Source organism: Pinus tabuliformis, chromosome 7, assembly GCF_031772625.1.
Source record: "Pinus tabuliformis cultivar Carrire ecotype Pingquan chromosome 7, CPIR1, whole genome shotgun sequence".
Classification (NCBI taxonomy): Eukaryota; Viridiplantae; Streptophyta; class Pinopsida; order Pinales; family Pinaceae; genus Pinus; species Pinus tabuliformis.
The window spans coordinates 1,023,517,799-1,023,806,156 of record NC_142293.1 but is presented as its reverse complement, the minus strand read 5'-3'; positions in this window follow the sequence as shown (position 1 = coordinate 1,023,806,156).

Below are 288,358 nucleotides of genomic sequence, written 5' to 3'. Positions count from 1 at the left end.
TGTTTTTTACTCTGTTTTGAGCTTTTTCACTTTATTAGAACTTGTGATGGACTAAATGACCTGTGCTTTGTTTTTTTTGCAGGAGGTTGAAGCTACTGGGGCTAGGGAAAGAGACCAGGGGTACAGGTGGAGTGATTTACATATGAAGAAAATAAAATTACATAACTTTGTACCATAAAATCAAAAATACTGTGTTTTTCCTCAAAACAGAGTTTTGAGGAAAGACACATCTCTAAGCACTTGATGATGAAATTTATTGATGCTGGAAACTCCTCATGTGCCTGCTGGTTGTTATTGGACACTTTGAAACACTTTCTGATGAAACCCTAATGAAACCCTAAACCTAATGACAGTGAAACCCTAAAAAGACTTTTGCACTCTTTAAGACAAAAGGTGACTGTATATGCTTTTTAATGAACAAACATGAGCCAGCAAGTAAATGACAATGAGGGAAACTGTAGGAGAAGCCACTACCGTCAGATGATCCATGCGCCTAATGGAATGCAGCTGACTGGGCGGGACACCTAATATGAAATGCAACAAGAGGATTTTGATCTCTGACGGAGGGATGAAGATACCAACACTAACATTGGCTCCAATGGGGATGGTAGCTCCTTGGAGGTGCCAAGAACTAAAGATCTCTAGGAAAGAAAGCAGTGCCTTCATCCATTGGGCTATGGAGTCAATAACTTCAAAACACCCAAAAACCAATTACTATGAAACTTTGACTCAAGACTCATAGTTGAATTGACTAATTCAAAACTGAAACAAGACTCTCAAAAGCTAAAACTAGACACTCAGCTGAAACTATCTTTAAACTGAACTGACTAAAACAAAATGACTCAAGATTGACTTAACTGAAACAAGTACTTACAAAGCTTTCAAAGGGCATCAGTCCATCGAGATTTGAGGGCTTCAAATCATGACGACAACTACCTACTTACTGATGAAATATGTACAATCATGTGAAGTGGGCCTTCCAATGTAACCAATCCAACAAATGGCTACTCAATGAAATTATGCTCTCTCTTTCCTCGAGCAGGTAGAACGATGTACATGTAGGCAACTCACAATAACAATTGAAACCAAGGCTTATGCTAACGAACCAGGCAACATTCATCTTCTCTAGTGCTTGCAAAAGAATGTCGAAAGGATCTTGAAAGTCCTGAAGCACTAGCTTGGCTTGAGATCCAGCAACAAAAACATAAGTACTCCCTTCATTCTAATCTGAAAGAACAACTGGTTGTCGAGTGATAGGAAGGCACAAAGAGGTATAAGCTTCTTCCATCTGAGTGTTAGCTATAAATTCCTTGACCATGAGAAATTCTGGCATATTCTCTCTCTCAAGCTCATATTCCTCAACTTCATGGTCTAGGTCAGCCTTAAACAGAAAACAATCTTCAATATTATCAAACATGACAGCCTTATCATTTTCATGAAAGAAAACATTATATGTTTGCTGATCTATAAAGCTAATTACAAGACTGTCATCATTTTCAAAAGTGGAAGAAGTTTCACCAACACTTTCTTGACCATATGCACATTGCAGATCTGCGTTAGCTTGGGTTGTTACCTGACCTTTCAGGAGTTGATCTATCTCATCTTAAGACAAAGGAGATAATGATTTTTGTTTTCTTTTGCTCAAGTGATTTTTGTCTTCTTGAAATAACATTTCAAAACATGAAAAATCTGAATGAAAATCTTGATCTTCTGAAATTTGGAAACATTGTTGATCATCTTCATATGACATGGAAATCAAATTATCATTTACCACTGAGTTATTGAAAGAAGATTTTTCGCTTACTCGAACAAAGGTTTCATCTTGTTTTTCATAAAATGACTGGATTACCTCCTCATGAAGGCTTTGTTCAATAACTTTGTCTTCTTCATTCCAGATGATCTCAACAACAGAGCTCTCCTTCATGGGATTCAGAACAAGGTAGTCTTGATCATCACAATCTGAATCTAGATCTGAAATAGCTGACTTGAATTTATCATATTCTGAAATTGAAACTTGACTTTCCTGCATACAGTCTTCTTCTATGGACAGATCTGAAATAAAACCTTCTCTTTCCTCATTTTCCACTATACTAAGATCTTGATCCTGCTGCAAATTTTCCTGCGCATCTTGATAAGTATCCTCTTTATGCTGCTGAATGGATTTTCATATAGGGCCTCCATGATCTCATCGTCCATGAAGTCATCATCTTCATAAACTTTTTCAAGATTTTCAATAAAACTATGAACATGGCTACAACAGTTCTGAACTAAAGTTAAGGATGGATAAGATTCTTTATACCTTTCAAAGAACATGGTATGAAAATTCTTCAAACAGTAAATACAAGCAGGCGGCAAACTTTCATACCAAGATCGAGCTTCACCTTCTAGAGTGGCCATGAATATCTTCATTAAGCAATCTTCAAGAAAATCAACCTTCAACTTGCGAATATGTATGTGAAATCTAACTAGATGTAAAGCAGCATCCTTCCTATCATCGTCGTTAAACATAGGCAAATTCCTTTGCCAATCTACCTTAGAAATTTTATTTGGAAAACCTGGAATGTGATCTCGGCTCATGGGAGCATACCTTCGATCCAGCGAAACCATTTTGATAACAATGAATTCACCAAGAAATCCTTCAGGCTACTGTTTCTTGAAGAGTAGAGTCGCCATAACAATTCTGAACCTTGGGATTCTTCGACACTGGAGTCGCCAGGTGAATGATTTCAGCCTTCATCTGTGTCTGATTGTTGTCCACCATCAGCAATCAGATCTAACTTGATTCATGTACTGGGGCAATTTGTAGGCCAGATGTTTCATTTATAAGACTAGACCAGAGATTGACTGAAGTAGATTTTATCTACTTGCGCTAATGCAATGAAAAAGCGTTTCGAAGGCTACCTGGCTAATCTTCAGACTCCGTTTGTAGTTTATAAAATGAAGAATACTAACAAACAAAAAATCTCTTCCCCAGTGGAGTCGCCAATATGTTAGAGCTTAAATCTACCTTAGGCTGAGAAAGGTAGGATCTAGGTCAACATCAAACCACGCTTAACCTGGTAGCTAGCCCTACCAGGTCGGGAGAGGGCTCTCTCCGGGCCAATCTCAGCAAATTATGATCGATGAGGGCTTGAGATGACTGATAGAAATATTGATCTTAGGCTAGGTATATGTGTGAAAGAGTTTGATTGAATGAAATGATGTTTTGTTGGCTCTAATGGAAAGGCAGATTTTGGGTGCGGGGAAGGAGGCTCATTCTTGCAGAGGTATCAATGGGGCAAGGTAGGCAATTGTTTTTGGCACTTCAATTTAAATGAGATGGAAGGATTAGACAGGTGAGGAGCTGAAGAGGGCAAGGAAAGTCATGGATCCTGTTATGAAACCAGCTCAAGAAAAGATAGAAAAGATAGATCAACGCCTTAGAATTCAACCTCTTTGAGGGGGCAACCTCCTTTACATTACGTAAATGAACAATTCTTGGATGATACAAATGAAAATACCTCCTTTCTATACATAGGAGTCTAAGGGGGCATAACATAATCAGAGCCGACATAACAATAATAATGTAAGGGCACAATAATAACAATAGTGGGCTTCTATGGGGCACAAGAGTAACAATATGGGCACTACATGGGTACATCAATATAATAAGGGGGTTGTACTAATAACATTAAGGGGTTACACTAGTAGTATAGGGGCTTAACATGCCCCTCTCCTTCAAAAAGAGTTGTCCTCAACGCTTGAGTAGTTCTTGATGCTTCCGTATAAAATTCTTGTCCTCCCATGTGGAATCTTCAGCAGGTAAGTTCTTCCACTTGATGAGATACTCTGAAATTGATCGATTTCGTAGCTGTCGAGTTCTTGTTTCTGTGACTACTCCAGGTTCCAATATGATTTTTCCTTCCTTTTCAATTTCTGGCAATATTGTTTGCATTGGAATCTTTTGCAACTTTTGAATAAGTGGCCATACTTCTTTGTCCTTCTTCCATTCATCCCTTGCTTTGTTTATCCAATCTGGTTGGATAATAGAAATATCACAAAACAATGCTTCCACATCCTCATCCTTGAAGAGTCTTCCCATTCGGTAAGGTCGCCATTTGTTAAGTGCATGTAGTATTGCCAACATTTCCTTCTCATAAATAGTTTTCTTTATATGTCGCAGTAAAAATACCCAATCACCTACATCAAAACATTTTTCACTATGATGTTGATCTACTTGTTGCTTCATTTGATTTTGCACCAAAGTGGCGTTATCCTTTAAAAGTTGGAGAACTTTTTGTTGATGCTCGATGTGATCTTTCACTGGTTGAACCTTTGTCTTCTTGATATGTCCTTCTATCTTTAGAGTTTGAGGAGTGGTAATTTCTTCCAATCCTTTACAAGATATGGTCGGATTCATTTCTTGACGCTCGATGTGATCTTTCACTTCTTGAACATTTTTCTTCTTGATATGTCCTTCTAGCTTGATAGTTTGAGGAGTGGTAATTCTGACCAATGAATTACAAGATATGGTTGGATTCATTTCTTCTTTCTTGACGTGATCTTTCACTTCTTTCACCTTTTTCTTCTTGATATGTCCTTCTATCTTGAGAGTTTGAGGAGTGGTCATTCTTGCTAATAGTTTACAAGATATGGTCTAATTCTTTTCTTCTTTCTCTGGGGTTGAGTCCTGGCATATATCCTCTTCTTTTGATGTTTCTTGATCCTTTTCTTCCTCCTCTTCATACTCTATGTAAAATAATTTCTTCTTGGCACACTTATGACCTTTAGTGCATTTGCTATCACAATTGTAACAAAGCCCTTTTTCTCTTTTTTCTTCCAATTGTTGTGGTGTAACTCTTGTAGGTTGTGGAAGGCTAGGAGAAACAACACTTCCATCTTTATAGTTGTGAGGGGTAGACTTCCTTGTTGCCATAATTTTACTTTCCAATATGTCACAAAGCCCTTTTACTCTTTCCAATTGTTGTGGTGTTGCTCTAAAGAAGGTGTTGCTCTTTGTATCCTCATAATGTGCTATCATTTCCTCCGTGAGAATTGACCATGTAACAAGTTGTTTACGAGAACAAAGTCCTTTATACCATAAAAATTGATCCGGTTCTAAATATGAAGATGCAACACATACCTTTTGTAATAGTGGTACACCATGTAGATCAAAATATTGCTCCATCTGAAGTATCCAACTTACCGGATCCTTGCCATCAAACTTCCTCATCTTGCTTTTTCTTGATTTTAGGACCTCGATCTTGAAACGACCGTAACTCTGTAATTTCAAATATTTAAGTTCTGAAATTGCTATCTATAGTATCTCTCTGTGTCCTCTTTCCAATGCCACCAGTCTGATCCAAATTGGATTCTCCAAGAAAGAGTTATGCACAATCTCCCCAGATGACTTGATTATAGACCTTTCCAGAAGAGCGAACTTGTATGAAGTACCACGTGTCAATTTTTAGACCTTTGGTTCTGAAAAAGATATACAAGAAACTACAGTCCGTCCTCTTTCTATGCCTTCTTACGAAATTTCAATCTGATGCTCAGAGAGAAAGTTATGACGATTTTCCCCAGGTCACTTGTTTTGAATGTAATTCAGGAGTCTGCAAAAAGACCAACTTCCTCAGATCATATCTCTGCAAATATCACGTGAAAATCTCTAAAATTCGGACCCACGGTTCAGCGCAATTTCTTCTCAAATGGGTTTTTTTTGCGACTTCTGAAACATCACAGAAAAAATTTATAGCGAAAATGCCACGATGACCTGTTTGGAGCAGCGAAACCCTAGAATCCAAAGCTCTGATACCAAATGTTATGGAACCAGCTCAAGAAAAGATAGAAAAGATAGATCAACGCCTTAGAATTTAGTCTCTTTGAGGGGGAAACCTCCTTTACATTACATAAATGAACAATTCTTGGATGATACAAATGAAAATACCTCCTTTCTATATATAGGAGTCTAAGGGGGCATAACATAATCAGAGTCGACATAACAATAATAATGTAAGGGCACAATAATAACAATAGTGGGCTTTTATGGGGCACAAGAGTAACAATATGGGCACTACATGGGTACATCAATATAATAAGGGGGTTGTACTAATAACAATAAGGGGTTACACTAGTATTATAGGGGCCTAACAGATCCTCTCCAAACAACTGAAAACATCAAGAAACTAAAGCAAACCTCAAGTAGAGAACTGCAATTTCAATGGATTCTACTTACACTCTTGTTTGTTTAGTTAAGAAGAAACAAGATAGAGAATGGCATACAAAACACATAAGAAAATTCACAATTACAAAATAAAGCATTGTACCAAGACAAATTGCCACATGGATCCCAAAGAGTGCTACAAACCCTGGTCTCAATTCCTTAGCCAAAATGTTGATATGAGTATACAATGAAGCTCAAGGTTTTTCTCAAAAGTCCAACCATGATACTGACTGAAAAACAACATAATATAGACAAACCATAGCTTATCCTAGCCTCTAGGGATCGAGCTCACATGTTTAGGAGCTTTTTCAACCAATTCTAAACTGAGAACTAGAAATTAGGCAAGAGAACAACATGCCTCTAGAAACAAGGGAACTGATTCATTGAGTTTCAAACAACCTTTAAACTGATGAATCTACCTCCATAAGTGAAACTTTGACATATTTACATCATAATCCATCCATGGACATTTAATTACATCACAAATTTGACACTAAGCATGTGAAAAAGTCAAACTGGAAAAAGCTGGGCGAAAAACAAAGTAATACTTGGTCAAACTGGCAAAATTTCCTCTATGCGCCGTGCCTGATTCTCTATGCGTAGTGCCTATTTGGACACACTTTTGGAGGCCTTCCCGGTCTCCAAATTCACTCCAAGTGTGCTTGTTCGAAAGGTTTGCCTGTCTACTTTCCAACCCAAGTGGAATGTTTCAATTTTGCCTCCATTTTCCCCTCCAAAATTCAGTTCTCCCAACACTGCTTCTTGTGTGTCAGAATAGGGGCAGTAAGGTCATTTTTTGAGTGTTTTTGACCCTTTTGAGGGCTCAAAACCTGCCCAAATTTCTTGGCCATTGGTAGGAAAGCATATTTTTCCATGCCAAATCCAAAAATGCTGATTTTTTGTCATTTGGAGGCTCCTAGCAAAAGCGAGCGCCACGTGGCGCGGTGCATAGGGCAGAAAATTTTGTTTTTTGTGCCAAAAATTTCAAAAATGAAAAAAGTGCCCCAAATTCTTTGAAATTTGGGCCGAGTCTTCTTCATCAAGCATTGTGTTGGGCCAAGGAAGCCTCAGCCAATCTCTGAAGTCCTTCATGCTCCTTTTGCCTCCTTGATGCCTTCTTCAATTTTGCCTTCAAGCTCCTAATTCTAGCTTGGCACACCATATTCCTTGAAAAATAACGATATGCCATTTTTCTTAAAATATTCTTCTCAATGATGGCCTTTTCTAACTTCCTCTCCAAGTGGATATTGGCTCTTTCAAGCCATGACTCCCGATCGACATTGACTTCTTGCTCAAGTGAAGTGAGCTCCACCCTCCTCCTTTGGGCAGCTTGGCGATTCTCCCGAATGTTTTGCAATTCCATAATCGCTTGTTGGTCTTCAAGCTACTTATTCCTTTGCTCCAGGTATTGTATTTTTCATTGGGCCCTTTCCAAGTTGATTGAAAAAGCATCGATTTCTTCCTGCTTCTCTTGAATGACCTCTTTGAGATTTGTGCTTTGCGGGCCCATATCAGCGTCATCACCCTTAATGAGAATGAAATCAGTCTCATGCTCACCTGACGGTCCTTCATCCTACAGTGGCCTCTTGCCTTTGTCCTGAACCTGTTGTGCTGATGATGGAAACGAGGCCCCATCCACCCCTGGTGGAGATAACACTCGCTTAGCTGCTGCGAACAACCGTCTAGTCCCCTTCTGATAGGAGACAAACACCGGCATGCTAGTGGTCTGTGTCTCATGACCTTCATGCTGATAAGAAGGTCCACCTATATCATGCAAATTCTCTGAAGGTCCCTGAGGAGTTGTGAAAAACTCACGATAGGTGAAGTCCTCCCAAGTGATGCCCTGTAAGCCAAGCTGATGAATGACCACAATTTTAATGAGAGCAAAATGGTAAATATTGTTGAATTGCTGCTGAGGAGTCTTGTGCTACACTAGATTGGTCATCTTCTTGATATTTTGGCACATGAAGTAAGGGATGTTCATCATCCTTACCCTGGTAAAATGCATCAGCAGCCTGATATGATAAGCATATAAACATGAAAATCGGCCCTCACAACTGAAATACTTCATGATCAGTTTCATTAAAGGAGCATATGCATATTTGAGGTACTAAAAAGGAAAAATTCTCCTGAGCTGTCTCAGATAACCAGGCTTGATGTATGGTTCATAATGCTGTCAGTCAATTTGTTGCCTCTTGTTTCATTGCTCTCCAATGTTAGGTATACCGGTTGCTAGTGAAATGGATTCTGGTGTTAATGTGAAAGTGACACCAGCTAGAGTGGCTTGGCCATCATGTAAATGTAGCACAAATAAGTGGGCCAACTCATGGTGAAACTGAATGCTAGCAACCTTCTCACAAAATTCATAGCAGGACTGGTGCTGAAAACAAGAGATGGCAAGAGGGCAGGCCCGTAACTCAACAAGGGTGGTTGGTTCCTCTCAAATATGTTTGCCACCTCTATGAGGCCTCCTGGGTGCATGTACCTCTGCAGGTGAGTCACTGTTTGTCTCCTCTTCATAATCATATGAGGGATCAGATGCCATGTTTGCTAGTGGATGCACTGTTTTGGAGCTGTCTTGATGAGAAATAGGTGAGTTGTGATGTGTTTTGACTTTTGCCACCAAGGCAAAAAGTGATATGAGGGACTGTGGAGGGAAAAAATAGTGAGGGATTTAGGGACTGTTGGGGTAGGGTTTAATTAGGGAAATAGGGAATTAGGGAATGATTTAGGAGTTTTTGATATAGGACTAGGGTTTGGGAATTAGAGAGTATTTGGGACTTTGGGAAAGGGGATTTGGGATATGGGATTAGTGAAGTTAGGGGTGTGTGAATTTAGGGAATAGGGAAATGAAAGGAAAAATGGAGTAAGGGAGTGGTAAGGGAAGTGGTAAATGGACTTGGTAGCCAAAACAGTCAAAACTAACCCTAGGCAGCAATTTCCTTTGAAAATTTTGAAGAGACGAGGTTTGATTTCTTTTAAACAATCACCATACTTCAACCATCATGAAACAACCACCAAACTTGGCTGAAAAACAGCGATAGAGGCTCAACCCACTTGGACCAATGGAGATCCGCGCGTTTTGAGTGATTTGGAGCAAGTTTTTGAAGTTTTTGGGCATGCCGGCTGTATGCGCTGCGCATCAAACCCAATGCGCCGCGCCCGTGCAATTTTGAACTGGAGTTCGAAGCCCAGTGCGCCGCACCTACTATGTGTGCCGCGCCACCTGCCCAGTGCGCCGCACCTCTGTCTTGGAGCGATTTTCACCAATTTCTCTTGCTTGCTCACCAACACAACTTTGCCTTGCTTCCACTTTGTCATGGAGTGCTTTAAAATTGAAGGAATGACTTATAAACAAGGAGCTTTTAAATTTTTGGCTCATAAAACCCATTTTTACAATGTTTGAAAATGACTTTGTTTTTGACTCTGTTTTGAGCTTTTTCACTTTATTGGAACTTGTGATGGACTAAATGACCTGTGCTTTGTTTGTTTTGCAGGAGGTTGAAGCTACTAGGGCTAGGGAAAGAGACCAGGGTTACAGGTGGAGTGATTTACATATGAAGAAAATAAAATTACATAGCTTTGTACCATAAAAGCAAAAATACTGTGTTTTTCCTCAAAGCAGAGTTTTGAGGAAAGACACATCTTTGAGCACTTGATGATGAAATTTGTTGATGTTGGAACCTCCTCATGTGTCGGCTGGTTGTTATTGGACACTTTGAAACACTTTCTGATGAAACCCTAATGAAACCCTAGACCTAATGACAATGAAACCCTAAATAGACTTTTGCACTCTTTAAGACAAAAGGTGACTGTATATGCTTTTTAATGAAAAAACATGAGACAGCAGGTAAATGGCAATGAGGGAAACTGTAGGAGAAGCCACTATCGTAAGATGATCCATGCGCCTAATGGAATGTTGCTGACTGGGTGGGACACCTAATATGAAATGCAACAAGAGGATTTTGATCTCTGACGGAGGGATGAAGATACCGACACTAAGAGCTACCACAAATAAACACAAAATTTCAATCAGAAATATCACATTTACTAGGCAGTACAAGTACTACTCATAAAACATTGGCGAAGGCCAAATTTCTTCTAGTTTATTGTGAGGGAGTAATGGTTAAATAATTGAAGCATGAAGTAATTTGATCCATTCTCAGTTGTTTAACTAAACCATGAAGTAATTTGAGTCATTTGTCATTAGTTCCATCTAGTTCAAGGCTTATTCTTTATTCTTCTCTCCTTCTCTATGCAGCTTATTTGTAGCTCTATTCCCCTCTCCTTTATGTGGCATGCTTATTGTAACTTGTTGGGTACATGAGCATGAACAGTAAAGTGAAATATGCCATAAATGGTGTCTTGTAAATGTTTCTACAACTATAAAATCCTCTGTCCTTATTTTAGAAAATTTTTATGGATATCAATCTTATTGTTCAATATTCTTCTACATCTATAGTAAAATGCAAATGTTCTGGATATTGATAGACCAAAGGTTTTGTTTTTGTTTTAAAGGATTAAAGTACAGGTCAGCAATTTTGTTTCCACAAGCATTCATGAAACATGAACATGTTGGAAAAAATGAGGCTTAGACTATTTTTTATATTTTCCTCCTTTACACCAGCACTATGAAGCCATAGTTGTATCAGAGGATCAATTTGTACCAGACACAATTCTACCTTATTCCCAAAACAGTTAGGAATTAGGTCGGACACCTAATTTCCATAGGAGGTAGCTGTAGGTTGAAATTTGTAGCACAATTATTATAATTAGTTCATACTTTGGACTTGAATTATGTTTTAAAATATTATTGTGACATTGGTTTTAAATAGGCTTGTTATCTCTGATATGCCATGAAGGTAACTCTTCTACTTTTCAACACAAGATATGATTTGCAACATGATAGCTATGGATTTTAGATGGATTTGGGGGTTCTATTTGTTTATCAGCACGAACTCTTTCAGGCACGAACACTGTGAATAATCCATTTCAGAAATATTCATTTGTTAATATGGAACAAAAGTGCTGAGAATATACACAGGTGAATCAGATTTATGTTTATATCCATATATTAGACCACAGTAATGTGTTATTCATCAAGAGTGTTATATTTGACAATTGGGAGTCTATATGGTCATGATATGAGAAGCATGCACTTCTAGTATTTCACTAAGGCTAATATTGTGTCTACTGTGACAAACACTTGGACTCATTAGTCTGTACCCAGAAAACATAGTTGAAATACTTTTGAGACATGATTTTAGCATGATTGTCACTACAGTTGGAAAGTTTGCAGGAAACTTTGATGTCCAGTCTAGGGTACTACGTAAATTGTCTGCTGAGTTTGGAGATAATTTCCTATTACAACAAGAGTGTTATGTTGAGAGAGCCTTTCTAGAGGATTTTCCATTCATGCTTTAGAGTAAGTGTTCCAGTTTTGAATCTCCAGATGTAGTGTCAGGGTCTGTAAGGCAGTAACACACATGCTTGAATCAGAAATCTGTTGCTATCAATAAGAAGTGGATGTAACATTCCCAGATCTTCAGTGATCAAATGGAGAAGACCCTTGGAGCTGCTGTTGGGATCGAAAGAAACTTGATCTGTGCTTATCGAGGTGCTGGACACATGATTTTGTTTGCCATTTGTTCAGGCACAATGAGTAAAGTACCTTTAGCATGGACAAATGGGTATGGCATCAAATGTTTGAAGAGTAGAAAACCAACAATGAATTTTTTCTTTATAAGAGAAAAGTTCATTCATGCATGAAAGTCTTGTAATCCTACGCTCAGGACACACCATAACACAAGAAATTATGGAGATTCATATTTGCCGATCTAAATCAAAGGGTACACTAGTGTTGACCTATCTTTTGTTATTGGAAGAACACATATATAAACCTTGTGTTCCTTATTTAGGATCTATGAAGAACTAAGGTTTTTAATATGACTAAAGCTAGCAGTGAGGGAAATTGTAGAAGCAACAACAAAGCACACTTCTTTGCAGTATTTTTCGATACAGAGGATACTTCCATGCATACTGTTGCGCATCATTTGTAAATAAATTTGTCCTTATGTGGCATGAAACCAATCTAATTCTGCCTATATATATGACAGCAAGAGCACGAACTGGTTGGAAGTCAGAATTGAGATGTCATCTATCCTTTTCCTGGCAGCAAAACTCAATTACATAAAGAGCATAATTAGCATTTGTCACAGTATAAAATCATTTAGAAAGAAAAGGCATAGGCTACAGAATTAGAATTAGTTCCTTTATGTTTTCACCTATAATGCACAGGCTACAGATCTTGAAACACAAGATTTTTGCTAAAGTATCAGTGTCTATACAAGCTCTGGTTTGTTCATGAAAGAATATAACCAAAAACCCTAACTAGTTTTATTAGTTAAACTTTGCAATGTTTCTGAATGGCCATAGCATTTTTCTCGCTTGGTTCAATTAATAGTAGTGTAATTACGGAAGGCAAAGTCAAGAGGTCCATCAAAATTTAGGGTAAAATATCAATTAGATAGAAAAAGCATGACTTTTGATTTGTTTAATCAACCCACTGATCCATGGGTCCAGGCATCTAAAAAAAAATAAAAAGTGAACAAAGAGAGATAGAGAAACAGACAGGGGATGAACAAAGAAGGCATAAAATATGCAAGGCGTACGAAGAAGAAACGCATGCAAAATATTCTTCTTGAAAGAAGAAAGGCACAAAACAAAGACACATAGGCTGGATTGGAGATATATCGTTTTAAGAGGAGCAAAAGCAGAGAGAAAATAATTATTTCCATTTCTTGATGATGTCTTCCATGAATTTTATGACAAATATTTTGAGTTTTTTTATGCCTTTCTTTTGGAGGGCAGTTTCCAAGAAATAAAATGCTTATGAAGAAGGTGGTCAGAACATTGAATCGAGATCCTATTGGAAAAAACATTCTTTTTATGAAATAAGAGGCATAAGTTTTCCTGTATGCAAGTCTTTGCAAAACCCAAATAATTTGAAAAGGTCGATTCAAAGGTAAAATAACATAAAAGAAGGAAAACAATCTGTTCATAACATTTGTTCAATTCAAAATTGCAAACTCCACAAAGGGCGTGGAAAACTTCCTCAAAATCTTGTGCTATAGGCATCATTAATAAGATCAAATTATAAGTGTCGATTGAATCCTAGTGGGGTAGTACGTCACTCAGAGTACATAGCAAAAGGTATAGTCCAAAGTGTTAACCCGCATTAAGCAAGGTATATGGGGATATAATGCAATCTGATATTTATGAATCAAGAACTAATAATGGTGGCAAATCAAGCCATAATATTCCACAAATTATTTGATGCATAACTATTAATAGAATGCAATAATCAAGGCTGGAAATCAAAGAAAAGATATATGAAATATCCTCATGCAGGGAAAATCATCATTGAGGGAGGAGGGCATTTGGTGGTCATTATGGCATTTGGGGAAGGTGAAGGATGGAGAGATGCTATTCTTAATTGGTAAGCTTTGGTTGTTTTCATTGGATTCCAGTACTCAACTTACTCTGTACGGAGCTTTGGATTGCCATGTCTGTCTCCTCCCTATACGTCTGTTCTTCTTTGAATCTGAGTGGGAGGTCTAACACTTGAGGGTTCCACCATGGATAGTTCTTATGTTCCTGAGATAAAAGGGGGTGAGCTAAGAGAGGGGGGGGTGCAGGCAAAAGTAGACAAAGAGACTCATGCTCCTCCTCTAAACGTTCTGGGCACAAGAGAAACTCCAGGTTGGTGGTTTTGAGGCCACTGACACACATCTTAGTGGGAAGAACTAAGGTCATCTGTCATCCACTCATCAAGTATGAAGATCTAGTGGGAAAACATGAACGAGCATTTAGGTTTCCATCCAACACCTCAAATTTACACTTGGCAGCATGAAAGCAAAATTATGAAGGAACAACAAACTAAAGAAGAGATGAGGAACCGTTTTGATTCTCACTAGACAACCCAAAAAATATTCCAGGATATCAGAATGTCTTCAAAGTGCCTATAGATTCTGAGCGGATGGTAAAGTATGTCCTCATGGGATTCTTGGCGTAACAAAAAACAACCTAAAGACTTTACATCAGGATTGCCATTGATGAGTGCTTTCATTCTCTAAAGGATACCTACCAACTTCGGCAACACATGTGAGCTTCCTGGAGAAAAATTTGATAGTAGAAGCATTCTCTGGAGACAAATGATTACCTGAACTACCTACTCCAAGAGATAAGAACGAACCGATGTGGGAGATGGAATGAGGAATTTGCAACAATTCAAAGCAACTAATCAAGTGATACATTCCCTATGTTTGTTGACCGAAAATTCTGCCAACTCAGTTAAGCATTGTGATATTTCTTGTAGCTGTTTGATCTGGGATAGCCTTAAACTTTGCTTACTAAAACATATGTAGGATTCGGTTTGATGATTAGTTTTCTAGTTTAAATATTATAGTGGGCTCTAAGGGTATGCCCAGTAGTCCTTTCAGAGATTTGAAAATTTTGTTATTTTAGTTTGCTCTGTAATCAGTAAATATCAAATCCTAAAACTGAATCTATGATATGGTCAAGCATGGTAAGGCAGAGTCTAGCTAATATGGACAAGGATTGAGATTGATGTTGTCAAGCAAAGGTTTTTTTGGCTTTATCATCAAACAGTGAAACTTTAATTTTGAGGCAGTGAAGCCAGAGTGTGACAATGCACACTGTTGTATGTTAATATAAAAAATCTGTAATTTACAAAAACAAATAAGGACAAAATATCTGGAAATCCTCCAACCCATCAGGATCTTCAAAATTTTAAGAGTACCAAAACCCGTGTGAGAACACCCCACGGGATGACTAAAGGTTAGATGAATCTTACAGACACATTGACAACATAATATCTAGGGTCAAGGGAATAAATCTCCAAGGATAAGGGACAAGTGAAGTCATTAAAAAATTCAAATTCCAACTGAAAGAATGATGTTTTAGTGCATATTCATTTATGTATAGTAGCTAGATAACCCCTAACAGTTAGCTTGATTGGAAGATGCTTAGTGCTAAGTCTACAGAGGTCTTAGGATCAAATCTCACAGGTCATTTGGGGTTACTTATCTATGTCACCTATGGTAGATCTGCCTTCCATCCAGAAATTATGCAGAAGGGAAGGGAGAGCTCTATGGGGAGGATACAACAACACCTTGGATTGAGCAAAATGACCATTATTTAGATGTTTGTCTCGCCCATATGAACTGTACAGACACATGTATGGATACCAAACACACAATGGACTGAGAAAAACTACTTCTATATAGATGTTTGGCCTGCCCATACAAACTATATGGACACATGTATGGACTATCTATAGAATTGTATGGATCCGAACAATATTGTCTGTATGAATGTACAAATCTGTATTGTGCTATCCATGCGTCTGTATGGGACTGAGTGTTGTTGGTGTTAGCACCTAAATCTGCCTCAGGCTGAAGGAAGGCAAAAATTAGGGTAACCACAAACCACGCTCAGTCTGGTAACTAGCCCTACTAGAGCGGGAGAGGGCTCTCTCCAAGTCACGCTCAGGGAATAGATAGGCAAAATGGTCTAAGATGACTTACTATGTGATGTTTACCTTAGGCTAGTAAGTGAAAAAGGATTTTGGAAAAGATTTTTGAAGTGACCGAGCTTCTGGGATGTATATGGGACTGGCGTTTAGCAAAGAATAGAGAATTGAGAATGAAGGCACAGATTATTCCGTGAGGCAAGGTAGGCGAGAAGCGTAGCAATTTTGACTTATGGTGACGCGGAATGAAAATATTGCTAAAGATAGTGAAAAGGGAATGGTCGCATGAACCCTTTTCAACAGAAGAATAACACTGCACATGAAATTTTCCCACAGGCAGAGCAATATAAATTGAATTCTACCTAATATCACTCAGAAAAATTCACTGAAATGGAACATGAAATGAATTATGAAACATAACAAGATACATATGGAACATAAGAACACATTTTCTACACTCACAACCACAAGAATCTCATGAAACAGAGTTGTTGCCTTTCATTAACTCTCTGTCAAAAATACACAGTGCAGAAACAGAGTTTCTTTCCCACAGTCTCCTAGAAGTTACAAGCCAGCCAACCTTTTGCAAATAACTTGCATACAATATATAGAAAGTGTAGAGAAGAGATGGAACGCCCAGGGGTTTGGAAGTTACTCAAATCATTTCAAAAAGGAGATGGAGAGCCAACCATCAGCTATAGGTGCAACGCTCTCAAGCATGACATTTGGTTGGGGTGACCCTTTGCATTCTTTTGCCACTTGGATAGATGCCCAACTAGAGAGAAAACTCTTTAAAAGCCACCTTTGGTGCCAAAAAACTGAAGAGTAGATGACCGGGCCCACTTGGAGAAGTTGCGACCCGAAATTTCGCGAAACGAGAGCAATTTGGTAGTTTTTTCCCCTATGCGTCGCGCCAAATTCCCTGTGCGTCGCGCCACTTTGGAGCTTGTTTTGGGGCACTTGCAGGTGTCCAAAATGTGCCCAAGTGGGCTTTTTGGAAAGCCTGTCCTATCTACTTTCCAACCCAACTAGAATTTCTGAATTTGAAGCTCATTTGCCCCTCCAAAACTTCATTCTCCCAAGACTGCTTTCTGTGTGTCCAAAAAGTGGCAGAGAGGCCATTTTTGGGGTTTTTTTGACCTTTAGGAGACCCAAAACTTGTCAAAATTTCTTTCTCGGACACCAGTAGACGTATTTTTTGATGTTGAATCCGAATATGCAAGCCATTCCTCGATTAGAGTGCTATAAATTTAGCGTCGCGCCAGTGGCGCGGCGCACAGGGAGAAATTTCTTGTTTTGTGCCCAAAAAATTTTCCTGTGACCAAAATTTGCCCAATTTTTTTGGAATTTGGGCTAGGGCTTCCCTATGAAGTGCTTTTCTGTGCCAAGGAAGCCTCAGCCAAGATTCGAAGCCGATCTTGCTCCTTTGCCTCCTTTGCATCTTTCGCCTCTTTTCTCGCTTTGCTCAATTTCGCCTTTAGGCTCCTGATTCTTGCTTTGGAACTCATGTTGCGGGCCTGGTAGTGATGAGTCATGCACCTCAGCATGTCTTTCTCCCTATTTTCTTTGTCCAATAGCCTCTCCAAATGCATGTTGACTCTCTCAAGTTTGGACTCCCGGTCTTCATTGATTTCTTGCTCCAAAAGGGTGAGCGGAACCCTTCTTCTTTGAGCAGCTTGGCGTTGCTCATGGATGTTATGTAGCTCCATGATCGTCTCTTGGTCTTCAAGATGTTTGTTTCTCCGCTTCAGGTAGTTCATGTTCCACTTGGCCCTTTCTAAATCAATGTTCAAGTCTTCAATCTCTGATTGCTACTCCTTGACGATCTCTATAAGCTCCTCCTTTGTGGGTTTTGCATTTGTCTCATCATCCTAGAGGAGAACAAACTCGGTGTCATGCTCACCTGATGGCCCCTCCTCCTGCACTGAATCCTTTCCCTTACCCTGCTCCCAGGGTGTTGATGTCGGAAGCGAGGCCCCTTCCACCCCGGGTGGAGATAACACTCGCTTTGCTACTGCAAACAACGGTATGGTGCCTTTCGGATAGCCTCTTTGATATGTGATGTACACTGGCATGGTGGCAGTCTCATGGTGCTCGAATTGGTGTGAAGGACTTCCCATCTCAGGCTCAAACTGATGTGAAGGACCTCCCATCTCAGGCTCAAACTGATGTGAAGGACCTCCCACCTCATGTTCTGCCTCTGATATCACCGGTGGAGCGCTGAAGAAATCACGGGAGATGAAGTCCTCCCAAGAAATACCCTGCAATCCCAACTGATGGTCCACTAAAATCCGGATGAGAGAAAAATGATAGACACTATTTAGCTGCTGTCGTGGGGTCTTGCGCTGCATGAAGTTTTTCATCTTCTCAATGTTGTTGCAGATGAAAAATGGGAGGCTCATCATCTTCACCCTGGTGAAGTGCATGAGCAAGCGGATGTGATAGGCATAAAGGCGAGAAAACCTCCCCTCGCAACTGAAATATTTCATGATCAATCTCATGAGTGGGGCATACTCGTCCCTCAAAAACCTAAATGGAAAAACTCTGGTGAGCTGGCTCAAGCAGCTATTCTTGATGTAGGGCTCATAGTGATGCCTCTCCACCTTCTTTTTCTTATGCCACTACTCCCCAACGTTAGGTATCCCTGTTGCCACTGATATAGCCTCTGGTGTCAAGGTGAAAGTGACCCCAGCCAGGACAGATTGGCCTCCCTATAGATGAAGTGCAAAAAGGCGGGCCAACTCATGATGTACTCTGACATTTTCCACCCTTTGGCAAAATTCATAACATGCCAAGTGCTAGAAACAAGACATGGAAAGTGGGCATGCCTGTAGCTCTGTGAGGGTGTTGGGCTCATCTTTGAGATGTCTGCCACTCCGGTGATGTCTCCTATGGGCCCTCTCTCCTGAAGATGTGTCACTGTGTGTATCCCCCTCATAATCTGATGAATTTTCTGATGCCATCACTGTTGCTTGTACTCTGAGTTTAATGTTGCCCTTTGAATCCAATGACACTGATGAATGTTCTAAAAATCTATCACCAAAGGGAAAATAAAAAATGGGAGTGTTAGGAGGGGAATGATGAAAAGGGGAATAGGGGTTTAAAGGAGAAATTTATCAGGGATTTGGGAGTGTTTGGGGTATGGTTTTGATGGGGTAGGGTTTGGGATTTTTTGGGCTATAGGGATAAAAGGGATGAATGGATATGATTACAATATAGCTAGGGTGATGGTAAGGGGAAAATGCTACAGGGAAATTAGCTGATCAAGGTAGGATAGGAGCTTATTTAGAAATTGTATTACTGTAGCAAAACCCTAGCCTTTTTGCCATTCTTTGTGCCATTTTTGTGTTTGCTTAATAAAAATTTGCCTTTGATTTCATGGCCACCAAAACATATTTTTCTTTGAGTTAAGGATCAATGGTTAAAAGATCCATGGCCACCTTTGCAAATTTGAGAGTCATTTACGAAAATTTGGGTGACTTCGGTGCTTTTTTAGGCTCACAGGTCTGTGCGCTGCGCGCTTTTCCCAGTGCGCCGCGCCAGTGCAGTGTTAACACTGTGGTCGGGCTCCCAGTGCGCCGCGCGCCACATTGTGTGCGCTGCGCGCTTTCAAATGGCACTCATTTGCTTGGAAAAATAGGGGAGAGGGTTTTAGGGTGATTTAGGGTGGTTTCTTAAGGAGACAAGGTGGAATGGAGGTGACTATGACGAGGAGTGAGGGGACAAGGGGAGGGGAAATAAAACCTTGGTGGTGTCTTCGAATTTACAAACCCTGTTTACCATTTTGTTTTGGTGATTATTTGCATGGATGGCCAATATGCTTTGGATCTCACTCGATGTCTTAGAAACACTGCTATTGACCAAATTGACAGAGAAGAGGTTTCATTCGGGCCTACCTCTTGTTTGCTAGACTTCAACCGGGATATAGAATGAGTTTGCAAGTGTTTTTGAGCTCCCTGGCCCTGTGCGTCGTGCGCCAAGCCCAGTGCGCTGCATGCCCTGAGTGCGTCGCGCCCTTGTCGATTTTTCACTGTGGGTTGGCTTCCGGTGCGTCGCGCCCTCCATGTGCGTCGCGCGCCCTGGTGTGTGCACCGCGCCACCTAGAAATCTGCCCTCCTTACTTGAATTCCTCCTCCTTAGCTCTCTTTTCTTCAACAATGCCTCTCTCAAGCTTTTCCTTATCACAATGACTTAGTTTTGGGTCAAAACAAATATATATAGGCTTTGAGAGAGTTGGGTTCAATTTTTTCTTCTTTGAAAACCCACTTTATAATGTTCAAGTTTTGCACTTTTTATTGACTTTAAAACACTATGCTTTTTCCCTTTTTCTTTGAAATTTTGGCTCTCATGACAAAATTTCGGCATTTCTTTGCGGGGACTGTGTGACTAGGCCTCTGGCTTTGAAATCCATGACTACATCTGAAAATGTCAACTGTTGATTTTTGGAAAATTTTGTCATAGTTGACCTTGTTTGACTTTTCTTCAAAACAGAGTTTTGAAGAAGAGTCGATGTCTCTTCTGGTGATGATGAAGCTTCCTGAACTGTAGCTGTATAAGGTCTCCCTCTGGCCTGCATGGCTTGTTCTGGACATGTTTTTCAAGGACCACATTGATGATTTCCTAGACCCAACCATAAAAATGACTTTGTCTTGTAATATGACCAGACCTTGACTATCATGAACTTCAGTGATTATGGACCAAGGCCTGAACCAGCAGGGGCCAGAGATGAGAGAAAATGACCAGCATGACTATCTCCGTCAGATCATGGCATGTCCCTAGCGAAATGCAGCTGAGTGGATGGAGCAGGACACCTAAAATTGAAATGCACAAAGAGCTTTGATCTCTAACGGAGGGCTGACCAGACCGACTCTAACAGTTGGAAACATCTTTTTCCTAGTTACCTGCTCTCTCTCCCTCTATGTTGCTCAACCTACTCAATTGCCCAAGTGTGTTGAAGGCCTCTACCTTGCCCTATCAATATACTCTTAGCAGGGAATCTATTTTTAAGAGTCTTCCTAGTCTAAGTTATGCATGAGATACAATCTTAGGCTCAACTACTAAACATAAGAATTTCACTTTTTTTACTAAAGTGAATTACAAAATAGAATTACTTTTCCAAAAATAGAATTATTTTTCAAAATTATCTCAAACTACTTCTTATGTTCACACTGAACCTGTGTAGAAGTTCATGTCCAAGCTATAATTCTCAATAGTGATATTTTTAGTACCTCAAAAAGTGTCAAGTAAAACACTATTAATGGCAGCAATGAGCAGCGAAGATCTTGGAAAAATGCATCTTGAACGTCAAATATGGTTAATATGATTGATTGGCCATCATAGATGACAAATAATTTAAGTTCAAAAGTTATTTTTGACAATTTGTTTCTTTCAGAAATTGCCCTAATAGTTCACTGTGCCATGTAATTATTACATGTAACCCCTCTAAATCAATTGGTGTGTTTAAGTTTAAGAGAGACACATCACATATAGTTAAGTGATATACTTGTGTAAACTAATCCCTACACAGATGAAATGTAAGGGATATCGTGCTTGGCTAAACTCCTCCACTATGTATTTCTTTCCCTAGTAGGCTGCTCAACAGAATTTAAAAGTGAGCTTCAACAATATTAGTCCATTGTCTCAATATAAATTCCCAATTTTTTTATGTAAATTCTTCATGGACTCTTTGCAGTCACATTGAAGTTTCTTCACATTTTTCTCTATATTTTCCATGAACTCTTTGCAGTTATATTGAAGTTTCTCTTAATAAAATTGCTAAAACATTGATGATAGAGTTTTAGTGATTTAAAAATTCCAAATGCATTTGATTTATGTTTTTTCTTGAAGCCCAATTGTACTGAATGTTGGAACAAATGGTAAAGCACAGAATCACTAAAGCTTGTGTGCATTTTCATCGTTGTTTGTAGCATCATGTTTGCCTCAGTGATGTTTTATCAACAATTTTGATGGGTGCTTTTTCCTGGTTTATTTTTAGCAATTTTGATGGGTGATTTTGTCCTTGTTTATTTTTAGCAATTTTGTCAGGTATTTTGTCTAATTTGCAGAGAGAAAGATCGTAGACTAGAAGCTGGTAGTTGTATTAATACTTGCATGGAGCATTGGGCCTATCTCAAGTTTCAATTGTTGGCTAGGATCCCTTCACTCAAATTTTGATGCTGCCCCACTTTTGTGGGATGGCACTATGAACAGGTAAGAATAAATTGATCTCAACAATAAAGAGCAAATGTATTGTTAGAATTTATTCTCAAAGATACAACTTTTATTGAAACTTGCAATATGTTTTGAATTTGAACTTTGAGTTAAATCCATAATTTCACATAAATGGTAAATGGTAGAGTTTCTGTACAAAGAAATTTCAAACTGTTTGTGATAATTTCATTGGAATATAATTCTATCAAAATTGCAATATCCCATGTAGAATTTGTACTAAGGAGAAAAGTGAGAAAAGATAAATTACAAGTAACAATGGTAATCTTAATGTCCCTATGGGATGAGTTGAATGTGAGGAGTTTTGGGAGGTGAGATTTTTTTCTTGCATTTATGGAAGTGTTAATCAAAGGAAAAGTAGCACTATCTATAAACTTAGTAAAAATGATCTTATTTTCTATTGGAAGAGAAAATAATAGCTCCAAACCAAGAGACTGTTATTGATAGTCTTCTCAACCTGAAAAAGCATGTCCCTGATGCGTATTGCCTCCTTATATGTCAATGGTGGCTTGGAAGAGATGCCTTCAGTTTCCTCCTCCACTTACACTATTTCGTCTATTGTGACCTTCAGAGTGTCTGTCTATGATGAGGATGAGTATCACTTATCATGATGTATATGCTTTTCTTTTTGACAAATACCTCATATATTTCCAAAGGTAGATCATTGAAACCATGAACCTGTTGATTTGGGGTAGCATCGGATGTGCTCTAGCCATGAAAATTGGTAGAGAGGCTAAAGCATGTGAGATCTCCAAGACCTAGAAATGGTTTGGACATATTGTACCCGGTTTGGGAGATATTAAAATAATTAATATTTTTAATGGTGTTCCTAAGTCTAAACTTAGGAAAAATAAAATATTAATGGGTATTAATATAAAACTGGGCTAGAAGGGTCCAAAATTCATGGATCAAGCCAATATAATCTTAGCCGTTGATTAAAGATTCAATCTCAGTTGTTGATGGACCAATGAGAAAAGTATAAGAGGAGGCTTGAGGGTCAGTTGGAGAATACACCAGAGTGATCAGTCATTCGATTTTCTAGAGCAGGGTTTGCTAAGAGAAATTGAATCAGTGATCAGCAACAAGGGGTGGTGAATACATAGAAGAGAGGAAGAGTTGGTACCAGAGAGATAACGAAGAGCCTAGAGAGGTTGACGTAGAGGCAGTTGGGTGCTACGCAGAGGCAGCTAGGAGCTGCACAGAGCCAGGAGAGGCCAGCATGGGTGACGCAGAGGGTCTAATAGCTAACACAGAAGCTTTAGAAGCCGTGCAGAGCTGACACAAGGCCAAGAGGCAGTGCTGGGAGGATTTCGAGGGACAGATTTGGAGCTGGTGAGCCGGGTAGGGTGACGCGGTCCCTATAAGAGTAACATAGAGCAGTGGAAGTTGCAATTGTTGTTGTGGGATTGTTCATACGGTGATTAATCAGCTGAAATATCTGTCTCCGAGGAGAGGTACTACTGCAGAGGGAATTCTCTGTTGGGTGAGCCATTTCTGGCACACTAGTTGTATTCTGAAAACTACATAGGAAATTTCAGATTTTAGACAAGTAGGGAATTGATCTCTAAAACAACCCACAGTAGGAAAGTGCTTTACAAGCAGCCCAACTAGAGCCAGGCAATGGTGATGAACATAAGAAAAATGGAGGATGTTGGACAGTTAACCCCACAGGAGAAGGAATCAATCCTCGGTCAATTATGCCTTAGACAGAAAGACGAGGTGTTCATTCCTATTTATTTTTGGGTTGCTTGTGCATATTTAAATCCCAACTATATAAATTTGTTTTCCAATTTGTTAGGCATGTTGTATTTCTAAAATACACCCATCCTCCTAATCAAATGGCTACACTACCCTTCTAGTCATGCACATTGATATAGGCATCAGAAGCTAACTAGTTGCAACAATAAGGTGGTATTCAATCAACACAACATAGAAAAATCTAAAACAAAATATAACAGATCACTTTTTTTTAAAGCATCCTTTACACCATCAAGGGAAATTGCTTGTACAAAGTTTAATAATTTTGTTTATGGAAAAATAATGGGGAAGGCTTTGTTTTTTGTTTTCTTTCTAGGACGAGAAGAAGAAGACAAGATAATAAAAGAGTACAGTTTTAGGAATCTCCAACAAATGACCACAAATGAATGAAAGGGATTGCTAAGTACAATATAAAAATACATTGTGTATAATAGGAGAAGATAATTATAGTAATCTCCAACAAATGGCCACAAATAGGTGAATGGGATGGCTAAGTACAATAATATGCATACACTATGGGAATGCTTGTAGAATATGATGCTCAACCCCAACCTAAAGCCTATGTGCATTGTGAACCCACTTGAAACTCGCTCTGAGGGATCCAAGTGTGTACACCTAGTGTTGTAGTGTATATGGGTTGGAGTGCCATTGGTCCTTATTTTATTCTTTTCATCTAGGCTACTAAGGGTTGGTTAGCAATATTTTTTTTAAAGATTATTTTTGAATTTTGAAATAAAGAACATTGGGCACTTTTGATGGATTCACATGTTAAAAGTAATTTTTTTAACAGCATGGTGGTTTGAACTCTAGGTGAACCGCCTTTGTTTCCTAACCAAAATATATAGTTTTTTGGAAATACATTGACCTTTTGACTATATGTGCTCAAGTTGATTCATGGGTTCATAATGGATATGTCAAGATACAAGGAAATGTTGAGAAACATCAACTAAGAGTGTTTATATGAGCATTAATGGTTTATCAATAGTTTTTTTTGCAATGTCATCATTGATTGTTTTTAGCTCTTTAAAAAAAAAAATATTATCCAAGAATTTTGGGGTTATGAGTTTGAGGGCTTGCTTTTTATTTGTTGTGGTGTTTTTTGGGTTCTTTGTTTTTTCTAGACAATTTAGGGGTGTTGGGTGGGTGAGATTGCTGGGTTGCAATTGTGGTTTCATTTTTATCATTCTTGCATCCAATGTACCTCACATGTGTGTTATCTTGAGAGTGACTTCTAAGCTCTAGAGGGTTTATTGACCACTGATAATTTCTGTGAATCTTGTGCATTATCTAAGAAGATTTGTATTTATTCTCTGTATGTAGAGTCTAAACACCCTTTAGGCGGATTAGAAACTGTGTGTACAGGAGGTAACTAAGACTTAAACTGGGCCATCTCCAAAAATATCACCTTTTCATTTCTCTATAATTTTTTAATTTTCAAAGGACAAGGTGGAAGTGTAATTTTCTTGATGTGCTAGTCTAAGAGAATTCTCATCATGGTAACTAATTCTAGGTTTCAATATCAAGTCCTTTAATTGTTGGAGTAAGATAATTTGATGACACTAGGTGCCTGAAGGAATTCTAGATCTTGCAATGTGGTGTTGGCTGTAATAACTCAATAAGTTTCCCGCTTGCTTTAAGCATTATAAATTTAATTAAATAAAAAGGCTAAGTTGGTGACATGGACTTCCAGAGATGAGGAGGTAAACTGCTTGGGATTTTGTTGCTTATGACAACCATGAAGGCTGGTAGGTGGCATCACAAAGATTGGCCTGTAGGACTTGGCAAGCAGAAACAAATTAATCAGCATTGACAAGGTCAAGTAACACAAAAAAATATGGAACAAGATGGATAGCTGGGAAACAATTGATTGGCTCAGTAACTTTGGGCCAGAGGGAGATTTTTTTTTATCAAACCCTGGTTATACTCGGGAAAGGGGGAAACAGTTCGAGGCATCTTTCAAAAGGAAGAGTGCACCGAAAAGGAGGGGGGAGAACTTAAAGTTTGTGAAGGAAAATAGTCTGTTTAAGGTAGCATGTCATGAAGAGGGTGAGAAGCATGTACGCAGGAGAATGGGATGGAAATTGCGAGAAGAATAGGAGCGAGTGATTCATCCTTTAAGTAGCTTCCTCGTGCTCTGGAGTCTGGTATGGGAGTGATTGGGCTACAAGAAAGCTTATAGTGCAGCCCAATCTATGGTTGGGCGATCATTGGTAGTACCCAACTCAGCTGGTTAGGCTTATGGTTCAATTGGTCAACCTTATAGTTGCTGGGAGTAAGGAATCACTTCAGTAACAATGTCAATGACTAGAGAGAGCCATGTGCATACTTTTTTAGGGAATCAAACTCTCCACAAAGGTAAGGAGTAAAACTCTCTGGTTTCCATGAAACAAATCTTCAAGATATGTAGAAATTAAGCAAAATATAACTCATTTATCTACCATATATACATTTCAGAAGATCAGGTGGTTTCCTAGGGTGGGAAAATATGTTCTATGGTTTGAAAGTCCAAAGGATTACTGGCAGTCAGATGGCTTTTTCATTATGAGTCGAGCCTTGCTGATTGTAATTTTATAAATTGCAATGATCTCCATCAGTGTGGTTTTTGTTTCTTAGCCATTTTACTAGGTTTTTGGTTTGGTACGAAAGATATGGTCACCATAGCTTCGTTGCTATGTATCTACGTATTTTCATAAATAGTTGTCTGATACATGGGTCAAATTCTTTTTGAGGGATGTTCTTTTGATTTTGGACATATTTACTGCTTGATATCAAATAATGATATTCTGTTAGATGTAGGCTCATTCTATTTTTAATGTGAGGGTTTAGAACCCTTCATTGATGGATGGGCTGAAGCTTATGTTGGTGGTCATTTCAGTCATTGACGTTAGAAGTGATGGATCAATGTTTTTTTAGGGGAAAGTGCACTTTCTATTCACCAAGTTGACTTCAAAGTGCCTATAGATTCTGAGTGGATGGTAAAGTATGTCCTCATGGGATTCTTGGCGTAACAAAAAACAACCTAAAGACTTTACATCAGGATTGCCATTGATGAGTGCTTTCATTCTCTAAAGGATACCTACCAACTTCGGCAACACATGTGAGCTTCCTGGAGAAAAATTTGATAGTAGAAGCATTCTCTGGAGACAAATGATTACCTGAACTACCTACTCCAAGAGATAAGAACGAACCGATGTGGGAGATGGAATGAGGGATTTGCAGCAATTCAAAGCAACTAATCAAGTGATACATTCCCTATGTTTGTTGACTGAAAATTCTGCCAACTCAGTTAAGCATTGTGATATTTCTTGTAGCTGTTTGATCTGGGATAGCCTTAAACTTTGCTTACTAAAACATATGTAGGATTCGGTTTGATGATTTGTTTTCTAGTTTAAATATTATAGTGGGCTCTAAGGGTATGCCCAGTAGTCCTTTCAGAAATTTGAAAATTTTGTTATTTTAGTTTGCTCTGTAATCAGTAAATATCAAATCCTAAAACTGAATCTATGATATGGTCAAGCATGGTAAGGCAGAGTCTAGCTAATATGGATAAGGATTGAGATTGATGTTGTCAAGCAAAGGTTTTTTTGGCTTTATCATCAAACAGTGAAACTTTAATTTTGAGGCAGTGAAGCCAGAGTGTGACAATGCACACTGTTGTATGTTAATATAAAAAATCTGTAATTTACAAAAACAAATAAGGACAAAATATCTGGAAATCCTCCAACCCATCAGGATCTTCAAAATTTTAAGAGTACCAAAACCCGTGTGAGAACACCCCACGGGATGACTAAAGGTTAGATGAATCTTACAGACACATTGACAGCATAATATCTAGGGTCAAGGGAATAAATCTCCAAGGATAAGGGACAAGTGAAGTCATTAAAAAATTCAAATTCCAACTGAAAGAATGATGTTTTAGTGCATATGCATTTATGTATAGTAGCTAGATAACCCCTAACAGTTAGCTTGATTGGAAGATGCTTAGTGCTAAGTCTACAGAGGTCTTAGGATCAAATCTCACAGGTCATTTGGGGTTACTTATCTATGTCACCTATGGTAGATCTGCCTTCCATCCAGAAATTATGCAGAAGGGAAGGGAGAGCTCTATGGGGAGGATACAACAACACCTTGGATTGAGCAAAATGACCATTATTTAGATGTTTGTCCCGCCCATATGAACTGTACAGACACATGTATGGATACCAAACACACAATGGACTGAGAAAAACTACTTCTATATAGATGTTTGGCCTGCCCATACAAACTATATGGACACATGTATGGACTATCTATAGAATTGTATGGATCCGAACAATATTGTCTGTATGAATGTACAAATCTATATTGTGCTATCCATGCGTCTGTATGGGACTGAGTGTTGTTGGTGTTAGCACCTAAATCTGCCTCAGGTTGAAGGAAGGCAAAAATTAGGGTAACCACAAACCACGCTCAGTCTGGTAACTAGCCCTACTAGAGCGGGAGAGGGCTCTCTCCAAGTCACGCTCAGGGAATAGATAGGCAAAATGGTCTAAGATGACTTACTATGTGATGTTTACCTTAGGCTAGTAAGTGAAAAAGGATTTTGGAAAAGATTTTTGAAGTGACCGAGCTTCTGGGATGTATATGGGACTGGCGTTTAGCAAAGAATAGAGAATTGAGAATGAAGGCACAGATTATTCCGTGAGGCAAGGTAGGCGAGAAGCGTAGCAATTTTGACTTATGGTGACGTGAAATGAAAATATTGCTAAATATAGTGAAAAGGGAATGGTCGCATGAACCCTTTTCAACAGAAGAATAACACTGCACATGAAATTTTCCCACAGGCAGAGCAATATAAATTGAATTCTACCTAATATCACTCAGAAAAATTCACTGAAATGGAACATGAAATGAATTATGAAACATAACAAGATACATATGGAACATAAGAACACATTTTCTACACTCACAACCACAAGAATCTCATGAAACAGAGTTGTTGCCTTTCATTAACTCTCTGTCAAAAATACACAGTGCAGAAACAGAGTTTCTTTCCCACAGTCTCCTAGAAGTTACAAGCCAGCCAACCTTTTGCAAATAACTTGCATACAATATATAGAAAGTGTAGAGAAGAGATGGAACGCCTAGGGGTTTGGAAGTTACTCAAATCATTTCAAAAAGGAGATGGAGAGCCAACCATCAGCTATAGGTGCAACGCTCTCAAGCATGACATTTGGTTGGGGTGACCCTTTGCATTCTTTTGCCACTTGGATAGATGCCCAACTAGAGAGAAAACTCTTTAAAAGCCACCTTTGGTGCCAAAAAACTGAAGAGTAGATGACCGGGCCCACTTGGAGAAGTTGTGACCCAAAATTTCGCGAAACGAGAGAAATTTGGTAGTTTTTTCCCCTATGCGTCGCGCCAAATTCCCTGTGCGTCGCGCCACTTTGGAGCTTCTTTTGGGGCACTTGCAGGTGTCCAAAATGTGCCCAAGTGGGCTTTTTGGAAAGCCTGTCCTATATACTTTCCAACCCAACTAGAATTTCTGAATTTGAAGCTCATTTTCCCCTCCAAAACTTCATTCTCCCAATACTGCTTTCTGTGTGTCCAAATAGTGGCAGAGAGGCCATTTTTGGGGTTTTTTTGACCTTTAGGAGACCCAAAACTTGTCAAAATTTCTTTCTCGGACACCAGTAGACGTATTTTTTGATGTTGAATCCGAATATGCAAGCCATTCCTCAATTAGAGTGCTATAAATTTAGCGTCGCGCCAGTGGCGCGGCGCTAAGGGAGAAATTTCTTGTTTTGTGCCCAAAAAATTTTCCTGTGACCAAAATTTGCCCAATTTTTTTGGAATTTGGGCTAGGGCTTCCCTATGAAGTGCTTTTATGTGCCAAGGAAACCTCAGCCAAGATTCGAAGCCGATCTTGCTCCTTTGCCTCCTTTGCATCTTTCGCCTCTTTTCTCGCTTTGCTCAATTTCGCCTTTAGGCTCCTGATTCTTGCTTTGGAACTCATGTTGCGGGCCTGGTAGTGATGAGTCATGCACCTCAGCATGTCTTTCTCCCTATTTTCTTTGTCCAATAGCCTCTCCAAATGCATGTTGACTCTCTCAAGTTTGGACTCCCGGTCTTCATTGATTTCTTGCTCCAAAAGGGTGAGCGGAACCCTCCTTCTTTGAGCAGCTTGGCGTTGCTCATGGATGTTATGTAGCTCCATGATCGTCTCTTGGTCTTCAAGATGTTTGTTTCTTTGCTTCAGGTAGTTCATGTTCCACTTGGCCCTTTCTAAATCAATGTTCAAGTCTTCAATCTCTGATTGCTACTCCTTGACGATCTCTATAAGCTCCTCCTTTGTGGGTTTTGCATTTGTCTCATCATCCTAGAGGAGAACAAACTCGGTGTCATGCTCACCTGATGGCCCCTCCTCCTGCACTGAATCCTTTCCCTTACCCTGCTCCCAGGGTGTTGATGTCGGAAGCGAGGCCCCTTCCACCCCGGGTGGAGATAACACTCGCTTTGCTACTGCAAACAACGGTATGGTGCCTTTCGGATAGCCTCTTTGATATGTGATGTACACTGGCATGGTGGCAGTCTCATGGTGCTCGAATTGGTGTGAAGGACTTCCCATCTCAGGCTCAAACTGATGTGAAGGACCTCCCATCTCAGGCTCAAACTGATGTGAAGGACCTCCCACCTCATGTTCTGCCTCTGATATCACCGGTGGAGCGCTAAAGAAATCACGGGAGATGAAGTCCTCCCAAGAAATACCCTGCAATCCCAACTGATGGTCCACTAAAATCTGGATGAGAGAAAAATGATAGACACTATTTAGCTGCTGTCGTGGGGTCTTGCGCTGCATGAAGTTTTTCATCTTCTCAATGTTGTTGCAGATGAAAAATGGGAGGCTCATCATCTTCACCCTGGTGAAGTGCATGAGCAAGCGGATGTGATAGGCATAAAGGCGAGAAAACCTCCCCTCGCAACTGAAATATTTCATGATCAATCTCATGAGTGGGGCATACTCGTCCCTCAAAAACCTAAATGGAAAAACTCTGGTGAGCTGGCTCAAGCAGCTATTCTTGATGTAGGGCTCATAGTGATGCCTCTCCACCTTCTTTTTCTTATGCCACTACTCCCCAACGTTAGATATCCCTGTTGCCACTGATATAGCCTCTGGTGTCAAGGTGAAATTGACCCCAACCAGGACAGATTGGCCTCCCTATAGATGAAGTGCAAAAAGGCGGGCCAACTCATGATGTACTCTGACATTTTCCACCCTTTGGCAAAATTCATAACATGCCAAGTGCTAGAAACAAGACATGGAAAGTGGGCATGCCTGTAGCTCTGTGAGGGTGTTGGGCTCATCTTTGAGATGTCTGCCACTCCGGTGATGTCTCCTATGGGCCCTCTCTCCTGAAGATGTGTCACTGTGTGTATCCCCCTCATAATCTGATGAATTTTCTGATGCCATCACTGTTGCTTGTACTCTGAGTTTAATGTTGCCCTTTGAATCCAATGACACTGATGAATGTTCTAAAAATATATCACCAAAGGGAAAATAAAAAATGGGAGTGTTAGGAGGGGAATGATGAAAAGGGGAATAGGGGTTTAAAGGAGAAATTTATCAGGGATTTGGGAGTGTTTGGGGTATGGTTTTGATGGGGTAGGGTTTGGGATTTTTTGGGCTATAGGGATAAAAGGGATGAATGGATATGATTACAATATAGCTAGGGTGATGGTAAGGGGAAAATGCTACAGGGAAATTAGCTGATCAAGGTAGGATAGGAGCTTATTTAGAAATTGTATTACTGTAGCAAAACCCTAGCCTTTTTGCCATTCTTTGTGCCATTTTTGTGTTTGCTTAATAAAAATTTGCCTTTGATTTCATGGCCACCAAAACATATTTTTCTTTGAGTTAAGGATCAATGGTTAAAAGATCCATGGCCACCTTTGCAAATTTGAGAGTCATTTACGAAAATTTGGGTGACTTCGGTGCTTTTTTAGGCTCACAGGTCTGTGCGCTGCGCGCTTTTCCCAGTGCGTCGCGCCAGTGCAGTGTTAACACTGTGGTCGGGCTCCCAGTGCGCCGCGCGCTTTCAAACGGCACTCATTTGCTTGGAAAAATAGGGGAGAGGGTTTTAGGGTGATTTAGGGTGGTTTCTTAAGGAGACAAGGTGGAATGGAGGTGACTATGACGAGGAGTGAGGGGACAAGGGGAGGGGAAACAAAACCTTGGTGGTGTCTTCGAATTTACAAACCCCGTTTATCATTTTGTTTTGGTGATTATTTGCATGGATGGCCAATATGCTTTGGATCTCACTCGATGTCTTAGAAACACTGCTATTGACCAAATTGACAGAGAAGAGGTTTCATTCGGGCCTACCTCTTGTTTGCTAGACTTCAACCGGGATATAGAATGAGTTTGCAAGTGTTTTTGAGCTCCCTGGCCCTGTGCGTCGCGCGCCAAGCCCAGTGCGCTGCACGCCCTGAGTGCGTCGCGCCCTTGTCGATTTTTCACTGTGGGTTGGCTGCCGGTGCGTCGCGCCCTCCGTGTGCGTCGCGCGCCCTGGTGTGTGCACCGCGCCACCTAGAAATCTGCCCTCCTTACTTGAATTCCTCCTCCTTAGCTCTCTTTTCTTCAACAATGCCTCTCTCAAGCTTTTCCTTATCACAATGACTTAGTTTTGGGTCAAAAAAAATATATATAGGCTTTGAGAGAGTTGGGTTCAATTTTTTCTTCTTTGAAAACCCACTTTATAATGTTCAAGTTTTGCACTTTTTATTGACTTTAAAACACTATGCTTTTTCCCTTTTTCTTTGAAATTTTGGCTCTCATGACAAAATTTCGGCATTTCTTTGCGGGGACTGTGTGACTAGGCCTCTGGCTTTGAAATCCATGACTACATCTGAAAATGTCAACTGTTGATTTTTGGAAAATTTTGTCATAGTTGACCTTGTTTGACTTTTCTTCAAAACAGAGTTTTGAAGAAGAGTCGATGTCTCTTCTGGTGATGATGAAGCTTCCTGAACTGTAGCTGTATAAGGTCTCCCTCTGGCCTGCATGGCTTGTTCTGGACATGTTTTTCAATGACCACATTGATGATTTCTTAGACCCAACCATAAAAATGACTTTGTCCTGTAATATGACCAGACCTTGACTATCATGAACTTCAGTGATTATGGACCAAGGCCTGAACCAGCAGGGGCCAGAAATGAGAGAAAATGACCAGCATGACTATCTCCTTCATATCATGGCATGTGCCTAGCGAAATGCAGCTGAGTGGATGGAGCAGGACACCTAAAATTGAAATGCACAGAGAGCTTTGATCTCTAACGGAGGGCTGACCAGACCGACTCTAACAGTTGGAAACATCTTTTTCCTAGTTACCTGCTCTCTCTCCCTCTATGTTGCTCAACCTACTCAATTGCCCAAGTGTGTTGAAGGCCTCTACCTTGCCCTATCAATATACTCTTAGCAGGGAATCTATTTTTAAGAGTCTTCCTAGTCTAAGTTATGCATGAGATACAATCTTAGGCTCAACTACTAAACATAAGAATTTCACTTTTTTTACTAAAGTGAATTACAAAATAGAATTACTTTTCCAAAAATAGAATTATTTTTCAAAATTATCTCAAACTACTTCTTATGTTCACACTGAACCTGTGTAGAAGTTCATGTCCAAGCTATAATTCTCAATAGTGATATTTTTAGTACCTCAAAAAGTGTCAAGTAAAACACTATTAATGGCAGCAATGAGCAGAGAAGATCTTGGAAAAATGCATCTTGAACGTCAAATATGGTTAATATGATTGATTGGCCATCATAGATGACAAATAATTTAAGTTCAAAAGTTATTTTTGACAATTTGTTTCTTTCAGAAATTGCCCTAATAGTTCACTGTGCCATGTAATTATTACATGTAACCCCTCTAAATCAATTGGTGTGTTTAAGTTTAAGAGAGACACATCACATATAGTTAAGTGATATACTTGTGTAAACTAATCCCTACACAGATGAAATGTAAGGGATATCGTGCTTGGCTGAACTCCTCCACCATGTATTTCTTTCCCTAGTAGGCTGCTCAACAGAATTTAAAAGTGAGCTTCAACAATATTAGTCCATTGTCTCAATATAAATTCCCAATTTTTTTATGTAAATTCTTCATGGACTCTTTGCAGTCACATTGAAGTTTCTTCACATTTTTCTCTATATTTTCCATTAACTCTTTGCAGTTATATTGAAGTTTCTCTTAATAAAATTGCTAAAACATTGATGATAGAGTTTTAGTGATTTAAACATTCCAAATGCATTTTATTTATGTTTTCTCTTGAAGCCCAACTGTACCGAATGTTGGAACAAATGGTAAAGCACAGAATCACTAAAGCTTGTGTGCATTTTCATCGTTTTTTGCAGCATCATGTTTGCCTCAGTGATGTTTTATCAACAATTTTGATGGGTGCTTTTTCCTGGTTTATTTTTAGCAATTTTGATGGGTGATTTTGTCCTTGTTTATTTTTGGCAATTTTGTCAAGTGTTTTGTCTAATTTGCAGAGAGAAAGATCGTAGACTAGAAGCTGGCAGTTGTATTAATACTTGCATGGAGCATTGGGCCTATCTCAAGTTTCAATTTTTGGCTAGGATCCCTTCACTCAAATTTTGATGCTGCCCCACCTTTGTGGGATGGCACTATGAACAGGTAAGAATAAATTGATCTCAACAATAAAGAGCAAATGTATTGTTAGAATTTATTCTCAAAGATACAACTTTTATTGAAACCTGCAATATCTTTTGAATTTGAACTTTGAGTTAAATCCATAATTTCACATAAATGGTAAATGGTAGAGTTTCTGTAAAAAGAAATTTCAAACTGTTTGTGATAATTTCATTGGAATATAATTCTATCAAAATTGCAATATCCAATGTAGAATTTGTACTAAGGAGAAAAGTGGGAAAAGATAAATTACAAGTAACAATGGTAATCTTAATGTCCCTATGGGATGAGTTGAATGTGAGGAGTTTTGGGAGGTGAGATTTTTTTCTTGCATTTATGGAAGTGTTAATCAAAGGAAAAGTAGCACTATCTATAAACTTAGTAAAAATGATCTTATTTTCTATTGGAAGAGAAAATAATAGCTCCAAACCAAGAGACTGTTATTGATAGTCTTCTCAACCTGAAAAAGCATGTCCCTGATGCGTATTGCCTCCTTATATGTCAATGGTGGCTTGGAAGAGATGCCTTCAGTTTCCTCCTCCACTTACACTATTTCTTCTATTGTGACCTTCAGAGTGTCTGTCTATGATGAGGATGAGTATCACTTATCATGATGTATATGCTTTTCTTTTTGACAAATACCTCATATATTTCCAAAGGTAGATCATTGAAACCATGAACCTGTTGATTTGGGGTAGCATCGGATGTGCTCTAGCCATGAAAATTGGTAGAGAGGCTAAAGCATGTGAGATCTCCAAGACCTAGAAATGGTTTGGACAGATTGTACCCGGTTTGGGAGATATTAAAATAATTAATATTTTTAATGGTGTTCCTAAGTCTAAACTTAGGAAAAATAAAATATTAATGGGTATTAATATAAAACTGGGCTAGAAGGGTCCAAAATTCATGGATCAAGCCAATATAATCTTAGCCGTTGATTAAAGATTCAATCTCAGTTGTTGATGGACCAATGAGAAAAGTATAAGAGGAGGCTTGAGGGTCATTTGGAGAATACACCAGAGTGATCAGTCATTCGATTTTCTAGAGCAGGGTTTGCTAAGAGAAATTGAATCAGTGATCAGCAACAAGGGGTGGTGAATACATAGAAGAGAGGAAGAGTTGGTACCAGAGAGATAACGAAGAGCCTAGAGAGGTTGACGTAGAGGCAGTTGGGTGCTACGCAGAGGCAGCTAGGAGCTGCACAGAGCCAGGATAGGCCAGCATGGGTGACGCAGAGGGTCTAATAGCTAACACAGAAGCTTTAGAAGCTGTGCAGAGCTGACACAGGGCCAAGAGGCAGTGCTGGGAGGATTTCGAGGGACAGATTTGGAGCTGGTGAGCCGGGTAGGGTGACACGGTCCCTATAAGAGTAACGTAGAGCAGTGGAAGTTGCAATTGTTGTTGTGGGATTGTTCATCCGGTGATTAATCAGCTGAAATATCTGTCTCCGAGGAGAGGTACTACTGCAGAGGGAATTCTCTGTTGGGTGAGCCATTTCTGGCACACTAGTTGTATTCTGAAAACTACATAGGAAATTTCAGATTTTAGGCAAGTAGGGAATTGATCTCTAAAACAACCCACAGTAGGAAAGTGCTTTACAAGCAGCCCAACTAGAGCCAGGCAATGGTGATGAACATAAGAAAAATGGAGGATGTTGGACAGTTAACCCCACAGGAGAAGGAATCAATCCTCGGTCAATTATGCCTTAGACAGAAAGACGAGGTGTTCATTCCTATTTATTTTTGGGTTGCTTGTGCATATTTAAATCCCAACTATATAAATTTGTTTTCCAATTTGTTAGGCATGTTGTATTTCTAAAATACACCCATCCTCCTAATCAAATGGCTACACTACCCTTCTAGTCATGCACATTGATATAGGCATCAGAAGCTAACTAGTTGCAACAATAAGGTGGTATTCAATCAACACAACATAGAAAATTTTAAAACAAAATATAACAGATCACTTTTTTTTAAAGCATCCTTTACACCATCAAGGGAAATTGCTTGTACAAAGTTTAATAATTTTGTTTATGGAAAAATAATGGGGAAGGCTTTGTTTTTTGTTTTCTTTCTAGGACGAGAAGAAGAAGACAAGATAATAAAAGAGTACAGTTTTAGGAATCTCCAACAAATGACCACAAATGAATGAAAGGGATTGCTAAGTACAATATAAAAATACATTGTGTATAATAGGAGAAGATAATTATAGTAATCTCCAACAAATGGCCACAAATAGGTGAATGGGATGGCTAAGTACAATAATATGAATACACTATGGGAATGCTTGTAGAATATGATGCTCAACCCCAACCTAAAGCCTATGTGCATTGTGAACCCACTTGAAACTCGCTCTGAGGGATCCAAGTGTGTACACCTAGTGTTGTAGTGTATATGGGTTGGAGTGCCATTGGTCCTTATTTTATTCTTTTCATCTAGGCTACTAAGGGTTGGTTAGCAATATTTTTTTTAAAGATTATTTTTGAATTTTGAAATAAAGAACATTGGGCACTTTTGATGGATTCACATGTTAAAAGTAATTTTTTTAACAGCATGGTGGTTTGAACTCTAGGTGAACCGCCTTTGTTTCCTAACCAAAATACGTAGTTTTTTGGAAATACATTGACCTTTTGACTATATGTGCTCAAGTTGATTCATGGGTTCGTAATGGATATGTCAAGATACAAGGAAATGTTGAGAAACATCAACTAAGAGTGTTTATATGAGCATTAATGGTTTATCAATAGTTTTTTTTGCAATGTCATCATTGATTGTTTTTAGCTCTTTAAAAAAAAAATATTATCCAAGAATTTTGGGGTTATGAGTTTCAGGGCTTGCTTTTTATTTGTTGTGGTGTTTTTTGGGTTCTTTGTTTTTTCTAGACAATTTAGGGGTGTTGGGTGGGTGAGATTGCTGGGTTGCAATTGTGGTTTCATTTTTATCATTCTTGCATCCAATGTACCTCACATGTGTGTTATCTTGAGAGTGACTTCTAAGCTCTAGAGGGTTTATTGACCACTGATAATTTCTGTGAATCTTGTGCATTATCTAAGAAGATTTGTATTTATTCTCTGTATGTAGAGTCTAAACACCCTTTAGGCGGATTAGAAACTGTGTGTACAGGAGGTAACTAAGAGTTAAACTGGGCCATCTCCAAAAATATCACCTTGTCATTTCTCTATAATTTTTTAATTTTCAAAGGACAAGGTGGAAGTGTAATTTTCTTGATGTGCTAGTCTAAGAGAATTCTCATCATGGTAACTAATTCTAGGTTTCAATATCAAGTCCTTTAATTGTTGGAGTAAGATAATTTGATGACACTAGGTGCCTGAAGGAATTCTAGATCTTGCAATGTGGTGTTGGCTGTAATAACTCAATAAATTTCCCGCTTGCTTTAAGCATTATAAATTTAATTAAATAAAAAGGCTAAGTTGGTGACATGGACTTCCAGAGATGAGGAGGTAAACTGCTTGGGATTTTGTTGCTTATGACAACCATGAAGGCTGGTAGGTGGCATCACAAAGATTGGCTTGCAGGACTTGGCAAGCAGAAACAAATTAATCAGCATTGACAAGGTCAAGTAACACAAAAAAATATGGAACAAGATGGATAGCTGGGAAACAATTGATTGGCTCAGTAACTTTGGGCCAGAGGGAGATTTTTTTTTATCAAACCCTGGTTATACCCGGGAAAGGGGGAAACAGTTCGAGGCATCTTTCAAAAGGAAGAGTGCACCGACAAGGAGGGGGGAGAACTTAAAGTTTGTGAAGGACAATAGTCTGTTTAAGGTAGCATGTCATGAAGAGGGTGAGAAGCAGGTACGCAGGAGAATGGGATGGAAATTGCGAGAAGAATAGGAGCGAGTGATTCATCCTTTAAGTAGCTTCCTCGTGCTCTGGAGTCTGGCATGGGAGTGATTGGGCTACAAGAAAGCTTATAGTGCAGCCCAATCTATGGTTGGGCGATCATTGGTAGTACCCAACTCAGCTGGTTAGGCTTATGGTTCAATTGGTCAACCTTATGGTTGCTGGGAGTAAGGAATCACTTCAGTAACAATGTCAATGACTGGAGAGAGCCATGTGCATACTTTTTTAGGGAATCAAACTCTCCACAAAGGTAAGGAGTAAAACTCTCTGGTTTCCATGAAACAAATCTTCAAGATATGTAGAAATTAAGCAAAATATAACTCATTTATCTACCATATATACATTTCAGAAGATCAGGTGGTTTCCTAGGGTGGGAAAATATGTTCTATGGTTTGAAAGTCCAAAGGATTACTGGCAGTCAGATGGCTTTTTCATTATGAGTCGAGCCTTGCTGATTGTAATTTTATAAATTGCAATGATCTCCATCAGTGTGGTTTTTGTTTCTTAGCCATTTTACTAGGTTTTTGGTTTGGTACCAAAGATATGGTCACCATAGCTTCGTTGCTATGTATCTACGTATTTTCATAAATAGTTGTCTGATACATGGGTCAAATTCTTTTTGAGGGATGTTCTTTTGATTTTGGACATATTTACTGCTTGATATCAAATAATGATATTCTGTTAGATGTAGGCTCATTCTATTTTTAATGTGAGGGTTTAGAACCCTTCATTGATGGATGGGCTGAAGCTTATGTTGGTGGTCATTTCAGTCATTGACGTTAGAAGTGATGGATCAATGTTTTTTTAGGGGAAAGTGCACTTTCTATTCACCAAGTTGACTTGTCATCGAAATACCATCTACTTAAGCTAGTGTCTATCTTGTAATATTCTTTTTGTCTACACAAATTGGAAAAGTTTAGGGTAGAGTGATTAATTGTCTGCTTACCTAGTATGTAATCCTCCCATTCAACGATGGACTGTAGTACTCAATAGAATCACAATCATAAGAGGAACAGTTTTGGGCAACATCATTAAATGTTTTCTGAGTGCTATGTAATGGGATGACTAAACTAGACTAGTATTTTTTGCATTGCATGCTCAGAAGTAATCTCTTGGGTTTCAAAAGCATCGTAGTGTTGTTTGCATTACATGCTCAGAAGTAATCTCTTGGGTTTCAAAAGCATCGTAGTATTAAATTCTACCATCCTCATTTCACACAACAAATTTCTTGCTCTGTCTTTCCTTAGGGTGTATTCTATTTTATGACAACATTTTCTTCATCTACTCACAGGCATTAGATTTTATCTCACCCACCCATAGACTAGTTGCATCCAAGTATTCTTAATTCTATGACTAACCATGTGAGCGATATACCCATTTGTTCAATGTATATGTATTATGGATGTCTTTCAAGCTATGTAATTCTCCATATATCATTTATGCGCTGAAAATTATTATTTTTTTGGACCCCTATTCTGAAATTGAACATATGCAGGACCAGGCAGTCTTTGGAGAATGCATAGTATGGTAAATTTCAAAACAAGTATAAATGAAAAATCGGTATATGTATGTCACTTCATATCTTTTCCTTTGTAAACAAATACTTGCTCATACTTTGTTGATTGCTGAGATGGAGGGCAGAAAATGAGATGGTCTGTAGATACTCCCATTTAAATTGTTGGCCCTCATCTGAATATATAAATGTGTCAATGCTTGGTGATGTTGATGTTGAAACTTGAGGAAAGTGCTATTATTCTTATTTAATGTTGGAGTGCTTCTATTCTTATTTAATGCAGTGTTGGTGGTTGGATACCATATTTCAAACCAAGTGCATATTTAAATCCCCATTGCCTCCTCTTCAAATTAAGAACCATAAATTCAACGTTTCCTTGAAGGATAATGCTCACTGTGATGTTTGTGTCTGATTGAAAAATATATATAGTTGTTCTTTTGTTTTATTAATGAGCATAGAAGTGTTGGGAATGTTTTGAAATGAAATAACCATATTTAATAGTTTGAAATCAATGTATTAGAAACTGGGTTCTCTGGACAGGCCACACATAAAATAAATAATTGAAAGCATAACACAAAGGCAGAGGTTTGTGTTAAATAATTTATATGCATTGTTGTAATCTGTCATTCAAGGAATTGCAGAGACACCAGTTGGATTTATTAATTCCACAAAGGATCCGTGTTGGTGAAATGGAGAGGCCATAGGCATATTACATTTACAGATCAACTTGACTCCTTGGACAATGTCTTTCTGCTAACAGACTCCAGAGAGATTTCCTTTGCCTATATATTCATACCTCTACATTGAACGCATTTTCTTTAGCATCTTGCCCCTCTGAGCTTTCTCCTTGTGGTTTACAGTGACATTGTATATAGACAATCAAAGCCAAACTTTGTTCTAATGAATTCAATGATAGATATTTATCTATTCTTCTTCTTTCTTTTGATAAAATATGTTTTATATTTATAGGAAAATATTTACAAACAATAGAGAATAAAAAGAAAGAAAGTGAAAAGGCATGTAGAATGAACAACATAACTTCCTCCCACAAGTTCCTAAAACTTAGATAGATCCTAAATAATCTATGGGATCTAAAGATTGGACATCTTGAAGTGTCCTTGAGCAAGAGCTGAGGGTTACCTCATCCCTACACATAGAACAAAATGCAGAAAATGAGCTATCTTGAAAGTGAAACATGTGCAGAACTATGTGAATGGTTGTTTCAAAAGTTAATGTATTTTGGTTTTATGTGAAAGTTATGTTATTGTTGGAGATAGAGTAGATTACCAGGAATATTGGCTTGTAAAAGTTTCTGCCTATTTACTATTGATTGATACCTTTAACTGACTTCATGGAAGTACCCATCCTTTAATAAATACAATATAAAATTCGTTGGGCTGAAGCTAGTTCATTTGTCACTGCATTAAAGTTAATTGAAGCATGCTTCTATATATGGACTGCATTCAAATGCCTCCTCCACAATGCTTGGAAGATTCCCATAGAGATGTTTTGGGGAAATGCAATTGACTTCAGCAAGCTTATGATGAGGAAAGTGTTATAAGGGACATATGGGTAAATTTGTGCAATGCTTACTATCTCATTGGTTCTTGTTTTGTATAAATAATGTTGACTGTCAATCCTAGAATGGATGCAGTAGGCATCAAAAACTACAATGGGAACATAACATATTGTTTTGATAATTGTTGGAGGCCAACCTGCAATCTGAACATTGCATGAATTTAGGCTCCAACAGAAACATCAACCCTACATTCTAATCTATTCCAAGTAGCTAAAGCATTTACAATATTGTCACATTGTAACTCTCTTTAGGCTTATTTTGAAAACCCTAAACTCCTTGAACAAATGAAGAGGTTGACCTTGATTATATTTTTCAGTGAGAATCTAGAGAACATGGACTTTTTATTCTCCCTAGATTTTGCATTGTTGTGATTGTGGCACAACCTATTTTCCACCCCTGTTTTTTTTGTGGCATGACCTGTGCCTTATTGCATAAGCTACATTATTCACTAGGCATATTCACAAATAAAACTAGTGGCATAAATCATAATTCCAATAGTCCATGTTTTCTGACTGCTTATGTATTTAAATATTACACTGTATTCTCTCTTTCTCCAGATCCAGGTGATAATTGGAAGACAGCCAGAACCCAACTATAGGTTGGAAAGTTTGCCTTTGAAAGAGTAGTGTCATTCTGATAAGAGGAGGGAAACATAATTATTCTTCTAGTTATTTGAAGTTTCTAAATAGAAATAGAAAGTACCAAAGTGAGGCCTGCAAGAAAACCATCAAGTAATATAGATTCGTATTCAAGACTAAGGTTATGATCATTAGCATGTCTCAACATGCTTTCTTTGACTACCACGTGGCATCTCAGTGGCCACAAAATTTTTTGGGGCAAGTCCAAATTACACTCCACAAGAATCGAACCTGAAACTTCTTACCAACAAATATCCACATACACCATTGCGTCAAAGGTGGGCCTTTTACTAAAGGACCCACCATATATTTATTTAAACATTAACGGGGTAGAGTATTGGGGTAAGGGGCTGAGGGCTAGCCCCATCCACGGTCACCGCGCCCACAAGGACTAGGGGCAAGACTGGGGGCCAGGGCTTAGCCTAGCCCCCCCAACCTTAAACATTGGTCAAGCGACCATAGTGTCGAGACCAAGGGACGATACGAAGGGGAGCTAGACCGCGAGGGCCAGCCCAAGGTCACATGGAGCACCCATGTGACCACTGACGCACACAGGAGTTAATGGAGAAATTAACAATCCCACAATTTGCGTTGGTGGTGCACTAATTTATTGCTCCGTTAGCGAAAAATGGGGTGAAAATGTAGGACAATTAGTTGGATTTGGAGAAATTGTGGGTCAACTAGCAACAAAAGTTTGAAAACTCATAACTTTATCTGTTTTTGGTCTTTTTGGAAGCAGAAAGAGGTTAGACAAGGGTTTTTGATAGCTCTGAAGATGTTGGGGCAGGTTTTGAAGCCATTTGAGCACTATAACTCATTGTAATCACCTTCTTTCAGCATAATGAAAGAGAGCCAAGCATTGGAAGTTGGACCAAGACACGTAGCCCAGGAGGGGTGAACTACTTCATCACTTGTTGTTTTGTGGTTACAATTATGGTTTTATTCTCTACAGTTTTCTGCAATTTATGAGTTAAATTCATGTTTTAATATGTGTATGAATTCAACTTGAAGATTCATAAAAACTCATTTTATTAACTTGCAATTTACATAATCCTTAAATAGTTTCATATACAAATCAAGTTTGGTATCGGAGCATAAGTTTTCTTTGCTGCTGCGAGGATTTATTGTTTGCAAGTGTTTCTGATGCTTACAAGGTTGAAGCTTAAGAGAGGAGAAGGTAATCTTGTCGGTACAGGTTCTCAATTTGGGACAAGGACAAGGAGAGCACATTTGCCATAATCTCCACCACAAGTTTCACCTCAATCTGTTCCTGAAGCTTCAGTAAGCATGTCTAATGGAGGAGATAATAATATGTCAGAGTATGAGAAGGCTTTAAGAAAAGCTTTCTTTGACATGACCCACATGGTGAAAGTTTTCTATGGAGAAAGAAATTCAAGATTGCAGGGTGAGAGCTCCAAGCCTTCAAAAATAGAGGGTTCTCCCAGAGGAAAAGGAGCAGATGAGGACAAGCCTTTAAAAGGGAATGGTGACAAACCACTATCTTCTTCACCATCATCTTCACCTCCATCCTCACGTTCATCATCATCATCTTCCACAACAACCCTTTCACAAGAGGCTAGTGCATAAAGCCCCTCAGAGAAGGAAGATGGCCAAGTCTGCACGTTTTGTCTACATGATAAGGTAGATGAGGTTCTATCAGTGCAAAAGTCCAAGGATCTGAAAGAAGAAAGACCAGGAGTCCAATAAGACACCTAAAGAATTAGGAAAGAGTTCAAGAGCATGTTTGTCCCTCAGTTGAAATATGGGGAAAATGGTAAGCATTAACATGCAGTTTCTTTACATGAAAATGTTGATTTAATCTCTTTTGCAGCCTTTGAGAAGCATAGAAAAGGCGTAGGAACAATGTTCTTGTCCAATATGTGTTACAAGGGAGGAGGCTTTGGAGTGAACAATCAGGGCATTATCCATCCAATTGAGGCAAAGGAAAGACCTCGATATCAAAGTTTGGGCTATGTTGAAAAGGGAGAATAGTCTTCCAGTGATATCTCTTGGGTGTCATGATCTTTTTTTCATAAGAGAGGAAATGACGAGGAAAATTGTTGGTATTTTCATCTGGAATTGGTACAAGCTTGGTTTCTAAAGGAAAAGGAGTACACGAAATGCAAGACCTCTCCAAAGAGAGATGAGCAAGTTGAAGCAGAGACTAAGACAAGTTCTTCTCACCATTCAAGTCTCTCGTGTAAGAAGCATGGTTCAAAGGATAACAAGGGAAGTTATAAGCCTCACTCAAATAGTTTCTTTGATTTTGAGCCACATAATCAATTGAATAAAGTTTTATGGAATATGGTTCCATGCACTTTCTGTCATTCACATAACCATAGTGTGAAAAAGTGTCAGCAAAGGAAAGAGTTGCTTGAATGTGGGAATGAAACAAGGAAGAAATACTCTCTTCTAAGTTCGAAGACAATGTCATCAAGCAGCAAGAACAAAAATTTATGCACCCATTGTAATATTAGTGGCCATTGGGTCCAAAAGTGTTGGAAATTGCATGCACAACTTCATCTTAGGAAAGGAAAGTAAGACAAAGCAAGACAAGCTAAACATCACCATGTCGACAGTGTTCGAGCTGAGAAAATTTTCAAATTGTTTAAGTTTCATTTGATTAACGACCGATGAAGGAATATGTTTGTTTCTTCAAGAACAGTTTGTTGTTCTGCAAATTCTGGGAAATTGCAGCAAGATGGTGTTTACAACAACAAGAAAATGTCTCTAGAATCAGGGAAAAAGATCAGTTTTCATGAAAAGCTCAAATTGTTGAATTCAGGAAAATTCCAGTGGATTAGTACTAGAAGGGTGAGGGGGTTGTACCCTCATCTAATTTTTTAGTAATAAAAGAGCTTTTTGGGTCCAAAATCTTCTAGTGGGGAGGAGTGATTTGATGCTCAAAAATGCTCAAAAATGAAATTTGTCGGATTGAAGAAAAACATGAATGACCGCATAGATCTCGTCTACTTCAATCCAGTGCAACTCGTTTCGCGGAAAACAGACATCATATGCTCCCGGAAATGAGTTTTGAGCGATTTGGCAAGCAGGCAAAATTATGTTCATGGCTTCCCAGTCAACAGTATGTAATGCTGACGTGGCATGCTCACTGGACCTGCTGAGTTGGCATATGACTGGGCTTCAAAAATGGCCACTGACATTGCGCCACTTTTCATATTCTTATTCGTGCTGAGTTGGCGATTATTTATTGGTTAGTTTGTTGTTGGTTAGGTGGACTAACCGAAGGCCGCCACATGGCCCAGTCATAGGATGCCACGTGGTGCCTCAGTGGCCACGAAATTTTTTGGGGCAATTCTGACTTATACTCCACAGGAATCGAACCTGAAACTGCTTACCAACAAATATTTGCATACACCATTGCGCCAAAGGTGGGCCTTGTGTAAAGGACCCACCATATGTTTATTTAAACATTAATGGGGTGAGTATTGGGGTAAGGGGTCGAGGGCTAGCCCCAGCCCCGATCGCCATGCCCTTAAACATTGGCCTTGCGACCATAGTGCCGAGACCAAGGGCTAATACGAAGGGGAGCTAGACCGCGAGGTCCAACCCAAGTCACGTGGAGCGCCCATGTGACCACCGGTGCGCACATGAGTTAATGGAGAAATTAACGATCCCATAATTTGCACCATTGGTGTGTTGATTTGTTGCTCAATTAGTGAAAAATGGGGCGAAAATATAGGACAGTTAGCCAGACTTGGTGGAATTGTGGGTCAACTAGCAGCAAAACTTGGAAAGCTCATTACTTTCTTAGTTTTTGGTATTTTTGGGAGTAGAAAGAGGCTAGACAAGGGTTTTTGATAGCTGTGAAGCTGTTGAAGTAGTTTTTGAAGCCATTTGAGCACTGTAACTCATTGTGGTCATCATCTTTTAGCATAATGAAATAGGACCAAGAATTGGAAGTTGGACCAGGAGACGTAGCCTAGGAGGGGTGAAATCCTTCATCACGTTTTGTTTTGTGGTTACTATTATGGTTTTATTATCTGCAATTTTTTGCAATATATCAATTAAATTCATGTTTTAATGTGTATAAATTCAACTTAAAAAGCCATAAAAACTCATTTTAGTAACTTGCAATTTACATAATCCTCAAGCAGTTTCATATACAAACCAAGTTTGGCCTCAGAGAATAGGTTTTATTTGCTCCTGTGAGGATTTAATTGTTTGCAAGTGTTTATGATGCTTACAAGGTTCAGGCTTAAGAGAGGAGAAGGAAAGCTTGTGGGTACAGGTTCTCAATTTGGGACAAGGACAAGGAGAGCACATTTTCCACAATCCCCACCACAAGTTTCACCTAAAGTTGTTCCTGAAGCTTTAGTAAGCATGTCTCATGAAGGAGGAGTTGATAATATATCAAAGGATGAGAATTCTTTCAAAAAAGCATTCCTTGACATGACCCACATGGTGAAAGTTCTTTATGAAGAGAGAAATTCAAGATTGAAGGGTGAGAGCTCCAAGCCTTCAAAAGGAGAGGGTTCTTCTGGAGGAAAAGGAGGAGATGATGACAAGCCTTCAAAAGGGAATTGTGATGAACCACCATATTCTTCACCATCATCTTCACCTCCATCCTCACCTTCATCATCATCCTCTTCCAAAACAACCCTTACACAAGAGGCTAGTGCAGAAAGCCCCTCAGAGAAGGAGGATGGCAAAGTCTACACCTTTTGTCCTCATGATGATGAGGATGAGGTTCTATCAGCACCAAAGTCCAAGGAGCTGAAATAAGAAAGGCCAAGATTCTAAGAAGACACCTTAAGAATTAGGAAGGAGTTTTAGAGCATCTTTTTCCTTCAGTCGAAAGATGAGGAAAATGGTAAGAATTTACATGCAGTTTCTTTATATGAAAATGTTGATTTAAGCTCTTTTGCAACCTTTGAGAAGCATATAAAAGGCATATGAACAAATCTCTTGTCCAAGTTGGGTTAGAAGGGAGGAGGCAAGGGAGGAGGCCTTGGAGTGAACAATCAGGGCATTATCCATCCAATTGAGGAAAAGGAGAGACCTCGATATGAAGTTTTGGGCTATGTTGAAAAGGGAGAATGGTCTTCTAGCGATAACTCTTGGCTATCATGTTCTTTTTGTCATAAGAGAGGATATGACGAGGAAAATTGTTGGAATTTGCATCTGAAATTGGTACTTTCTTGGTTTCTAAAGCAAAAGGAGGACATGAAATGCAATAACTCTATAAGGAGAGATGAACAAGTTGAGGAAGAGACTAAGACAAGTTCTTCTCACCATTCAAGTTCCTCGCGTAAGAAGCATGGTTCAAAGGATAACAAGGGAAGGTATAAGCCTCACTGAAATAGTTTATTTGATTTTGAGCCACATGATCCATTGAATAAATTTTTATGGAATATGGTTCCATTCACTACCTGTAAGAAGTGTCAGCGAAGGAAAGAGTTGCTTGAATGTAGGAATGAAGCAAGGCAGAAAGACTCTCTTCCAAGTTCAAAGACAATGTCATCAAGAAGCAAGCACAAAAAAATCTGCACCCATTGTAATATCAGTGGGCATTGGGTCGAGAAGTTTTGGAAATTGCATCCGCAACCTCATTTGAAGAAGGGTAAGCAAGACAAGGAAAGACAAGCTAAACATTGCCATGTCGTCCGTGTTCGAGGTGAGAAAATTTTCAAGTTGTTTAAGTTTCCTTTGATTGACGACTAAGGAAGGAATATGTTTGTTTCTTCAAGGGCAGTTTTTTGTTCTACGAATTCTGGGAAATTGCTCCAAGATGGTATCTACAATAGCAAGACAGGGTCTCCAGAATCAAGGAAAAATATCAGTTTTCATGAAAAGCTCAAATTGTTGAATTCAGGCAAATTCCAATGGATTGAGACTATAAGGGTGAGGGGGTTGTACCCTCATCTAATTGTTCATTAATAAAAGAGATTTTAGGTTCCAAAAGCTTCCAGTGGGGAGGAGTGATTCGGTGCTAAAAAATATGCTAAAAAATGAAAGTTTCCAGATTGAAGAGAAATTTGAACGACCACATATATCTCGTCTTCTTGAATCCTACGCAACTCGTTTCGCAGAAAACAAACATTGTATTCTCCTATAAATGAGTTGTGGTCGATTTGGAAAATAGGAAAAATTTTGTGTAGGGATGCCCAGTCAGCAGTTCATACTGCTGACGTGGCATGATGATTGGGCCTGCTGAGTTGGCATATGACTGGGCTTCAAAAAGGGCCAATGACATCGCGCCACTTTTCATATTCTTATTCGTGTTGAGTTGGTGATTATTTATTGGTCAATTTTTTGTTGGTTAGGTGGACCAACCAGAGGTTGCCACGTGGTCCAGCTAGAGGCTGCCACATGGCACCTCAGTGGTCATGAAATTTTTTTGGGAAAATTTGAATTACACTCCACAGGAATCGAACCTGAAACCTCTTACCAACAAATATTTACATACACCATTAGGCCAAAGGTGGGCCTTGTGTAAAGGACCCACCATATGTTTATTTAAAGATTAATGGGACAAAGTATTGGGGTAAGGGGCTGAGGGCTAGCCCCAGCCCCGGTCACCACGCCCATAAGGACCAGGGGCAGGACCGGGGGCCAGGGCTTAGCTCCACACCCCCCCCAACCTTAAACATTTGCCATGTGACCATATCACCGAGACCAAGGGCCGATACAAAGAGGAGATAGACCGCAGAGGCTAGCCCCAGGGCACGTGGATCGCCCATGTGATCATCAGTGCGCACCGGATTTAATGGAGAAATTAACAGTCCCACAATTTTTTTCGGCAATGCACCGATTTGTTGCTTCATTAGTGAAAATTGAGGCAAAAATATAGGACAGTTAGCTGAACTTGGCAAAATTGTGTGTCAACTAGCAGGAAAACTTGGAAAGCTCATAACTTTCTCAGTTTTTGGTCTTTTTGGGAGCAAAAAGAGGCTAGACATGGTTTTTGATAGCTCTTAAGTTGTTGGAGTAAGTTTTGAAGCCATTTGAGCATTGTAACTCATTGTAATCATCATTTTTTAGCATAATGAAAGAGGGCCAAGCATTGGGAGCTGGACGAGGAGATGTAGCCCAAGAGGGGTGAAATCCTTCATCACTTGTTGTTTTGTAGTTATTGTTATGGTTTTATTCTCTACAATTTTCTGCAATTTATGAGTTAAATTCATGTTTTAATATGTGTATGAATTCAACTTAAAGAGCCATAAAAAATCATTTTATTAACTTGCAATTTACATAATCCTCAAGCAGTTTCATATATAGATAAACAACCATGAGAGGACTCCGTAAATATCCACTAGTAACTTCAGTTTATGTCCAATTCCTCCGATGTAGTCAATGGGGTGGAGATGTTCTTAGTCTAAATTAGAGAAATTTTTTAACAATAGATATTAGTAACAAAATCAATTCAATGATATACCATGTAAGGTATGGATTTTAATCTATTGAAGTTACTCTAACCATATATGTGATTATTTAGCGATTTTGAAGTACAGTTAAGGAATTATAAGTTAAATTTTTTTGTTTTTCTAAAGGACAACCTACAAAACTTGCATAAAAAGGTAGGGACAACAACCTATTTTGTTCAAGCAACTAATATACTATGTGAATAACACCTCTAGGAGTTACCCCAAGATATGGAATGGCTAGAGGGTGATTGTAGAGGATTTGGGGCCTTCTATCTAATGAATATAGATTGAAAAAAAATGATTTTTAGATTTCTGTTATATGTTAATTAACCCAATTTTTTTTAGAATATTATTTTATAATTTAAATGGTTGGAAAATACAATTAATTCAACTCTAACATGAAAATATTGCTTATAAATTGATATAAACCTGAAAAAGTATTACAAGTTCTAGTGTAATATACTTATAGGCTTGTAGAACTTGTTTCGGGTGGTTGAAAATATAGGTCCAGCAAGCATAAATCCCTTTCAACCTGGTAATATATAACTAGAAGGCTAGATACAAGTATAAATTGCAAGAAATAATAACTTGTTTTTGGGGTTTAGATCTAGTCATTTAATTAGCTCCTCCCAACAAATAACTTGTTGTAAATTGTTATGATAGTAAAAACTAGCAAGAAAATTCCTGCTCTAATTATAGAAAAATAAAAGAAATTTGAGGAATTTTATAGTCTAAGTCACTATCTTTGGTTCTTGTCTAGGGAGTTGGCTTGGTCCTTCTAGAAAATGCCCCCACCTTTGCTTAGTCCATCCTAAAACTTTCAATTTTCCTTGGCAGCACCTCTCTATGTAGCATCTTTAACTTTTGTTCTCTGTGTGGAAAAATATCAAGACCTTGAGATTATAAATTCCCATTCCAAAGTAGTTTAGAACCCTCAGACTGATTTACCTACAAAACTAAAACAAATAAGTGGGGAGACCCTAGTTGCTTACTTCCACATAATGTATTAGCTCATCAATGGCAAAGAATATTAATCTTAGGAGTAAATTAAATTCTTAGCAATGAGATTAAATAAAAATCATATAGCTTCGACGATTAGATCAATTGGTCGAGTCCCGCCATTAAAGAACATTTTCACTCGATGGGTCACAGGTTCAATTCTCTCGACTCCCTTAGGGTTAGAATTTGTGATTGAGCTAGAAAGAAGTGATCCCTTCAGGTGGATGTGCCTAGTACACATATTTCATGGATGTAGCGGTCACCAATCTCTGGGGTTCGTGAACCACATAGAATAAATAAATAAATACAATAAAAAAATAAAAATGAAATCTAATGGAACTAACAAGAAGCTCATTATCCATCACCTATTCAATGAGAGCAATGTTCCTATGTTAGTTGAAGGTTTCTTTCTCACATGATTTGATCCCTGCTATTAGGTGTCCTAGCGCATATTGAGCATAAGCTTGTATGTTTCTGCATTCACTTTAAGGTCATGTTGACGGTGTTGTATGCCACCAACATTGTAAGGTGATCTCCCTAATGTGAAGTTCCAATTAGTCCTCACATCATTTGGTGTAGAAGTCCCATTCGGTCATATGGTCCAGCCATAGTTAGAAAGGTATTAAAGATATACCTTGGTTATGATCAAACACAAGAGAACACAACACCTCTTTGGGGCAACAAGAATGTGAGCTTTGTGAGACACCCAATGTAAGGTGTACATGGGATACTTCCATGGCTAGTAGGGAAAACGAGCCACTAGTTAGAAAAGTAATAGTATTTTCCTAAAGGGGGAATCAGGAAGAAAGAGAAAGGCTTGTTGAATTCCTATAGATTAGTCCACATAATAAACAACAATCGTTAAAGCATAACAACACTTATTCAATAATAGCCATAGCTAAGTAACGAATTATTTCATTAACTTAGTATGTGATTAAAATGACATATACCATAAACATAACAAGAATAGTCCTACTATATATATGATACATTTATGAAGAAGTGTCGGATCATTGATATTGTGATTAAGAGTGCAAGATCCCAAGTACAACGTTACATAGATGAAACATTGTATCCAATAGTGGAACAAGAAGCCACAACTTGCTTCTCCAAAGAATGATATATCTCCTATGTATCACAGGAGAAGCCTAGGAAATGCCTCTAGAATCCAAGCCATTTGCTTGAGTTATGAGGAGATATCTATAACAAGTAACAATCACCTTTGAGCTTCCTCATGACTCTTTGAATTCTATGACTATTCATATTCTATACATGACTCATTACATTCCAATGTGTGGCTATTCAAATTCCACATGTGTCCTTTGGACTTCATTACAAATCATTTGTTACATAAGACAAATCACAAATGAGACAACGACTATATAAGAAAAAAATTATAATGGGACAAAGACTCATCAAATTGATAAGTCATTTGCTTCCTCAAGGAGATCAATAGTAATGTAAGTGTGCCAAGCTTTGAAATCCGTACAGATGGCTTTGACACGAACTGGAATGTCCCTAATGTAGCGTATCTTCACCTCTAGTGCTTCCATCAATATGTTCTTGGAGTTTGATTGCACATTATTCCACATCCATGAAAGTTTCATATGATCTTTAACTGGTGCAATGATATACTATAAATTAACTTCCTTGGTTACCAAGCCCTCTTGTTTTGTTTCCTGCTTGATTTGTTTAGTGTATTTCCTGATCTCTAGGAAGATGATCTCCCTACCTCTGATTGCTTCAAGTGTACCTATCGAAGGCATCCTATGCTTTTGTGTTAGAGACTCAAAACCATTGTGCAGTCGATTATAAGCAACAACAATACTAATCGACTGTTCTCCAAGGCGCATATAGTTTTGGTGATGGAGTCTCAACTGATCTCTATCCATATTTTCGAAAATCCTATCTTTCTTCTCCAAATGTTGCGGAGCATCTAGATACTTGGAAGCCCACTCCTGAAGATGATTGATTGCTCTGTTTTCTACCTTCAAGAGTTTCACCACTTCTTGTGCCTTCTTTTGAATTCCAAGAAGAGGAGACACAACTTGTTGTAGAAGAGTAATCTCATCGTATAATCACGCCTTGGTGTCCTCCATTGGCCCCAATTCTTCTTCGATGGATGACTTCCATTCGATGGCGCCGAAGCTTTGTGATGACAAGCATTGATTCTCTGACACAAGATGTTCCACCTGTTCTTTACCACAACAAGTTATCTTCTCAACCTGACATTCTACTTCAACAAGTATTCAAAATTATCTTGTGTCATTGTTGTGAATGCAACATTTTCCACCATGATAGCTCTGGGATTCCTTCTGATGTTGGAGGTTATGACCTTCTCAGTAGAAACCGAGACTGGATTTTGAGGATCCTTGGGGAAGTATCTATGCCACTGTTGCACGACCCTCTTCTTAAGTTGATCAAACATTACACTGCATATCCATGACCCTGTCAGTCGGTGGAGGTGTGATCCCCATTTCCTCGAAAGGAAGATGATCATCTATAAGCGGAGGTTCCTCTCGAGTTCCTGGTTCATCATCCATGGGTTGGATAGTATATTCTTCCTCCAACTCTTTTTCTTCAATCTCCTAAGTTAGTTGTTCTTCTTCTAGTCTCTGTGTTGCTTCCTCCTTCTAAGACTACCTCTATTGTTCTTCCTCTATTCTTCTCCTCTCTTCTTCTTCTTGTTGCTTTTAGATGATCCAGGTGGCTCCAGAGACACACACAAGACAAAGAGGGCTTATGGAAGCTCGAAAATCAAAGTGATCAAAATGGTTTTGAACCAAGACCAGAGCGTATATATCGTCATCATGATCGCGGCAGTGCAAACGGTTCGCCAATATGAGCTCATATGAGGGAGAACGAGCCAATCAAAGTTATGGTCAAAGTTGAGCTATGGGCCAGGTTTAAGTGTCCTACAATTTTTTTGACCCCGGGGCATGAAACCTAGCTCCCGAAAGCGGTCAAAATTGTGGCCTCGTTAATTTTCCCAATATCCCTTATTTTTTAAAGGTTGGTGTTGATTTTGGGTAGCATCGGATGTCCTCTAGCCATGGAATTTGGTGTAGAGGTTGGGGCACATGAGATGTCTAATACCCAGAAAGGGTTTGGGCAGATTCTAAACAGATCAAGAGATATTAAAATAATTAATATTTTTAATGGAGTCCCTAAGTATAAACTTAGGGAATATAAAATATTAATGTGTATTAATATGAATCTATGTTAGAGTGGTCCAAAAGACATGGATCAAGCCAGATCTAATCTTAGCAGTTGATTAGGGACTTAATCTCGGCTGTTGAATCGTCAATAGGAAAGGTTTAAGAAGAGGCTTGTGGGTCACTTGGAGCGTAAACCAAATGATCAATCATTCTATTCTCTAGAGCGGGGTTTGCTAAGAGAGATAGAATCAATGATCAGGAGAGCAGTTGAGGGGCATTGAGTACAGAGGGACAGAGAGGCAGAGATAGTTCCGGGATAGCAGCAGAGCAGCCAGAGAGAGAGACGTAGGAGCGGCCAGTGCTCATGCAGGGCCATGCAGACGCAAATAAGTGTTGCGCAAAGCACCAGAGGGACCAATGTAGCTAACGCAGAGGCTCAGAGAGCTGACGTAGGGCCTCTTGGGGTTGACACAGGGCTAACCCTGGGCTAGGAGAGGTCGAAGCAGTCCAGATTGGGCAAACGCTAGGGTTTAAGGGGCTAATTGGTGCTGAGTAGCTACGGGAAGGATTATCCGGGGTTTCAGCAAGTAGATTTGTCTGAAACAGAGAGGCCAGTTTCGGCACCCAAATTGTACTCTGTTATTACTTAATAAGAAAAACCTCATATAGCTGCACCAGTTTTACCACATTGGGTTTTTCTAGGGACATTGGTCCAAAAATAATGGTGTCATATGGCGTGATTGTTTCTATTTCTTTTAGTTGTTGATTTGTAATATGTTGAGCATGCACTAGTGTTTATTTTCAATATTTACATTGTACATCACTTGTTAAGTAAAATAACAAGTAGGTAGGAATAAATCAGATAAAGAGCATGGAGGGTTTCTAAACTAAGTAAACTTAGAAACTTCAATAGTTGGAAAATATCCCCTATTCCTAATAAAATAAAAAATATATATACATTAAGGTGGCGGGCCACCACCCCCGCCACCCCAAAATTCCATAACAAAAATAAATTATTTACAGGCTGATGGGCCATGACCCTCACCATCCTAACCACAACACAAAACAAATTAACAAAGGTTGGGTGGGTGGCCATGACCCCGCCACACCCTTCTCCTATGTTTAATACCATAACATAAACATAAATGGGGTGGGAATAGGCCACCTCGAGTGGACATGACCCACACCCGCACGACACCGAAATATTAGTATGGGAGCCGGCGGGGGTCGAACCCGCCCAGCCCACATGGCCGACCCCGTTAATACATGTAACACCAAAACCGTGTGATGTACCACCCATAAAATACATTGCAATAGCCCCAAAGCCCACGGTCAACAACATATATGGATACGGAGGTATGGGGCGGGCCGCCCAATGCGGACTCAACCCCTCATTCAAATTCATTTCATTTTAAAACCAAACAATAATGTGTTAAAAAAAGGGAGGGGTGGGGTTTGACCACCCGAACCCTCCTCAACCATTTGCCTATTTTTACCACTACACCAAACTGATTTCGTTGATAAATCCGCTGGAAAATTATATAAACATTCATTTCACCAATGAGCCCAGGCAGATGGAGGAACTAGGAGTGGGCACGAAAAATGAGGCAATTTTTTTTTTATTAATTTTTAATTCAGGTGGAACCATGATTGAGCAAAATTTCCAGGAGGGTGAAATTTTCACAGTGTCCAAATTGGACAAACTTTATGTCGATCTTGTTAGCACTTGAAATTTCACCTCAGGCTGAAAAGGCAAATTTCAAAGCTACATCAAACCATTCAGCCTCGTAGCTAGCCCTACGGGGCAGGAGAAGGCTCTCTCCGGTCAATCTCGGTAAATTTTCAATAGGAAGAGATGACCAATCAAGGTAACACTGATATTAGGCTAGTAAACTGATTTGAAAGTTGATTTGGGGGTTTTTGGGTTTTTTGGTGGCAAATTGAGGAGCTGCAATTTAGGGTGCGGGGATTTGACACAGTTTCTGCAGGGGGGTCTTTGGGGCAAGGTAGGAGCTTGTGTAGATGTCTTTAGCTGAAGTGGATGATCAGGAAGAAAGATAAGAAGGCCAAAGAGAGAAAACAATGGATTTGAATTCTCTTTAGACAGTAGAAAACATATAAATTAAACAAATTTGAAAGCAGAGCATGGCAAGCATGAATTCTAACTTTATCACTTCATTTGTTTAATATGCAACAGTATAGAAAGGAAATGAATCACATAACAAAGCTTACAATAACATGAAGAGACACACCATCAACACAATGAGTCCACAAGAATCCCAAAGATGACTGCAAAACCCTGGTCTTCCTTAGCCAAAAATTGCAGAGATACAAGTGAATAATACAATGATAGCTTCTCCCTCAAGAGTCCAACCATGAAAATGAGCATGAAAGTACATAATATAGATGATCTAACCTCTTTCCCTGCCTCCATGGGTCGAGCTCACTATCCTAGGAGTTGTTTGAACAACTTCTAAACTAAGCACTACAAAATAGGCAGTCAAAACAACTTGCCTCTAAAAACTTGGAAACCAGTTCATACAGTCAATTTTACCCTTTTACATGAGAGAAACTTCTAGAAGAGTAAAACAAGAGTAAAAGTATCCAAAAAGTGCCATAAGTACAGTCAAAAGGACCACCATCGACCTCAGCAAGTCAAACTGGAGCTAAACTACAAATTCTGGGCTGAACTGGTCAAATCTGGCACAAATTCCTCAACGGGTCGCGCACATCATCCTCAACGGGTCGCGCAATTTGGAGCCCTGTTTGGAGGCCTTCCCGATGTCAGAATGAGGTGCAGGATAGCTCGTTGGAAAGGTCTCTGAGTCTACTTTCCAACCCAACTATAATTTTTGGATTTCGAGGTCATTTGCCCAGTCAAAAGTCAATTCTCCCAAGACTACTTCTGCAGCTCAAAAAAGGGGCAGAAAGTCAAAATTTGGCTGTATTTTGACCTTTTGGAGGCCCAAAACTCCATGAAAACTCAAGGTAATGCATGGGAATATGTAAATTTGCATGAAAAATCCAAAAATGCTGAGTTTTTGCAAAACGGAGCTACGATGACAAAGGGTCTCACCGGGGGTGAGACCCGTTGAGAAGCCAAAACCTGTAAATTGCCCAAAAATGCCAAAAATGAGCCAAAACTTCAAAAAAAAATTGTGCTTGGTGCTGTGAAGAGGCTAGTGAGTGTCATGATGAGTGAGAGAAGCCTCGGCCAAGATGCGGAGGGGGTTGGTCTTCTTCTTCCTCTTAAGAGCCTCGGTCAATCTTCTTTGGAACATTTTCATCTTTGCTTTACAAACGTGCATCCTAGCCCAATAATGGTTTTTCATGTTCCTTAGCAACTTTTTGTCTTGATTGGCCTTAGCCAACAGTCTCTCCAAGTGGGCATTCTCCTGAATAAGCAATGACTCCCGGTCAACAGGCAATGGGTCACCGGGCCTCCTACGGTTTAGGACTCGGTCACTACGAATCCTCCAAATCTCATCAAGTGCCTTCTCCTCCTCCAGCTGTGTGTTCCGCTGCTCTAGATATGTGATGGTCCATTGGGCACCCTCAAGTCTCCGCTGCAAAACATCATTCTCGGCCCTGAGCTGCTGAATGATCTCCTTTGCCTCTTGGCTAGGAGAACTGACCTCAAGATCAATCACCGGATCCTCATGAACCATGGGCTCTTTGCCCCTCTGCAATACCTGTGTTGGTGAAGAAAGCGAGGCCCCTTCCACCTGCTGTGGAGATAACACTCGCTGCTCTGAAGATGAAGGCGAGACCCCTTCCACCTGCTGTGGAGATAGTACTCGCCTAGCTGCTGCAAATAAGGCCCTTGGGCCTTTCTGATAGGTGACCATAGGAGTGGAGCTGACATGTCGGGTGATGGGAGCATCAGGCTGCTGAGATGGTCCTCCCTCCTCATGAATAGCCTCCTGATGTGGCTGAGGTGGCACTGTGAAAAACTCACGGGAGATGAACTCCTCCCATGAGATACCCTGCTGAGTCAACTGCTGAGAAACTATAAGCTGGATCAAACCATAGTGACAAAGGCTCCTGTACTGCTGGGCCGGGGTCTTCCTCTGCAACATGGGCACCATCCTCTGAATGTTCTGAAACAGGAAGACCGGGAGGTTCATCATCCTCACCCGGGTGAAATGCATCAACAGGCGAATGTGATATGAATACACCTGTGAAAATCTGCCCTCACATGTAAAATAATGCATGATAAGTCTCATGAGGGGGGCATACTCACTCCGAAGAAATATGAATGGGAAAACACCCATCAACAGTTTCACAAATGATGGCCGGACATAAGGCTCAAAGTGAACAAAATCAAGTAATCGGCGCTTAGGCCACACCTCGCCCACATTTGGTATCCCTGTAGCCTCTGAGATCACCTCGGGTGTCAATATGAAATTCACCCCTGCAAGAGTGACATGTCCATCATGGAGGTGTAAGATAAACAAGCGGGCCAACTCTCTATGATGCTGAATCTGAGAGAGCCTCTCACAAAACTGATAGCATGACATATACTGGAAACAATTCAGTGCCAAAGGACAAGCCTGTAACTCTGCCAAAGAAGTAGGCTCCTCCCTCTTATGATGACCTCCCTTACCCCCTCTACGAGGCCTCCTCTGTTCCTCAATCTCTGTAGATGATGAATGGTCATCACCTTGCTCATAAGTCTCGGTATCTGACATGGTTTTGGAGCAAGGTGGGCAAACTGAAGGACAAATTGAATTGTTGCCTCTGCCTGCAAAAGTACTGAACTCTATGCTGTTTCAAGGGGAAAAAACATGAGGGGAATGTTAGGGGAGGGAACTTCTTAACGAGGAATGGGAATATATGAAAATAACAGGGAATTTTCAAGGGAAACTTTACAAATTATCATGCATATAGGAACACATTTTAACATTGGGAAATCATTTGCAAAGAACATCTCATATGGGATAAAAACATGTATGATAATGAACATGGAAGGGGCATATATGTATCAATAGGGACATAGGGACACCATACACCAAATTTGCTTATAGGAGTTCATGTGCGTCATAAGGCAAATTTTTGCTCTTTTTGTTCTTAAGGAGTACATGCACATTATTTACATATAGAGGGAAGGTTTTCATGTATAAGGGGATATCAAGGGTATATAGGGGTTATGTACATGCCTTCTAGATATACAGCAACATTTATTTTCACATGACTCTTTCTTTATTTACAAATGTATCTTTTCTTTTTGTTTTATTTTTTTGCATGTGTATGGTAGAGGGAATTAGGGTTTTGTGTGCTTGTGAGAGGGGTAGGGTTTATAGCTTAGGGATGGGGGAAAAAATCAACATTTTATATACAAATAATATGAGACAGAGATGCAAGCATGACTATGAATGCAAGAGGAAAAGAGGGAAGGGACCAATGGGACAAAAACACTTGAAACAGTCAAAAAACCCTAGCACTTTACAAACATTAGCAAGCAGCCATATTAATCCATTCATTTGCAAATTTAGAAGATTGAAACCATAGCATACATCCTTATTTTCACCACCAATATCAACAACCATGCATTAAGAGCCTACCTCGACCGACTGAGCAAATTTGAAGTGGAATGAAGGAATTTGTTTGCAGTTTGGTGGCAGACAGTTGAACGGGTCGCGCACGCTCCCCAACGGGTCGCGCACAGCCCAACGGGTCGCGCCCGTTATGATTTCACACTGCCGGAGTGCGCTGGACGGGTCGCGCACCGCCCAACAGGTCGCGCACAAGCCTGGATGGGTCGCGCACCTGTAAACTGCCCGAAACCGTTGCAATTTCGCCTCCTTCGCCTATCACTCTCTCACAATCTCTCTTGCAAGCTTGAAATGCACAATGAGAGTGAAAGGAGGGAACCTTACCTTTTATAATCTCATTTTGAAAAAATTTCATCCCAAAACCCACTTTATAAAGTCTATTTTGACACTTTTTTAAAACACTGATTTTCTTGGTTTCCTTTATCCTGAAGTTGACTTTTTGAGTGCTTTGACCTGATTCTTTTTGCAGGTAGATCATCTGAAGGACTGTGGCAAGGGGACCAGGGTTGTTGCTGCCTTTTTGAAAACATTTTGGAAATTTATTCTTTTTACAAAAATTATCATGACCTTGGCTTTAAAAACAGGGTTTTTAAATCCAAGGTTAAAAATGAACTGTACATGATGAAAATTTCAAAGGAACATGTTTACCATCCTCCCTCTGGCTTGCTGGTCACTCAAGGACTTTCAGAGACATGACCTTGCTAAGACAACTGACCAAAACCCTAGACCTAGAATTTTGACATTAAGACCAAACAAGAGCAGCTTGACAAACTCAATGACTGATATGACCTGATCCAGCAAAGCCATGAGGGGTATGAATAGACCAGCTCCTCCATCAGGATTATGGCATGCCTAACGGGATGCAAATTTTGACACTGATGAGACACCTACTAATGCAAATGCAAAGAGCTTTGATCACTGATGGAGGGCTTTCCAGACCGACACTAACATTGGCTCCAATGGGGATGGTATCTCCTTGGAGGTACCAAGAACCTCAGACCTCTGGGAGAGCAGACCAGTGCCTTTATCATTAGGCAATGGAGTCAACTTATTCACATGTGACCAACTTGAAAACAACTTTATTTGACTTAGACAATTGACTGAAATTCAAGACTATCTTGGACACTAACTCACTAACTCTATACAGAAAATGAACTGACATGAAACAACTTGTAAAACTCACACCAACTAATCACCATTTTCAGAATTATAGCCTTCACCGCGGGCCCCAAACTGAAGATGGAAATCAGCTTCACACTTGCTGCAGAAAGAAATGACATGGTATTTACAATGAGAGTGATTAGAGCAGAAAATGCTCAAGCATGATACCTTTTGAGCAGCCGGCCATTCACCGACACTCCAAGACATTCATCTCCGTTCATTTCTTTGAGAAGGAAAGCATTTGGACCACGGTATGCTGCAATTTTATAAGGACCCTTCCATAAGTTGTCGAATTTTCCATGCTTCCCTTTATCCTCATTTCGGGCATCCCACCGTAACACAACATCATCAATCTGAAATTCATCTGCCTTGGCCTTTTTGTCATAAATTTTCTTTATGCGCTCCTGCAACTTAAGGGAATTCTGGTGGACTTCTTCTCGTGTCTGCTGCAAATGAATCATTTGACCGATCCGTCGTTGCATAGGATCCTCTTCACCACTAGCTTCTTGAAACAACTTGGCTACCGGGACACTAAGTGAAGTAGGAAACACTGCATCTACTCCGTAAACAATTTCAAAAGGTGACATACCAATTGACTTCTTTTGACTTACCCGATCAGCCCATAGTGCATTTATTAACTTCTTATGCCAGCTCTTCTTGTTTATTTCCAGCAATTTCTTTATAATATTCACAAGGGATTTGTTTGAAGATTCGGCCAGCCCATTACCTTGCGGATGATAAGCGGTTGAATGCCCCAAACTGATGTTATATTTAAAGCAAAAATCAACCAACTTCTTTGATTTGAATGCAGCTGCATTGTCAGTAATCAACTTTTGTGGACAGCCAAAACGTGACAAAATATTATTTTCAAGAAAGGAAATAATTACCAAATCTGTGGCCTGCCGGGTGGGAATGGCTTCAATCCATTTTGTGAAATAATCTGTAGCCGTCAAGATCCATCGATGCTGCCCGGAAGATGCAGGGTGGATTTCGCCAATAAAATCCAAGCCCCACTGCTGGAATGGTGCGCTGATTTCAACCGGCTTAAGAGGCAATGGCTGTAATTTCTGTTTTCCTTGAAAAATTTGACATTCATGACAACTCTTTACCGCTTTATATACATCAGAAAATAAAGAAGGCCAATAGAAACCAGCTCTCAAGATCTTATTAGCCGTGGTCTTCCAAAATAAGTGACCCCCATAGTCACCCTTATGGAAATCATTTACTGTTGTTTTGGCTTCCTCTTCAACCAAACAGTTCAGCAAGATGCCACCGGGATCCTTCCAATAAAGTGCAGATTTGATAATGCAAAATTTGGCAGCCTTAAGCTTCAATGTTCTAGCTTTGTTTCTAGGCATGCTAGGAGGTGCAGATAAGTTTTGAAGCACATAAACTATATCAGCATACCAAGGAGAAGACACAAAGATATCGGACACCTGTAGAACTGAATTCTCTTCGTCTTCATCCGACAAGGCAGCAATCAAATTTATATCAAGGACATGAAGGTTTGCTTCAGCCATCAACTTAGCTAGACCTTGACCTTTAATCAACTTGGTAGGCTTAATTTCAACATCATATTCTAAAAGTGCAGCAATCCACTTACCCCTTCTTCCTTCCGGTTCCGTTTGCACTAGAACATCCTTCACAGCTGCATTAGGAACATATGCTAAAACATGAGAATTCAATATGTAAACTCGGAAATCTTTCAATGCTTTGATCAGGGCCAATGCTTGTTTCTCAATGATATTATAATTCAACGCTCCATCTCTTATGATGCGGCTGAAAAAAGCTATGGGCCTCTCAACTCCATCTCTCTTTTGCATCAACACAGCTGCCAATGTATGCTCAGAGGCGAATGAAAACAAAATAAAATCCTGTGTATAATCCGGGCTAATCAATGTTGAGGCTGAAGATAAGATTACCTTTATCAAATTAAACGATTTCACCGCCCCTTCGGTCCATTTGAGTTCGCTGTCTTTCTTCAGCATATTTGTTATCTCTCTAAGATGTTCAGCAAGATTGGGAATGAAACGACGCAGAAAATTCAACTTACCATTGAAAGACTGAATTTCTTTCTTGCTACGGGGCTGCTCCACTTGCTGAATTGCTTTTACTCGTGCAGGGTCTATACGAATGCCATCTTTAGAAATGATATGGACCAGCAGCTTGCCTTCACTCATAGCAAAAAGACTCTTCTTTGGATTCAATGAGATGCCATATTTTCTGCACTTTTCAAACACCTTTGTCAAATGAAACAGATGCTCTTCATCTGATTTAGAAAACACGGTCAAATCATCAAGATAAACAACCAAAAAGACATCCTTCTCGTTTGCAAAGGCCATGTCCATTGCCCGCTGAAATGTAGCACCCGCGTTTTTCAAACCAAACGGCATCTTGGCATAATGAAATGTACCCCATGGAGTGGTAAATGCTGTCTTGTCACGGTCATCTTCATGCACCAAAATCTGATTATATCCGGAGTAACCATCAAGCAATGACATCCTAGATTCCCACACAACCCGCTGCAATATGTGATCCATTTTGGGCAGCGGATAATTGTCCTTTAATGACACTTTGTTCAGATTTCTAAAGTCTATACACAAGCGAATCTCACCGGTTTTCTTCCTTACGGGCACCAAGTTTGAGATCCAATCGGAAAACCGGATTGGCACTATGATTCCGGACTTATACAACCTATTGACTTCCTTCTCAATCAATGGCAGCAATTTAGGATTAATTCTTCTCAACTTTTGCCGGAAAGGCTTTTGATTTGGCTTTATAGGAATAGTGTGCTGAATAATGCTTGTGTCATAAGTCTTCAAATCTGAATAATCCCATGCAAAAACATTAGAATACAGAGACAATAATCTGATATACTCTTGCTTTACCTTAGGCGGCAATGCTTTTGAAAGCTTCACCATCTTTGGATTCGCAGCTGTCCCAAGGTTCACATCTTCAACTCCTTCGTCCGTTGGCCTCAAAGTTGGCTTGCGGGCCACATCATCCTAATCAAACAATTCCTCTAAAGGAATCAATCCTTTTGGAATGTGATTGTCTTTGAGCTGCAATACATCCATCTGATTCACTCCTTCAGCTTCCGTATCTATTGAAATGTCTTCGAACTTACCCTTAACTTGCAGAAAATCTTCAATTTCTTCGTCATCTTGGAACACTTGCCAACACCTTTGGTTATCTGGAACTGTAGGACGATGTTTCATGTATATCTCGAACTTATTGCTGGAATTCATGGGCATTTTCAGATTACTTTCCGCCTTAGCCAATGCATCCGCAACACCATTTTGAATCCGGGGCACACATGTCAAAGTATGTTCAGAAAATCTTTTCAAGATATCTAAAACAGCATTTCTATAAGCTCTCATGCGAGGATGTTTGGCCTGAAATTCACCTTTCACTTGCTTGATAACTAGTTCGGAGTCGCCATATACTTCTATTTTCTTTTCCTTTAACTTCAGAAGGATTTTCAAACAAGCGATAAGAGCTTCATATTCCGCCTCATTATTCGAGCAATCAAATGCAAATTTATAAGAACATACCCGTACCTTGCTTGGAACTTGATCTTGGGCTGAGAATGGGCTTCGAATCCACACACCAATACCAGCACCATCGCTGCCCACTGCACCATCAAAATCCATGGTCCAAAGACCCTCTTCATCATCTTCTAAGTGCTGAAAATCTTATTTTGTTTCATGTTCTATTTGCTGCCCATTTATTTCTGCATTTGGCTTTATGACAGCAGACCTTTCTTCACTTTCCTTCCTCAAAACTTCTCTGAAATTTTCTGAAATGTCTGGTATATCTTCTACTTGAACTAACTGACTATCTACCTCATTGAAATTTTTCGCAAACAAAACAAAATATTCTAAATCTGTCTGTACATAATTTACAGGATGATTCACGGGCTTTTCCTTACTAGTGATCATGTATTTCATCTTTTGTTCTCGATATAACTTCCTCATTTGACCGAAAACTGGAATTGAAGCATATGAAAAATCAAGCTGAATTGTACCTTTGAGTTTGGCTCCCCATGACCTCGACAACAACATGCCAAATCGTGGAGGAATGTCCGCCACCACCACATCCATTAAAACATTCTTCGCTGGAATTTGATCTAGACTCACCACTAAGTCTTTGATCAAACCAATGCATCTTACCCGGCTAGAATCAAACGAATACAAATCATGGTACTTCCTTGTAATGTCAAGCCCCAGCTTCTCCATGATTGTTTTCGGCATCAAATTATGTGAAGCTCCCGAGTCAAACATAGCATTGTGCAGCACAAACTCATGCAATCGCAAACTAATATAAAATGGAGGAATGTCACTCTCGGGAGACTCACCATTCAAAGCTGGCCCAAAGATTAACTCCGGCTGATCATCTTGTACATTCACCATGTCTAGCATTGGGTCAACATTCAGCAATTTGGAAATTTGGCCTCGGTAAGTGGCATTCTTCATGACCTCCGTTAAAGGAATAGATATCTTCACCTTTGCAATTTCATTCTCCAAACTGAAAACAGGAAACTTCTCACCTTCCTTTGCCGGATTATCTCTTTTCTCAGCTTTATCCTTTGGTGCATTTGATGGCTGGTCCACTTTAGCTGCTGATGATGATGGAATTGTTGAGGGACCAACTGTGTCTTTACCTTTTGAAGAAACTGAATCATTTTTTGCTGCAATGTCTTTCCTCTTCGGCACAGGATTTATAGGAATAGTCTGGCCTCTCAATTTCCTTTGTTGTCCTTGCTGTGTTGATAATGCATTCAAGTACCCTCTTTGATAATCTTCGGATTCTTCTTCAAGTATTGTATCGCTTGACAAAATATAATGCTCATCTTGGGGAAAGACAGAATTACTCACCAACTCATCTTCTTCCGTGACATATGTAGGCATATCATCAGGGGTGAAGAAATGATTTTCCTCGCCAACATTGTCACCCTCATCTTCAGACTCTTGACTAACAAAATTCTGCTGAAAAGGTGGTTTCATTTGCTGCTGAACTGCCGTGTCTTGTGCCTTTGTTTCACGCTGCTTGATTCTATATTGTTGTTGTGATTGACCTCTGAAATTGGGATTACGAATCTGAGGCTCCGGCTTGTCAATAGTCATCTTTTCAAGTGCCCTCTTTATCTGCTCAACCTGCTGAAGAACCTGATTTGATGAAGATGCTTCCTCCTTAATTGTAACTCGCTTTTCTGCCTTCATCCTTGCTCTTTTGTCATTCAAATTAGCCTCAACACTGACAGCAATTTTCTGCATCTCCTCCAAGGTAGGCGGATCTCTATCTCTCAACGAATAAGCCATTTCCGGATCAAAACCATCCGGGAACTTAAGAAGTGCTGATTTTCTAGATGGCCTCAAATCATCGGGAATAGCATTATAAACTGTATTGAATCTGATTATATAATCTTGAACTGACTCACCCGGATTACGCTTGAGGTTGTTGTATTCGGCATTGATTTGAAGTGGATCCTTTCTGATTTCCCACCGATCTAAGAACTGATTTTGTAGTGCTTCCAAAGTAGTGATGTTGTTAGCTGCCAACCCTCTGAACCATTTCCTAACTTCTCCTGCAAACGTTTGCACGAATAACCGCATGGTAACATCTTCTTCATCTAATTCATATAGATCAAAAAATGTGGTCATCTTGTCGATATGTTGCTGAGCTGTAATACTTTGTGGAGTGCCATCAAACATGGGAATTTTACTTTGGTAATCAGCTGGCATATCATGAAGATTTGCAGGTAAAACCAATGGGGCAAACCGGGCAGCCATTGCTCTAGGTGGGGGAGTAGGATGTGTACGGAGTGGAGGGGCTGTGATAGCAGGGATTATTATAAGAGGAGGTGTAGTTTGTGGAGTTGGAGGAGTGGGAGGTGTGGGAGATGAAGGAGGAGAACCGGCTGCTGATTCAGGATAGGTGATTATAGGCGAAACTGCAACATAAGGAGGGAAAGACTCTTCGTGAGCCGTGATAGTAGATCCAATGTGATCAGAGATACTCTCAACAAAATCAGCAAGGGTAGTGGCTTGAACACTTGACTGAAGATGTCTTAAAATGAAATTTTCAACCAATTTATTATGTCTCTCAAACTCAATAACAGCTGCAAAATCAGGGTCAAGAACTAGAGAATCGAGCGCACTTTCAGACTTAGCTTTAAACAGAGACAACTCAAAGCTTTCGTCAAAATCTAGATCTTCAAGATAATCAAAAATAGCTGGGCATGAATGAGATCTGAAAATGGGTCTAGGATCTGTAGCCAGCTTGTTTTCTCAAAATAACTAGGAAAGAAAAAGCATTCAGCCTGTGAAAACTCTCAACCTATCATCCACGGCTCAGAGTTAACAAATACATGGGGATAAGATGTCAAAGAAGCGCTATGTTCACAAGCTCACGGAGATTGACTGAAGCAGCGTTTATCTACTTGCGCTGATGTAAAACAAGAGCGTTTTCGAAGGCTACCTGGCGTAACTTCAGGCTCCGTCTAAGACCTATGAAATAACACATCAATGAGCAAAAGATCGGTTTGTTCTCCCCAGTATGGTCGCCAGTATGTTAGCACTTGAAATTTCACCTCAGGCTGAAAAGGCAAATTTCAAAGCTACATCAAACCATTCAGCCTCGTAGCTAGCCCAACGGGGCAGGAGAAGGCTCTCTCCGGTCAATCTCGGTAAATTTTCAATAGGAAGAGATGACCAATCAAGGTAACACTGATATTAGGCTAGTAAACTGATTTGAAGGTTGATTTGGGGGTTTTTGGGTTTTTTGGTGGCAAATTGAGGAGCTGCAATTTAGGGTGCGGGGATTTGACACAGTTTCTGCAGGGGGGTCTTTGGGGAAAGGTAGGAGCTTGTGTAGATGTCTTTAGCTGAAGTGGATGATCAGGAAGAAAGATAAGAAGGCCAAAGAGAGCAAACAATGGATTTGAATTCTCTTTAGACAGTAGAAAACATAGAAATTAAACAAATTTGAAAGCAGAGCATGACAAGCATGAATTCTAACTTTATCACTTCATTTGTTTAATATGCAGCAGTATAGAAAGGAAATGAATCACATAACAAAGCTTACAATAACATGAAGAGACACACCATCAACACAATGAGTCCACAAGAATCCCAAAGATGACTGCAAAACCCTGGTCTTCCTTAGCCAAAAATTGCAGAGATACAAGTGAATAATACAATGATAGCTTCTCCCTCAAGAGTCCAACCATGAAAATGAGCATGAAAGTACATAATATAGATGATCTAACCTCTTTCCCTACCTCCATGGGTCGAGCTCACTATCCTAGGAGCTGTTTGAACAACTTCTAAACTAAGCACTACAAAATAGGCAGTCAAAACAACTTGCCTCTAAAAACTTGGAAACCAGTTCATACAGTCAATTTTACCCTTTTACATGAGAGAAACTTCTAGAAGAGTAAAACAAGAGTAAAAGTATCCAAAAAGTGCCACAAGTACATTCAAAAGGACCACCATCGACCTCAGCAAGTCAAACTGGAGCTAAACTGCAAATTCTGGGCTGAACTGGTCAAATCTGGCACAAATTCCTCAACGGGTCGCGCACATCATCCTCAACGGGTCACGCACTTTGGAGCCCTGTTTGGAGGCCTTCCCGGTGTCAGAATGAGGTGTAGGATAGCTCGTTGGAAAGGTATCTGAGTCTAATTTCCAAACCAATGGGAATTTTGGGATTTGGAGGTCATTTACCTAGTCAAAAGTCAATTCTCCCAAGACTACTTCTGCAGTTCAAAAAAGGGGCAGAAAGTCAAAATTTGGCTGTATTTTGACCTTTTGGAGGCCCAAAACTCCATGAAAACTCAAGGTAATGCATGGGCATATGTAACTTTGCATGAAAAATCCAAAAATGCTGAGTTTTTGCAAAACGGAGCTACGATGACAAAGGGTCTCACCGGGGGTGAGACCCGTTGAGAAGCCAAAACCTGTAAATTGCCCAAAAATGCCAAAAATGAGCCAAAACTTCCAAAAATTTTTGTGCTTGGTGCTGTGAAGAGGCTAGTGAGTGTCATGATGAGTGAGAGAAGCCTTGGCCAGGATGCGGAGGGGGTTGGTCTTCTTCTTCCTCTTAAGAGCCTCGGTCAATCTTCTTTGGAACATTTTCATCTTTGCTTTACAAGCGTGCATCCTAGCCCAATAATGGTTTTTCATGTTCCTTAGCAGCTTTTTGTCTTGATTGGCCTTAGCCAACAGTCTCTCCAAGTGGGCATTCTCCTGAATAAGCAATGACTCCCGGTCAACAGGCAATGGGTCACCGGGCCTCCTACGGTTTAGGACTCGGTCACTATGAATCCTCCAAATCTCATCAAGTGCCTTCTCCTCCTCCAGCTGTGTGTTCCGCTGCTCTAGATATGTGATGGTCCATTGGGCACCCTCAAGTCTCCGCTGCAAAACATCATTCTCGGCCCTGAGCTGCTGAATGATCTCCTTTGCCTCTTGGCTAGGAGAACTGACCTCAAGATCAATCACCGGATCCTCGTGAACCATGGGCTCTTTGCCCCTCTGCAATACCTGTGCTGCCGAAGAAAGCGAGGCCCCTTCCACCTGTTGTGGAGATAACACTCGTTGCTCTAAAGATGAAGGCGAGACCCCTTCCACCTGTTGTGGAGATAGTACTCGCCTAGCTGCTGCAAATAAGGCCCTTGGGCCTTTCTAATAGGTGACCATAGGAGCGGAGCTGACATGTCGGGTGATGGGAGCATCAGGCTGCTGAGATGGTCCTCCCTCCTCATGAATAGCCTCCTGATGTGGCTGAGGTGGCACTGTGAAAAACTCACGGGAGATGAACTCCTCCCATGAGATACCCTGCTGAGTCAACTGATGAGAAACTATAAGCTGGATCAAACCATAGTGACAAAGGCTCCTGTACTGCTGGGCCGGGGTCTTCCTCTGCAACATGGGCACCATCCTATGAATGTTCTGAAACAGGAAGACCGGGAGGTTCATCATCCTCACCCGGGTGAAATGCATCAACAGGCGAATGTGATATGAATACACCTGTGAAAATCTGCCCTCACATGTAAAATAATGCATGATAAGTCTCATGAGGGGGGCATACTCACTCCGAAGAAATCTGAATGGGAAAACACCCGTCAACAGTTTCACAAATGATGGCCGGACATAAGGCTCAAAGTGAACAAAATCAAGTAATCGGTTCTTAGGCCACACCTCGCCCACATTTGGTATCCCTGTAGCCTCTGAGATAACCTCGGGTGTCAATATGAAATTCACCCCTGCAAGAGTGACATGTCCATCATGGAGGTGTAAGATAAACAAGCGGGCCAACTCTCTATGATGCTGAATCTGAGAGAGCCTCTCACAAAACTGATAGCATGACATATACTGGAAACAATTCAGTGCCAAAGGACAAGCCTGTAACTCTGCCAAAGAAGTAGGCTCCTCCCTCTTATGATGACCTCCCTTACCCCCTCTACGAGGCCTCCTCTGTTCCTCAATCTCTGTAGATGATGAATGGTCATCACCTTGCTCATAAGTCTCGGTATCTGACATGGTTTTGGAGCAAGGTGGGCAAACTGAAGGACAAATTGAACTGCTGCCTCTGCCTGCAAAAGTACTGAACTCTATGCTGTTTCAAGGGGAAAAAACATGAGGGGAATGTTAGGGGAGGGAACTTCTTAACGAGGAATGGGAATATATGAAAATAACAGGGAATTTTCAAGGGAAACTTTACAAATTATCATGCATATAGGAACACATTTTAACATTGGGAAATCATTTGCAAAGAACATCTCATATGGGATAAAAACATGTATGATAATGAACATGGAAGGGGCATATATGTATCAATAGGGACATAGGGACACCATACACCAAATTTGCTTATAGGAGTTCATGTGCGTCATAAGGCAAATTTTTGCTCTTTTTGTTCTTAAGGAGTACATGCACATTATTTACATATAGAGGGAAGGTTTTCATGTATAAGGGGATATCAAGGGTATATAGGGGTTATGTATATGCCTTCTAGATATACAGCAGCATTTATTTTCACATGACTCTTTCTTTATTTACAAATGTATCTTTTCTTTTTGTTTTATTTTTTTGCATGTGTATGGTAGAGGGAATTAGGGTTTTGTGTGCTTGTGAGAGGGGTAGGGTTTATAGCTTAGGGATGGGGGAAAAAGTCAACATTTTATGTACAAATAATATGAGACAGAGATGCAAGCATGACTATGAATGCAAGAGGAAAAGAGGGAAGGGACCAATGGGACAAAAACACTTGAAACAGTCACAAAACCCTAGCACTTTACAAACATTAGCAAGCAGCCATATTAATCCATTCATTTGCAAATTTAGAAGATTGAAATCATAGCATACATCCTTATTTTCACCACCAATATCAACAACCATGCATTAAGAGCCTACCTCGACCGATTGAGCAAATTTGAAGTGGAATGAAGGAATTTGTTTGCAGTTTGGTGGCAGACAGTTGAACGGGTCGCGCACGCTCCCCAACGGGTCACGCACAGCCCAACAGGTCGCGCCCGTTATGATTTCACACTGCCGGAGTGCACTGGACGGGTCGCGCACCGCCCAACAAGTCGCGCACAAGTCTGGACGGGTCGCACACCTGTAAACTGCCCGAAACTGTTGCAATTTCGCCTCCTTCGCCTATCACTCTCTCACAATCTCTCTTGCAAGCTTGAAATGCACAATGAGAGTGAAAGGAGGGAACCTTACCTTTTATAATCTCATTTTGAAAAAATTTCATCCCAAAACCCACTTTATAAAGTCTATTTTGACACTTTTTTAAAACACTGATTTTCTTGGTTTCCTTTATCCTGAAGTTGACTTTTTGAGTGCTTTGACCTGATTCTTTTTGCAGGTAGATCATCTGAAGGACTATGGCAAGGGGACCAGGGTTGTTTTTGCCTTTTTGAAAACATTTTGGAAATTTATTCTTTTTACAAAAATTATCATGACCTTGGCTTTAAAAACAGGGTTTTTAAATCCAAGGTTAAAAATGAACTGTACATGATGAAAATTTCAAAGGAACATGTTTACCATCCTCCCTCTAGCTTGCTGGTCACTCAAGGACTTTCAGAGACATGACCTTGCTAAGACAACTGACCAAAACCCTAGACCTAGAATTTTGACATTAAGACCAAACAAGAGCAGCTTGACAAACTTAATGACTGATATGACCTGATGCAACATAGCCATGAGGGGTATGAATAGACCAGCTCCTCCATCAGGATTATGGCATGCCTAACGGGATGCAAATTTTGACACTGATGAGACACCTACTAATGCAAATGCAAAGAGCTTTGATCACTGATGGAGGGCTTTCCAGACCGACACTAACAGATCTTATACCTCTCGGCGACATGAACCCGATGGCGCGGTCAGTTTCTTGATCTAAATAGTAAATTTGCAGAGGACCCAAAGGAGAGAGTCTTTGAGGAATTTAGGGGGAATATAAAAGATTCCCTGAGCCCTAGATTCTCACTTTCTCAGAATTCAGAAATTTGACTGTCGATTTTTCACTCTTCGACGCCACAAATATGATGGTGTGCTCATATTTTCCATTTGATCATTATATTCTTCAGCCACTTTTCTAAGTGGAGTGCAGATGTCAGCACTCAAAGTGCGAGAAGTCATTCCATGAGATTCGACGTCGTGAGATTGATGGTCCGAAAAATTTCAGCAGTTTGGCATCCGCTTCTTTAGATGGACCCTGGATGTGAGGTATATGCAGTGTGTTCATGTACTTCTTTTGCTATGCATTTTGCTGCACAGATCCTTGTTTAATTTTTGATGTGGGATCTTGTTTCTTACTTGCTTTCATGGTTCCTGCTTGATATGATGCAGAATCCTCTGTCTGATGTACTTGTTGTCATGATTCGTCATGTTGTGTTTTGAGATCCCTTTGTTATATGTTGATGGAATACTCATGTTGTCGTCTTGTATGTTTGCATTGAGATCCCTTTTATTCCATGTTGGCGGGATGATCATCATGCATGATTTTGTGTCATAGTGATAGGAGTCCTTTTGACTGAGAGTTCTTGTAGCGGAACATCTCTTGGAGTCACTACCGCGTGAGGGAATTTTTCTTGTATGATAGCGACATAACCTCTTATGTACATCATCACTATTGACAACACTTAATGCAATGGCCTACACCATCTTGACACCAGGGCTTGGAGACGTAGTCCCTCCTGGACGAAATCCGTTATCAATTGTTTATGTTTTTATGTTGTTGATGATTGACATGTTCCACTTCTTTACAACATGCACATGTATTCATTTATGTTCTTTTAAAAATAAAATTTAACACCACGAAAGTAAAAAGTCTTGGAGGGTCCTTTGTCACACCCAGACCTGGATCAAGTGGTATCAGAGAGGTCTTTGCGTGGATGTGAATTGCAGCGTGAACAATGGAACATGCAGCGATAGAGGATGAAAAAGCGATGTACGAGACCATGCTCAAAATTTCCAAAAGAGTGGAAATAATGTATGAAACTCTGCAGAAAGAGACAGATTAAAAGGAGCAATTGCAGCTTCAGTTGCAAGCCACAGAAGTGGCCCTGGAAGAACTGAAGCACAACAAACATAATCTTCAAACGCAACGCTGAATTGAAGATTCTTTTACATGAAGAGAAAGAGGAAAAGTAGAGTTTGCTACAACAGCTGCAAGCTAAGGAAGAGGCCTTGAAAGAGCTGCAGTGTGACCCATGTGAGGTAAAAAGTAGTTCTCTGAATTCATATATGTGTCCTGATAATGATTTCACTATTTTTGAAAATCATACCACAGGAATTGGCTCCAAACTGCTGAAGAAAATGGGGTATGAAGGAAAAGTCTTGGGCGTGAATGGCCAAGGCATTGTCAACCCCATAAAAGTATAGGAATTACCTCGTCAGATAGGACTTGGGTATGTCAGAAAGGAAGCTGGGGAATGCGTTGAGACAACTAGCAAACCACCAACAACAAATGATGAGGAGACCTCATCAGTTCTTTCCAAATCGATAGAGGAGTTAAAAGATGTTGATTTCCTTCTGGTTTCATCTTCACATAGGATGATTGTTGTTGGAGATTTGGAGATCCCAATTACAGGGACAAACATGAGGCTCCTTACCAGGACGAAGCATGAGAAGGAAGAAGAACTTGGTGTTAATAACGAAGGCATAACTCAACCATTGGAGGTTGTGCAGAGACCTCAATTTGCAAGCTTGAGATGCACCAAAGGAGAATGATTGAAGGTGTCAAATTCTTTGGATACATCGTCAAAATCATCGAGGAAAGAGAATGATGAGAACACATCCCCATCATCCCATGGAAGTGCCCATTGTAGGGAAAGAGCTAAGGCCAACTCTCATCGCCATACTTACACCAGAGATGGAAAGGAAAGGTATAACCACTTTCGACATTCGAATGTTCATTTCAATTATGATCAGGTTGTTAATAATGAATGTAAAACATGGCATCGAAAGACATGTAGCTTTTGTGGATTACATATCCATACATTTTCGAAGTGTTGGAAAAGAATGGCAGCACACAAAAGGATGAGGTGTGAAAGACCCTGTCAACAGCAGGTCAAATAGAACTGTAGAAATAAGATGTATTGCAGTCATTGCGATAGAAGTAGCCATCAAAGAGCCACTTGTTGGAGGCTCCATCCAGAGCAGCACCTTAAAGACAAAGTGTCGGTGCATAAACCAGGCAAAACAATTGTTCGATAAGAAAAATAGCCACAAGGAGGCAACCCATTCACTTTGATAAGTGAAAAATGGTTTCTAGATATGTTAGTGTTTCATGGTCGTACTTTTGTAAATCATTTGTTGCATTTTAAAATGTAAAATTGATGATGTGTTTTCCATTTCTTGTTAAGCAACAATGATGTCTGGTCTCTTTTTGTGTTGCCTTATAAACTGTGAAAGTGATGTCGTATTTCCATCACTTGTTAAGAAACAATGATGTTTGATCTTTTTTTGTGTTGCATGATAAACTGTGAAAGTGGTGTCGTGTTTCATCACATGCCAAGAAAATAGTGTTTCGCCTTATGATTGTAAATCATGTGTTGTAGTGATGATGTGTTTTCCATTACTTGTTGAAGCAGCAATGATATGCTGGCCTTGTTTTTGTAGCTAGGGTATTGCGTCCATGTTGTTGTAAACTTGACCACCGAGTATGTGTTATGAACTCGTGGCAAGTGTGGGACGCTTAGGTCATTAATTGGTAATGAAAGTCAAGCATGTAATTTTCAAAGCAATGTACTAGATGTTGCAGGTTTCGACTCATTGGTTAAGGCTCTGAAGAACAAAGGTGAAGGAGATGGAAGCGATACCTTTCAGGACGCTTATGATGCAGACAAGGTACATAGAATTTGCAGATTATTTTTCATGCTTTTGGAGGACCAAAAGCTCCTCAGTGGGGAGGATTGATCCAGGTGGCTACAAAGACACACACAGGACAAAGAGGGCTAATGGAAGTTTGAAAATCGAAATGATCATGATGGTTTCAAACCAGGACCAAAGCATAGATCTCGATCGCCAATCCGAGCTCGTATGAGGGAGAACGAGCCAGTCAAAGTTTTGGTCAAAGTTGGGTTGTAGGGCCAGGTTTAAGTGTCCTACAATTTGACCGACCCTGGGGCATGAAACCTAGCTTCCGAAAGTGGTCAAAATTATGGCCTCGTTAATTTTCCCAATATCCCTTTATTTTCTAAAGGTTGGAAAATCTCCCCTATTCCTAATAATAATAAAAATATATACATTATGGTGGCGGGCCACCACCCCCACCACCCCCAAAATTCCATAACAAAAATAAATTATTTACAGGTTGATGGGCCATGACCCCCGCCAGCCTAACCGCAACATAAAACAAATATACAAAGGTTGGGTGGGTAGCCATGACCCCACCACACCCTTCTCCTATGTTTAATACCATAACATAAACATAAATGGGGTGGGCACGGGTCACCTCCGGTGGGCACGGGCGCCTTCGGTAGGCATGGGCCACCTCAGGTGGACCCGACCCACACCCCCACAAATAAAATGCCACCAAACATTAGTACAAGAGCCGGCGGGGGTAGAACCCAACTGACCCACGGGGACAGCCCCCAAGCGGGCGGCCCCATTAATACATGTAACACCAAAACCATGTGATGTACCACCCATAAAATACATTGCAACAGCCCCAAAGCCCATGGTCAACAACATATATGGATACGCAGGTATGGGGTGAGCCACCCAATGCGGACCCAACCCCCCATTCAAATTCATTTAGTTTTAAAACCAAACAATAATGTGTTAAAAAAAGGGAGGGGCGGGGTTTCACCACCAGTCCCCTCCTCAACCATTTGCTTATTTTTACCACTGCACCAAACTAATTTCGTTGATAAATCTGCTAGAAAATTATATAAACATTCATTTCACCAGTGCACCCGGGTGTTAATGCCCAGGTTGTTCCCTATGAATCCCAAGGGAATACGGCCGGGGTAACCACTAACCAATCTTTGGATCACAGTTTCTAGCCAAACTGCAATCAGAGAGGGCTCTCTCTTTATGATTTATCTCTGTTGTAATGATTTTAGGCTAGCTATAAGTTCAGGTCTGTTTTGATTTTTTGCTTGGATGATAATTTCAATCAAGGTGCTTGTGTATTTTTCAAAAGAGTTCTAGTCCATTGGGCTATGGAGTCAGTGGTCCTTTAGATGCTTGATGTGCTGCTGTGATACTGTAGTGATGCTGCAGAGCCAGATTAGTGTCTGAGAAATAACGTTTGTAATAGTGATGGAATGGAGTGTATCCAGTTAGTGCAAGGCAATTAAGAATCTTACAATTTAACTGTTGGAGTAAGACAGTGAGAATATTGACCTAGGAGCATTTAAGAATTTGTAGGTGATATTCATACATATAGAATTAACAGACACATGAGCAATTAAGAATTCATGTACGTATTTAACCCTGAGGACAAACATTTACAGCAGCAAAAATTGAGCACAAGGTGCAATAAAACAAATCTTGTACTATTCTTTCTTTTCTACTGCTAGCTTAGTGTGAGATAAGTATGATTTGATAAACATAAGAAAACAAGAACAGAATTTTGAAGAAAACTTGTTATTCCATCAGACAGCACAGGAATTCTGCATCAACCCATGGAGCATCCTCCAAACATCAAATAATTTCAGGAAATCACTGAGCTAATCCAGCCCTTTGTATTAGATAATTGAAAGTGTACAATACAAGTGTTCTCATAGAGAAAATTACAAGTGCAGTAGCTGAAGGAGTGAATGAAGTGCAGTAGCTGAAGGAGTGAATGCAGCCGAAATTCCTTTATGCTTCAGCTGTCAAATTGTCAGAAGATATTTGGTCTTTATGGCTGTTAGAGTCGGTTGGAGATGCGCTGTTCAAAATTTGGCTAGTTGTCATAGTCTTATGTGATGAGTCATTACTCAGCTGCTTTTAAATGCTAACCCTTTTCTGCTGTTTGTCTTCTAGTGACCTGGAGCTGGCAGTGACCAAACAGCTGGACTTATCGTGGCAAAATCTGAAGCATAAACTGCCACCAATCCTCCTTAGGCATTTGATGCCTTCGTATTTTAATCAATGTTTCCTCTGCCTCTGTATGTTTGTAAAGATTGGGAGGAGTCTCGAACAGGTGATTCACCTCATTCTCAATGTAGAACATGCCTTCAAGTTTTTCATATAAACTCTGTCCTGTAGGAGGCCCTGCTGGTTCAGATGTACTGCCAGATGCAATAATCTGATTTTCAATAGTGGTTGCCATTCTATTGGCCATTTGATCTAGGGAGATCAGCTTTCCTGCACCACTTAGCAAGTTGGGCAGGCCTTTTGCTTGCAGCACTCCCATTTTGGCCTTGTATTCCTCCACATCTGCTTGCATTTCGAAAAATTTCCTCTCTACTGTTTGTATGTAGTTTCTTAGAGTTAGTGCCTTCTTGGCAGAGAGGACAGCTTCTGTTCTGTTGGGAATGCCTATGGCTGCTAATTCTTCCCTTTCCTGTCTATTCAGGAAGTCTATCATCCTGTTTGCCTGTTCTGTTTTGTTTCCTAGTACTGTCTTGGCCTTCTGAATTTCTGCTTGTGCTTGGCCCATCAACTCCATCTGCTCATGTATTATTTTTATTGACCTCCACTGCTGTTTGATGGATTGGCCAATTTTAGCCCATAGGATTCTCTTTATGTCAGCCATAGCTGTCTCTAGGTTCAGCTCCTTTTCTAAGGCCTTTATCTTGTCTCTTTGGGCCTTTATTTCTCTGCCCTGTTCTGCTACAGTCATTTTGGAATTGGTATACTTGGAGTCTAGTTCTGCCAATTTTTCCTTGGCCTTCTTTATTTCATCTGCTTGGAGCTCCATTGCTTTGACGGCCTTGGTCAATTCTTCTACACTTGGACTGGCATCTGGGGCTGCTGCTGTTCCTGCTACTTCTGCTGTAGGGGGCACTGCTGCCCCTGAAGTTGCTGCTGTTGTTGATGTAGTTGGAGGAGCTTGGGAAGTGGAATCTGCTTGTTTTTCCTGTAATATTCCTTCCAGCTCTTTCTCCAGTTCCCTAATCCTTTGGTCTTGCTGCATTAGGAGGTCTAGCTGGTCCTCAGCCCGTTTTTGCTTTTGGAGTTCTGTTGTTTGAGGGTGCTCTGTGGGCTGCAGCTTAAACCTCTTCTTCATTGCGTTCAAGTCATCATCCTTTTTCTTCAGGAGGGCCTTTATACCCGTTGGATCACTAGGATCATGTCCTAGATCGATGATGATCTCCTCCAGGGACTTTATCCTGTTGTCTTTGGCTTGGGATGACAATCTCTCAAAATCCAACTGGGTGTTGGTGTTTTTTAGAGACTCCTTCAGCTCATGGGCCAAGGTGGCCTTCTCTATTAGGGTCGTATAGACCATCTCTCCAGTTTGCCTGTGGAGTTCAATCTGGTCCATGGGATGTATATCCCTGGCTAGGACCTCCACCCTTGTCTTTATGAAATCTGCAGGTGTCTTAGGCTCGGCCCCATTGGCTTGAAGTGGCTCAGGAGCAGTCTCTCCTCCTGAATGTCATACACCGACAATAGTCTCTCTTGCTGGGCTGGTGTTGCATCTACGAATTGCTTGTAGACCTCGGCCCTTAGCAGCTCATTCTGAGCTTTTATCTGTTTGAAAGAAGCCTTGGTGCTTTTGGGCTTCTTGGCCAGCTGGGAAGAGGAGGACACCTCTAAGCCATGTTGTAAAGTTTGCTCCTGCTGAAAGGAGCTTGTACCTGTGTGTTGATTGCCCTCCTTGTCTTTTCTTTCACTCTCCAAGACATCATCAGTAATGTCTTCTACCTCTGGGGAGTCTGCTCTTTGCCTTTTGGCTTCTGGCTGGTGGGAGGATCCACTGAGAGGAGTAGACTCTTCTCTACCTCTTTTAGTTCCCCTGTCCTCATGTGTTGGGGTCTGTAAGATTGGGGCAGTTACTGGCTCTTTTTGTGGAGGTGGAATTTGCAGTGTTGGAGCTATTGGTAGCTGAGTCTGTGGGGGGACATTTTGCCCTTGTTGCTGTTCTTGTTGCTGCCCTGTTTGTTGCTCTGCTTCAGGGGCAGGCTTTTCTTTTGTTACCTCCTCTTCTGTGCCCATTATACCCTTGCCTTTATCTATTACTGGTGCTGATGTAGAAGGTGCCTGTGGTGCAGTCTTTGTAGCCGAGGTCCCTTCTCCTATTGAATAAGGCGGTCTGAAAGGTACCTGCTGCACATAGTCTAGGTCAATAGTCTTTTCAAGCTCCCTCCTACTCTTTAGCATTCTTTCTTCCTCAGTTAGATTTTCAACTAGGGTGTCCATCTGCCATTCTTGTAGGTTGGCATATTTTTCAATGTGAGAGTACTGGCAATGTTTAATGCCTATCAGCCTATACTTGTTTCTTCTAGTAGTGATGAAACCTTGAGGGTCATAATGGACCCACCGAAAACTATAGGATAACTTGTATTTATCCTTGAGGATTAGGTCTGCCTCTTCCCACCCTTCTTTTTTGTTCATGATGAAGGGGCCTAACTCGTGTTTGAACTTGAGGTGGGCCTTCTTTTTGGCGCTGTGGAAATGGGTGAGGTCTGACTGAATCAACTGCCTGTAATATTCTAAGGCAAATAACCTCATTGGTACATATTTTGGGAGCCTGTATGGACAGAGCTCACAGCCATAGATCCTAATGACAGTATGGTTCTCATATAGGTACCAGTCACCTATTTTATATTTTCTAGAAAGCTGCAGGGCTTTCTTTATCTCATTTGATACCCTGGGAGGAGGGGACTTCATCAACAGGCAAGAGACTGGGTAAAAAAATTGGTCAACAAATTCACAGTAAGTATAGGGTGAGTTTGTGACTTTATGAAAGACAGAGGTCCAGAAGATAACAGATCTTCTGTCCCCTTTGTGATCCAGCCTTCTGATGTAGCATGGGAAGGCTTCAGAGTGGTAGTACATGAATAGGTGGTAAATATAGGCTGAGTACCTGAAGACCCCTTGCCTGTCCACCTTGCTCAGCTGATCATGAATCTTATTGGCAATAAATTTAGCAAAGTTATATTTCCTGGCAGGGGGTTGGCGTGGGCTATATGCAGATAGCAACACCAGCATCGTTTTGTCCACATGCTCACTGTTTTTGTATCCCAGCACATAGGCAATCATGTCCAGTAAAAGCCTGCCTATATCATTGAAATGGATACCCAGGTAGGGAGGTGGCTCTGTAGACTGGCACTCAGGTCTCATGAAATCTCTGGTGACCCTTTGAATTTCCTCACTGGTCATCCTTTCACCAGTCTCTATCAAATAGCTCAAGGAAAATGGGATTAGTAATTCTGTCTGATCAAAGTGTAACATCTTGTTGATAGACTCAGCATTAATGTAGAAAAGGATTCTTCCAGATGGAGTGCTAACAGTTCTGTGCTGCACATTATAGTTTTCAGCACATAGGTGAATGATCTCAGGGAAGATATTTACAGCTGGGAGACAATAATATGGTAGGTTTGACTCCCATATCCCATGTGTGCCATGACCATCCTTATAGTCCTCCCTCAACTGACTGAAAGTTTGCAAGAAGTCCCTGTTGCCCTCAAAGTCTTCAATAAGACAGTCCTTGTCAACCAATGGCAAGGCCTCCAGCTCTCTATTTGTTGGATTCAATGGAGCTACACTAAGGGATGAGGATGCAGAAGCAGCCATTGTAAAACTTGATTTGAAATGAGGTGATGGCAATTGATAGACCAAGTCTGAAGTGTTTTTCTCAGTGAAAATGCAAGCTGGTCTGTGCAGTTTGCTGCAACCTCTCAGGGATGTGAACTGCCAAGGGTAAGTTGCAGAGGTAATGAGGTTTCTTTTGGTAAGAATGCAGCTGGCCTGTACTCGGCAAAAGGGAACAATGCCGAGCACCTCGAGGACAATTTTACGGTTTCAGCCCGTGGAATGACCGCTCTAATGTTGAATTATAGTTCAGGGGTGGTGCAGGTTGCTTGGGCTTACTTTAGGTAACAAGCAGAGTTGAATTTAGGATTCTTACCAGTCTTTTAATGGTGAATTTACAGAGAATTGGAATGCATGGGAAAAGTGGGGAAAACTGGCGAAATACTTGGAAAAACTAGCCTGGAAGCCTGCGGGCCGAGCTGTGGAGGTTTAATGCCGTCGAATTCTGGATTTGTAGCGGTTGAAATGTCAAATTTGATGGCTGGGGACAAATTTCGCGGCAGCTGGTTGACAACGGCTCCTTCTTTTGCGCGTGAAAATGACCGAAAACGGCTCATTTGGTCGTTTATAACGTTAAATTTGGAAAAAGTATGCATTTGGCGTTTTTCCGCCAATGACGTCAGCATGACGTCATGGCGGGGCCCGGGTACGGAGGTGACGTGGCTGCTGAGGTGTGAGCCAGGGTGGCAGGACACGGTGGCGGGTGAATAGGTGGCAGGGGTACGTGGAGGATCACATGGCGCGGGGTGGGTGACAGGTACTACGTCAGGATGACGCAATGATGACATAAAGGACGGCGGTTTCGGAATAGTGGTAAGCAGGTTCCCCGCACCGCCTTTGCTGGTGAGTGGTATTGGGGAGGGGGGCTCCGAACAACCCCGGCGATTGACACGCGTCCAGGGTACAGAGCGGGAAACCACTTTCCCCGGACGCTAAAGGTCGGCAGGTCGGGGGACGAAAATGACCGCCCACCGTTAGATCTGGGCGGCGGAGATCGGACGGCTGGCGGGTCCTCCGACGGATCGTGCACGTTGGGGGGGTCCCACCGGCCCATTAAAATATTCAATTAAATATTTGGGCGGAGAACTATAGGAAAGTGGGTTTTTCATGTATTTTGGGATTTTTTCGGGTTTTCAAGGGTTTTTTCAAGAGAAAGGGGTTTATAGGGGTGATTTTAGCAAGGGAAACAGGGGTTTTTGTTTTTTTTTTTAGCAGAGGGATGGTGATGGCTGAGGGAAGAGGTTGCTGCTCATAACCAGAGGTTAGAGCAGCTCCAAGACAGGGTTGACCACAGTCCCAGATGGACTAAAGTCTCCCTTGACCATTTATTTGGCTATAGTGCCAAGAGGAGGATATGTACATAGTGCTGGGATTTATACACCTTAGTGTTATTTATAGTAGGGAAAGGGGGACATAGGGGATTTAGATAGTAGAGTTAGTGGTTAAGATGTATGAGAGGGTAAATGAAGGGGAAACCACTAAGTTTATTTGAAATTTACTTAGTTTAGGGAGTAGATCAAAATGAAAAGAATTTTACACAGGAAATGTGGCTTTTAAATGAACAAGAATCATCATAAAACCTCAGAAATTTCTCATCAATCTCCATGGATGAAGGGATGTTAGTAATAAGAGTGGAAGGGGAAATTGGGGAATTAGACATGCTCCTTTGCCTTGCTTTTCTTATTTAACCAGCAAGATTCAATCTGCAATGAATACCACTTCTGCAACCCCATCTACTTACCCAGCTACTGTGCCTAGCATTTTTTATTTCTTCTTGGAGGGTGCACTTGGACTTGCAGACCCTTACTTGCCTTTTCTTTTATTTGGCTTTTTCTTTTGTTTTTCTATCTACTTCTACCCTTATTTCTTCCAAGGTCCCAGATTAAGCTGTTGGGAGCCTTTTCTTCTCTACCTGAACTACTTGTCTGCCAAGATTAAACAGTTTGGACAGACTTCCTTCTCTAATCTACAACTGCAAATTTAAACCATGGAATGATCCAGATTAGACTGTTGGACCATCCATCAAAATTTTAAGTCCATACCAAGCTATAAGCACAGATTGGATTCTCTTGGAAATATGTGATCTTTGAATCATCAAAGCAGAGCATATTTGGACCTTTCATAGCCAATCATGAAATATGAAACCTATTGGTATAGGTAGCTAACAGTGGCTCCACATGGGGATGGTGTTTCATTTGAAAGACCAAGAACAGCAGGTCAGATTGCCTTGCTCCTTGATTGCTCTTGCCCATCTTGTAGTTTGCTGCTTTGAAGTGCCAAAATTGTGTGCTTTTCTTCTTGGTAGACCTCTGATTCTATTTACCTTTTGCTGACAGTCAATAAACTAGGAAAACTGCATTTTTACAATCTAAACAGAAAATAATATATACATCTGTATATATACAAGGGGACCTTAGGCTGTACTCATGGGTAATAGTCAAAATAATGCTTCAGCATCCTGCCATTGACAGGACCTTCATCCAAGTCAGTTTCATTGAGACTTTTTAGGAAGTAAGTGTTGTTACCTTGCACTGCTTGGACAGCAAATGGTCCTCTCCATAAGGAATCAAATTTTCCATGTTTTCCTTTGTCTTCTCTTCTTGCATCCCACTTGAGGACTTTGTCTCCCACACTGAAATCTTCTGCCTTAGTTCTTCTATCAAAGGCCTTCTTTAATTTCTCTTGTAGAACTTGAACTCTGCTGAAAACTTGGTCTCTAGTCTGCTGCAGACATATGATTTGATTGATTCTTCTTTGCATATCATTTGGTTCAGCTTGGCTTTCTTGAAGAAGCTTCATAACAGGCACTCCTAGTGATGAGGGGAACTTGGCCTCTAATCCATAAACCAACTCATATGGGCTGGTCCCAATTGATCTTTTGGTTGTTAGTCTATCTGCCCATAGGGCATTCACAAGCTTCTTATGCCAATTCTTTTTGTTCTCTTCAAGTACTTTCTTTATGATGTTTACCAGACTTTTATTTGATGACTCAGCAAGGCCATTTCCTTGGGGATAGTAGGCAGTGGAATGGCCCAGAGTGATGTGAAATTTATGGCAGAAGTTCACCATTTTCTTGGATCTGAAAGCAGCAGCATTGTCTGTGATTATTTTGTCAGGACAGCCAAATCTAGCCAATATATTGTTCTCCAAGAACTGAATAATTATTGAATCATTTGCTTGTCTGCATGGGGCAGCTTCAATCCACTTAGTGAAGTAGTCTGTTGCTGTTAAAATCCATCTGTGTTGGCCTGAAGATGAGGGATGAATTTCCCCAATGAAGTCCAATCCCCATTGTTGAAAAGGTCTCTCTGTTGCAATAGGCCTTAAAGGAAGTGGCAGCAACTGTCTCTTTCCCTCAAACACTTGACATTTATGACATGAGGTGATGAATTTCTTGACATCAGAGAACATGGTGGGCCAGTAATATCCAGCCCTTAGTATCTTGTCCACAGTGGACTTCCAGTACAAGTGGCCACCACAGTCACCTGCATGGAATTCTTTTATGACATTCTCAGTTTCATTTTCAATTAAACAGTGCAGCAAAATACCTTCATGGTTTTTCCAAAGCAGATTGCCATCCATCACACAAAATCTTGAGGTTCTCATTTTTAAGAATCTACACTTAGTTTTGGACAGTCCTGGGGGAGCACACAGGTTTTGTAACACATAACAGATATCAGAATACCAGGGGGATTGTTCAAAGGCTACATTGATCTTTGGAGTCGCCAGCTCCGGTTCACTGTCCAGCTGGTTAATGTTTAAGGCTTGAAAATTTGTTTCTGTCATTAATTTAGCCAAGCCTTGCCCTTTTATTAGTTTTGTAGGTTTTATCTCAATGTCAAATTCCAAGATGCTGGCAATCCATTTTCCTCTTCTGCCCTCTAAATTCTCTTGGGTGAGAATGTCTTTGACAATAGGACTTGGCACATATGCTTTAACATGGGAATAAAGGATATAAATCCTAAAGTCTTTAATGGCTTTGACTAAAGCATAAGCTTGCTTTTCCATGATTTGATACTTTAAAGGTGCATCTCTAAGAGCTTTGCTAAAGAAAGCAATTGGCTTCTCATTTCCTTGGTCATCTTTTTGCAATAAAACAGCAGCAATAGTATGCTGGGAGGCAAAAGAGAAAATGATAAATTCTCTGTCAAACTGAGGATTGGTCAAGACTGGGGTTTGGGTAAGGGCCAATTTTATACCTTCAAAGGCTTGATTGGCTTCAACAGTCCATTTTACTTTTGAATCTTTCTTTAGCATGTTATTTAATAATCTGATTAGTTCTGCTAAATTTGGGATAAACCTTCTTAAGAAATTGATTTTTCCCAAGAATCCTTGCAACTCTTTGACATTTCTTGGGTGGGGCATTTGTAGGATAGCCTGTATTCTATCTGGGTCAATTCTAATGCCATCTTTAGAAATGATGTGGCCCAATAGCTTACCTTCTTCTAAACCAAACAGGGATTTCTTGGGATTCAAGGAGATTCCATATTTTCTGCATTTTAGGAAGATCTGTCTCAGATGTCTTATATGTTCTTGGTCTGATTTTGAGAAAGGTGTAAGGTCATCTAGGTAAATGACTAAAAAGTCATGAATCTCCTTGGCAAAGGCAATATCCATGGCTCTTTGAAAAGTTGCCCCTGCGTTTTTCAATCCAAAAGGCATCTTTACATATTTGAAAGTTCCCCATGGGGTTGTAAATGTTGTTTTGTCCTGATCATCAGGGTGAACTAAGATCTGGTTGAAACCTGAGAATCCATCAAGTAGCGAAATTCTGGAAGCCCCCACTACTCTCTGCAAAATGTGATCCATCTTGGGTAAGGGGTAATTGTCTTTGAGGGATACTTGGTTCAGATTCCTCAAATCCACACACAGCCTAATTTCACCTGTCTTCTTTCTTGTAGGGACTAAGTTGGAGATCCATTCAGAGAATCTGATTGGTGCTATGATGCCTGCCTTGAACATTTTTTGTACCTCTTGTTCCATTGCTGGGAGAAGCATAGGATTGATTCTCCTCAGTTTTTGTTTAAAGGGCTTTTGATCAGGTTTGAGAGGGATAGTGTGCTGGATTACAGAGGTGTCATAGGACTTTAGGTCCTCATAGCTCCATGCAAAAACATCCTGGAACTCTTTGAAGAGGTCAATGTATTTGGGCTTTTGGTCAGGAGGTAAGGAAGCAGATAATTTAATTATCTTGGGCTTCTCACTTGTACCTATGTTGCACTCTTCAATGGCTGTATTTAAGGGCTGCATTTTTGGTTTTCTAGGGATGTCATTTGAGTCAAAGATGTCTTCTAGTGGAGTTAGGCCCGTTGGTAGAAAATTGTCTTTCAGCTCAATGATTTCAGTTTCAGCATTGGCCACCTCTTCATAGTTAAGTTGTTGAATTTGCTGAATGTTTTCCTTGTTGAAAATGGTTGGACTCAGCATTAGTTTTGCAGTTCTAGGTGATATTGGGTGAGCAATCTGTTGAAACTGTATTTGTGATGGACTTGCTCCATCAAATATTTGTGATTGACTTGCTGTCTCAAGTATTTGTGATTGACTTGCTGTATCAGTGTCAATATTTAGTCCTGCAAATTCTTGCTGCATAGTTAAAAAATGATTTATTTGCTTGTCATCCTCAAATACTTGCCAATCATTGACATTGTTTGGAATGGAGGGTCTGTGTTTTACCTCAGCTGTAAAACAATGGTGGGGCTCAAAGGGCAACTTGCAGGTACTTGCAAAGGTGGCTAAACTATGAGCATGTAGATTGTGGGTTCTGGGAATTTTAGTAATTTGGAATTCAGAGAAAAAGTTTAGCACCTCAGCAACAGCAGACCTATAAGTCCTTAGTCTTTTGTCATTGGTGACAAAGTTTCCCTTCACTTGTTGGATAACTAAATCTGAATCACCCATGATTGAAACCCTGGCAGCTTGCAAGAACTTTACCAACTTGAGTCCTAGTAAAAGAGCTTCATATTCTGCCATGTTATTAGTACATCTGAAATTCAATCTATAGGCTCTGCCTTCTGCATGACTATTTTCTTTATTGTGTACCCAAACTCCAGCTCCTGCCCCTAATTTGTTAACTGAGCCATCAAATTCAAGGAACCATAGAATATCCTGTTGGAAAGGAGATTTGATGATCTGTTCATGGGCTGGCAATGTGAGTAGCAGTTGTGGTTTTTTCTCTAGCTTGTCTTCTAGGACAGTCTCATCATTTGATTGGATGTTCTTGACAACTAGGGCAGCAGCAACATCTAGTGTTTGATTGGCTGTTGTTTCATGGGTGATAATACTTTCATTTGAATCTTCCTCTTGTATGAATATCTTGGTTTCAACCTCACCTTTTAGGGGAGTTGTGGTGTCATTGAAGAGAATGTATGAGTCTATGTCTGAATGGACAGCATATATGGGAAAGTTTTGAGGCTTTTCTTCACTGCTGACCATGTATTTCATTAGTGTTTCTCTGTACAGTCTTTTTGGTTGCCCAAAAATAGAGATGGTAGCATATGACATGTCTAATTGTAGGGAACCTTGGAGTTTAGCTCCCCATGATCTTGATAACAGCATCCCATACTTAGGTGGGATATCAGCAACTACCACATCCATTAGGATTGTCTTGTTTGGGTATTGAACCAGAGACACACATAAGTCTTTTATGAGACCTAAACACTTGACTTGGCTGGAGTCAAAGGAAAACAGATCCTTATATGGTCTTGTTATGTCTAAATTCAATCTCTCCATGACTGCTTTTGGCATGAGATTGTGAGAGGCACCTGAGTCAAACATTGCATTATGTAATATTTTATCATGAATATGTAAACTGACATAGAAAGGTAATACCCCTGTGACTATCGTTTTTCCATCCACTTCTGGGCCAAACAGGAGTTCTGGGGTGTCATCCATCACATTGACATCATCTTTGTTACTAGTGAGTTGAAGGGACCTTTTGATCTGTAGTTTATAGATGTCATGCTTGGCAAGTTCTAAGAGAGGAATTGCTATCTTTAATTTGCCAATTTCTGTTTCTAGATCAAAAGGTTTTTCAGATTGGGTCTTGGGGTTATAGGTGACAGTTCTTTCTTTGTTCATTACATCTTCTTCTTGATTTTTGTCTTGACTTTGGGACTTATCCTTTTTACTCATCTCTTGAGGAGAAAGAGTTGAATAAGGATGAGCAGGGGGAGTGACCATAGGCTGCTGTTTTGAGGACAGTGGTTCAGTGATCTCTTCAACAATCACTTCTTCTGTATGTGAAGTCATTTTGTCATTAGGTTCTATGACTATAACTCTTTCAGGCTGCTGATTATCCTTTTTCTTTTCAGGCTGGTTAACATTCACAGTTCTGCTCCTCAGCTTGTATTGTTTATGGACTTCATAAACAGCAGTGTCATAGCCTTGTTTGAAGTCAAAGGATTCACCTGATTTAGTTTGGAACAGTTTGATTTCATCATCCTCATGATCTTCTTGTGTTAAGAAAACTTGACTTTCACCATCTAGACCCATTAAATTAATCTCAGGATCTTCATTGGGCTCTGCTGATGTGGAAGTTTCTGCATAATTTTCTTGGAAAGGGGGTCTTATATCTTGATCAGCACTGGTTTTGCCAACGCCTGGGTTTTGAGTTCTCCTAAAATTTGGATTCCTAGGAGGGTTGTTTTGTGGTGCTTCCCATGATGATTTTCTTTCAACCGATTCCACTCTATCACCTAATCTTTTCATTCCATTTAGTATGGCATCAAGCTTTTGATCAAAGGCAGAGGGTTCCTCTTTGAAAACAGTCCTCTTTTCCAACCTTGCCCTGTTTCTTTTGGCAATTAGGTTGGCTTCCACTGTGACAGCAACCCTTTGGGCCTCTTCAAGGGATTGACAGTCTCTTTCCTTCAACTGATAGGCCATGTCAGGGTCAAAACCATCAGGGAATTTGTACAAGGCTAGATCCGGAGGAGGCCTTAAATTTTGTGGAATTGAGTTATATACATTGTTAAATCTTGCACAATACTCCAAAACAGTCTCCTGGGGACCTCTTTTGATAGTGTCATATTCCCCAAGTATGTGCAGAGGATCTTTCTTCTTCTCCCATCTACTAGTAAAGGCTTGATACAGTTCAGCAGGAGTTGTAATGGAGTTTGCATTCAGGGATCTAAACCAAGTTCTTACATCCCCAGTTAGGCTTTGAACAAACATCCTCATTCTGACACTGTCATCATCTATTTCATAGGTCTCAAAATGGTCTTGCATCCTCTTGGCATGCTGGGCAGCTGTCAGAGGGCCATTGGAGTCAAAATATGAAATTTTGGTTTGGTAATCTTGGGGTAGAGCTGCAGCATTAGCTGGTATCTGCAATGGTGCATATCTGTTAGCCATATTTACAGGATTTAGAGGATTAACAGGGGCAGCTGGGATAATAGGAACAGTGGGTATCACAGGGGTAACAAGTAGGGGTGAACCTAGAATGTTGGTCAAGGGGATATGTGCAGTGGATGAAGATGTGAGAGGAGGACTTTGAGATGTGGATGGTGAACTAGGGGAACTAGGGGTAGACCGGAAAAGGACCTTGCATGGGGTAGATATAAGGCTAGGATGATCTGAATCTGAGGTTAAATCAGCAGGCTGCTCCTGCTTTTGCTGCCTCCTAATGTTTCTTGGGATGGTATTTGGATTATCAACAATGATAGGTGGATTAGGGTCAGGATTTGCCCTAGTATGCCGTGGATTTTTCTTAGGAGCCAGTTTCTAACTGTTTTTTAGGATTTTGTAGGAAATTTTTATATCTGAAAGGACTGGATGAAGATTTTGGAATGGCTATATATTCTCAGAGCTAAGATGAAGATTCCCTAAACAAGCTCCTCCCTAAAGCTGTTAATGTGATACAGAAACAGATTAAAGGCCTCTTGACTTATTTCAGGCTTGATAGTAGCTATGGAAGATATATAGTAATTAAAAAACCTCAAGCACTCCCCAGTGGAGTCGCCATTTATGTTAACGCCCAGGTTGTTCCCTATGACTCCCAAGGGAATACGGCCGGGGTAACCACTAACCAATCTTTGGATCACAGTTTCTAGCCAAACTGCAATCAGAGAGGGCTCTCTCTTTATGATTTATCTCTGTTTGTAATGATTTTAGGCTAGCTATAAGTTCAGGTCTGTTTTGAGTTTTTGCTTGGATGATAATTTCAATCAAGGTGCTTGTGTATTTTTCAAAAGAGTTCTAGTCCATTGGGCTATGGAGTCAGTGGTCCTTTAGATGCTTGATGTGCTGCTGTGATACTGTAGTGATGCTGCAGAGCCAGATTAGTGTCTGAGAAATAACGTTTGTAATAGTGATGGAATGGAGTGTATCCAGTTAGTGCAAGGCAATTAAGAATCTTACAATTTAACTGTTGGAGTAAGACAGTGAGAATATTGACCTAGGAGCATTTAAGAATTTCTAGGTGATATTCATACATATAGAATTAACAGACACATGAGCAATTAAGAATTCATGTACGTATTTAACCCTGAGGACAAACATTTACAGCAGCAAAAATTGAGCACAAGGTGTAATAAAACAAATCTTGTACTATTCTTTCTTTTCTACTGCTAGCTTAGTGTGAGATAAGTATGATTTGATAAACATAAGAAAACAAGAACAGAGTTTTGAAGAAAACTTGTTATTCCGTCAGACAGCACAAGAATTCTGCATCAACCCATGGAGCATCCTCCAAACATCAAATAATTTCAGGAAATCACTGAGCTCATCCAACCCTTTGTATTAGATAATTGAAAGTGTACAATACAAGTGTTCTCATAGAGAAAATTACCAACCCTTTGTGAGTTACTCAGGGGAGTTTATATACAAAAATTTACATCAAAATATCAACGAAATGAGTTATTATCTCATTTATGATATGCTAATCTCCGAAGTGCAGTAGCTGAAGGAGTGAATGCAGCCGAAATTCCTTTATGCTTCAGCTGTCAAATTGTCAGAAGATATTTGGTCTTTATGGCTGTTAGAGTCGGTTGGAGATGCGCTGTTCAAAATTTGGCTAGCTGTCATAGTCTTATGTGATGAGTCATTACTCAGCTGCTTTTAAATGCTAACCCTTTTCTGTTGTTTGTCTTCTAGTGACCTGGAGCTGGCAGTGACCAAACAGCTGGACTTATCGTGGCAAAATCTGAAGCATAAACTGCCACCAATCCTCCTTAGGCATTTGATGCCTTCGTATTTTAATCAATGTTTCCTCTGCCTCTGTATGTTTGTAAAGATTGGGAGGAGTCTCGAACAGGTGATTCACCTCATTCTCAATGTAGAACATGCCTTCAAGTTTTTCATATAAACTCTGTCCTGTAGGAGGCCCTGCTGGTTCAGATGTACTGCCAGATGCAATAATCTGATTTTCAATAGTGGTTGCCATTCTATTGGCCATTTGATCTAGGGAGATCAGCTTTCCTGCACCACTTAGCAAGCTGGGCAGGCCTTTTGCTTGCAGCACTCCCATTTTGGCCTTGTATTCCTCCACATCTGCTTGCATTTCGAAAAATTTCCTCTCTACTGTTTGTATGTAGTTTCTTAGAGTTAGTGCCTTCTTGGCAGAGAGGACAGCTTCTGTTCTGTTGGGAATGCCTATGGCTGCTAATTCTTCCCTTTCCTGTCTATTCAGGAAGTCTATCATCCTGTTTGCCTGTTCTGTTTTGTTTCCTAGTACTGTCTTGGCCTTCTGAATTTCTGCTTGTGCTTGGCCCATCAACTCCATCTGCTCATGTATTATTTTTATTGACCTCCACTGCTGTTTGATGGATTGGCCAATTTTAGCCCATAGGATTCTCTTTATGTCAGCCATAGCTGTCTCTAGGTTCAGCTCCTTTTCTAAGGCCTTTATCTTGTCTCTTTGGGCCTTTATTTCTCTGCCCTGTTCTGCTACAGTCATTTTGGAATTGGTATACTTGGAGTCCAGTTCTGCCAATTTTTCCTTGGCCTTCTTTATTTCATCTGCTTGGAGCTCCATTGCTTTGACGGCCTTGGTCAATTCTTCTACACTTGGACTGGCATCTGGGGCTGCTGCTGTTCCTGCTGCTTCTGCTGTAGGGGGCACTGCTGCCCCTGAAGTTGCTGTTGTTGTTGATGTAGTTGGAGGAGCTTGGGAAGTGGAATCTGCTTGTTTTTCCTGTAATATTCCTTCCAGCTCTTTCTCCAGTTCCCTAATCCTTTGGTCTTGCTGCATTAGGAGGTCTAGCTGGTCCTCAGCCCGTTTTTGCTTTTGGAGTTCTGCTGTTTGAGGGTGCTCTGTGGGCTGCAGCTTAAACCTCTTCTTCATTGCGTTCAAGTCATCATCCTTTTTCTTCAGGAGGGCCTTTATACCCGTTGGATCACTAGGATCATGTCCTAGATCGATGATGATCTCCTCCAGGGACTTTATCCTGTTGTCCTTGGCTTGGGATGACAATCTCTCAAAATCCAACTGGGTGTTGGTGTTTTTTAGAGACTCCTTCAGCTCATGGGCCAAGGTGGCCTTCTCTATTAGGGTCGTATAGACCATCTCTCCAGTTTGCCTGTGGAGTTCAATCTGGTCCATGGGATGTATATCCCTGGCTAGGACCTCCACCCTTGTCTTTATGAAATCTGCAGGTGTCTTAGGCTCCGGCCCCATTGGCTTGAAGTGGCTCAGGAGCAGTCTCTCCTCCTGAATGTCATACACCGACAATAGTCTCTCTTGCTGGGCTGGTGTTGCATCTACGAATTGCTTGTAGACCTCGGCCCTTAGCAGCTCATTTTGAGCTTTTATCTGTTTGAAAGAAGCCTTGGTGCTTTTGGGTTTCTTGGCCAGCTGGGAAGAGGAGGACACCTCTAAGCCATGTTGTAAAGTTTGCTCCTGCTGAAAGGAGCTTGTACCTGTGTGTTGACTGCCCTCCTTGTCTTTTCTTTCACTCTCCAAGACATCATCAGTAATGTCTTCTACCTCTGGGGAGTCTGCTCTTTGCCTTTTGGCTTCTGGCTGGTGGGAGGATCCACTGAGAGGAGTAGACTCTTCTCTACCTCTTTTAGTTCCCCTGTCCTCATGTGCTGGGGTCTGTAAGATTGGGGCAGTTACTGGCTCTTTTTGTGGAGGTGGAATTTGCAGTGTTGGAGCTGCTGGTAGCTGAGTCTGTGGGGGGACATTTTGCCCTTGCTGCTGTTCTTGTTGCTGCCCTGTTTGCTGCTCTGCTTCAGGGGCAGGCTTTTCTTTTGTTACCTCCTCTTCTGTGCCCATTATACCCTTGCCTTTATCTATTACTGGTGCTGATGTAGAAGGTGCCTGTGGTGCAGTCTTTGTAGCCGAGGTCCCTTCTCCTATTGAATAAGGCGGTCTGAAAGGTACCTGCTGCACATAGTCTAGGTCAATAGTCTTTTCAAGCTCCCTCCTACTCTTTAGCATTCTTTCTTCCTCAGTTAGATTTTCAACTAGGGTGTCCATCTGCCATTCTTGCAGGTTGGCATATTTTTCAATGTGAGAGTACTGGCAATGTTTAATGCCTATCAGCCTATACTTGTTTCTTCTAGCAGTGATGAAACCTTGAGGGTCATAATGGACCCACCGAAAACTATAGGATAACTTGTATTTATCCTTGAGGATTAGGTCTGCCTCTTCCCACCCTTCTTTTTTGTTCATGATGAAGGGGCCTAACTCGTGTTTGAACTTGAGGTGGGCCTTCTTTTTGGCGCTGTGGAAATGGGTGAGGTCTGACTGAATCAACTGCCTGTAATATTCTAAGGCAAATAACCTCATTGGTACATATTTTGGGAGCCTGTATGGACAGAGCTCACAGCCATAGATCCTAATGACAGTATGGTTCTCATATAGGTACCAGTCACCTATTTTATATTTTCTAGAAAGCTGCAGGGCTTTCTTTATCTCATTTGATACCCTGGGAGGAGGGGACTTCATCAACAGGCAAGAGACTGGGTAAACAAATTGGTCAACAAATTCACAGTAAGTATAGGGTGAGTTTGTGACTTTATGAAAGACAGAGGTCCAGAAGATAACAGATCTTCTGTCCCCTTTGTGATCCAGCCTTCTGATGTAGCATGGGAAGGCTTCAGAGTGGTAGTACATGAATAGGTGGTAAATATAGGCTGAGTACCTGAAGACCCCTTGCCTGTCCACCTTGCTCAGCTGATCATGAATCTTATTGGCAATAAATTTAGCAAAGTTATATTTCCTGGCAGGGGGTTGTCGTGGGCTATATGCAGATAGCAACACCAGCATCGTTTTGTCCACATGCTCACTGTTTTTGTATCCCAGCACATAGGCAATCATGTCCAGTAAAAGCCTGCCTATATCATTGAAATGGATACCCAGGTAGGGAGGTGGCTCTGTAGACTGGCACTCAGGTCTCATGAAATCTCTGGTGACCCTTTGAATTTCCTCACTGGTCATCCTTTCACCAGTCTCTATCAAATAGCTCAAGGAAAATGGGATTAGTAATTCTGTCTGATCAAAGTGTAACATCTTGTTGATAGACTCAGCATTAATGTAGAAAAGGATTCTTCCAGATGGAGTGCTAACAGTTCTGTGCTGCACATTATAGTTTTCAGCACATAGGTGAATGATCTCAGGGAAGATATTTACAGCTGGGAGACAATAATATGGTAGGTTTGACTCCCATATCCCATGTGTGCCATGACCATCCTTATAGTCCTCCCTCAACTGACTGAAAGTTTGCAAGAAGTCCCTGTTGCCCTCAAAGTCTTCAATAAGACAGTCCTTGTCAACCAATGGCAAGGCCTCCAGCTCTCTATTTGTTGGATTCAATGGAGCTACACTGAGGGATGAGGATGCAGAAGCAGCCATTGTAAAACTTGATTTGAAATGAGGTGATGGCAATTGATAGACCAAGTCTGAAGTGTTTTTCTCAGTGAAAATGCAAGCTGGTCTGTGCAGTTTGCTGCAACCTCTCAGGGATGTGAACTGCCAAGGGTAAGTTGCAGAGGTAATGAGGTTTCTTTTGGTAAGAATGCAGCTGGCCTGTACTCGGCAAAAGGGAACAATGCCGAGCACCTCGAGGACAATTTTACGGTTTCAGCCCGTGGAATGACCGCTCTAATGTTGAATTATAGTTCAGGGGTGGTGCAGGTTGCTTGGGCTTACTTTAGGTAACAAGCAGAGTTGAATTTAGGATTCTTACCAGTCTTTTAATGGTGAATTTACAGAGAATTGGAATGCATGGGAAAAGTGGGGAAAACTGGCGAAATACCTGGAAAAACTAGCCTGGAAGCCTGCGGGCTGAGCTGTGGAGGTTTAATGCCGTCGAATTCTGGATTTGTAGCGGTTGAAATGTCAAATTTGATGGCTGGGGACAAATTTCGCGGCAGCTGGTTGACAACGGCTCCTTCTTTTGCGCGTGAAAATGACCGAAAACGGCTCATTTGGTCGTTTATAACGTTAAATTTGGGAAAAGTATGCATTTGGCGTTTTTCCGCCAATGACGTCAGCATGACGTCATGGCGGGGCCCGGGTACGGAGGTGACGTGGCTGCTGAGGTGTGAGCCAGGGTGGCAGGACACGGTGGCGGGTGAATAGGTGGCAGGGGTACGTGGAGGATCACATGGCACGGGGTGGGCGACAGGTACTACGTCAGGATGACGCAATGATGACATAAAGGACGGCGGTTTCGGAATAGTGGTAAGCGGGTTCCCCGCACCGCCTTTGCTGGTGAGTGGTATTGGGGAGGGGGGCTCCGAACAACCCCGGCGATTGACACGCGTCCAGGGTACGGAGCGGGAAACCACTTTCCCCGGACGCTAAAGGTCGGCAGGTCGGGGGACGAAAATGACCACCCACCGTTAGATCTGGGCGGCGGAGATCGGACGGCTGGCGGGTCCTCCAACGGATCGTGCAAGTTGGGGGGGGTCCCGCCGGCCCATTAAAATATTCAATTAAATATTTGGGCGGAGAACTATAGGAAAGTGGGTTTTTCATGTATTTTGGGATTTTTTCGGGTTTTCAAGGGTTTTTTCAAGAGAAAGGGGTTTATAGGGGTGATTTTAGCAAGGGAAACAGGGGTTTTTGTTTTTTTTTTTGAGCATAGGGATGGTGATGGCTGAGGGAAGAGGTTGCTGCTCATAACCAGAGGTTAGAGCAGCTCCAAGACAGGGTTGACCACAGTCCCAGATGGACTAAAGTCTCCCTTGACCATTTATTTGGCTATAGTGCCAAGAGGAGGATATGTACATAGTGCTGGGATTTATACACCTTAGTGTTATTTATAGTAGGGAAAGGGGGACATAGGGGATTTAGATAGTAGAGTTAGTGGTTAAGATGTATGAGAGGGTAAATGAAGGGGAAACCACTAAGTTTATTTGAAATTTACTTAGTTTAGGGAGTAGATCAAAATGAAAAGAATTTTACACAGGAAATGTGGCTTTTAAATGAACAAGAATCATCATAAAACCTCAGAAATTTCTCATCAATCTCCATGGATGAAGGGATGTTAGTAATAAGAGTGGAAGGGGAAATTGGGGAATTAGACATGCTCCTTTGCCTTGTTTTTCTTATTTAACCAGCAAGATTCAATCTGCAATGAATACCACTTCTGCAACCCCATCTACTTACCCAGCTACTGTGCCTAGCATTTTTTATTTCTTCTTGGAGGGTGCACTTGGACTTGCAGACCCTTACTTGCCTTTTCTTTTATTTGGCTTTTTCTTTTGTTTTTCTATCTACTTCTACCCTTATTTCTTCCAAGGTCCCAGATTAAGCTGTTGGGAGCCTTTTCTTCTCTACCTGAACTACTTGTCTGCCAAGATTAAACAGTTTGGACAGACTTCCTTCTCTAATCTACAACTGCAAATTTAAACCATGGAATGATCCAGATTAGACTGTTGGACCATCCATCAAAATTTTAAGTCCATACCAAGCTATAAGCACAGATTGGATTCTCTTGGAAATATGTGATCTTTGAATCATCAAAGCAGAGCATATTTGGACCTTTCATAGCCAATCATGAAATATGAAACCTATTGGTATAGGTAGCTAACACCGGGAAGATGGAGGAACCAAGAGTGGGCATGGAAAACTAGGCAGAATATTTTTTTATTAATTTTTAATGCAAGTGGAACCATGACTGAGCAAAATTTCCAGGAGGGTGAAATTTTCACAGTGTCCAAATTAGACAAACTTTATGTCGATCTTACACCTCTCAGCAACACGAACCCGATGGTCCAATCAATTTCTTGATATGAGCAACCGATTTTCAGAGGACCCAGAGGATGGAATCTTTGAGGAATCTAGGGGAAATCTAAAATATTCCTTGAGCCCCAGATTCTCACTTTCTCAGAATTCAGAAATTTGATAGTTGATTTTGCACTATTAGACGCCACAAATATGATGGTGCATTCAGATTTTCCATTTTCTAATTCTATTCTTCGACCACTTTCCTAAGTGGAGTGTAGGTGTCAACATTCAGCGTGCGAGCAATCATTCCATGAGATTCAACACTGTGAGATCGATGGTCCGAATAGTTTCAGCAGTTTGACATCCCACTTCTTTAGATGGCTCCTGGATGTGAGGTATATGTAGGTGTTCATGTACTTATTTTGCTATGCATTGTGCTGCACAGATCCCTGTTTGATGTTTGATGTGGGATCTTGTTTCTTACTTGTTTTCATGATTCCTGCTTGATGTGATGTGGAATCCTCTGTGTGATGTACTTGTTGTCATGTTGTGTTTTGAGATCCCTTTGTTGTATGTTGATGGGATAATCATTTTGTCATCTTGTATGTTTGTATTGAGATCCATTTTATGCCATGTTGGCAAGATGATCATCATGCATGAGTTTGTATCATACTGATAGGAGTCCTTTTGACTGAGAGTTCCTGTAGTGGAACATCTCTTGGAGCCACTCCTGCGTGAGGGAATTTTCCTTGTATGATAGCGACATCACCTCTTATGTACATCATCACTATTGACAACACTTAATGAAACGACCTACACCATCTTGACACCAGGGCCTAGAGACGTAGTCCCTCCTAGACAAAATTCGTTATCAACTGCTTATGCTTTTATGTTGCTGATGATTGACATGTACCTCTTCTTTAAAACATGCACATGTATTCATTTATGTTCTTTTAAAAATACAATTTAACACATCACGAAAGCAAAAGGTATTGGAAGGGTCCTTTGTCACACCCGGACCTGGATCATTAGAGAAACTCATCCTACTTCCTCTTCTCATGTTTTAGTTGAATAGCTCATTTTTTAAAGGATCAACTTTCCATTTCTTGTTTCTCTCACAAACAAGTCCACGATATCTCAGAGTAACTCCTTCACCTGATCAGTCATGCAATGAGGATCGATCTCGAATATTATCTAAAAGATAATTGCAAAGAAGTGCTCAGCCAATTTTCCATATACGCCTCTAAAACTTGATTCTAATAACACTATCCAGTGGAAGTAAACCAGGAACTTCTCCTCACGGGTCAAGTTCTAGTTCATTCCCGGGAACACATACTTTGCACAGATTCCATTTAAGAGAAATGAAAACATGTAGAATTTTGGTTCCTGGTTTGCCCTCAAAGATGTTTTTTCTTGCCCCACATGACGTCACAACTCATATGACAATATATATTCCCAATTGAAAGCTCTGCCATGGGATACCACCATGTTTAGCATATATATCTAATTCTTCTTCATACACCTCAGCGTTTTTGCACCCATGCAACCGACAACACATAACTATTAGGTATTGATATACATCTCTAAGAATCTTGGTCAGATAGGATGTGAATGGGTGATGGAGAAAATTGGAAGGCTCTTGACACCATGATTTGATAATGTCACTTGTTTCGAGGTCAAAAACAATAATGTGAGCTTTGTGAGACACCCAATGTAAGGTGTACATGGGAGACTTCCATGACTAGTAGGGAAAATGAGCCACCAGTTAGAAAAGTAATAGTTTTATCCTAAAGGGGGACTAGGGAAGAAAGAGAAAGGCTTGTTGAATACTTGTAGATTAGTCCACATAATAAACAAAAATCATTAAAACGTAACAACATTTATTCAATAATAACCATAGATAAGCAACAAATTAGTTCGTTAACTTATTGTTTGATTAAAATGACATATACCATAAAATAACAAAAATTGTCCTACTATATCTATGATACATTTATGAAGAAGTGCCATCTCATTGAGATTTTGATTAAGAGTGAAAGATCCCAAATACACTGTTACATAGATGAAATTTTGTATCCAATAGTGGAACATGAAGCCACAACTTGCTTCTCTAAAGAATGATCTATCTGCTATGTATTACAAGGGAAGCCAAGACAAGACCTCTAGAATCCAATCCATTTGCTTGAGTTATGAGGAGCTATTTGTAACAAGTAACAATGACCTTTGAGCTTAATCACGACCCTTTGAATTCTATGGCTATTTATATTATATACATGACTCATTACATTCCAATTTGTGGCTATTGACATTCCAGATGTGTCATTTGGACTTCATTACGTATCATTTATTACATAAGACAAATTACAAATGAGATGACAATTATATAAGAAAAATTTGATAACGGGACAAAGGCTCATCAAATTGATAAGTCATTTTCTTCCTCATGGAGCTCAGTTGTAATGTAAGTGTCCCAAGCTCTGCACTTCGTGGATATGGATTTGACTCAAATTGGAAAGCCCCCAATGTAGCACATATTCACCTCCAGTGCTTCGTCAATATGTTCTTGGAGTTCGACTACACATTATTCCACAACCATGAAAATTTCATATGAGCTTTGACTGGTGCAATGGCATACTATAGAATAATTTCCTTGGTTTCCAAGCCTTCCCATTCTGTTGCATTCTTGATTTGTTTAATGTATTTCCTAATCTCCAGGAAGATGATCTCCCCACCTCTAATTGCTTCAAGTGTACCTATCGAAGGCATCCCATGCTTCTATGTTAGAGACTCAAAACCATTGTGTCGTTGATTATAAGTAGTGATAGTACTAATCAACTGTTCTCCAAGATGTATGTAGTTTTTGTGGTGGAGTCTCAATTGAGCTCTATCCAGCTCTACGAAAATCTTGTATTTCTTCTCCAAATGTTTCAGAGCATCTGGATACTTGGAAGCCCACTTTTGAAGATGATTGAATACTTTGTTTTCTATCTTCAAGAGTTTCAACACTTGTTGTGCCTTCTTTTGAATGTAACCAAGAGGAGCAACCACTTGCTGTAGAAGAATCATCTCATCATATAATCATGCCTTGGTGACCTCCATGAGCCCCAATTCTTTTTACATGTATTACTGCCATTCTGCAGTGCTAAAGCTTTGTGATGACAACCATTCATTCTCCGCCGCAAGATGTTCCACCTGTTGCTTTACCACAAGAAGTTCTCTTCTTAGCCTGAAATTCTCATTCAATAAGTATTCATAATTTTCATATGTCATTGTTGTGAATGAAATATTTTTCTCCATGATAGCTCTAGGATTCCTTCTGGTGTTGGAGGTTATCGCCTTCTCAGTAGAAATCAATACTGGATTTTGAGGATCCTTGGGGAAGTATTTGTGCCTTTGTTGCATGATCCTCTTCTTAAGCTGATCAAACGTTACACTGTATACAACCATGACTATGTCAGTCGGTGGAGGTGTGACCCCCATTTCCCCAAAAGGAAGATGACCACTTGTAAGCGGAGGTTCCTCTAGAGTGTCTGGTTCATCATCCATGGGTTGGATAGTATCTTCTTCCTCCAAATCTTCTTCTTCAATATCTTTGAGTCATTTGTTCTTCTTCTAGTCTCTATGTTGCTTCCTCCTCCTAGGACTGCCTCTACTTTTCTTCCTCTATTCTTCTCCTCTCATCTTCTTCTTCCTGTTGCGTTTAGAGAAACCCATCCTACTTCCTCCTCTCATGTTCCTATTGAATAGCTCATGTGTTTAAAGGATCAACTTTCCATTTCTTGTTGCTCTCACAAACCAGTATGTGATATCTTAGAGTGACTCCTTCACATTTTTCGGTCATGAAAGGAGGATCGATCTCAAATATAATCTAAAAGATAATGGAAAAGAAGTGCTCAACGATTTTTTCATATATGCCTCTAAAGCTTAATTCTGATAACACTTAGTGGAAGTAAACTGCTAACTTATCCTAAGTGGTCCACTTTAGTTCATTCCTGGGAACGCATATTGTGCTCAGATTATATCTAAGAGAAATGTATACATGTAGAATTTTGGTGCCTGGTTCGCACTCAAAGATGCTTTTGCCTGCCCCACATGACATTGCAACTCATATGTCAATATATATTCCCAATTGAAATATCTACCAAATGTTACCACCATGTTGAGCATATATATCCAATTCTTCTCAAACACCTCAGCGTTCTTGCACCCATACAACCGTCAAGACATAGCTATCAGGTACTGATATACATCTCTAAGAATATTGGTCGGATAGATTGCAAATGGGCAATGGAAAAAAATTGGCAGGCTCTTGACACCATGATTAGATAACGTCACTTGTGTCAAGGTTGTCCCATCTCATGTTGAAGTTATCATTTTCATATTCTATGGGCCTGAGCATATTGTAGTATGTTTGCATGTCTTCACCAAAATAGGTGGTGAGATGACCGCCACTCTCACTATGAAGAACAAGGTGACAGTTATCCATATGTGTAACAATCCACTCAATCACATCTGCACATGGCATGACCAGGAATATGCATGCAATCCTATGCATCCTGGAATTCTTGATATTAATGTATGCATGCACATCTTCTAAGTTCTCAAAAAATTTGTCCTGCATGAATGTGTCCTTGATCTTGCGCCATGTGACCTCAATAGTTTTATCAATGAAGCACTGTGTGTCTGCATATATGGGAATGTTTCGCTTGGTAACTTTGAAAGGGTCCTTAGTGCTTTATTCTGAGAGTGCTTTGGAGGCCACTTTAGAGGGAGGCATGGCTCCAACAAATGGAGACCAGGTGACAATACTTGTAGCACGAACACCTGTTTTTGGCAACACACTCATAATGACAAGATTAGCTTAAAGCAACCTACTTATGCAACAATACTTGTAAATCATGTACAAAGAGCCATCACATGTAATTAAACATGAAAATCTATGAACAGAAACACAAAATAACTTGCATGCATGAGAAAATAGGCATACAAACTAGGAGGGCACACTTTCAAAGCATGAAGGAGTGTAAGGGGTCATTCAGGGCTTTGTAGTGTGCTCATGCACTCAAGCAAGAGGAAAAATCCAACAAGGGCACACTAGTGCACTCTGAAGGAATGAAGGAGTGGGTTGTTGGGCCTCAGGCCTTCACAATGCACTCATGCGCTCAAGCAGAGAGGTAGTGCACACTGGCGCATTCTGAAGGCACAAAGGAATGGGTTTTCAAGCCATCAGGCCTTCAGGTTGCACTGGCGCATGCCGAAGCGATGAAGGAAAGTGCTTCTATTCTTCGTGGTGTGCTCATGTGCTCAAGAGAGGGTGTAATTCTTCTTGGTGAAGAAGTGCACTCAAGAGGAAAACTTAATCATTATGGGTGCCAGTTTCAAGATTGATCAGGCTTCGAGCTCCAGAAGTGAGCTCTACCTGTTGGAAGCTTAGGGACATGTTTAACAACAAGATTTGATGATAATATTGAGGAAAAGAAAGGTATGTAAGGTCTTATAGATGTTGTCGCATTCACGGTGGAATATGAAAGGTTGAATAATGTTAAGAGTTTTTGCCTACGACAACAGATTAACACTTGTAGAATGAAGGTTGAGCATAGATGCTAACAAATAAACTGAAAAATGAAGAAACATCAACAATAAAAGCAAGAGCAACAGTGAAATCATGAAAGCCAATGAAAAGATTTGACATGCAAGAGTTACTTGTAGCGCTGGTTGATGAAGAGTTTCTTGATACACAACTATGCACCCAACTCAGATGAGAATGATTATGAAAATGAATGATTAACTGGGTTGATTTAAAAGAGTTTACATGCAAAACTGATCCATTCATGGACATAGGAAGAGCACATGTCTTTAGCACGAAGGAGCGTGCTCAAGGTGGGCGCACTTTCTTATCATTGTGAGGACCAATTCTATATTGTATATATATATATATATATATATATATATATATATATATATATATACAATTCACAATAAAATACAACCAGAAGAGAAAAACATTGGGATTCAAATTTATTCAGTAACTGTCTAACACATTCCTAAATTTCATTTCACTGAACATATCATAAAATGGACATATATTTAACTAAGGCCATAAAGAAATCATACAAAATAATATTGCAACACACATGTACCGTTCACCAGAAGACGAGACTCCACTTGATTTGTCATTACTTGTCTTCCCTTGTTGCCGGTCACCTCCGAGAGTGAATGACGTCGTACTTGATCCGAATGCGATGACCCACCGGTTAACCTCCCAGCCTACTCCTTGGGTACTCTTCTTCCCCGCGGACCCCCGAGCTGCAATGGGGTTGTACAATGGAGGAATGCAATAGCTGGTAGAGGAGAGCACTCCTTGGCTCAAGAGTCCCCTCTCTAAAATCCTCTACCTCACCAAACTCACTATAGTTTCGTAATCACTGCTCTGACATAGTCTCATCCATCCAACAATAGGTTTCCCCCCCAAAAAGGTCCCTTCACCCATGGCTTGCCCCTTATTTTATAGGAGTCCTCATAGGTGACACTTGGCATGTCATGCATAATTAATTATTTTTTATAATTCAATAGTTTGATTATTCACCCACCCATGTGTCACTCTCTCATCAAGGGTCTCCAAAATTATTTACTTAAATTTTAATTTAAAACTAATATTTTCCTCACCTCAACAAGATTCCTACTTCTTCTCCTAGTTGCCTCTTGATCCCCCTTTTCATTCCTTAATTTGTGTTCATTTCTAAAGTCAATTAATGAGTCAAGATTTGATCCCCTATTTACTCCCTAATTTAACTCAAGTTATCTCTTAGATGGATATTCTTATGCTGGTTGTTGCCACATGGAGGTTTTCTACATTTCTCTAAAATTTAATTTATTAATCTTATTTTAATTCACCTTCCTCTTCTCTTAATTAGGTTTAACTCGTTTAGGATTAATCTTTATCCTTACATTTATGTCCTTCTTTCCCCATTTTACCTAATTAAACTACATAATCTACCTAATATTTTCCAACATGGGGAGGGTAGAGTTTTTTAGATAAAATATTTTATTTCTTCCCATGATCCTCTTAACCCAAGTTTTATTCTTGATTTAATTACCTCGGTTTCTAACATCATTTACCCTTGATGTAAATTTACCTAGTTTTTATTTCTTGTTTATATTTATTAATTAATTTATTTTTAATGATTCCAAGGGTGCCAAGTTTGGTCGTTCCGTTCAAGAACTTCCCTTGAAGTTCCAAGGGTGACACGCCTAATAGTTTATTTGTGATGCCAAGGGTGCCACACCACTTGCCCTTCAAGCATTCAGTGACTACGAGGGGAAAGCATAGATGCAACGTCATAGACCGCTATCATCTCTTATGTTGCCTGCTATAGTGAGACTAATGGTGTCGGGGATCAAGGAATATGCCTTGATGCGCATCCCCTGGTAAAATCCTCATGAGCGACCAACTTTGGGACCTGCCCTCATGGAATCATGATTTTCAAGGCGAAGGCGTTTCAACCTTTCCAGCCCAAGTCACGGCGGGAGTGCTAGTGGGTGAGATCAGGGACACTGTCCCACCCCTCCCATGTAGTTCCATCCACTTGTACAACCCCATTACCCATATGTGAGTCATTCGGCCAAGAAACTAATTTGTGCCTACAACCACTAACATATCATCAAAATATAGATAAACATATATAACAGGTTTCAAAATTGACTTAGAATTTCAAAGATCAATTAATATAAATTTTCATCAAACTAGGTGTCATCAATTCATCATATGCGAGTGCCTCTAGTGGTTTCCTGCCATACTCAATAATCATCAGTAATAAGGTTTCTTAGTGTTAGCCATTGTTATAATAACATCATCCCCATCACCTAGTCATTCGCATCATTGTTCATTGTGAACCAGAACTAATTCAAGTAGGTAACATAGGGGACACATCCATCATGGCTATCATCATCATGATATCAATAGAGAGCATACATATCCTTTAGTACTATCATCATCATAAATTCAATAAAGAACAAACATAACCATTTATACCACAATCGTCATAATATTAATAGAGAACGTGCATAACCATTAATGTTACAATCATCACAATACCAATAGAGAACATACCTAACCCTTAATACTATCATCATCATAATGTCAATGGATAACATACATAAACATCACAACCACTAATACCACAATCACTAATAATAGAGTCATGTGTCCGGATCCTCAACCTGAGGTCCTAAAAGAATAAAGTATCTAAGATAATGTCATATTAGGGCCAGGAAACTAGAGTGGGCACTACAATCATAAAGGAGTGTACCCAAGGAGGGCACACTTCTTCAACCCGAAGGAGTGTGCTCAACGCAAATGCATTTCTTCACCAACTTGGAGTGTGTTTTTTTGCTTTGTGAGTGTTTTTCTCACTTTTGTTTGCTTTTTCTATGCTTTTGAGTGTTTTTCGAGTATGTGCATGGCAAGAAGGAAATTTTTTAAGTCAAGATCAGTGATGAGCTCGCCTAACCATGAAATAAATAACTCAAGTGCTTCTAATGGTTAAGTGACGACACTTAGGAAACCATGACTTAGGAGAATGCAACACTAGGAGAAAACATACAAATTGCAATTAAAACAACATGATGACATAAGGAGGCTTGAAACTAAAGTTGACATAGGCTCCAAAATTAACATTGGAAAAAAATTTGGAGGGTCGTTGTCACAGCGACAACACTTGGCGACACACTAGGAGAACCCCAACTTCTTTAAAATGGTTTTATTGTAAGCCCAAAGTCTCATTCTAGAAAGTGTTGATTCAGTTAGTGAGTTACCTTAGCTCTCCATTGTTACCCAGTTAGAGATATAGTATTCCCCTTTCCATTACTCGATGTAACACAACATATAACAAGTTGTATCATTATCATGTCAATGCAAGTAAGGGTAATAAAATATGGCAAATTAAAAACAATTAGAGTGCCAGTTTTGCATCTCTGGCATTGCTCGCTACCAATAGGCCTCGACAGTGTCCCAACAAAGTCACTTTAGGAGAAAAAATGTTGCTTCACTGCCAATGAGCCTGGATAGTACCCCGACAAAGTCACTTGATTCACATACTTGTACATAAAGCCTTTATCATCTTTCACCCTTTATTATTATTATTTATTTTTCATAGGATTGTGCATAGGCACTTATTATTTTCATGGGCGGAAGAGGGATCCTGACTTATTGAGAGCAGAAGAGGTTGTTCCTTCAGAGACATGTTTTAGACCTATGATGCTTGCTCACTAAAAAATGTATCCTTATATTACTCTACGTAGATATATAATCAAGAACACACTATTCATAAACATGATCGAGTGCAGGAATGAGAATCCTAAATAGATGCAAGCCTCATGGTTTTCTTACAACTTCCTAGATGAAAGATCATATTTTCCATTGTAAAATCATCAAATTGAAAGTGATAAACCAAATCAAGGAAGAGTGTAATGGATAAGCCAATGGTTGCGTGTTAATACAAATTTCCATTCACAAAATATTAGCCACATCATCTCAAAGCTCAAAAAGGACTTTATTTGAAGACAAATAAAATCAAAAGAATCAAAACGTGAAAGATGAAAACACACAACAGGAATGTAGTGCATCTAACTACATGCAACATATCCTATCCTAACATAAACAAGACAGGATTAGGTCATGTAAAGTGGAATTTCCAATGTAGCCATAGAAGCTGCTCCCGACTTTTGGAACAAAACATGTGATCGTGTAGAACCAAAACAAACAATAGTGCAGTGAACAAGAGAAACTGTGCAAATATCTACACTAACCAATGGAAATACGAAGTGCAACCACAACTGTGTATTACACTCAACTAAACTGCTCTTTCAAACAATAGACTCTACAACAACAGAAAATACTCAGTCTATGACCATACAAGACTTGATGATGCACATGCACGTGCAGGCCAAGAGACATGGGTACGGAATGAAAAAAAACTTTTAATGAGTCCACAATAGGATCATGGAAACAACCTTTAGGGAAAAATAGACAGGAAATACTGAAAAAAAAAGACAAATCCATGTCATAAGAAATGCTAACAGGTTGATCACAATCCAAGTTGTCATGCGTGTGAGATTCTTTGATGGATGATGAAAGACATCCGTTAAGATTCTTCCCTTTTTCTACATTACAGATTAGAGATTTGCTTGAGGCGGGATGGAACAGTGGGAGTTCAATAGTCAAATTAAATTTCCTCGTCTAGGGGTTGAAGAATTTTACGTGAATAAAATAAACATTCCTCACGAGAGATTCAACATCCCATGTGATGACATTAATGACAAAATTGTATAAAATAAACATGAATTGACTGAGATCACAAATTCTACCATGGTGACTGGAACCTAAACTAACCATCAACATGGGTTGAAGTTTCCTACTCACCTGACTTATCTTTGGGCTAAAGTGTCCTACTCAACTCAAACACATGTCTTCACCAAATTGGAGTGTGTTTTTTCCTTTGTGAGTGATTTTATCGCTTTTGTTTGCTTTTTCTATGCTTTGGAGTGTTTTTTGAGTGTGTGCATGGCAAGAAGGAAATTTTCCAAGTAAAGGTAAGTGATGAGTTCACCTAACCATGAAATAAATAACTAAAGTGCTTCTAATGGTTAAGTAAAGACACTAAGGAAACCATGACTTAGGAGGATGTGAAACGAAGAGAAAACACACAAATAGTAACTCAATCAACATGACGACACAAGGATGATCGAAACAAAAGTTGACTTAGGCTCCAAAATTGAGATAGGAAAAATTTTGGAGGGTCATTGTAATAGAGAAAACACTTGGTGACACACTGGGAAAACCCCAACTTCTCTTAAGTGTTTTATTGTAGGCACAATGTCTCATTTCACCAGAAAGTGTTGATTGAGTCAGTGGGTTACCTTAGCTCCCCATTCTTACCCAGTTATAGATATAGTCTTCCCTATTCCATTACTTGACGTAACACAACATATAATGAGTTGTATCATTATCCTGTCGATGTAAGTAAGGGTAATAAAGTACGGCGAATTAAAAACAATCAGAGTGCGAGTTTTGCATCACTGGAATTGCTCCACTGTCAATAGGCCTAGACAATACCCCGATGAAGTTGCTTGCTTCACCTCCTTGCGCATGAATCCTTTATCTTCTTTCAACCTTTATTATTATTATTATTATTATTTTTATTATTATTTTCACAGGACTATGCATAGGCACTTATTATTTTCACGGGTGGAAGAGGGATCCTAACTTATTGAGAGCAAAAGAGGTTGTTCCTTCAGAGACAAGTTTTAGACTTATGATGCTTTGGTTGCTAAAGTTTTCTCGTTATCTTACTCTACACAGGTAGATAAGAAAGAACACACTATTCATAAACAAGATCAAGTGCAGGAATGAGAATCCTAAATAGATGTAGGCCTCATGGTTTTCTTACAACTTCTTGGATGAAGGATCGTATCTTCCATTGTAAAATCATTGACTTGAAAGTGATAAACCAAATAAAGGGCAAGGGTAATGGATAAGCCAAGGGTTGCGTGTTACTACAACTTTCCATTCAGAAAATATTAGCCATGTCATCTCGAAGCTCACAACTAACTTTATTCGAAGACAAATAAAATCAAAAGAATCGAAACATGAAAGATGAAAACACACAACAAGAATGCAGTTTATATAATGACATGCAAACTATCCTATTCGTACATAAACAAGACAGGATCAGGGCATGTAAAGTGGAATTTCCAATGCAGCCATAGAAGTTGCTCCTGACCTTTGGACCGAAGCATGTAATCTTGTAGAACCAAAACAAAGAACAATGCAATGAACAAGAGAAACTGTGCAAATCTTTGCACTGACCAATGGAAATAGGAAGTGCAATCACAATGATGCATTACCCTCAACTTCTCTTTCATATAATAGACTCCACAATAGCAGAACTATCTGCTCTTACCATACAAGACTTGATGAAGCACATGCACGTGTAGGCCAAGAGACATGGGTTTGTACTGACATGCACCCACATGCAACAAGATGCTCATGCATGCCCCTAGGAAGAGCACATGTCTTTAGCATGAAGGAGCATGCTCAAGGTGTGCGCACTTGCTCATCATAAAGGAGTGTACCCAAGGAGGGCACACTTCTTCAACCCGAAGTTGTGCGCTCAACTCAAACACATGTCTTCACCAACTTGGAGTGTGTTTTTTTGCTTTGTGAGTGTTTTTCTCAGTTTTGTTTGCTTTTTCTATGATTTTGAGTGTTTTTCGAGTGTGTGCATGGCGAGAAGGCAAGTTTCTAAGTCAATATCAATGATGAGTTCGCCTAACCATGAAATAAATAACTTAAGCACTTCTAATGGTTAAGTGAAGACGCTTAGGAAACCATGACTTAGGAGGATGCAACACTAGGAGAAAACATACAAATAGCAATTAAAACAACATGACGACACAAGGAGGATTGAAACTAAAGTTGACATAGGCTCCAAAATTGACATTGGCAAAAAAATTGGAGGGTCATTGTCACAGCGACAACACTTGGCGACACACCATGAGAACCCCAACTTCTTTGAAATGGTTTTATTGTAAGCACAAAGTCTCATTTCACTAGAACATGTTGATTCATTCAGTTACTTACCTTGTAAGCTCTCCATTCTTACCCAGATAGAGATATAGTATTCCCCGTTCCATTACTTGATGTAACACAACATATAACAAGTTGTATCATTATCATGTCAATGTAAGTAAGGGTAATAAAGTATGGCAAATTAAAAATAATCAAAGTGTGATTTTTCATCTCCGGCATTGCTTCGCTGCTAATAGGCCTTGACAGTACTCCGACAAAGTTGCTTTAGGAGCACAAATGTTGCTTCCCTGCCAATCAGCCTGGATATTACCCCGACAAAGTCGTCTACTTCACCTCCTCGTACAGGAAGCCTTTATCGTCTTTTACCCTTTATTATTATTATTATTATTATCTTTTTCATAGGATTGTCAATAGGCACTTATTATTTTCACAGGCGAAAGAGGGATCCTGACTTATTGAGAGAAAAACAGGTTGTTCCTTCAGAGACATGTTTTAGACCTATGATGCTTGCTCACTAAATTTTTTCTCCTTATCCTACGCTACACAAATATATAATCAAGAACACATTATTCATAAACATGATTGAGTGCAGGAATGAGAATCCTAAATAGATGCAGGTCTTGTGGTTTGATTATAGCTTCCTGGATGAAGATTGTATTTTCCATTGTAAAATCATCGAATCGAAAGTGATAAACCAAATCAAGGAAGAGGGTAATGGATAAGCCAAAGTTTGCATGCTACTACAACTTTCCATTCACAAAATATTAGCCATGTCATCTTAAAGCTCAAAAAGTGACTTTATTCAAAGACAAATAAAATCAAAAGAATCGAAACGTGAAAGATGAGAACACACAACAAGAATGTAGTGCATATAACTACATGCAACATATCCTATCCTAACGTAAAAAAGATAGGGTTAGGTCATGTAAAGTGGAATTTCCAATGTAGCCATAGAAGCTTCTCCCGACCTTTGGACCAAAGCATGTGATCGTGTAGAACCAAAACAAACAATATTGCATTGAAAAAGAGAAACTGTGCAAATATTTGCACTGACCAATGGAAATAGGAAGTGCAACCACAACAGTGTATTACACTCAACTAAACTGCTCTTTCAAACAATAGACTCCACAACAACAGAAACTACTCAGTCTATGACCATACAAGACTTGATGACACACATGAACGTGTAGGCCAAGAGACATGGGTCCGGATTGAAAAGAATATTTTAATGAGTCTACAATACGATCATGGAAACAACCTTTAGGGAAAAATAGATAGGAAATATTGAACAAAGACAAATCCATGTCATAAGAAATGTTAACAAGTTTAACACAATCCAAGTTGTTGTGTGTGTGAAATTCTTTGATGGATGATGAAAAACATTCGTTAAGATTCTTCCCTTTTTCCACGTTACAGATTAGAGATTTTCTTGAGGTAGGATGCAACATTGGGAGTTCAATAGTAAAATTAAATTTCCTCCCCTAGGGGTTGAATAATTTTACGTGAAGAAAATAAACATTCCTCATGAGAGAGTCAACATCCCATGTGATGACATTAATGATGAAATTGTACAAAAGAAACATGAACTAACTGAGATCACAAATGCCGCCATGGTGACAAGAACCTAAACTAACCATCAACATGGGCTGAAGTTTCCTACTCACCTGAATTATCTTTGGGTTGAAGTGTCATACTCAACTCAAACACATGCCTTCACCAGATTGGAGAGTGTTTTTTCCTTTGTGAGTGATTTTCTTGCTTTTTTTTTCTTTTTTGTGCTTTTGAGTGTTTTTCGAGTGTGTGCATGGCGAGAAGGCAAGTTTCCAAGTCAAGATAAGTGATGAGTTCACCTAACTGTGAAATAAATAACTCAAGTGCTTATAATGGTTAAGTGAAGACACTTAGGAAACCATGACTTAGGAGGATGTGAAACGAAGAGAAAACACACAAATAGAAATTCAAACAACATGACGACACAAGGATGCTTGAAACAAAAATTGGCGTAGGCTCCAAAATTGAGATAGGGAAAATTTTGGAGGGTCATTTTCATAGCGAAAACACTTGGTGACACACTGGGAGAACACCAACTTCTCTTCGATGTTTTTATTGTAAGCACAAAGTCTCATTTCACCAGAAAGTGTTGATTCAGTCAGTGGGTTACCTTAGCTCCCCATTCTTACCAAGTTAGAGATATAGTCTTCCCTGTTCCATTACTTGACGTAACACAACATATAACAAGTTGTATCGTTATCCTATCGATGTAAGTAAGGGTAATAAAGTACGATGAATTAAAAATAATTAGAGTGTGAGTTTTTCGTCATTGGCATTACTTCGAGACCAATAGGCCTGGACAATACCCCGACGAAGTCGCTTGCTTAACCTCCTTCCGCAAGAATCCTTTATATTCTTTCAAACTTTATTATTATTATTATTATTTTCATAGGACTATGCATAGGAACTTATTATTTTCATGGGAGGAAGAGGGATCTTGACTTATTGAGAGAAAAAAAGGTTGTTCCTTCAAAGACAAGTTTTAGAATTATGATGTTTTAGTTGCTAAAAGTTTTCTCATCTTACTCTACACAGGTAGATAAGAAAGACACACTATTCATTACCAAGATCAAGTGCAGGAATGAGAATCCTAAATAGATGCATGCCTCATGGTTTTATTACAACTTCCTAGATGAAGGATCATATCTTCCATTGTAAAATCATTGACTCGAAAGTGATAAACCAAATCAAGGAAAAGGGTAATGGATAAGCCAAGGGTTTCCTGTTACTGCAACATTCCATTCAAAAAATATTATCCACGTCATATCAAAGCTCAAAAATGACTTTATTCAAAGACAAATAAAATCAAAAGAATCGAAACATGAAAGATGAAAACACACAATAGGAATTCAGTTCATCTAACGACATGAAACCTATCATATCCTAACGTAAACAAGACAAGATCAGGGCATGTAAAGTGGAATTTACAATGCATCCATAAAAGCTTCTCTTGACCTTTAGATCAAAGCATGTGATCTTGTAGAACCAAAACAAAGAACAATGCAATGAACAAGAGAAATTGTGAAAATATCTGCACTAACCATTGGAAATAGGAAGTGCAACCACAACGATGTATTACACTCAATTGCTCTTTCATACAATAGAATCCACAACAACAAAAACTACCTTCTCTGACCATACAAGATTTGATGAAGCACATGCACATGTAGGCCAAGAGACATGGGTTTAGACTGACATGTGCCCACATGCAACAAGATGCTCATGCATGGACCTAGGAAGAGCACATGTCTTTAGCATGAAGGAGTGCACTCAAGCTGGGCATACTTTCTCATCATAAAGGAGTGTACCCAAGGAGGGCGCACTTCTTCAACCCAAAGGAGTGCGCTCAACTCAAACGCATGTCTTCACCAACTTGGAGTGTGTTTTTTTCTTTGTGAGTGTTTTTCTCACTTTTGTTTGATTTTTCTATGATTTTGAGTGTTTTTCGAGTGTGTTCATGGTGAGAAGGCAACTTTCTAAGTCAAGATCAATGATGAGTTCGCCTAACCATGAAATAAATAACTCAAGCGCTTCTAATGGTTAAGTGACGACACTTAGGAAACCATGACTTAGGAGGATGCAACAGTAGGAGAAAACATAGAAATAACAATTAAAACAACACGACAACACAAGGAGTCTTGAAACTAAAGATGACATAGGCTCCAAAATTGACATTGGCAAAAAATTTGGAGGGTCATTGTCACAACGACAACACTTGGCGACACACTGTGAGAACCCCAACTTCTTTGAAATGGTTTTATTGTAAGCACACAGTCTCATTTCACTAGAAAGTGTTGATTTAGTCAGTGAGTTACCTTAGCTCTCCATTCTTACCCAGTTAGAGATATAGTATTCCCCATTCCATTACTCGATGTAACACAACATATAACAAGTTGTATCATTATCATGTAAATGTAAGTAAGGGTAATAAAGTATGGCAAATTAAAAACAACCAGAGTGTGAGTTTTGCATCTCTGGCATTGCTCTGCGGCCAATAGGCCTCGACAGTACCCCGACAAAGTCACTTTAGGAGCACAAATGTTGCATTGCTACCAACGAGCCTGGATAGTACCTCGGCAAAGTGGCACGAATCAACTCCTTGTATAGGAAGCCTTTATTATCTTCCACCCTTTATTATTATTATTATTTCTTTTTCATAGGATTGTGCATAAGCACTTATTATTTTCATGGGTAGAAGAGGGATTATGACTTATTGAGAGAAGAAGAGGTATAGAGACATGTTTTAGACCTATGATGCTTGCTCACTAAAAAAATTCTCCTTATCTTATTGTTAAACACACATGGGCGGCAAATGAATATGAAAGATAAAACATGAGAATGCATTTTTATTAACAAATGATTTACATTTATAGTACATGTTGTGACTGTTGGGTTCCACATCCCAAGGTCTCTTGGACTCCTTTTGTCTATTCGACTTCCACACTAACCCATTGAGGATTAAGTGTCCAACATTCCCCCCCTTAATCCGAAGGGTTATGTATGAGTCCAAGAAGAGAGCTGTAATACAAAATGTGCAAAAATGCATGGCAACACTAGGCTAAATGTGCTCTTTGAAATGTTGGTATAAAGGGTGGTGGTTTAAGGATGACCACCAACACTGGAACGCTTAGTGCAGTTCCCAGAACTCTTCCAAAACTGGTAAGAAGCTGAAGTCTTCTACTAGAGGAAGTGCTCCTATTGTTTTGAAGAGGGAAACCTTCAACCATGAAAGGGAGGTCTCACCCTGCATAAAAGGGAGAACTTCAACCTAAAAAGGGAAGTCTCGACCTGTGATGGTTTAAGGATGACCAACAACTTTGGAATGCTTAATGCAATTCCTGGAACTCTTCCAAAACTGGCAAGAAGATAAAGTCTTCTGCTAGAGGAAGTGTTCTCAATTTTTTTCCTGGAATTCTTCCGAAGTTGGCAAGAAGCTGAAGTCTTCTACTAGAGGAAGTGTTTAAGATTACCAACTCAAGGCATGCTCAGGGGCATCTTTGTCTCTGGCTACAACTCTAAAACTGGTGTGGCAGGTTGTGGCTCAGGCTCGCTTGATATGACTTTGAAGCTTGTAGATGACCATCATTTCCCCCCTATCAGATACAAGGTGAGATGATGGAGAAAACTCAACTGCAAGACTGTTAAATACTCTGGAACAAGTTCTGACATGTGACTGAAATATCTTCTTGGCTGTTGATGCCCATTGCCAAGAAGTGATCCATCCAAGATGAATCTTTGTTCTTGCAGGACGTTTGTTTCTGAAGCATCTATGTGAAGAATGGGTGGTTTTATGACAGTGCTTACATGGATGAAGATCAAAACAATGATCTTTCAAATGGCCAACTCGATCACAGTGTTGGCATTTCACAATCTGTTGTTGTTGTTGTGGAAGAGGGGCAGAATCTGGAACAGCTGGAGGTGAACTGTCAGAGGAGCAGGTGAACTGTCATGAATGAAACCAACACTCTGAAATTGAATGGGCTTTGAGTAGTCTGCAATATGAAAGGACAAGTCCTTGTCATATCCAAGACCAGTTCTGTTCTTGTTGTGGACAAGCTGTTCCCAAGATCTGATGATGGGCTTGGGAAGTGTAGACTAAGTTTCTGCATCTGCATGTACAACTGCTGCTTTATGGGGTACTAAATCTTAATGAAATGTAACATTATTGTCTTGTTGTTTATGGGAGTTAGTTTCAGTCTTCTAAACAGAAACAGGTTCAGAATGATGACTCCACTGCTGTAATTCTTCCTGTTGTAGCTTTGTCTCAAGCTGTAAAAACTCAATATTCTCTTGTACATTATGCAAATAGGTTTTAATTTCAACAAGAGAAGCTTCGCTTATTCTTACTGTACCATGATCAGAGGAATGTATCAGAGTTTTTAAGAACTCCAATACTTCACCAATTTTGGCTATTTTATTCATTGTCAAAATTACACTAATCACAACTATGAACTTGTTCTCGCAATATGTCATTACAATTGGATTTTACAACAGATTGCAATTGTCTTCAAAAATAGTGATGGCTCTCGATTTCAGTTGTGTTTGGTTATATACGCTTCATATTCCAACACATTTGAAATAACATAAAGTAATCAACGCCATATAAGGAGCATTAATCGACAAGAAAAATGATCAACGCATAGGATGCTTTCATATCATATGGTACCATACATTCATACCTCATATGCCCATCATATGGCATATTATTGATCCACTATATATACACATGGTTTTCAAGAAGAAAGTATAGCATACCAAGACTTAGTTGTTGTACATTGCAGGAGTTTTCAACGTTGCATATATATAAGCGGCAACCAAATATATTCTATGCCACAGTTCGTAGTTTTCGAGTTCAATGATCCTCAACAACAAAGATCCTTTTCCTTCCCCAACGTAGATGTCGATATGTGAGGAAAATATTAGGTCGCAACTTTTCTCACCAAATGTATGAAATGATGAGAAATTTCCTCTTCTCTAATGAAACGCCAATGCACATCTTGTTTTCTATCTCACACAGCAAAGAGCATCACCATGCACCACAATTCACAGTATTCAACGACCATAATCAACGCAGGGTGTGAAGAGGGTTCAATGTTGCTTCAACGCAGAGCTCAAGAGCAACACTCCAATGCATAGAACATGATTTAAATAACGAATAACATATATACCCACAGACCAACGCAAAGGATGGATACATAATCGAGTCCACCAACACCACTCAACACACATTCCATCTTCATAACCAGCGTAAAGACTTTTAACGAGATTCATTCATCGTATCAACATTGTTCAATGACCAACCTTTGATTAGCGTAGCACAGTGAGTATTCAAAACTCAATGCAAAGGGAATTAATCGCTCAAGTGAGTTGCATCTACAGTGGAGGACTAAACAGGTCCCATATATATCTAAGTAGCCAACAACGGTAGACTTAAAAATATCCCATCAATTATTGAAAATGACGGATCAAGAAATCGACTAAAGATCATTCCCTTGAAAGTAAAGGTACGCCATTAAATTCCACGACTATGCATTACCCTTTTCAAAAGAGATGAGCTTACCAGATCAAATGCGAGCTCAGGAACTGAGACCACACATCTTTAAACTGATTGTAAGATTTAGCGATGAGGTCTGGGTACGGTTGAAAATCAGCCCTAGTTATTTCTGGAAAAACTCTAGAGACTGTGATCGGGGCGGACTCCACTGAATTTAGGGAGCTTGATGGCCACCATTTGCCCCAAGAGGCATCTTAACTATAAACCTCAATGATTATATATATGCATCTGCGGTCCTCAAAAATGGCTAATGCAAAGTCAATTTTACCAATACCAAAGACATATTTTCAGAGGTCGAATCAACAAACTTCTACATTTAGCTTTGAGCTTTTGCGTTCAGCTTCCCTCTCAGCTATTCTCACATAAAATTCACTAGCAAGCATATCTTTTATGTAAATATTCCAGTCAATACTCATTTGAAACGTATCGAGGATCAACTCCAATGACAGGGTAAAACCCAATGCAGAGAGTACATGAATATCATCAGCGTTTCAATACGAAGCGTGGTGGTCCTTCACGCAGCATACCAAATCTCCAAACTCCTGAAAACAACAAAGAAACTGGTGAATAGAGGTATATATCATCAGTGTTCTGATACGTTTCCACTCCCACAACAGTAACACTCCCTCACAACAGCACACCCACAGCGGCATTCTCAACAGTCCTCAGCGGCAACACTTCTCAGCACCCACAACAAGCTGCACTGACATGACAATGGGTGATTTGTCAACCTCGAAATACAAATGCATTGTCAATTTCTCCAATAAGGAGGATGCACAAAAGGCTATTTCATTCTCAGAGTCGAATGGGCGAATCCTAGACAGAAATACAAGGAATCACTTCGACTGTAATCGAAAAAATGTAAATGCAGATCCCAACCTGCTCCACTTCTAGAAAATAGAGAGACAAAAGTGGGTAAAGAAGACGTTATGACCATACAGAAAAACCATGCCAACTGTTAGGAAGATGGCACAGACAATGATTATGGCAGAGAGGTCAGAGGCAGTGGATTTCTAGCAGAAAATGAATTAATGGAGCGTTATAGGTAATGGGCAGAAATGGCAAGTCTGAACAAGGAGAAGTTTTAATGCACACAGTAAAACACTTTATAAGGTGGCAATTCTGATCAACTCTGATTAGGAGAAAGACAGAACTGACATGTATATAGAGACCACAAAACAAGTGGCTCACATTGGAGCAGGACCAGTAATCGCCCGCTCTGATACCATGTTAAACACACATGGGCAACAAATGAATATGAAAGATAAAACATGAGAATTCATTTTTATTAACAAATGATTTACATTTATAGTACATGTTGTGACTGTTGGGTTCCACATCCCAAGGTCTCTTGGACTCCTTTTTTCTATTCGGCTTCCACACTAACCCATTGAGGATTAGGTGTCCAACAATTACTCTACACATATATATAATCAAGAAAACTATTCATAAACATGACCGAGTGCAGGAATGAGAATCCTAAATAGATGTAGGCCACATGGTTTGCTTACAACTTCCTGGATGAAAGATTGTATTTTCCATTGTAAAATCATCGAATCGAAAGTGATAAACCAAATCAAGGAAGAGGGTAATGGATAAGACAAAGGTTGTGTGTTACTACAACTTGCAATTCACAAAATATTAGCCATGTCATCTCGAAGCTCAAAAACGAATTTATTCGAAGACAAATAAAAGAGAAAAGAATCGAAACATGAAAGACGAAAAAACACAACAATAATGTAGTGCATCTAACTACATGCAACATATCCTATCCTAACGTAAAAAAGGAAAGGTTAGGTCATCTAAAGTGGAATTTCCAATGTTGCCATAAAAGTTGCTCCTGACCTTTGGACCAAAGCATGTGATCGTGTAGATCCAAAGAAAACAATACTACAACAAACAAGAGAAACCATGCAAATATCTACACTGACCAATGGAAATAGGAAGTGCAACCACAATGGCGTATTACACTCAACTAAACTACTCTTTCAAACAATAGACTCCACAACAACAGAAACTACTCGATCTATGACCATACAAGACTTCATGATGCACATGCACGTGCAGGCCAAGAGACATGGGTCCGGACTAAAAATAATCTTTTAATGAGTCTGCAATAGGATCATGGAAACGACCTTTAGGGAAAAATAGACAAGAAATACTGAACAAAGACAAATCCATGTCATAAGAAATGTTAACAGATTAAACACAATCCAAGTTGTCATGCGTGTGAGATTCTTTGATGGATGATGAAAAACATTCGTTAAGATTCTTCCCTTTTTCCACATTACAGATTAGAGATTAGCTTGAGGCAGGATGCAATACTGGGAGTACAATAGTCAAATTAAATTTCCTCGTCTAGATGTTGAAGAATTTTACGTGAAGAAAATAAACATTCCTCACGAGAGAGTCAACATCCCATGTGATGACATTAATGACGAAATTTTATAAAAGAAACATGGACTGACTGTTAGTGTCAGTCTTTCCAGCCTTCCTCCAGTGATCAAATATGCTCTTACAAAGTGGTCTCAGAGTGTCAAGGTCAAATTTTGTCATTTCAAAGAGTTTTCAAGCAAAATTTGGTCACTAGGCATTAGGTCTAGGGTTTGCCCAAATGTCAGTCCATGTCACTATTCAGCTGAGTTTATCATCATTCATAGGGTTTTCATTATCATGTCAGTGTCTAATGAGTCATTTCACACCTTGTTCATGCTTCAGTTGCCACCCAGGCAAGGTCAGTTCCCTCTCCTAGGGTTTTGAAGGCAATATCTCTTGGACGGTCAAGTATCGGCAAAACTTGTATCCATATGTTCATACACCTTCCACTATCCTTAAAATACCCTATCAAATGCTTCCCATCCCTTATATCCGCCAAATTCCTCATTTTTGCACAAACCCTAGTTTCTAGCTACAACTTGGCAATTTTCTAGGTTTGGCCTGTGTTTTGCCCTTATCGATCCCTTCCCCTCACTAAATCTCTGAGATTCCAATTTCCCCTACTTCCTAACATCCCTCCCCACTCCCCAAAATTTCCCCAAGAATTTAGAAGCCCTCTATCCCCTTCATTTCGCTCCATTTCGACAAAATCCCTTGTTTCACACATCGGGACAAGTTGCACGCAAATGATGTTTCAGAGAAATAAAAGATGAATTTTGGAAAACTGAGAGAGGTTTTTGTCCATAACATGCCAAAGAAGAAAAACCTCTTTTACTTTTTGCACAGGTGTCATGGTTTTAGAGCAATGCCAAAATTACAGTCGCCGGATCCAAGGAGTTTGGCCAAGGCACAAAAACGGAAAAAGAAGACTAATCCCCTCCGTATCTTGGCTGAGGCCTCTCTCACTCACCATGATACTCATTAGCATCCTCCTAGCAGCGAACTCAAGAAATTTTGAGAGTTTTGAAGCATTTTTGGCATTTTTGGGAATTTTACAGGTTTTGGCCATTTGACTGGTCTCACCCCGCGCGCGACCATACATGGGGGCAACTCAGAACGGGGAAAACTTTGCATTTTTGGAATTTTCATGCAAAAATACACTTTCCTATGGATGAGTTTCAGATTTTATGGAGATTTGGGCTTCCAAAAGCTCAAAATACATGCAATTTTTTACTTTCTGCCCCTATTTAGAGTTGCAGAAATCTATCTTGGGAGAAATGACTTTTGAGGGGTCAAATCAACTCCAAATTCAGATATTCTAGTGGGGTTGGAAAGTAGACTCGTAGACCTTTCCAACGAGCTATCTTGCACCTGATTTGGACACCGGGAAGGCCCTCAAACAGAGCTGTGAATGTGCGTGACCAGTCAGAGTGATGTGCGCGACCTGTCAGGGAAATTTCCCTGTTTTGACCAGTTCGGCCAGCAAAACACTGTTTTCATCTTGGTTGACTTTTGAGGCATGTAAATGATGGATTTTTGTGTAATTTTCATGGCACTTAGATACTTCTACTCTCCTTGAACACTTCTAGAATATTCTTTGATGTAAATGGTAAATATTTAATGCATGGATAGGTTTCCTAAGTTTTAGAGGCAAGTTGTTTTGACTGCCTATTATCTAGTGCTCAGTTTAGAATTAGTTGAAACAGCTCCTAGGAAGCTGAGATCGACCCCTAGAGGTGGGGAAAGGAGTTAGATCATCTATATTATGCCTTCTCTTGCTCATTTTCATGGTTGGACTCTTGAGGGAGAAGCTCCTATTGTATATTTTACTTGTATCTCTGCAATTTGAGGAAAAGGAAGACCAGGGTTTTTGCAGACATCATTGGGATTCTTGTGGACTCTTGTGTTGATGGTGTGTTCTCTTATTGTAATTGTAAGTGTGTTTATGTGTTCCATCCCTTTCTTTACTGCTGCTAATTAAACAAATGAAGTGATAAAGTTTGAATTCATGCATGTCATGCTCAGCTTTCAAATTTGTTTAATGTTTATGTTTTCCACTGTCTAAAGAGGATTCAAAGTCATTGTTTGCCCTCTTTAGCTTCTCTTCTTTCCTCCTTGATCATCCATCTCAGCTAAAGGCATCAGCACAAACTCCTACCTTGCCCCAAAGACCCACCTGCAAAACCTGAGCTCAATCCCCGCACCCTGAATTGCACTCCCTCCAATTGCCACCAAAAACCCCAAAAAAACTTTAAATCAACCCTCCTTATCAGTTTACTAGCCTAATATCAGTGTTCCTAATTGGGTCAGCTCATCCTATTGAAAGATCTACCGAGTTTGACCGGAGAGAGCCTTCTCCTGCCTCGTAGGGCTAGCTACGAGGCTGAATGGTTTGATGTAGCCTTGAGATTTGTCTATCTCAGCCTAGGTGAAATTTCAAGCGCTAACATATTGGCGACCATACTGGGGAGAACAAACTTGTTTGTGGGTTGATGTGTTTGTTTCATAAGTCTTAGACGGAGCCTGAAGTTACGCTAGGTAGCCTTCGAAAACGCTCTTGTTTTACATCAGCGTTAGTAGATAAACGCTGCTTCAGTCAATCTCCGTGAGCTTGTGAATACAGCACTTCATTTGCATTTCACCCCAGTACATGTATCAAGTTCAGATCTGATTGTTGATAGTGGACAACGATCAGACACTGACAAGGCTGAAATCATTCACTGGCGACTCCTTCACTGAAAACTCTAGAGATCAATGCTTCATGGTGACTTCACTGCAGAAAGATCAGTAGCTTTGAGATTTTCAAAATGGATCGGATTGCAAGAAGATATGCTCCCTTGAGCCGAGATCACATTCCAGGTTTTCCAAATAAAATTCCAAAGGTAGATTGGTCAAGGAATCTGCCTACATTTAATGATGATGGTAAGAAGGATGCTGCTTTACATCTAGTTAGATTTCACATGCATATTCGCAAGTTGAAGGTTGATTTTCCGGAAGATTGCTTGATGAAGATATTCTTGGCCACTTTGGAAGGTAAAGCCCAATCATGGTATGAAGGTTTACCGCCTGCTTGTATTTATTGTTTAAAGGATTTTCATGCTATGTTCATTGGAAGATATAAGGACTCTTATCCATCATTGAATTTAGTTCAAGACTGTTGCAAGCATGCCTATAGTTTTATTGAAAGCCTTGAGAAGTTTTATGAAGATGATAATTTTATGGATGAAGAGATCATGGAAGCCCTGTATGAAAAGCCGTTTCAGCAGCACATAGAAATCTTAGAGGATACTTGTCAAGATCAGCAGGTTGAAGATGGCCATATGGCTGTAATTGATGAAAGAGAAGAGCTTGTTTCAGATCTACCCACAGAAGAAGACAGCGTGCAAGGTAGCCAAGATTCAATTTTAGAATGTAATGCAGTCAACTCAGCTATTTCAGATCATGGTGACCAAGAATACATTGTGTTGAATCCTATAAAGAAGAATTCGACTGTTGAGATCAGCTGGCATGAAGAAAACGAAGTTACAAATTTAAGTGCTCCCACCTCACCGGAACTAGATCTTCATGAGGAGGTCATTCAGTCAGCTCATGAACAGCAAGGTGAGATCTTTGTGCAAGTAAGTGATGAATCTCCTTTCAATAACTTAGTAATAAATGATAATCCGGTTGTCATATCATATGAAGATGACCTACCATATTGTCAGACTACAGAAGATCATAGTATACAGGATTACCTTTCAGATTCTTCATATGTCTCATGTGTTGAAATGTTATTTCAAGAGGAGATTTGCTCACCTACTTGTTCAGAATTTTTTGAAGCCCATGAGCATACTTTTACTGAAGCACATGATGAAGGCAGATCAGAATTTGAAACAAAGGAAACCTTGTTCTTTCAGCAAGAGGTGGTAATGTCAAGTCTTCATGTTTTCCAGGATCCAATGGCAGATTTGTTACAGTCAGCAGTGATAGTGTCTATTGCAGTGTTCAGTGATGAAGGCGATCATGGTCAACTATGTTTTTGGATGCCCAGTGATAGGTTTGTATTGTTGATCATGAGATCTGATTGGGAGAAACAATCAAGAAGGCATTTGCTTGATTGGTTGCATTGGCATTTTGATATAGTTTGATGTATATTGTCTTGTAAGAAACACAGGTGGTTGTCATCATGATTTCAAATCTTGATGGACTGCTGCCCTTCCATAAGCTTTGTAAGTTCTTGTTTTAGTTAAGTCAGTCATGAGTCATTTGTGTTTGGTCTGTTGAGTGAGTTTTTCAAGTTATTTCAGTTTGCCATCGAGTCGGTTTGAGTCAAGTTCTAGTTAAGTTTCAGTCAGTTTTCAGTCAAGTTTTCGTTCAATAAATAAGTCAAAGTCTTGTATTGTTTGTCAAATAATGACTCCATCGCCCAATGGTTGAAAGCACTGGTCTGCTCTCCCAGAGGTCTGAGGTTCTTGGCACCTCCAAGGAGCTACCATCCCCATTGGAGCCAATGTTAGTGTCAGTCTTTCCAGCCTTCCTCCAGTGATCAAATATGCTCTTACAAAGTGGTCTCAGAGTGTCAAGGTCAAATTTTGTCATTTCAAAGAGTTTTCAAGCAAAATTTGGTCACTAGGCATTAGGTCTAGGGTTTGCCCAAATGTCAGTCCATGTCACTATTCAGCTGAGTTTATCATCATTCATAGGGTTGTCATTATCATGTCAGTGTCTAATGAGTCATTTCACACCTTGTTCATGCTTCAGTTGCCACCCAGGCAAGGTCAGTTCCCTCTCCTAGGGTTTTGAAGGCAATATCTCTTGGACGGTCAAGTATCGGCAAAACTTGTATCCAATGTTCATACACCTTCCCCTATCCTTAAAATACCCTATCAAATGCTTCCCATCCCTTATATCCGCCAAATTCCTCATTTTTGCACAAACCCTAGTTTCTAGCTACAACTTGGCAATTTTCTAGGTTTGGCCTGTGTTTTTCCCTTTTCAATCCCTTCCCCTCACTCAATCTCTGAGATTCCACTTTCCCCTACTTCCTAAAATCCCTCCCCACTCCCAAAAATTTCCCCAAGAATTTAGAAGCCCTCTATCCCCTTCATTTCGCTCCATTTCGACAAAATCCCTTGTTTCACACATCGGGACAAGTTGCACTCAAATGATGTTTCAGAGCAATAAAAGATGAATTTTAGAAAACTGAGAGAGGTTTTTGTCCATAAAATGCCAAAGAATAAAAACCTCTTTTACTTTTTGCACAGGTGTCATGGTTTTAGAGCAATGCCAAAATTACAGTCGCCAGATCGAAGGAGTTTGGCCAAGGCACAAAAACGGAAAAAGAAGACTAATCCCCTCCGTATCTTGGCTGAGGCCTCTCTCACTCACCATGATACTCATTAGCATCCTCCTAGCAGTGAACTCAAGAAATTTTGAGAGTTTTGAAGCATTTTTGGCATTTTTGGGAATTTTACAGGTTTTGGCCATTTGACTGGTCTCACCCCGCGCGCGACCATACATGGGGGCAACTCAGAACGGGGAAAACTTTGCATTTTTGAAATTTTCATGCAAAAATACACTTTCCTATGGATGAGTTTCAGATTTTATGGAGATTTGGGCTTCCAAAAGCTCAAAATACATGCAATTTTTGACTTTCTGCCCCTATTTAGAGTTGCAGAAATCTGTCTTGGGAGAAATGACTTTTGAGGGGTCAAATCAACTCCAAATTCAGAAATTCTAGTGGGGTTGGAATGTAGACTCGCAGACCTTTCCAACGAGCTATCTTGAACCTGATTTGGACACCGGGAAGGCCCTCAAACAGAGCTGTGAATGTGTGCGACCAGTCAGAGTGATGTGCGCGACCTGTCAGGGAAATTTGCCTGTTTTGACCAGTTCGGCCAGCAAAACACTGTTTTCATCTTGGTTGACTTTTGAGGCATGTAAATGATGGATTTTTGTGTAATTTTCATGGAAATTAGATACTTTTACTCTCCTTGAACACTTCTAGAAGATTCTTTGATGTAAATGGTAAATATTTAATGCATGGATAGGTTTCCTAAGTTTTAGAGGCAAGTTGTTTTGACTGCCTATTATCTAGTGCTCAGTTTAGAATTAGTTGAAACAGCTCCTAGGAAGCTGAGCTCGACCCCTAGAGGTGGGGAAAGGAGTTAGATCATCTATATTATGCCTTCTCTTGCTCATTTTCATGTTTGGACTCTTGAGGGAGAAGCTCCTATTGTATATTTTACTTGTATCTCTGCAATTTGAGGAAAAGGAAGACCAGGGTTTTTGCAGACATCATTGGGATTCTTGTGGACTCTTGTGTTGATGGTGTGTTATCTTATTGTAATTGTAAGTGTGTTTATGTGTTCCATCCCTTTCTTTACTGCTGCTAATTAAACAAATGAAGTGATAAAGTTTGAATTCATGCATGTCATGCTCAGCTTTCAAATTTGTTTAATGTTTATGTTTTCCACTGTCTAAAGAGGATTCAAAGTCATTGTTTGCCCTCTTTAGCTTCTCTTCTTTCCTCCTTGATCATCCATCTCAGCTAAAGGCATCAGTACAAACTCCTACCTTGCCCCAAAGACCCACCTGCAAAACCTGAGCTCAATCCCCGCACCCTGAATTGCACTCCCTCCAATTGCCACCAAAAACCCCAAAAAAACTTTAAATCAACCCTCCTTATCAGTTTACTAGCCTAATATCAGTGTTCCTAATTGGGTCAGCTCATCCTATTGAAAGATCTACCGAGTTTGACCGGAGAGAGCCTTCTCCTGCCTCGTAGGGCTAGCTACGAGGCTGAATGGTTTGATGTAGCCTTGATATTTGTCTATCTCAGCCTAGGTGAAATTTCAAGCGCTAACACTGACTAAGATCACAAATGTCACCATGGTGACAAGCACCTAAACTAACCATCAACATGGGCTGAAGTTTCCTACTCACCTGACTTATCTTTGGTCTGAAGTTTCCTACTCAACTCAAACACATGCGTTCACCAAATTGGAGTATATTTTTTCCTTTATGAGTGATTTTCTCACTTTTGTTTGCTTTTTCTATGCTTTTGAGTGTTTTTTCGAGTGTGTGCATGGCGAGAAGGAAAGTTTCAAAGTCAAGATAAGTGATGAGTTCACCTAACCATGAAATAAATAACTCAAGCACTTCTAATGGTTAAGTGAAGACACTTAGGAAACCATGACTTAGGATTATGAGAAACGTAGAGAAAACACACAAATAACAATTCAAACAACATGGCGACATAAGGATGCTTGAAACAAAAGTTGATGTAGGCTCCAAAATTGAGATAGGAAAAATTTTGGAGGGTCATTGTCATAGCGAAAGCACTTGGTGACACACTGGGAGAACCCCAATTTCTATGAAATGTTTTTATTGTAAGAACAAAGTCTCATTTCACCAGAAAGTGTTGATTCAGTCAATGGGTTACCTTAGCTCCCCATTCTTACCAAGTTAGAGATATAGTCTTCCATGTTCCATTACTCGACATAACACAACATATAACAAGTTGTATCATTATCCTGTCGATGTAAGTAAGGGTAATAAAGTAAGGTGAATTAAAAATAATCAGAGTGCGAGTTTTGCATCACTGTCATTGCTCTGCTACCAATAGGCCTGGACAATACCCCGACGAAGTCACTTGCTTAACCTCCTTGCGTAGGAAGCCTTTATCTTCTTTCAACCTTCATTATTATTATTATTTTCATAGGACTGTGCATGGGCACTTATTATTTTCACGTGTCAAAGATGGATCCTGACTTATCGAGAGAAAAATAGGTTGTTCCTTCAGAGACAAGTTTTAGACTTATGATGCTTTGGTTGCTAAAAGTTTTCTCGTTATCTTACTCTACATAGGTAGATACGAAATAAAACACTATTCATAAACAAGATCAAGTGTAGGAATGAGAATACTAAATAGATGGAGGCCTCATGGTTTGCTTACAACTTCCTGGATGAAGGATCATATCTTCCATTGTAAAATCATTGACTCGAAAATGATAAACCAAGTCAAGGACAAGGGTAATGGATAAGCCAAGGGTTGCATGTTACTACAACATTCCATTCACAAACATTAGCCATGTCATCTCGAAGCTCAAAACTGACTTTATTCGAAGACAAATAAAATCAAAAGAATCGAAACATGATAGATGAAAACACACAACAAGAACGTATTTCATCTAACGACATGCAACCTATACTATCCTAACATAAACAAGACAGGATCAGGGCATGTAAAGTGGAATTTCCAATGAATCCATATAAGCTGCTCCCGACCTTTGGACCAAAGCATGTGATCTTCTAGAACCAAAACAAAGAACAATGCAATGAACAAGAGAAAGTGTGCAAATATCTGCATTGACTATTGGAAATAGGAAGTGCAACCATAATTATGTATTACACTCAACTGCTCTTTCATACAATAGACTCCACAACAACATAAACTACTTGCTCTGACCATACAAGACTTGATGAAGCACATGCACGTGCAGACCAAGAGACATGGGTTTGGACTGAAAAGAATCTTCTAATGAGTCTGAAATAGGATCATGGAAACAACCTTTAGGGAAAAATAGACAGGAAAGACTAAACAAAAACAAATCCATGTCATAAGTAATGTTAATAGGTCAAACACAATCCAATTTATCGTGCACGTGGGATTCTTTGATGGATGATGAAAAATATTCTTTAAGATTCTTCCCTTTTTCCACATTATAGATTAGAGATTTGCTTGAGGTTGGATGCAACGATGGGAGTTCAATAGTCAAATTAAATTTCCTCCCCTGGGGGTTGAATAATTTTACGTGAAGAAAATAAGAATCCCTCAGGAGAGAGTCAACATCCCATGTGATGACATTAACAATGAAATTGTACCAAAGAAACATGAACTGACCGAGATCACAAGTTCCGCCATGGTGACAGGAACCTGAAATAACCATCAGCATGGGCTGAAATGTCCTACTCACCTGACTTATCTTTGAGTTACGAGAAAACACGGTTAACAACTTATCAAAACAAGATTCATTATTTAAATCATGAGATTCAAAAGAAGATATATTTTCAAGATTACTGCAAAAATCTTCAATGATAAGCATGTCATCTTCTTGATCAAAAGGAGGTATAACTGAAATAAAATCTTCGATGATCATATCAGACTCCATTTGAAATTGCTGCAAATCTAGATCTTCATGTAAGAACAAAGATTCATCCATATTACTTGAACAATCATCACTGTATAATTCAGAGGAAAGGAAATCATCATGTCATGATCATCTAAGGGTTCAATTTGATTAACAGGTCAAAGTTTGACTGGTGGAATATAAATAATAGAAGATAATTGATTGATAAGGTCAGATGAATCACCATTAGGGGAAACATGTGAAAGAAAAATCAATTCTTCATCAACGAACTGATCTTCTGGTTGAATGATCGCTTGAGGTTAGAAACACTAAACATCAAAAGGAGGAGGAAATGGAACAAAAGGCAGGTCTGATTCTTCCTCAGGATGTTGAAACTCTTTTGGATCGGGAGGACATAATGAAACATATTCAAAATATTTTCTTGACATCCAGGCTAAGAAACCAAAATTGTCATCCAATAATTTCCAGTCCATATTCTCATTTGGAAATTCACAACAAAGATGAAGGACTCAATAAAAAAAATGTTCAAGATATTCATTCGGTTCCATTCTAAGTTGATCGATTTCATTGAGGATTCTTAATGTTCATAATTGTCGAAAATGCACTGAAGTTCATTAACCAATTACTCGAAAGATGAAAGAGAAGCAATGGGTAGAGAATAGAACCATTGCCTCGCACGACCATCCAAAGTAAGGGTAAACAACCACACAAGGATTTCTGAATAAACACCACTTGAAAAACAGAATTGAACGAATTCAATCATGTAATCAAGGATGATTACTTTACCCTTGCCATCGAATTTAAGATGTGTCAAGTTATATTAAAAGTCTGTGGGGATTGAAAGATCTAAAGATTTGGAAAAATACCTCTGGATTATGATATGGCATGAAGCCATTAAAGGTAAGAGATTCAAATAGGCTTTGCAAGCTTAGCTGGTCATCTAGACGTCCTTCTAGTGCCAAAAATGTTGACGATGTTGGATGCCGCCAACATTGTAAGGGGATCTCCCCGATGTGAAGTTCCAATTATACCTCATACCTTTTGGTGTAGGAGTCCCATTTGGTCATACGGTCCGACCACCATTAGAAAGGTTTTAAAGATATTCCTTGGTTACGATCAAGCACAATAGAGCACAACACCTCTTTGGGGAAACATGAATGTGAGCTTTGTGAGACACCCAATGTAAGGCATACATGGGAGACTTCCACAGTTGGTAGGGAAAATGAGCCATTGGTTAGAAAAGTAATAGTACTATCCTAAAGGGGGGCCCGAGAAGAAAGAGAAAGGCTTGTTTAATACCTGCATATTAGTCCACATGATAAACAACAATTGTTAAAGCATAACAACACTTATTCAATAATATCCATAGCTAAACAAAGAATTAGTTCATTAACATAGTATGAGATTAAAATGAAATATACCATAAACATAACAATAATAGTCCTACTATATCTATGGTACATGTATGAAGAAATTCCAGCTCATTGAGCTTTTGACTAAGAGTGCAAGATCCCAAATATATTTTTACATAAATGAAACATTGTATCAAATACCAGAACATGAAGCCACAACTTTCTTCTCCAAAGAATGATCTATCTCCGATGTATTATAAGAGAATCTAAGGCAAGACCTCTATAATCCAAGCCATTTGCTTGAGTTATGAGGAGCTATTTATAACAAGTAACAATGACCTTTGAGATTCCTCATGACTCTTTGACTTCTATGATTGTTCATATTATATACATAAGTCATTACACTGCAATGTGTGGCTATTCACATTCCACATGTGTCCTTTGGACTTCATTACATATCATTTATTACATATGAGAAATTACAAATGAGACTATGACTATACAAGACAAAATTGATAATGGGATAAAGAATCATCAAATTGATAAGTCATTTTCTTCTTCATGGAGCTCAATTGTAATGTAAGTGTGCCAAGCTATGAAATTAGTGGATATGGCTTTGACCCGAATTGGCAAGTCCCCAATGCAGTGCATCTTCACCTTCAATGCCTGCGTCAATGTGTTTTAGCCTCTCCATAAAGTTTCGAGACTAGAAGACCTCTGATGCTACAAAAACCATCACTCCCTCTTAGCGAGGAAGGTGTTCTAGTATTGCACCACTGCTTCTACAACACCCTCTCTCTGTATCACCCCTTTGTCATATTGTTGATGTCTGACCGCTACCCAGCAACCACTGTGAAACTTTGATGTTGCATATATGTTACTGTTGACCCTGCTATACTGCTTCCAACTTTGCATTTGCACCGCAACTCCCTCTCATTCGTTGTTGATGCAACTGTAACAAATGTAACTGAGAAGCATCCAAAATACTGAATTTTCGATGTCTACTGCATCTATCTCCTAATTTATGACTGCTACTAGTCACTGCATTGTCCACCAAGGAATATTCACTGTTGTTGATTCTGCACTATACCACTCTGCATTGTGCTGCTCAACTCTTGACTACTACCAGTCTGCAACTGTCACTCTGGAATCTGACTACATCACTGACATTGATTTATCTTGCTACTAAATATTGTGGGCCCTTGTAGCAAGGTAATGATCCATGAGGTGGACTCCTCAATGGACCTTGCCCATGTCTGCAACTCTTTGTGGCTACAAATCCATATCGCCCCACCTCTCTCCTGGAGGTATGGCTGCAAACATCGCAAACTCTTCCTCCAACCCGAAGGAAAACTTGTCAATCTCAGTTGACATTGTGGCCTAGTCTTTCTTGTTCGTACTGTCCTTCTTCCTAAGAGGACACTGCGTAATGTAGTGGCCCAACTCACCATACCTGAAGCACTTGACCTTTGGCAGGTCCTTCTTCTTCTTCTTCTCCCCCTGCCCCTGACTGGGACCCTTCGATGTTAGGGCCACATTCTCCTCTTCCTTCTCAATCTTCATTCCCTTGCTACTGCTTCCACTGATGGTGCTCTTTACTAGAGCTCACCTCAACTCCTCCTTTTGTAGGTCGGCCCACATCCTGTCCCATCTAGGAAAAGTGTCTTTTCCCAATATGCTTTGGCAAAACACTTTCTAATCCTCCGAGACATTTTTTAGTGTCATTCACAAGCTCTGTGGGTTGGGGCGCCTCCCCAATGACTAATAGCTAATATTGAACCTCCTCAATCATAGTGAGGAACATATATATTCCCTCACCCTTCTGCATCCTAATGCTTCTCAACTTCTCATGGAGAAACATCTTCCGTTGCTCAAAAGAATTCTGATACAGTGAGGAGAGAGCATCCCACATTTCCTTGGTTGTATTCTTGCCAGCTACATGTGAGACTATATGATCTCAAACTCCATCCAAGATCATCCGCTTTGCCTTCGCCATTTCCTTTTTATACTCTTTATAATGATCCACATTTTGGGGTACTGCTACCACATTATCTGCACAAGTCTTCAGACCATGCTCATCAAAGAGAAAGGCCATTATGGCCTTCCAAATGAAATAGTTGGAGGCACCATCCAATCTATCTTGATATTTGAGCCCAGTTGTGGTAATCTAAAATATGGTTGAAATCTCTCTCTTTCCCTCTGCTTGGATGCTGGATCTATTTCTCACACTCCCTTCTAGAGTGAGGAACGTTTCTCACAACTACTACCAATCTGCAACTGGAAAAATTATATCTCTAAAACTCGAGATCCATTTTGAGAAATTTTCCTTATGTGTGCGATTTTCTCTTCCATCCGACATGGATTATACTATAGTGATTTGCCGCCAAAAACCATCTATGCCCAGACAAGAAATCTTCTCGGTGAAAATATGAGATGCTACTACTCCCACTGCTTGTTGGAACCAATCAACTGGAAAGCCAATTTTTTTTGCCAATCCTGCACTGAAAAATCGAACTTCCCCAAGCAATTTGATCTGCTTGGCTCAATATTTTCACAACCTTTGAAAATTTTGGCCTGTTGCTCCTTCTAAACAACGAAATTTTCTTCTTCCGCCTCTAATCTTCCCATCTATCAAACTTGCTTTGATACCATGTGAAAATTTCACAATTGAAATCCTATTATAACAGATGGAATTAATTCTTCTAATTGTTAATTAATTTAATAATTTATCTGTTGCGACAAACATTGAACAAATCACGCTGCAACCTTCACAAATAAAATTGTGGAAAACAATAACATTAGAAATTGAGAAAATCTAGAGCACACATAAAATTTTAGACAATTATTTTTGGAAAAATGTCCTTGGAAAACCCAACTTGGGAAAATCGATGCAATAGTTGAGGGGTTTTATTATTTTGCAGTAGTGAGAGAAAATATGAGTACAACTAAAAGTCAAAATCTAGCAATACTATAGAGAAAAATACTAGCAAAAATCTAGTGAGGAAGTTTCCTCACCCCACAGGAAAATTCGGGCTTTGGCTGCAGCTCCAAGTGAGTCATCCAAACTACTTCTGCACAGGCCTGCATCACCCTAGCTCAGTCCCTTCCATGCTCATCCTAAATCAACTTCTCTTCAAGCCATCAAGTCTTTTATTGACTAGGAAAACATCTCTCCTGGCCTCTAAAATGAATTTCTGGCCTCTGAAACTGAAACTCGGTTTCTCCCTAGAAGAATTGATTTTCCTCTTATAGGCTTATGCACAACCCTTGCGTCAACCTCACTGTGGCTATTTCTACCTCTCTGGAATGCACTCTCCGAATGTTGAAAAAATTTCCTCCTGCCTCACTATCCCTTCCCCTCTCCGTCTTTTCTTCCTTCTGAAGCTCGAACTCTTCCGGCTACTGCCTTTGGAAAATCAAACTCTCCAAGGAAATCAAACTCTCTATGGTTCTCACAAGCGTCTCAAGTGTGTTCTCCATCTACCCATTGAATTATTTTTATAATCCTCTGTTGGAGCTCCAACAACCAAGATTAAAACTTAATCAAGGGCTAAGATCATATCAAAATAAATCCTCGTGAATTTCTAAATTATTCTCACCTTATCTCAATAAATTCTGATTAATTAACCAAATTTCCTAAGTTTAGACTTAGGAAACATTAAAAAATAGGCTAATAATCTAATTAAGACACTTCTAGCTGGAATTTCCAGAAACAATTTTTGGGTTATGGAGATCTCATGTGTTTTAGCCTCTCCACAAAGTTTCGAGACTAGAACACCTCTGATGCTACAAAAACTAATAGATTTTCCATCACAAGATGTTTCACTTGTTGCTTTACTGCAATAAGTTCTCTTCTCAGTCTAACATTCTCACTCAACAATTATTCACAATTATGTTGTGTCGTTGTAGCGAATGCAACTTTTTCCACCATGATATCTCTGGGATTACTTTTGGTGTTGGAGATTATCACATTCTTGGTAGAAACTAAGACTGGATTTTGATGATCCTTGGGGAAGTATCTATGCCTTTACTGCACGATCCTCTTCTTAAGCTAATAAAACATTACACTACATACATCCATGACTTTGTGGGCCGGTTCCATGGGTTGGATGGTATCTTCTTGCTCTAACTCTTCTTCTTCAATCTCCCGAGTCAATTCTTCTCTAGTCTATGTGTTGCTTTCTCCTCCTAGGACTGCCTTTGTTGTTTTTCCTTTATTCTTCTCATCTCCTCTTCTTCTTCTTGTTACTTATGGAGAAACTCATCCTGCTTCCTCTTCTCAAGTTCTTCTTGAATAGATCTTGTGTTTAAAGGATCGAATTTCCATTTCTTGCTGCTCTCGCCTGTCATGTCATACTTGATCCTCTTCTTAGGAGCTACTTTCCTTGCTTGAGGGGTTATCTCTTCCACCTCCTGCACCTGCAAGTCTTGAGTTGGTGGATCTTGGGGTGATCTAGTCTCCATCCCTGGATGTGCCTTCATGTTTTCATTGTACCAGTTCTTTATCTTCTCATCTTCTGTTGTGGACATTGATGAGCACCTTGTATTGTGACTAATCCTTTCACAATGTTTCGTGCACACTCTCTTAGCATCATATCCATGAAAGATTTAGTGGCAAAGTGTAAGAAGTCCAACTCCTGTATCTTTGTTGTTGTCGCCTTATGGCTCTTTAACTCATATAATCTGATCCTCAATGGGAATGTGGGCCAAGTGGGTTTCTTCCTCTTATGAAGAACTCCTGACAATCCCTTGTCCAATTGATTTTCTACTTCTTGCATGATCACCTTATCGGTCACATATCGCGACATAAGATGAGGGGATATATAAAAACCAAAACATTTGATCTATGTATCGTTGGGAGCTAAAACCAGTCTGTGATATCTCAGAGTGACTCCTTCACCTAATTGGCCATGCAAGGAGGATCAATCTTGAATATCATTTGAAATATAACTGCAAAGACATGCTCAACCAATTTGGCATATACACCTCTAAAGTTTGATTCTTATAACACTCTACAGTGGATGTAAACCGAGAACTTATCCTCAGGGGTCTAGTTCTAGTTCATTCCTAGGAACGCATGCTGTGCACAAATTCCACCTAAGAGAAATGAAAACATGTAGAATTATGGTGCCTGGTTTTCCTGCCCCACATGATTTTGCAACTCATATGAAAATATATCTGCCCAATTGAAAGCTCTTATGTGGGTTACTACCATGTTGATCATATATATCCAATTCTCCTCAAACACCTCAGCGTTCTTGCACCCATGCAACCAAAAAAACATAACTATCAGGTACTAATATACCTCTCTAAGAATCTTGGTCGAATAGAATTTAGATGGGTGATGGTGAAACTTAGCAGGCTCTCGACACCATGATTTGATGACATCACTTGTGTCAGGGTCAACCCATCTCATGTAGAAGTTATCATTTTCATATTTTGTGGGCCTGAGCATCTTGTAGTATGTCTGCATGTCTTCACCATAATAGGTAGTGAGATGACTACCACTCTCACTACAAAGCACAAGGTAAGAGTCATCCATGTGTAATGATCCATTTAATCACCTCCGCACATGGCATGAATGAGAATCTGCATGTGATCCTATGCATCCTAGACTTCTTGATATTAATATACACATGCACATCTTCTAAGTTCTCAACAAACTTGTCCTGCATGAACATGTCCTTGATCTTGCCCCATATGAACTCAATATTTTTATCAATGAAGCACTGTGTGTCTACATATGGGAATGATTGGCTTTGTAACTTCGACAGGTTCCTCAGTGCTTGCTTCTGAGAGTTCTTTGGAGGCCACTTTACGGGGAGGCATGGCTCCAACAGATGAAGATAGGGTGAAAATACTTGTAGCACAAACACCTGTTTGTGGAAGCACACTCATAATGACAATATTAGCTTAAAGAAACCTACTTATTTAACAATACTTATAAATCATGTACAAAGATCCATCACATGTAATTGAACATGAAAATCTATGAATGAAAACACAAAATAACTTGCATGCATGAGAAAATAGGCATGCAAACTAGGAGGGCACACTTTCAAACTATGAAGGGGTGTAAGAGGTCATTTATGGCTTTTTAGTTTGCTCATCTACAAAAGAAAGAGGAAAGATCCAAGAAAGGCACACTGGCGCACTCCAAAGGGACAAAGGAGTAGGTTTTTCGGCCTTCGGGCCTTCATAATAAATTCATGCACTCAAGGAGAGAGGGAGGGTGCACTAGTGCACTCCGAAGTGACGAAGGAATGGGTTGTCAAGCCTTCAAGCCTTCAGGTTGTGCTCATGCGCTCAAAGGAAAGGAGGGTGCACTGGCGCATGCCTAAGGGATGAAGGAAAGTGCTTTGAGTCTTCATGGTGTGCTCATGTGCTCAAGAGAGGGTGTCGTTCTTCGTGGTGACGAAGTGCACTCAAGAGGAAAAATTGATCATTATGAGCACAATATTTCAAAACTGATCGAGCTTCAAGCTCCAGAAGTGAGTTCTGCCTGTTGGAAGCTTAGGAACAAGTTTAACAACAAGATTTAATGATAAGATTGAGGAAAATATTAACACTTACAGAATGAAGGTTGAGCATAAATTCCGACAAACAAATTGGAAAATGAAGAAATGAAAGCAAGAAAAGCAAGATCGACAGTGAAATAATGAAAGACAATGAAAAGATTCAACATGCAAGACTTACTTGTAGCATTGGTTGATGAAGAGTTTCTTGATCCATAGTTGTGCGCCCAACTCAGATGAGAATGATTATGCAAATGAATGATTAACTGGGTTTATTTAAAAGAGTTTACATTCAAAACTAATCCATGTATGATCGTCACTTGTCATCGCATAAAAGGGTTAGTTAGGAGAAGTTAAGTGGGCTCCTATTTTTTAGGAGTGCACCCACATGCAATAAGATGCTCATGCATGCACCTAGAAAGAGCACATGTCTTCAACATGAAGGAGTGTGCTCAAGGCAAGCGCACTTGCTCAACATGAAGGAGTGCGTTCAAGGAAGGCACACTTCTTCAACCCAAAGGAGTGCGATCAACTCAAACACATGCCTTCACCAACTTGGAGTGTGATTTTTCCTTTGTGAGTGATTTTCTCACTCTTGTTTTACTTTTTTGTGCTTTTGAGTGTTTTTCGAGTGTGTGCATGGCGAGAAGGCAAGCTTCTAAGTCAAGATAAATGATGATTTCACCTAACCATGAACTAAATAACTCAAACGCTTCTAATGGTTAAGTGACGACACTTAGGAAACCATGACTAGGAAGATGCGACACTAGGAGAAAACATACAAATAGAAATTCAAACAACATGATGACACAAGGAGGCTTGAAACGAAAATTGACGTAGTCTCCAAAATTGACATAGGAAAAAATTTTGGAGGGTCGTTGTCGTAGCGAAAACATGTCACTATGAAGTAGCGTGAATCATCGATCAAAGAATGAAATAATATCCAAGAGGGTCGTTCTCAGAACCACTGATTCAAAGGAAGGGACTCCAAAGAAATCAAGACTGTGCATTTATAAAAAAAAAAATCACGTTATCTAAAATTGTATTGTGAATTCTTCACATCTGGGATATACTGTGATAGATGTATTTCTGTGAATTCTTATAACAATGCAAACCATGAAACTCTGAGAAGAGAAGTTGTTGATGTGATACTTGAGCATAATCCTAATGCATTTCGGCCTAATATTGCAAACAGTCCAACTCCTGTTCGAAATAGAAGGGAAGATATGGTAGATAAACTTCTTCTAGGTAAACATAATAAAGGACGTCATTGCAAGAAATCGGGATGTTGGAAGAAGTATTGCTAATGTTTCCAAGGAAATATTTTATGCTCAGAAAATTGTAAATGCATGGATTGCAAGAATTATGAAAGCAGTGAAGAAAGAAAGGATCTCTATCAAAGTGATATTACTAGAACCTTAAATTATCCTCAACTTGTATCAAATGCTTCTAGTTCAAAAACAGCTCGAGCTATAGGTTATTAGTCTCCCTGTCATAGAAAAAAGAGAAAAACTCAAGAAGTCTTATTTCATCAAAACACCAAAGAAAAATGCTTCTCACCAAACAACTCAATCTCTATAGAGCAGTGCTGTGAAAAATATATCTTCCATAATGAATGTTTAAAATCCTCCCCTCTCAATAGTTAATAGAATCATAGCTTTTTTGTCATGTCCCAAATTTTTTTATTTACAATTTGAGGAGGTTAGTGGGGGCCACAAGGAGGCCATGTGCACCACTAGAGAGGGAAGTGGGATTTTTGGAAGCAAAGTGGGGGCCACCAAGGAGGCAATGTGCATTATTAGAGAGGGAGTGTGATTTTGAGGCAAAGTGGGGGACACCAAGGAGGCAATGTGCACCATTAGAGAGGGAGTGTGAGTTGGAGGAAAAGTTGGGGCCACTAAGGAGAGCATATGGGGCCAAACTTATTTAAAGGAAAAGAGGGAGCACTTCAAATTATGTTTTAGCACAAGGGCCAGAGTGCTATTAAGCACAAGGAGTTTTAGGTGAGATTCCAAGCCAGTTTCAAAGAACTTCAATTGTGTCCCTACCTGGAAATTTGCAGAGTTATTGTTGTGTATGAGGTGTATCTAATTTGTTGGTTGTGTTAGTTTGGATGTTTATTCTTTATTATTTGTTGTTTCAAATTCATCTATGTTATTTACTACATTTTCCCAAAAAGGGATATTATAGTGGTATCAGAGCATGATCTTGGCCAACTGTGGGGAAGTCAACAAGATCATGGAAGAGTGGGGCATGAATGCACAGTAACTGGTGGAACTATAGGCATTATGGTGACTCAAGGAAGTAGGAGTTTCACAAGGAACAATGGATGAGATCCTCAAGAATAATGAGAAAATAATAGAAATGTTGGCCCAATTGAGAAGTGGTGAGATGTTAGCCTAGCAATTTTTTGGGTGCATCATCAGGAGACGGGATGGTAGAGTTTGTCGTGTGATTAGGCAGGAGCAGGGCCATGTAGTATACAATGGATTTATCCATGAAATATGGAGTTTATACCTGCAAGGATCAAAGATGAGGCACAACTGGATCCCAATAGTTATTAGAACTATGTCGTTGCAAATTCGGCTACGAGATCTAGGGGTCCAGTTTATTGGTGGATCACTCTACCTTGTGATGAGAAAAGTCATGGCAGAGAGTGATATAACGCATTCTTGCGTTAACATAGGGGAAGTCTCTGAATTGAGGATTTTGTGATTCGTATTGTTTACAATTTTTTTTTGTTTGTTTGTTGATAAAATCACATTCACAAATATTTGGTCGATGTGTTTCAAACCATCCAGTGTGATTCATCATCAGGACTAAGATGGTGAGTCTGATCCAAGCCTCCAATTAAATAGTGTAGAGATTTAAAGAAAAAATAATTCTAACGGTTAAATCATAACGTAATAAAATGTATTAACAACATTTAAATTTATAATAAAAGTTTTATTATGTAATGCCTATGAACGTATTAATTATTTAATTATTTTATAGAAATTAAATAGCTTTAATTAAGAAATGATATTACAAGGAATACATATATAATTAAAAATGGAAAATAAAATAAAATAAAGGACAAGGAAGGACCAAAAATAAATAAAATAACACATAATAAAATAAGGGATAATGTCAATAAAACAAGACATAAGAAATTACAAGTCAAGAAGGAACACAATCAATAAGTCAAGAGCAATAGTTAAATCATAAGTTTAATAAAATATATTAATAATATTTCAAGTTTTTTATCAAGTAGTTTTAAGTGTGACTTTTTGGAAAGTTTTCCGATTTATTTTCTAATCTAATTTGTCTAGAATCCAACAAAGATTCATTGAAATCACAAGTTTGACAGGTGAACTCTTCACAATCGAAGCGCCCCTCGGATTTTTGAAGGTGTGAATCCATATTTGCAATCAAAAATCTAGTTTAAGAACACAAATCAAGATTTGGCCACAAATATTTTTTCCAGATTCTGGCCAGAGATCCATTAGAAACTCCAAAAAGTCACACTTAACGAATACTACTTTTTTTATTACAAGTTTTTAAATGTAATGTCTAGGAACCTATCAATTATTAAATTATTTATATAAAATAAAGAGTTTTAATTAAGAAATAACAATAAAATATTATATATAAAAATGAAAAAAAATAATAAGGGATAAGGAAAGTACCAAAAATTAATTAAATATTACAAAGAAAAAATTAAAGATTAATAAAAATAAAATAAGGTAGAAGTTATTGACACCTAATCTTTGGGATTAGGTAAACTGCTGTAAATATTGTAAATAGTAAAAATAAAAAGAAGTTGGAAGACGAAGAGACATTGGGAGATGAAACCCAATAGTCTCCCTATATATATTCATATTCTCTCTTAATTCAAAACAAGTCATTCATGGAGTTACTCTTGGTCCGACATGGTATCAAAGCTAGCTCCCAAATTAGTCTTTTGTGTTTTAACTCCTATCAGTTTCCTGCCATTAAATTGTCACTATGTTATGCCTTTTTTGCAGTCTTCTTTCTTAGTCAATCTCTGTCAAATCTCTACCTCTTTGTATTCCCTTATTTTGTGTAAGCACATTATTGTAAAACCTCTCCTTTCATTGCTCCACACTCGACCCCCTTTCTCTCTACGACCTTCACATTGTTGAATTATGTGTAAATGTGATGTTTGTTTATTGGTTCGACAATAGATTGATGTGTTTGCATTGAGCGCCATACATTGAATGGCATGTGATGCTTCTCTCTTCATATTGCTGGAGGAATGCACAGTGAAGTGTATGTTGGATGGTTAAATTCTTGGTGCATCATGAAAATTCTCTGCATAATACGTCGACTGGTGGTCCGTCGAATGGTACTGTGTATGGTCTGTGGTGTGGACTTCTAAACCAAAGTGCACGTTGACTGGTCCATGTAACCCAATGTGTTGAATTACTGGTATGTTGCGTTGAAACTTTTTTTGAAGGGCTGCATTGAAAAATGTGAATGTTGTGCATTTGAACTAGCTTTTGATGGCCGAAAACTGAGAATATTTGTGTATTAAAACATATATGAGTCGACTGTTAAAAAAAAAGTGTGCTCATATGATTGTTTTTTTTGGAGTTGTTGGTTTATGTTTATAATCACTGTGAATTAAGGTTGTATAATGTTTGTTTGGTGTTAATAACTCTCCCTTGAAATTTATATGGATTTACATTTGAAGGTCGTAAACATTTATGAAGGCATATATGGTATATAAAAGTGGGTTGAAAAATATGATAATGGAATGTGAAAGTGAGTTGAAAATGCATTGTGTTATTTTTGAAAGCCATATGGTATGTGATGATATGTATGGTATGAAAATGTGATGGTATTTATGGTATATGGTATGTATTATGGTATGCCATATGGATGGTATATATTGAGAGAGTGCATTTTTAATTGATGATTTTTTTTGAAGACATAATCAGTCAGCTTTATTGCAAAAACATCAACCTTTTGTTGCAACCACTATAATTTTGAGGCCAGATTAGACTATATGATGCATTCTCTCATCTCCATTGTGGGTGTAGTTCTCTCTGGAAAAGAGAAGTATCATGAGTGGTCCCAGAAGATAAAACACACCTTGATTTTTAATGAGTTGTGGAAAGGTGTTTGTGAAGGAGAAGGAGACAATGCACCTGAAAATCCCACTTCAGATAAGGAGCTTGCAATTTGGGAAAACAAGAACAACAAGGCCTATGCCTTGATTGCAGCGTCCGTAAATGAAGAGGTGAGTCACCATATTTCTCCATTTTCAAATTCCTTTGAAGCCTTAAATAAGTTGAAGGAATTGTATGAACTTGAAGTTGTTCAATTGATGATTAAGTTTTTCAATATTGAATTGAAAAATGATGACCCTCTTTCCTTAGCATCAGAAGAAAGATCCATTATGCATGACATAAAATCCATTGGTTTTGAAATAGATATTCCTCTCATATCTTATGTCAAGGCAATATATCCCACCTATTTACATTATCTTGAGTCATTGCAAGCAAGTAGCAACCTTAAGGAGATTACCTTTGACTCCCTTGAGAAGAAGTTCGCTGAGAGAGAGAAGGATTTTGGGAAGAAGAAAACTCCTCAGTGTACTGAAGAAGTTGTGTGACTTGCACAAAAAGAGAAAAATCAGGTACAAGATTATTCTAGAGGAAGAGGTGGTTGAAGAGGAAGAGGAAGAGGAAGGAAGAATTTCCAAGGAGAAAGGTTTGATCTTCATCGTATGCGATGCAATAGAGATGGACATGATGTTTCCACATGTAATCTTCCTTGGGATAGAATCAAGCAGGAAAGAAATGAAGGAAAAGGTAAAACAGGTAACAAAGGGAAAGGTAAAGCACCTGAATCCACTCATTATGTTGTGGCACATTGCAACATTGGAGTAATTGAAGACTTAATCAAACGCTTCACTTGTTTCATGGAAAGATGTTTGGCCTCTTGATTCAGGAGTAAATTGCCACACGATTTTCAAAATATATTTCTTTGAAGAATCCCGGATAGTGCCATTAGGCTTAGCACCATCAGGCTCATACTGTCTTGTCTTCCATACTTTCTTCTACATGATTTTCTATACCTCTCGGAGCTGAGGAGAAACTTATTGTCTTTGGTCCACATCTGCCAGCAAGGACACTCCATTCACATATTTGATGGCACCATTAAATATGTGAATGGAGCAAAGATTCTTGGTTACTTGATTCAGGAGCAACTTGGCACATGAATTTCATAAGAGATTTCTTTGAAGAAGCCCTCATGGTGCCATCAGGGCTTGGCACCATCAGGCTCAAACTACCTAGTCTTCCAGACTTTCTTCTACATGATGTTCTATACCTCCCAGATTTGAGGAGAAAATTGTTTTCTTTGGTCCACATCTACCAGCAAGGACACTCAATTCACATATTTGATGGCCATGTTGAGGTAAAAAAGGTATTGTATCACTCACTTTTCATGACTGGGATAGAAGAAGAAATACTTCTGAAGATGTAAGGAACCTCTGCTCGTGCACCTAACTTTTCATACAGTTCTCATTACGATGAAGGTACATTTCCATCAAGTCTTTTATGGCATTCTATATTTGGACACTTAAACTATGACAACCTTCGTTTGTTGAAGAAAAATGGTGTTACTGGTTTTCCAACTGTTCCTAGGAAACTTAAGCAATGTGATTCTTGTATCTTAGGAAAGAAAAACAAACATTGTTTTCATGATTCTCATTCTAGAGCACATAGAAAAATTGAACTCATTCATTCTGACTTATGTGGCCCAATGCCTGTTCCTTTTGCAAATGGTAATAAATATATGATGTCATTTATTGATGACCACACCAAAATGTGTAGGGTTTATTTATTGAACAAATCTGAAGCATTTGAAACATTTAAGAACTTTCATGCATGGATTGAAAATGATGCAAAATCTCATATTGGCTCTATTCATACTGATAATGGAAAACAATACACATCAAACAAATTTGAAAACTATGTTCGCTAGCATGGGACCAAACATCAAACACTATGCCCTATAATCCCCAACAGAATGGAGTAGTTGAAAAAATGAATAGGATAATCTTAAATATGGTATGTTCCATGATGTTTTTCAAGAATGTTAAACTAATGTTTTGGGATGATGCAGTTCTATGTGCTATGTATATAAAGAATAGGTGTCCATCTAATGTTATAAAAAAAAAAGAGTCCCTATGAAATGTGGTATGGCCACATTCCTTCGGTGAGGCATTTCAAGGTTTTTGGTTCCACCTAATATGCCTTGATACCTAAGGAACAAAGAAACAAGGAGTCACAAATGTATCTTCTTGGGGTACTCAAATACTTCCAAAGCATACTGTCTCTATGATGAAGTGAATAAAAAGTTTATAGTATCTAGAGATGTGATCTTTATTGAATCTTCCAAGACTATCGATGTTGTTAAGAGACAACTTAATCACTTGGATAGATTCAGACATGCAAAATATTTTCAAAATTTTGAAAATGAGATTCCACATCTGGAAGGGGGGATCCCTATACTGGATCAATATGTGGAATCTTCTTCTGAAGAACTCTCTCCCCTGCATGAAGCTCCAACCACTGATGACACTCTGAGTTATGTGATTAACATAATTGGGAGACTAAAAATTGATTTAACCCCATCCCAATCAACTGAGAAACCCTAGCCATCTCATAAATGTCCACCAAAATCGCTGAAAAACACACTTGAAAGTGTTCGTCCCAATGAGGTTGGAAATACAGGAACAAGAAGCTCAACTAGATAGAATGAAGGTGATGTAGAAAATCTTGATTCATCTGTTGATATGAATGTTTCTTATGAGTGTGAACTGAATTTGTCTACAGATTTCGAACCAACTTCCTTCAAAGAAGATGCCTCTCATGATGAATGGAAAGAAGCAATACAGAAAGAATATGATTCTTTGATAAATAATGGCACTTGGAAGATGGTTGATCCTCCATTGGGAACCAAACCAATTGGCTGCAGGTGGTTCCTCAAGAACAAGTATAAATCATATGGCTCACTTGACAAGCACAAATCCAGGCTTGTGGAAAAAGGTTTTGCATAGAAGGAAGGGGTCGACTATGAGGAGACTTTTTCCCCCACAACAAAATGGGCTACCATCCGAACACTCTCTACCTCGGCAGCTCCAAACGGTTGGAAAGTCCATGAAATGAATGTAAAAGATGCTTTATTGAATGGAGATATGAAAGAGAATGTTTTTATGTCCCAATCAGAAGAATTTTTGTGACGGGTCTGGAACACAAAGTATGTAATCTTGCAAAATCCTTGTATTGCCTCAAGCAAGCACCATGATCCTGGTACGAGAAGTTAACAGAGCATCTTCTAAAAATCAATTTCAAACATTATGATCTTGATGATGCAAGTTTGTTTGTCAAGAAAGTTGGAAAAACAATTGTATATCTTGTGGTGTCTTTAGATTATATTATGATGACACGGAACAATGAGAGCTACATTGCACCCATAAAGAAAGAACTGAGGAAAGGTTTTTAAATGACATGTTTGGGCTATTTTCACTACTATCTTGGTATTTAAGAAACTCAACATCTGAAGTTTATATTCATCTCTTAGAAGAAGTACATTGGATATTTGTTGAACAGGTTTGGCATGGTTGAGTGCAATCCTTTGACTACTCCAATGGAACATAAATTAAATCTCACATCCATTGAAGGAAAAGAATTTGAGGATGCAATGAAGTATAGACAAATCCTAGGAAGTCTCAACTACCTGAGTACTACTAGATTGGACATTTCATTTGTTTTGGAATCCTCTCCAGGTTTATGCAAAAGCCTTGCGAGGGTCATTGGTCTGCTGCAAAAAGAGTTTTAAAGTACTTGAAGGGAACTCAAGACTTTGGGCTCAAGAATACACAAGTGGATGACTTCATCTTGATTGGATACTCTGATTCAGATTCTAATGGAGATAAAGAAACTGAAGTATCTACTTCAAGATATGTTATGAGTCTTGGATCAGGAGCTATCCCCTAGAGGTCACCTAAACAATAAGTTCCAATAGATTCCAAAACTGAAGTAGAATATGTGGTATCAGCTGAACCAATGAAGGAAATTGTGTGGCTTAGGAAAATTCAGGAATATTTTCAGGAGAAACAAGTGCACTCAACTCCTCTTTTGATTGATAACACTTCTACAATAAATTTGGCCAAGAACCCAAAGTTCCATGATCGAATGAAGCACATCAATACAAAATACCATCTGATTTGACATCATGTTGAGGCCAAAACAATCCACCTATGACATTGTTCCGCAAATGAGCAGATTTCAGACATCTTCATCAAAGTGATTGGGCGGTAAAAGTTTGAAAGATTTAGAATGATGCTTGGATTCACCAACATCCCTCAAATTAAGGGGTGAATGTTGAAACCTAATCTTTGGGATTAGGTAAACTGATGTAAATATTGTAAAGAGTAAAAATAAAAGGAAATTGGAAGACAAAGAGAAATTGGGCGATGAAACCCAATAGTCTCCCTCTCCTTTTATATATTCATATTCCCCCTTAATGCAAAACAATTCATTCGTGGAGTTACTCCTGGTCTGATAGAAGAAATTACCAAAAAATTCAAGGAACACAATCAATGAGTCAAGAACAACAATTAAATCATGAAATTAATAAAATGAATTAATAATCATTTTTTAATTTTTTATTGCAAGTTTTTTTAATGTAACGACTAGGGACCTATTAAATACTAAATCATTTGGAGAAATTATTTTTTTTTAATTAAGAAATAATAATAAAAGGATTATATATAAAAATGAAAAATGAAAAATAAAAAATAATAAAGAGTAAGGTAAGGACCAAAAATAAATTAAATATTAGAAAGGATAAAATAAAGAATAATAACAATAAAACAAGATCGAAGAAATTATAAAAAGTATAGGAGCACAATCAATGAAATATGAGTTAATAACAATATGTATTATAATAGTAAGTACTCAATATTAAATAGATAAATTAATATATATGCATATTAATATATCGACATATATACATATATGAATGTAAATCTATATATAAAGAGAAATAATACTAGTAACAAGAACATAAAAATGGAAAAGTACTATTATTAATTAGTATTGTTTTTATCTTTTTATATATTAATAATAATAAGCTATTTAATAAGGAATTTATATGAAATATGAAAAATGTGTAAATAACAAGCAGGATGAATCTAATTGAAAATAAACAAAAACAAAAAGAAGGGAGAAAACAAAACAAAAGAAAGGAGAGTGAAGAAATGAAGACCCTAAAGGGTAGGAATCCAATAACTGCTAATTTTCCATCCATCATTTCTATTTAGTTTATTAGACCTTCTCTCAATTTCAATGGCCTCCCTAAACTTCCAATGATGGAAATGATCAATCTTGGCAATGGCCTGGGACTCTTCTATACAAATGTAGTGTTTTATCTTCTCATCATGTTCTACCAAGGCTGAGAAGCGAGTCCTACAATGATTGATGTTAGTTGCATGCTCCTGAACCCTGTGTTTTATGGAGTGGACAATTTATACAATATAGGTGGTCCCATAGGAACATGAGATTACATAAAAATATTTCAATTTTTAGGATCCATCGACTATTTGATAGATCTTAGGGAGATTTGAATGGTGTTTAGGGGCCTAAAGGTGGAAGGGACTTTGTGCTACTTAAAGATCCAAACAATCTTGTTGGTGGTCCCCGAGATAAAGCGGAGATGAACACAGGTGACTAGATCTCTGGGCTATTTCTTTATCCTTGGACCTCTGCTCGCCTTTAAGAAAGCCTTGAGACCTTGATGCTTATTATATCCATTATTTCAAACACTTTAAGGAGATGGGTTTTCTCATTATCGATGTGAATTTCATAAAAAACCCTTAAAGCATGAGTAGCGAAAATGTTGAGAACTCCCAACTTTTAAGCAAGATAATGATGGGAATTGGCACGAAGATATTGATCTCTGTGAGCCTTCTTATGAAAGATCAGGTGAGATAAATAACCATCATATTTCTTCGAGATAAGAATGCCAAGGAAGGATACCATTGACTTCTTGCTCAATTGTAAACTTGATGTGGTTAAATTGATTGTCAAGATGTTAAAAAAATAGATCTAACTTTTCGTGCCCATGAGGCCAAATGATGAAGGTATCATCTACGAAACGCTTCCAAACTTTCGGTCGGAATTGAGCTAAATCCATGCCTTAGATTCAAATTACTCTATGAACAATTTAGCCACGACCAAGGATAGTGGAGAACCCATGGAAAATCCACATGTTTGTTCATACAAATCACCTTCGAAGATGAAAAAGGTTGAGGTAAGGCAAATCTCAACCAACTTGGTTGTATTCGGATCAGTAATGTGATTTATCACCTCTATAGACTCATTGATAGGGATATTGGTGTAAAGGGAGAATGGGATCAGGCCTAATACCCTTTAACTCATTGACAAAATAAGAAGAGTCCTTAAGAAAGGATTCTATAAGGCCAAGAAGGGTTTTGAGATTTTGAGCCAAATACTTTTCTAGAAAATAAGTTGGCCTACCTATTCTATTAATAATGGATCTAAGGGGGGCCTATACTTATGGATTTTGGGAAGCCCATAGATCCTTAGAGTAAGAGGGTCACTCTCAATAATCTTATGGCTTATGGAGTTCAATGTGCTATTGAATTTTATAGCTAAAGCAATAAATTTCGAGACTTTTTTAAGGGGTTCTTACTATTCTTTTTGTAGCTACCGCTATTGCATAGGTGATCCAACATTTTTCTACGATATTCCTCCCTATCTAAGATAACGACCACCCCACCCTTATCATATTTGAGAATAAAAATGTCAGGGATATTGTTTAGAATCTTGACAGCTTCGAAATCAGGCTTGCTAATGTTTCTCTTAAGAGGTTTATCTTTTCTAAGAACAATCGCATAATCCTTCCTAATGACATATTTCTTGCTATTTGGTAAGCCCCTAATTCCATATTCAATGCCACAAATAATATCCTCCAATAAGATTTTTCGCAGAGTACTTAGTATTATAAAACATATTGTTCTTGGCGCATTGATTATGTTCCTTGACTTTTTCTTGGCAGTAACTTCTATCTCTTTCTATTTTTATTAATGTTTAATTTTTTCTTTGTAATATTAAATTTATTTTTGGTCCTTTCTTTATCTCTTATTAACTTTGTTTTCAATTATATATATATATATATATATATATATATATATATATATATTTCTTAATTAAAACTCTTTAATTTATATTAATAATTTAATAATGGGTAGGTTCCTAGACATTACATTAAAAAAACTTGTAATAAAAAAATGAAATAATATTAACACATTTTATTAAAGTGTTGATTTAACTATTTCTCTTACTTGTTGATTGCGTTCCTTCTTGACTTCTTGTAATTTCTTCTACCTTGTTTTTGGGTATTAATTCTAATTTTGTTTTTTTATTATTTAATTTATTTTTGGTTCTTATTTTTTATTTAATTTAATTATTCATTTTTTATTATATATAATCCTTTTAATAATAATGTTAATTAAAGTTCTTTAATTTTTATAAAATAATTTAATAATTAATTAGTTCATAGGCATTACATTAAGAAACTTTTAATATAAATTGAAATATTGTTAATACATTTTATCACCGTTATGATTTAACTTTTGGAATTATTTTTTCTTTACATCTCTACACTATTTAATTGCAGACTTGGATCAAACTCTCCATCTTAGTCCTAATGATGAACCACATTTGGTGGTTTGAAACATGTCGACCAAATAATTGCAAATGTGATATTACTGGGAAAATTTATTGTAAACATGGGAATTCACTTAGACTTTCGCCCTGTGGCATGGCAAGTGTTCCCTATTGTTGCTTGCGATCGAGGCAAGTCATGGAGTGGCAGACTCAACGTTGTTGACTTGTCCTCGCAGGTTGCGCGTAACTTCGGTCATTACCTATATTATGGTTGAGAGTTACAGGAGAGGAGGGGGTAGTATGAGTGTGATGGGAGGACAATTATGACTATAGAGTCAAAACGTCAACATCATAAATTCTTTATGTGATTGGATCGGTATCTAGGCATCTCAGGACTTAGTAGTTCATCCACCCTTATGGATGAGATTATTTCTATAGGAGAAGATCATGCAAGTCTTCCGTTGGGTTTCAATTTTATGGAGAGTGGTTCACCCACTAATGATTCACTAATGACTTAGGGAACTGGGCTAGTATGGCAAGATGATCAACGCATGGAGTTTCCACTAGTCATCACACTACATAGTGGAAAGTGGTAGGAATTGGAAGTGATGGACTTAAAATCTGGATGTGGGATCCAAGGATCCATTGGGTTAGTGGACTACCTTATTCTGGGAGGATCATGGGAATGATAAAGACAAGACCGCATCTTCGTTGGGATGAATGGTCAGGGTTGTTAAGATGATCGCTATGGATCGAGGAAGGCCTTCCCTACTATTGTTTTGGCCAGAGACTAGATGTGGATTGGTAGATTATGGCCTTACTGGGATGCCTTGGCAGGATAGACTTCCACGCAGTATACTTACCCTTTATTGGTGTTATGAATAAGGATTACCAAAACGGATGACTTTACACGTGAGGGTCGCATTTATGACCAGACTGACGCAACATCCGTGGTGGTCTCACTTCAAGATTAGTAGGGGACCTTGGAGCTATAGGGAATAAAAATTGGGTCACATATTAGGGAGAGAGGGTTCCCACCTAGAAAGGACATCCAGATCTCCCAATGGGCCTACATTTGGCAATAGGCATTACACTTCCCAAGGGCATGTTGGGATGCCATAGCACTTCACATGGGTGACCTTATGACCAGGAGGAGATGGATGTGATTGGCTCAAAGGGACAAGGGATCTATTCTATGAGACTTGATTTGTACCTTCAGAAGTTCACTCTTGAGGATCCTAGGATCAATTTCTTGGCAGGACAATTTCCCATGTGGTTGACAGGGGTTTGGTAATATCTAGGTACTCTTCATGTCGACCATATGTGGGAGTTCTATCACGCCCATAAATTTTTGGATTATTTGTGGAGAAAGGGGTGCTTCACGTCGAGCAGGATGAGTTGGAATCCTAGTTGTTACACAGTAATTTGTCACTGCCTTCCTGTCAGTCACCCTGCTGTGCCAATCACTAAGTTCATGCTTTCTGAACTGGCCCAAAAACCCATTTTTCTAAAGTTTTGTTCATCAGCGCGTCTGTTACCTAAATAACCACGATGACTGCCGCCCCATAATGTATTCCGTGCACTGCCAGCGCGGAAGGACATCACTTTTCCGCGCTGGTCGACAGCGCGCCTTTCCCGTGTACTTCCGTGCTGACATGACTGTCCCAGTTATTGAGGCGCGGCGACAGCACGACAGTTGCCTCATAATCCGCGCTGATCCAGTTTGGGCGAATTTGTTCAAACAACCAGCCTTCCAGATAACTCCAGGCTTGGTTGTTAGCTTTGTGAATGTCGACTCCCTTCTATGGCATGTCTGTTCGACCCTTTGCAACCACTTCCCTTGAAGCTAAGCTCATCCTTCCACCCTTTTAGGAGGCTCCTTCTCCTATATATACTTCCACCATTACCATGAGCAGCTAGTTAGACATAGCTTGGATTGTATAGAGCTTATAGTGCTCAGATTGCTGCTACTATAGGTATTTGGTGTGCCAGGTGTGGAAGTGATTGATTGCTTAGGGAAGGTTGTTTTGTGTTGCTTGTGTGTGAGAGAGAGTTGTTTGTCTTGGGAGAATCATCCTCAAAGGTGAATGCTTGAGATACATGTTGACCGGCCCCTCCTGAGAAGGTTACCGACGTCAGAACATTTGGTTGTACTCTTCTCTATTCTGATTAATAATAGATGACTGCTATTATTGTTCCATTCTCATTTGTCTATGCAATGGTTAAATGTGAATTACATCTTTTCTGACCGATGTATGGTTGCTTTTATTAGATTTCACGCTTGTGTTTGTTTCCCCTTCGTGTGTGCAGGTGTCTGTTTGCGGAGATCGCGAGGGATCGTGACCAGCTGAAGCGAAGGAGCGAAGGCAACATCTCTTCGTCAAACAATAGCGCTGGAATCCAAGTAGGTGCTCTTGACCTCTTGTTTAATGGTAATTAGGAACATGCATGGTAGCATTGATTGATTGTTGCTAGACCCCTGCTGGGCTAGTAGGGATCGCCTCTATCCGTAGAGGGGATTTACCTCTCCAACAATTTGGCGACTCCACTGGGGAACCCAACCTTTTTGTCTCTTGAGTCCACTTTTGTGTTTGACTTTGATTGGTTTTTTTTTTTCTCCGAGATTCTGGGATTGTCTCTCTGCTTATAAACTTTCTGGGTACATCTGGGAAGTGTCTTGATTGTTAGAAGGCTCTTGCCTTTGGTTTGGGAAGTTTTTGCTTTGGCTTTGCTTGTTTTTCATCCTCAGCGCGGTTTAATTCAGAACAGTCGCGCCGACATCGCGCCCCTGTTCCTTTGGTATCCTTTTCATCGCACCTTTACGTCTAACAGTCGCGCTGACCTCATTTTTAGAGACAACGCGCTTTATTCGTGTCCTTCCGCTCTGGCATCGCGACCCCGCTTCTTTGTGATCTGTGTCATCGCGTCTGTGTGGTTTCTTTCCGCGCTGACCTCGTTTTTCTGAGACAGCGCGCTTTATCTTTGTCCTTTCGCGCTGACGTCGCAAAGTTGCTACAGGCCTCCTCCTGTCAGCGCCGAGTTGCTGAAGGCTACCCGCGCTGGTCCTGTAAAGTTCATTTTTGACCAAATTAGCCTCCTGAACCTCTTGCTTTGACTATCCCTTCTTCTCTCCACCTGTTTTGTGACTTGCTTTTCACTGTCTGAACTCTGAACTGCTTGATTGCGGAGTCTGGATCCATAGGGTTCCGTTTTTGCTTAGTTTTTGGTTTTGCGAATACCTTCCCTTTTGCTTTTGCTGCTTGGTTTGTGTTTACACCGTCACTTTTTCGATTGCTGAATGGTTTTGAGTCTCTAATTGACTGGTTGTAACTCTCATCCTTCGGGTGTTTGCCCTTTTCTGTTGATTCTGCACTCTAGCCCTAGGGTATCTAGTGGTCGTGTGTGTGTCAAGCCTTCCGTAGGGATTTTGTTTTCTCGTTTGACCAGCCAACTTCAGATTTGTTGAGTGCACTTGTTCAGTGATTGTTGGAGTGTCTTTGTTTGTGTTTCCGTGCAGTTTCTCGCTTCCCCCCTTGTTTCAATCCTTGCTTGTCTTGCCGAGCTTAGATCACATAGCTCGTGCGGAACTTGATTTTCTCGTCGATTTGGAAATTTTTGTTGAGTGTTTTGGGAACTTTGTGTGCTTTCATTAGGCAATTGCATTTTGCTTGGTGTTCTAGTTCCTCCAAATTATTTTAGATGCTTTGTGTCACTGAAAGAAAATCAAACTAGTGGCTTTGCTTTGAAAAATTGAAAAGGAAAAGAATGTTTCATTGATTTGCATTTTCAAAAGAAAAAGTTTCCTTTCCTCGCTTTTAGTTGCATTAGGCTGTTTGATCGATTGTGTTCGTTTTGTTTGATTGAAATCTCTTTACCCTTCCATAGCTAGAATTCATCGAACAAAATGATTCTCTTTGGCATGTAGTTTGCATCTAGGTAATTGTGAGAGAACATATGATAGGACCTGAAATCAAAACTTAATCTCAAGATCAACTATAAAATGAACCGAATGAATCGAAAAACGCATTGGAACTAAACGCAAACGTCTAGAGGTCTAGGTTAGAGACGTGTTCCGGCGTCTTTAAACATAGTCACTATTGTTTCACATTACGGTTGGGTGATTCCTCCTTCTGTGACTCGATAGTGGTCTAACATGGACTGTGCTCCCACGTACCGTCGCGTATATAGGGAGACCCCACTAGGCTTTTATCCTTGATCCGTAGGAAGCCGAGTCTACCGCCTTACGATTCACAATGCAGTGAACACAGCATTCACGAAGATTGACCACCCGTACCCTAAAAAGTATTCTGTGGTTTTGCGAAAAGTCTGGCACACCTTTTACCTAGAATCTCCAGAGCAGTCACTTTTGATCCTTTTCGGACTCCCTAAATGAAAAGGTGTAAGTGAGCGTCTTGTCACTTCATGCTGATTAAACATTCAAAGGAGACTGGAGTCATCTTTTCGTCCTTTTCTCGACTCTTGAAACATGAAAAGGTCAGGTTTGGTTCCTGTGTCTTAAAAATTTATTCGGCCGCGATAACATCACCTGGTTAGATCTTGTGTGCGTTAGCTTGAGTAGGTTTCTTTCTGTTCGCAATGGCAACTTTTCCGGGGTTCACTAACCCAGGTTCCCCGCCTGATGGGAATCCAGGTCACTTCCCTCCCCTTGGGAATGTTGGTGCTCCGTATATGGCAACGTTGTCCCTGCCAGGGTTAATTGTCGGGTTGCCTGTGTGGTTGTTTTCAACCTCTTTGGTCCCTACCGTATCGGCTGTTAGTCCATCAGTCCCTCCACCTGCACAACATCATGTTGATCCTAAGGTGGATCTCTCCCCTTCGACACCTACTTCTACGTCATCCTCTTATACTTCGCCTGGTGAAAGTCTCGATTCACATAACCAGGTGGCTAAGAAGAAGAAGAAGAAGACCATGAAGAAGAAGTCTCCTAAGGGAGAGCTTACACACACAGTCCCCCCCTCAAGTCCAGCTATCCACTCTAGTATACCTGAAGTTGGGTCACCTTCTGCTCCCTCGCGGAAGGTCAAGTTTCCTTGTCGATTATGCAAGGGGGACCATCTGCTTCGTGATTGTCCTGGCATTCCCAGGGTATTAGAAGTTTGGTCTCACGATCCGGCCCGCCTTTCATCATCCACTGATGATCATGGCGATGCTACCTCATCAGTTGGGAATGGTAAGGAGAAAGGGAATCTTCGATTCCCCTGTCGACTTTGCGAAGGTAGTCATTCCCTTCACCTTTGTCTGCTCATGGATAAAGCCTCCGCTGTGTTGGAAAGTCTCCCAGCTCCCTCACCCCAACTTCCCGTTGGATATCAGCGTCTTTCTGCAGTTGCAGATCATCCGCCTCCTGACAATGAGATTGATTCACATTCTTCTCTTGTCTAGGCCCCTCTTCCTGAACCTGGCTCTGCCCAGCCTGTTCCAGACCAGCCATTGGTCGGAAAGGGTGTCGATTTGAGTTCACCTCCTGTCGACCACTCTGTTTCGGAAGAGCAAAATTCCCATGTTCTTCTCGTCTCCTCAGAGTCTCCTGAACCTGGAAATGACTCTCCCATTCCGGCAGCTTCGGAGACTCCTGATTCGGTTCCTTCAGAGCAGGGGGGAAATCATATGATTCCCCCACCAAGTAGTTCAGTCATTTCCTTCGACTGGAGTCGTTTGACTACCCCTCCCCTTCCATCCCATGTGCCTTTCTGGGTCACCGCCTATGCCTGCAATATGGCGCTGCCTGGCACTGTGTTGGATGAAGGAGCATCGGTTAGTCTTATGCCCGTTACTACTTGGCAGGCTTTGGGTTCCCCATCGCTTGTACCTATCGCACCGAATCTCATCGCTTTTGACGGAGGAACGAGTCAACCATTAGGGATCCTTCCAAAGTTCCCTAATACTTTGGGAGGCAAGACTGTCTATATAGATGTCTCGGTTACCCAAGGTTCTTCGGACTTCAGTCTTCTCCTTGGTCGTGATTATGTGTATGCCATGGGAGCCCTTGTTTCTTCACTTTTCCGTGTGGTTTGCTTTCCACACGATGGAAGAATAGTGACGATAGATCAATTATCGTTCGTTCATCCACAAGCCCCTCCGGCACAGTTGTCCTTCCCTCCTGGTTTTCATCCACCAGTTGCATCCGTCTCACCCCAGATCAACTACGTGGCCACCTCTCCTATGTCTGGATCCAGCGATGCCGCCGTCCTGCATAGCGTCCTGGGGGCATTGGGCCCTGACTTCCACGATGTTGGCCTTCCATCCGACGCGGCACTCTTGGAAGCCCCGACTTCTTGTTCATTATGATGAAGTTCAGGTGGAGCATAGTTCCTTTCCTATGTCAAGCTCCTTAAAAAATGAAACTAGGTTTGGTGGAGCATAGTTCCTTTCCTATGTCAAGCTCCTTAAAAAATGAAACTAGGTTTGGTCGGAGCATAGTTCACTTTCCTATGTCAAGCTCCTTAAAAAATGAAACTAGGTTTGGTCAGAGCATAGTTCACTTTCCTATGTCAAGCTCCCTAAAAAATGAAATTGGGTCTCAGCGGAGCATAGTTCCTTGTTTTGTGTCAAGCTCGTTAAAAAATGAAACAAGGGTTATGAGGATAGTTCTTTTACTGTGTCAACCTCATTAAAAAATGAAACACCTCCCTTTCCAAATCGAGTCTTTTGATTAAGATCTCGTAAAATACAAGTCGAGTCTTTCATCGATCTCGAGAGTGAACCTTCATTCCATCCACTTTGTTGAATGCAATGACGCTTGGGGGGCATGTACCTCGATTTGCGTTATTATGTTGGGGGCATGCGAATTTATAACAAGCATAGTTTTTCGTTTCAAGCTTGTGTAAACATGAAACCGAGTCCAAGCAAAGTTCTCCATGGTTCAAGCTTGTGTAAAAATGAACCCATACCCGATTTACATCTCGTGATTGCCATTTTTATCCGCTGAATTCTGCTAGATGAGCCTTGGTTGTTTCATTCCATTGCTACCATCTCTTTGGCCAATCATATGCTCTCACTTGGTTGTTTATCCTTTCCTGAGGAACCGCAGCGATGAGTGGTTTTATTAGCCAGCCTCTTGACCATTACATGTTTTGAGCAGTTCCACCATTACCGGAACTAGTTGCTACCCTTTTATACCACTCGTTCCTCTAGGACGAGTCACCTTTAAGCTCTTTTCTGACTCGTAAAATATGAAAAGATTGCCGAGTATTTTTCCCTTTTTGACTCGTTAAAGAGAATAAAAATGGAGGTCTCCTTTCAGCTCGTTAAAGGGAACAAAAGGCGGTCATTTTAAGCTCTTTTTCGACCGTTGAACTAAAAAGATTGCTGGGTGTTTGTCATTTCGCACTCGATATCGGCTCTAAAACGACGTGTTTACGGCCGCTTTTTTACTTTTTCGGGTCGAAAGCACTATTTACGAAAAGTACTCCTCGATCGTAATGGTCGGGCGGTTCTTTCGAGCATTGTTTTATACTTTTTCAGGCTCGAGAGACACAACTGTACGAAAAAGGACCCCCTGGAGTCTCCTTTTCTGCTGTCTTTTCAGACTCTCTAAACAAGAAAAGACGCCGAGTTTTTCCTTTGTCAGACTCGTTAAACACTTGATGACATCGGACCTTGTCGAAATGACACTCTTCAAGCATATGCTATCCCCGTCAAGCTTGTCATCCAAAAATAACCGGGGTACCTGCCAGAAATGGTGGGGAAAATGGAACTGAAATCATAGTCGTGTCGGCAGTATGTCGCTCTTGAACATGGCACTCTTCTGCTTTGTGTCTGGGTGGGACCATATCATCTTGTTTTTCACTGGCCTCCGTGGGTTTGGGTTATCCTATTCGACCTCTCATCTGCTCATTGCCATCATCACTATACCCTCTGCTCATTTGATGTCAAATACTGCCAAACCCGCTACAGTGCCGCCGATATGTTCAAGAGAAGTTGACCTCTGCAATAATACAACCTCATCTGCTATCTCACACAAATCGTTTTTCCTCTGTCTCGCGTCGATGATGTGGGAATCATTATGGCCCACCTTCGATCAAGGTCACTTCCTGTCGACTTCAGCTCATTATCCAGGAAGGTGACTTAGAGACTCCCTTCAGGTGCCTTAGAGCCTGCATGCCCTAACGGCAGGTTCTTCGTGTTCGACATGAGGTTTACATCATTGGCCTCTGATCGAATGATTCCGTGGGTGTTCGACACCAGCTCATTGATTCACATGCCGCGGATTGTACCTATAGTGCCTTGAGGGCCATTGTCATTATTGGTGGTTCCTCTCGCGTCTGTTAACAGTTTTCATCATTGACTGGTAATCAGACGATGTTCATGCATGTTCGACTTCAACTCATGTATTCACATGCTTGGACTTCTACTTTGTTCGGACGAGACGGAGCGCAAGACCCTGGATCCCTGTCTGGTATAGTCCAGGTTGCGATTTGTGGATAATCATTACATGACTCATTGATGGATGGCTGCGCCCATACCTGAGTCTTCATGGATGGCTGCGACCATACCTTGTCATTACTTTGGTCTCTTCAGCTGGGTGGCTGCGTCCATTCCACAGACCTTTTCGCATGTCTTTTTGGATGGCTGCGCCCATGCCTAGACTGCATGTACTTGATTGTCAGAGATTTTCGGTCCTTCCTAGTGGTGTTCCAGTTCGGAGTGTGTTGTAAAGCATTTCACCCCTCCCACTCTCTCGGTCTTCATGCTTTAGGGGGCATCTGTTACACAGTAATTTGTCACTGCCTTCCTATCAGTCACCCTGCTGTGCCAATCACTAAGTTCATGCTTTCTGAACTGGCCCAAAAACCCATTTTTCTAAAGTTTTGTTCATCAGCGCGTCTGTTACCTAAATAACCGCGATGACTGCCGCCCCACAGTGTATTCCGTGCGCTGCCAGCGCGGAAGGACATCACTTTTCCGCGCTGGTCGACAGCGCGCCTTTCCCGTGTACTTCCGCGCTGACATGACTGTCCCAGTTATTGAGGCGCGGCGACAGCGCGACAGTTGCCTCATAATCCACGCTGATCCAGTTTGGGCGAATTTGTTCAAACAACCAGCCTTCCAGATAACTCCAGGCTTGGTTGTTAGCTTTGTGAATGTCGACTCCCTTCTATGGCATGTCTGTTCAACCCTTTGCAACCACTTCCCTTGAAGCTAAGCTCATCCTTCCACCCTTTTAGGAGGCTCCTTCTCCTATATATACTTCCACCATTACCATGAGCAGCTAGTTAGACATAGCTTGGATTGTATAGAGCTTATAGTGCTCAGATTGCTGCTACTATAGGTATTTGGTGTGCCAGGTGTGGAAGTGATTGATTGCTTAGGGAAGGTTGTTTTGTGTTGCTTGTGTGTGAGAGAGAGTTGTTTGTCTTGGGAGAATCATCCTCAAAGGTGAATGCTTGAGATACATGCTGACCGGCCCCTCCTGAGAAGGTTACCGACGTCAGAACATTTGGTTGTACTCTTCTCTATTCTGATTAATAATAGATGACTGCTATTATTGTTCCATTCTCATTTGTCTATGCAATGGTTAAATGTGAATTACATATTTTCTGACCAATGTATGGTTGCTTTTATTAGATTTCACGCTTGTGTTTGTTTCCCCTTCGTGTGTGCAGGTGTCTGTTCGCGGAGATCGCGAGGGATCGTGACCAGCTGAAGCGAAGGAGCGAAGGCAGCATCTCTTCGTCAAACAATAGCGCTGGAATCCAAGTAGGTGCTCTTGACCTCTTGTTTAATGGTAATTAGGAACATGCATGGCAGCATTGATTGATTGTTGCTAGACCCCTGCTGGGCTAGTAGGGATCGCCTCTATCCGTAGAGGGGATTTACCTCTCCAACACTAGTATTGAGGGATTCCTTTTTGAAAGGCTAGCACACAGATCTGGGGTGACTCAGTGGCAGATTTTGGACCCCAGTATTGCTTGTAGTGGTAGTTTGGGTTGGAAAATAGAGAGAATGCTTGTTCAAGCATTTCTTGAGGACAAGTAATTTTGGGGAGGGAGGACTGTAATGTCCCCATTTTTGTATTTATGATATGAGGAGGTTAGCGGGGGCCACAAGGAAGCCATGTGCACCACTAGATAGGGGAGTGTGATTTTAGGAAGCAAAGTGGGGGCCTCCAAGGAGACAATGCACATTATTAGAGAGGGAGTACGAATTGGAGGTATAATGGGGGCCACTGAGGAGGTAATGCACACCATTAGAGAGGGAGTGTGAGTTCGAGGAAAAGTGGGGGCCACCAAGGTGAGAGTATCAGGCCAAGATTATTTAAAGGCAAGGAGGGAGCACTTTATATTACCTTTTGACCATCATATTTTATAAATTAACCTATATTGGATTTGTTTAGCACAATGTCCAGAGTGTTGTTGAGCACAAGGAATCTCAGTCAATATTCCAAACTAGTTTCAGAGAACTTCAAGTGTATCACTAGATGGAAGTTTGGGGATTCTATTTCAGGGCTTCCACAAAGTATCATCTTTTGTATTATGAGTCAGTAGTGTGCATTACCTAGGCGTAGGGGCAGTGCAAATTGGATTGTTAGTTGGGTTGCTTTAGTAATTTGGGAGTGAGAGTCGAGGGACTTATTCCTATGATTTGGAGCTGCAATATTAGAGGATATTGCAGGTGAAAGACAAGGGAGTTTGTGGGGGCCGAGTTCTACATATTTGTAGTGCGTGTTCTCTTGGGGAGGGATTGTGCAAGCCTTTGATGAGTTGTATTGGATTACATCTTTGGAGCAAGAGCTGGGGGTTTTCCACAAAATATTTTTGGTAGGATCTTTGGGGGCATTTGCAGTAGTGGGCTTGAAGACATTTTCGAAGCAATATTTCTTTCAGAGGGCCACATAAACTATTCACTTGGGCCATTCACACCATTTGATGGGTTCTCCCATTATTGGGTCTCCCAAATACCATATTTTTACCAACTGTTCACTTCACTTTCACTTCACTTTTAAACCATATTTCTCTTTCCCATACCCTTACATTAAACTATTTTCATGATTACATCAGGTCTAGACTTATTATTTTCCAATGCATCTATTTTAGTGTTTTTGAGTGAATTTATGATTTAAATATTGAAAACAAAACATATTTTCACTTATATATGAAAGTGGGATGATTTTCATGATATTTGTAGGTGTCTTTGAAGACTTCAACAAAGTCATATTTGACTACCAAGCCTCAAATTCGAATTTCTTCTTCAATCCCTTGAAGATTTGATGAATATTTGGGAGATTCCTTCAAGCATACTTCATGGAGAAGAGTCATGGAAGTTTTGATAATTTCTTATCAAAGATATTAGATATTTGTGAGAGGATTTGTAGAGATTTTACTTGCTAAGTGTTAGCACATGGTTGTAACCAGATGAGACATTTGTGGATTTAGGAGAGATTTGTGGATCTCAAATGTTTGTTAGTTATCTCAAGTTTATGTATAAATAGGAGTGTCTCCACCATTCCAAACGGAGGCATCTTGGAGCATGTAACCAACTTATGATGGAATAGAATAAAGCTTCCTTTTACATAAATTTCCATTCTATAGTTTTAGATGTAAGTTGCTTTAATGTAGTGTATGAATTTATGGAATAGTTTGTCACTTTTCTCTTAGGAGAATTGAGCTCACTCCAAATGTATAAAGGAATCATTTTATTTCATTATAAATAGTTGTGAATATTGGTTAGATTTATATTCTAGGTTATAAGTGAAACATTATGAAGAGACCTCCTGTAAGGGAGCTTAGTGTTTTATTGCCTACAACAACTAAGTCATGTACCTCATCTTAATGATTTCTATAGGTTTATTTGATTCATTGTTTTCATTAGGAATACTTGATAATTTTGATTATTGATAGGTCTTGTGAAACATTATGGAAGGACCTCATGTAAGGGAGATTAGTTTTTTCTTGCTTATAGCAGCCAAGTTTGCTTAGCTTAGAGTCAGTTGCCTACTCCAGCATATATTTTTCTAGTATCATCACAAGCTTACGAGTATCCCTGGTCGATAATTTAATGAAAGCAATTTAAGAAATTGAATTTCTCAACATTTTTTGGTGCCATTGTCGGGTATGGTGCTAAAGGATTAGGCATTAGGAATTTAATTCAATACCATTATTTTTCTTTGGTTTGATTCATGGAAAATCTAACCCATGTTGAAAGGATGACTTGGTGACAACAATATATCAGTAACATGGGGAAGTGTACATAGGGGTTAGATTTGAATCCCATTTTTAGCTGCATACATAAAGCATGATAAATAGGATGCATAAATTTCAATCAATCTTTGCACTATAAGAGTTTTGAACTAATCCATTTATGGGTAGGAAATTGAGAGTGATGTTCAAGCATATGGAGGAGAGGCAAGAGAATGAGGACTACATTGAAGATTGGTTTCAAAAGGTGACTAGGCCACAACATTTTTCCATTCTTCAACAAATCCTAGCATTTAATCCAAATGTGCAATTGATCTCTCATATCCTTGAAAACATTGAGGTATATTTTTAAAAATTGGATGTAAACATACTAGAGATTTTGATCCATAAATGGATTCATTGGAAATAGTCCTGCACTTAAAAAAAAATATTTTTGTTGGGAATAATACTGAGAGGGCGGGGCGGTGAATCAGTATTTACAAATCAATAACTTTTTCATTTCCATAGTCAGATTTATATACACTACTTCAGTGAAGGGAACTCGCGTGTGCACGTAATTGTTCTTAAGGCAATCAACGTATATCAAATGAACTTATGATTTAGTTAATTCATCATATGTTGATCTTTAATCAATACATCAGTACTTTATTAAACATTAAACAATAACCATGTATAGTAATAACAGAATAAACCATCACACATAAGAAACACACATGAACACCAAGATTTAAGGTGGAAACCCAATGCGGGAGAAAAACCACCTGTTGTTGTTGTCTCTATCTTCTTTTAATATAAAGAATAATATGTTTACAATCATGCACTAGTGCAGGCACCCACCTGCAGAAGGATACAACCTTCTCTCATTCTCTAGCTTCTACTGGAAGGGAGCAATAACCCCCTAGCTCTTGTACTAGCCGATATGTTTACTAGTATGTAGGCACTGATCTACAGAAGGCTACACAACCTTCACTCATTCTCTAGCTGCTATTGGAAGGGAGCTCCAACCCCCTGATCAAATCACCAACTACTACTTAGAGTAGAAAGCTTCGACTTCCTTACTGAAGGCTTCAACCCTCAGTATCCTCTGGCGACCATGTTTCATAAATTTTCATACTGGATACTCCTGGTACACAACAACACAATATGTAGGCCACATTTCATAAAATTTTCACACTAGACCCATCAATAACATTGAAGCTCAAAATCAATCACCACTGCAATACATCCATCAAATACATTTGCATCAACCAATCACTGAAACTTAATCATCAATCTCTGACATAACTGAAACCCAATCATCAATCTCTCAATAAACCATAACTAAATCAATCAATCATTGAAACCTCTGACATATTGAATCAAACAATCACTAGACCTCTAACATACTGAATCAAACAATCACTGAACCTTTGACATACTAAATCAAGCAATCACTAAACTTCTAACACAACTGAATCAACCATTCATTCAAACTTAATCAAATTCAACCAATCAACTGGAACGGAAAGATCACTATAACCAATACATAGGTCTGAACCCACAACACTGCATCATCAACCAGAACCAACTGTAACCTCAAAATTCATGTGTTAGAATGTATATGCTCTTTCAATGAAGCCAACTTGTGTGTATATGCTACTTCCTTTAGCCCAACCTACGTATACCTCTAAAGATACTGAATCATAAAACCTATGAACCACAAACTGTACCAATTAGTGACATTGAAGATCTACTGTCATATTACAGAGTTATTAATAGATAGCAACAAGGATCACCCTTCTTTCTCAATCAATCAATCAATCAGACTCAATTTCCTTATACATTCAGTTCTACTTTTAGATCTAAGAAGACATCATTTAAAAACAATAGTAAAACAACAACACTGATCAGATAGATCAGTCATCCCTTAACATCAAGTTTTTATTTTACATATGCTACTTGGAAGAGTCGAACTAGCGTGTATATGCACCTTCACCAAAGCGAACTAGTGTATAGATATGAAAATAATTACTTATACCTTCGCTGCAATTCGTGACTTCAGACATACCTAGATCATCACATATAAAGGTTAAAATGTTTGTTAGCAATTAGATCTAGCCTATCGATTATCAGATCAGATAATGATAAGTCATTATTATCCTGATCCATCATTAGACCTCATCCATCATCAAATACTTAGGTTCATACTTAGTCTAGATCAAGCAAAGCATCAGAAACCCATAACATGCATATTTTCTTTTGTTCTAACACTTCATAAGATATTCATTACTTGTGCCCTTAGCCCTTTGAAATTCTCCTCATTGTATACTTAGATCCTTTTTCAATACCTCGAACCAATACCTTAGGCCAATACCTCAGACCAATACCTCGGACCAAAACCACGAATCAATACCTCAGACCAAAACCACGAATCAATACCTCGGACCAAAACCTTGGACAAATACCTCGGACCAATACATCGGACCAAAACCTTGATTTTCCATCCCATACATGCTTTTCCTTCGGTGAAAGTGCATGCATACGCATACACTCCTTCTGTTCCATGAGCCCGCGTGTATACGCTACTTGGACAAGGTGAACCAACGTATACTTCTTAAACCATTCTCTTTCTTCAATATCTTGATTCTGATCTCTAGTCCTTTGTTCCTTCATCCTATTGTTTTGTACCATTACTTTGTTCCCTCTGAATAGACCTGTTATAATGTGATTTGCCATATTACTTCTGAAGTGATTCCTTTGAACTGCTCTGCATTTTGTCACATCTGTAAATACAACTGACATGCATTCTGTCACATCTGATATATCTCCTTTACATTCATCTAGTTATGTAGATTCATCTAGTTACCATATGTAAGTGAGTTGTTCTGCTACAAGTGGGTTGCCATCAAGTACAACACATGCATCATAATGCCAACAATCTCCCCCTTTGGACTTGATGACAACCATATTGGTGTTGATTACTTCAAGTTGTAGAACCTATTAGATGTATCATGCAACACCAAGATACTCTCCCCCTTTGACATCAAGGGCAAAGGGAGGACCAAGATATTCTCTCCTTTTGAGATCAAGGGCAAAGGGCTGACCAAAATGAAGACTTCCATATCAGAACAACTAAATATGAACATTGGTCATGCTCCCCTAGGCACAAGCTGAATTCTCTAATTAAATTGTTGGGTTGTGTTATATTCTTTCCACGACTAGCCCACATAGTTAACCGGGGGGTTAGAAGGGCGGAGCCCTCCCTTTGTTGCACCGATTGCATAGCGGGGGGATTCACAGGGGGTTTGAGGGGTGCAAGTAACCCCACTTTATGGGGTCTGGGGCAGCGCCTCGGAAAATTTTGGTTTTGGACCCTATATTAGGTTGGGCGGACCTACCTATGGTTTTGTGCATGTCTTTCGCACATGGTTTTGGATGCGATGGTTTTCGGTCCATGGTATTGGATGCTTCGACATGTATAAATATGTATTGTAACATTGAAAGGGAAAATAATGAAAAATCAAGCTGGTAGTCTCGGTTTTAGGATCCAAGCGAAAATCTCTATGTATATGTGTTTTATGTGTTATGCTCTCGCATTGTTTATTTTCTGTGTTTTATAATTCGTATGCAGGTAATTTCTGTACGGGGTTAAAACCAACATTTAGTATCAGAGTTGTTTTGGCTTCAAGGGACGCCTTTGTTGCTGAGGGGTTTCGCTCGGGCCTGTGGTAGACCCTGTTCAGTGGGAGATCTGCGAGATCGATTCTCGTGGTGAAAGAAGATGGTGAGCAGTGGAAAGATAGAGATCGAGAATTTTAATGGTCAGAGTTTTGAGTTCTGGAAACTCAAGATGGAGGATCTGTTGGTGGATAAAGATTAGTGGATCGCAGTAGATCTGAGTACTAAACCAATGAGAGTGTCCAATGAAGAATGGAAGAATTTAGACCGAAAGGCAAAGAGAACAATACGATTGTGTGTCTTAGATTTAGTATTGTTGAATGTATCACGGGAAGCTACAACTAAGGATTTGTGGGACAAGTTAGGGACTTTGTACCAATCTAAGTCTCTGGTGAACAAACTGTTCCTGTGGAAAAAGTTGTATAACCTGAGGATGAAAGATGGAGACTCGGTGAAAGAGCATCTAAATGCATTTGATATTGTGGTAAGTCAGTTATTATCTATTGATATTAAAATTTCAGATGAAGATAAGTGCATCAGTTTTTTGTGTTCTCTACCAGATTCATGGGATAGTCTGGTTATTGCAATAGGTAGCAATACCACTGCCTTGCAGTTTGATGAAATAGTCTCATCCTTGCTGACGGAGGAGATGAGACAGAAGAATATGGAGAGCCAGAATGGTGATGCCTTGTCTATACAAGGACGGTCCCAAAACAGAAACAAAAATAATTCATCGAGTGGGAGATCTAAATCTAGAGGGAGATCTAAATCTCCGGGAAAACCTGTAAAGGTGGTGTGTTGGAAATGTGGAAAGGAAGGGCACTACAAAAGGGACTGTAAATCTAAAGATCCTGACAAAGGAAAGGGATCTGATGATTCTCCTTCTGTAGAGGCGAAAACCACCTCAGATGAAGGTGGGGATGTGTACTTGGCTTCTTCAAGTACACATGTAGATCATGAGGCATGGTTGATTGACTCAGGTGCATCCTTTCACTTCACTCCCCATAGAGGGAGGTTCTATGAGTATGAGAAATATGATTGTGGTAATGTCTTCTTGGGGGATGACAGGAAGGCTATAATCATTGGTCGCGGAAAAGTAAAGTTGAAGTTGCAAGGTGGAAGGGTTAGAACACTTCCAGGTGTTCTGCATATTCCTGCATTAGCCAGAAATCTGATTTCTGTAAGCAAGTTGGATGATGCAGGTGTAAAAACAGTGTTCGAGAAGGATACCTACAAGATGGTTCAGGGGGCACTTGTATTGATGCGGGGAGTTTGAATTGGAACTTTGTACAAGCTACAAGGTAGCACTATTGTTGTTTGGTGCAACAATTCAATGGTTCCTGAAAGTGGAGCAGAAAATCTAGTGGTCTTTGGAGAGAAGACCATGCTGTGGCATCAAAGGCTTGGAAATATTGGAGAGAAGGGCCTTCGAATACTTCATGGTAAAGGTATGGTATAAGGTATGAGTAATAGCTCTCTGGATTTTGATTTCTATGAAAATTGTGTATATGGGAAGCAGAATTGGATGAGTTTCCCCTCTGGTGGTAAGAGGGCGAAACATATATTAGAGCTTGTGCACAGTTATGTGTTTGGACCTGTGACGGTTCCATCACTGGGTAAGTATGTGTATTATGTATACTTTATAGATGACTTCTCAAGGACTACATGGATATATTTCCTTAAGAAGAAATATGAAGTCTTTGATAGGTTTAAAGAATTTAAGGCTCTGGTGGAAAAACAGACAGAGAAGAAGATAAAGGTGCTGAGGACAGATAACGGTGGAGAGTTTTGCAGTAAGGAATTTGAAGAATTCTGTAAGAAGTGTGGTATGGCACGACAGAAGACTACTCCATAAACACCTAAGAAAAATGGAGTTATAGAAAGAATGAACAAGACGTTGATGGAAAGGACAAGAAGCATGCTCAGTGGTGCCATGTTAGGACAAGAATTCTGGGCAGAGGCAGTGGAGACAACATGTTACCTCGTCAACAGATCACCTTCATCGGCGTTGGAGGATAAGACTCCACAAGAGGTATGGACTAGTAAGAAACCCTCTATTTCACATCTGAGGGTATTTGGATGTGATGCATATGTACATGTTCCAAAGGAGAAATGAACCAAGTTGGATAGTAAATCTGAAAAGTGCATCTTTATTGGGTATAAGGATGGTTTAAAGGGTTATAAGCTTTGGAACCCAGTAACAAGGAAGGTTGTGTACAATCGAGATGTGGTGTTTAGAGAGGTAAAAGATGTTATTAAACATGAAGTCCAACCAAAGAAACCCGAGAAGATAGAGTTTGAGCTAAAGGAGGAAGAATCATACTCAACAACGGAGGAGGAATCAAAAGATGAAGAGCCACAAACTCCGGGTGTGAGAAGATCAGTTCGAGAAAGAAGGCAGCCAGAAAGGTATAATCCATCTGCTTTCTGTTCAAATTTTTCTTTATCTATTACTGATGATGATCCCAGAACTGTGAAGGAAGCAATATATTCAGAGGATGGAAAACTCTGGAAAGAGGCCATGGTTGATGAAATGGCATCTTTGCACAAAAATGAGGCTTGGGATCTGGTGGAGTTGCTAGCTAGAAGGAAACACATTGGAAGAAAATGTGTGTTCAAGAAGAAGACAAATGTAGAAGGAAAGGTGGAGAAATACAAAGCTCGGTTGGTAGCAAAAGGTTATTCCCAGGTGCCCGGAATTGATTTTGGTGATATTTTTTCTCCTATTGCCAAGGTAACTTCTATTAGATTACTTTTATTTGTTGCTACTGCTTTTGATTTTGAGGTAGAACAGATGGATGTGAAGACATCATTTCTTCACGAGGATCTGGAGAAATCTACATGAAGCAACCTGAAGGCTTTGCGGTGAAGGGTAAGAAAGAATTGGTATGCAAGTTAAAGAAGTCTCTGTATGGGTTAAAACAATCACCAATGATGTGGTATCAAAAATTTGATACATTTATATGTAGTCTTGGCTTCACTAGAAGCAAAGCATATCACTGTGTGTATTTTAAATTAATTGGTGACCATGTTATTTATCTGGTATTATATGTGGATGATATGTTGTTGGTTGGAAATGATAAAGAAATTATCTAGGATTTGAAGACCCATTTGTCCTCCAAATTCGACATGAAAGATATTGGTGCTGCAAACTATATTTTGGGCATGGAAATTAAAAGAGATCGAACAAAGAGGAAACTTTGGTTAAACCAGAGGAAGTATGTCGAGACAATATTATAGAGGTTTAATATGCAGGATAGTAAACCGGTGAAGGTTCCTATTCCTGTAGGTGTAAAGTTATCTATTGAACAGTGTACCAAGACACAAGAAGAGGAAGAGGACAAGTACCGTGTTCCATATGCAAGTGCAGTCGGTAGCCTGATGTATGCCATGGTCTGTACTAGACCAGACATTGCACATGCAGTGGGAGTATTGCACAGGTTTATGTCAAAACCAGGGAAGGAGCACTAGACAATAGTGAAGCGGGTTTTTAGGTATTTGCGTGGCACTAGTGATTATGGTTTGTGCTACCAAGGAAGACCAGGATTGGACAGAGTGTTGGATATTCATGGCTTTTTTGATGCAGATTGGGCTGGAGATCTGGATCAGAGAAGATCTACAAGTTGGTATGCGTTTAACCTATTTGGAGGTGCAGTCAGTTGGATGAGTAAGAAACAATCTGTAGTGGCACTATCAACTATAGATGCAAAATACATGGCAGCCACTCATGCAAGCAAGGAAGCAGTTTGGTTGCAGATATTGTTTTCAAGTATGGGGTTAGTACAGGGAGCTATAAGGATAGACTGTGATAGCCAAAGTGCAATTTTCTTGGCAAAGAACCCTGCATATCATTTAAATATAAAGCACATTGATGTTCAGTATCACTTTGTGAGGATTATGATATAAGACAAAAAGGTGTTGCTGGTAAAGGTGGACACTTTGAAGAATACTGCAGATGCATTGACAAAATTTGTGAGCTCTGAGAAGTTCTCTTGGTGTAGAGAAACAATGGGCGTTGCAGGGCTAGATAAATGACTAAGCTCTCTTGTGGCCCCCTGTGGAAAGAAAACAACAAGTGGGAGAATTTTGGGTTGTGTTATATTCTTTCCACGACTAGCCCACGTAGTTAACCGGGGGGTTAGAAGGGGGGCGGAGCCCCCCCTTCATTGTGCTGATTGATTAGTGACATTCTAAAGATCTATTGTCAAATTACACAGTTCTAAACAGATAGCAACAATGATCACCCTTCTTTCTCAATCAATCAATCAATCATACCCAATTTCCTTATACATTCAGTTCTACTTTCAGATCTAAGAAGACATCATTGACAAACAACACAATAGCACTGATCTGATAGATCAGTCATCCCTGAACATCAAGATTTTCTTTTGCATACGCTACTTGGAAGAGCCGAACCATCATGTATATGCACCTTCACCAAAGCGAACCAGCTTATAGATCTGCAAATACTTACTTATAACTTCATTGTAATTCCCGACTTCAGACATACCTAGATCATCACATATAAAGGATAAAACATGTATTAGCAATCAGATATAGCCTATCCATTATCAGATCACATAATGATAAGTCATTATGATCCTGATCCATCATTATATCTCATCTATCATCAAACATTCAGGTGCATACTTAGTCGGCATCAAGCAAAGCATCAGAAATCCATAACATGCATATTTGCTTTTGATCTAAAACTTCATAAGATATTCATTACTTGTGCCATTAGCCCTTTGAACTTATCCTCCTTATATACTTAGATCATTTTTCAATACCTCGGACCAAGACCTCGGACCAATACCTCAGACCAAAACCTCGGACCAATACCTTGGACCAAAACCTCAGACCAATACGTTGGACCAAAACCTCGGACCAATACGTTGGACCAAAACCTCGGACCAATACCTCGGACCAATACCTTGGACCAAAACCTCGGACCAAAACCTTGGACCAAAACCTCAGACCAAAACCTTGATCTTCCATCCCATACATGCTTTTTCTTCTGTGAAAGTGCATGCATACGTATACGCTCCTTCTGTTCTGTGAGCCCGCGTGTATACACTACTTGGACAAGGTGAACCAATGTATACTTCTTAAACTATTCTCTTTCTTCAATTTCTTGATTCTGATTTGTAGTACTTTGTTCCTTCATCTTATTCTTTTGTACCATTACTTTGTTCCCTCTAAATAGACTTGTTATAATGTGATTTTCCATACTACTTCTGAAATGATTCCTTTGAACTACCCTACATTTTGTCACATCTGTAAACACAACTGCCATGCATTCTGTCACATTTGGTATCTCTCTTGTAGATTCATCTAGTTACCATATACAAGTGAGTTGTTCTGCTACACATGGGTTTCCATCAAGTACAACACAAGCATCATAATGTCAACACTTTTATTTTTCAAAATAGAGTAGGATAGAATAGGAAAACAAAACCAAGCTTAGAGAGTTTTTTTTTTAAGTTTTTGATTTTCAAATTTGATTTCATTTATTTTCTTCAAAACTTCCATTGTGGTGCATTAAGATCCACTTCATTCACCAACCATTGGAAATAATATTTATGAGGAAAATGGACATTCATGAAAGAGGAAGAGCTAAACATTTGAGATTTGATCTTTTTCCTATGCTTTCTAAGTTTCATATTTCAAAACACAAAAAAACAATTGTTAAATTTCAAAGAATGATACCTTTTTACACCTTGTTGCGACCTAGAATATCAAAAAAGTAGGAATCAAATAAATGACTTTGAAAAGTTTTCAGGAATAGTTTAAGTTGTTAACAATGTCAAATATGCCTAAACTAATTTTCGTCTTCACTATTCAATTTGATTTGTATCACTTAAATAAAAATTTGTAATTATATATATATATATATATATATATATATATATATATATATATATATATATATATATATTGTAGAAATTTTAATTTAACACATATTCAATGGAGATTATCCTGATCATGTACTATTGCAGAAAACATACACAATACATAAGCTCCTCTACGTTGATAATCAATATAGCAGCATTAATAACAATAAAACATCAAGAGCATTCACACATTAACACAGTATGTATCCCGGGGAAAGCATCTCGCTAAAAACCCCAACTATCTGTATATTAATGATTGAGTCATGTAACATTACACAGCATAATACTTCTCACAAGTATCTCCACCTCTGTTACACACAATACAGCTCAGATCTGATCTCCAAATCTCTTCCACTGCTTGCCTGCCTCCACTGCTCAATACCTGCTCAAGAACTGATGAGAATGGCTCACCAAACTCGTTTTTCACCTGCAAAATAGTCACTCACTCTTTGTTGGACGTGAGCACAAGCTATAATGTGGGCAAATACGTGAGCAAACTCATTGGCATACTCAATCCCTTGATTGTGCAAGATCTGGTGCACAACTATAGTCACAACTGATAGCAATCTGATTCTCTACCACCTGTCCATGTTGAACTGAACATGCACTGACATGCAACTGAGTTAACTGATGTATTCATTAGTTGTATTATGAGTTAATAACTTGTGAATTAATTAATAACTAATTCACCCAACTCATCTCTAGTCTATTTGCCAGTTAGACTAAATACAACCAGTTTAACAAAGCTAAACTGAACACAACTCCATCAACTCCACAATCAACTCCACCAAACTCAACTGATTGAGTTCTAACTGAAGTCATGCATGCAACAACTCAACTGACTCATAAGAAAAGCGTATTTCCTTCTGACAGTTGCATGTGCCACCTCTGTAGCTCAAACTGAAGTGCTCCAAGAGAATAAGATTAAGTTTATAGTCCAAATATTATTGTGAGATAATAATATTTGACTTTTCTATTTTTGACAGCCAGTCTAAAAATAGACTTTGATCACTCACACTGTGATCACTCACACTTTCATAAAAAATAGAAGTCCATCTATTTTTTTTCCAACTTGATCAATCATCCATAAACAACAACCTGCAATCCATAGACATGATCCATATGTCTAAAAATAGACATAGTATAAAAATAGACTTGCGCCAAAAATAGCCTGCGGGCCCACTTAGTGAAGGCGACTCTTTTCACTAAGCTCCATCATCTTGTTGCAATCTCAACACTCCCTCTCGACAAGATATGGATTATCAGCAACCCTTATCCTGCCTCGGTGGTACTCGAATTTGCTCCTGGTGAGAGCCTTCGTCAGAATATCAGCATCCTAATCCTCCGTTGGAATGTACGAAAGTAACATGATCCTCCGCTGCACACAATCTCTGATATGATGGTACCTGATGTCAATATGTTTAGATCTATCATGAAATACAGGATTAGCCGAGAGTTTAATGCAACTCTGGTTATCACAGTAAATCACAGTAGGATCCAAATGAGAACCGAACAAACCAACTAGGATCTTCCTCATCCATATAGCCTCGCATGCAGCCAAACTTGCTGCCATATACTCGGCCTCCGCTGAACTGAGTGCCACGGATCTTTGTTTCCTGCTGTACCAAGAAACTGTTGTTGATCCAATACTGAAGACCCCTCCTGATGTGCTCTTTCTGTCTGTTGGGCTCCTTGCCCAATCTGCATCCATGAAGCCACATAGCTTCACCTCATCCTCTTGTCTGTACCACAAACCATATCCCGATGTGCCTCTCAAGTAGCGCAATACATGCTTGCCCGCCTTCCAGAAGAGCTTGGTAGGCTTAACCATAGCTTGTGAAAGCTGGTTAACTGCATAGCATATATAAGGTCGTGTATTGACCAAATACATCAGCAACCCCACCAACTATCGATAAACAGTGGCATCCACTTCTTCTCCCGAAGTGGCATCCTCCTTCCTCCAACCTCCGGGAAGAGGAGTATCAACAGGCTTGCAGCCATGCATGTTGAACTTCTCCAGTATCTCCCGAGCATACTTGCCTTGAGAAACAAACAGTCCACCACTGTGCTGCCATATTTCCAATCCCAGGAAATAGTGAAGGAGGCCCAAATCCTTCATCTCAAACTCTGTAGCAAGATCCTTCTTGCATGACAGTATCAACAGCTCATCACCCGTTCGAATCAAATCATCAACATACAGTACAATGATAAGCAACTTACCCTCCACCACAATCTGGTATAGGTTAGGATCCACCTCGCTCTTGGAGAATCCAAGTCCTGTGAAATAGCTGTCTATCCGTGTGTACCAAGCACGTGGTGCTTGCTTCAACCGATACAACGCTCTCTTGAGCCTACACACATGCGACTCGCTGTTGAAGACTTCAAAGCCTTTGGGTTGCTCAATGTACACCTCCTCCTCAATGACTCCGTTGAGGAACGCAATCTTCACATCCATCTGATGAATGTGCCATCCCATCTGCGCTGAGAGAGCAAGAATCGTCCGTATGGAAGAATACCTTGCGACAGGTGCAAAGGTCTCCTCATAATCGATCCCCTCAATCTGTGAAAAGCCTCGGGCAACAAATCTTGCCTTGTACTTCTCCACACTCCCGTCAGTTGCCTGCTTAACTTTGTAGATCCATCTCGAACCCACCACTGATTTCCCTTCCGGTATAGGAACAATCTCCCATGCACTGTTTCTGACAATAGAATCATACTCTTCCACCATGGCGTCTACCCATGTGGGATCCTCCACAGCTTCCTCGAAATAGGATGGCTCAGTCACAACACACTTGCTCATAAGAGCCATGTATCCAGTGTACCGATCAGGTGACTGTCTCTGCCTGCGTTGGGCTGTAGGTGGTCCTACAACTTTCTCTGCATCTTGAGCCAGTCGCTCAGCTTTTGTCAAGCGCTTTCGCCCTCTGATGGTTGGCGCTGCATGAGTGGTCTCTTCCACTCCATGAACCTCGTCTTGTGGCTGATCCACGTCCTGAAGCTCATCCTTAGGAACTAATAGCTCCTCATCTGCATGCAAGTGTAGCTCCCTCTCAAGCAAACACTTCATGGCTTTCTCCTCCTGAAATTTTATATCCCGTCGCACAACAGTTTTACCACTCTCTGGCAAATACACACGATAGTTGTGGGGCGTATCAGTGTACCCCACAAATATCCCAACCTCTGCGGTCGGCTCCAACTTCTTCCTGGAATCCTTCGTCACATGCATGTAAATGTTAGCACCAAAAATCCTCAAATGAGAAAGATCAGGCTTCTTACCAGAATAAGTCTCCTCAGGTGTACTCATGTCAAGTATCCTATGAGGACAACGGTTCTGCACATAAACTGCTGTATTGCATGCTTCCGCCCACAAGTGAAGGGGTAGGCCCTGATCATGCTGTTAGTGTCAGTCTTTCCAGCCTTCCTCCAGTGATCAAATATGCTCTTACAAAGTGATTTTGAAGTGTCAAGGTCAAATTTTGTCATTTCAGTGAGTCTTCAAGAAAAATTTGGTCACTAGGCATTAGGTCTAGGGTTTGCTTTCACTCTTTTCAAAGTTGCCCAAATGTCGGTCCATGTCATCATTCAGCTGAGTCTATCATCATTCATAGGGTTTCATTATCATCTCAATGTCTAATGAGCCTTTTTACAACTTATTCATGCTTCAGTTGCACCTAGGCCCGGCTCTCCCTTGTCGGTTCATTTCGGTCGTTCGGGCGGCTCGTTTGAGGGCGCCCGTGGGAACTCGTTCGGGAGGGTCATTTGAGGGCGCCCGTGTGAACCCATTCGGGCGAGACGTTCGGGCGAGGGCCTGCCCGGGCGAACGAGCCTGTATCAAAAATGCTAAGGTTTGACCCGAGGTTGGCTTTGTGCACGTTCTTGCAGCTCGTTTGCCCGACTCTTCCTTGTCACTTCGTTTCGGTCGTTTGGGCACCCATGCAAAATCGTTCGGGCGGGTCGTTTGAGGGCACCCGTGTGAACTCGTTCGGGTGGGTCGTTTGAGGGCACACGTGTGAACTCGTTCGGGCGGGTCGTTCTGGCGAGGGCGGGCACGGGCGAACGAGCCCGTATGAAAAATGCTAAGTTGTGACCCGAGGTTGGCTTTGTGCACGTTCGTGCAGCTCGTTTGCCCGACTCTCCCTTGTCGGTTCGTTTGAGTCGTTCGGACGGGTCGTTTGAGGGCACCTGTGTGAACTCGTTCAGGCGGGTCGTTTGGACGAGGGCGCGCCCGAGCGAACGAGCTCGTATCAAAAATGCTAAGTTGTGACCCGAGGTTGGCTTTGTGCACGTTCGTGCAGCTCGTTTGCCCGGCTCTCCCTTGTCGCTTTGTTTCGGTCGTTAGGGCGGGTCGTTTGAGGGCGCCCGTGTGAACTCGTTCGGGTGGGTCATTCGGGCGAGGGTGCGCCCGGGCGAACGAGCCCGTATCAAAAATTCTAAGTTGTGACACGAGGTTGGCTTTGTGCACGTTCGTGCAGCTTGTTTGCCCTGCTCTCCCTTGTCGCTTCGTTTCGGTCTTTCGGGCACCCATGCAAAATCGTTCGGACAGGTCGTTTGAGGGCGCCCGTGTGAACTCGTTCGGGTGGGTCGTTTGGGCGGGTCGTTTGAGGGTGCTCGTGTGAACTCGTTCGGGCGGGTCGTTTGAGGCGCCCGTGTGAACTCGTTCAGGCGGGTCGTTCGGGCTGGTCGTTTGAGGGCGCCCGTGTGAACTCGTTCGGGTGGGTCGTTCGGGCGAGGGCGCGCCCGGGCGAACGAGCCCGTATCAAAAATTCTAAGTTGTGACCCGAGGTTGGCTTTGTGCATGTTCGTGCAGCTCGTTTGCCCGGCTCTTGCTTGTCGGTTCGTTTCGGTCATTCGGGCGAGTCATTTGAGGGCGCCCGTGTGAACTCGTTCGGGCGGGTCGTTCGAGCGAGGGCGCGCCCGGGCGAACGAGCCCGTATCAGAAATGCTAAGTTGTGACTCGAGCTTGGCTTTGTGCACGTTCCTGCAGCTCCTTTGCCCGACTCTCCTTTGTCGATTCGTTTCGGTTGTTTGGGCGGGTCGTTTGAGGGCGCCCGTGTGAACTCGTTCGGGCGAGGGCGCGCCCGGGCAAATGAGACCGTATCAAAAATGCTAAGTTGTGACCCGAGGTTGGCTTTGTGCACCTTCATGCAGCTCGTTTGCCCGGCTCTCCCTTGTCGGTTCGTTTCGGTTGTTCGGTCAGGTCGTTTGAGGGCGCCCGTGTGGACTCGTTCGGGCAAGGGCGCACCCGGGCGAACGAGCCCGTATCAAAAATGCTAGGTTATGACCCGAGGTTGGCTTTGTGTACGTTCGTGTAGCTCGTTTTCTTGGCTCTCCCTTGTTGGTTCGTTTCGATTGTTCGGGCGCCCATGCAAAATCGTTCGGGCGGGTCGTTTGAGGGCGCCCGTGTGAACTCTTTCGGGCGGGTCGTTCGGGCGAGGGCGCGCCCGGGTGAACGAGCCCGTATCAAAAATGCCAAGTTGTGACCCAAGGTTGGCTTTGGGCATGTTCGGTCGTTCGGGCTGGTCGTTTGATGGCGCCCATGTGAACTCGTTCGGGTGGGTCGTTCGGGCGAGGGCGCGCCTGGGGGAACGAGCCCGTATAAAAAATGCTAAGTTGTGACCCTAGGTTGGCTTTGTGCACGTTCGTGCAGCTCGTTTGCCCGGTTCTCCGTTGTCGCTTTGTTTCGGTCCTTCGAGCGGGTCGTTTGAGGGCGCCCGTGTGAACTCGTTCGGGCGGGTCGTTTGGGCGAGGGGGCACCCGGGCGAACGAGCCCATATCAAAAATGCTAAGTTGTGACCCGAGGTTGGCTTTGTGCATGTTCGTGCAGCTCGTTTGCCCAGCTCTCCCTTCTCGCTTCGTTTCACTCGTTCGGGCACCCATGCAAAATCGTTCAGGCGGGTCGTTTGAGGGCACCCGTGTGAACTCGTTCGGGCGGGAAGTTTGAGGGCGCCCGTGTTAACTCGTTCGGGCAGGTCGTTCGGGCGAGGGCGCGCCCAGGCGAACGAGCCCGTATAAAAAATGCTAAGTTGTGACCCGAGGTTGGCTTTGTGCACGTTTGTGTAGCTCGTTTGCCCGGCTCTCCCTTGTCGGTTCGTTTCGGTCGTTCGGGCGGGTCGTTTGAGGGCGCCCGTGTGAACTCGTATGGGCGAGGGCACGCCCGGGCCAACGAGCCCATATCAAAAATACTAAGTTGTCACCCGAGGTTGGCTTTGTGTACGTTCGTGTAGCTTGTTTGCCCGGCTCTCCCTTGTTGGTTTGTTTCGGTTGTTCGGGCAGCCATGCAAAATTGTTCGGGCGGGTCGTTTGAGGGCGCCCGTGTGAACTCGTTCGGGTGGGTCGTTCGGGCGAGGGCACGCCCGGTCGAACGAGCCCGTATCAAAAATGCTAAGTTGTGACCTGAGGTTGGCTTTGGGCATGTTTGTGCAGCTCGTTTGCCCGAATCTCCCTTGTCGGTTCGTTTCGGTCGTTCGGGCGGGTCGTTTGAGGGCGCCCGTGTGAACTCGTTCGGGTGGGTCGTTCGGGCGAGGGCGCGCCTGGGCGAACGAGCCCGTATCAAAAATGCTAAGTTGTGACCCGATTTTGGCTTTGTGAACGTTCGTGCAGCTCGTTTGCCCGGCTCTCCCTTGTCGGTTCGTTTCGGTCGTTCGGGCGGGTCGTTTGAGGGCACCCGTGTGAACTTGTTCGGGCGCACCCGAGCGAACGAGCCCGTATCAAAAATGCTAAGTTGTAACCCGAGGGTGGCTTTGTGCACGTTCGTGCAGCTCTTTTGCCCGGCTCTCCCTTGTCGGTTCTTTCGGTCATTCGAGCGGGTCGATTGAGGGCGCCCGTGTGAACTCGTTCGGGCGGGTCGTTCGGGCGAGGGCGCGCCCGAGCGAATGAGCCCATATCAAAAATGCTAAGTTGTGACCCGAGGTTGGCTTTGTGCACGTTTGTGCAGCTCGTTTGCCCAGCTCTCCCTTGTCGCTTCGTTTCGTTCGTTTGGGCACCCATGCAAAATCGTTCAGTCAAGTCGTTTGAGGGCACCCGTGTGAACTTGTTCGGGCGGGTCGTTTGAGGGCGCCCATGTGAACTCGTTCTGGCGGGTCGTTCGGGCGAGGGCGCGCCCGGGCGAACGAGCCCGTATCAAAAATGCTAAGTTGTGACCCGAGGTTGGCTTTGTGCACGTTCGTGGAGCTCGTTTGCCTAGCTCTCCCTTTTCGCTTCGTTTCGTTCGTTCGGGCACCCATGCAAAATCGTTCATGCAGGTCGTTTGAGGGCGCCCGTGTGAACTCGTTCGGGCGGGTAGTTTGAGGGTGCCCGTGTGAACTCGTTCGGGCGGGTCGTTTGAGGGCGCCCGTGTGAACTCGTTCGAGCGTCGTTCGGACGAGGGCGCGCCCGGGCGAACGAGCCCGTATCAAAAATGCTAAGTTATGACTCGAGGTTGGCTTTATGCACGTTCGTGCAGCTCGTTTGCCCAGATCTCCCTTGTCGGTTCGTTTCAATCGTTCGGGCGGGTCGTTTGAGGCTGCCCGTGTGAACTCGTTCAGGCGAGGGCGTGCCTGGGCGAACGAGCCTGTATCAAAAATGCTAAGTTGTGACCCGAGGTTGGCTTTGTGCACGTTCGTGCAGCTCGTTTGCCTGGCTCTCCCTTGTCGGTTCGTTTCGGTCATTCGGGCGGGTCGTTTGAGGGCGCCCGTGTGAACTCGTTCGGGCGAGGGCGCGCCCGGGCGAACGAGCCCGTATAAAAAATGCTAAGTTGTGACCTGAGGTTGGCTTTGTGCACATTCGTGCATCTCGTTTGCCCGGCTCTCCCTTGTCGGTTCGTTTCGGTCATTCGGGTGGGTCGTTTGAGGGCGCCCGTGTGAGCTCGTTCGGGCGAGGGCGCGCCCGGGTGAACGAGCCCGTATCAAAAATGCTAAGTTGTGACCCAAGGTTGGCTTTGTGCACGTTCGTGCTGCTCATTTGCCCATCTCTCTCTTGTCGCTTCGTTTCGGTTGTTCGGGCACCCATGCAAAATTGTTCGGGTGGGTCGTTTGAGGGCGACCGTGTGAACTTGTTCGGGCGGGTCTATCAGGAGGGTCGTTTGAGGGTGCCTGTGTGAACTCGTTCGGGCGGGTCGCTCGGGCGGGTCGTTTGAGGCACCCTTGTGAACTCGTTCGGGCGGGTCGTTTGAGGGCGCCCGTGTGAACTCGTTCGGGTGGGTCGTTCGGGCGAGGGCGCGCCCGGGCGAACGAGCCCGTATCAAAAATGCTAAGTTATGACCCGAGGTTGGCTTTGTGCACGTTCGTGCAGCTCGTTTGCTCGGCTCTCCCTTGTCGGTTCGTTTCGGTCGTTCGGGTGGGTCGTTTGAGGGCGCCCGTGTGAACTCGTTCGGGTGGGTCGTTCGGGCCAGGGCGCGCCCGGGCGAACGAGCCCTTATCAAAAATGCTAAGTTGTGACCTGAGGTTGGCTTTGTGCACGTTCGTGCAGCTCATTTTCCCGGCACTCCCTTGTCGCTTCGTTCGGTCGTTCGGGCGGGTCGTTTGAGGGCGCCCATGTGAACTCGTTCGGGCGGGTCGATTGAGGGCGCCCGTGTGAACTCGTTCGGGCAGGTCGTTCGGGCGAGGGCACGCCCGGGCGAACGAGCCCGTATGAAAAATGCTAAGTTGTGACCCGAGGTTTGGATTTGTGCACGTTCGTGCAGCTCGTTTGCCCGACTCCCCCTTGTCGCTTCGTTTCGGTCGTTTGGGCACCCATGCAAAATCGTTCAGGCGGGTCGTTTGAGGGCGCCCGTGTGAACTATTTCGGGCGGGTCGTTTGGGCGGGTCGTTTGAGGTTGCCCGTGTGAACTCGTTCTGGTGGGTCGTTCGGGCGGGTCGTTTGAGGCGCCCGTGTGAACTCGTTCGGGCGGGTCTTTCGGGCGGGTGGTTTGAGGGCGCCCGTGTGAACTCGTTCGGGCGAGGGTGCGCCCGGGCGAACGATCCCGTATAAAAAATGCTAAGTTGTGACCCGAGGTTGGCTTTGTGCACGTTCGTGTAGCTCGTTTGCCCGGATCTCCCTTGTCGGTTCGTTTCGGTCATTCGGGCGGGTCGTTTAAGGGCTCCCGTGTGAACTTGTATGGCCGAGGGCTCGCCCGGGCGAACGAGCCCGTATCAGAAATACTAAGTTGTGACCCGAGGTTGGCTTTGGGCATGTTCGTGCAGCTCGTTTTCCCGGATCTCCCTTGTCGGTTCGTTTCGGTCGTTCGGGCGTGTCTTTTGAGGGCGCCCGTGTGAACTCGTTCGGGCGGGTCGTTCGGGCGAGGGCACGCCTGGGCGAACGATCCCGTATCAAAAATGCTAAGTTGTGACCCGATGTTGGCTTTGTGCACGTTCGTGCAGCTTGTTTGTCGTGCTCTCCCTTGTCGGTTCGTTTCGGTCGTTCGGGCGGGTCGTTTGAGGGCGCCCGTGTGAACTCGTTCGGGCGAGGGCGCGCCCGGGCGAACGAGCCCGTATCAAAAATGCTAAGTTGTAACCCGAGGTTGGCTTTGTGCACGTTCGTGCAGCTCATTTGCCCGGCTCTCCCTTGTCGGTTCGTTCGGTCGTTCGTACGGGTCGATTGAGGGCGCCCGTGTGAACTCGTTCGGGCGGGTCGGTCGGGCGACGGCGCGCCCGTGCGATCGAGCCCATATCAAAAATGCTAAGTTGTGACCCGAGGTTGCCTTTGTGCACGTTCGTGCAGCTCGTTTGCCCGACTCTGCCTTGTCTTTTTGTTTCGGTCGTTCGGGCACCCATGCAAAATCGTTCGGGCGGGTCGTTTGAGGGCGCCCGTGTGAACTCGTTCAGGCGGGTCGTTTGAGGTCACCCGTGTGAACTCGTTCAGGCGGGTCGTTTGAGGCGCTCGTGTGAACTCGTTCGGGCGGGTCGTTTGAGGGCGCCCGTGTGAAGTCGTTCGGGCGGGATGTTCAGGCGAGGGCGCGCCCGGGCGAATGAGCCCGTATCAAAAATGCTAAGTTGTGACCCGAGATTGGCTTTGTCCACGTTTGTGCAGCTCGTTTGCCCGGCTCTCCATTGTCGGTTCCTTTCGGTCGTTCCGGCGGGTCGTTTGATTGCCTGTCTGAACTCATTCGGGCGAGTCGTTCGGGCGAGGGCGCACCCAGGCGAACGAGCCTATATCATAAATGCTAAGTTGTGACCCGAGGTTAGCTTTGTGCACGTTCGTGCAGCTCGTTTGCCGGACTCTCCCTTGTCGCTTCGTTTCAGTCGTTCGGGCACCCATGCAAAATCGTTCGGGCGGATCGTTTGAGGGCGCCCGTGTGAACTCGTTGGGGTCGGTCGTTTGGGCGGGTCGTTTGAGGGCGCCCGTGTGAACTCGTTCGGGCGGGTTGTTTGAGGCGCCCGTGTGAACGCGTTCGGGCGGGTCGTTCGGTCGAGGGCGCGCCCGGGAGAACGAGCCTGTATAAAAAATGATAAGTTGTGACCCGAGGTTGGCTTTGTGCACGGTCGTGCAGCTCGTTTGCCCGGCTCTCCCTTGTCGGTTTGTTTCGGTCGTTCGAGCGGGTCGTTTTAGGGAGAACGAGCTCTTATCAAAAATGCTAAGTTGTGACCCGAGGTTGGCTTTGGGCATGTTCGTGCAGCTCATTTTCCCGGCTCTCCCTTGTCGGTTCGTTTCGGTTGTTCGGGCGGGTCGTTTGAGGGCGCCCGTGTGAACTCGTTCAGGCAGGTCGTTCAGGCGAGGGCGTGCCCGGGTGAACGAGCCCATATCAAAAATGCTAAGTTGTGACCCGAGGTTGGCTTTGTGCACGTTCGTGCAGCTCGTTTGCCTGGCTCTCCCTTTCCGGTTCGTTTCGGTTGTTCGGGCGGGTCGTTTGAGGGCACCAGTGTGAACTCGTTCGGGCGAGGGTGCGCCCGGTCGAACGAGCCCGTATAAAAAATGCTAAGTTGTGACCCAAGGTTGGCTTTGTGCACATTCGTGTAGCTCGTTTTCCCGGCTCTCACTTGTCGGTTCGTTTCGGTCGTTCGGGCGGGTCGTTTGAGGGCGCCCGTGTGAACTCGTTCGGGCGGGTCGTTCGGGCGAGGGCGCGGCCGGGCGAACGAGCCCGTATCGAAAATGCTAATTTGTGACCCGAGGTTGGCTTTGTGCACGTTCGTGCAGCTCATTTGCCCGACTCTCCCTTGTCGGTTCGTTTCGATCGTTCGGGCAATCATGCAAAATCGTTCGGGTGGGTCGTTTGAGGGCGCCCGTGTGAACTCGTTCGGGCGGGTCATTTGAGGGCGCCCGTGTGAACTCGTTCGGGTGGGTCGTTCGAGCGGGTCGTTTGAGGGCGCCCGTGTGAACTCGTTTGGGCGGGTCGCTCGGGCGGGTCGTTTGAGGCACACTTGTGAACTCGTTCGGGTGGGTCGTTTGAGGGTGCCCGTGTGAACCCGAGGTTGGCTTTGTGCACGTTCGTGCAGCTCGTTTTCCCAGCTGTCCCTTGTCGGTTCGTTTTAGTCGTTCGGGCGGGTCGTTTGAGGGCGCCAGTGTGAACTCGTTCGGGCGGGTCGTTCGAGCGAGGGCGCGCTCGGGCGAACGAGCCTGTATCAAAAATTCTAAGTTGTGACCCGAGGTTGGCTTTGTGCACGTTCGTGCAGCTCGTTTGCCCAGCTCTCCCTTGTCGGTTCGTTCGGTCGTTCGGGTGGGTCGTTTGAGGGCGCCCGTGTGAACTCGTTCGGGCGGGTCGATTGAGGGCGCCCATGTGAACTCGTTCGGGCGGGTCGTTCGGGCGAGGGCGCGCCCGGGCAAACGAGCCCGTATCAAAAATGCTAAGTTGTGACCCGAGGTTGGCTTTCTGCACGTTCGTGCAGCTCGTTTGCCCGGCTCTCCCTTGTCAGTTCCTTTCGATCGTTCGGGCGAGTCGTTTGAGGACGACCATGTGAACTCGTTCGGGCGGGTCGTTCGGGTGAGGGCGCGCCCGGGCGAATGAGCCCCTATCAGAAATGCTTTGTTCACCGTTCGTGTAGCTCGTTTGCCCGACTGTCCCTTGTCGCTTCGTTTCGGTCGTTCGAGACCCCATGCAAAATCGTTCGAGCGGGTCGTTTGAGGGAGCCCATGTGAACTCGTTGGGGTGGGTCGTTCGGGCGGGTCGTTTGAGGCGCCCACGTGAACTCGTTCGGGCGGGTCGTTTGAGGGCGCCCGTGTGAACTCTTTCGAGAGGGACGTTCAGGCGAGGGCGCGCCCGGGCGAACTCGTTCGGGCGAGGGCGCGCCCGGGCGAATGAGCCCGTATCAAAAATGCTAAGTTCTGACCCGAGGTTGGTTTTGTCCACATTCGTGCAGCTCGTTTGCCCGGCTCTCCCTTGTCGGTTCGTTTCGGTCGTTCGGGCGGGTCGTTTGAGGGCGCTCTGTGAACTCGTTTGGGTGGGTCGTTCGGGCGAGGGCGCGCCCGGGCGAATGAGCCCGTATCATAATTGCTAAGTTGTGACCCGAGGTTGGCTTTGTGCACGTTCGTGTAGCTCATTTTCCCGGCTCTGCCTTGTTGGTTCGTTTCGGTTGTTCGGGCGCCCATGCAAAATCGTTCGAGCGGGTCGTTTGAGGGCGCCCGTGTGAACTCGTTCGGGCGAGGGTGCGCCTGGGAGAATGAGCCCATATCAAAAACGCTAAGTTGTGACCCGAGGTTGGCTTTGTGCACGTTCGTGTAGCTCGTTTGCCCAGCTCTCCCTTCTCGCTTCGTTTCGGTCGTTTGGGCACCCATGCAAAATCGTTCAGGCGGGTCGTTTGAGGGCGCCCGTGTGAACTCGTTCGGGTGGGTTGTTCGGGCGAGAAGTTTGAGGGCGCCCGTGTGAACTCGTTCAGGCAGGTCGTTCGGGCGATGGCGCGCCCGGGCGAACGAGCCCGTATCAAAAATGATAAGTTGTGACCCGAGGTTGGCTTTGTGCACGTTCGTGCAGCTCGTTTGCCCGTCTCTCCCTTGTCGGTTCGTTTCGGTCGTTTGGGCGGGTCATTTGAGGGCGCCCGTGTGAACTCGTTCGGGTGGGTCGTTCGGGTGAGGGCGCGCCCAGCGAACGAGCCCGTATCAGAAATGCTAAGTTGTGACTCGAGGTTGGCTTTGTGCACGTTCGCGCAGCTTGTTTTCCCGGCTCACCTTTGTCGGTTCGTTTCGGTCGTTCGGGCGAGTCATTTGAGGGCGCCCGTGTGAACTTGTTCGGGCGAGGGCGCGCCCGGGCGAACGAGCCCATATCAAAAATGATAAGTTGTGACCTGAGGTTGGATTTGGGCATGTTCGTGCAGCTCGTTTGCTTGGCTCTCCCTTGTCGGTTCGTTTCGATCGTTCGAGCGGGTCGTTTCAGGGTGCCCGTGTGAACTCATTCGGGCGGGTCGTTCGGGCGAGGGCGCGCCCGGGCGAACGAGCCCGTATCAAAAATGCTAAGTTGTGACCCGAGGTTGGCTTTGTGCATGATCGTGCAGCTTGTTTGCCTGGTTCTCCCTTGTCTCTTCGTTTCGGTCGTTCGGGCGGGTCGTTCGAGGGCCCCTGTGTGAACTCGTTCGGGCGAGGGCGCGCCCGGGTGAACAAACCCATATAAAATCTGCTAAGTTATGACCCGAGGTTGGCTTTGTGCACGTTTGTGCAGCTCGTTTGCCTGGCTCTCCCTTGCCGGTTCGTTTCGGTCATTCGGGCGGGTCGTTTGAGGGCGCCCGTGTGAACTCGTTCGGTCGGGTCGTTCGGGCGAGGGTGCGCCCGGTCGAGCGAGCCCGTATAAAAAATGCTAAGTTGTGACCCGAGGTTGGCTTTGTGCACATTCGTGCAGCTCTTTTGCCCGGCTCTCACTTGTCGGTTCGTTTTGGTCGTTCGGGCGGGTTGTTTGAGGGCGCTCGTGTGAACTCGTTCGGGCGAGGGCGCGGCCGGGCGAACGAGCCCGTATCAAAAATGCTAAGTTGTGACCCGAGGTTGGCTTTGTGCATGTTCGTGCAGCTCGTTTGCCCGGCTCTCCCTTGTCGGTTCGTTTCGGTCGTTCGAGCGGGTCGTTTCAGGGCGCCCGTGTGAACTCGTTCGGGCGGGTCGTTCGGGCGAGGGCGCGCTCGGGCGAACGAGCCCGTATCAAAAATGCTAAGTTGTGACCCGAGGTTGGCTTTGGGCATGTTCGTGCAACTCATTTTCCCGGCTCTCCCTTGTCGGTTCGTTTCGGTCGTTCGGGCGGGTCGTTTGAGGGCGCCCGTGTGAACTCGTTTAGGCGGGTCGTTCAGGCGAGGGCGCACTCGGGCGAACAAGCCCGTATCAAAAATGATAAGTTGTGACCCGAGGTTGGCTTTGTGCATGTTTGTGCAGCTCGTTTTCCTGGTTCTCCCTTGTCTCTTCGTTTCGGTCGTTCGGGCGGGTCGTTCGAGGGCGCCTCTGTGAACACGTTCGGGCGGGTCGTTCGGGCGAGGGCGCGCCCGGGTCAACAAACCCGTATAAAAAATGCTAAGTTGTGACCCGAGGTTGGCTTTGTGCACGTTCGTGCAGCTCGTTTGCCTGACTCTCCCTTGCCGGTTCGTTTCGGTCGTTCGGTCGGGTCGTTTGAGGGCGCCCGTGTGAGGTCGTTCGGGCGAGGGCGCGGCCGGGCGAACGAGCCCGTATCAAAAATGCTAAGTTGTGACCCAAGGTTGGCTTTGTGCACGTTCGTGCAACTCGTTTGCCCGGCACTCCCTTGTCGGTTCGTTTTGATCGTTCGGGCACCCATTCAAAATCGTTTGGGCGGGTCGTTTGAGGGCACCCGTGTGAACTCGTTCGGGCGGGTCATTTGAGGGCGCCCGTGTGAACTTGTTCGGGTTGGTCGTTCGAGCGGGTCGTTTGAGGGCGCCCGTGTGAACTTGTTCGGGTGGGTCGTTCGGGCGAGGGCGCGCCCGGGCGAACAAGACCGTATAAAAAATGCTAAGTTATGACCCGAGGTTGGCTTTGTGCACGTTCGTGCAGCTCACTTGCCCAGCTGTCCCTTGTCAGTTCATTTTAGTCGTTCGGGCGGGTCGTTTGAGGGCGCCCGTGTGAACTCGTTTGGGCGGGTCGTTCGAGCGGGTCGTTTGAGGGCGCCCATGTGAACTCGTTCGGGCGGGTCGTTCGAGCGAGGGCGTGCCCTAGCGAATGAGCCCGTATCAAAAATGCTAAGTTGTGACCCGAGGTTGGCTTTGTGCACATTCGTGCAGCTCGTTTGCCCAGCTCTCCCTTGTCGGTTCGTTCGGTCGTTCGGGCGGGTCGTTTGAGGGCGCCCGTGTGAACTCGTTCGGGCGGGTCGATTGAGGGCGCCCATGTGAACTCGTTCGGGCGGGTCGTTCGGGAGAGGGCGCGCCCGGCTCTCCCTTGTCGGTTCGTTTCGGTCGTTCGGGCGGCTCGTTTGAGGGCGCCCGTGGGAACTCGTTCGGGAGGGTCATTTGAGGGCGCCCGTGTGAACCCATTCGGGCGGGACGTTCGGGCGAGGGCCCGCCCGGGTGAACGAGCCTGTATAAAAAATGCTAAGGTTTGACCCGAGGTTGGCTTTGTGCACGTTCTTGCAGCTCGTTTGCCCGACTCTCCCTTGTCGCTTCGTTTCGGTCGTTTGGGCACCCATGCAAAATCGGTCGGGCGGGTCGTTTGAGGGCGCCCGTGTGAATTCGTTCGGGTGGGTCGTTTGAGGGCACACGTGTGAACTCGTTCGGGCGGGTCGTTTTGGCGAGGGCGTGCCCGAGCGAACGAGCCCGTATGAAAAATGCTAAGTTGTGACCCGAGGTTGGCTTTGTGCACGTTCGTGCAGCGCGTTTGCCCGACTCTCCCTTGTCGGTTCGTTTCGGTCGTTCGGGCGGGTCGTTTGAGGGAACCCGTGTGAACTCGTTCAGGCGGGTCGTTCGGACGACGGCGTGCCCGAGCGAACGAGCTCGTATCAAAAATGCTAAGTTGTGACCCGAGGTTGGCTTTGTGCACGTTCGTGCATCTCGTTTGCCCGGCTCTCCCTTGTCACTTTGTTTCGGTCGTTAGGGCGGGTCGTTTGAGGGCGCCCGTGTGAACTCGTTCGGGTGGGTCATTCGTGCGAGGGTGCGCCCGGGCGAACGAGCCCGTATCAAAAATTATAAGTTGTGACACGAGGTTGGCTTTGTGCACATTCGTGCAGCTCGTTTGCCCTGCTCTCCCTTGTCGCTTCGTTTCGGTCTTTCGGGCACCCATGCAAAATCGTTCGGACGGGTCGTTTGAGGGCGCCCGTTTGAACTCGTTCGGGTGGGTCGTTTGGGCGGGTCGTTTGAGGGTGCTCGTGTTAACTCATTCGGGCAGGTCGTTTGAGGCACCCGTGTGAACTCGTTCAGGCGGGTCGTTCGGGCTGGTCGTTTGAGGGCGCCCATGTGAACTCGTTCGGGTGGGTCGTTCGGGCGAGCGCGCGCCCGGGCGAACGAGCCCGTATCAAAAATTCTAAGTTGTGACCCGAGGTTGGCTTTGTGCACGTTCGTGCAGCTCGTTTGCCCGACTCTTGCTTGTCGGTTCATTTCGGTCGTTCGGGCGGGTCATTTGAGGGCGCCCTTGTGAACTCGTTCGGGCGGGTCGTTCAAGCGAGGGCGCGCCCGGGCGAACGAGCCCGTATCAGAAATGCTAAGTTGTGACTCGAGCTTGGCTTTGTGCACGTTCATGCAGCTCCTTTGCCTGACTCTCCTTTGTCGATTCGTTTCGGTTGTTCGGGCGGGTCATTTGAGGGTGCCTGTGTGAACTCGTTCGGGCGAGGGCGCGCCGGGGCAAACGAGACCGTATCAAAAATGCTAAGTTGTGACCCGAGGTTGGCTTTGTGCACGTTCGTGTAGCTCATTTGCCTGGCTCTCCCTTGTCGGTTCGTTTCGGTCGTTTCGGTCGGGTCATTTGAGGGCGCCCGTGTGGACTCGTTCGGGCGAGTGCGCACCCGGGCGAACGAGCCCGTATCAAAAATGCTAGGTTATGACTCGAGGTTGGCTTTGTGTACGTTCGTGTAGCTTGTTTTCCCGGCTCTCCCTTGTTGGTTTCGATTTCGGGCGCCCATGCAAACTCGTTCGGGCGGGTCGTTTGCAAACTCGTTCGGGCGGGTCGTTCGGGCGCCCGTGTGAACTCGTTTCGTTTGGCGGGTTCGTTCGGGCAAGGGCGCGCGCGGGTGAACGAGCCCGTATCAAAAATGCTAAGTTGTGACCCAATGTTGGCTTTGGGCATGTTCGTGCAGCTCGTTTGCCCAGCTCTCCCTTGTCGATTCCTTTCGGTCGTTCGAGCTGGTCGTTTGATGGCGCCCGTGTGAACTCGTTCGGGCGAGGGCGCACCTGGGCGAACGAGCCCGTATCAAAAATGCTAAGTTGTGACCCGAGGTTGGCTTTGTGCACGTTCGTGCAGCTCGTTTTCCCGGTTCTCCGTTGTCGCTTCGTTTCGGTCCTTCGAGCGGGTCGTTTGAGGGCGCCCGTGTGAACTCGTTCGGGCGGGTCGTTCGGGCGAGGGCGCGCTCAGGCGAACGAGCCCATATCAAAAATGCTAAGTTGTGACCCGAGGTTGGCTTTGTGCATGTTCGTGTAGCTCGTTTGCCCAGCTCTCCCTTCTCGCTTTGTTTCGCTCGTTCGGGCACCCATGCAAAATCGTTCAGGCGGGTCGTTTGAGGGCACCTGTGTGAACTCGTTCGGGCGGGTCGTTCAGGCGGGAATTTTGAGGGCGCCCGTGTGAACTCGTTCGGGCAGGTCGTTCGGGCGAGGGCGTGCCCGGGCGAACGAGCCCGTATAAGAAATGCTAAGTTGTGACCCGAGGTTGGCTTTGTGCACGTTCGTGTAGCTCGTTTACCTGGCTCTCCCTTGTCGGTTCGTTTCGGTCATTCGGGCGGGTCGTTTGAGGGCGCCCGTGTGAACTCGTACGGGCGAGGGCGCGCCCGGGCGAACGAGCCCGTATCAAAAATACTAAGTTGTCACCCGAGGTTGGCTTTGTGTACGTTCGTGTAACTTGTTTGCCCGGCTTTCCCTTGTTGGTTCGTTTTGGTTGTTCGGGTAGCCATGCAAAATTGTTCGGGCGGGTCGTTTGAGCGCGCCCGTGTGAACTCGTTTGGGCGGGTCGTTCGGGCGAGGGCGCGCCCGGTCGAACAAGCCTGTATCAAAAATGCTAAGTTGTGACCCGAGGTTGGCTTTGGGCATGTTCGTGCAGCTCGTTTGCCCAGATCTCCCTTGTCGGTTCGTTTCGATCGTTCGGGCGGGTCGTTTGAGGGCGCCCGTGTGAACTCGTTCGGGCGAGTTCGGGCGAGCCTGGGCGAACGAGCCCGTATCAAAAATGCTAAGTTGTGACCCGATTTTGGCTTTGTGAACGTCCGTGGAGCTCGTTTGCCCGGCTCTCCCTTGTCGGTTCGTTTCGGTCGTTCAGGCGGGTCGTTTGAGGGCACCCGTGTGAACTTGTTCGGGCATGTTGTTCGAGCGAGGGCGCGCCCGAGCGAATGAGCCCGTATCAAAAATGCTAAGTTGTAACCCGAGGGTGGCTTTGTGCACATTCGTGCAGCTATTTTTCCCGGCTCTCCCTTGTCGGTTCTTTCGGTCATTCGAGCGGGTCGATTGAGGGCGCCCGTGTGAACTCGTTCGGGCGAGGGCGCGCCCATGCGATCGAACCCATATCAAAAATGCTAAGTTGTGACCTGAGGTTGCCTTTGTGCACATTCGTGCAGCTCGTTTGCCCGACTCTCCCTTGTCGCTTCGTTTCGGTCATCAGGGCACCCATGCAAAATCGTTCGGGCGGGTCATTTGAGGGCGCCCTTGTGAACTCGTTTGGGCGGGTCATTTGAGGTCGCCCGTGTGAACTCGTTCGGGTGGGTCGTTCGGGTGGGTCGTTTGAGGCGCCCGTTGTGAACTCGTTCGGTGGGTCGTTCGGGGGTCGTTTGAGGGTGCCCGTGTGAACTCGTTCGGGCGGGTTGTTCGGGCGAGGGCGCGCCCGGGCGAAGGAGCCCGTATCAAAAATGCTAAGTTGTGAGCCGAGGTTAGCTTTGTGCACGTTTGTGCAGCTTGTTTGCTCGGCTGTCCCTTGTCGGTTCCTTTCGGTCGTTCAGGCGGGTCGTTTGATTGCCTGTCTGAACTCGTTCGGGCGCGTCGTTCGGGCGAGGGCGCGCCCAGGCGAACGAGCCCGTATCATAAATGCTAAGTTGTGACCCGAGGTTGGGTTTGTGCACGTTCGTGCAGCTCGTTTGCTCGGCTCTCCCTTGTCGATTCGTTTCGGTCGTTCGGGCGGGTCGTTTGAGGGTGCCCGTGTGAACTCGTTCGGGCGAGGGCGCGCCCCCAGGAGAAGAGACCGTATCAAAATTGCTAAGTTGTGACCCGAGGTTGGCTTTGTGCACGTTCGTGCTGCTCGTTTGCCCGGCTCTCCTTGTCGGTTCGTTTTGGTCGTTTGAGGGCGCCCTGTGGCACTCGTTCGGGCGTTGAGTGCGCACCCGGGCGAACGAGCCCGTATCAAAAATGCTAGGTTATGACCTGAGGTTGCTTTGTGTACATTCATGTAGCTCGTTTTCCTGGCTCTCCCTTGTTGGTTTGTTTCGATTGTTCGGGCGCCCATGCAAAATCGTTCGGGCGGGTCGTTTGAGGGGCCCGTGTGAATCGTTTGGGCGGGTCGTTCGGGCGAGGGGCGCGCCCGGTCGGTTGTGAACGAGCCCGTATAAAAATGCTAAGTTGTGACCCTAGGTTGGCTTTGGGCATGTTCGTTGTAGCTCGTTTGCCCAGCTCTCCCTTGTCGATTCCTTTCGGTCGTTCGGGCTGGTCGTTTGATGGCGCCCGTGTGTGAACTCGTTCGGGTGGGTCGTTCGGGCGAGGGCGCGCCTGGGGGAACGAGCCCGTATAAAAAATGCTAAGTTGTGACCCGAGGTTGGCTTTGTGCACGTTCGTGCAGCTCGTTTGCCTGGTTCTCCGTTGTCGCTTCGTTTCGGTCCTTCGAGCGGGTCGTTTGAGGGCGCCCATGTGAACGCGTTCGGGTGGGTCGTTCGGGCGAGGGCGCGCCCGGGCGAACGAGCCCATATCAAAAATGCTAAGTTGTGACCCGAGGTTGGCTTTGTGCACGTTCGTGCAACTCGTTTGCCCGGCTCTCCCTTGTCGGTTCGTTTCGATCATTCGGGCACCCATTCAAAATCGTTCGGGCGGGTCGTTTGAGGGCGCCCGTGTGAACTCGTTTGGGCGGGTCGTTTGAGGGTGCCCGTGTGAACTCGTTCGGGCGGGTCGTTTGAGGGCGCCCGTGTGAACTCGTTCGGGTTGGTCGTTCGAGCGGGTCGTTTGAGGGCACCCGTGTGAACTCGTTTGGGCGGGTCGCTCGGGCGCGTCGTTTGAGGCACACTTGTGAACTCGTTCGGGCGGGTCGTTTGAGGGCGCCCGTGTGAACTCGTTCGGGCGGGTTATTCGGGCGAGGGCGTGCCCGGGCGAACAAGACCGTATAAAAAATGCTAAGTTATGACCCGAGGTTGGCTTTGTGCACGTTCGTGCAGCTCACTTGCCCAGCTGTCCCTTGTCAGTTCGTTTTAGTCGTTCGGGCGGGTCGTTTGAGGGCGCCCGTGTGAACTCGTTCGGGCGGGTCGTTCGAGCGGGTCGTTTGAGGGCGCCCATGTGAACTCGTTCGGGCGGGTCGTTCGAGTGAGGGCGCGCCCTGGCGAACGAGCCCGTATCAAAAATGCTAAGTTGTGACCCGAGGTTGGCTTTGTGCACATTCGTGCAGCTCGTTTGCCCAGCTCTCCCTTGTCGGTTCGTTCGGTCGTTCGGGCGGGTCGTTTGAGGGTGCCCATGTGAACTCGTTCGAGCGGGTCGATTGAGGGCGCCCATGTGAACTCGTTCGGGCGGGTCGTTTGGGAGAGGGCGCACCCGGCTCTCCCTTGTCGGTTCGTTTCGGTCGTTCAGGCGGCTCGTTTGAGGGCGCCCGTGGGAACTCGTTCGGGAGGGTCATTTGAGGGCGCCCGTGTGAACCCATTCGGGCGGGATGGTGTTCGGGCGAGGGCGCCCGGGCAAACGAGCCTGTATCAAAATGCTAAGGTTTGACCCGAGGTTGGCTTTGTGCATGTTCTTGCAGCTCATTTGCCGACTCTCCCTTGTCGCTTCGTTTCGGTCGTTTGGGCACGCATGCAAAATCGGTCGGGCGGGTCGTTTGAGGGCGCCCGTGTGAATTCGTTCGGGTGGGTCGTTTGAGGGCAACGTGTTAACTCGGGGGCGGGTTGTTTTGGCAGGGCGTGCTCCGAGCGAACGAGCCGTATGAAGAATGCTAAGTTGTGACCCGAGGTTGGCTTTGTGCACGTTCGTGCAGCGCGTTTTGCCCGGCTCTCCTTGTCGGTTCGTTTCGGTCCGTTCGGGCGGGTCGTTTGAGGGAAACCGTGTGAACTCGTTCAGGCGGGTCGTTCGGACGACGGCGCGCCCGAGCGAACGAGCTCGTATAAAAAATGCTAAGTTGTGACCCGAGGTTGGCTTTGTGCACGTTCGTGCATCTCATTTGCCCGGCTCTCCCTTGTCGCTTTGTTTCGGTAGTTAGGGCGGGTCGTTTGAGGGCGCTCGTGTGAACTCGTTTGGGTGGGTCATTCGGGCGAGGGTGCGCCGGGCGAACGAGCCTGTATCAAAAATTATAAGTTATGACACGAGGTTGGCTTTGTGCACGTTCGTGCAGTTCGTTTGCCCTGCTCTCCCTTGTCGCTTCGTTTCGGTCTTTCGGGCACCCATGCAAAATCGTTCGGACGGGTCGTTTGAGGGCGCCCGTGTGAACTCGTTCGGGTGGGTCGTTTGGGCGGGTCGTTTGAGGGTGCTCGTGTTAACTTGTTCGGGCGGGTCGTTTGAGGCGCCCGTGTGAACTCGTTCAGGTGGGTCGTTCGGGCTGGTCGTTTGAGGGCGCCTGTGTGAACTCGTTCGGGTGGGTCGTTCGGGCGAGGGCGTGCCCGGGCGAACGAGCCCGTATCAAAAATTCTAAGTTGTGACCCGTGGTTGGCTTTGTGCACGTTTGTGCAGCTCGTTTGCCCGGCTCTTGCTTGTCGGTTCATTTCGGTCGTTCGGGCGGGTCATTTGAGGGCGCCCGTTTGAACTCGTTCGGGCGGGTCGTTCGAACGAGGGCGCGCCCGGGCGAACGAGCCCGTATCAGAAATGCTAAGTTCTGACTCGAGCTTGGATTTGTGCACGTTCGTGCAGCTCCTTTGCCCGACTCTCCTTTGTCGATTCGTTTCGGTTGTTCGGGCGGGTCGTTTGAGGGTGCCCGTGTGAACTCGTTCGGGCGAGGGCGCGCCCGGGCGAACGAGACCGTATCAAAAATGCTAAGTTGTGACCCGAGGTTGGCTTTGTGCATGTTCGTGCAGCTCGTTTGCCCAGCTCTCCCTTGTCGATTCGTTTCGGTCGTTTGAGGGCGCTCGTGTGGACTCGTTCGGGCGAGTGCGCACCCGGGCTAACGAGCCCGTATCAAAAATGCTAGGTTATGACCCGAGGTTGGCTTTGTGTACGTTTGTGTAGCTCGTTTTCCCGGCTCTCCCTTGTTGGTTTGTTTCAATTGTTGGGGCGCCCATGCAAAATCGTTCGGGCGGGTCGTTTGAGGGCGCCCGTGTGAACTCGTTTGGGCGGGTCGTTCGGGCGAGGGCACGCCCGGGTGAACGAGCCCGTATCAAAAATGCTAAGTTGTGACCCAAGGTTGGCTTTGGGCATGTTCGTGTAGCTCGTTTGCCCAACTCTCCCTTGTCGATTCCTTTCGGTCGTTCGGGTGGTCGTTTGATGGCGCCGGTGTGACTCGTTCAGGCGGCCGTTCAGGAGAGGGCGCGCCTGGGCGAATGAGCCCGTATAAAAATGCTAAGTTGTGACCCGAGGTTGGCTTTGTGCACATTCGTGCAGCTCGTTTGCCTGGTTCTCCATTGTCGCTTCGTTTCGGGTCCTTCGAGCGGGTCGTTTGAGGGCGCCCATGTGAACTCGTTAGGGCGGGTCGTTCGGGCGAGGGCGCGCCCGGGCGAACGAGCCATATCAAAATGCTAAGTTGTGACCCGAGTTGGCTTTGTGCATGTTCGTGTAGCTCGTTTGCCAAGCCTCTCCTTCTCGCTTCATTTCACTCATTCGGGCACCCATGCAAAATCGTTCAGGCGGGTGTTTGAGGGCACCTGTGTGAACTCGTTCGGGCGGGTCGTTCGCGCGGGAATTTTGAGGGAGCCCGTGTGAACTCGTTTGGGAGGTCGTTCGGCGAGGGCACGCCCGGGCGAACGAGCCCGTAAAAAAATGCTAAGTTGTGACCCGAGGTTGGCTTTGTGCACGTTCGTGTAGCTCGTTGCCCGGCTCTCCCTTGTGGGTCGTTTCGGTCGTTCAGGCGGGTCGTTTGAGGGCGCCCGTGTGAACTCGTACGGGCTCGGGGCGCGCCCGGGCGAACGAGCCCGTATCAAAAATAATACTAGTTGTCACCGAGGTTGGCTTTGTGTACGTTCGTGTAGCTTGTTTTCCCAGCTCTCCCTTGTTGGTTCGTTTTCGGTTGTTCGGGCAGCCATGCAAATTGTTCGGGCGAGTCGTTTGAGGGCGCCCGTGTGAACTCGTTCGGGCGGGTCGTCGGGCGATGGGCGCGCCCGATCGAACATGCCCGTATCAAAAATGCTAAGTTGTGACCCGAGGTTGGTTTGGGCATGTTCGTGTAGCTCGTTTGCCCAGATCTCCCTTGTCGGTTCGTTTCGGTCGTTCGGGCGGGTCATTTGAGGGCGCCGTGTGTGAACTCATTCGGGTGGGTCGTTCGGGCGAGGGCGCACCTGGGCGAATGAGCCGTATCAAAAATGCTAAGTTGTGACCGATTTTGGCTTTGTGAACGTTCGTGCAGCTCGTTTGCCCGACTTCCCTTGTCGGTTTCGTTTTCGGTCGTTCGGGCGGGTCGTTTGAGGCACCGTGTGAACTTGTTCGGGCGTGTCGTTCGGGCGAGGGCGCGCCGAGCGAACGAGCCCGTATCAAAAATGCTAAGTTGTAACCCGAGGGTGGCTTTGTGCACGTTCGTGCTGCTTTTGCCGGCTCTCCCTTGTCGGTTCTTTCGGTCATTCGAGCGGGTCGATTGAGGGCGCCCGTGTGAAGTCGTTCGTGCGGGTCGTTCAGGCGAGGGCACGCCGGGCGAATGAGCCTGTATCAAAAATGCTAAGTTCTGACCCGATGTTGGCATTGTGCACATTCGTGCAGCTTGTTTGCCGGACTCTCCTTGTCGGTTCGTTGCGGTCGTTCGGGCGGGTCGTTTGAGGGCGCCCGTGTGAACTTGTTCGGGAGGGTCGTTCGGGCTAGGGCGCGCCCCGGGCGAACGAGCCCGTATGAAAATTGCTTTGTTGTGACCTGAGGTTGGCTTTGTGCACATTCGTGTAGCTCGTTTGCCTGCCTCTCCCTTGTTGGTTCGTTTTGGTTGTTCGGGCGCCCATGCAAAATCGTTCAGGCGGGTCGTTTGAGGCGCCCGTGTGAACTCGTTCGGGCGGGTCGTTCGAGCGAGGGTTTGCCAGCGAGAATGAGCCATATCAAAAATGCTAAGTTGTAACCCGAGGTTGGCTTTGTGCACGTTCATGCAGCTCGTTTGCCGCCTCTCCCTTGTCGGTTTGTTTCGGTCGTTCGGGCAGGTTGTTTGAGGGCGCCCGTGTGAACTCTTTCCGGCGGGTCGTTAGGGCGAGGGCGCGCCTGGGTGAACGAGCCCGTATCAAAAATGCTAAGTTGTGACCCGAGGTTGGCTTTGTGCACGTTCATGCAACTTGTTTGTCTGGCTCTCCCTTCCTGGTTCGTTTCGGTGGTTCGGGCGGGTCATTTGAGGGCAGCCGTGTGAACTCGTTCAGGAGGGTCGTTCGGGTGATGGCACGCCCGTGCGAACGAGCCCGTATCAAAAATGCTAAGTTGTCACCCGAGCTTGGCTTTGTGCACGTTCGTGGTGCTCGTTTCCCCTGCTCTCCTTGCGGTTCGTTTCGGTTGTTCGGGATGGTCGTTTGAGGGCGCCCGTGTGAAACTCGTTCTGGTGGGTCGTTCATGCGTGGCGCGCCAGGGCGAACGAGCCCGTATCAAAAATGCTAAGTTGTGACCCGAGGTTGTCTTTGTGTACATTCATGTAGCTCGTTTGCCCGGCTCTCCCTTGTTGGTTCGTTTCGATTGTTCGGGTGCCCATGCAAAATCCTTCGGGCGGGTCGTTTGAGGGCGCCCTTGTGAACTCGTTCGGGTGGGTCGTTCGGGCGAGGGCGCGCCCGGGCGAATGAGCCCGTATAAAAAATGCTAAGTTGTGACCTGAGGTTGGCTTTGTGCATGTTCGTGCAGCTCATTTGCCCGTCTCTCCCTTGTCGCTTCGTTTCGGTCGTTCGGGCACCCATGCAAAATCGTTCGGGCGGGTCATTTGAGGGCGCCCGTGTGAATTCGTTCGGGCGGGTCGTTCGGCCGAGTCATTTGAGGCACCCGTGTGAACTCGTTCGAGCGGGGTCATTTGAGGGCACGCCCGTGTGAACTCGTTCGGGCGAGGGCACGGCCGGGCGGACGAGCACGTATCAAAAAGGCGGAAGTTGTGACCGAGGTTGGCTTTGTGCATGTTCGTGTAGATCGTTTCCCCGGCTCTCCCTTGTCGGATCGTTTTGGTTCATTCGGCGTGTCGTTAAGGGCGCCCCTGTGAACTCGTTCGGGGCAGGTCGTTCGGGCGAGGGGGGGCGGCCGGGCGAACGCCCGTATCAAAAATGCTAAGTTGTGACCTGAGGTTGCATGCAACTGTTTGCCCGGCTCTCCCTTGTCGGTTCGTTTCGGACGTTCGGGCGGGTCGTTTGAGGGCGCCCGTGTGAACTCATTCGGGACGGTCATTTGAGGGCGCCCGTATCAAACATGCTAAGGTTTGACCCAAGGTTGGCTTTGTGCACGTTCTTGCAGCTTGTTTACCCGACTCTCCCTTGTCGCTTCGTTTCGGTCGTTTGGGCACCCATGCAAAATCGTTCGCGCGGGTCGTTTGAGGGCGCCTGTGTGAACTTGTTCGGGTGGGTCGTTTGAGGGCGCACGTGTGAACTCGTTCAGGTGGGCCGTTCAGGCGAGGGCATGCCCGAGCGAAGCAGCCGTATGAAAAATGCTAAATTGTGACCCGAGGTTGGCTTTTGTGCACGTTCGTGCAGCTTGTTTGCCCGCCTCTCCGTGTTGGTTCGTTTCGGTCGTTTCGGGCGGGTCATTTGAGGGCGCCCGTGTGAACTCGTTCGGGTGAGCGCGCGCGTCCGGGCGAACGAGCCCGTATGAGAAATGTAAGTTTGTGACCGAGAGGTTAGATTTGTTCCCGTTTGTGCAGCTCGTTTGCCCGACTCTCCTTGTCGGTTCGTTTCAGTCGTTCGGGCGGGTCGTTTGAGGGCACCCATGTGAACTCCTTCAGGCGGGTCGTTCAGGCGAGGGTGTGCCCGAGCGAACGAGCTCGTATCAAAAATGCTAAGTTGTGACACGAGGTTGGCTTTGTGCATGTTCGTGCAGCTCGTTTGCCCGGCTCTCCCTTGTCGCTTCGTTTCGGTTGTTCGGGCGGGTCATTTTAGGGCGCCCGTGTGAACTCGTTCGGGCGGGTCATTCGGGCGAGGGTGTGCCCGGGTGAACGAGCCCGTAGCAAAAATGCTAAGTTGTGACCCGAGGTTAGCTTTATGCACATTCGTGCAGCTCGTTTGCCCTGCTTTGCCTTGTCGCTTCGTTTCGGTCGTTCGGGCACCCATGCAAAATCATTCGGACGGGTCGTTTGAGGGCGCCCATGTGAACTCGTTCGGTGGGGTCGTTTGAGGGTGCCCGTGTGAACTCGTTCGGGCGGTTCGTTTGAGGCGCCCGTGTGAACTCGTTCAGGCGGGTCGTTCGGGCGGGTCGTTTGAGGGCGCCCGTGTGAACTCGTTCGGGTGGGTCGTTCAGGAGAGGGCACGCCCGGGCGAACGAGCCCGTATCAAAAATACTAAGTTGTGACCCGAGGTTGGCTTTGTGCACGTTCGTGCACCTCGTTTGCCCGGCTGTCGCTTGTCGATTCGTTTCGGTCGATCAGGCGGGTCATTTGAGGGCGCCTGCGTGAACTCGTTCGGGCGGATCATTCGGGCGAGGGTGCGTCCGGGCGAACGAGCCCGTATCAGAAATGCTAAGTTGTGACTCGAGCTTGGCTTTGTGCACATTCGTGCAGCTTGTTTGCCTGACTCTCCTTTGTCGGTTCGTTTCAGTCCTTCGGGCAGGTCGTTTGAGGGCGCCCGTGTGAACTCGTTCGGGCGAGGGCGCGCCCGGGCGAATGAGACCATATCAAAAATGCTAAGTTGTTACCCGAGGTTGGATTTGTGCACGTTCGTTAAGCTCGTTTGCCAGGCTCTCCGTTGTCGGTTCGTTTCGGTCGTTCGGGCGGGTCGTTTGAGGGCACCCGTGTGAACTCGTTCGGGCGAGGGCGCACCCGGGCGAACGAGCCCGTATCAAAAATTCTTAGTTGTGACCCGAGGTTGGCTTTGTGTACGTTCGTGTAGCTCGTTTTCCCGGCTCTACCTTGTTGGTTCATTTCGATTGTTCAGGCGCCCATGCAAAATCGTTCGGGCGGGTCGTTTGAGGGTGCCCATGTGAACTCGTTCGGGCGGGTCGTTCGGGCGAGGGCGCGCCCGGGCGAACGAGCCCGTATCAAAAATTCTAAGTTGTGACCCGAGGTTGGCTTTGGCATGTTCGTGCAGCTCGTTTTCCCAACTCTCCCTTGTTAGTTCGTTTCGGTCGTTCAGGTTGGTCATTTGAGGGCGCCCGTGTGAACTCGTTCGGGCGAGTCGTTCGAGCGCTCGCGCGCCTGGGCGAACGAGCCCGTATCAAAAAAGCTAAGTTGTGACCCAAGGTTGGCTTTGTGCACGTTCATGCAGCTCATTTGCCCGGTTCTCCATTGTCGCTTCGTTTCGGTCCTCGGGCGGGTCATTTGAGGGCGCCCGTGTGAACTCGTTTGGGCAGGTCGTTCGAGCGAGGGTGCGCCTGGGCGTTCGAGCGAGGGTGCGCCTGGGCGAACGAGCCCCATATCAAAAATGCTAAGTTGTGACCCGAGGTTGGCTTGTGCAGCACGTTCGTGCTGCTCATTTGCCAGCTCTCCCTTGTCGGTTCGTTCAGTCGTTCGGGCGGGTCGTTTGAGGGCGCCCGTGTGAACTCGTTCGGGCAGGTCGATTGAGGGCGCCCATGTGAACTCGTTCGGGAGAGGGCGCGCCCAGGCAAACGAGCCCATATCAAAAATGCTAAGTTGTGACCCAAGGTTGGCTTTGTGCACGTTCGTGCAGCTCATTTGCCCAGCTCTCCCTTGTTGGTTCCTTTTGGTCGTTCAGGAGGGTCGTTTGAGGACGACCATGTGAACTCGCTCGAGCGGGTCGTTCGGGTGAGGGCTCGCCCGGGCAAACGAGCCCCTATCAGAAATGCTAAGTTGTGACCCAAGGTTAGCTTTGTGTACGTTCGTGCATCTTGTTTTCTCGACTCTCCCTTGTCACTTCGTTTCGGTCGTTCAGGCACCCATGCAAAATCGTTCAGGCGGGTCGTTTGAGGGCGCCTGTGTGAACTATTTCGGGCGGGTGTTTGAGGTCTCCCGTGTGAACTCGTTCTGGCGGGTCGTTTTAGGCGCCCGTGTGAACTCGTTCGGGTGGTCTTTCGGGCGGTCGTTCGGGCGGGGTGCTTTGAGGGCGCCCGTGTGAACTCGTTCGGACGGGTCGTCCGGGCGAGGGTGCGCCCGGCGAACGAGACCGTATCAAAAATGCTAGGTTGTGACCTGAGGTTGGCTTGTGCATGTTCGTGCAGCTCGTTTGCCCGGCTCTCCCTGTCGCTTTATTTAGGTCGTTCGGGCAGGTCGTTTGAGGGCGCCCGTGTGAACGCGTTCGGGCGGGTCATTCGGGCGAGGCCACGCCCAGATAAACGAACCCGTATCAAAAATGCTAAGTTGTGACGCGAGGTTGGCTTTGTGCACGTTCGTGTAGCTCCTTTACCCAACTCTCCCTTGTCGCTTCGTTTTGGTCGTTCGGGCACCCATGCAAAATCGTTCGGCGGGTCATTTGAGGGCGACCATGTGAACGCGTTCGGGCGGTCGTTTGAGGGCACCCGTGTGAACTCGTTCGGGTGGGTCGTTCAGGAGAGGGCACGCCCGGGCGAACGAGCCCGTATCAAAAATACTAAGTTGTGACCCGAGGTTGGCTTTGTGCACGTTCGTGCACCTCGTTTGCCCGGCTGTCGCTTGTCGATTCGTTTCGGTCGATCAGGCGGGTCATTTGAGGGCGCTTGCATGAACTCGTTCGGGCGGATCATTTGGGCGAGGGTGCGTCCGGGTGAACGAGCCCGTATCAGAAATGCCAAGTTGTGACTCGAGCTTGGCTTTGTGCACATTCGTGCAGCTTGTTTGCCTGACTCTCCTTTGTCGGTTCGTTTCGGTCCTTCGGGCAGGTCGTTTGAGGGCGCCCGTGTGAACTCGTCGGGCGAGGGCGCGCCCGGGCGAATGAGACCATATCAAAAATGCTAAGTTGTTACCCGAGGTTGGATTTGTGCACGTTCGTTAAGCTCGTTTGCCAGGCTCTCCGTTGTCGGTTCGTTTCGGTCGTTCGGGCGGGTCGTTTGAGGCACCCGTGTGAACTCGTTCGGCGAGGGCCACCCGGCGAACGAGCCCGTATCAAAAATTCTTAGCTGTGATCCGAGGTTGGCTTTGTGTACGTTCGTGTAGCTCGTTTTCCCGGCTCTACCTTGTTGGTTCATTTCGATTGTTCAGGCGCCCATGCAAAATCGTTCGGGCGGGTCGTTTGAGGGTGCCCATGTGAACTCGTTCGGGCGGGTCGTTCGGGCGAGGGCGCACCCGGGCGAACGAGCCCGTATCAAAAATTCTAAGTTGTGACCCGAGGTTGGCTTTGGCATGTTCGTGCAGCTCGTTTTCCCAACTCTCCCTTGTTAGTTCGTTTCGGTCGTTCAGGTTGGTCATTTGAGGGCGCCCGTGTGAACTCGTTCGGGCGGGTCGTTCGAGCGCTCGCGCGCCTGGGCGAACGAGCCCGTATCAAAAAAGCTAAGTTGTGACCCAAGGTTGGCTTTGTGCACGTTCATGCAGCTCATTTGCCCGGTTCTCCATTGTCGCTTCGTTTCGGTCCTTCGGGCGGGTCGTTTGAGGGCGCCCGTGTGAACTCGTTTGGGCAGGTCGTTCGAGCGAGGGTGCGCCTGGGCAAACGAGCCCATATCAAAAATGCTAAGTTGTGACCCGAGGTTGGCTTTGTGCACGTTCGTGCAGCTCATTTGCCCAGCTCTCCCTTGTCGGTTCGTTCGGTCGTTCGGGTGGGTCGTTTGAGGGCGCCCGTGTGAACTCGTTCGGGCAGGTCGATTGAGGGCGCCCATGTGAACTCGTTCGGGAGAGGGCGCGCCCAGGCAAATGAGCCCATATCAAAAATGCTAAGTTGTGACCCAAGGTTGGCTTTGTGCACGTTCGTGCAGCTCATTTGCCCAGCTCTCCCTTGTTGGTTCCTTTTGGTCGTTCAGGAGGGTCGTTTGAGGGCGACCATGTGAACTCGCTCGAGCGGGTCGTTCGGGTGAGGGCGCGCCCGGGCAAATGAGCCCCTATCAGAAATGCTAAGTTGTGACCCGAGGTTAGCTTTGTGCACGTTCGTGCAGCTTGTTTTCTCGACTCTCCCTTGTCACTTCGTTTCAGTCGTTCGGGCACCCATGCAAAATCGTTCAGGCGGGTCGTTTGAGGGCGCCTGTGTGAACTATTTCGGGCGGGTCGTTTGAGGTCTCCCGTGTGAACTCGTTCTGGCGGGTCGTTTTAGGCGCCCGTGTGAACTCGTTCGGGCGGGTCTTTCGGGCGGGTCGTTCGGGCGGGTGCTTTGAGGGCGCCCGTGTGAACTCGTTCGGATGGGTCGTCCGGGCGAGGGTGCGCCCGGGCGAACGAGACCGTATCAAAAATGCTAGGTTGTGACCTGAGGTTGGCTTTGTGCATGTTCGTGCAGCTCGTTTGCCCGGCTCTCCCTTGTCGCTTTGTTTAGGTCGTTCGGGCAGGTCGTTTGAGGGCGCCCGTGTGAACGCGTTCGGGCGGGTCATTCGGGCGAGGCCACGCCCAGGTGAACGAACCCGTATCAAAAATGCTAAGTTGTGACGCGAGGTTGGCTTTGTGCACGTTCGTGTAGCTCCTTTGCCCGGCTCTCCCTTGTCGCTTCGTTTTGGTCGTTCGGGCACCCATGCAAAATCGTTCGGGCGGGTCATTTGAGGGCGACCATGTGAACGCGTTCGGGCGGGTCGTTTGAGGCACCCGTGTGAACTCGTTCGGACGGGTCGTTTGAGGGCGCCCGTGTGAACTCGTTCGTGTGGGTCATTCGTGCGAGGGCACGCCCGGGTGAACGAGCCCGTATCAAAAATGCTAAGTTGTGATGCGAGGTTGGCTTTGTGCACGTTCATGCAGCTCGTTTGCCCGGCTCTCCCTTGTCGCTTCGTTTCGGTCGTTCGGGCACCCATGCAAAATTGTTCGGGCGGGTCGTTTGAGGGCGCCCGTGTGAACTCGCTGGGGTGCGTCGTTCGGGCGGGTCGTTTGAGGGCGCCCGTGTGAACTCGTTCGGGCGGGTCGTTCGATCGGGTCGTTTGAGGCACCCGTGTGAACGCGTTCGGGTGGGTCGATCGACCGGGTGGTTTGAGGGCGCCCGTGTGAACTCATTCGGGCGAGGGCGCGCCCAGGCGAACGAGCCCATATCAAAAATGCTAAGTTGTGACCCGAGGTTGGCTTTGTGCACGTTCATGCAGCTCGTTTTCCCGATTCTCCCTTGTCGCTTCGTTTCGGTCGTTCAGGCGGGTCGTTTGAGGGCGCCCGTGTGAACTCGTTCGGGCGGGTCATTCTAGCAAGGGTGCGCCCGAGTGAAAATGCTAAGTTGTGACCCAAGGTTGGCTTTGTGCACGTTCATGCAGCTCGTTTGCCCGACTCTCCCTTGTCGCTTCGTTTCGGTCGTTCGGGCACCCATGCAAAATCGTTCTGGTGGGTCGTTTGAGGGCGCCCGTGTGAACTCGCTGGGGTGGGTCGTTCGGGCGGGTCGTTTGAGGGCGCCCGTGTGAACTCGTTCGTGCGGATCGTTCGGGCGAGGGGGCGCCCGGGCGAACGAGCCCATATCAGAAATGCTAAGTTGTGACTCGAGGTTGCCTTTGTGCACGTTCGTGCAGCTCGTTTGCCCGGCTCTCCTTTGTCGGTTCGTTTTGGTCGTTCGGGCGGGTCGTTTGAGGGCGCCCATGTGAACTATTTCAGGCGAGGGCGTGCCCGGGCAAACGAGCCTGTATCAAAAATGCTAAGTTATGACCCGAGGTTGGCTTTGTGCACTTTTGTGCAGCTCGTTTGCCCGGCTCTCCCTTGTCGGTTAGTTTCGGTCGTTCGGGCGGGTCGTTTGAGGGCGCCTGTCTGAACTCGTTCGGGTGGGTCGTTTGGACGAGGGCGCGCCCGGCCGAACGAGCCCGTATCAAAATTGCTAAGTTGTGATCTAAGGTTGGCTTTGTGCACGTTCGTGTAGCTCGTTTGCCCGGCTCTCCCTTGTCGGTTCTTTTCGGTCGTTCGGGCGGGTCGTTTGAGGGCGCCCGTGTGAACTCGTTCGTGCGGGTAGTTCGGGCGAGGGCGCGCCCGGGCGAACGAGCCCATATCATAAATGCTAAGTTGTGACTCGAGGTTGGCTTTGTGCACGTTCATGCAGCTCGTTTGCCCGGCTCTCCTTTGTCGGTTCGTTTTGGTCGTTCGGGTGGGTCATTTGAGGGCGCCCGTGTGAACTCTTTTGGGCGAGGGCGCGCCCGAGAGAACGAGCCCGTATCAAAAATGCTAAGTTCTGACCCGAGGTTGGTTTTGTGCACTTTTGTGCAGCTCGTTTTCCCGGCTCTGCCTTGCTAGTTCGTTTCGGTCGTTCGGGCGGGTCGTTTGAGGGCGCCTGTGTGAACTCGTTCGGGCGGGTCGTTTGGACGAGGGTGCGCCCGGGCGAATGAGCCCGTATCAAAATTGCTAAGTTGTGACCTAAGGTTGGCTTTGTGCACGTTCGTGTAGCTCGTTTGCCTGGCTCTCCCTTGTTGGTTCGTTTCGGTCGTTCGGGCGGGTCGTTTGAGGGTGCCCGTGTGAACTCGTTCGGGAGAGGGCGCGCCCGGGCGAACGAGCCCGTATAAAAAATGCTAAGTTGTGACCTGAGGTTGGCTTTGTGTACGTTCCTGTAGCTCGTTTGCCCGGCTCTCCCTTGTTGGTTCGTTTCGGCTGTTCGGGCACCCATGAAAAATCGTTCGGGCGGGTCGTTTGAGGGCGCCCGTGTGAACTCGTTCAGGCGGGTCGTTCAAGCGAGGGCGCGCCCGGGCGAACGAGCCCATATCAAAAATGCTAAGTTGTGACCCGAGGTTGGCTTTGGGCATGTTCGTGCAGCTCATTTGCCCGGCTCTCCCTTGTCGGTTCGTTTCGGTCGTTCGGGCGGGTCGTTTGAGGGCGCCCGTGTGAACTCGTTCAGGCAGGTCGTTCAGGCGAGGGCGCGCCCGGGCGAACGAGCCCGTATCAAAAATGCTAAGTTGTGACCCGAGGTTGGCTTTGTGCACGTTCGTGCAGCTCGTTTCCCCAGCTCTCCCTTGCCGGTTCGTTTCGGTTGTTCAGCCGGGTCGTTTGAGGGCGCCCATGTGAACTCGTTTGGGTGGGTCGTTCGTGCTAGGGCGCGCCCGTATCAAAAATGCTATGTTGTGACGTGAGGTTGGCTTTGTGCACGTTCGTGCAGCTCGTCTGCCAGGCTCTCCCTTGTCGGTTCGTTTCGGTCATTTGGGCGGGTCGTTTGAGGGCGCCCGTGTGAACTCGTTCAGGTGGGTCATTCGGGCGAGGGCACGCCCGGGCGAACGAGCCCGTATCAAAAATGCTAAGTTGTGACCCGAGGTTGGCTTTGTGCATGTTCATGCAACTCGTTTTCCCGACTCTCCCTTGTCGCTTTGTTTCGGTCGTTCGGGCACCCATGCAAAATCGTTCGGGCGGGCCGTTTGGGGGCGCCCGTGTGAATTCGTTCGGGCGGGTCGTTTGAGGGCGCCCGTGTGAACTCGTTCGGGCGAGTCGTTTGGGCGAAGGCGCGCCCAGGCGAACGAGCGCGTATCAAAAATGCTAAGTTGTGACCTGAGGTTGGCTTTGTGCACGTTCGTGCAGCGCGTTTGCCCGGCTCTCCCTTGTCGGTTCGTTCGGTCATTCGGGCAGGTCGTTTGAGGGCGGCCGTGTGAACTCATTCGGGCAGGTCGTTCAGGCGAGGGCGCAGCCGGGTGAATGAGCCCGTATAAAAAATGCTAAGTTGTGACCCGAGGTTGGCTTTGTGCACGTTCGTGCTGCTTGTTTTCCCGGCTCTCCCTGTCGGTTCGTTTCAGTCATTCGGGCTGGTCCTTTTAAGGCGCCCGTGTGAACTCGTTCGGGGAGGGTTATTTGAGGGTCGTTTGAGGGCGCCCGTGTGAACTCATTCTGGCGGCAGGTCGTTCGGGCGAGGGCGCGCCGGGCGAACGAGCCCGTATCAAAAATGCTAAGTTGTGACCCGAGGTTGGCTTTATGCACGTTCGTGCAGCTCGTTTGCCCAGCTCTCCCTTGTCGCTTCGTTTCATTCGTTCGGGCACCCATGCAAAATCGTTCAGGCAGGTCGTTTGAGGGCACCCGTGTGAACTCGTTCAGGTGGGTCATTCGGGCGAGGGCACGCCCGGGTGAACGAGCCCGTATCAAAAATGCTAAGTTGTGACCCGAGGTTGGCTTTGCGCATGTTCGTGCAACTCGTTTGCCTGACTCTCCCTTGTCGCTTTGTTTCGGTCGTTCGGGCACCCATGCAAAATCGTTCGGGCGGGCCGTTTGGGGGCGCCCGTGTGAATTCGTTCGGGCGGGTCGTTTGAGGGCGCCCGTGTGAACTCGTTCGGGCGGGTCGTTCGGGCGAGGGCGCGCCCAGGCGAACGAGCACGTATCAAAAATGCTAAGTTGTGACCTGAGGTTGGCTTTGTGCACGTTCGTGCAGCGCGTTTGCCCGGCTCTCCCTTGTCGGTTCGTTTCGGTCGTTCGGGCGGGTCGTTTGAGGGCGCCCGTGTGAACTCATTCGGGCAGGTCGTTCAGGCGAGGGCGCAGCCGGGTGAACGAGCCCGTATAAAAAATGCTAAGTTGTGACCCGAGGTTGGCTTTGTGCACGTTCGTGCGGCTCGTTTGCCCGGCTCTCCCTTGTCGGTTCGTTTCAGTCATTCGGGCTGGTCCTTTTAAGGCGCCCGTGTGAACTCGTTCGGGAGGGTTATTTGAGGGTCGTTTGAGGGCGCCCGTGTGAACTCATTCTGGCAGGTCGTTCGGGCGAGGGCGCGCCCGGGCGAACGAGCCCGTATCAAAAATGCTAAGTTGTGACCCGAGGTTGGCTTTATGCACGTTCGTGCAGCTCGTTTGCCCAGCTCTCCCTTGTCGCTTCGTTTCATTCGTTCGGGCACCCATGCAAAATCGTTCAGGCAGGTCGTTTGAGGGCACCCGTGTGAACTCGTTCGGGCGGGTCGTTCGACCGGGTCGTTTGAGGGCGCCCGTGTGAACTCGTTCTGGCGAGTCGTTCGGGCGAGGGTGCGCCCGGGCGAACGAGCCCGTATCAAAAATGCTAAGTTGTGACCCAAGGTTGCCTTTGTGCACATTCGTGCAGCTCGTTTGCCCAGCTCTCCATTGTCGCTTCGTTTCGTTCGTTCGGGCGAGGGAGCGGCCGGGTGAATGAGCCCGTATCAAAAATGCTAAGTTGTGACCCGAGGTTGGCTTTGTGCACGTTCGTGTGGCTCGTTTGCCCGGCTCTCCCTTGTCGGTTCGTTTCGGTCATTCGGGCTGGTCCTTTTAGGGCGCCCGTGTGAACTCCTTCGGGAGGGTCATTTGAGGGTCGTTTCAGGGCGCCCGTGTGAACTCGTTCTAGCGGGTCATTCGGACGAGGGCGCGCCCGGGCGAACGAGCCCGTATCAAAAATGCTAAGTTGTGACCCGAGGTTGGCTTTATGCACGTTCGTGCAGCTCGTTTGCCCAGCTCTCACTTGTCGCTTCGTTTCGTTCGTTCGGGCACCCATGCAAAATCGTTTAGGCAGGTCGTTTGAGGGCGCCCGTGTGAACTCGTTCGGGCGGGTCGTTCGGCCGGGTCGTTTGAGGGCGCCCGTGTGAACTCGTTCTGGCGAGTCGTTCGGGCGAGGGTGCGCCCGGGCGAACGAGCCCGTATCAAAAATGCTAAGTTGTGACCCGAGGTTGGCTTTGTGCACGTTCGTGCAGCTCGCTTGCCCAGCCCTCCCTTGTCGCTTCATTTCGTTCGTTCGGGCACCCATGAAAAATCGTTCAGGCAGGTCGTTTGAGGGCACCCGTGTGAACTGGTTCGGGCGGGTCGTTTGAGGGTGCCCGTGTGAACTTGTTCGAGCGGGTCATTTGAGGCACCCTTGTGAACTCGTTCGGGTGGGTCGTTTGAGGGCGCCCGTGTGAACTCATTCGAGCGGGTCGTTCAGACGAGGGCGCGCCCGGGCGAATGAGCCCGTATCAAAAATGCTAAGTTATGACCCGAGGTTGGCTTTATGCACGTTCGTGCAGCTCGTTTGCCCGGATCTCCCTTGTCGGTTCATTTCGATCGTTCGGGCGGGTCGTTTGAGGCTGCCCGTGTGAACTCGTTCAGGCGAGGGCGCGCCTGGGCGAACGAGCCTGTATCAAAAATGCTAAGTTGTGACCCGAGGTTGGCTTTGTGCATGTTCATGCAGCTCGTTTGCCCGGCTCTCCCTTGTCGGTTCGTTTCGGTCATTCGGGCGGGTCGTTTGAGGGCGCCCGTGTGAACTCATTCGGGCGGGTCGTTCGGGCGAGGGCGCGCCCGGGTGAACGAGCCCGTATAAAAATGCTATGTTGTGACCCAAGGTTGGCTTTGTGCACGTTCATGCTGCTCATTTGCCCATCTCTCCCATGTCGCTTCGTTTTGGTCGTTCGGGAACCCATGCAAAATTGTTCGGGCGGGTCGTTTGAGGGCGACCGTGTGAACTTGTTCGGGCGGGTCTATCAGGAGGGTCGTTTGAGGGCGCCTGTGTGAACTCGTTCGGGCGGGTCGCTCGGGCGGTCGTTTGAGGCACCCTTGTGAACTCGTTCGGGCGGGTCGTTTGAGGGCGCCCGTGTGAACTCGTTCGGGTGGGTCGCTCGGGCCAGGGCGCGCCCGGGCGAACGAGCCCGTATCAAAAATGCTAAGTTGTGACCCGAGGTTGGCTTTGTCCACATTCGTGCAGCTCATTTGCCCAGCGCTCCCTTGTCGCTTCATTCGGTCGTTCGGGCAGGTCGTTTGAGGGCGCCCATGTGAACTCTTTCGGGTGGGTCGATTGAGGGCGCCCGTGTGAACTCGTTCGGGCAGGTCGTTCGGGCGAGGGCACGGCCGGGCGAACAAGCCCGTATGAAAAATGCTAAGTTGTGACCCGAGGTTTGGATTTGTGCACGTTCGTGCAGCTCGTCTGCCCGACTCTCCCTTGTCGCTTCGTTTCGGTCGTTCGGGCACCCATGCAAAATCATTCAGGCGGGTCGTTTGAGGGCGCCCGTGTGAACTATTTCGGGCGGGTCGTTTGAGGTCGCCCGTGTGAACTCGTTTTGGCGGGTCGTTCGGGCGGGTCGTTTGAGGCGCCCGTGTGAACTCGTTCGGGCGGGTCTTTCGGGCGGGTCGTTCGGGCGGGTGGTTTGAAGTCGCCCGTGTGAACTAGTTCGGGCGGGTCGTCCGGGCGAGGGCGCGCCCGGGCGAACGAGCCCATATCAAAAATGCTAAGTTGTGACCCGAGGTTGGCTTTGTGCATGTTCGTGCAGCACGTTTTCCCGGCTCTCCCTTGTCGCTTCGTTTTGGTCGTTCGGGCGGGTTGTTTGAGGGCGCCGAGTGAACTCGTTCGGGCGGGTCATTCGGGCGAGGCCGCGCCCGGTGAACGAACCCGTATCAAAAATGCTAAGTTGTGACGCGAGGTTGGCTTTGTGCACGTTCGTGCAGCTCCTTTGCCCGGCTCTCCCTTGTCGCTTCGTTTCGGTCGTTCGGGCACCCATGCAAAATCGTTCGGGCGGGGCGGGTCGTTTGAGGGCACCCATGTGAACTCGTTGGGGTGGGTCGTTCGGACAGGTCATTTGAGGGCGCCCGTGTGAACGCGTTCGGGCGGGTCGTTTGAGGCACCCGTGTGAACTCTTTCGAGCGGGTCGTTCGGACTGGTTGTTTGAGGGCGCCCGTGTGAACTCGTTCGGGTGCGTCATTCATGCGAGGGCGCGCCCGGGTGAACGAGCTCGTATCAAAAATGCTAAGTTGTGACGTGAGGTTGGCTTTGTGCACGTTCGTGCAGCTCGTTTGCCCGGCTCTCCCTTGTCGCTTCGTTTCGGTCGTTCGGGCACCCATGCGAAATCGTTCGGGCGGGTCGTTTTAGGGCACCCGTGTGAACTCGCTGGGGTGCGTCGTTCGGGCGGGTCGTTTGAGGGCGCCCGTGTGAACTCATTCGGGCGGGTCGTTCGAGCGGGTCGTTTGAGGCACCCGTGTGAATGCGTTCGGGGGGGTCGTTCGGCCGGGTGGTTTGAGGGCGCCCGTGTGAACTCGTTCGGGCGAGGGCGCGCCCTGGCGAACGAGCCCATATCAAAAATGCTAGGTTGTGACCCGAGGTTGGCTTTGTGCACATTCGTGCAACTCGTTTGTCTGACTCTCCCTTGTCGCTTCATTTCGGTCATTCGGGCGGGTCATTCGGGCAAGGGCGCGCCCGAGTGAACAAGCTCGTAATAAAAAATGTTATGTTGTGACCCAAGGTTGGCTTTGTGCACGTTCGTGCAGCTCGTTTGCCCTGCTCTCCCTTGTCGCTTCGTTTAGGTCGTTCGGGCACCCATGCAAAATCATTCGGGTGGGTTGTTTGAGGGCGCCCGTGTGAACTCGCTGGGGTGGGTCGTTCGGGCGGGTCGTTTGAGGTCGCCCGTGTGAACTCGTTCGTGCGGGTCGTTCGGGCGAGGGCGCGCGCAGACGAACGAGCCCGTATCAGAAATGCTAAATTGTTACTCGAGGTTGGCTTTGTGCACGTTCGTGCAGCTCGTTTGCCCGGCTCTCCTTTGTCCGTTCGTTTTGGTCGTTCGGGCGGGTCGTTTGAGGGCGCCCGTGTGAACTCTTTCGGGTGAGGGCACGCCCGAGCGAATGAGCCCGTATAAATAATGCTAAGTTCTGACCCGAGGTTGGCTTTGTGCACTTTTGTGCAGCTCGTTTGCCCGGCTCTCCCTTGTCGGTTCGTTTCGGTCGTTCGGGCGGGTCGTTTGGACGAGGGCGCGCCCGGGCGAACGCGCCTGTGACCTAAGGTTGGCTTTGTGCATGTTCGTGTAGCTCGTTTGCCCGGCTCTCCCTTGTCGGTTCGTTTCGGTCGTTCGGGCGGGTGGTTTGAGGGCGCCCGTGTGAACTCGTTCGTGCGGGTCGTTCGGGCGAGGGCGCGCCCGGGTGAACGAGCCTGTATCAAAAATGCTAAGTTGTGACTCGAGGTTGGCTTTGTGCACGTTCGTGCTACTCGTTTGCCCGGCTCTCCTTTGTCGGTTCGTTTTGGTCGTTCGGGTGGGTCGTTTGAGGGCGCCCGTGTGAACTCTTTCGGGCGAGGGCACGCCCGGGCGAACGAGCCCGTATCAAAAATGCTAAGTTCTGACCCAAGGTTGGCTTTGTGCACTTTTGTGCAGCTCGTTTGCCCGGCTCTCCCTTGTCAGTTCGTTTCGGTCGTTCGGGCGGGTCGTTTGAGGGCGCCTGTGTGAACTTGTTCGGGTGGGTCGTTTGGACGAGGGCGCACCCGGGCGAACGAGCCCGTATCAAAATTGCTAAGTTGTGACCTAAGGTTGGCTTTGTGCACGTTAGTGTAGCTCGTTTGCCCGGCTCTCCCTTGTCGGTTCGTTTTGGTCGTTCGGGCGGGTCGTTTGAGGGCGCCCGTGTGAACTCGTTCGGGCGAGGGCGCGCCCGGGTGAACGAGCCCGTATAAAAAATGCTATGTTTTGACCCAAGGTTGGCTTTGTGTACGTTCCTGTAGCTCGTTTGCCCGGCTCTCCCTTGTTGGTTCGTTTCGGTTGTTCGGGCGCCCATGCAAAATCGTTCGGGCGGGTCGTGTGAGGGCGCCCGTGTGAACCCGTTCAGGCGGGTCGTTCGGGCGAGGGAGCGCCCGGGCGAACGAGCCCGTATCAAAAATGCTAAGTTGTGACCCGAGGATGGCTTTGGGCATGTTCGTGCAGCTCATTTGCCCGACTCTCCCTTGTCGGTTCGTTTCAGTCGTTCGGGCGGGTCGTTTGAGGGCGCCCGTGTGAACTCGTTCGGGCGGGTCGTTCGGGCGAGGGTTCACCCGGGCGAACGAGCCCGTATAAAAAGTAATAAGTTGTGACTCGAGGTTGGCTTTGTGCACATTCGTGCAGCTCGTTTGCCCGGCTCTCCCTTGTCGGTTCGTTTCGGTCGTTCGGGCGGGTCGTTTGAGGGCACCCGTGTGAACTCGTTCGGGCGGGTCGTTTGGGCGAGGGCGCGGCTAGGCGAATGAGCCCGTATCAAAAATGCTAAGTTTTGACCCGAGGTTGGCTTTGTGCAGGTTCGTGCAGCTCATTTTCCCAGCTCTCCCTTGTCGGTTCGTCTTTGTCATTCGGGCACCCATGCAAAATCGTTCGGGTGGGACGTTTGAGGGCGCCCGTGTGAACTCGTTCGGGCTGGTCGTTTAAGGGCATCCGTGTGAACTCGTTCGGGCGGGTCGTTCGAGCGGGTCGTTTGAGGGCGCCCTTGTGAACTCGTTCGGGCAGGTCGCTCGGCGGGTTGTTTGAGGCACACTTGTCAACTCGTTCGGGAGGGTCGTTGAGGGCGCCCGTGTGAACTCATTCGGGCGGGTCGTTCGGGCGAGGGCGTGCCTGGGAAAACGAGCCCATATCAAAATTTCTTTGTTGTGACCCGAGGTTGGCTTTGTGCACGTTCGTGTAGCTCGTTTGCCTGCCTCTCCCTTGTTGGTTCGTTTTGGTTGTTCGGGAGCCCATGTAAAATCGTTCAGGCGGGTCGTTTGAGGGCGTCCATATGAACTCGTTCGGGCGAGTCGTTCGAGCGAGGGTGCGCCGGGGAGAATGAGCCCATATCAAAAATGCTAAGTTGTGACCCGAGGTTGGCTTTATGCACGTTCGTGTAGCTCGTTTGCCTGGCTCTCCCTTGTCGGTTTGTTTCGGTCGTTCGGGCGGGTCATTTGAGGGCGCCGTGTGAACTCGTTTGGGCGGGTCATTCGGGCGAGGGCGTGCCCGGTGAACGAGCCAGTATCAAAAATGCTAAGTTGTGACCCGAGGTTGGCTTTGTGCATGTTCATGTAGCTTGTTTGCCTGGCTCTCCCTTGCTGGTTCGTTTTGGTGGTTCGGGCGGGTCATTTGAGGGCACCCGTGTGCGCTCGTTCAGGAGGGTCGTTCGGGCGATGGCGCCCCCGTGCGAACGAGCCCGTATCAAAAATGCTAAGTTGTCACCCGAGGTTGGCTTTGTGCACTTTCGTGCAGCTCGTTTTCCCGGCTCTCCCTTGCCGGTTCGTTTCGGTTGTTCGGGCGGGTCGTTTGAGGGCGCCCTTGTGAACTCGTTCGGGTGGGTCTTTCATGCTAGGGCACGCCAGGGCGAACGAGCCCATATAAAAAATGATAAGTTGTGACCCGAGGTTGTCTTTGTGTACGTTCATGTAGCTCGTTTGCCCGGCTCTCCCTTGTTGGTTCGTTTCGATTGTTCGGGTGCCCATGCAAAATCCTTTGGGCGGGTCGGTTGAGGGCGCCCTTGTCAACTCGTTCGGGCGGGTTGCTCGGGCGAGGGCGCGAGCGGGCGAATGAGCCCGTATCAAAAATGCTAAGTTGTGACCCGAGGTTGGCTTTGTGCATGTTCATGCAGCTCATTTGCCCGGCTCTCCCTTGTCGCTTCGTTTCGGTCATTCGGGCACCCATGCAAAATTGTTCGGGCGGGTCGTTTGAGGGCGCCCGTGTGAACTCGTTCGGGCGGGTCGTTCGGCCGGGTCATTTGAGGCACCCGTGTGAACTCGTTCGGGCGGGTCGTTTGAGGGCGCCCGTGTGAACTCTTTCGGGCGGGTCGTTCGGGCGAGGGTGCGGCCGGGCGAACGAGCACGTATCAAAAAGGCGAAGTTGTGACACGAGGTTGGCTTTGTGCACATTCGTGCAGCTCGTTTCCCCGGCTCTCCCTTGTCGGTTTGTTTCGATCATTCGGGCGGGTCGTTTGAGGGCGCCCGTGTGAACTCGTCGTTCGGGCGGGGCGCGGCCGGGCGAACGAACCCGTATCAAAAATGCTAAGTTGTGACCCGAGGTGCGTGCAGCTTGTTTTCCCGGGCTCCTTTGTGTCGGTTCGTTTCGGTCATTCGGGCGGCTCGTTTGAGGGCGCCCGTGTGAACTCGTTCGGGACGGTCATTTGAGGGTGCCCATGTGAACCCATTCGGGTGGTAGGTTCGGGCGAGGGCCCACCAGGGTGAATGAGTCTGTATCAAAAATGCTAAGGTTTGACCCAAGGTTGGCTTTGTGCACGTTCTTGCAGCTCGTTTGCCCGACTCTCCCTTGTCGCTTCATTTCGGTCGTTTGGGCACCCATGCAAAATCATTCGGCGGGTCGTTTGAGGCGCCTGTGTGAACTTGTTCGGGTGGGTCATTTGAGGGCGCACGTGTGAACTCGTTCGGGCGGGTCGTTCGGGCGAGGGTGTGCCCGAGCGAATGAGCCCGTATGAAAAATGCTGAGTTGTGACCCGAGGTTGGCTTTGTGCACGTTCGTGCAGCTTTTTTGCCCGCCTCTCCCTTATCGGTTCGTTTCGGTCGTTCGGGCGGGTCATTTGAGGGCGCCCGTGTGAACTCATTTCGACGGGTCGTTCGCGCGAGGGCGCGCCCAGGCGAACAAGCCCGTATGAGAAATGCTAAGTTGTGACCCAAGCTTAGCTCTGTGCACGTTTTTGCAGCTCGTTTGCCCGACTCTCCCTTGTCGGTTCGTTTCAATCGTTCGGGCAGGTCGTTTGAGGGCACCCATGTGAACTCGTTCAGGTGGGGCATTCGGGCGAGGGCGTGCCTGAGTGAACGAGCTCGTATCAAAAATTCTAAGTTGTGACCCGAGGTTGGCTTTGTGCACGTTTGTGCAGCTCGTTTGCCCGGCTCTCCTTGTCGCTTTGTTTCGGTTGTTCTGGCGGGTCGTTTGAGGTCGCCCGTGTGAACTCATTCGGGCGGGTCATTCGAGCGAGGGTGTGCCCGGGCGAACGAGCCTGTAGCAAAAATGCTAAGTTGTGACCCGAGGTTGGCTTTGTGCACGTTCGTGCAGCTCGTTTGCCCTGCTCTGCCTTGTCGCTTTGTTTCGGTCGTTCGGGCACCCATGCAAAATCGTTCGGACGGGTTGTTTGAGGGCGCCCGTTTGAACTCGTTTGGGTGGGTCGTTTGAGGGTGCCCGTGTGATCTCGTTCGGGCGGTTCGTTTGAGGCGCCCGTGTGAACTCGTTCGGGTGGGTCGTTTGAGGGCGCCCGTGTGAACGCGTTCGGGTGGGTCGTTCGGGCGAGTGCGCGCCCGGACGAACGAGCCTGTATCAAAAATACTAAGTTGTGACCCGAGGTTGGCTTTGTGCACGTTCGTGCACCTCGTTTGCCCGGCTCCCGCTTGTCGATTCGTTTCGGTCGATCAGGCGGGTCATTTGAGGGCGCCTGTGTGAACTCGTTTGGGCGGGTCGTTCGGGCGAGGGCGCGCCCGGGCGAACGAGCCCGTATTAGAAATGCTAAGTTGTGACTCAAGCTTGGCTTTGTGCACGTTCGTGCAGCTTGTTTGCCCGGCTCTCCTTTGTCGGTTCGTTTCGGTCGTTCGGGCGGGTCGTTTGAGGGCGCCCGTGTGAACTCGTTCGGGCGAGGGCGCACCCGGGCGAATGAGACCGTATCAAAAATGCTAAGTTGTGACCCGAGGTTAGCTTTGTGCACGTTCGTTCAGCTCGTTTGCTCGGCTCTCCCTTGTCGGTTCGTTTCGGTCGTTCGGGCGGGTCGTTTGAGGGCGCCTGTGTGAACTCGTTCGGGCGAGGGCGCACCCGGGCGAACGAGCCCGTATCAAAAATGCTTAGTTGTGACCCGAGGTTGGCTTTGTGTACGTTTGTGTAGCTCGTTTTCCCGGCTCTACCTTGTTGGTTCGTTTCGATTGTTTGGGCGCCCATGCAAAATCGTTCGGGCGGGTCGTTTGAGGGCGCCCGTGTGAACTCGTTTGGGCGGGTCGTTCGGGCGAGGGCGCGCCCGGGCGAACGAGCCCGTATCAAAAATGCTAAGTTGTGACCCGAGGTTGGGTTTGGGCATGTTCGTGCAGCTCGTTTTCCCAGCTCTCCCTTGTCAGTTCGTTTCGGTTGTTCAGGTTGGTCGTTTGAGGGCGCCCACGTGAACTCGTTCGGGCGGGTCGTTCGGGCGCTGGCGCGCCTGGGCGAACGAGCTCGTATCAAAAATGCTAAGTTGTGACCCGAGGTTGGCTTTGTGCACATTCATGCAGCTCGTTTGCTCGGTTCTCTGTTGTCACTTCGTTTCGGTCCTTCGGGCGGGTCGTTTGAGGGCGCTCGTGTGAACTCGTTCGGGCGGGTCGTTTGGGTGAGGGCACGCCCGGGCGAACGAGCCCGTATCAAAAATGCTAGGTTGTGACCCGAGGTTCGCTTTGTGCACGTTCGTGCAGCTCGTTTTCCCAGATCTCCCTTCTCACTTCGTTTCGGTCTTTCCGGCACCCATGCAAAATAGTTCAGGCGGGTCGTTTGAGGGCGCCCGTGTGAACTCGTTCGGGCGGGAAGTTTGAGGGCGCCCGTGTGAACTCGTTCGGGCGGGAAGTTTGAGGGCGCCCGTGTGAACTCGTTCGGGCGATGGCTCGCCCGGGCGAACGAGCCGTATCAAAAATGATAATTTGTCACCCGAGGTTGGCTTTGTGCACGTTCGTGCAGCTCGTTTGCCCGTCTCTCCCTTGTCGGTTCGTTTTGGTCGTTTGGGCGGGTCGTTCTGGTGAGGGCGCGCCCAGCGGACGAGCCCGTATCAGAAATGCTAAGTTGTGACTCGAGGTTGGCTTTGTGCATGTTCGTGCAGCTTGTTTTCTTGGCTCTCCTTTGTCGGTTCGTTTCGGTCGTTCGGGCGGGTCATTTGAGGGCGCCCGCGTGAACTCGTTCGGGCGAGGGCGCGCCCGGGCGAACGAGCCCGTATAAAAAATGCTAAGTTGTGACCCGAGGTTGGTTTTGTGCACGTTCGTGTAGCTCATTTGCCCGGCTCTCCCTTGTCGGTTCGTTTCGGTCGTTCGGGCGGGTCGTTTGAGGGCGCCCGTGTGAACTCGTACGGGCGAGGGCGTGCCTGGGCGAACGAGCCCTTATCAAAAATGCTAGGTTGTGACCCAAGGTTCGCTTTGGGCATGTTCGTGCAGCTCGTTTGCCCGGATCTCCCTTGTCGGTTTGTTTCGGTCGTTCGGGCGGGTCATTTGAGGGCGCCCGTGTGAACTCGTTCGGGCTCGTCGTTCGGGCGAGGGCGCACCTGGGCGAACGAGCCCGTATCAAAAATGATAAGTTGTGACTCGATGTTGGCTTTGTGCACGTTTGCCCGACTCTCCCTTGTCGGTTCATTTTTGTCGTTCGGGCGGGTCGTTTGAGGGTGCCCGTGTGAACTCGCTCGGGCGAGGGCGCACCCGGGCGAACGAGCCAGTATCAAAAATGCTAAGTTGTAACCTGAGGTTGGCTTTGTGCACGTTCGTGCAGCTCGTTTTCCCAGCTCTCCCTTGTCAGTTCGTTCGGTCGTTTGGGCGGGTCGATTGAGGGTGCCCGTGTGAACTCGTTCAGGCGGGTCGGTCGGGCGAGGGCGTGCCCGTATCAAAAATGATAAGTTGTGACCCGAGGTTGCCTTTGTAAACGTTCGTGCACCTCGTTTTCCCGTCTCTCCCTTGTCGCTTCGTTCCGGTAATGGTGGAACTTTACTTGAAACACGTAAAGGTTAAGAGGCTGGCTAATAAGACCACTCATCGCTGCGGTTCCTCAGGAAAGGAGAAACAACCAAGTGAAAGCATATGATCGGCCAAAAAGATGGTGGCGATGGAATGAAACAACCAAGGCTCATCTAGCAGAATTTTAGCGGATGAAAGGCAATCACGGGATGTAAATGGGTTCATTTTTACACAAGCTTGAACCATGAAGAACTTTGCTTGTTAAAAAAAAAAAATTGTTACATGCCCCCAACATGATTATACCAATCGAGGTACATGCCCCCCAAGCTTCATGGCATTCATGGAGTGGATGGAATGAAGGTTTAATTGGAAAGACTCGATTGGAGGATGCCCCCGGGCTTTAGTCACGCGCCCGGGTGAGCTACCGTCATCAGAATGACGGGGTGGGTGCTGGGGCATTTCCTGTGGAAATAAGACCATTTAGGAATGGCAGATGGCTATATGTGAAGTGCGAACCGGGGAATGAAAGTTGGTCTACGACTTTGATCGTTCTTCCTTCATGCGGAAAACACATCACTCTGAAGAGTGAGGACACAATAGCACGTATGCGATAAATATAGTCTCGTCCAAAGAGTAAATTGTAATCTAACGGACCTTGGACTACCATGAGACCCGTTTGGATAGTCTTCCCTTCTAACGTGATAGGTACATTGGGAAGAATTCCTAAAGGTCGAGTGACTTCTCGATGGAAACCTATAAGGCTTCGCATCTGAGGCAGAAGCAGTGGGGAACCAAGTGCTTCCCAGGCTGTTGAAGAAAGGATACCCACAGGAGATCCTTCATCAATAATTGTACCAGCCATAACCATGCGATAGACTTGAACTATAATTCGAAATGGTATGGAGGCTGGTAACCGAGGATTGACTAGTTGATCCCAATTAAAGGAAATAACTAGGTTGCTCGGAGGTGGAACTGGATAGACAGCCGGATATGCCTCTAATGGACTTTCTTCCTGTTGTGAAGAAATGAGAGGGATGCTCACTTGATCATTAACGTCTACGTCAATGAATAGAATTTGGACGGTGGGTTCGTCATTCTTGGCAGTGATAACATCATCTGAGGAGGTAACTTATGAAGGCGAAATCGGGTCACTTGTAATCCGGACCGTTTGACTGTTGTCTGGTTTGGATTCAGATGTAGGATCATCTAGGGGTGGAAGTTCTGAAAGCAAAACCGGGTCACTTGTGTTACACAGTAATTTGTCACTGCCTTCCTGTCAGTCACCCTGCTGTGCCAATCACTAAGCTCCGTGCCTTCTGAACTGGCCCAAAAACCCATTTTCCTAAAGTTTTATTCATCAGCGCGTCTGTTTGCAAAATATCTGCGATGACTGGCACCCTGTAGTGTATTCTGTGCGCTGCCAGCTCGGAAGGACATCCCTTTTCCGCGTTGGTCGACAGCGCGCCTTTTCCGTGTTCTTCCGCGCTGACATGACTACCCCAGTTATTGAGACGCGACGACAGCGCGACAGTTTCCTAATAATCCGCGCTGATCCAGTTTGGGCGAATTTGTTCAAACAACCAGCCTTCCAGATAACTCCAGGCTTGGTTGTTAGCTTTGTGAATGTCGACTCCCTTCTATGGCATGTCTGTTCGACCCTTTCCAACAACTTCCCTTGAAGATAAGCTCATCCTTCCACCTTATAGGAGACTCCTTCTCCTATATAAACTCTCACCATTACCATGGGCAGCTAGTTTTTGGATAGTGAGACTTAGCTTGGAATAGCTTGGATTGTGCAGAGCTTGTAGTGCTCAGATTGCTGCTATAGGTGTGGTGTGCTAGGTGTGGAAGTGATTGATTGCTTAGGGAAGGTTGTTTCATTTTATTTGTGTGAGAGAGAGAGTTGTTTGACTTGGGAGAATCATCCTCAAAGGTGAATGCTTGAGATACATGCTGACTGGCCCCTCCTGAGAAGGTTACCGACGTCAGAACATTTGGTTGTACTCTTCTCTATTCTGATTAATAATAGATGACTGCTATTATTGTTCCATTCTCGTTTGTACTTGCAATGGTTAAATGTGAATTACATCTTTTCTGACTGATGTATGGTTGCTTTTACTAGATTTTACGCTTGTGTTTGCTTCCCTTTCGTGTGTGCAGGTATCTATTCGCGGAGATCGCGGAGGATTGTGACCAGCCGAAGCGGAGGAGCGAAGGCAACATCTTTTCGCCAAACGACAAGCGCAGGAATCCAAGTAGGTGCTCCTTACCTCTTGTTTAATTGTAACTAGGAACATGCGTAGCAGCATTGTGTGATTGTTGCTAGACCCTTGCTGGGCTAGTAGGGATCGCCTCTATCCGTAGAGGGGATTTACCTCTCCAACAATTTGGCGACTCCGCTGGGGATCAGCCTTTTTGTCTCTTGAGTCCACTTTTGTGTTTGGCTTTGATTGATCTCTTTTCGAGTTTTTGGGATTGTCTTTTTGCTTATGAACTTTCTGGGCGTTTCTGGGAAGCATTTTTATTATTGAAAAGCTCTTGCTTTTGGTTTGGGAAGTTTTTATTTTGGTTTTCCTTGTTTTTTGCTCTCAGCGCGTTTTATTTCGGAACAGTCGCGCTGACATCGCGACTCTGTTCTTTGGTTTTCTCTTCATCGCTCCTGTACGTCTAACAGCCGCGCTGACCTCGTTTTCAAGGGCAGCGCGCTTTATTCGTGTCCTTCCGCGCTGACATCGCGCCCCCTCTTCTTTGTGATTTCGGTCATCGCGTCTGTGTGTTTTATATCCGCGCTGACCTCGTTTTTATGAGACAGCGCGCTTTTTCCCTGTCCTTCCGCGCTGACGTCGCAAAGTTGCTGAAGGTCTCCCCCTGTCAGTGCCGAGTTGCTGAAGGCTACCCGCGCTGAGCCTGAAAAACTCTTTTTTGACCAAATCGGCCTCCTGAACCTCTTGCTGTGACTTTCCCTTCTTCTCTCCACCTGTCTAATGACTTGTTTTTCACTGTATGAACTTTGGACTGTTTGATTACGAAGCTTAGCCTCATAGGGTTTCGTTTTGCTCAGTTTTGAGTTTGCAAATACCTTCCCTTTTTGCTTTCGCTGCTTGGTTCGTGTTCCCACCATCACTTTTGCGATTGTTGGATTGTGTTGTGTCTTTAGTTGACTGGTTGTGACTTTCATCCTTCGGGTGTTTGCCTTTTTCTATTGATTTCGCGCTCTAACTCTAGGACATCTAGAGGTTGCGTGTGTGTCAAGCCTACCGTAGGAAGCTTGTTTGTTTGTTCGACCAGCCAAGTTCAGATCTGTTCATGCACTTGTTCAGTGGTTGTTGGAGTGCTTTGGATTGTGTTTCCAAGTGGTTTCTTTTCGCTTCCTCCTTGCTTGCAATCCTTGCTTGTCTTACAGAGCTTAGATTACATAGCTCGTGCAGACCTTTGTTTTCCTTTGATTTGGAAGCTTTGGTTGAATGTTTTGGGAACTTTGTGTGCTTTCATTAAGTAGTTTACTTGGTGTTCCGGTTCCTCCAAATTATTTCAGATGCTTTGTGTCACTGAAAGAAAATCAAACTGGTAGCTTTGCTTTTGAAATTGAAAAGGAAAAGAACATTTCATTGATTTGCATCTTCAAAAGAAAAGTTTCCTTTCCTCGCTTTAGTTGCATTAAGGTGCTTGTTTGCTTGTACTTGTTTTGTTTGATAGAAAATTTCTTGCCCTCTCGTAGCTAGAATTCATCGAATAAAACAGAATTCTTTGGCATATCGATTGCATCTAGGTAATTGTGAGCGAACATACGATAGAGCTTGAAATCGAAACTTAATCTCAAGATCAACTATAAAATGAACCAAATGAATCTAAAAACGCATTGGAACTAAACGCAAATATCTAGAGGTCTAGGTTAGAGACGTGTTCCGGCGTCTTTAAACATAGTCACTGTTGTTTCACATTAGGTTGGGTGATTCCTCCTTCTGTGACTCGATAGTGGTCTAACACGGACTGCGCTCCCACGTACCGTCGCGTATATAGGGAGACCCCACTAGGCTTTTATCCTTTATCCATAGGAAGCCGAGTCGGCCGCCCTACGATTCGCAATGCAGTGAACACAGCATTCACAAAGATTGACCACCCGTACCCTAAAAAGTATTCTGTGGTTTTGCGAAGAGTTTGGCACACCCTCTACCTAGAATTCCAGAGCAGTCACTTTTGATCCTTTTCAGACTCCCTAAACGAAAAGGTGCCTGTGAGCGTCTTGTCACTTCGTGCTCATTAAACATTCGAAGGAGACTAGAGTCATCTTTTCGTCCTTTTCTCGACTCTTGAAACATGAAAAGGTCAAGTTTGGTTCTTGTGTCTTAAAAGTTTATTCGGCCACGATAACATCACCTGGTTAGATCTTGTGTGCATTAGCTTGAGTAGGTTTCATTTTCGTTTGCTATGGCAACTTTTCCAGGATTCACTAACCCAGGTTCCCCCTCTGATGGGAACCCAGGACAATTCCCTCCTCTTGGGAATGTTGGTGCTCCGTATATGGCGACGTTGTCCCTACCAGGGTTAACTGTCGGGTTGCCTGTGTGGTTGTTTTCAACCTCTTTGGTCCCTACCGTATCGGCTGTTAGTCCATCAGTCCCTCCACCTGAACAACATCATGTTGATCCTAAGGTGGATCTCTCCCCTTCGACGCCTACTTCTACGTCATCCTCTTGTACTTCGCCTGGTGAAATTCTTGATGTGAGTAACCAGGTGGCTAAGAAGAAGAAGAGGAAGACCAAGAAGAAGAAGTCTCCTAAGGGAGAGCCTACACACACAGTCCCCCTCTCAAGTCCAGCTATCCACTCCAGTGCACCTGAAGTCGGGTCACCTTCTGCTCCTCCGCGAAAGGTTAAGTTTCCTTGTCGATTATGCAAGGAGGACCATCTGCTTCGTGATTGTCCTGGCATTCCCAGGGTACTAGAAGTATGGTCTCGCGATCCGGCCCGCCCCTCATCGTCCACTGAAGCTCACGGCGATGCTACCTCGTCAGTTGGGAAGGGTAAGGAGAAAGGGAAGTTTCGAATCCCCTGTCGACTTTGTGAAGCTAAGCATCCCCTTCACCTTTGTCCACTCATGGATAAAGCCTCTACTGTGTTGGAAAGTCTTGCTACTCCTCCGAATCCATTTCCCGCCGGTTATCAGCGTCTTTCTACAGCTGTAGATTGCACCCCTGTTCACAAAGAGATCGCTTCAGATTCTCCTATTGTCCAGGCCCCTCTTCCCGAACCTGGCTGTTCCCAGCCTGTTCCAGACCCGCCGTTGGTCGGAAAGGGTGTTGACTCGAGTTCGACTCCTCTCAAGCACTCTGTTTCGGAAGAGCAAAATTCTCATGTTCTTCTCATCTCCTCAGATTCTCCTGAGCTTGATAAAGGTTCTCTTGAAACCTCTCCGGAGAATTTAGATTCGATTCTTTCCGAGCAGGGGGGCAACCATATGGTTCCCCCACCAAGTAGTTCGGTTATTTCCTTCAATTGGAGTCGTTTGACTACCCCTCCCCTTCCATCCCATGTGCCTTTCTGGGTCACCGCCTATGCCTCCCATATGGCGCTGCCTGGCACTGTGTTGGATGAAGGCGCATCGGTTAGTCTTATGCCCGTTACTACTTGGCAGGCTTTGGGTTCCCCATCGCTTGTACCTGTCGCACCGAATCTCACCGCTTTTGACGGAGGAATGAGTCAGCCACTAGGGATCCTCCCAAAGTTCCCTATTACTTTGGGAGGCAAGACTGTCTATATAGACATCTCTGTTACCCAAGGTTCTTTAGACTTCAGTCTTCTCCTTGGTCGTGATTATGTGTATGCCATGGGAGCCCTTGTTTCTTCACTTTTCCGTGTGGTTTGCTTTCCACACGATGGACGAATAGTGACGTTCGATCAATTATCGTTCGTTCGTCCACAAGCCCCTCCGGCGCACTCATCCTTCCCTCCTGGTTTTCATCCACAAGTTGCATCTGCCTCACCGCAAATCAACTACGTGGCCACCTACCCCGTGCCCTTACCCAGTGATGACACCATCGTGCATAGTGTCCTGGGGGCATTAGGTCCTGATTTCCAAGATGTCGGCCTTCCCTTCGGAGCCACTTTCTTGGGGGCCTCCACTTCCCATTCATTATGATGAAGTCTGGATCGGAGCATAGTTCACTTTCCTATGTCAAGCTCCCTAAAAAATGAAATTAGGTCGGAGCATAGTTCACTTTCCTATGTCAAGCTCCTTAAAAAATGAAATTAGGTCTGGATGGAGCATAGTTCTTTTCCGGTGTCAAGCTCCTTAAAAAATGAAACTGGGTCTGGTTGGAGCATAGTTCACTTTCCTATGTCAAGCTCCTTAAAAAATGCAACTAGGTGTCGAGCATAGTTCCTGATCTTGTGTCAAGCTCGTTAAAAAATGAAACACGGGTTATGAGGATAGTTCTTTTACTGTGTCAACCTCATTAAAAAATGAAACACCTCCCTTTCCAGATCGAGTCTTTTGATTAAGATCTCGTAAAATCCCAGTCGAGTCTTTCCAAGATCTCGAAAGTGAACCTTCATTCCATCCACTTTGTTGAATGCAATGAAGCTTGGGGGGCATGTACCTCGATTTGCATCATTATGCTGGGGGCATGCGAGCTTATAACAAGCATAGTTTTTCGTTTCAAGCTTGTGTAAAAATGAAACCGAATCCAAGCAAAGTTCTCCATGGTTCAAGCTTGTGTAAAAATGAACCCATACCCGATTTACATCTCGTGATTGCCATTTTTATCCGCTGAATTCTGCTAGATGAGCCTTGGTTGTTTCATTCCATTGCTACCATCTCTTTGGCCGATCATATGCTCTCACTTGGTTGTTTATCCTTTCCTGAGGAACCGCAGCGATGAGTGGTTTTATTAGCCAGCCTCTTAACCATTACATGTTTTGAACAGTTCCACCATTGCCGGAACCAGTTGCTACCTTTGATACCACTCGTTCCTCTAGGACGAGTCACCTTTAAGCTCTTTTCTGACTCGTAAAATGTGAAAAGATTGCCGAGTATTTTTCCCTTTTTGACTCGTTAAAGAGAATAAAAATGGAGGTCTGCTTTCAGCTCTTTTCTGACCGTTTAAAGATGAAAAGATTGCCGAGTCCCCCTCTCGACTCGTTAACGGAATGAGAGGCGGTCACTTTTAAAGCTCTTTTTTCGACCATTTAAACTAAAAAGATTGCCAGGTGTTTGTCATTTCGCACTCGTTATTGGCTCCAAAACGACGTACTTCCGACTGCTTTTTTACTTTTTCGGGTCGGAGTTACTATTTACGAAAAGTACTCCTCGATCGAAATGGTCGGGCGGTTCTTTCGGGCATTGTTTTATACTTCTTCGGGCTCGAGAGACACAACTTTACGAAAAAGGACCCCCCCTGGAGTCTCCTTTTCCGCTGTCTTTTCAGACTCTCTAAATAAGAAAAGACGCCGAGTTTTTCCTTTGTCAGGCTCGTTAAACACTTGATGACATCGGACACCGTCGAAATGACACTCTTCAAGCATATGCTATCCCCGTCAAGCTTGTCACCCAAAAATAATCGGGGTACCTGCCAGAAATGGTGGGGAAAATGGAACTGTAATAATTGTCGTGTCGGCAGTATGTCGCTCTTGAACATGGCACTAGTCTGCATTCGTGTCTGGGTGGGGATATCTCATCTCGTTTCACATTAGCCTCCGTGGGTTTGGGTTACCCTATTTTGACCTCTCATCTGCTCATTGCCCTGTCACCATGACCTCTGCTCATTTGATGTCAAATACTGCCAAATCCACCGTCATGCCGCCCATATGTTCAAGAGAAGTTGACCTCTACATTAGTACAACCTTCCCTTATATCTCACACAAATCATTTTTTTTCTCTGTCTCGCGTCGATGATGTGGGAAACATTATGGCCCACCTTCGATCAAGGTCCCTTCCTGTCGACTTCAACTCATTATCCGGGAGGTGACTTAGAGACTCCCTTCAGGTGCCTTAGAGCCTGCATGCCTCAATGGCAGGTTCTTCATGTTCGACGCGAGGTTTACATCATTGGCCTCCGATTGAATGATTCCGTGGGTGTTCGACACCAGCTCATTGATTCACATGTCGCGGATTGTACCTATAGTACCTTGAGGGCCATTGTCATTATTGGTGGTACCTCTCGCGTCTGTTAACAGTTTTCATCATCGACTGGTAGTCAGACGATGGTCATGCATGTTCGACTTCAACCCATATATTCACATGCTTGAACTTGTACTTTGTTCGGATCGGGACGGAGCGCAAGACCCTGGATCCCTGTCTGTTATGGTCCAGGTTGCGATTTTGTGGATGATCATTACATGACTCATTGATGGATGGCTGCGCCCATACCTGAGTCTTCATGGATGGCTGCGACCATACCTTATCATTATTATGGTCTTTTTAGCTGGGTGGCTGCGTCCATTCCACGGACCTTTTCGCATGTCTTTTTGGATGGCTGCGCCCATGCCTAGACTGCATGTACTTGATTATCAGAGATATTCCGGTCCTTCCTCGTGGTGTTCCAGTTCGGCGTGTGTTGTAAAGCATTTCACCCCTCCCACTCTCTCGGTCTTCATGCTTTAGGGGGCATCTGTTACACAGTAATTTGTCACTGCCTTCCTGTCAGTCACCCTGCTGTGCCAATCACTAAGCTTCGTGCCTTCTGAACTGGCCCAAAAACCCATTCTCCTAAAGTTTTATTCATCAGCGCGTTTGTTTGCAAAATATCCGCGATGACTGGCACCCTGTAGTGTATTCTGTGCGCTGCCAGCTCGGAAGGACATCCCTTTTCCGCGCTGGTCGACAGCGCGCCTTTTCCGTGTTCTTCCGCGCTGACATGACTACCCCAGTTATTGAGACGCGACGACAGCGCGACAGTTTCCTAATAATCCGCGCTGATCCAGTTTGGGCGAATTTGTTCAAACAACCAGCCTTCCAGATAACTCCAGGCTTGGTTGTTAGCTTTGTGAATGTCGACTCCCTTCTATGGCATGTCTGTTCGACCCTTTCCAACAACTTCCCTTGAAGATAAGCTCATCCTTCCACCCTTATAGGAGACTCCTTCTCCTATATAAACTCTCACCATTACCATGGGCAGGTAGTTTTTGGATAGTGAGACTTAGCTTGGAATAGCTTGGATTGTGCAGAGCTTGTAGTGCTCAGATTGCTGCTATAGGTGTGGTGTGCTAGGTGTGGAAGTGATTGATTGCTTAGGGAAGGTTGTTTTATGTTATTTGTGTGAGAGAGAGAGTTGTTTGACTTGGGAGAATCATCCTCAAAGGTGAATGCTTGAGATACATGCTGACTGGCCCCTCCTGAGAAGGTTACCGACGTCAGAACATTTGGTTGTACTCTTCTCTATTCTGATTAATAATAGATGACTGCTATTATTGTTCCATTCTCGTTTGTACTTGCAATGGTTAAATGTGAATTACATCTTTTCTGACTGATGTATGGTTGCTTTTACTAGATTTTACGCTTGTGTTTGCTTCCCTTTCGTGTGTGCAGGTATCTATTCGCGGAGATCGCGGAGGATTGTGACCAGCCGAAGCGGAGGAGCGAAGGCAACATCTTTTCGCCAAACGACAAGCGCAGGAATCCAAGTAGGTGCTCCTTACCTCTTGTTTAATTGTAACTAGGAACATGTGTAGCAGCATTGTGTGATTGTTGCTAGACCCTTGCTGGGCTAGTAGGGATCGCCTCTATCCGTAGAGGGGATTTACCTCTCCAACAACTTGTAAGCCGGACCTTTTGACTTTCGTCTGGTTTAGATTCAGATGTAAGAGCAGCTAAAGATGGAACTCCTGTAGGCAAAACCGGGTCACTTGTAACCTGGACCTTTTGAAAGACTGGGTTACTTGTAAGCTGGAACTGTGGACTTTCGGTTGGTTTGGACTCAGGGGGTTCATCTTTGATGATCAAGTGGTGCGTAGATGATGAACATAAATCACTTGTTCCGACCAGGGACTGGTCTGGAGCAGGATGAGCACAGGTAGGTTCAGGAAGAGAAAGCTGGACCAAAGAGGAATCATGTTTGATCACTTGGTTAGTGGAGAGATGCTCTGCAAGTGTAAAAAGACGCTGATATCCAGCGGGTAGTTGGGGTAAGGGATCCGACAGAGTTGCCAAAAGACGGGAAGCTTCATCCATAAGTGGACAAAGGCGAAGGAGATGATTACCTTCACAAAGTTGACAAGGGAAACGAACCTTCCCTTTTCTGTTACCAACTAGTAAGGTATCATCGATTTGTGACAGCAAGGGGCGAGTCGGGTCACGGGACCATATATCTAGGATCCTGGGAATGCCAGGACAATCAGAAAGAAAATGGTCCCCTTTGCATAATCGACAAGGAGACCGAAGCTTCCGCGAAGGAGCAGAAGGTGGTTCCATTTCTGATAGTTTCGTGATAGATACGACCTTCCCCTTAGAAGACTTCTTCTTGTTGGTCTTCTTCTTCTTCTTCTTAGCCACTTGGTTAGTGAAATCCAAGGTTTCACCAAGCGAAGTAGAAGATGAGGACGCAACAATAGGCGAAGAAGGGAAGGGGTCCACCTTAGAATCAACATGGTGTTGTCCGGGTGGAGGAGGTGGTGGTGGGATAGGAGTCATCACACTTGAGACCACCGAGTTTGAAAACAACCATACGGGTAAACCAATGGTCAACCCAGGCAAAGACAATGTTGCGATATACTGAACGCCGACATTTCCGACAGAAGGAAATGAGCGAGGGTTCCCATCAGGAGGAACACCTTGGCCGATGGGCACCGAAAAGGCTGCCATTGAACGAGAAATAACCCTACTCAAGCTAACGCAAACAAAATCTAATTGGGTAATGTTATCGTGGCCAATAATTTTTAAGACACTGAACTTAACCTTTTCATTTTTTAAGAGTCGAGATAAGGGTAAAAGATGACTCTAGTCTCCTTCGAATATTTAATGAGCACGAAGTGACAAGATGCTCACAGGCACCTTTTCGTTTAGGGAGTCCGAAAAGGATCAAAAGTGACTGCTCTGGAATTCTAGGTAGAGGGTGTGCCAAACTTTTCGTAAAACCACAGAATACTTTTTAGGGTACGGGTGGTCGATCTTCGTGAATGCTGTGTTCACTGCATTGCGAATCGTAGGGCGGCTGACACGGCTTCCTATGGATAAAGGCTTTATTCCTATAGGGGTCTCCCAATATATACTCGACGGTACGTGGGAGCACAGTCCGTATTGGCAGCTACCGTTTCACCGTGGAGGAATCACCCAACCACTCAATGATAAACTACCAGGTTTAACGACGCCGGAACACGTCTCTAACCTAGACCTCTAGAGTGTTTGCGTTATGTTCCAATGCGTTGTTATGTTCATTTGGTTCATTTTAAAGTTTATCTTTGATTATGTTTCAGTTTTTTGGTCCTACCGTATGTGATATCTCGAAAACTTCTTACATGCAAACTATATGCCGAAATTAAATCATTTGATTCGATGAATTCTATCTACAGGAGGGTTGAGATCTTTTTCACAAACGAAATGATCACTTCAACAAACAACAAAGATCCTAATGCAGCTAATAACAAGAAACGAAATTTTGTCTTTTTCTTTTTAATAGCAACAAATAATAATAAATGCTAACTACTATGATGCAAGAGATTTTTTGTTTTTCTTTCCTTTAAGATGGCATGATGCATGTAAACAAATTCTAAGAGATATGCACAATCCAAGTTCAGTCAATGAAATAGAACCAATTCTAAAACACAAAATGAACCATGCAAGCAAGGAAAAACACAAAGACTAGTGAAATCCAAAGAAGCTAGAAGTGAAGTATTCAGAGTATAGAAGATCAAGCTTTAACAAATCACTGGATAAGTGCAGAACAATCAACAAGCTGACTAGATAATCAAGAGACCGGAACTTCCCACAGAAGGCTAGACTTGCAAAGTCACTGGAAATAAGCAAACAGCTGAGGGATACAGGCTAAGACCAGTCAAGTAGAGGTTCAACATAGTTCCAGAGGCCGAAAGAGATATATATAGAGACTGAATGAGCTTTCCACCCACACACAGGCAAAATTTACAGAGCTGGCGCGACTGTCAGACTGCAACTTGCGCTACCACAGAATTGGCGCGAGTTGCTTTTGAGCAACGTGCGCCAACTGGCGCGACTGTCAGAGAAATAACTGCGCCAATTAAGCTTGCCAACTAAAAAGATAAAAGATACGACCTCAGGTCAGGTTGACAGTGCTCAGATGGGTCAAACAGTAAAGAATCAACTCAAAACTGACTCAGGAAGCTCATGCACTCAAGCAAGCAGAAGAAAATTAACATGCAAGACAGAAATCAAAGAGTTACTCCCCAGCGGAATCGCCAATTTGTTGGTAAGGTAAATCCCCTCTGCGGACAGAGGCGATCCCACTAGCCTATCACAGAACTAGCCACAAACAAACCACGCTGCTACGCAAGTTCCTAGTTATGCATCAAAGGTGAATCAAGAAGACTAACCTGGAGTCCAACGCTATGATTGAAGCAGAGTTGATATCCTCGCTCCCTTGCTCCAACAGATCATAACGAATACCTGCACATGCAAAGGAAGAGACAGATACCAACATAAAAACTACCAAGGCACAACTATATTTCAGTCAGAAAGGAAATAAATCAACATATCACCATGATAGATAATGAGATTGGAACTATAATAGCAGTCGCTCATTAATTAATAAACAGGAAAAGTTACAACCATTGTTCTGACGTCGACCCCTCTCCTGGCTGGGCGAGTAACTATATGTGTCTTGACATGCATCTCCTCTCCGGCAGCATAACCTCTCTAGCACTCACTAGTATTTCTCCAAGAACTCAACATCCAACACTCCATGACCAATAATCATCACTACTATCACTCAATCACCAATCACCAGCATAACACTAACACCAACACTCTAGCCTGTCCAATGCATAATGGCAAGCTTATATAGATGAAGAAGGGAGGAGGATGCGATGAACCAGGACACCTTTCGCGGATTTAGCAAAAGCCATAAAGATGGATAAAGCTCGACAAAATACTGATTTTTTATCCTCAGAAAAGCTCCATGTAATGAAGGAAACAACAGTCGGACGTGCATTAAGGCAAAAAGCACGACTAAATTTGGTTGGCGCGACTGTTGCTCTAAGACAGAGCGCCAATGGTCGCGCCCTCTTTTGAGGATCTCCACCATTGGCGCGGGTAGAATACTGTGGACTTGCGCCAATGGAAAAATAGCACTTTTTAGCGATGATCTGCAGAAGGTGTCTTTAGGGAACATGGAGTACATACTCAGGGGAACATAATGCAAGTGTTTTTAGCCTTTGTCACTTCTTATAACTCTCGGGATGTGTCCTCCAAGGTACGACAAGAGGAGTAACAGGGATGGTGACAAATTACTGTGTAACAGATGCCCCCTAAAGCATGAAGTCCAAGAGGTGGAGAGGGGTGAAATGCTTTACAAGAACACACATAAGAACACATATAAGAGCACATATAGTTACTGCCGCTGAGGAGCCGTATTAAGAGACATGACTGATAGTTCAATTACAAGATGTACGTGGTATGGTCGCAGCCATCCATAAGAGAGTACATAAATAATCTAGATCCATAGTATGGACGCAACCATCTAGTTAGGATCAATGAACTGACTCAGGTATGGTCGCAGCCATCCAGTGAATGAGTCAAGTACCAAGAATCATGCCTAGATTACAACAAACATAATCCAGGGTCTTGCGCTCCATCTAGACCCGAACAAGAATACAAGTTCAAACATGTGAATATATGAGTTGAAGTCGAACATGCATGAACATTGTCTGATTACCAGTCAATGGTGGAAACTGTTAACAGACGCGAGAGGTACCACCAATAATGACAATGGCCCTCAAGGTACTATAGGTACAATCTACGGCGTGTGATTCAATGAGCTGAAGTCGAACACCCGTAGAATCATTCGATCGGAGGCCAATGATGAAAACCTCACGTCGAACACGAAGAACCTGCCATTGAGGCATGCAGGCTCCAAGGCACCGGAAGGGAGTCTCTAGGTCAACTTCCTGGATAATGAGCTGAAGTCGACAGGGAGTGACCTTGATCGAAGGTGGGCCATAATTTTTCCCACATCATCGACACGAGACAGAGAGAAAATGTCGTGAATCAAGATTGTACGAACTATCAGAGGGAGGTTGTTTATTTGCAGAGGTCAACTTCTCTTGAACATATCGGCGGCACATTAACGGAATTGGCAGTATTTGACATCAAGGTATCAAAGGTCATGATGACGAGGCAATGAATGGATGAGAGATCAAATAAGGTACCCAAGCCCATGGGAGCAAGTGAAAAATATGAGATGAGATATCCCCACCCTGGACACGAAAGCAAAAAGTTCCATGTTCAAGAGCGACATACTGTCGTTACGGTAATAATTATGGTTCAAAAAATTTTATTTTCCCCCCACCATTTCTGGCGAGTACCCCAGTTATTTTTAACAAGCTTGATGGGGATAGCATATGCTTGTGTTGTGACAAAATCCGATGTCATTAAGTTTTAACGAGTCTGAAAAAGGAAGAACTCGGCGTCTTTTCATGTTTAGAGAGTTTGAAAAGACAGCAGAAAAGGAAACTCCAGGGATGTCCTTTTTCATAAAGTTGTGTCTCTCGGGCCCGAAAAAGTATAAAATAATACCCGAAAGAACCGCCCGATCATTACGATCGAGGAGTACTTTTCATGATTAGTGACTTTGACCTGAAAAAGTAAAAAAACGGTCAAAACCACGTCGTTTCGTAACCGCTAACGAGTTTGAAACGACAAAAACCCGGTAATCTTTTTATGTTTTAATGGTCGACAAAAAGAACTTAAAACGACCGCCCCTTATCACCATTTAACGAGTCAAGAGGAGGGACTCGGCAATCTTTTCCTCTTTAAATGGTCAGAAAAGAGCTGAAAGCGGACCTCCATTTTTATTTTCTTTAACGAGTCAAAAAGTAAAAATACTCGGCAATCTTTTCATATTTTATGAGTCAGAAAAGAGCGTAAAGGCGACTCGTCCTGAAGGAACGAGTGGTATAAGGGATAGCAACTGGTTCCGGTAATGGTGGAACTTTACTTGAAACACGTAAAGGTTAAGAGGCTGGCTAATAAGACCACTCATCGCTGCGGTTCCTCAGGAAAGGAGAAACAACCAAGTGAAAGCATATGATCGGCCAAAAAGATGGTGGCGATGGAATGAAACAACCAAGGCTCATCTAGCAGAATTTTAGCAGATAAAAGGCAATCACGGGATGTAAATGGGTTCATTTTTACACAAGCTTGAACCATGAAGAACTTTGCTTGTTAAAAAAAAAAAAATTGTTGCATGCCCCCAGCATGATTATACCAATCGAGGTACATGCCCCCCAAGCTTCATGGCATTCATGGAGTGGATGGAATGAAGGTTTAATTGGAAAGACTCGATTGGAGGATGCCCCCGGGCTTCAGTCACGCACCCGGGTGAGCTGCCGTCATCAGAATGACGGGGTGAGTGCTGGGGCATTTCCTGTGGAAATAAGACCATTTAGGAATGGCAGATGGCTATATGTGAAGTGCGAACCGGGGAATGAAAGTTGGTCTACGACTTTGATCGTTCTTCCTTCATGCGGAAAACACATCACTCTGAAGAGTGAGGACACAATAGCACGTATGCGATAAATATAGTCTCGTCCAAGGAGTAAATTGTAATCTAACGGACCTTGGACTACCATGAGACCCATTTGGATAGTCTTCCCTTCTAACGTGATAGGTACATTGGGAAGAATTCCTAAAGGTCGAGTGACTTCTCGATGGAAACCTATAAGGCTTCGCATTTGAGGCAGAAGCAGTGGGGAACCAAGTGCTTCCCAGGCTGTTGAAGAAAGGATACTCACAGGAGATCCTTCATCAATAATTGTACCAGCCATAACCATGCGATAGACTTGAACTATAATTCGAAATGGTATGGAGGCTGGTAACCGAGGATTGACTAGTTGATCCCAATTAAAGGAAATAACTAGGTTGCTCGGAGGTGGAACTGGATAGACAGCCGGATATGCCTCTAATGGACTTTCTTCCTGTTGTGAAGAAATGAGAGGGATGCTCACTTGATCATTAACATCTACGTCAATGAATAGAATTTGGACGGTGGGTTCGACATTCTTGGCAGTGATAACATCTTCTGAGGAGGTAACTTCTGAAGGCGAAATCGGGTCACTTGTAATCCGGACCGTTTGACTGTTGTCTGGTTTGGATTCAAATGTAGGATCATCTAGGGGTGGAAGTTTTGAAAGCAAAACCGGGTCACTTGTAAGCCGGACCTTTTGACTTTCGTCTGGTTTAGATTCAGATGTAAGAGCAGCTAAAGATGGAACTTCTGTAGGCAAAACTGGGTCACTTGTAAGCTGGACCTTTTGAAAGACCGGGTTACTTGTAAGCTGGAACTGTGGACTTTCGGTTGGTTTGGACTCAGGGGGTTCATCTTTGATGATCAAGTGGTGCGTAGATGATGAACATAAATCACTTGTTCCGACCAGGGACTGGTCTGGAGCAGGATGAGCACAGGTAGGTTCAGGAAGAGAAAGCTGGACCAAAGAGGAATCATGTTTGATCACTTGGTTAGCGGAGAGACGCTCTGCAGGTGTAAAAAGACGCTGATATCCAGCGGGTAGTTGGGGTAAGGGATCCGACAGAGTTGCCAAAAGACGGGAAGCTTCATCCATAAGTGGACAAAGGCGAAGGAGATGATTACCTTCACAAAGTCGACAAGGGAAACGAACCTTCCCTTTTCTGTTACCAACTAGTAAGGTATCGTCGATTTGTGACAGCAAGGGGCGAGTCAGGTCACGGGACCATATATCTAGGATCCTGGGAATGCCAGGACAATCAGAAAGAAAATGGTCCCCTTTGCATAATCGAAAAGGAGACTGAAGCTTCCACGGAGGAGCAGAAGGTGGTTCCATTTCTGATAGTTTCGTGATAGATACGACCTTCCCCTTAGAAGACTTCTTCTTGTTGGTCTTCTTCTTCTTCTTCTTAGTCACTTGGTTAGTGAAATCCAAGGTTTCACCAAGCGAAGTAGAAGATGAGGACGCAGCAATAGGCGAAGAAGGGAAGGGGTCCACCTTAGAATCAACATGGTGTTGTCCGGGTGGAGGAGGTGGTGGTGGGATAGGAGTCATCACACTTGAGACCACCGAGTTTGAAAACAACCATACGGGTAAACCAATGGTCAACCCAGGCAAAGACAATGTTGCGATATACTGAACGCCGACATTTCCGACAGAAGGAAATGGGTGAGGGTTCCCATCAGGAGGAACTCCTTGGCCGGTGGGCACCGGAAAGGCTGCCATTGAATGCGAAATAACCCTACTCAAGCTAACGCAAACAAAATCTAATTGGGTAATGTTATCGTGGCCAATAATTTTTAAGACACTGAACTTAACCTTTTCATTTTTTAAGAGTCAAGAAAAGGATAAAAGATGACTCTAGTCTCCTTCGAATATTTAATGAGCACGAAGTGACAAGACGCTCACAGGCACCTTTTCGTTTAGGGAGTCCGAAAAGGATCAAAAGTGACTACTCTGGAATTCTAGGTAGAGGGTGTGCCAAACTTTTCGCAAAACCACAGAATACTTTTTAGGGTACGGGTGGTCGATCTTCATGAATGCTGTGTTCACTACATTGCGAATCGTAGGGCGGCTGACACGGCTTCCTATGGATAAAGGCTTTATTCCTATAGGGGTATCCCAATATATACTCGACGGTACGTGGGAGAACAGTCCGTATTGGCAGCTACCGTTTCACCGTGGAGGAATCACCCAACCACTCAACGATAAACTACCAGGTTTAACGACGCTAGAACACGTCTCTAACCTAGACCTCTAGAGTGTTTGCATTATGTTCCAATGCTGTTATGTTCATTTGGTTCATTTTAAAGTTTATCTTTGATTATGTTTCAGTTTTTTGGTCCTACCATATGTGATATCTCGAAAACTTCTTACATGCAAACTATATGTCGAAATTAAATCATTTGATTCGATGAATTCTATCTACAGGAGGGTTGAGATCTTTTTCACAAACGAAACGATCACTTCAACAAATAACAAAGATCCTAATGCAGCTAATAACAAGAAACGAAATTTTGTCTTTTTCTTTTTAATAGCAACAAATAATAATAAATGCTAACTACTATGATGCAAGAGATTTTTTGTTTTTCTTTCCTTTAAGATGGCATGATGCATGTAAACAAATTCTAAGAGATATGCACAATCCAAGTTCAGTCAATGAAATAGAACCAATTCTAAAACACAAAATGAACCATGCAAGCAAGGAAAAACACAAAGACTAGTGAAATCCAAAGAAGCTAGAAGTGAAGTATTCAGAGTATAGAAGATCAAGCTTTAACAAATCACTGGATAAGTGCAGAACAATCAACAAGCTGACTGGATAATCAAGAGACCGGAACTTCCCACAGAAGGCTAGACTTGCAAAGTCACTGGAAATAAGCAAACAGCTGAGGGATACAGGCTAAGACCAGTCAAGCAGAGGTTCAACACAGTTCCAGAGGCCGAAAGAGATATATATAGAGACTGAATGAGCTTTCCACCCACACACAGGCAAAATTTACAGAGCTGGCGCGACTGTCAGACTGCAACTTGCGCTACCACAGAATTGGCGCGAGTTGCTTTTGAGCAACGTGCGCCAACTGGCGCGACTGTCAGAGAAATAACCGCGCCAATTAAGCTTGCCAACTAAAAAGATAAAAGATACGACCTCAGGTCGGGTTGACAGTGCTCAGATGGGTCAAACAGTAAAGAATCAACTCAAAACTGACTCAGGAAGCTCATGCACTCAAGCAAGCAGAAGAAAATTAACATGCAAGACAGAAATCAAAGAGTTACTCCCCAGCGGAGTCGCCAATTTGTTGGTAAGGTAAATCCCCTCTGCAGACAGAGGCGATCCCACTAGCCTATCATAGAACTAGCCACAAACAAACCACGCTGCTACGCAAGTTCCTATTTATGCATCAAAGGTGAATCAAGAAGACTAACCTGGAGTCCAACGCTATGATTGAAGCAGAGTTGATATCCTCACTTCCTTGCTCCAACAGATCATAACGAATACCTGCACATGCAAAGGAAGAGACAGATACCAACATAAAAACTACCAAGGCACAACTATATTTCAGTCAGAAAGGAAATAAATCAACATATCACCATGATAGATAATGAGATTGGAACTATAATAGCAGTCGCTCATCAATTAATAAACAGGAAAAGTTACAACCATTGTTCTGACGTCGACCCCTCTCCTGGCTGGGCGAGTAACTATATGTGTCTTGACATGCATCTCCTCTCCGGCAGCATAACCTCTCTAGCACTCACTAGTATTTCTCCAAGAACTCAACATCCAACACTCCATGACCAATAATCATCACTACTATCACTCAATCACCAAATCACCAGCATAACACTAACACCAACACTCTAGCTTGTCCAATGCATAATGACAAGCTTATATAGATGAAGAAGGGAGGAGGATGCGATGAATCGGGACACCTTTCGCGGATTTAGCAAAAGCCATAAAGATGGATAAAGCTCGACAAAAGACTGATTTTTTATCCTCAGAAAAGCTCCATGTAATGAAGGAAACAACAGTCGGACGTGCATTAAGGCAAAAAGCACGACTAAATTTGGTTGGCGCGACTGTTTCTCTAAGACAGAGCGCCAATGGTCGCGCCCTCTTTAGAGGATCTCCACCATTGGCACGGGTAGAATACTGTGGACTTGCGCCAATGGAAAAATAGCACTTTTTAGGGATGATATGCAGAAGGTGTCTTTAGGGAACATGGAGTACATACTCAGGGGAACATAATGCAAGTGCTTTTAGCCTTTGTCACTTCTTATAACTCCCGGGATGTGTCCTCCAAGGTACGACAAGAGGAGTAACAGGGATGGTGACAAATTACTGTGTAACAGATGCCCCCTAAAGCATGAAGTCCGAGAGGTGGAGAGGGGTGAAATGCTTTACAAGAACACACATAAGAACACATATAAGAGCACATATAGTTATTGCCGCTGAGGAGCTGTATTAAGAGACATGACTGATAGTTCAATTACAAGATGTACGTGGTATGGTCGCAGCCATCCATAAGAGAGTATATAAATAATCTAGATCCATAGTATGGACGCAGCCATCTAGTTAGGATCAATGAACTGACTCAGGTATGGTCGCAGCCATCCAATGAATGAGTCAAGTACCAAGAATCACGCCTAGATTACAACAGACATAATCCAGGGTCTTGCGCTCCATCTCGACCCGAACAAGAATACAAGTTCAAACATGTGAATATATGAGCTGAAGTCGAACATGCATGAACATCGTCTGATTACCAGTCAATGGTGGAAACTGTTAACAGACGCGAGAGGTACCACCAATAATGACAATGGCCCTCAAGGTACTATAGGTACAATCTACGGTGTGTGAATCAATGAGCTGAAGTCGAACACCCGTAGAATCATTCGATCGGAGGCCAATGATGAAAACCTCATGTCGAACACGAAGAACCTGCCATTGAGGCATGCAGGCTCCAAGGCACCGGAAGGGAGTCTCTAGGTCAACTTCCTGGATAATGAGCTGAAGTCGACAAGGAGTGACCTTGATCGAAGGTGGGCCATAATGTTTCCCACATCATCGACACGAGACAGAGAGAAAATGTCGTGAATCAAGATTGTACGAACTATCAGAGGGAGGTTGTTTATTTGCAGAGGTCAACTTCTCTTGAACATATCGGCGGCACATTAACGGAATTGGTAGTATTTGACATCAAGGTATCAAAGGTCATGATGACGAGGCAATGAATGGATGAGAGGTCAAATAAGGTACCCAAGCCCATGGGAGCAAGTGAAAAATATGAGATGAGATATCCCCACCCTGGACACGAAAGAAAAAAGTGCCAAGAGCGACATACTGCCGTTACGGTAATAATTATGGTTCAAAAAATTTTATTTCCCCCCCACCATTTCTGGCGAGTACCCCAGTTATTTTTAACAAGCTTGATGGGGATAGCATATGCTTGTGTTGTGACAAAATTTGATGTCATTAAGTTTTAACGAGTCTGACAAAGGAAGAACTCGGCGTCTTTTCATGTTTAGAGAGTTTGAAAAGACAGCAGAAAAGGAAACTCCAGGGATGTCCTTTTTCGTAAAGTTGTGTCTCTCGGGCCCGAAAAAGTATAAAATAATACCCGAAAGAACCGCCCGATCATTACGATCGAGGAGTACTTTTCATGATTAGTGACTTTGACCTGAAAAAGTAAAAAAGCGGTCAAAACCACGTCGTTTCGTAACCACTAACGAGTTTGAAACGACAAAAACCCGGTAATCTTTTTATGTTTTAACGGTCGACAAAAAGAACTTAAAATGACCGCCCCTTATCACCATTTAACGAGTCAAGAGGAGGGACTCGGCAATCTTTTCCTCTTTAAATGGTCAGAAAAGAGCTGAAAGCGGACCTCCATTTTTATTTTCTTTAACGAGTCAAAAAGGAAAAATACTCGGCAATCTTTTCATATTTTACGAGTCAGAAAAGAGCGTAAAGGCGACTCGTCCTGAAGGAACGAGTGGTATAAGGGATAGCAACTGGTTCCAGTAATGGTGGTACTTTACTTGAAACACGTAAAGGTTAAGAGGCTGGCTAATAAGACCACTCATCGCTGCGGTTCCTCAGGAAAGGAGAAACAACCAAGTGAAAGCATATGATCAGCCAAAAAGATGGTGGCGATGGAATGAAACAACCAAGGCTCATCTAGCAGAATTTTAGCGAATAAAAGGCAATCACGGGATGTAAATGGGTTCATTTTTACACAAGCTTGAACCATGAAGAACTTTGCTTGTTAAAAAAAAAAAATTGTTGCATGCCCCCAGCATGATTATACCAATCGAGGTACATGCCCCCCAAGCTTCATGGCATTCACGGAGTGGATGGAATGAAGTTTTACTTGGAAAGACTCGATTGGAGGATGCCCGGGAAAACGAGCCCGTATCAAAGATGCTAAGTTGTGACCCGAGGTTGGCTTTGTGCACGTTCGTGCAGCTCGTTTTCCCGGTTCTCCCTTGTCGGTTCGTTTCGGTCGTTCAGGCGGGTCGTTTGAGGGCGACCATGTCAACTCGTTCGGGCGGGTCATTCGGGTGAGGCCGCGCTCGGGCGAACGAGCCCCTATCAGAAATGCTAAGTTGTGACCCGAGGTTAGCTTTGTGCACGTTCGTGCAACTTGTTTGCCCGACTGTCCCTTGTCGCTTCGTTTCGGTGATTCGGGACCCCATGCAAAATCGTTCGGGCGGGTTGTTTGAGGGAGCCCGTGTGAACTAGTTGGGGTGGGTCGTTCGGGCGAGTAGTTTGAGGGTGCCCGTGTGAACTCGTTTGGGCGAGTCGTTCGGGCGGGTCGTTTGAGGTGCCCGTGTGAATTCGTTCGGGCGAGTCGTTTGAGGGCGCCCGTGTGAACTCGTTCGGGAGGGTCGTTCGGGCGAGGGCGCGCCCGGGCGAATGAGCCCGTATAAAAAATGCTAAGTTCTGACCCGCGGTTGGCTTTGTGCACATTCGTGCAGCTCGTTTGCCCGACTCTCCCTTGTTGGTTCGTTTCTATCGTTCGGGCGGGTCGTTTGAGGGCGCCCGTGTGAACTCGTTCGGGAGGGTCGTTCGGGCTAAGGCGCGCCTGGGCGAACCAGCCCGTATCAAAATTACTTTGTTGTGACCCGATGTTGGCTTTGTGCATGTTCGTGTAGCTCGTTTGCCTACCTCTCCCTTGTTGGTTCGTTTTGGTTGTTCGGGCGCCCATGCAAAATCGTTCAGGCGGGTCGTTTGAGGGCGCCCGTGTGAACTCGTTCAGGCGGGGTTGTTCGGGCGAGGGTGCGCCCAGGAGAATGAGCCCATATCAAAAATGCTAAGTTGTGACCCGAGGTTGGCTTTGTGCATGTTCGTGCAGCTCGTTTGCCCGGCTCTCCCTTGTCGGTTTGTTTCGGTCGTTCGGGTGGGTCGTTTCAGGGCGCCCGTGTGAACTCGTTCGGGCGGGTCGTTCGGGCGAGGGCGCGCCCGGGTGAACGAGCCCGTATCAAAAATGCTAAGTTGTGACCCGAGGTTGGCTTTGTGCATGTTCATGCAGCTTGTTTACCTGGCTCTCCCTTGCTGGTTTGTTTCGGTGGTTCAGGTGGGTCATTTGAGGGCACCCTTGTGAACTCGTTCAGGAGGGTCGTTCGGGCGATGGTGCGCCCGTGCGAACGAGCCCATATAAAAAATGCTAAGTTTTCACCCGAGGTTGGCTTTGTGCACGTTCGTGCAGCTCGTTTTCCCAGCTCTCCCTTGCTGGTTCATTTCGGTTGTTCGAGCGGGTCGTTTGAGGGCGCCCGTGTGAACTCGTTCGGGTGGGTTGTTCGTGCTAGGGTGCACCAGGGTGAACGAGCCCATATCAAAAATGCTAAGTTGTGACCCGAGGTTGTCTTTAAGTACGTTCATGTAGCTCATTTTCCCGACTCTCCCTTGTTGGTTCATTTCGATTGTTCGGGCGCCGATGCAAAATCCTTCGGGCGGGTCGTTTGAGGGCGCCCTTGTGAACTCGTTCGGGCGGGTCGTTCGGGCGAGGGCGCACCCGAGCAAATGAGCCCGTATCAAAAATGCTAAGTTGTGACCCGAGGGTTGCTTTGTGCATGTTCGTGCAGCTCATTTTCCCGGCTCTCCCTTGTCACTTCGTTTCGGTCGTTCGGGCACCCATGCAAAATCGTTCGGGCGGGTCATTTGAGGGCGCCCGTGTGAACTCGTTCGGGTGGGTCGTTCAGCCGGGTCATTTGAGGCACCCGTGTGAACTCGTTTGGGCGGGTCGTTTGAGGGCGCCCGTGTGAACTCCTTCGGGTGGGTCGTTCGGGCGAGGGCGCGGCCGGGCGAACGAGCACGTATCAAAAAGGCTAAGTTGTGACCCGAGGTTGGCTTTGTGCACGTTCGTGCAGCTCGTTTCCCCGGCTCTCCCTTGTCGGTTCGTTTCGGTCATTCGGGCGGGTCGTTTGAGGGCGCCCGTGTGAACTCGTTCGGGCAGGTCGTTCGGGCGAGGGCGCGGCCGGGCGAACGAGCTCGTATCAAAAATGCTAAGTTGTGACTCGAGGTTGGCTTTGTGCACGTTCGTGCAGCTCGTTTGCCCGGCTCTCCCTTGTCGGTTCGTTTCGGTCGTTCGGGCGGCTCGTTTGAGGGCGCCCGTGTGAACTCGTTCGGGAGGGTCATTTGAGGGCGCCCGTGTGAACCCATTCGGGCGGTAGGTTCGGGCGAGGGCCCACCCGGGCGAACGAGCCTGTATAAAAAATGCTAAGGTTTTACCCGAGGTTGGCTTTGTGCACGTTCTTGCAGCTCGTTTGCCCGACTCTCCCTTGTCGCTTCGTTTTAGTAGTTTAGGCACCCATACAAAATCGTTCGGGCGGGTCGTTTGAGGGCGCCTGTGTGAACTTGTTCGGGTGGGTCATTTGAGGGCGCACGTGTGAACTCATTCGGGCGGGTCGTTCGGGTGAGGGCGTGCCCGAGCGAATGAGCCCGTATGAAAAATGCTAAGTTGTGACCTGAGGTTGGCTTTGTGCACGTTCGTGCAGCTTGTTTGCCTGCCTCTCCCTTGTCGGTTCGTTTTGGTCGTTTGGGCGGGTCATTTGAGGGCGCACGTGTGAACTCGTTCGGGCGGGTCATTTGAGGGCGCCCGTGTGAACTCGTTCGGGCAGGTCGTTCGGGCGAGGGCGCGCCCGGGCGAACGAGCCCGTATGAGAAATGCTAAGTTGTGACCCGAGGTTAGCTTTGTGCATGTTTGTGCAGCTCGTTTGCCCGACTCTCCCTTGTCGGTTCGTTTCAGTCGTTCGGGCGGGTCGTTTGAGGGCACCCATGTGATCTCGTTCAGGCGGGTCGTTCGGGCGAGGGCGTGCCCGAGCGAACGAGCTCGTATCAAAAATGCAAAGTTGTGACCCGAGGTTGGCTTTGTGCACGTTCGTGTAGCTCGTTTGCCTGGCGCTCCCTTGTCACTTCGTTTCGGTTGTTCGGGCGGGTCGTTTGAGGGCGCCCGTGTGAACTCGTTCGGGCGGGTCATTCGGGCGAGGGTGTGCCTGGGCGAACGAGCCCGTAGCAAAAATGAGATAAGTTGTGACCCGAGGTTGGCTTTGTGCACGTTCGTGCAGCTCGTTTGCCCTGCTCTGCCTTGTCGCTTCGTTTCGATCGTTCGGGCACCCATGCAAAATCGTTCGGGCGGGTCGTTTGAGGGCGCCCGTGTGAACTCGTTCGGGTGGGTCGTTCAGGCAGGTCGTTTGAGGGTGCCCTTCTGAACTCGTTCGGGCAGTTCGTTTGAGGCGCTCGTGTGAACTCGTTCGGGCAGGGTGTGAACTCGTTCGGGCGGGTCGTTTGAGGGCGCCCGTGTGAACTCGTTCGGGTGGGTCGTTCGGGTGAGGGCGCGCCTGGGCGAACGAGCTCGTATAAAAAATACTAAGTTGTGACTCGAAGTTGGCTTTGTGCACGTTCGTGCACCTCGTTTGCCTGGCTCTCGCTTGTCGATTCGTTTCGGTCGATCGGGTGGGTCATTTGAGGGCCCCTGTGTGAACTCGTTCGGGCGGGTCATTCGGGCGAGGGCGCGCCCGGGCGGACGAGCCCGTATCAGAAATGCTAAGTTGTGACTCGAGCTTGGTTTTGTGCACGTTCGTGTAGCTCGTTTGACTGGCTCTCCTTTGTCGGTTTGTTTCGGTCGTTCGGGAGGGTCGTTTGAGGGCGCCCGTGTGAACTCGTTCGGGCGAGGGCGCGCCCGGGCGAATGAGACCGTATCAAAAATGCTAAGTTGTGACTCGAGGTTGGCTTTGTGCATGTTCGTTCAGCTCGTTTGCCCGACTCTCCCTTGTTGTTCGTTTCGGTCGTTCGGGCGGGTCGTTTGAGGGCGCCCGTGTGAACTCGTTCGGGCGAGGGTGCACCCGGGCGAATGAGCCCGTATCAAAAATGTTTAGTTGTGACCCGAGGTTGGCTTTGTGTACGTTCGTGTGGCTTGTTTTCCAGGCTCTACCTTGTTGGTTCGTTTCGATTGTTCGGGCGCCCATGCAAAATCGTTCGGGCGGGTCGTTTGAGGGCGGCCGTGTGAACTCATTCGGGCGGGTCGTTCGGGCGAGGGCGCGCTCGGGCGAACGAGCCCATATCAAAAATGCTAAGTTGTGACCCGAGGTTGGCTTTGGGCATGTTCATGCAGCTCGTTTGCCCGACTCTCCCTTGTCAGTTCGTTTCGGTCGTTCAGGTTGGTCGTTTGAGGGCGCCCGTGTGAACTCGTTCGGGCGGGTCGTTCGGGCGCTGGCACGCCTGGGTGAATGAGCCCGTATCAAAAATGCTAGGTTGTGACCCGAGGTTGGCTTTGTGCACGTTCGTGCAGCTCATTTGCCCAGCTCTCCCTTCTTGCTTCGTTTCATTCGTTCCGGCACCCATGCAAAATAGTTCAGGCGGGTCGTTTGAGGGCGCCTGTGTGAACTCGTTCGGGTGGGTCGTTTAGGTGGGAAGTTTGAGGGCGCCCGTGTGAACTCGTTCAGGCAGGTCGTTTGGGCGATGGCGCGCCCGGGCGAACGAGCCCGTATCAAAAATGATAAGTTGTGACCCGAGGTTGGCTTTGTGCACGTTCTTGCAGCTCGTTTGCCCGTCTCTCCCTTGTCGGTTCGTTTCAGTCGTTTGGGCGGGTCGTTCGGGTGAGGGCGCGCCCAGCGAACGAGCCCGTATCAAAAATGCTAAGCTGTGACTCGAGGTTGGCTTTGTGCATGTTCGTGCAGCTTGTTTTCTCGACTCTCCTTTGTCGGTTTGTTTCAGTCGTTCAGGCGGGTCGTTTCAGGGCGCCCGCGTGAACTCGTTCGGGTGAGGGCGCGCCCGGGCGAAGGAGCCCGTATCAAAAATGCTAAGTTGTGACCTGAGGTTGGCTTTGGCCATGTTTGTGCAGCTCATTTGCCCGGCTCTCCCTTGTCGGTTCGTTTCGGTCGTTCGGGCGAGTCGTTTGAGGGCGCCCGGGCGAACGAGCCCTTATAAAAAATGCTAAGTTGTGACCCGAGGTTCGCTTTGGGCATGTTCGTGTAGCTTGTTTGCCCGGATCTCCCTTGTCGGTTCGTTTCGGTCGTTCGGGCGGGTTGTTTGAGGGCGCCCGTGTGAACTCGTTCAGGCGGGTCGTTCGGGCGAGGGCTCGCCTGGGCGAACAAGCCCGTATCAAAAATGCTAAGTTGTGACCCGATGTTGGCTTTGTGCACGTTCGTGCAGCTCGTTTGCCCGGCTCTCCCTTGTCGGTGCGTTTTGGTCATTCGGGTGGGTTGTTTGAGGGTGCCCGTGCGAACTCGTTCGGGCGAGGGCGCACCCGGGCGAACGAGCCCGTATCAAAAATTCTAAGTTGTAACCCGAGGTTGGCTTTGTGCACGTTCGTGCAGCTCATTTGCCCGGCTCTCCCTTGTCGGTTCGTTCGGTCGTTTGGGCGGGTCGATTGAGGGTGCCCGTGTGAACTCGTTCAGGCGGGTCGGTCGGGCGAGGGCGCGCCCGTGCGATCGAGCCCGTATAAAAAATGCTAAGTTGTGACCCGAGGTTGCCTTTGTGCACGTTCGTGCAGCTCGTTTTCCCGACTCTCCCTTGTCGCTTCGTTTCGGTCATTCGGGCACCCATGCAAAATCGTTCGGGCGGGTCATTTGAGGGCGCCCGTGTGAACTCGTTCGGGCGGGTCGTTTGAGGTCGCCCGTGTGAACTCGTTCGGGCGGGTCATTTGAGGCGCCCGTGTGAACTCGTTCGGGCAGGTCGTTTGAGGGCGCCCATGTGAACTCGTTCGGGCGGGTTGTTCGGGCGAGGGCGTGCCCGGGCGAACGAGCCCGTATCAAAAATGCTAAGTTGTGACCCGAGGTTGGCTTTGTGCACGTTTGTGCAGCTCGTTTGCCCAGCTCTCCCTTGTCGGTTCCTTTCAGTCGTTCAGGCGGGTCGTTTGATTTCCTGTCTGAACTCGTTCGGGCGGGTCGTTTGGGCGAGGGTGCGCCCAGGCGAACGAGCCCGTATCATAAATGCTAAGTTGTGACCCGAGGTTATCTTTGTGCACGTTCGTGCAGCTCGTTTGCCTGACTCTCCCTTGATGCTTCGTTTCGGTCCTTCGGGTACCCATGCAAAATCTTTCGGGCGGGTCGTTTTGAGGGCGCCCGTGTGAACTCGTTGGGGTCGGTCATTCGGGCGGGTCGTTTGAGGGCGCCCGTGTGAACTCGTTCGGGCGGGTTGTTTGAGGAGCCCGTGTGAACTCGTTCAGGCGGGTTGTTCAGGCGGGTCATTTGAGGACACCCGTGTGAAGTCTTTCGGGCGGGTCGTTTGGGCGAGGGCGTGCCTGGGAAAACGAGCCCGTATCAAAAATGATAAGTTGTGACCCAAGGCTGGCTCTGTGCACGTTCGTGCAGCTCGTTTGCCCGACTCTCCCTTGTCGGTTCATTTCGGTCGTTCGAGCGGGTCGTTTCAGGGCGCCCGTGTGAACTCGTTCGGGCGGGTCGTTCGGGTGGGCGCGCCCGGGCGAACGAGCCCGTATCAAAAATGCTAAGTTGTGACCCGAGGTTGGCTTTGGGCATGTTTGTGCAGCTCATTTGCCCGGCCCTCCCTTGTCGGTTCGTTTCGATCGTTCGGGCGGGTCGTTTGAGGGCGGCTATGTGAACTCGTTCAGGCGGGTCGTTCAGGCGAGGGCGCGCCCCGGCAAACGAGCCCATATCAAAAATGCTAATTTGTGACTCGAGGTTGGATTTGTGCACATTTGTGTAGCTCGTTTGCCCGGTTCTCCCTTGTCTCTTCGTTTCGGTCGTTCGAGTGGGTCGTTCGAGGGCGCCTGTGTGAACTCGTTCGGGCGGGTCGTTCGGGCGAGGGCGCGCCCGGGTGAACAAACCCGTATGAAAAATGCTAAGTTGTGACCTGAGGTTGGCTTTGTGCACGTTCGTGCAGCTCGTTTGCCTAGCTCTCCCTTTCCGGTTCGTTTCGGCCGTTCGGGCGGGTCGTTTGAGGGCGCCCGTGTGAACTCGTTCGGGCGGGTCGGTCGGGCGAGGGCGCGCATGGTTGAACAAGCCCGTATAAAAAATGCTAAGTTGTGGCCCAAGGTTGGCTTTGTGCACATTCGTGCAGCTCGTTTGCCCGGCACTCCCTTGTCGGTTCGTTTCGGTCGTTCGGGCGGGTCGTTTGAGGGCGCCCGTGTGAACTCGTTCGGGCGAGGGCGCGGCCGGGCGAATGAGCCCGTATCAAAAATGCTAAGTTGTGACCCGAGGTTGGCTTTGTGCACATTCGTGCAGCTCGTTTTCCCGGCTCTCCCTTGTCGGTTCGTTTCGGTCGTTCGGGCACCCATGCAAAATCGTTCGGGTGGGTCATTTGAGGGCGCCCATGTGAACTCGTTCGAGCGCGTCGTTTTAGGGAGCTCGTGTGAACTCGTTCGGGTGGGTCGTTCGAGCGGGTCATTTGAGGGCGCCCGTGTGAACTCGTTTGGGCGGGTCGCTCGGGCGGGTCGTTTGAGGCACACTTGTGAACTCGCTCAGGCAGGTCGTTTGAGGGCACCCGTGTGAACTCGTTCGGGCGGGTCGTTCGGGCGAGGGCACACCCGGGCGAACAAGCCCGTATAAAAAATGCTAATTTATGACCCGAGGTTGGCTTTGTGCACGTTCGTGCAGCTCGTTTTCCCGACTGTCCCTTGTCGGTTCGTTTTAGTCGTTCGGGTGGGTCGTTTGAGGGCGCCCGTGTGAACCCGTTCGGGCGGGTCGTTCGAGCGAGGGCGTGCCCGGGGGAACGAGCCCGTATCAAAAATGCTAAGTTGTGACCTGAGGTTGGCTTTGTGCACATTCATGCAGCTTGTTTGCCCAGCTCTCTCTTGTCGGTTCGTTCGGTCGTTCGGGCGGGTCGTTTAAGGGCGCCCGTGTGAACTCGTTCGGGCGGGTCGATTGAGGGCGCCCATGTGAACTCATTCGGGTGGGTCGTTTGGGTGAGGGCACGCCCGGGCAAACGAGCCCATATCAAAAATGCTAAGTTGTGACCCGAGGTTGGCTTTGTGCACGTTCGTGTAGCTCATTTGCCCGAATCTCCCTTGTCGGTTCCTTTCGGTCGTTCGGGCGGGTCGTTTGAGGGCGACCATGTGAACTCGTTCGGGCGGGTCGTTCGGGTGAGGGCGTGCCCGGGTGAACAAGCCCCTATCAGAAATGCTAAGTTGTGACCCGAGGTTACCTTTGTGCACATTCATGCAGCTCGTTTGCCCGACTGTCCCTTGTCGCTTCGTTTCGGTCGTTCGGGACCCCATGCAAAATCGTTCGGGCGGGTCGTTTGAGGGAGCCCATGTGAACTCGTTGGGGTGGGTCATTCGGGCAAGTAGTTTGACGGCACCCATGTCAACTTGTTCGGGCGGGTCGTTTGAGGCACCCGTGTGAACTCGTTCGGGCGGGTCGTTTGAGGGCGCCCGTGTGAACTCTTTCGAGAGGGTCGTTCGGGCGAGGGCGCGCCCGGGCGAACTCGTTCGGGCGAGGGCACGCCGAGGGCACGCCCGGGCGAATGAGCCCGTATCAAAAATGCTAAGTTCTGACCCAAGGTTGGTTTTGTGCACATTCGTGCAGCTCGTTTGCCCGGCTCTCCCTTGTCGGTTCGTTTCGGTCGTTCGGGCGGGTCGTTTGAGGGTGCCCGTGTGAACTCATTCGGGTGGGTCATTCAGGCGAGGGCGCACCCGGGCGAACGAGCCCGTATCAAAATTTCTAAGTTGTGACCCGAGGTTGGCTTTATGCACGTTCGTGTAGCTTGTTTTCCCGGATCTCCCTTGTTGGTTCGTTTTGGTTGTTCGGGCGCCCATGCAAAATCATTCGGGAGGGTCGTTTGAGGGCGCCCATGTGAACTTGTTCGGGCGGGTCGTTCGGGCGAGGGTGCGCCCGGGAGAATGAGCCCATATCAAAAATGCTAAGTTGTGACCCGAGGTTGGCTTTGTGCACGTTCGTGTAGCTCGTTTTCCCGACTCTCCCTTGTTGGTTCGTTTCGGTTGTTTAGGTGGGTCGTTTGAGGGCGCCCGTGTGAACTCGTTCGGGCGGGTCATTTGATGGCGCCCGTGTGAACTCGTTCGGGCGGGTCGTTCGGGTGGGTCGTTTGAGGCGCCCGTGTGAACTCATTCAGGCGGGTCGTTTGAGGGCGCCCGTGTGAACTCGTTCGGGCGGGTCTATAAGGTCCTTGGCTACGGGCGCGTTCGGGTGCCGTGGCGAAGTCATTGTGCACGGGCGGACAGGCAGGCACGGGTGCACGGCCGGGTGAGGGCGCATGGGCGAACGCGGGTTGCATGACCTGCGGGCGGGTCTGCACGACATGTGGGCGGGTCTGCAAGACAGGCGGGTGGGTCGGCATGACGGGCGATTGAGCGCACACGGGCGGGTGAGCACACACGGCAATGCGACGAAAGTATGCACGACAAATGCGACGATAAGGGGAAAACGCTTAAAATGACTAAGTGTTGAACCCCCACTTATATGCGATTAATAATGGAGCAAGGCCGACTTGTAAAAGGATACTTGTGGGCGTGTGGCGATGGACTATGGGGTCGGCCATGAGGCTAGACACCCCTCCAAAACTCACGCAGAGTTATGTATAAGTAAGGAGAGCCTTGAGCTCATTTGGAACCAATGAACTTGGCATCTCTTCTACGCATTGGACAAGGGGTAAAAAGGGCGCAGAAAAGGTTGGAGTGCGCATAACTCATGCGCTCCAAGGTGTAAGTGCGCAGATTTACCGGAGGTCATTTGTAGGTCGTTCAGAGTGTGGTTTGAGTGTGGAATCATGCAGAATCTAAGGAGGAGTCTTAGGTGTCTCGGGTGAGCACCCTCCTACCGTGTAGGTTGGCATTGATGTTGTAAAAGGCTGTTCTATGCCTTGATTGTAAAATTATTCTAAGTATAGACTTGGAGTTTTGCCAAGTATACTTGATGTTGTACTATTGAAGAAACTGTTATAATATATTGTTGGGCAGACTAATTGGGAGTTGCCCCTCCCTTTATACTTGTTTGCAATTGTTGATGTTCTTGGTTAATTGCATATGGATAATGAATGAGTATGGGCTTCATTAAGTATAAAGGATAAATGCATTTTACTTGGTTGCGAAAGACAAACTAAGTAAGGACAAGTGAATTAGGCGTAGTCCACGAAGGTGAGTATTGGTGAAAAGAAAGCGTTCGGTGGTGCCGCACCTCGCTATAAGCGGTTGAAAGACTACTGCTGGTGTAGGGGCGTGATAGGTGGTATCAGAGCAGTTGATCCGTGTATTGAAGCTGCTACACAACTTCATCAAAGTGAAGTTGGAGCTGTGAACAAGTTCAGGTGTTGAAGCATTGAAGCTGCTACACAACTTGACAGTTGGTATCTGAGCAAGGTTTGCTCGTAAAGGTTTGAAGTTCATAACAGTGGAAAGGGTGCTTGCAAGTGAAGGAAACCGTTTCACACGAAGTAAAACAAGGGTTGGTTCTAGTTGCAGGTGACTTGGTGAAGCTGTTGGATGGTCGAAACTAGATTGCAAAAGAGGAAGAAGTTGTTAGAGATGGCAACTGAATCTCAGGCTGGGTCTAGTCACGTTATGAAGGATACTACTATTGGGTTCATTGAAAAGGTGTTGGAAAAGATGGAGGCTATGGAGACTTCTTAGGATAAGAAGATGGACTTGCTTGCTAAAGAGCAAGATATCAACTTGAAGACAAAGGAAGAGCTCGAAGACTCCGAACACAAAATGATGAACTCCGAACATAGTATGAGTACACTGGTCTTATGTGTAAACAACTTGAAGTAAGGGTCAAGGAGGTTGAAGAAGCAAGGGATCAGGGTCTTGCAGAGATTGTGAACTTGAGGAAAACTCTTGACGAAGCCAAGGATGAGATAGAGGTGTTGAAGAAGGCGCCCATGTGAACTCGTTCGGGCGGGTCATTCGGGCGAGGGCGTGCCCGGGAAAACGAGCCCGTATTAGAAATGCTAAGTTGTGACCTTGAGGTTAGCTTTGTGCACATCCGTGCAGCTCGTTTGCCCGACGCTCCCTTGTCGGTTCGTTTCGGTCGTTCACGCGGGTCATTTGAGGGCGCCCATGTTAACTCGTTCGGGTGGGTCGTTCGGGCGAGGGCGCGCCCAGGCGAACGAGCCCGTATCAAAAATGCTAAGTTTTGACCCAAGGTTGGCTTTGTTCACGTTCGTGCAGCTCGTTTGCCTGGCTCTCCCTTGTCGCTTTGTTTCGGTCGTTCGGGCGGGTCGTTTGAGGGCGCCCGTGTGAACTCGTTCGGGCGGGTCATTCAGGCGAGGGCGTGCCCGAGCGAACTAGCCCATATAAAAAATGCTAAGTTGCGACCCGAGGTTGGCTTTGTGCACGTTCGTGCAACTCGTTTGCTCGACTCTCCCTTGTCGCTTCGTTTCGGTCGTTCGGGCGGGTCGTTTGAGGGCGTCCGTGTGAACTGCTTCGGGCGGGTTGTTTGAGGCGCCCGTGTGAACTCGTTCGGGCAGGTCGTTCGGGCGGGTCGTTTGAGGGCGCCCGTGTGAACTTGTTCCGGTGGGTCGTTCGGGCGAGGTCGCGCCCGGGAGAACGAGCCCGTATCAAAAATTCTAAGTTGTGACCCGAGGTTGGCTTTGTGCACGTTCGTGCAGCTCGTTTTTCCCGGCTCTCCCTTGGCAGTTCGTTTCGGTCATTCGGGCGAGTCGTTTGAGGGTGCCTATGTGAACTCGTTCGGGCGAGGGCGCGCCCGGGCGAACGAGCCCGTATCAAAAATGCTAAGTTTTGACTCGAGGTTGGCTTTGTTCACGTTCGTGCAGCTCGTTTTCCCGGCTCTCCTTTGTTGGTTCGTTTCGGTCGTTCAGGCGGGTCGTTTGAGGGTGCCCGTGTGAACTCGTTCGGGCGAGGGCGCGCCCGGGCGAACGAGCCCGTATCAAAAATGCTAAGTTCTGACCCGAGGTTGGCTTTGTGCACATTCGTGCAGCTCGTTTTCCCGGCTCTCCCTTGTCGGTTTGTTTCGGTCGTTCGGGCGGGTCATTTGAGGGCACCCGTGTGAACTCGTTCGGGCGGGTCGTTTGGGCGAGGGCGTGCCCGGGCGAACAAGCCCGTATCAAAATTGCTAAGTTGTGACCCGAGGTTTGCTTTGTGCACGTTCGTGTAGCTCGTTTTCCCGGCTCTCCCTTGTTGGTTCGTTTCGGTTGTTCGGGCGCCCATGCAAAATCGTTCGGGCGGGTCCTTTGAGGGCGCCCGTGTGAACTCGTTCGGGCGGGTCGTTCAGGCGAGGGCGCGCCCAGGAGAATGAGCCCATATCAAAAATGCTAAGTTGTGACCCGAGGTTGGCTTTGTGCATGTTCGTGTAGCTCGTTTGCCCGGCTTTCCCTTGTCGGTTCATTTCGGTCGTTCGGGCGGGTCGTTTGAGGGCACCCGTGTGAACTCGTTCGGGCGGGTCGTTCGGGTGGGTCATTTGAGGCACCCGTGCGAACTCGTTCAAGCGGGTCGTTCGGGCGTGTCACGCCCCTGAGTCTACGGTAGTCTTCCAACCGTTATCTGGCGGGGTGCGGCACTACCATGTACTTTCTTTTTCATAATACTCATACATGTAGACTACGCCTTACACGTTAATATGCTTAATTCATCTTCTTTAATTAAGACAAGACATTAATCTTCACATATAACCATAACCAATATGCAATGTAAAACCGAACATGTAACAATTGCACACAATGATAATGGGAGGGGCAACTCCCGAACGAGTTCGCCCAAATATATATTATGAATCTCTTTCAATAATACAATCACATAAGTCTGCCGGGCGTACCCACGGCCAACACTGAAGATAATTACAATGAGGCAAGATAGGCTTTTACAATTCAATACCAATTACCTTTGGTGAGAGCGAGCTCACCCGAGCCTCCAACAACTCAACCAATTCAATTCGGCACCGAATTACCCTTCACCGTGAACTGTTTGCCTTCAACTTAATTCCCAGTCGAACTGCGCACTTATTCGCCTTATGCGCATGAGAGATGTGCACTTCTACGTCCTCTTATCTCTAGCTCGATGACCAAGAGGAGAGCGAAGTGCTTGTTGATGAAATGAGCCTTCTACTCCACGAATATATAGCCATCTCATCTCATGTCGAAGGGGTGTCAGCTCTTTGAGCCGACCCCCAAAATACATGCGTTGAAGCCCCTTTCTTTACTTATGGGCAGGTCGGCCCTTGCCTAAGGGCAAGGCCTCCCTGCGCCCTTATAAAGCCTTGTGACTTCCTCGCACTATTTCCAAGTTTATGTAAGTGCTCCAACATCGCAGTCGGCTCGTAGGAACGTCGCACTACTGTTGTTGTCGCACGCCCAGTCGCTGTTCGCGTTTCTGCTCGTCCGCCGTATGGAGGGGCGCCTACCCGGGTCGCCCTCCCTTTGGCCACATCTCCGCGCTCAACCGTGCCACGCTGTGTCCACCAACTCACGCCCACGCTGCTGTTCGCCGTGTTCGCTGCCCGCCATGTCGCTGTCCGCCATGTCGTCGTTTGGTGGTCGGGTGTGGACTGCCCATGGGTCGCCCGCCCATCGAGCACGGGTCGCCCTTGGGTGACTCTCCATTTCGGCTCGCCCGAGCCTCAACCGTAACCTGTCTGCCGGTTCGGGTAGGTGCGCCCGCGTCCAAGTCTACTGTAGCTCGTCTGCAGCTCACCTTCCGTTCGCCGAATACTGCAGCTCGCCGAACCTGTAACTATTCGCCGTGCACGGGTCGCGCGCCCGGGGCGCCCGCCCATCGTGCACAGGTCACCCACCCAGGTCGCCCGCCCGTCGTGCACGAGTTGCCCACGGACCTGTGGGCAACCCGTGCACGATGGGCGGGTGACCCGCGGGCGACCCGTGCACGACGGGCGGGCGCCCCGGGCGCGCGACCCGTGCACGGCGAACAGTTACAGGTTCGGCGAGCTGCGGTATTCGGCGAACGGAAGGCGAGCTGCGGACGAGCTGCAGTAGACTTGGACGCGGGCGCAGCTACCCGAACCGGCAGACAGGTTACGGTTGGGGCTCGGGCGAGCCGAAACGGAGAGTCACCCAAGGGCGACCCGCGCCCGACGGGCGGGCGACCCATGGGCGGTCCACACCCGACCACCAAACGACGACATGGCGGACAGCGACATGGCGGGCAGCGAACACGGCGAACAGTAGCGTGGGCGCGAGTTGGTGGACACGGCGTGGCATGATTGAGCGCGGAGATGTGGGCAAAGGGAGGGCGACCTGGGCGGGCGCCCCTCCATACGGCGGACAAGCAGAAACGTGAACAGCAACCGGGTGTGCGACAACAACAGCAGTGCGACGTTCCTATGAGCTGACTGCGACGTTGAAGCACTTACATAAACTTGGAAATAGTGCGAGGAAGTCACAAGGCTTTATAAGGGCGCAGGGAGGCCTTGCCCTTAGGCAAGGGCCGACCTGCCCATAAGTAAAGAAAGGAGCTTCAATGCATGTATTTTAGGGGTCGGCTCAAAGAGCTGACACCCATTCGACATGAGATGAGATGGCTATATATTTGTGGAGTAGAAGGCTCATTTCATCACCAAGCACTTCACTCTCCTCTTGGTCATCGAGCTAGAGATAAGAGGACGCAGAAGTGTGCATCTCTCATGCGCATAAGGCGAATAAGTGCACAGTTCGACCGGGAATTAAGTTGAAGGCAAACAGTTCACGGTGAAGGGTAATTCGGTGCCGAATTGAATTGGTTGAGTTGTTGGAGGCTCGGGTGAGCTTGCTCTCACCAAAGGTAATTGGTATTGAATTGTAAAAGGCTATCTTGCCTCATTGTAATTATCTTAAGTGCTGGCCGTGGGTACGCCCGGCAGACTTATGTGATTGTATTATTGAAAGAGATTCATAATATATATTTGGGCGAACTCGTTCGGTAGTTGCCCCTCCCATTATCATTGTGTGCAATTGTTACATGTTCGGTTTTACATTGCATATTGGATATGGTTATATGTGAAGATTAATGTCTTGTCTTAATTAAAGAAGATGAATTAAGCATATTAACGTGTAAGGCGTAGTCTACATGTACGAGTATTACGAAAAAGAAAGTACATGGTAGTGCCACACCCCGCCAGATAATGGTTGGAAGACTACCGTAGACTCAGGGGCGTGACAGGTGGTATCAGAGCTCGGTCTAGAGCTGGTGAGCAGGGTTGCTCACACACTTGAAGTTGGTAGTTGACAAGGTTCTTACAGGTGACTTGGGGAAGCCGATGAATGGTCGAAACAGGGTCACAAAAGAAGATGGCCGCTAACTCTTAGGCTGGGTCTAGCCATACAATGAAGGATCCCGTGAAGGATCCTCATCTTGAGTTCATGGGAAAGGTGATTGAAAGAATGGAGACTTTGGAGTCTTCTTGGAACCAAGATGTGGACTCGCTTACTAAATAACGAGAAGCCATCTTGAAGGTTAGGGAAGAACTTGAAGAACTCCGGACACAAAACGATGAGCTCAAAGAACAATGTGAGTACAACGATCTTATGTGTACTTGATTGGAAGGAAGGGTCAAGGAAGTTGAAGAATCAAGAGATCAGGGTCTTGCAGAGATCACAAACTTGAGAGGAACTCTTGACAAGGTAAATAAAAGTCTTGATGAAGCCAAGGATGAAATTGTGGTATTGAAGAGAGCCATGAGGTATAACTCAGGTGGAGGAGTACCCCATGTAAAGGTCAAAGAGCCGGAATCTTAGGACGGTACAAGGAGTGCAAAGACTCTTCGTAACTTCTTGTGGTACATGGAGCAGTATTTGGAACGGTTAAGTCTGCCTGATGGGGAGACACAAGTCAAGGTAGCTGCTCAATTCCTGACAAATGATGCCAAGATGTGGTGGCGAAGGAGGGTGGATCAGATTATCAATGGAAATGCTGATGACATCACTTCGTGGGACGACATGAAGAAAGTTTTGCAGACCCATTTCAGTCCTCAGGATGAAACATGGGAAGCAAGGACGAAGATCAAGTTCATCAAACAAACCGGAAGCCTACAAGCATATCAGCGAGAGTTTTCAAGTGCAGCTCTGGAACTTCCCGACATGGCGGAAAGAGACAAGGTGTTCAACTTTATTATTGGGTTGAAGCCTTGGGCACGCAATGAGGTGAAGAGGCAGAAGATAAGAACACTTGAAGAAGCTTTTGCTGCGGTTGACAGGTTGGTGGACCACTATGATGAGACTTCTAGTGAGAAAAAGAAGCCCGACAAACCGAAAGACAAGAAGAAGGAAGATGCTCCAAAATCAGATGATGGTGCAAAGATGAAGAAGCCTTTGAAGTGTTGGTTATGTGAAGGACCACACACGGTGAAGAATTTCCCATCTAAACCAAAGTTAACTGCTGTTACACAACCTGCCGAGGAAGATGACAATGCTTCTGTGGGGATGATGCAGATACTTGGTGCAGCTGCTACTGCGGAAGTGGCCTCTAGGAGGGATCTGGAAAGAAATAGGTTGGAGTATGTTTAGATGAAGATTGGTGGGGCCGATGTACTCACTATGGTTGATAGTGGGGCTTCACATAACTTCATGAGTGAAGACACCGCGAGGAGACTTGGGCTGAAATTTGTACCTGTGAAGGCACAAATGAAGACGGTGAATTCTCCTCCTATGGCAATCCTTGGTATGGCCGAAAAGGTGGACACCACACTTGGTGGATGGACTGGAAAGGTGGACTTCACCATAGTGCGGATTGATGACTATGAGGCAGTATTGGGGATGGAGTTCATGAAACAGTTTGAAGCTATGGTTGTGCCACATTTGAGGAAACTCTTCATTTATGATGGAAGGGAAGATGTGCCCATTGGTGTTCCAACCATTGGTGTAACAAAACCCGATCATAAGTTAGGAGGAATGCAGATGGAGGACAAGGTAAAGGTAGACAAGCGGTTGTCTACGATGGAGGCAAAGATTGCAGAACAATCTGTGGTCATCCGAGCACTTTCAGATAGCATCTCGGACCTATCGAGAAGGCTAGAGTTGGTGGAGGACGATGATGACGATGATGAGCTATATGTGAGGCCGAACATCCAGAAGGAAGATCGGGAAGCATATCTACAAAGGATGGAGGTTGAGGATCCAGACAGATGGATCGAGTTGATTAGTGAAGGAGAGCCTCCAGGCTCTTCTCGCTCCACATCTTCTTAGATGACATAGAAGATGGGGCTCATTGTTAAGCTGCTCATGGCAGTGAGCCCTCAAACTTGGTTGAGCAGGTATGGTGATCACAACGTGCTGCAGAAAGATGGGGTTTCCATGGACCTGGGCATGGGATCATAGAAGTAAGTGTTGGCACATGGCTAGGATGTGTAACACTTGGTATACATGGGCAGTTGGCACATGGAGATGACTTGGTGGAGGCGGGGACCTTATATAGGTTACAGAGGTGTTGCTTTATATGGGGGAAGCCTACATCATGGTCGATATGAGTCTTGGTGAAATTCACTAAGATGGCATGTTGTCGGGACGACAACGTCTTCAGGTGGAGGAGAGTGTAACGCCCTGGCGATTTGGGCAGAGGCGCGCCTTCACCCGACGGGCGACCCGTGGGCAACCCGTGCACGACGGGCGGGCGACCCGGGTGGGCGACCCGCGGGCGACCCGTGCACGACGGGCGGGCGCCTCGGGCGTGCGACCCGTGCACGGCGAACAGTTACAGGTTCGACGAGCTGCGGTATTCGGCGAATGGAAGGCGAGCTGCAGTAGACTTGGACGCGGGCGCAGCCGCACCGGCAGACAGGTTACGGTTGGGGCTCGGGCGAGCCGAAATGGAGAGTCACCCAAGGGTGACCCGTGCCCGACGGGCGGGCGACCCATGGGCGGTCCACACCCGACCACCAAAAAACGACATGGCGGACAACGACATGGCGGGCAGCGAACACGGTGAACAGCAGCGTGGGTGCGAGTTGGTGGACACGCCGTGGCACGGTTGAGCGCGGAGATGCGGGCAAAGGGAGGGCGACCCGGGCGAGCGCCCCTCCATACGGCGGACGAGCAGAAACGCGAACAGAAACTGGGCGTGCGACGGCAACAGCAGTGTGACGTTCCTACGAGCCGACTGCGACGTTGGAGCACTTACATAAACTTGGAAATAGTGCGAGGAAGTCACAAGGCTTTATAAGGGCACAGGGAGGCATTGCCCTTAGGCAAGGGCCGACCTGCCCATAAGTAAAGAAAGGAGCTTCAACGCATGTATTTTGGGGGTCAGATCAAAGAGCTGACACCCCTTCGACATGAGATGAGATGGCTATATATTCGTGGAGTAGAAGGCTAATTTCATCAACAAGCACTTCGCTCTCCTCTTCTTCTTATGCGCAGAAGTGTAAGAGAGTTCAATGTTCGTTAATGAATGAGCCTCATGCTCCTTTCATATATACGCATCTTACTTTGGTTCATAAGTGGGGTGGCAGCCCCTTGGCCGACCCCCAAAATACTTCCAACGCACCCATAAACGTCCTCCAAGTGTCGGCCCTGCTCTCAAGCTAATCCTCTTTCAATTCGCTATAAAGACAGCCTCAACACTTAGTCGAATTCATATGTTTTCTGTTATCGTCGCATTTGTCGTGCACAGTTTCGTCGCATCTCCGTGTGCGCTCACCCGCCCGTGTGTGCTCACCCGCCCGTCGTGCAGACCCGCCCGCCGTGCAGACCCGCCCGCCTGTCGTGCAGACCCGCCCGCCGTGCAGACCCGCCCGCCTGTCGTGCAGACCCGCCCGCCGGTCGTGCAACCCGCGCCTGCCCGTGCACGGTGACTTCGCTCGGCGCCCGAACGCGCCCGTATCCAAGGACCTTACAAGGCGGGTCGTTTGAGGGCGCCCATGTGAACTCGTTTGGGCGGGTCGTTAGGGCGGGTCATTTGAGGCACCCGTGTGAACTCGTTCGGGCGGGTCGTTTGAGGGCGCCCGTGTGAACTCGTTCAGGCGGGTCGTTCAGGCGAGGGCATGCCCGGGCGAATGAGCCCATATAAAAAATGCTAAGTTGTGACCCGAGGTTTGCTTTGTGCATGTTCGTGCAGCTCGTTTGCCCGGCTCTCCCTTGTCGGTTTGTTTCGGTCGTTCGGGCGGGTCGTTTGAGGGCGCCCGTGTGAACTCGTTCGGGCGGGTCGTTCGGGCGAGGGCGTGCCTGGGTGAACGAGCCCGTATAAAAAATGCTAAGTTGTGACCCGAGGTTGGCTTTGTGCACGTTCGTGCAGCACGTTTGCCCGACTCTCCCTTGCTGGTTCGTTTTGGTCGTTCGGGCGGGTCGTTTGAGGGCGCCCGTGTGAACTCGTTCGGGCGGGTATTTCGGGCGAGGGCGAGCCCGGGCGAACGAGCCCGTATCAAAAATGCTAAGTTGTGACCCAAGGTTGTCTTTCTGCACGTTTGTGCAGCTCGTTTGCCCGGCTCTCCCTTGTCGGTTCTCTTCGGTCGTTAGGGCGAGTCCTTTGAGGGCGCCCGTGTGAACTCGTTCAAGCGGGTCGTTCGGGCAGACAGAGACGATCCCTACTAGCCCAGACCGGGTCTAGCAACAATCACACAATGCTATCACGCAAGTTCCTAATTTCAAATACAAAGTAGATGGTGAGAACCTACTTGGATTCCAACGCTAGCGTTCATCGAAGAGATATCGCCCTCATTCCTTTGCCTTGGCCGTTCATGATCCCCACGGTCTCCGTGATTGGACACCTGCACATGCAAAGAACAACACGAAAACAAGCATAAAATCTAGTAGATGAAATTATATATCAGTCAGAAAAGATATAACTCAACATCAAACATAAGACAATGAGAGTGGAACCATAATGATAGTCATATATTATTAATAAATAACAAAGAAGAATACAACCATTGTTCTGACGTCAAATCCTCCTTTGGCTGGGTAGTCAGCTACACAAGTCTTGCAAAGCTTGTTGGGATGAGGAACAAGCCTCTCTCTCTTTGGGTGACAAGAATCTCCTTACTTAGATTTGGCCTTATGGGTGCAAAGAAGGCTCTTGCAGATTCAAACTCTTGAACTCCTGGAACTACTGACTATTGTGACTAGCTTGCTCAAGGCATAAAGGCAAGCTTTTATAGATAGAGAAGAAAGAGATAGGATCAACCACATTATTCATGGGATTGGCTTTATCACTTGGAAACTTCCATGAAAGGTGGCAAACCACTTTCCCTTCTATGGAGATTCGAAGCCAAACCATCCTAGCTCAACATAGATTCAGTTGGTGAATGGGTTGAAGAGAACCTTCGGGAGTTTGTTGGTTGAAAACTTTACTCAATTCGGTTGGCGTGAGTGCGACTTTGAGACAGAGCGCCAATAGCGCGCCCTTTTTAGAGGATTTCCCTCATTGGCGCGGGCAGTGAACTAAGGACCCGCGCTAATGCAAAAAGAGCTGTTTTCATGGAGATTTTGCAGGAGATGTCTTCAGGGCAAATGAAGCTCATACTTAGAGGAATATGATGCAAGTGGTTTCAGGCCATGTCACTTCTCACAGGTCCCGGAATGAGTCCTCCAGTGTATGGGTGAGGGGTAAAAGGGACGGTGACAAACGGTGACAAATTGTTGTGTAACAGTTGGCTTTGTGCACGTTCGTGCAGCTCGTTTGCCCGGCTCTCCCTTGTTGGTTCGTTTCGGTCGTTCGGGCGCCCATGCAAAATCGTTCGGGCGGGTCATTTGAGGGCGCCCGTGTGAACTCGTTCGGGCGGGTCGTTCGGGCGAGGGCGAACCCGGGCGAACGAGCCCGTATAAAAAATGCTAAGTTGTGACTCGAGGTTGGCTTTGTGCACGTTCGTGCAGCTCGTTTGCATGGCTCTCCCTTGTCGGTTCGTTTCGGTCGTTCGGGCGAGTCGTTTGAGGGCGCTCGTGTGATCTCGTTCGGGCGGGTCGTTCGGGTGAGGGTGCGCCCGAGCGAACGATCCCGTACCAAAAATGCTAAGTTGTGACCCGAGGTTGGCTTTGTGCACGTTCATGCAGCTCATTTTCCCGGCTCTCCCTTGTCGCTTTGTTTCGGTCGTTCGGGCGGGTCGTTTGAGGGCGCCCGTGTGAACTCGTTTGGGCGGGTCGTTTGAGGGCGCCCATGTGAACTCGTTCGGGCGGGTCGTTTGAGGGCGACCGTGTGAACTCGTTCGGGCGAGGGTGCGCCTGAGCGAACGAGCCCGTATCAAAAATTCTAAGTTGTGACCCGAGGTTGGCTTTGTGAACGTTCGTGCAGCTCATTTGCCCGGCTCTCCCTTGTCGGTTTGTTTCGGTCGTTCGGGCGGGTCGTTTGAGGGCGCCTGTGTGAAATCGTTCGGGTGAGGGCGCGTCCAGGCGAACGCGCCCGTATCAGAAATGCTAAGTTGTGACTCGAGGTTGGCTTTGTGCACATTCATGCAGCTCGTTTGCCCGGCTCTCCTTTGTCAGTTCGTTTCGGTCGTTCGGGCGGGTCGTTTGAGGGCGCCGGTGTGAACTCGTTCGGGCGAGGGTGCGCCCGGGCGAACGAGCCTGTATCAAAAGTGCTAAGTTGTGACCCGAGGTTGGCTTTGTGCACGTTCGTGCAGCTCGTTTGCCCGGCTCTCCCTTGTCGGTTCGTTTTGGTCGTTCGGGCGAGTCATCTGAGGGCACCCGTGTGAACTCGTTCGGGCGGGTCGTTCGGGCGAGGGCATGCCCAGGCGAACGAGCCCATATCAGAAATGCTAAGTTGTGACTCAAGGTTGGCTTTGTGCACGTTCGTGCAGCTCGTTTTCCCGGCTCTCCTTTGTCGGTTCGTTTCGGTCGTTCGGGCGGGTCGTTTGAGGGCGCCCGTGTGAACTCGTTCGGGCGAGGGCGCGCCCGGGCGAACGAGCCCATATCAAAAATGCTAAGTTGTGACCCGAGGTTGGCTTTGTGCACGTTCGTGCAGCTCGTTTGCCCGACTCTCCCTTGTCGGTTCGTTTCAATCATTCGGGCGGGTCGTTTGAGGGCGCCCTTGTGAACTCGTTCGGGCGAGGGCACACCCGGGCGAACGAGCCCGTATAAAAAATGCTAAGTTGTGACCCGAGGTTGGCTTTGTGTACTTTCGTGTAGCTCGTTTGCCCAGCTCTCCCTTGTTGGTTCGTTTCGATTGTTCGGGCGCCCATGCAAAACTGTTCGTGCGGGTCGTTTGAGGGCGCCCGTGTGAACTCGTTCGGGCGGGTCGTTCGGGCGAGGGCGCGACCGGGCGAACGAGTCCGTATCAAAAATGCTAAGTTGTGACCCGAGGTTGGCTTTGGGCATGTTTGTGCAGCTCGTTTGCCCGGATCTCCCTTGTCGGTTCGTTTCGGTCGTTCGAGCGGGTCGTTTGAGGGCGCCCATGTGAACTCGTTCGGGTGGGTCATTCGGGCGAGGGCGCGCCCGGGCGAATGAGCACATATCAAAAATGCTAAGTTGTGACCCGAGGTTGGCTTTGTGCACGTTCGTGCAGCTCGTTTGCCTGGTTCTCCCTTGTCGCTTCGTTTCGGTCATTCGGGCGGGTCGTTCGGGCGAGGGCGCGCCCGGGCGAACAAGCCCGTATAAAACATGCTAAGTTGTGACCCGAGGTTGGCTTTGTGCACGTTCGTGCAGCTTGTTTTCCTGGCTCTCCCTTGCCGGTTCATTTCGGTCGTTCGGGCGGGTCGTTTGAGGGCGCCCGTGTGAACTCGTTTGGGCGAGGGCGCGCCTGGGCGAACGAGCCCGTATCAAAAATGCTAAGTTGTGACCCGAGGTTGGCTTTGTGCACGTTCGTGCAGCACGTTTGCCCAGCTCTCCCTTGTCAGTTCGTTTCGGTCATTCGGGCGGGGCGTTTGAGGGCGCCCGTGTGAACTCGTTCGGGCGGGTCGTTCGAGTGAGGGCGCGCCCGGGCGAACGAGCCCGTATAAAAAATGCTAAGTTGTGACCCGAGGTTGGCTTTGTGCACGTTCGTGCAGCTCGTTTGCCCAGCTCTCCCTTGTCGGTTCGTTTCGGTCATTCGGGCGGGTCGTTTGAGGGCGCCCGTGTGAACTCGTTCGGGCGGGTCGTTCTGGCGAGGGCGCGCCAGGGTGAACGATCCCGTATCAAAAATGCTAAGTTGTGACCCGAGGTTGGCTTTGTGCACGTTCGTGCTGCTCATTTGCCCATCTCTCCCTTGTCGCTTCGTTTTGGTCGTTCGGGCACCCATGCAAAATCGTTCGGGCGGGTCGTTTGAGGGCGCCTGTGTGAACTCGTTCAGGCGGGTCGTTCAGGTAGGTCATTTGAGGGCGCCCGTGTGAACTCGTTCGGGCGGGTCGCTCGAGCGGGTCTTTTGAGGCACCCTTGTGAACTCGTTCGGGCGGGTCGTTTGAGGGCGCCCGTGTGAACTCGTTCGGGCGGGTCGTTCGGGCGAGGGCGCGCCCGGGTGAACGAGCCCGTATCAAAAATGCTAAGTGATGACCCGAGGTTGGCTTTGTGCACGTTCGTGCAACTTGTTTGCTCGGCCCTCCCTTGTTGGTTCGTTTCGGTCGTTCGGGCGGGTCTTTTGAGTGCGCCCATGTGAACTCGTTCGGGTGGGTCGTTAGGGCCAGGGCGCGCCCGGGCGAATGCGCCCGTATCAAAAATGCTAAGTTGTGACCCGAGGTTGGCTTTGTGCACGTTCGTGCAGCTCATTTGCCTAGCTCTCCCTTGTCGGTTCGTTCGGTCGTTCGGGCGGGTCGTTTGAGGGCGCCCGTGTGAACTCGTTCGGGCGGGTCGATTGAGGGCGCCCGTGTGAACTCGTTCGGGCAGGTCGTTCGGGTGAGGGCACGCCCGGGCGAATGAGCCCGTATGAAAAATTCTAAGTTGTGACCCGAGGTTGGCTTTGTGCACGTTCGTGCAGCTCGTTTGCCCGACTCTCCCTTGTCGCTTCGTTTCGGTCGTTCGGGCACCCATGCAAAATCGTTCGGGCGGGTCGTTTGAGGGCGCCCGTGTGAACTATTTCGGGCGGGTCGTTCGGGCGGGTCGTTTGAGGTCGCCGGTGTGAACTCGTTCTGGCGGGTCATTCGGGCGGGTCGATTGAGGCGCCCGTGTGAACTCGTTCGGGTGGGTCTTTCGGGCGGGTCGTTCGGGCGGGTGGTTTGAGGGCACCCGTGTGAACTCGTTCGGGCGGGTCGTTCGGGCGAGGGCACGCCCGGGCGAACGAGCCCGTATAAAAAATGCTATGTTGTGACCCGAGGTTGGCTTTGTGCACGTTTGTGCAGCTCGTTTGCTCGGCTCTCCCTTGTCGCTTCGTTTCGGTCGTTCGGGCGGGTCGTTTGAGGGTGCCCGTGTGAACTCGTTCGGGCGGGTCCTTCGTGCGAGGGTGGGCCCAGGTGAACGAGCCCGTATTAAAAATGCTAAGTTGTGATGCGAGGTTGGCTTTGTGCATGTTCGTGCAACTCGTTTGCCTGGCTCTCCCTTGTCGCTTCGTTTCGGTCGTTCGGGCACCCATGCTAATCGTTCGGGTGGGTCGTTTGAGGGCGCCCATGTGAACTCGTTGGGGTGGGTCGTTCGGGCAGTTCATTTGAGGGTGCCCGTGCGAACTCATTCGGGCGGGACGTTTGAGGCATCCGTGTGAACTCATTCGGGTGGGTCGTTCGGACGGGTTGTTTGAGGGCGCCCATGTGAACTCGTTCGGGCGGGTCATTCGGGCGAGGGCGTGCCCAGGTGAATGAGCCCGTATCAAAAATGCTAAGTTGTGACGCGAAGTTGGCTTTGTGCACGTTCATGCAGCTCGTTTGCCCGACTCTCCCTTGTCGCTTCGTTTCGGTTGTTCGGGCACCCATGCAAAATCGTTCGGGTGGGTCGTTTGAGGGCGCCTGTGTGAACTCGCTGGGGTGCGTCATTCGGGCGGGTCGTTTGAGGGCACCCGTGTGAACTCGTTCGGGCGGGTCGTTTGAGGCACCCGTGTGAACGCGTTCGGGTGGGTCATTCGGTTGGGTCGTTCGGGCGAGGGCGCGCCCGGGCGAACGAGCCCGTATCAAAAATGCTAAGTTGTGACCCGAGGTTGGCTTTGTGCACGTTCGTGCAGCTCGTTTGCCCGGCTCTCCCTTGTCGCTTTGCTTCGGTCATTCGGGCGGGTCGTTTGAGGGCACCCATGTGAACTCGTTTGGGCGGGTCATTCGGGCGAGGGCGCGCCCGAGTGAACGAGCCCGTATCAAAAATGCTAAGTTGTGACCCGAGGATGGCTTTGTGCACGTTCGTGCAGCTCGTTTTCCCGGCTCTCCCTTGTCGCTTCGTTTCGGTCGTTCGGGCGAGGGCGCGCCCGGGCGAACGAGCCCGTATCAAAAATGCTAAGTTGTGACCCGAGGTTGGTTTTGTGCACGTTCGTGCAGCTCGTTTGCCCGGCTCTCCCTTGTCGCTTCGCTTCGGTTGTTCGGGCGGGTCATTTGAGGGCGCCCATGTGAACTCGTTTGGGCGGGTCATTCGGGCGAGGGCGCATCTGGGTGAACGAGCCCGTATCAAAAATGCTAAGTTGTGACCCGAGGATGGCTTTTTGCACGTTCGTGCAGCTCGTTTTCCCGGCTCTCCCTTGTCGCTTCATTTCGGTCGTTCGGGCACCCATGCAAAATCGTTCGGGTGGGTCGTTTGAGGGCGCCCGTGTGAACTCGCTCGGGTGGGTCATTCGGGCGGGTCGTTTGAGGGTGCCCGTGTGAACTCGTTCGGGTGGGTCGTTTGAGGCACCCGTGTGAACTCATTCGGGCGGGTCATTCGGGCGGGTCGTTTGAGGGCGCCCGTGTGAACTCATTCGGGCGGGTCGTTCGGGCGAGGGCGCGCCCGGGCGAACGAGCCCGTATCAGAAATGCTAAGTGTAGAGCTGTAACAAGGGTCTTTTTCACCTCTAGTTATTCCACATTAATAAGTCAATCCGGGAACGCTTTGTTATTGCAAAGAGTATCTCAATCCGAGGCTATTCGTCAGAGTAATGCTTAGTAGTACAGTGTTCAGAAAATACAAGAGTAAACGGATGCTAAACTATGACTGAATTACTTTAAAAGAATAAAATCACACAAGGCAGCTTATAAGTCAAGGGTGCGGAAGCGATAACCCATCCCTCTAGAAACTGATGGAAAGGAAATTAGAGCATGGACCATAGGTCTGGGAGCTAGGCAGCGACTGCTGAGGCTCACTACAGCCTTAGACCTTCTCTCACACCAAAGCAGCAATTGCAAGTAAATGGAACGGAAGAAAGTAAAATGGAACAGCAAACAAGAAATGGAACAGCAGTAAATGGAACAGCAATCAAATAAACTAAGTCTTGCGAGTCAGAACTAAACTTGCTCTATTGAACCAAACTCACATCCTGCAATAAAATAGCAATCTTCTCTCTTAAGGCAAATTGGATGGAATGTACTTTATGGAACAACACTCGCTGATGAATTATGGAACAACAAGCATCAACCATATATACACACAGCACGCTAATATAGCAATCTGATGATTAAAGAGAATACGTCTATGTTTCCAAATAGAATAACATTACTTCCGGATTCCAATAATTGGGATTTCAAATGAATCCAATAACAGTAATATTCAGTACAAATGATCTGTAACAGAAATAGTTGGCTTAGACTGATCACATGTAATCAACTCTGAAAAGATTCACTCATACAATACAGAGTCACTACATAAATCTCCTGCCTTAGATTACTCCAGACACAGAGATGAAATAAACACCAAGTCTTTTATATTAACACATCAAACGTACAACAAACCAAGTCTCAATGAGAGTCGATGATCAAAGTTTAGTATGAAACTTAAAATTACATAAAAGTCCCTTTGCTTAACGATGTTGTTCCTTTTTATAAAAGTAATGGCGGAGATATCTAGGTAACAAAAATAAGCAAAACAGCGATCCCTCAGGATCAAAGATCTTGAGGGATTCGCCAAGCCGTTAATCCTTTACTTTTCTTTCCTTGTTCCGCCGAATTGGTAACCCTTCTTTCTTTCTTGGGTCATTCTGCTTCGATCTGTTCGATCTCGTTTGCATCCAGTTCCCTTCTAGAGGGACAGTAGTTATTCCTCCTTTGTCTTTCCCTTTTGAACGACAGCTCTTCATTTCCACCTTCTCCTACATAGAAAAATGACAATTATCAACGATTAAGCTTTCCATACTAATTCTCACACATTCTATTAAAATTCTTTATTTCTTTGAGTTCATGATGCAGAAAGGGTTACAATTGTTACTGAAAAGTCACTAAATTGTTTGTCAAAAACATACCTTTCCAGTGCTCCACACACCCCCCTGCTTACCCTGTTTCATGCCCTCATGAAAACATTATAGTTGACATGCAAGGCAGTAAGAGAATAGTCTAGAGAGGGAACCTCGCGTGGAGGCCTACAACTGTGATGAGCAACTAGATCATCAAAGAACCGATTTGTTTAACCTTCAGGCATTTCATACAAGGCCTGATATCCGGGTGCAGGGTGCCAAATGATTGGACTACGAAATCAATACCCTAACCAGGATGGCCCTGCTTGCAAAATACGCTCGCCATAAAGGTTCAATCGGCTGGCAGCCAACTCAAAATTTTCGTATTTGTACGGTTCCCTGAGCTGGATGTTTGGGTTAGAAATCTGGTATCGGAATTTTGCAGCATCGATGGTGAGGTCTTTAATAGTCAGAAAATATTCCAGACTGTGTCGGATTAGGTCCTCGTGCATGGGTCCTAATGTCTCCATAACACCCGGGGTTCTCATAAGGTTCCTATGTGCTCTCCATAACAGCACTGGGTCTCTAGGCTCGGCTCTCACCCACAAGTCTAGGCTATTTTCCTGTCTCTGAAAAGTGTTATAAGCCCTGAGCCATTTTAGCTGATTAACTCCGAATGAAACGAAGGCTTGCAATTGTATGTCCCCAACAAAAGGGCCAGGATTTAAATCAGTTTCTTGGTCTAGCACGAGGTTATGCAAGTAAAATGCACACTATAACCTTTGAACCTTAATTCCATAATGCTTGCAACAATCTATGAAATCATTAACAATATTGATTTGTATAGGGGCACCCGCCCTGATAGCTTTTATCTTTAATCATAAATATCGTTCAAGAAAAAATAAAGCATAGTTTTTAGCAGGGGCCCTACAGGCCAGAACGTCATTATACAAAGAACACATAGTGTCCAGCTGCCTAACAACAATATCTAATCGACGAGTTACCTTGGCAACCTTTTCTTGCTCCTTTTGCCAGCCTTCGAAGGCCTGGCTCTCGGACTGACTAATATCCCGAAGTTGCTGTTGCAACTCTTCATATTTCTCCCGGGGGACTGTTTGTTCTCTCAGCTGTTCAGCTTCTTGCTGAGCTTGCTTCATCATCTTGTGCAAGGTTCTTGTTTTCGGATCCTTTTTCCATAGAGCCGTAGAGGCCGGGAGTTTTACCTGAACCTTTTTATTATACTGTTTGGAGTTCAGAACCCGAATTACCCCTGAGGGTGGTGCCTCTGTTTGGATCTCCTTATTCTCCTTTTCTTTCTTAACACGAATGAAAGGTTGCTGTGGTTCCCCTGTTAATGGAACATCATCCTGTCCCTCTGCCTCAATTGAAATGACAGTCCGTTCTTCCGTGTCAATTGGAACAACAGTCTATTCCTCAACGTCATTTGGAATAGCAGTCTGTTCCTCAACGTCATTTGGAATAGCAGTAGGTCTTCCAGCAGGGTTTTGACCAATAGGGCGGCTATAAGTACTTCATCTTCTTGTTCTACGGGATTTTGCTGCAGTGGCCCTTTTGCTTTTCCTTGAGGTCCTTCGTATCCTCAGATTGGCTTTCAGAATCTGAATTTGCTGTCAGAGCTGGGCTATAGTGTTCAGCAGCCTCTGCTGTTTCCTCCTTAATTTCTTGATTTCCCTTGCCTCAGCAGAGGGCTCATGACTGGCCCTCAAATCTGCTCCTACTCCATCTAGAATTTCTTCTGGTGTCTTGGGAACAGATTGTTCCCGATTGGTGTCTCTTATTTCTTCCTCATGAACGGGCGGGTTTTCTTCTCCTGCCTTTTCTGCATGTGATTTCTCAGGTATGTCTTCCTCTGGAGGTCCATCGGGAGGACCTGCTAGGCTGGAGGGTTGGCCATACTCCCCCATATTGGCCAGGATTGCGGCCAATTCATCTTCGCCCACAGGGTCTCGCAGCGGGCTGCTCTCTGGCTGTACTACTTCCTCCTCCTGATTGTCCTGCTCAGTGACTGCCTTGGAGTGTTTAGCTTCTGTTTCTGTTTCAGAGTGCACGTCTCCCTCCTCGACTCCTTCTCTGGCTTGCTCAGCCTCACCCCCAGATTGTCCAGCATTTTCTTCGGAAGGTCCTCCTTCTGGTTCTGGAGGTTCATCTGTAATCTCGATTGGCTGGCTGGTTCTCTCCCGGATCTTTTCCAGCCTTCCTCGTATTCGAGCTAGCCGGGCTGATTTTCTTGGTCTCTCAGGTTGTTCAGGTGTACTAGCAACAGGTTTTTCTGCTACCAATTCTCTGCGTTTTTCTGGTCGTTCCGGTGTGCTTGAAGAATGTTTTCGTTTTGGAGCAACATGTTTTTCTGCTACCAATTCTCTGCGTTTCTCTGATCGTTCCGGTGTGCTAGAGGAATGTTTAGGTTTTGGGGATGGTGCAGCCAATCCCCCCTCGATCAATGAAATGAGCTCCTCCCAGCTTCTCTGTTGTTGAGTGAGACTATGGCTCACTATCAATCGAATCAATCCATGGTGGCTAACAACTGTTTCTACGTGCTGTGCCTTTTTTAGGCTTTGGGCCGCATCATGCAGTAATGAATTTAAAAGTGCAGGCAGATTTACAGAACATTTTTCTTTCAAAACAGCTAAGAGTTTAAGATGACGTGGTTTTACCACGTCTTTCCTTCCTTCACAAGAGATGTAGCTCTGCACTATCTTTGCTAATTCAGTCCAGGGTTCTCCTAACGTTGCTGGCAGAACTCCCTTCCCCTTAACTGTCAAGCTTTGGCCTTCATCCTGGAAAATCTCCATAATCTTTTGTAATCTTTCTTTCTTTAGCGTCCATACAGGTCCGGCGGCTGGTAGTCCTGAGACTTCTGCAATTACATCATCAGTGACCGCTATCCGCCTTTCTCTTACTATGGAGTAGTCCTCCTGCAAGTTTTGCAGAAATTCCAACGCCACTGTCTCGTTTGATTCTTGTAGGCGACTGAAATAATTCAGCCATCCTGCCTTTTCCAGGATCTCCCAGGCAGCAGCGGAGACTGTCAACTCCTGAGGTTCGCTTCGGATTGCCTTTCCTCCCATGGTTCCACTAAGAATTTCCAATGGAACAACAACTGCCTGTGCTGTTTTGAAATGCAGAGAGGGTGATCGTCGCAAGAAAAAAATAGAGTATGCAACAAAAATGGATTGTGGATGGAAACTTGCGTAAAATAGAATTATCATACCGTTAAACCATGCCATACCTTCGTACACGATCTTCCCCGAGTGGTGTGCTGACACGTAACTCGTGGAGTAATGAGGTTACCTTCCCCCCGCGATGTGATAGGCTGTCCCAGCCGTCAAATAGAGGAGCAACAGCCATTGTGTAACCAAGTCATAAAGGAACAACATATAAAATTATGCCATGTTTTAGATGGACAACGAAATACCGAAATCGAGGCAAAAAGGTGGATCGCGTTTTACATAAGAGCCTGCGTGATATGATGCGAGGCCGGGGGATGAGACGTCTGTCAATCGTACGAAATCTCCAGAGGTCATTGTCAGTTCCTTTGCCATGATTGGTGGTAATGAGTGTTCATGCGATATATTCATCGGGACATAAAATATGAATTATTCATAGGATATAAGAGACAAAGGAGTATTAATATCATACCTATTGGTGTAACCATTATGACTTCGATACCATTAACAGAGCTCTGCTGCCGACAGGTGTTCATAACCTTGGCAGAGTTGTTTATTTCACCCCCGGAATCATGATCCTTTGTGTGTATTTTGAAAAGTATTTTGTCGAAATGCAGGCCATTATGCTGGCTTGGTAACCAAGTGGCCATAATGCCATTCACAAGGAAGGTGCGAAACGTGGACAGGCCGGCTCGTGATGAGACCCCCTGTTCCAAGGTATGTTTATTTAGTGTACCTTTTGGACCATATCCCTGGTGTGGTGGCCATACTGGGAATGCCACTTCGCTTCCATCCTGATGATCATGGTAGGCTGGCTCTTGATGAGACCCCCTATCCTGCATTTGACAATTAATAATCCATATTCATTTTTTTTCTTTTTTTCTTTTTGCAAAGCACTTTTTCTTATTTATTTACACATAAGGGTGGTTCAGCACTCCTTAAGAGTGGGAATGGTGGAAGAAGTCTTATCATCCCAACAGGAAGATATACATCCTCTGCTCTTATCCCTAAGTAATAATCAAAGAAAATTTATAGGGAAATCGTCATGATAAAGATAACCAACCAAAGCAATGGTAATAAGTTAATGACAACGGAGATGAGAGGTAAGTATGTCCCTCCTCTTGTCCTCTTATCAATACTAGGCCCTATAAAGATAGCGATCTATGATCTGCTGACTTCGGTATGTCGTGATTTATGTTCATTGCATAAGTGTATAGCTGTATCTTAAAGACTTGGAAAGAACATGGGCGAAAAGCATCCTCAATATAAATCACCACAGAGAGCAAAAACATGGCGATTGTGTTCCTATTGAAAAAAAGGAACAGCAGAGAAGAATCCATGCAATCAAACACTTAAGATGCCGTTTCTTTAGAAGGGACGGCCGAAGATCATGAATGTTGTCCCCTTTGAAAAGGAACAACAGATAATCACAAATGTTGTTCCTTTTGAAAAGGAACAACAAAATCTCACAAATGTTGTTCCTTTTGAAAGGGAACAGCAAAAACGCACAAATGCTATTCCTTTTGAAAAGGAACAACAAAAACTCACACATGTTGTTCCTTTTGAAAAGGAACAGCAAAAACTCACGAATGTTGTTCCTTTTGAAAAGGAACAGCAAAAACTCACACATGCTGTTCCTTTTGAAAAGGAACATCAAAAACTCACGAATGTTGTTCCTTTTGAAAAGGAATAGCAAAAACTCACACATGTTGTTCCTTTTGAAAAGGAACAACAAAAACTCACAAATGTTGTTCCTTTTGAAAAGGAACAGCAAAAACTCACACATGCTGTTCCTTTTGAAAAGGAACGGCAAAAACTCGCAAAAGTTGTTCCTTTTGAAAAGGAACAGCAGAAAATCACAAATGCTGTTCCTTTTGAAAAGGAACAGCAAAAACTCAGAAATGTTGTTCCTTTTGAAAAGGAACAGCAGAAACACAAAAACAGGCAAATGCTGTTGCTTTTGGAAAAGGAACAACAAAGACACGCAGAATGCAAAAATCAAAATTAAAAAAGAGAAAGATCAATGAAAATGTTAAGGGAATGTATATACAAAAACTTATGTACAAGTTATAGAAAAAAATGAATTCCTTACTGAATTATAGGTGAGGAAGATTTTGCTTCCTCTCCTAAAATTTCCATATCAGTGTCTCGACGTAGCTGCTGACAGAAGGATTCCCGAGTGAGTGGCTTGCGATAGAGACGAACTCGGTGGCCATTTACCTTGAATGCATATCCAGAACCGTCGATTGTGATCAGGGTAAGGGTCCCATTATCATGTACTTTCTGGATTTCGTATGGTCCCAACCAACGAGTCTGCAGTTTCCCCGGGAAGTCCTGAAACCGAGAGTCATATAACAGAGCCCAGTCTCCTTCGTGAAAGACCTTGTTCTTGATAAGTGCATCATGCCATTTAGCTCGTTGTTGTTGAATAAGTGCTGTATTCTGTAATGCAGAGAGCCTTATTTCGTCCAATTCATTAATCTGTTGTAATCGATTAATTTGTGCCTCACTTAAATCTAGGCCAACTTCCTGTGCAGTTCGTAACGTTTGGATTTCGAATTCTATGGGGAAAATAGGTTGTTTTCCAAACACTAATTGATAGGGTGAATAACCGGTGGTACTTCTCCATGTGGTTCTATAAGCCCAGAGTGCTTCAGGTAGTCGGGCGGCCCAATCACGCCTATGTGAAGCAATGGTTTTTGTTAAAATCGATTCTATTACCTTATTGCTACTTTCTACTTGCCCATTCGCCTGCGGGTGATATGGGGTAGTAATTTTATGCTGGACGTGATAATTGTTAAGTGTTGCAGCTAATTTGTTTCTGGCAAATTGTGGTCCTCCATCTGTAATTATTTCTCTTGGAAGGCCATAACGTACAAACAAGTGGAACAGGAACTGTATTATAGAATCTTCTGTAGCTCTAGGCAACGCTTCGGCCTCAACCCATTTGGTGACATATTCTGTGGCCACCAAGATATATGTTCTCTGATTTGATGCTGGGTTGATGGGTCCAACAAAATCAAGAGCCCATCGTTCAAATGGTTCAATGACTAATTGTGGCCTCAGAGGCATTTCGTCAGCTTGACCAGGTCGTCCTGCTCGCTGGCAGCTGTCACAGGCTTGAACGAATTTCTTCGCATCCTTGAAAATTGTAGGCCAGTAGTATCCTGTCTGCAATACCTTATGTGTTGTTCTTTTTTCAGCAAAGTGTCCCCCACATGGTCCATCATGACAGGCTTTTAAGATGTCAAAAATTTCATCCTCTCGAATACATCTCCTAATTTGCATGTCTGCCCCTGTGTGGAACAAATAGCCCCCAATCCACGAAAATCGAGTACTCTTCTGAACAATCTGCTTATGTTCATTAGGGGTTAAGTGTTTTGGTAGCTTACCTACTGCAAGGTAATTGGCAACATCAGCATACCAGTGTGTTTGAATAGCAACAGCAAACAGGTGCTCATCCGGAAATTGATCTTCCACTGCTGCCGCCTCGATTGATTTTGGTATTCATGAGAGAAAATCAGCTACAGGGTTTTCCTTGCCGGGTCGATCCTTGATTGTGATATCGAACTCCTGCAATAAGATCAACCATCTAGTTATTCTAGCATTTGTGACAAGCTTATTTGCTAAACATTTGATAGCAGAATGATCTGTATATAAAATAACGGGATAGCCTGTAATTTAATGTCTAAACTTATTGACAACATGTATTACAACCAGGAATTCTGTTAGGCCCCTATACTACTAGTGTAACCCCTTATTGTTATTAGTATAACCCACTTATTATATTGATGTACCCATGTAGTGCCCATATTGTTACTATTATGCCACATAGAAGCCCACCATTGTTACTGTTGTGCCCTACAATATTATTGTTATGTAGGCTTTGATTGTATTGGGACCACTTAGACTCCTATATATAGAAAGGAGGTATTTTCATTTGTATCATCCAAGAATTGTTCATTTATGTAATGTAAAGGAGGTTGCCCCCTCGAAGAGGCTGAATTATAAGGCGTTGATCTTTCTTTTCTATCTTTCTTGAGCTGGTTTCATAACATTTGGTATCAGAGCTTTGGATTCTACGGTTTCGCTGCTCCAAACAGGTCATCGTGACATTTTCGCTATAACTTTTTTTCAGTGACGTTTCAGAAGTCACAAATAAAACCCATTTGAGAAGAATTGGTGCTGAACCTTGGGTCCGAATTTCAGATCTTTTTGCGTGATATTTTCGGAGATATGATCTGCGGAAGTTGGTCTTTTTGCAGACTCCTGAATTACACTCAAAACAGATGACCTGGGGAAAATCGTCATAACTTTCTTTCTGAGCATCGGATTGAAATTTCGTAAGAAGTTACAGAAAGAGGACGAACTTTAGTTTCTGTTTATATATTTTTCAGAGTCAAAGGTTGAAACAGTGACACGTGGCAATTCATACAAGTTCACTCTACTGAACTAGTCTATAATCAGGTCACTGCGGGAGATTGTGCATAACTTTTTCTTGGAGAATCCAATTTGGATCAGACTTGTGGAATTGGAAAGAGGACACAGAGGGCTACTACAGGTCACAAGTCCAGAACTTAAAGATCCGAAAGTACAGAGTTACAGTTGTTTCAAGGTAGAGCTCCTAAAATCAAGAAAAAGCAAGATGAGGAAGTTTGATGGCAAGGATCCGGTAAATTGGATACTTCAGATGGAGCAATATTTTGATATACATGGTGTACAACTGTTACAAGAGGTATGTATTGCATCTTCATATTTAGAACCAGATCAATTTTTATGGTACAAAGGGCTTTGTTCTCGTAAAAAACTTGTTACGTGGTCAATTTTCACGGAGGAAATGATAGCACATTATGAGGATATAAAGAGCAACACCTTCTTTAGAGCAACATCACAACAATTGGAAAGAGTAAAAGGGCTTTGTGACATAATGGAAAGCAAAATTATGGAAACCAGGAAGCATACCCCTCACAACTATAAAGATGGAAGTGTTGTTTCTCCCAGCCTTCCACAACCTACAAGGGTTACACCACAACAATTGGAAGAAAAAAGAGAAAAAGGGCTTTGTTACAATTGTGATAGCAAATGCACTAAAGGTCATAGGTGTGCTGAGAAGAAATTATTTTACATAGAATATGAAGAGGAGGAAGAAAAGGATCAAGAAACATCAAAAGAAGAGGATATACGTCAGGACACCACCCCAGAGAAAGAAGAAATGAATCCAACCATATCTTGTAATTCAATGGATGAAATTACCACTCCTCAAACTATCAAGATAGAAGGACACATCAAGAAGAAAAATGTTCAAGAAGTGAAAGATCACATCGAGCATCAAGAAATGAATCCGACCATATCTTGTAAAGGACTGGAAGAAATTACCACTCCTCAAAATATAGAAGGACATATCAAGAAGAAAAAGGTTCAAGTAGAGAAAGATCATATCGAGCATCAACAGCAAGTTCTCCAACTTTTAAAGGATAACGCCACTTCGGTGCAAAATCAAATGAAACAACAGGTAGATCAACATCGTAGTGAAAAATGTTTTGATGTGAGTGATTGGGTATTTTTACTGCTACATCTCAAGCAAGCTATTTATGAGAAGGAAATGTTGGCAATACTACATGCACTTAAAAAATGGCGACCTTACCGAATGGGAAGACGCTTCAAGGATGAGGATGTGGAAGCATTGTTTTGTGCTATTTATATTATCCAACCAAATTGGATAAACGAAGCAACGAATGAATGGAAGAAGAACGAAGAAGTATGGCCACTTATTCAAAAGTTTCAAAAGATCCCAATTCAAGCAATATTGCCAGAAATTGAAGAGGAAGGAAAAATCATATTGGAACCTGGAGCAGTCATAGAAACAAGAACCCGACAGCTACGAAATCGATCAATTTCAGAGTATCTCATCAAGTGGAAGAACTTACCCGCTGAATATTCCACATGGGAGGACAAGAATTTTATATAGAAGCATCAAGAACTACTCAAGCGTTGAGGACAACGCTTTTTGAAGGAGAGGGGCATGTTAGGCCCCTATACTACTAGTGTAACCCCTTATTGTTATTAGTATAACCCACTTATTATATTGATGTACCCATGTAGTGCCCATATTGTTACTATTATGCCACATAGAAGCCCACCATTGTTACTGTTGTGCCCTACAATATTATTGTTATGTAGGCTTTGATTGTATTGGGACCACTTAGACTCCTATATATAGAAAGGAGGTATTTTCATTTGTATCATCCAAGAATTGTTCATTTATGTAATGTAAAGGAGGTTGCCCCCTCGAAGAGGCTGAATTATAAGGCGTTGATCTTTCTTTTCTATCTTTCTTGAGCTGGTTTCATAACAAATTCTTTTTCAGTGACAGTGTAATTTAATTCAGCAGGGGATAAATTTTTGCTGATATAATAAATAACATATGGTTTTTTATCCTCTTCCTGCCCAAGGACTGCACCGATTGCTGTATCTGAGGCATCAGATGAGATTTGGAATGGTAAATTCCAGTTTGGTCCTCGAAGGACTGGAGCTGTTGATACAAGCTTCTTTAATTCCTGGAAAGCGCGGTCGCATTTTTCTGTCCACATGAAATCAACATTACCAGTTAGTGCATATAGAGGTGCAGCAATGTGTGAATAATGTTCTATAAATCGTCTATAATACCCAGAAAATCCAAGAAAGTTGCGTACCTCTGTTTGAGTAGTGGGGGTGGGGATAAGCAAAAGTATTTGAATTTTGGCCGGATCTACCTGAATGCCAGCTGCTGAGACAAAGTGTCCTAGAATAAGCCCTTCAGTCATCATCATATAACATTTTTCGTGGCTTAAACAAAGCCTGGTAGCAATGCAACGTTGTAGGACTTTTTCTAGAGTGTCTAAAGCTGGATCAAAATCATCTCCATATGGTGTAAAGTCATCCATGTACACTTCAAGTCCATCATTTATTGAATCTGCAAAGATGATTCTATGATTTGGAGGGATTGGACCGGTCTATTATTTGGATTGGGATTGGGTTGGGCTGGGAGTTGCGGTCTCAGATTAGACTGGGGATTTTGTTGTAAAGCTGGCAGAGTCGGTTGAGGGAGCGGAATAGTTCCTGTTGGCTGATATGTCGATTTTGGCTAGTTTGTCTGCCAGGGTGAACCTTGTGAAGTAGGGGGGGTCCATTGTGGAGGATATGGGCTATTCTGCCAATATGGTGGGGCGTAAGGAAAATTCGGCCAACCAAATTGGCTTGTTTGATTCATCCACGGATTTGGCGAAGGAAACGGTTGTGATGACCAGTTCGGAAATGGGGGTTGAGATTGGTTTTGCCACATACTATATTGCTGAGCATTATACTGCGGAGGCTGGAAAGAAGAAGTTGAGTCCGAAAACATACCAGATTGCCTTGGTTGCCATTGGCGACGCTGGTTAATGAAGTATCCTGATTCTGGCTCTTCTTCCGCTTCCTTATATACTTCCTTCAATCCAGGAAGTGAGGGGCAGCTCTCAGTAAGGTGATCTTTTGTACAGATAGCACATGTTTGAACTGCATCCAGTGGACATTCCTTGTGGCTATGTTTTCTTCTACATCGGGGGCAGAAGATCGCCAAATTTTGTTCTGCCTCCATCTGCTTCTGTTTAGCCTGCACAATATCAAGTTGTGTAGTTAATGTCTCCAGAATATCAGTTTTAAAATTTTCTAATAAATTTCAAAGTTCTACACGTGTTACTCCTTCTGTTGATATTTTGTTATCTCTGACAAACCGATCATATTCTGCTGGTTTTATCCTTGTGCTGCCTCTCGAGCTCCTGATACATAAATCGATGATGTCAGCAAAATTCTCTTGATAAATATCCCCTTTTCCCATGATATTTAATGTTTCAATCCATTGTTCCTTCATGCCTCTGATCAATGCTGTTTTTAACACATTATCAGGTAGAGGTAATGATGCATATGGAGATCTTTGTAAATTATACTAAAAACATTCTACGTATTCTTCTAATGTTTCATTTGGTCTAGCTATCATCTGAAATATTTCATCTTTCAGTTCTCTAGACCTACAGTAATCTTGATATTTCTTTAGGAAAGATTCTTTCATTTGCTCCCAGTTATTTATAACTCCACCACCTAAACCCATAAACCATCTTAAAGCCGCCCCTTTCAAAGTGGAGGGGAACAATTTTAATTTCTGGGGGTCAGTGGTGTAATCATATCCCCTGCATAACACATCAAATTCAAATAAGAATGCATCGGGGTCCTCTGATGTAAGTCCGTGAAATGTAGGAATGTGTTGAAGGGGAATTGCTTTCATAGGAGCATTTGCTGCGGAATCCACTATAGGATATTGTAAGGTAGAAGTTTGAGTATTTTGCTGATTCTGCGCCATCGAATATGTGCCAATAACCTTCCAGGATTTCTAGGAGGGTATTCCTAGGCTGAGAAGGAACGGCCTTGACAGGGATTGTTTTAATAGCACTTCCTTTGTCTGGAATAATGAAAGTCCCTGTTGTTTGAGGAGATTGAATCCCCCCAACAATGATTTTTGCAGCGCTCCCTTTATCTGGGCTATTTAATGGCTGAATTATCCTAGGAGGAGATCTTGGCTCCTCAACTTCCCCTGTTTCCCCTTCTCCTTCACAAAGATTGCTTAGATTCCCTTCCTGCAGTCGTTCTGGAATAGAATTTTCAATTTCTTGAAAGTCCTGTTCATCAGTCTGACTATGCACCTCAGCAAAGGCTACAGATGGTGATCCTGCAGCCTGAAGGGAGCTAGTAGGCTGTTTAGAATTGGTTTTCCTGGGCCCTACTGATGGCTGAGATTCAGTTTTCTTATAGATTTCGTCTATGAAGGTTGTTCGGCCAAGGGTCACCGGCCCTTTGGCTTTTTCGGGTTTGAATGGAGGTTTGATATTCTTTTCTGGCTTTTTCTGCTTAGTCATGCACTCTATAAACTACTAGATCCTATTCAACCCATAATTCTACCAGGAAAGCGGATGGTGGAGCAGGGCTTTTACATGCTCCGTACGCAGGTTCTTACCTTCCATTTTTAAAATCCAACTCTCCCCTAGCAGACTCGTACACTACTCTGTAAAAGACAAATGGCTATACTCTTTCCCCGGCAATGACGCCAAAATGTAGAGCTGTAACAAGGGTCTTTTTCACCTCTAGTTATTCCACATTAATAAGTCAATCCGGGAACGCTTTGTTATTGCAAAGAGTATCTCAATCCGAGGCTATTCGTTAGAGTAATGCTTAGTAGTACAACATTCAGAAAATACAAGAGTAAATGGATGCTAAACTATGACTGAATTACTTTAAAAGAATAAAATCACACAAGGCAGCTTATCAGTCAAGGGTGCGGAAGCGATAACCCATCCCTCTAGAAACTGATGGAAAGGAAATTAGAGCATGGACCATAGGTCTGGGAGCTAGGCAGCGACTGCTGAGGCTCACTACAGCCTTAGACCTTCTCTCACACCAAAGCAGCAATTGCAAGTAAATGGAACGACAGAAAGTAAAATGGAACAACAAACAAGAAATGGAACAGCAAGTCTGAAATGGAACAACAGTAAATGGAACAACAATCAAATAAACTAAGTCTCGCGAGTCAGAACTAAACTTTCTCTATTGAACCAAACTCACATCCTGCAATAAAATAGCAATCTTCTCTCTTAAGGCAAATTGGATGGAATGTACTTTATGGAACAACACTCACTGATGAATTATGGAACAGCAAGCATCAACCATATATACACACAGCACGCTAATATAGCAATCTGATGATTAAAGAGAATACGACTATGTTTCCAAATAGAATAACATTACTTCCGGATTCCAATAATTGGGATTTCAAATGAACACATCAAACGTACAGCAAACCAAGTCTCAATGAGAGTCGATGATCAAAGTTTAGTCTGAAACTTAAAATTACATAAAAGTCCCTTTGCTTAACGATGTTGTTCCTTTTTATAAAAGTAACGGCGGAGATATCTAGGTAACAAAAATAAGCAAAACAGCGATCCCTCAGGATCAAAGATCCTGAGGGATTCGCCAAGCCGTTAATCCTTTACTTTTCTTTCCATGTAATTCCAAATTGGTAACCCTTCTTTCTTTCCTGGGTCGTTCTGCTTCGATATGTTCGATCTCGTTTGCATCCAGCAGTTATTCCTCCTTTGTCTTTCCCTTTTGAATGACAGCTCTTCGTTTCCACCTTTTCCTACATAGAAAAATGACAATTATCAGCGATTAAGCTTTCCATACTAATTCTCACACATCCAATTAAAATTCTTTATTTCTTTGAGTTGGCTTTGGGCATGTTCAGGCGGGTCGTTTGAGGGCGTCCGTGTGAACTCGTTCGGGCGGGTCATTTGAGGCACCCTTGTGAAATCGTTCGAGCGGGTCATTTGAGGGCACCCATGTGAACTCGTTCGAGCGGGTCGTTCGGGCGAGGGCGCGCCCGGGCGAACGAGCCCGTATAAAAAATTCTAAGTTGTAACACGAGGTTGGCTTTGTGCATGTTCGTGCAGCTCGTTTGCCCGACTCTCCCTTGTCGGTTCGTTCGGTCGTTCAGGCGGGTCGTTTGAGGGCGCCCGTGTGAACTCGTTCGGGCGGGTCGATTGAGGGCGCCCGTGTGAACTCATTCGGGTGGGTTGATTGAGGGCGCCCGTGTGAACTCGTTCGGGCAGGTCGTTCGGGCGAGGGCGCGCCCGTGCGAACGAGCCCGTATCAAAAATGCTAAGTTGTGACCCGAGGTTGGCTTTGTGCACGTTCGTGCAGCTCGTTTGCCCGACTCTCCGTTGTCGCTTCGTTTCGGTCATTCGGGCACCCATGCAAAATCGTTCGGGCAGGTCGTTTGAGGGCGCCCGTGTGAACTCGTTCGGGCGGGTCGTTTGAGGGCGCTCGTGTGAACTCGTTCGGGCGGGTCGTTTGAGGGCGCCCATGTGAACTCGTTCGGGCGAGTCGTTTGAGGTCGCCCATGTGAACTCGTTCGGGCGGGTCGTTTGAGGCGCCCGTGTGAACTCGTTCGGGCGGGTCATTCGAGGGCGCCCATGTGAACTCGTTCGGGCAGGTTGTTCAGGCGAGGGCGCGCCTGGGCGAACGAGCCCGTATCAAAAATGCTAAGTTGTGACCCGAGTTTGGCTTTGTGCACATTTGTGCAGCTCGTTTGCCCGGCTCTCCCTTGTCGGTTCCTTTCGGTCGTTCGGGCGGGTCGTTTGATTGCCTGTGTGAACTCGTTCGGGCAAGGGCGCGCCCAAGCGAACGAGCCCATATCATAAATGCTAAGTTGTGACCCGAGGTTAGCTTTGTGCACGTTCGTGCAGCTCGTTTGCCCGACTCTCCCTTGTCGCTTCGTTTCGGTCGTTCGGGCGCCCATGCAAAATCGTTCGGGCGGGTCGTTTGAGGGCGCCCGTGTGAACTCATTGGGGTGGGTTGTTCGGGCGGGTCATTTGAGGGCGCCTGTGTGAACTCGTTCGGGCAGGTCGTTTGAGGCACCCGTGTGAACTCGTTTGGGCGGGTCGTTTGAGGGCGCCCGTGTGAACTCGTTCGGGCGAGGGCGCGCCCAGGCGAACGAGCCCGTATCAAAAATGATAAGTTGTGACCCGAGGTTGGCTTTGTGCATGTTCGTGCAGCTCGTTTGCCCGACTCTCCCTTGTCAGTTCGTTTCAGTCGTTCGAGCGGGTCGTTTCAGGGCACCCATGTGAACTCGTTCGTGCGGGTCATTCGGGTGAGGGCGCGCTCGGGCGAACGAGCCCGTATCAGAAATGGTAAGTTGTGACTCGAGGTTGGCTTTGTGCATGTTCGTGCAGCTCGTTTGTCCGGCTCTCCTTTGTCGGTTCGTTTCGGTCGTTTGGGCAGTTCGTTTGAGGGCGCCCGTGTGAACTCGTTCGAGCGAGGGAGCGCCTAGGCGAACGAGCCCGTATCAAAAATGCTAAGTTCTGACCCGAGGTTGGCTTTGTGCACATTCGTGCAGCTCGTTTGCCCGGCTCTCTCTTGTCGGTTCGTTTCAGTCGTTGGGGCGGGTCTTTTGAGGGCGCCCATGTGAACTCGTTCGGGTGGGTTGTTTGGGCGAGGGCACGCCCGGGCGAACGAGCCCGTATCAAAATTGCTAAGTTGTGACCCAAGGTTGGCTTTGTGCACGTTCATGTAGCTCGTTTGCCCGGCTCTCCCTTGTTCGTTCGTTTCGGTTGTTCGGGCGCCCATGCAAAATCGTTCGGGTGGGTCCTTTGAGGGCGCCCGTGTGAACTCGTTCGGGCGAGGGTGCGCCCGGGAGAATGAGCCCGTATCAAAAATGCTAAGTTGTGACCCGAGGTTGGCTTTGTGCACGTTCGTGCAGCTCGTTTGCCCGGCTCTCCCTTGTCGATTCGTTTCGGTTGTTCGGGAAGGTCGTTTGATGGCGCCCGTGTGAACTTGTTCGGGCGGGTCATTTGAGGGCGCCCGTGTGAACTTGTTCGGGCAGGTTGTTTGAGGGCGCCCATGTGAACTCGTTCGGGAGGGTCGTTTGAGGCGCCCGTGTGAACTCGTTCGGGCGGGTCGTTTGAGGGCGCCCGTCTGAACTCGTTCGGGTGGGTCGTTCGGGTGAGGGCGCGCCCAGGCGAATGAGCCCGTATCAAAAATGCTAAGTTGTGACCCAAGGTTGGCTTTGTGCATGTTCGTGCAGCTCGTTTGCCCGGCTGTCCCTTGCCGGTTCGTTTCGGTCGTTCGGGCGGGTCGTTTGAGGGCACCCGTGTGAACTCGTTCGGGCGAGGGTGCGCCCGGGCGAACGAGCCCGTATCAAAAATGCTAAGTTGTGACCCGAGGTTGGCTTTGTGCATGTTCGTGCAGCTCGTTTGCCCGACTCTCCCTTGTTGGTTCGTTTCGGTCGTTCGGGCGCCCATGCAAAATCGTTCGGGCGGGTCGTTTGAGGGCGCCCGGGTGAACGAGCCCGTATCAAAAATGCTAAGTTGGGACTCGAGGTTGGCTTTGTGCACGTTCATGCGGCTCGTTTGCCCGGCTCTCCCTTGTCGGTTCGTTTCGGTCGTTCGAGCGGGTCGTTTGGGTGAGGGTGCGCCCGGGCGAACGAGCCCGTATCAAAAATGCTAAGTTGTGACCCGAGGTTGGATTTGTGCACGTTCATGCAGCTCGTTTGCCCGGCTCTCCCTTGTCCCTTCGTTTCGGTCGTTCGGGCGGGTCGTTTGAGGGCACCGGTGTGAACTCGTTCGGGTGGGTTATTCGGGCGAGGGCGCGCCCGGGCGAACGAGCCCGTATCAAAAATGCTAAGTTGTGACCCGAGGTTGGCTTTGTGCACGTTCGTGCAGCTCGTTTGCGCGGCTCTCCCTTGCCGGTTCGTTTCGATCGTTCGGGCGGGTCGTTTGACGACGCCCGTGTGAACTCGTTCGGGTGGGTCGTTCGTGCTAGGGCACGCCCGGGCGAATGAGCCCGTATCAAAAATGCTAAGTTGTGACCCGAGGTTGGCTTTGTGCACGTTTATGCAGCTTGTTTGCCAGGCTCTCCCTTGTCGGTTCGTTTCGGTCGTTCGGGCGAGTCGTTTGAGGGCGCCCGTGTGAACTCGTTCGGGCAGGTCGTTCGGGCGAGGGCACGCCCAGGCGAATGAGCCCGTATCAAAAATGCTAAGTTGTGACCCGAGGTTGGCTTTGTGCATGTTCGTGCAGCTCGTTTGCCCGGCTCTCCCTTATCACTTCGTTTCGGTCGTTCAGGCACCCATGCAAAATCGTTCGGGCGGGTCATTTGAGGGCGCCCGTGTGAACTCATTCGGGCGGGTCATTTGAGGGCGCCCGTGTGAACTCGTTCGGGCGGGTCGTTCGGGAGGGTCATTTGAGGCACCCGTGTGAACTCGTTCGGGCGGGTCGTTTGAGGGCGCCCGTGTGAACTCGTTCGGGCGGGTCGTTCGAGCGAGGGTGCGCCCGGGCGAACGAGCCCGTATCAAAAATGCTAAGTTGTGACCCGAGGTTGGCTTTGTGCACATTCGTGCAACTCGTTTGCCCGGCTCTCCCTTTTCGGTTCGTTTCGGTCGTTCGGGCGGGTCGTTTGAGGGCGCCCGTGTGAACTCGTTCGGGCGGGTCGTTCGGGCGAGGGCGCGGCGGGGCGAACGAGCCCGTCTAAAAAATGCTAAGTTGTGACCCGAGGTTGGCTTTGTGCACATTCGTGCAGCTCGTTTGCCCGGCTCTCCCTTGTCGGTTCGTTTCGGTTGTTCGGGCGGGTCGTTTGAGGGCGCCCGTGTGAACTCGTTCAGGAGGGTCGTTTGAGGGGACCCGTGTGAACCCATTCAGGCGGGTCGTTTGGGCGAGGGCGCACCCGGGCGAACTAGCCCGTATCAAAAATGCTAAGTTGTGACTCGAGGTTGGCTTTGTGCACGTTCGTGCAGCTCGTTTGCCCGGCTCTCCCTTGTCAGTTCGTTTCGGTCGTTCGGGCGGGTCGTTTGAGGGTGCCCCTGTGAACTCGTTCGGGCGAAGGCGCACCTGGACGAACGAGCCCATATCAAAAATGCTAAGTTGTGACCCGAGGTTGGCTTTGTGTACGTTCGTGTAGCTCATTTTTCCGGCTCTTCCTTGTTGGTTCGTTTCGGTTGTTCGGGCGCCCATGCAAAATAATTTGGGCGGGTCGTTTGAGGGCACCCGTGTGAACTCGTTCGGGCGGGTCGTTCGGGCGAGGGGGCACCCGGGAGAATGAGCCCGTATAAAAAATGCTAAGTTGTGACCTGAGGTTGGCTTTATGCACGTTCGTGCAACTCGTTTGCTTGGCTCACCCTTGCCGGTTCGTTTCGATCGTTCGGGCGGGTCGTTTAAGGGCGCCCGTGTGAACTCGTTTGGGTGGGTCGTTTGGGGGAGGGTGCGCCCGGGCGAACGAGCCCGTATCAAATATGCTAAGTTGTGAACCGAGGTTGGCTTTGTGCACGTTCGTGCAGCTCGTTTTCCCGGCTCTACCTTGTCGGTTTGTTTCGGTCGTTCAGGCGGGTCGTTTGAGGGTTCCCGTCTGAACTCGTTCGGGCAGGTCGTTCGGGCGACGGCGCGCCCGGGCGAACGAGCCCGTATCAAAAATGCTAAGTTGTGACCCGAGGTTGGCTTTGCGCACGTTCGTGCAGCTTGTTTGCCCAGCTCTCCCTTGTCGCTTCATTTCTGTCGTTCGGGCACCCATGCAAAATCGTTCGGGGGGGTCGTTTGAGGGCGCCCGTGTGAACTCGTTCGGGCGGGTCGTTTGAGGACGCCCGTGTGAACTCGTTCGGGCGGGTCGCTCGGGTGGGTCGTTTGAGGCACCCTTGTGAACTCGTTCGGGCGGGTCATTTGAGGGTGCCCGTGTGAACTCGTTCGAGCGATTCTGTCACGCCCTTTCGTGGACTACGCCTAATTCACTTGTCCTTAGTTTGTTTTTCGCAACCAAGTAAAATGCATTTATCCTTTATACTTAATGAAGCCCATACTCATTCGTTATCCATATGCAATTAACCAAGAACATCAACAATTGCAAACAAGTATAAAGGGAGGGGCAACTCCCGAACAGTCTGTCGAACAATATATTATAACATTTTCTTCAATAGTACATCATCAAGTATACTTGGCAAAACTCCAAGTCTATACTTAGAATAATTTTACAATCAAGGCATAGAACAACCTTTTACAACATCAATGCCAACCTACACGGTAGGAGGGTGCTCACCCGAGACACCTAAGACTCCTCCTTAGATTTTGCACGATTCCACACTCAAACCGCACTCTGAACGACCTACGAATGACCTCCGGTAAATCTGCGCACTTACACCTTGGAGCGCATGAGTTATGCACACTCCAACCTTTTCTGCGCCCTTTTTACCCCTTGTCCAATGCGTAGAAGAGACGACAAGTTCATTGGTTCCAAATGAGCTCAAGGCTCTCCTTACTTATACATAACTCTGCGTGAGTTTTGGAGGGGTGTCTAGCCTCATGGCCGACCCCGTAGTCCATCGCCACACGCCGACAAGTATCCTCTTACAAGTCGGCCTTGCTCCATTATTCATCGCATATAAGTGGGGGTTCAACACTTAGTCATTTTAAGTGTTTTCCCCTTATCGTTGCATTTGTCGTTCATACTTTCGTCGCATTGCCATGTGTGCTCACCCGCCCGTGTGCGCTCACCCGCCCGTCGTGCCGACCCGCCCGCCGTGTAGACCCGCCCGCCTGTCATGCAGACCCGCCCGCCTGTCGTGCAGACCCGCCCGCCGGTCATGCAACCCGCGTTCACCCGTGCGCCCGCGCCCGCCCGTGCGCCCGCGCCCACCCATGCGCCCGTGCACGGTGACTTCGCCCGGCGCCTGAACGCGCCCGTAGCCAAGGACCTTACATCCTCCTCCACCTGAAATCATTGTCGTCCTCGACAACATACCATCCCGGTAGCTCTCCACCAAGATCATCATCAACCATGATGTCAACTCCTCCACATAAGGCAAACATCCCTGCAACATATGTAGAATCCTATCTCCATCATGCTTCACCTTAGTGACTAACTGCCACCAAGACAACCATACCAAGGTATACACCTCTACGGTATGTACTCTATCAGATATCATCTCGATCCATGATTATTGACCCCTTTGCCACAATCTCTACTGCAACATCTCGTGTCAACTCATCATGTGTCACCATGTGAACCTCTATCATGATACTCCAACAAACGCCAACACATCTCTGTACACTTCGCAACCCCATGTCTGAACTAGTTGGGTAGCTAATCCAACCGTCACGCTCAAATCATGAGAGTGAACATCCTCATGCCATCATCTGTTGTTCCTCAAACATCTGCCACATTCTCGACTCATCAAGAATCTATCTCCATAATCCATGCTCAGGTCCATGGAAACTCCATCCATCTGCAACATGTCATGATGCTTGATGCCAAGCCATCCCTGCACCATCAATCATACCTGCTCCCTATGCTTGAGGACTCTCTGCCATGAGCAGCTAAAAATGAGCCCCGTCTTCTTCTTCCATCTAAGAAGATGTAGAGGGAGTAGAGCCTGAAGGCTCTCCCTCACTAATCAACTCAATCCATCTATCAGGATCCTCAATCTCTATCCTTTGTAGAAATGCCTCCCGGTCTTCCTTCTGGACATCCGGCCTCACATACACCTCGTCATCATCATCATCATCCTCCACCAACTCTAGCCTTCTTGTCAAATCCAAGATGCTATCTGAAAGTGATCTAATGACCAATGACTGCTCCACAAGCTTTGCCTCAATAGTGGACAACCGCTTGTTCACCTTCTCCTTATCCTCCATTTGCATCACTCCCAATTTACAATCAGGTCTTGTCACACCAATGGTTGGAACACCAATGGGTACATCTTCCCTTCCATCATAAATGTAGAGCTTCCTCAAATGTGGTACAACCATAGCCTCAAATTGTTTCATAAATTCCATCCCCAATACAGCCTCATAGTCATCAATTCGCTATACCAAGAATCTCCATAGGAGGAGAATTCACTGTCTTCATTTGTGCCTTTGCCGGTACAAATTTCAGCCCAATCCTTCTCGCAGTATCCTCACTCATGAAGTTGTGAGAAGCCCCACTATCCACCATAGTGAGTACATCAGCACCTCCAATCTTCATCTGAACATACTCCAATCTGTTCCTCTCAGGATCTCTCCTAGAGACCACCTCCGTAGTAGCAGAAGCACCAAGTATCTGCATCATCCCCACAGAAGCACCTTCATTCTTCATATCAGATTGTGCAATAGCAGCCACCTTTGGTTTAGAAGTAAAATTCTTCACCGTATGTGGACCAGCACATATCCAACACTTCAAGGGTTTCTTCGTCTTCGAACTATCATCCGATTTCGAAGCATCTTCCTTCTTCTTATCTTTCGGTTTCTCGGACTTCTTCTTCCTATCATCAGAAGTCTCATCATAATGTTCCACCAACCTGTCAACAGCAGCAAAAGCTTCTTCAAGTGTCCTAATCTTCTGCCTCTTCACTTCATTGCGTGCCCAAGGCTTCAACCCAATAATGAAGTTGAACACCTTGTCCCTTTCCGCCATGTCAGGAAGTTCCAGAGCTGCACTTGCAAACTCCCGCTGATATGCTTGTAGGCTTCCGGTCTGCTTTATGTACTTAATCTTCGTCCTTGCTTCCCATGTTTCATCCTGAGGACTAAAATGAGTCTGCAAAGCCTTCTTCATGTCATCCCACGAAGTAATGTCATCAGCACTACCATTGGCAATCTGATCTAACCTCCTTCGCCACCACATCTTAGCATCCTTTGTTAAGAACTGAGCAGCTACCTTGACCTTTGTCTCATCATCGGATAGACCCAACCGTTCCAAGTATTGCTCCATGTCCCAGAGAAAGTTGCCAAGAGTCTTTGCATTCCTTGTGCCATCATAAGATTTCGGTTCCTTGACCTTCACATGAGGTACTCCTCCACCTGAGTTATGCCTCACTGCCTTCTTCAACACCGCTATCTCATCCTTGGCTTCGTCAAGAGTTTTCCTCAAGTTCACGATCTCTGAAAGACCCTGATCCCTTGCTTCTTCAACCTCCTTGACCCTTACTTCAAGTTGTGTACACATAAGATCAGTGTACTCATACTGTGTTCGGAGTTCATCATGTTGTGTTCGGAGTTCTTCGAGCTCTTCCTTTGTCTTCAAGTTGATCTCTTGCTCTTTAGCAAGCAAGTCCATCTTCTTATCCCAAGAAGTCTCCATAGCCTCCATCTTTTCCAACACCTTTTCAATGAACCCAATAGTAGTATCCTTCATAACGTGACTAGACCCAGCCTGAGATTCAGTTGCCATCTCTAACAACTTCTTCCTCTTTTACAATCTAGTTTCGACCATCCAACAGCTTCACCAAGTCACCTGCAACTAGAACCAACCCTTGTTTCACTTCGTGTGAAACGGTTTCCTTCACCTGCAAGCACCCTTTCCACTGTTATGAACTTCAAACCTTTACGAGCAAACCTTGCTCAGATACCAACTGTCAAGTTGTGTAGCAGCTTCAATGCTTCAACACCTGAACTTGTTCACAGCTCCAACTTCACTTCGGTGAAGTTGTGTAGCAGCTTCAATACATGGATCAACTGCTCTGATACCACCTGTCACGCCCCTACACCAGCGGTAGTCTTTCAACCGCTTATAGCGAGGTGCGGCACCACCGAACGCTTTCTTTTCACCAATACTCACCTTCGTGGACTACGCCTAATTCACTTGTCCTTACTTAGTTTGTTTTTCGCAACCAAGTAAAATGCATTTATCCTTTATACTTAATGAAGCCCATACTCATTCATTATCCATATGCAATTAACCAAGAACATCAACAATTGCAAACAAGTATAAAGGGAGGGGCAACTCCCGAACAGTCTGCCCAACAATATATTATAACAGTTTCTTCAATAGTACATCATCAAGTATACTTGGCAAAACTCCAAGTCTATACTTAGAATAATTTTACAATCAAGGCATAGAACAGCCTTTTACAACATCAATGCCAACCTACACGGTAGGAGGGTGCTCACCCGAGACACCTAAGACTCCTCCTTAGATTCTGCACGATTCCACACTCAAACCACACTCTGAACGACCTACGAATGACCTCCGGTAAATCTACGCACTTACACCTTGGAGCGCATGAGTTATGCGCACTCCAACCTTTTCTACACCCTTTTTACCCCTTGTCCAATGCGTAGAAGAGATGCCAAGTTCGTTGGTTCCAAATGAGCTCAAGGATCTCCTTACTTATACATAACTCTGCGTGAGTTTTGGAGGGGTGTCTAGCCTCATGGCCGACCCCATAGTCCATCGCCACACGCCCACAAGTATCCTTTTACAAGTCGGCCTTGCTCCATTATTCATCGCATATAAGTGGGGGTTCAACACTTAGTCATTTTAAGCGTTTTCCCCTTATCGTTGCATTTGTCGTGCATACTTTCATCGCATTGCCATGTGTGCTCACCCGCCCGTGTGCGCTCACCCGCCCGTCGTGCCGACCCGCCCGCCGTGCAGACCCGCCCGCCTGTCGTGCAGACCCGCCCGCCTGTCGTGCAGACCCGCCCGCCAGTCATGCAACCCGCGTTCGCCCGTGTGCCCGCGACCGCCCGTGCGCCCGCGCCCACCCGTGCGCCCGTGCACGGTGACTTCGCCCGGCGCCCGAACGCACCCGTAGCCAAGGACCTTACAGGTTTGTTCGGGCGAGGGCGCGCCCGGGCGAACGAGCCCATATCAAAAATGCTAAGTTATGACCCGAGGTTGGCTTTGTGCACGTTCGTGCAGCTCGTTTGCGCGGCTCTCCCTTGCTGGTTCGTTTCGGTCGTTCGGGCGGGTCGTTTGACGGCGCCCGTGTGAACTCGTTCGGGTGGGTCATTCGTGCTAGGGC